Here is a 277,898-nt window from a genome sequence, read left to right on the forward strand (position 1 = left end):
GGACAAGTTTGGTTCACAACTGCTGTTTGGGGCGAATGTGGAAGGGAAGCTGTTGCAATACACAGCATCTATTGAACAAGCTTTTGTGGTAAAAGCCTTTTCTGTTTGTTTGTTTGTTTGTTTGTTTGTTTGTTTGTTTGTTTGTTTCCTGCTTTTATTCTGTATAGCATGGGTGGGAAACCTTCAGCCATAGGGGGCTCCATTTAGCCCCCACCCCTGCTCTACAGCAACATGAGAGTAAATGTTGCAAAGGTAAAACAAACAGAAAGCTTAGATGTTTCCAAAATCAACACTGTCATGTAGCAAGCTTATTTCCCTCCCACCCCCGTATAGTGAAGCTTTTCAAAATTTGAAAATCTAAGCTTAATTCAGTCACTTGTCCTTCCCAATTCCCAGAAACCTTCTGTCTTTTTAATATCTCTTTATGCATCTGCCATGTCCCTTTTATTATGGCAACATTTTCTCACTAAAGGAATATATAGGTATGTGAGAAGCATAGACCTCTTCATCAGATAAAATAAAAATGTGGATGTTCACTGCACATTAAGAATAATTTATTAAAATGTAAAGATTTTGTATTCTTCAGATACGAAGAAGCCTAGCTGCAAAAGGGATAGACAAATACTTGCTTTCGTAACCAGTCCTCTGTGTCACTGAGAATTATATGCCTTTCAATTTAAGCCTTATTTTTTAAAAATTCTTTCTAAGTTGGGCTATAAGCCCAAGCACACAAGTAAATAGGGAGTTAACCCCATAGGCACAATGATACTTGCTTCTAAGCAAACGTGCATAGGTTTGTCCTGTTTGTATTGCAAATTGCAACCTTGTTTACTAATTTAAATAGCATGTTGGCTGGCTCAGGGTGACGTTGCCTTTCCCAACAGTTACAAAAACAGGCCAAAAAAAAAAAGTTGGCAAAAAGGAAGAACTAGTGTAGCGGATCAATTCTTCATTCTAAAATAGGTAAAAGGTAAAGGTAAAGGACCCCTGGATAGTTAAGTCCAGTCAAAGGCCACTATGGGGTGCGGTACTCATTTCGCTTTCAGGCCAAGGGAGCTGGTGTTTGTCCACAGGCAGACAGCATAACTAAACCGCTTCTGCCACAACAGGACACCATGACAAGTGCCAGAGCGCATGGAAACACTTTTTACCTTCCTGTTACAGCAGTACCTATTTATCTACTTGCATAAATAGTTTCAGCAGAGAGACTGACCCATGCACCAGAGCCAGGAGTCTATCAAGCCCAACATAGGTAAAGGTAAAGGGAACCCTGACCATTAGGTCCAGGCGTGACCAACTCTGGGGTTGTGGCACTCATCTCGCTTTATTGGCCGAGGGAGCCGGCGTACAGCTTCTGGGTCATGTGGCCAGCATGACTAAGCTGCTTCTGGTGAACCAGAGCAGCACGGAAATGCCGTTTACCTTCCTGCTGGAGCGGTACCTATTTATCTACTTGCACTGCGTGCTTCCGAACTGCTAGGTTGGCAGGAGCAGGGACCGAGCAATGGGAGCTCACCCCGTCACGGGGATTCGAACCACCAACCTTCTGATCAGCAAGTCCTAGGCTCTGTGGTTTAACCCACAGCGCACCCGCGTCCTTGCTGAAGCCCAACATACTGTTTCGCAAAGTGGTCAACTAGACTCTTCTGCAAAGCCCACAGGCAGGCCAGGAAGGCAGCTTGTATTTTATTTGCTGGGCTACTTGGATTAGTCTATTTAATATTTGTACACTACTTATCAATTAAGATGATAGCCTAATCAATTTACAATAAATAAAATTCAGAATAACAGGGTAATAGCTGGGACCCTGAGTTTATGCCCATTGGAAGGAATGCTGCCCGAGCAGAGGTTTGCTCACAGAACGCTTCCACCAGCAGAAGAAGATGGAGGCAACTTTAACTAAGTCTCCTTCTCCCCCTGCATCCCTTTCTTGCTCCTGAATATCTGCTTTAAGAGGTGAAGAAGCTTCTAAAACAGTGCCTGTTTCCCCTTGTGCTTCCCTCCCCTTTTGCTTGAGATCCAAGTCATAGGCAGAAACTTATGAATTCAAAAATAAAAATATCAATGCAACCATTTTGTAAACTGCCTTGAGGGCTGCAAACCAATATATAAATGATTTTATAAATAAATAAATGCACACTGCCTGCAAGAATTAAAACAATGAGAGGCAACAGTATTAACACTTTATTAACGCACATAGCAGGTCACTGATTTAGAAGCTGGCTTGATTTTTAAAAGTCTTTACTATCCACCATAAGAAGGGGATTAGGGGAACTTGAGTGAATTTCTGCTGGGAAGGAATTCCATAATCAGTGCATCACCACCACCAAGACCCTGTCTCTTGTATTGCTATGCCTGACATCCCATATGGGAAGGACAGAGAGCAGGATGAAACAAATGAAATAGCATTATAAATGAAACAGTGAGATCCTTCTCATAAAATGTTAACAAATGTTATTGTTTAACACATACAAGTCACTCTGATATCAACAGGCTTACATGTGCCTTACTCTGTGCTGGATTGTGAAAAATGTATGTGGTTTCTTATGTATTAAATTTATTTGGGCTTCTATGAGTCAGACTGAAATAACTGATAGAGAAACCAGTTTAGCTGTTAAAGCATTACTCAGTGGACCATTTAGAATGGTAGGCATCATCAAAGCTGGGAGGAGAAAGAAAGAAAGAAAGAAAGAAAGAAAGAGAAAGAAAGAGCCCTGTTAGATCAGGCCAAAGCTCCACTTAGAATGACCAATTACTACTTCCCACAATAGCCAATAGTTTACTGTTTATTGTGGCCTCTCTGTTATATCCCAGCTTTGTCATTGGGCAGCATATAAATATTGTTAGTAAACAAACACCTGACTAGGGTTCTGTTTTTTAATTAAAGTAATTAATTCAAGGGTGTATATCACTAACCGCAGAAGTTTAGCAACTGTGATTAGATGGTGCCCATACAGAAAAGTGTTTTGAGTGCAAAACTGCTTGAGAGCCTTCGGACTGTTAGTGCGAACAGGAGAAGCAAAAGATGAAGCCTTGTTCTTTCTTCGGGAGGTTGAAATCCACACAGGGCTTCAGTATATTTTGCCAGTTATCTCTCCTAACCTTCCCTCCCTTTCTCTTCCTGAGTCATTTTTGAATGAGGCAGGGAGTTAACATTTTTGGCATCGCAGCTTCCTTCCCTCTGAAGTGTGACAGCTATTGGTCTATACAATGCAATGCCACCGTTTTTCCTTTCTGCAAGACTCAGCAGCTAAAACGGCTACCCTGGAATTAATCTGATCCAGGTGATCAGAACTGTAAAGTGCTTTGGTGGTTTTTTTCCAAAGAGAATACAGAAATGAATTCCAGGGCAGCTGTTGTTAGCCTGGTCTTGCAAAATGTTACATCATCGACTCCCCAACGGTTAGTGCGGCACAAGCTTTCTTAAGTATGGGTTTCTTGCTAACCAATCTTATGCATGTTATGGACAGAGGGATCAAGAGTTACAGTTCTGGCCAGGCTCTTATCACTTTCAGCTGCGTCTTTGAAAACTCCCCCACAGCTGGGGGCAGGGGAGACGCTTCCTTCCCGCTGACAACTATCATATCAGGGAGAGAGCCTCTCGGATGCTGCTTTTCTGCTTTTCTAGGAGTGCAGTTGAAGACAAGGAGCAGCCACAAAATTAAATACAAGGTAGTTGTGGAATCTGAAGCCCTGACAGCAGTTTACATTGGAAAGTAATTTCATCTCCAGACATTCGACTCCCATTCAGAAAACCCCAAACCAATTCAGCTTAAGAACATAAGAAAAGCCCTCCTAGATCAGGCATCAGGAGTGTGTTGGTTAGTAATCGCACAATTCAAAGACTGAGTTAACTCTTTATTAGCAAAAACACAAGACCCATAGACTTGGTTGAGTGTCAGGCCTAATGTACAATTTGTATGCACAACCAAGGAATAAAGGTACATGTGACACCTGTTGTGACGTGGGGTTTGTGATTTCAGCTCTCTTGACATAATATGCTGGAGACAGTTCTCTAGTAACACTTCTTTATTAACGCAACAAGACTGAAACTTGAGGAGGGGAGAGCTACATTTATAGGGACAGGGAACTAGCTAGAAAGGATACATTTTGGAGGGAACAATATCAGGCAATCACAGTCCTGCCTTTTGGAGGCAACCAATAAGACAGAGGATCCAAATACAGCAGCTTAAATGAACCAATAGTAGCTGTACCCTCTGGAACCAAAAGGCAGTTACTTTACCCTAATGCAAATACAAACAATAATAATACAGATATAAAATCCTTTGACTCAATACACAACAACACCAACCCCGTATGTTTATTTTTCCATATGTTTAACAAAACCTCCCTGGGTTCCTTTGGGGGAAGGTGCAGAGCATAAATCTAATAAATACATAAAATAAATAAACACACCCGCCAGTTAAATACTCTTAGAATGCCTTCCAAAGTCTTAATGCATGGGTTTCCTTGTCTGTCCCAGAGAGATCTTGGACTGATAACCCGCTGAAAGAACAGGTAGGGCTGGTGTGTGAAATAATGGCCAGAATCAATAATAGCTTTAGTTCCATTTTGTGCAAATTACATGTCACGGGACTTGACAGATCAAAAGGCGTGTCAAGTTAGGATATCTCCCACGAGTATATGCGACGATTGCAACAGAAAACCCAGCAGCTGACGTAATAGATACTGACAATGCAATGCTCTTATTACTACATCAGACCATCTAGTTCTAATCATAGACAATCCTCTGCCTCGTTCAGCTTCATTCTGGTAAATTCTGCCCCTTCATTTACTTCTCTCTTTTTTAAATCAGTATTTCTCCAAGAATTATTTGATCGATGAACCTCAATTTACACGGAGGTATTTGTGGCCTGCATTATTTCCACTCTCCCCCAGCAAAAAAGTAAGGTTAATAGCACATGAGGAAAGCACAAAGACACAATTTTAAGATTGAGAAAACAGTGCAGGGGAAAAGGGTTAAGCATCGTCCTTCATCCCACTAATGATGATGCTCCTATTGAAGCAGGAGCCTCCCTGTGACTACTTAAACAAAAAAGTTGGGGTACCCGAACAGGGATCTCCCACAGCATGCTGTTTTTGGCCCTTGCTGAAGATGCTGATGGGACATATTCTGCACTGGTTTCCTTACCAATACCCCCCCTTGTCCCTTCCACTGTGATCTCCCTTGCATTGAAATTTATAATTACGAATTCCTCAAGGGCAGGGACATGACATTTTCTTGGTTATGTTTTTCTCCCCACTCTCACTCTCTTCATCTTTTTTGGCTCATGTTTACATGGATGGCCCTCTATGAATAACAACAACACAACTCCAACTACTCACTCACTTATTTGTATACATACAGCATGCACCAGACACACACACACACACACACACAGAGAGAGAGAGAGAGAGAGAGAGAGAGAGAGAGAGAGAGAGAGAAGAAAGAGAGAGAGAACTCCGCCGCTGTTTTTAAAGAGGCACATCTGGTGGTACTAAAAATAGGGGCTTGTCAGCAGCTTGGTAATTTTAGGCTCAATGAGAAGCTGTCCCCATGGCAACCGTACAGTTGTTGAATCATTTATTATTTGAAGGAGAAAGCCATAATAGTGCTGACAATTTTCAACTCCAGAGCTTTTTAAGGGTACTTCATTTTCCCGTATTCCCCGTTTCAGATCATTAATATTTATCAGACGGCACCAGCTCTTGAGCTCCTTGCTTGCTTTCATGCTAAGTTCTAACAATTTGATGTGTGTGGAGCGACGGAGTCTCAGCATGGCATTTGATAAAGGGGGAGGAGGGAAGAAAGGAATAGACATAACTTGGTGCTTTTGCGCTCCACGAGCATTGCCAATGTTTGCTCCCCAAAGATACGACACTTAGACATGGATGGGCAAAGACTGTTGCAGAATTAGATTCAAATCCATATATCTCCATCTCCCCCATGGCGCATTGTTCTTTGCCCCCCTTGGTGTTTTCAAATAGTGCTTGCTTAGAAGCACACAGAGAGATCAGAGCTGTCTGAAGATATTACAAACCTGAGGAAGTCCAAATGCTCTCCTCCTTTCTAATTAACACGACTCGCATAAGAACCTGCCCATACCCTAAGAGCTGTATTGGAAGACTTTGGAGATTTTGTGACTGGCAGCTGAGGATTGGGGGGGCCACCACAGAGAAGGCCCTGTGGAATGCTCTTTTGAGAAAACACTCACTATAGCCTACATTGTATAAGGCACCAGGGATCTCAAATTGTGCAGGGCCCAGGCACCACTAGGGCAACTCTTGGCCAGAGTGTATCTATAGGTCCTTGTTTAACTGATCTGGATCCCAGATCACGTCCTCCACTTCTGGCACATATTGGATCAACATCTGCCTGACTCAGAACCCAACCATCTGGACCATATCATTTGCCTCTGACACAAACTGGCCAAGCTGAGCCAAGCCCTGCCCTGGCACTGTGGCTTAATGGGCAATATTTTCATGTTGCTCTTATTCTTTTATTATGGCATTTTTAAATTGCTTATTGTTTTATGATTGACCTTTACACTGGCGTTACATTTCTGTTACATGTTTCAGTAGATTGTTGTTGTTAGCCAGTTTGGAAATCTTTTTCCCCCATACTGACAAGTAGGGAAGAAAGCAATCAAGAGGGATTTATTTTTTTTAAGGGACACCCTTTTCAGGGTAGATCAACTTCCCTCCATTTCAATAAAGCTTGTGCAAGAGAACTTGTCTGTGCCTTTAACTTCCACCACACAAAGCCCAAACTATTTTAATCAGGCTTGTATTTAACAACTCAGCTAGCATCCATTGGCAGCAAGGAACTCCATTACAGGTGGGGAGGGAACAAATATTTTCCTGCCTCCTCTCATCTACTTGGTTTCTGTGATGGCCACAGAGGAAGGAAAGCCTACCCCTGTTCCACCAATTCTCTGGATAGAAGTCATGTTAAGCTCAAGAGGCTAGCAGCTTGCATTTTCATGCTGGCTGTAGAATCACAGAATCACGGGATGTTGAAGATAATCTGGTGTAAATTCCATGCCCAATGCACAAATTTGTAGCTCCCCTGGCAGATGACCATTTAGCCTATGCTTAAATACTGCCCTGAAGGAGACATCACTACCTCCAGAGGCTGTCTGTTCCACTGTCTGCAGCTGTTGCTATTAGAAAGTTTTTGCTTATGCAGATATAGAAGGAAGAAACAGCAGGTTAGCAGTTTGATTTCCTGCTCCCTCTTCTGGAATGGCTCAGAACAGCAGTGTGTAGTATATTGCCAAGAAAATTAGTAATTTGTCGTTTTGTGGAGCTTGATGCTCGCTGGTGTCAGTTTGTTTAGAAAGTATGGGCAAATCTGCATGGCAGTTTTGATAAGTGCTAATGTACATCTGATGCAGAGAGAGAGAGAAAGAATACTCAAATCTAAATTATCTCTAGTTCTGTTTCGCTTTATACTCAGACAGATGACTTATGTAAGTTATGCATGCGACTGTAAGGGTGGCCTAACGGTATAACCAAAAATGATGAAGGCTTGCAGAATTCATCTCACTGTAGTGGGCAAGACTGATCAGGTGACCTGTGTGCCTGATCAGGTGATTGATCATCTGTGCCCAGATGCTCAGGACAACTTCAAGGTACTGGCCCTGCCTTCTTATGGTTCTTTATCTTTAAAATGGTCTTGAAATAGACTGCCCTTCAACAGAGAGCTGTTTTCTATAAAGCTGGACACATGGTCACCTGGGCAACCATTTCACTCTTTTGCTGAGAGCACCTTTTCTTAGATGAAGGGTGTGTGTGTGGAAATCTCTCTGTACTTTTAGCTACTAGCAGCAAATTTTAAACCACTAAGCTGGGCCAGTAAAGCACACTATTTGCTAATGAGATGAAATGGCACCATGAAGCAGCCAAGCCAGATGAAAGCAAAAGCTACTTCTCTACACACCTTTGCACCACATGAGCTTTTAAGAAAATGTTGGAGAATCTAATGTGGTTGGTGCTTTTGAAGTGGCTTTCCCCACTATTACTAGGTTGCAGAGTTGAACAAATCAAGGTGGAAATATCATACGCGAGGCCTTCATGGTTTGAATGCAGATGTTTCCTATTTCAAACAGCTTTTGCAAAAGCGCCTTCCACCAGATGTTTAGAAGAGCCAGTTCTCCCTTCCCTCCCACTCACCTAACTTACATATTATACTAGCCGCAGCCCAGAAATAAATTCCTATTGCAATCTCATGGGTAGGGAACAATGGCAGACTTACTGCAAGGGGGAAATCACTGCACTTCCTGTTCACCAATACCCCCCCCCTCTAAAAATGGGGTACATGTGCTCTTCAGCACTAAAGAGGTGGGTGAGGCCAGCCTTCTTATTCCCTCTGGCACATCTTCTGTACACAGTAGAATGCTCTATGTCAGACTTGAACTTGACAGACATTTGGAGTCTGCATCAGTTCCCCCTAGAAAGGGATGGTCCAAGGAGGTGTGGGGCATTGTCATGTCTATGCGTTTAGCCAATCAGAAGAGGTCTTTAAGAGGGGTTACAAAACAAGACCATTTTGATATTGTATGGTTTCCAATTACATGCTTTATAAAGATAGTACATTGCATAGGCCCTATACGGCAAGGCCTATGGCCTATCAATATGGGGCTGTTACTTCCAAAATGCCCCTTTGCAGATTCTACTGTACAGCGGTACCTCAGGTTGCCGACGCTTCAGGTTACAGACTCCGCTAACCCAGAAATAGTACCTCAGGTTAAGAACTTTGATTCAGGATGAGAACAGAAATCGCGCGGCGGCAGGAGGCCCCATCAGCTAAAATAGTACCTCAGGTTAAGAACAGTTTCAGGTTAAGAATAGACCTCAATAATGTGCTCCACAGAGACCCCTGTTTTCATTTATTTGTCTTGTCTGCAGGTTTTTTGAAAACTTAAACACATCTTTTTTTAAACAACAAAAAATATGTTTATTACAACAGTAAACTGAAAGGAAGGGGGGGGGAGAATCTTCAGTTGCAATTTGGAATACCTTACAGTAGCTGAGACTGCTGCTGCTAACAGGGCTGGCCATTGCTGTTGGAGGACAGAGCTGTCTGAATGCTGTCCCTCATTCCCCAAACCAGCCTGTTGTTCTCAGGTGGAGTGGAGGACGCTGTCCCAACTGCTAGCGTTGAGGTGTCAGCTGTCACTCTGGTCAGGTTTTGAACATAGATGGGGAAGGAGAGGGCCAACTTGTACTTTTATCCCAACTTCATTCCCTCCCTCCCTCCTCAGACAGAGGTTTATGAAGAAGTGATTTGGTCTTGTTCATGGCCGTTGTGTTCTCTCTTCCTCCCAGAAGGGAGGGGTGGTGGCAGGAGGCTGTATGTTTTTAAAGTGATATTTCCTTAATAAATGGACATGCAGCAAACGTGTCGGCACTTTAGCATAATACCAATTATAAAGAACCTTGCATTCGAAGGACCTGATGCATATGTTATGAAGATGGCATGTGCCAGCCAGGAAATCTTGCGGAAAAGGTCTGGATTGAGCAATGATCTTTGGGAAACTACTGTATTTTTCGCTCCATAAGACACACTTTTTTCTTTCTAAAAAGTAAGGGGAAATGTCTATGCGTCTTATGGAGTGAATGCATGGTCCCTGGGGCAGAATTGCTCAGATCATGCAATGGTGCAAAAACATGGTTACAAAGCACGGATCCACATGGATTCTCAGGATTTTTGCATTGGGCTACCCCAAACTCACCATCAAATCACATGTCTGTGGCCACAGCATGAACCACAAAAATCATACATCCAGTTTCGTTCCGAATATTTTTTTTCTTGTTTTCCTCCTCTAAAAACTAGTTGCATCCTACAGTCAGGTGCATCTTATGGAGCGAAAAGTACGGTATTTCCACACAGCTCGGGATTGCAGCTGTTTCTTTTACAAGAACCAGCCCCATTGAAGAATGCCAATTCTGCTCTGCTGGGAGAGCAGGTGACCAACATTCAGTAATAATCAAGCAATAATGGTGTGTGTACAGAATGCAACTCAAGGGGTCCACAAATGGATTTAAAACAGTTTTAATACTTGTAGAAGATGCAAATGCAAAGTAAGTCAAGGAGCAAAACGTCCACATAGCAGGGTGGTACAAAATCCATGTAGAGCAGCTCAAAAAACGCACTTCTACAACAGTGATATGGTCTGTTTTTAATTTTTTTTTTTTAATGCTTTTGGTAACAATTCATTCTTTTAACTCAGCAGACGGGGCAGGTACTAAAAGTTAAAAGGAGAGTTTCTGGGTTACAATTCTCCCAATAATCTCCGATAAACCTCCAATACCATCCAATCTAATTATTGCCTCCGTAGTCAAGACCACTGTGAGCAAGTATTGTGTTCCCATTATTTCCAAGTGTCAGATTTTATTATCATATCAGTAATTCTAAATTCTGTATCTTATGAGAGAAGAATGGAAGGGTTTGTGTATTGTTACAATACCCTCATTCCCCCACATTAAAATAATCCTGGGACAGTAACTTAAATATACAGTAGTCCAAATGTGCAATATACAAGTTTAGAACATTACATGTTATACTTTATATGCATATAATAATATATAATCTATTTTACAAAAATGTTACAGCATTTTCTCCCTCAAAGTATTGCATTTCACATTCTTAACCAAATCTAGACTGTCAAGTAAGCCTGGCTAGAATCCAGTTTTTTAAACAAATAAATATATACAAACACAAAGCAAACAATTCTTTATATATATAAAAAAACCCAAAAGGCACAATCCCAAGGTCTTAAGAAGCCTTTATTTTATGGATATATAAAAATAATAATTTTGTGTGCAAATAAAAATGAAAGGTTGGTTTTGTCATATGTTTTTCTAACAATCTGGGTTTTTGTTTTGTTTTTGTAGTGATTTAATCTCAAGGAGGACCCTTTGTGTGATAGGTGAATTTAACACTTTGAATGCCAGGGCAAAGAAAACATCCAGCAATATCCCTCCCTTGTGAATTTGGCAACTGTGCTATCAAAGTAGTGAATGTCCCAGAAACTTTAAATGGCAAGCTTGCACCTGGGGTGTGCGGAGGGAGAGAAGCATCCCTATGGCCAACTGTGCATATGCCTAGTTTTTGTTTCCAAATAATAATTAGAAAACACCACGAAAACACAAAATGACAGGTAGATATCCAAGACAGTGGAAACTTCCCATGTGCTAGAAGGGTTCAGCCACTGTAGAATTAGGAGTGAAGGCAGAGGGACCGGCATTTGGTTGGCTGAAGTTGTGCAGGAAGTTTAAGTGGAGCCTAAAAGAAACAGGCAAATAATAATAATAATTTTTTATTTATACCCAGCTCTCCCCGGCCAGAGCCGGGCTCAGGGCTGCTAACACCAGTAAAATTACAATAAAAACATAATTGGGGGGGGGGACCAATTTAAAATACAGGTTAAAATATACGGTAATTTAAAATGCAGTCTCATTTTAATAGTAGCCCATAGATCAAAACCATAAGGGGAGGGAAACATAAGGGTCAGACTGAGTCCAAACCAAAGACCAGGTGGAACAGCTCTGTCTTGCAGGCCCTGCAGAAAGATGTCAGGTCCTGCAGGGCCCTAGTCTCTTGTGACAGTGTTCCACCATGTCGGGGCCAGTACCGAAAAGGCCCTGGCCCTAGTTTAGACCAATCTAACCACCTTGCGACTTGGGACCTCCAAAGTGTTGTCATTTGTGGACCTTAAGGTCCTCCGCGGGGCATACCAAGAGAGGGTCCTAGGCCGCATAGGGCTTTAAAGGTCAAAACTAGCACCTTAAACCTGACCCTGTACTCCACTGGGAGCCAGTGCAGTTGGTAAAGCACTGGATGAATGTGATCCCATGGCAAGGACCCTGTAAGGAGCCTCGCCGCGGCATTCTGCACCCGCTGGAGTTTCTGGGTCAGCTTCAAGGGCAGCTCTGCATAGAGCGAGTTACAATAATCAAGCCTGGAGGTGACCGTCGCATGGATCACTGTGGCCAGGATCAGGGCGAAAAAGGTAAGGGTCCAACTGCTTAATACGGTGGAGAGGCGAAAATGCCACCTTTGCTGTGGCTGCAATCTGTGCCTCCACAGAAAGGGAGGCGTCGGTTACACCCAAGCTCTGAGAGTTCTGTAAACTAGTGCTGAAATTCATTTTGCTTATAGTCTTAAACAGACTCCACCCTGCCGGCCCCAATCTACCAGTTCATTACCATGTGAGGGCTGTCCCTCAATAGATGGATTCAGGCAACAGCTACCCTTAAACACAATAAGCTGAGCATGAACACAGATGCAGCCTTAAATACAATATGCCAAGCATGCAACCACAAGTTGGCATGCACACAAGGGCAGTCATCTACTAAAGCACTGTGCCACCCCTCAACATTTGGAAATGGCAACGTAGGATTATTTAAGCTGCCGATCCTGGCTTCAAAAGGCTTGGAAGGACATGGAGGGGAATGAAGGGAAGGAGGAAGGAAAAAAAACTGGGGGTAATTGTAAGCACCCACTCCCCAATAGCTACTCCCAAAGTTCAATGCGTACATTGTGCATTTGGGAGAAGATGTTGCTGTACCTTACCTTTGTTAGGAAAATCTAACTGCTTGGACCTTTGAAGACAAATCCGTTCTTTGGGCACTGACCTGGCCGATTCATCTGTGTGTACAGATCCATTCTCTGCTGCATACTATAAAAATTACAATTAACATGTGTTGCAAAGGGAACAGTTGTTAACACAAAGCTTAGCTTGTAACATCATCCCAGGCTCATTCCATAAAGAGCATAAGGTGCGTATATTGTCTTCTAGCACTATTACTTGATTCCAAGTGTCTGTTTAACATTTACAGTTAAGTAAAAGTTGGATTCCAGAGAAGGCTTTCAGCAATCACAAAATGGCAATTGCTATCAAATGTTCACAGTTTTACCCGCCTGCATCCGGTGGGCTTGAATAAAGACCCCAAGGTACACATGGATTTCTATTAATCACGATTATTGTAGAGAAGATTGATTAGATAGCAATCTTTTCCAGATGTGCTTGGTTACTCAGGTCAGGCTCTCAGGATATGCACTTGGGGCAAGGAAAGCAAGCAGAGTTTTAGTGAACAGCCTATACCGAAATTGAACTTAAAAATACAACTTCATGAGGAAGTTCAGGACCTCAGGAGTCGCAGCCTAACTGGGTACTGGAATATTCCCCAAAAGACTTTGGGTTTGGTTTGGCTTCCATTTCAATACCTTCTTCTGTCCTCATCCTAGTCTCAGCCAGAACATTTTCCAGGATCACAAACCAGCTCCTTTCCCAGTGCTCAAGAACTACTACAACTCCACCACCATATGAGCCTCCATTCCTCCAATATGCTGAGCTTCTGGACTTCCTTTTCCTGAATGCTGCTCTCTGGGGCTTGTCCCCTCTAACCCTGCTAGGCTCCATTAAATTTCCAAGGGGAATGCCTACGGCACATGCCCGCCCCCCCCCCCCGGTCACTGCTAGACTGGCTGCCAACACACAGAGTAAATATTCAGCTATTCCCCACTAGGTGCTTCGAAAAGTTCATTTACTAAATAGTATGGGGGTAGTCCAGTGTTTCCCAATTGTAGTGTTTTGGACTACAATTCCCATCATCCCTGACCAGTGGTCCTTGCTAGCTAGGAATGATGGGTGCTGTAGTCCAAAACCAGCTGGAGACCCAAGTTTGGGAAACAGTGGGGTAGTCAATCACTGCATCAGCTTTACTGAGCATGGTCAGTGGTCAGGGTTGATGGGAGTTACAGAATAGAACATCTATTCTACTGGCTACCCTTGCACATAATTTCTGACCAATTACAGGTGCTCTGTACTCTTATGTATGTCTGATTGAGTTATCTGGGACATACGCCCAGGTAAGTGTGCGTGTACAGCAATCTTTCTCCAAACTTAGGTTCCCAGATGTTAAGGGACTACAGCTTCCCTCATCCTCGACCATAGGGCTGTGGCTGGTTGTTATGATGTGGGGTCAACAACATCTGGAGCCCCATAGTTTTAGGAAATGCCAGTGCACAAGATTGCAACCTTAGTGTCCCCCCCCCCCCCCCACAAAAGTGTCAACTAATTTCTGGAGATCATTTACTAACTTTGCCTCATTGAAACAGACGCGCTTCCAGCTCTGGCTCCTATAAACCAGGACATCTCTCAATACATTAGCTTGGATCCCAACTTCCCTTCCATGAATGAAGAGAGCCCATAGAGCAGAATTCTCCCCTGCTTCCTTTTGTAGCCCCCTGAAAACCTGCTCTTAAGGACTGAGCAGCCCTTTGGGGGTATTGTAAGGAGGAGGTGCAGCAGATCAAGAAGGGAGTTGACAGAAATCACACACACACACACACACACACACACACACACACACAAACCCTTTCCTTGCACGAACAAGAAAGCCACTTAGGATCCAAGTCAGCCTTATTTTAAGACAGGTCAACATCCTTTCCAACCGGCAAAACATTTCACACAGGTGACAAGTCCAAACTCACTCTCCCTACCCATAACACAACAGCATCAATCCGTAATGCATCCTGATCAGTGATAAGCAACAGCTTGTTTTGCTGCAACATCGCATGTTCATAGCTTGCTATATTCCGCTACAAAAGAAGTCTGCCCCTCACTCTCTCTTTTCTGGCGTTTTGCTTACCTAGGGTAATATGCTGTGTAATTCATAAAGAGCTGAGTGCCAGCTGGATAATATGCTGTAGAAGGTTGAAGTGTCCGTGGGTTGAGGAGCACGGAGGGTTGGTAGAGTGCTGCATCCGTCGGGATAACTGCCGCAGGAGTAGGGAAGGAGTAGGAAGGAGGAGACATGCCTAAACGACAGAACAAGACAGAGATGAAGAAGGTCAGTGCTTCTGCATGCAACCTTTTTTAAAAGCACAAAGCATGATTAAGGCCAGGCTACACTCCCGGATCCAGGTGGTCATTTCACAGCAGAAAGATGCAATTATACCACAAGCTATATTTTGCCCTCACGCTTCTAGGAGATAAAGGTAAAGGACCCCTAGACGGTTAAGTCCAGTCAAAGGAGACTATGGGGTTGCGGCGCTCATCTCGCTTTCAGGCCGAGGGAGCCAGTGTTGGTCCACAGACAGCTTTCCGGGTCATGTGGCTGGCATGACTGAACCACTTCTGGTGCAACGGGACACCGTGACGGAAACCAGAGTGCATGGAAACACCGTTTACCTTCCCACTGCAGCGGTACCTATTTATCTACTTGCACTGGCATGCTTTCGAACTGCTAGGTTGGCAGAAGCTGGGACAGAGCAACGAGAGCTCACTCCGTTGCGGGGATTCGAACCACCGACCTTCTGATCGGCAAGCCCAAGAGGTTCAGTGGTTTAGACCACAGCGCCACACACATCCTACTACACTTCTAGGAAAAGCTACACTAATTGACACATACACAAAAAGGCCATACTTCTTGCTGACCACTGTTATTAATCTGTTGAGTCACATTGCAGCCTTCGTTGGAAAGAAATATTCAGATCCAAAAATCTAAAAAAACAATTAAACCAATCACACACTCAAAGAGGGTGGAGAGGTGGTGAGAGGTGTGGCCTAGGGAGAATCCTGCCTGATCATTTAGTGCAGGTTTCCTTCCAAATGTTTTGGATTATAAACTCCCATCATCTGACCACTCGTAGTCATGGTGGTTGGGGCTATTTTAGATTAGATTAGTTTAGAATGCTGCATGAACCCTAAACTTAAAACCATGGTTAGCAAAAACTAGCCAGTTTCACAAACTATGGTTTGGATATTTATTTCTACTAACCAGTTAAGTTTAACCAGATGGCAAGGCAGGCTGTGGTTGGTAAAATGGAAGCAAGATCTTCCCGACTCCCCCCTGTGGCTATGCGAGCTGAGGGGAGAGCATGGAAGCCCAAGGAGTGGTAGGTTTGTTCTCATAGTGCTGAACCACGGTTTAGCATTACAACCAAACTAGCCCCTGTGAACGCCAACTTTATACATAAAGAAAGATTACTCAAAGAGTTCTTCTGTCTGAACACTGGTCTGCCTCCAAGATCTTATTGCAAGTTTAGTTTGGGCTACTCCTAAATCAGACACAAACCTAAGTAGCTGACATGTTGGGAATTTGGGACCAAACACTGACCCAAACTACACCCATTTGAAGTGGATGTTATCTCATGTCAAGCTGCAGGATTAGTAGAAGATACACAATACAGAAAAAGGAGCTCTGTCTGCACAATGAGGATGGAAAATATGTTCCTCCATCCTCTTCCAGACTTAATGCCTTCCTTGTTTTTGAGACTGCATATAGTGAAGTAGAGAGTGTTTAACTTCTAAAAGGAAGAAGTCAGGATCAAAGCCTTTCTAGAAAGAATGTGTTTTCAAAGCTCTCCGCCCTGCTATTAACGTTTACACTCTGTTTTAAGGCCCTGGCAGAACCCCCAAGGCAGCTTATAGAAATTAAAATTCCATATATAACATTAAAACCCATAATAATAAAGCCAAACCAATACAACCCAATAAAAATGGAAGTACTGCACAATTCACCAGTATCCAACAAACATAGGAAGCTGCCTTATATTGAGTCAAACCATTAGCTACATCTAGCTGAGTACTGGCTGACAACACTGACAGCCAGTGACTTTCCAAGGTTTCAGGCAGATGTCTCTCCCAGGCCTACCTGGATATGCCAGGGATTGAACCTGAGGCCTTCTGCACACCAAGCAGGTTCTCTACCACTAAGCTACAACCTTTCCATGTCAACAAAACCAGCTACTCCAATTACTTTATACTGACCTCCTGAAAGCTAAGAGAGCACAAGCTGATAAGCTTCGTTTGGACAAGAATCCTGAAAAAAGAATGCTGCCCTCAATATGGCTTTTGAAACGCAAAATAATTTGTGGAGCTGTAGCTGTGTTAGCTTCTTACAGCAAAAACAAATCAAAGATGCATCTGATGAAGTGGGCTTGAGTCTACAAAAGCTTAGGCCATTACAGATTTGGCTAGTCTTCCTCCCAGAACTACCAGGTAATCCTAGTCACCCACTGAAGTCACCTGACAAATCATTTCACAATCCACACGCACTTGACCTGTGTAAGCTTCTTTCCTGCCTTAAAGACATTCTGCGCTCTCAGTTCCAGCAGAGAGCCTCCCCCCTCCCCAAGCAGGTGACACTCAACTTCACTCTGGCCAAAGCGCGTGGGGGAGAGAGGGAGGAGAACAAAAAAACAAAGAAAGAAGCTAGACATATTTCACCCTGCAGATGCTACCTTATTGGTCAGAGTAAGCCTCATTGAGCTCAGTAGGGCTTATATCTGAGTAGGCAGGCATAACAATACAGTCGTACCTTGGTTTTCGAACAGCTTAGTTCTCAAACGTTTTGGCTCCCGAACGTTGCAAACCCGGAAGTGAGTGTTCCGGTTTGTGAACTATTTTTGGAAACTGAACATCTGACGCGGCTTCCAACTGGGCTGCAGGAGCCTCCTGCAGCCAATCAGAAGCCGCACTTTCCGAACGTTTTGGAAGTCAGACAGATTTCCAAAATGGATTCCTTTCAACTTCAAGGTACAACTATATACTGTACAGCAGGGGTAGCAAACATGGTATCCCCTCCAGATGTTGCTGAAATACAACTCCCATCATTCCCTGACCATTGGGCAGATTGCCTGGGGCAATGGGAGTTGTGGTCCATCAACATCTGGAAGACACCATGTTTGCCATCCCTGCTGTAAATACTAGTTTTAATTCAACTTAATTGGCATTTCCTTGCTAGCTGAGAAAAGAGTTTGTCCTGTGCAAATTTCTCCCCCTGTCCAGACCCAAAATCCCTGGAGGAAGGGGCCCTTCCTGCTTCCCAGAGTCCCACTCAGCTTCTTTCTCACACTACTGATGGTTAGGAGTTAAGGGTACAGAAGGCTTTCAGGTAATAAAACCAAACAGGAAGGAAGACGCCTGCACAGGGGCAACAGATTTACTGAGGGCTGGATCAGGCCCAGGGCATTTGGAGTCCATCTCCTCACCAAGTAACTCCCTAGTGACGATCATGAGCTGGTCAAATGGGAATTAAGCAAAACAAGCAAATAGACCCAGTATTGCTGGATTTAGCCAGGTTCCAAATCTGGATTTCTTATGACACAGCTTTTTCGCTTTATGTTTTACTTTGCAGAGCAAACAGAAGCTAGTCCAAGATCAACCGATCAATACACCTGGGAGACTTTTACCAGGCACAACCACTCTGTGAACGTGAACAGAGGGAGAAATATTGGACTAAACTCAACTTGGAAGCTTCTCACTGGCCATTGATAGTGGAATAACCAGGCTTTGTTCACTCATTTCTGAATGGGGCATCTAATCGACACAGTGATTAGAACAGGGGTCAGCAAACTTTTTCAGCAGGGGGCTGGTCCACTGTCCATCAGACATTGTTGGGGGCCTAACTATATTGGGGGGGGGGATGAAGGAATTCCTATGCCCCACAGATAACCCAGAGATGCATTTTAAATAAAAGGACACATTCTACTCATATAAAAACACGCTCATTCCCAGACCATCTGCGGGCTGGATTTAGAAGGTGATTGGGCCAGATCCGGAGTGCAGAGAGAAGGGAGGATTTCTCTCTCCCCACCCCTTGCACTCAGTGGTCCCAATGAAAGTCACCACACTTGAAAGTCATTTGGGACTGAGGAACTGCCCACTTGGGTACCATTTGGATTCTGGAAGCTAAGATGCTGTTCCACTTTCAGCCTGACGTAGAACAGTTATGATCAGATGTGACTACTGGCAAATCACCCATGTCATTAGGAAGCACTCCTGGACTCCATGTTAAATTAACTACCTCTCTCACCCAGGCTGCGACTATTGAAAATAGTCACCTATACCTTCTGAGGTTCTTAAGCGTAAATATACTGAAATATACATACTTGTAGTATTTTACTATGTCAGCCAGAATACATAGGTCTCACCCATCTGAGCTAAAAGCTCTTTGTTCCCTAACAACCCATCATGAATTTTGGCTAACTTTGGTGTAACGAAATGCCCTGTACATGCTCCTCTGCATTTCCAGGCACCCATATTTGATATTGGCTTCTGCCGCCAGTCAGTTTAAAACAGGGGTCGGCAAGGCTTACCAGGCATGCGCCGGATCGCTCCTGCAGAGATCCTCTGTGGGCCTGACCAGAGCAGCATGACGCTGGAAATCGCATCTGCGCATGCCCAGATGCTGAAAATTGCGCCTGCGCAGAAACGATTTTTGTGCGTCTGGGCATGGGCAGAAGCGATTTCCAGTGCCACAGACATGTGCAGACGCAATTTCCAGAGACACGAAAGAGAGTCCCCGCACCGCACTGATTTAGCACAGCAAATGGGGACTCGCCGAGCGGGCAGCTCAGTTCGGGGGCGGCTTGGGGGCCGGTTGAAAGGCCTCCGTGGGCCACTTCCGGCCCATGAGCCGCAGGTTGGGCACCCCTGGTTTAAAACATGATCCTGCAATTCTGAGCTGAAGTGCTCGAAATCAACACTTGCCCAGTGCAAATTAAACTCCGGAAGGTGTGGGGGTAGGAAGGTGTGGGTCAGCAGAAAAGCAAGAGTAAAGAAGCCAATCACTATCCAAATCACAGTAGTCCACAGCCAAAAGGGAGAACAAAAATCAAAGGCTGCTACCGATTTCAGATGGGAAAAGCTTTGCATTCCAGATCCCACAGACACGCTGATCCCTTCCAAGAGAGGAACACAAAAACAGAATGGGTGAAAGAAGCTCCGACACCTACCAGCGTACAGCAGAAAGTAGCGCCAAGACCCAAGCTAAACTTACATGGTAACTTACATGGTGGTGGGGATAAGCCATTTCGATTTAAAGTGCCCCCCATTAATACAAAGTTCATCTCCTCTGCAGAACACTGAAAGACTTCGACATATCTGTCCTTCATGGTTTTCTTATGGCACTTCTGAGCAGCCATAAATGCTCGGTCTGAAGATTTCATCTGGATAAAAGCATCTCCGGAGGGACGACCCTAAGAGGGGAAAAGGAGAAAGGTGAGAGGCTGCAGCATCAAGACAAACGGATTTACTCAATTTTTTAAAGAAAAAAACATCTGTGATGATAGCTCTTCTAAGTTTTACCTAGCAGCTGTTATGTTTCAATAGTGGGGGGAAAGTATAACTTTTATTCCTTGCTGTAAAGCAGCAATATGACTGTTGGGCGACAGTCCGACAGAGTTCCTATGTACCAGGAAGTTATTTTGAAGAGCACAGATTAAAACAGTTCATGTTGCATCCTAGGATAAATAATTGCAGGACATCTTTCTGAGCCAGGCTTGTAGTCAATGTGAAACCCAAACCCATCTCTACATCGACAAGCAGTGGTGGGGAAACATCGCTGGCCATTGCTAGGCACCCGAGAAAGCAAGTCAACTGTACAACTCCATCCCATAATCATGCGACCAGTGTAGAACAGCTGTGGCACAACCAAGGGCTGCAGGAGTAGTGCCCAGTTTGCATCATAATGAGGTGGGAGGTACAAATTTTGACGTGCCGTGAATCCTGCCTCAAGGACTGCCTCTTTCCATATGAACCTACCCGGACCCTGAGATCATCTTCTGAGGCCCTCCTTCGTGTGCCCCCTCCTCGAGAGGTTCAGGGGGTGGCAACATGAGAACAGGCCTTCTCACAGTGGCAAGACTGCTAAAAATTGGAAATCTCAAGAAATGCCAACGGTAGAAGAATGGCAGATGAAGATGTTGGAGTTTTTGGAGCTGGCAGACCTGACTGGAAGAATCCGCGATCAGAAAGAAGAGGAATACCAAGAAGACTGGAAGAAATTTAAAGACTATTTAGTTAAATATTGTAATATAAGATAAGTAGAAAATACTTGAAAATACCAAACAGGCCGAGGATTAGTATAAGAATGTTGTATATTAATATGGAGCTAAGTCAATAAGAAAAGAGATGAAGATAGTGAATTGAAGGAGTTAATTGTAGTAGTAAGATGATTTTGGAGAACTGTTAAAAGGTGATACAATGAAATTCAGTTAGAGGGGATTTGAGGAAGTCAGTTAACAATAAAATTTAAAATGAACTTTTGAAAGAATATGTTTCTATTTTTTTTATTGTACTATTGTAGTGTGTTTTCTTTTGTATGTTTTATATGTTTTATCTGTTAAAATCAATAAAAAATTTTGGAAAGAAAAAAAGAGAACAGGCCTTCTCTGCAGTGGCTCCCCGTCTGTGAAATGCTCTCCTCCCCAGGGAGGTTCGCCTGTCACCTTCATTATACACCTTTAAGTGCCAGGCAAAAATGTTCCTTTTTAGTTCAATAAATAAATAATAATACATAGGAGCCGCGAGCCACGGCAGAGTTCACCACTATTTAGTTCTCTGAGGACAACCCTTTATAAAAGCCAAGAACACACAGGAAGGGTGTTCTATACAGCAGCAGTGGAGAACTGGGAGCCTCACTGCACAGTGCTTTGCAAGCCCCCCACATCAGCTGATCATCAGCATCTGAAAAAAACCCCTATTTGGCTCGGTCACACATCTTCCAAACTTATAGGCATAGGGAGGTGAGAGTGGCTTGGCTGAAATGGCCTCAAAGAGCACCAAATGGAGAGGCCTGGTGGGCCCGATTAGGCTAGAGGCCCCCCAATGCTACTGCGCCCTTGTGAGAAAAATGGGATTGTCCTCTCCACTTACCTGGTGATTTAATACCATGTGAACCCCATGAGTCCTGATATCTCCAGAGAACTCCCCTAAGAATCCCAGAATGTCTTCTATAGTGGCGGCGTATGGGAGCCCCCGCAGCCGTATGCAGTCTCTGACGTTGGTGGGAGGTACAAATTGCTGAGGTAGTACAGGGAGGATGGGCGGAGCGGGGAGAGGAATGAGAGGCACAGATGAGTATCTGTTCAGTACCTGCAATAAAATAAAATAAAAATACGTTAACAGCCAAGTGGCTTCCCTGTATTTCGGACTATAGCCTGCACCGTCACATCGTATTTTGTTAGCATTGTTAAGTTCCCATTTAACAAAAAGCAAAGTAAGACAGCTCATGCCTGATCACTCCTCCGAGTATGCAGCTGGTGTATGGGGTACAAAGAGGCCAAGAGAAAAAAGAAGGGGTGGCTTCTTACTGGCAGGAGGAATCCCAAGGCACACCAGAAGATCCTGTACTCTTGAATGCAGCAGCTAGACTGGTGACTGGGAATGGCCGCCGAGATCATATAACACCAGTCCTGAAAGACCTACATTGGGCTCCAAGTACATTTCCGAGCACAATTCAAAGTGTTGGTGCTGACCTTGAAAGCCCTAAATGGCCTTGGCCCAGTATACCAGAAGGAGCGTCTCCACCCCTGTTGTTCAGCCCGGACACTGAGGTCCAGCGCCAAGGGCCTTCTGGCGGTTCCCTCCCTGCGAGAAGTGAGCTTACAGGGAACCAGGCAGAGGGCCTTCTTGTTAGTGGCGCCCGCCCTGTGGAACGCCCTCCCATCAGATGTCAAGGAAATAAACAACTATCTGACTTTTAGCAGACATCTAAAGGCAGCCCTGTTTAGGGAAGTTTTAAATGTTTGGTGTTTTATCGTGTTTTTAATATTCTGTTGAGAGCCGTCCAGAGCGGCTGGGGAAACCCAGCCAGATGGGCGGGGTGTAAATAATAAATTATGATTATGAAAGGACTCTTCCATTCATGAACCGGCAGGAGGTAAAGGCTGCATATTGCACGTCTCATGCTGCATGCCCAAATAGCAGAGAGCAGCACAGAGGCATCACTCTCAGCCCACCCGAGTTAGGCCTGCCATTTGAGACAGTAGCCTGGCGAAGGTTTTATACTGCTGCTTTTAAACTGCCGACTGTAGTACTAGTAGATGAGCGGTTTAATTTGTGTTCATGTGATTTTATTGGTGTGAACCGCCCTGGGCTCCCTTTAGGGCGGAAGGGCAAACTATACATTTGCACGCAATAATGATCTGCCTCATCCTTCCAGCATGAGGCCCATATAAGAATAATAACAACCATTTTATTATTCATAAAGAATATGGTTGGGTGGGTGGGTGGGTGGGTGTGGGTGTGTGTGGGTGTGTGTGTTTGTACCCTGACTTTTCCCACTGACAGCAACTCAAGGTGGCTTACAGATAAAATAAGAAGAGCTAAAAACATTAGGGGGGAATAAATAAAAACCAATTAAACATTAATATAATTAAAACCATATTTTAAAAATCTATAAAAAACATACAGATAATAACAATAGAAGCTGCACAGCACCAGCCCTTTCATTAAAAGCCGTCTGCTCCCAAAAGCCTTAGGAATAAGACGGTCCTCACCTGCTGGCTGAAGGGCAACAAGGAAAGAGCCAGCCTAACTTCTCTAGGGAAGGAGTTCCAAAGTCAAGGAGCAGCCACTGAGAAGGCCCTCCCCTGCAACCCTGCCAAGGGTGCTTGTGAGGGTGGTGGATCCCAAAAGGGACCAAGAAAGGGTGGCAAGGAGGGACTGGGCTTGGTGAACCATCAGGCAAGCATTCTCCAGGCTCACCAGCACCACCAGACCTTTTAAAGGTTTTAAACTGTAAAAGAGGAATGGCTCCCTGGCAATTTTAAAAGTTTGCAAGGATGGTAGTGGAATTGGCCTCTGAAAAACGCTCTGCTGTGATCCACTGCACTCCAACCGTAACATTCCCGCTCCCACTTGTTAGAATGAAAACAGAAAGGGACTACTGAATGAGTTACTGGTATGCTACAAACACATTTTCCAATCATCACTTTTGTAATTCTACATTCTTGTTTCATGCTTCTTCTCTCAAGCTACAGCCCATTGCTCAGAGATGTTGCAGCCGGGATCTGAATGAGCAATTCTGAGCAAGACTTAAAAGCTGACATCGTCATTTATTATTTGTACCCTGTCCATCTAACTGGGTTGCCCCAACCACCCTGGGCAGCTTCCAACATATTATATATAAATAAAACATTAAACATTAAAAAGCTTCCCTGCCTTCAGATGTCTTCTGCAGGCTATATAGTTACTCATCTCCTGAATACCTCTTGACAGTTGGAAGCTCAGAAATACCCAAGTTGTTATACAATCAAACAATGTAGAAATTTTATGAAATAAAACAGTAAATAATCTTGTATTGGCCCTGGACCCAACACTGAATGGACTCCTGCTATAACTACCTCTGTCCCACAAAACTTCCCGTTTCACAACAGATTCCTTTTATGACATTAAATCAAGTCCTTAACTCACCTGCTGGACCTCAGCAGCTGTACTCCTGAAGAGCTCTATGTACCTTTTGCCCAACAAGTCCTTGTGTTTCTTTAGCGCATTCTGTGCATATTCCTCACAGGCAAACAACACAAACGCATCCCCTGTCGGCCTACTGTCAGGATACGTCACGAAAAGGATCCCTTCTTTTCCACCTGTCACGGGACAGTGCTGACCAAAGAATGCCAACACTTCATCGGTGGTGACGTTGAACGGCAGGCCGCGCATACGAAGGATCACTTGGTTCTCTTTCGAAAGGAACTGAGCCACTTCATTGGACGTGCCTTGAAGAACCAAGGAAGTTAGAAGTTGAGATAGTTGTTTGTTCCCCACAGATAGGACAGAGTAAAATGGGCTCAAGACCGCAATACCTCAAGGACCGCCTTGTTCCATATGAACCTACCCAGACCCTGAGATCATCTTCTGAGGCCCTCCTTCGTGTGCCTCCTTCTTGAGAGGTCTGGAGGGTGGCTACACAAGAACGGGCCTTCTCTGTGGTGGCTCCTCATCAGTGGAATGCTCTCCCCAGGGAGGTTCGCCTGGTGCCTTCATTATACACCTTTAGGCGCCAGGCAAAAACATTCCTTTTTAACCAGGCCTTTGGTTGACCTGATGGACATCCTATACCATTTTAAAATGTGGCTCTTGGGGGGGGTGTTATTTGGGTTATTGTTTTTATTTTGATTTTATATATTGTGATCTTTTCTGTGAACTTCCCTTAGACCTCCGGGTATAGGGCGGTATATAAATTAAATCAATCAATAATGAAATGTAATGTAACAACTCCTCTCCCTGTGTGGCCTGTGCTCATTTTAAGAAGACTCACATCTACAACATACATTTAAAGCACTCCAATGCCACTTTACCTGTCAGGGAGAATCATGAGAACTGTAGGTTGTAAAGGTGCTGGCAACTGTAGCTCTGTGAGGGAACAGTTCCCAGCATTCTCTACGACTGGGAGAAGGGTGCCCTTCAGTGTATGAGGTGGATGGAAGTTTCTTTACTTCTATACAAGAGCCAGAAATACCACCACAAGGGACACACCCCGACAAGTCTGGCAATGAAATTCCTTTAGCTGTTTGCGAGGTCCACCCTTACCTGAGGCAACGTGTGGGATTTGTTTAGTTTTTCAGAGCCTGCACGCAACTAGTGCTTTTGAAATGCTAAGCTTCCAAATCTAGAAGCTATTTTTATGGCCCTATCAGTGTACGGAGCGCCTTATAAATGCAAGGGGACTGGCCTTTGCCCCAAAGAGTCTACAATCACTTTTTTTTTTTTTTTTTTGCCTATTAGCAATGCCAGGTACAAGGCCGCTTGGGAATTCGAAGAAGACAAAGAAAAAACAACCCAGTGCCATTTTGAAATCAGGTGGCTAGAATCGGTGCTATTTTGAAAAGTTCGTTCAGCCACTGCAACAAGGAACGGTGTCCAATTGCATCCAAGTGTGGATGAAAACCTGCTCCTTGATCACAGGAACCACCCCACGAAATTTGGTTGCGACATCTTCAAAGGTTTCCAAATTCAAACAAGCAACTTTTTGAAATATGTAGCAGATCAGGAGGGGAGTTTCCCATAAAGATTGTTGCAGTTATGGTATCTTTTCTATAATTAGTCGGCATTCTGAATGGCGGCTAGTCCCTCCTGCCTCCCCCAACAGTGGGAGGTGGGGTGGAAATCTTACTACTTTTTAAAATGCCAACTATTCCTGCCAAGGAGCTTTGAGAATGCCCCATAGCTCAGGGGCAGAATCTGTAGACAAGAAGGTCCTCAGTCAACTCTCTAGGTACAACGCAACCCCCAGGATGGCCAAAGGTCAAAGATGAGGGGAGCTGTAGTCCAGCAACATCTGCAGGGCCACAGGCTCCACATCCCGCTCTACGCAACAGATGAGCCAACAGCCTGTCTTGGCACAGCCCTTCATCTACAAAGTCATAAGGCTATAGTGACATGATCAAAGGCTATAATAGCATGATCACACCCAGATAAAATCTTGCAAAACTGGGCCTGCACCAGAACTTTCTCTCAACAGCAGGAAGCAGACCTCTTTCTCGTAAATCACGCTACTGCACAAGCCATATCCAAGTAGCATTCAGGGCACCTAAAAGCTTATTGCACCTAACTCCATAGTGAAGCAATTTCTGTAACCTCTGAAGATTTGGGAAGCTCAGTATTATCAGATCCTTCACTTTGCCTTCCCCCAGTGTCCAAACAGCTGCAAGGTCATGGAAAATACAGGCCTGCCACGTGAGGGTCTGCAGGGCCACACTTTTAACCGACTCCCTATTCTCTCGTGGCTCCTTCTGGCTCCAACATTCATAAAAAGCATCTGCAATGGGGAACCTGCTGCACCCATGTTCGCTCCCTGGGTGATCAGGGTTCCAAATTACGCAGGGAGCTTAGAAAAAGTACAGTCAGAGTTGCATGACAATGGCAGGGCTAGGGGAGCTTGAGGCACAGCCGCTTCATACTTTCAACTGAATAGTTCTGCATTAAAGCCCAGTTCATACATTAATGTTGCACAATGCAAGTCCCATCTACACTGCATTGGTAGCGTCTGAATATCTGAGACCTTTGTGGCTGCTCTCTTCACACCCAATTTTATGCCAGTCTATTATTTTTAATAAATAATAATAATATACCGCCCTTCATCTGAAGATCAAAGAGTGGTTTACAGCATGTAAACAGAAAATACTTAACGAAACAACAAACAAGCAATAATTCCCCACAATAACCCCCCCCCATAAACCCACACAGAAACAGTGGTACCTCGGGTTACAAACTTAATTCGTTCCGGAGATCCGTTGTTAACCTGCAACCGTTCTTAACCTGAGGTGCACTTTTGTTAATGGGGCCTCCCGCTGCCACCGGCGCGCAATTTCCGTTCTCATCCTGGGGCAAAGTTCTCAACCCGAGGTACTACTTCTGGGTTAGCGGAGCTCGTAACCCAAAGTGTTTGTAACCCAAAGCGTTTGTAATCCGAGGTACCACTGTATTACATCGGCCAGTGTGCCAAAAGTGTCCCATTCTTTTTGAAGCCACATTACTACAGGTAAAGGACCCCTGGACGGTTAAGTCAGTCAAAGGCGACTATGGGGTTGCAGTGCTCATCTTGCTTTCAGGCCAAGGGAGCCGGCGTTTGTCCACAGACAGCTTTCCGGGTCATGTGGCCAGCATGACTAAACCGCTTCTGGCGCAACGGAACACCTTGATGGAAACCAGAGCACATGGAAACACCATTTACCTTCCTGCCGCAGAGGTACCTATTTATCTACTCACGCTGGTATGCTTTTGAATTGCTAGATTGGCAGGAACTGAGACAGAGCGACAGGAGCTCACCTCGTCATGCGGATTCGAACCACTGACCTTACAATCGGCAAGCCCAAGAGGCTTGGTGGTTTAGACCACAGTGCCACTGCGGCCCTGGAACATTACCTTACTGCACATTCTCAAAATATGACTGGTGCCCTCTGGATCAGTGCCAAGTTATATAAAATGCACCTCCAAAGAGAGAATACCTGATCTGAGGGGGCAGGGAGGCTGTCCCTCAGACCACTCTGGAAGCTTAATAGCAGAGGGATTTGGCTGGATAGACAAAACGTTCAGCTCCATAGGACAGTTTCATTTGACCATGTAATAACATGCTAGATAGACTGTGTGACATAGCAGTTGGGAGTGTAAGACCAGGGAGACCAGGGTTCAAATTCCTACTCAGCCATGCAGCTCACACCTTGAGCCAGTCACAGCCTCTCAGCCTAACAGACCTCACAGGGTCAGTGTGAGGATGGCAAGGAGGGGGACAACCATGTATGCCACCTGGAGCTCCTTGGAAGAAAAGGTGGGGTATAAATGCAATAAATGAGCAAAGAAAAAAACATTTATATACTGCTTTATATCATAAAATGTCAAAGTAGTGTACAGGATAGTAAATTCATACTTTAAAACCCTACCATAAAAAAACACCCATCACCAGATTAAAGAACAATTACCTCCAGCAATTTTCAAGAAGTCCTCCCCAGTCGCTTTGTACACCTGAGAAAGGGAAAGGGAAATGATTATGCTTGGAGAAGCGCTCCGTACCATTTAATCCAAACACCGATTTTGGAGCTTGAGCAACATACCTCAATGTACCGGTTCCCCATGTGATGCTTGTGTCTTTGCAACGCCAGATCCCGGTGCTCCTCACTGACAAACCTGACAAGAGCTTCTCCGTTCCTCCTGCCTTGTGCGTTGAGGCAAAGTGCGGCTCCTCCTCTAAAGAGTTAAGGCAGCAAACAGAGGCAGCCGTAAGGCACACAAAGCATTATGTCTCACCTTGCAAAACCAGCACTTACATAAATCAAAGGCAAGCAGCACTGGATGTTCTTAGGTGCATTCACACCTCTCTTTTGAAAGCAGGAGTAGCTACTTGCATGTGAACCTCAGCAGCAAAGTCCTTCACTTCTGAAATGTTCCCGCTACTGGCATTTTAAAAATACTCAGTATTTATTTTTTTAAGCACCTTTTTAATCAATAGTGTGCGCTTTTAAAAAACCCTACCCTAAAAAGCAAGAAGATTACATAATTGTACACAGACTAAGAATTCAGCCACTCACTCCTGCTATAGAATAGGGGTTCTCTTACTGCAGAGTTTTTAAAAAATAATTAATTCAAGGCAGTACAGACAAGGATATTTTTTATTCATGCATATGAAACATGGGAATATGAAAAGAGGGTGTCTGAGAAAGGTCCGCCAAACATTCCTGCCAGCCCCACACCAGATGTCAGGTAAAGAGGTCTTTGCAAAAGAACAAACAGGAGGCTAAAGTACTGTTCATTCAAATTGGCTCTGAAACAGACATTTTCCCTCTCTGCACATAACTTTGCTCACAGCTTTGCTCACAGTTGTTGTCCGAATGCAAACCACACTTGCAAAAAGGCAAAGCAGGGCTTGCTGTCCGTGCCAATCAGATGACAGCAAGCCCATCTGAAGTTGTCATCTGTTGTTATGACAGAATCAGGTGACTGGCAACAGTTGGGCCACAGGTTCAGTGGGAGTAATAGTCCGCCAACATCTGGAGGGCCATAAGCTGACCACCTTTGCATCCACTCCAATTTCAGAAAGTCCAGAAAAAGACATTAAAGTCCATTTTTTCAAACAGAAAGCAAATTATTTTAGCTGTGGGTTTGCTGCATTGTGATTGTATTTTACCTGATTTTTAACTCAGTTGCTGGGCAACTCAGGAAATGAAAAAAAAAGTAAGATAAAGGATCCACAAATGCACTCACTAGCTTGCCACTGGCAAGTGCCTCTTTTCTTCTGGCAAGAACACGGGATGAAGGAGAGCCCCTGCCTTTCACCTAGGCCCAGGGAGCCTCTGTTCCTTCACTGAGCCTTGGAGACATTTCAAAAGCCATGAGTTTTCCCACTGCTTCCTGAGTGCCAAAGGCAGGTGTGCAGAAGCTTTTGCCTGCCAGATGTTGCTGAACTACAACTCCCCTTAACCCCAGCAAGCATGTCCAGTCCCCACACTTGGTCTAAGGCTTAGGGCAAGGGAGGTAAATTTCCAGGCCTCTTTCTTAGCCATGAGCCAGGGAGCAGGGTTTCACCCCTACAATAGTTGCACTTAGCCTTCATTGTATTTAGCAGGGTCATGCCAAATACAAATTTTGGTTGGTCACCAAGGGCAGCCAATACGTCAACTCCAGGAAACAGTTTGAGAACAAGGCTGAAAATAACAAACGTTACTAAATGAGAGAACTAACTTGGCAATATTAAGGCCTTTGAAGAACCTAGCAATGTCCTGGTCCGATGACTGCCATGGTAAGCCTCTTGCTCGGATTATGGTATTATCATCCACAAGTTCCATCTTGCTGCTGCAGATCAAGCAGAAGGATATATATTGAAAATTTGCCTATCATCATGAACCATGACTAGAGCCAAGGATATCTTCTATCGGCTCACATCCCACATTCTTCAAAATGCTTTCGCAACAAGTCAGGGAGAGACTTATCCCCCCCACCCCCAAAAAAGAGGATCTCAACCAGTTTTGAAATTATGGGCCTGTCCTCCAATATGCTGTAATCTTCAAAAATGGAAGTAGAGAAAAAAACCAAGAGCCAATGTTGTCACCACTAGGCTGCAGATGTTTTGAATAGGCTATCTGTGGCAGTCTTGCTGCTTTGTCTCTTTCCTAGCTTATCATTTTTATATTGTAAGCTCCTTGCAGGTAGTGAAATGTATTTAAGGCTATGGGTTGTAGTAAACTAACATTTACTCAGAGTAGACCCACTAAAGTTAGCGACCATGCCTCATTTATGTCCCTTAATTTCAAGTGACCTGCTTAGCTAGTCACTATCGCTTAAGTCGTAATCTACCTCACAGGGTGGTTGCAAGGATAATACAGGAATAGAACAAAGTATGCTATCCTTTGCTCCTTGGAAGGAGAGTTGAGTTTAATTGTAATGATATTTTTTTTAAAAAAAAAATGCTGGGTCAGAACATTAGTCCACCTAGCACAACGTTTTAGCTCTTAACCATAGTCACCCAGACACCACAGGTCAGTTCACAAGCAAGATGCCTGGCGGTCGAGGTATGGATCCATTCCCCTGCCCCTAAAGTTACAGTATTCTAAGGAAAACAGCAGGCCAGATTCAAAATGGAAAGAATCTGTTGCTTTCCGTTACAAAAAGAGCATGCACTTACCAGGTCCCGCTTTCAAATTTGTAGTTCACCCTTTCTGGATCCGAAAACGTGTGATCTACAAAACACAGCAGAATGAAGTTAGCGAAATGTCTAGACCCAGAGTAAGATATACCTTCCAACATGTTGCCAAAGAAGGGGACAATTGTACACCTCAAAAAAGCACTTCTTGTATCAAGAACTGCTGCATGATTCCTCAAGTCAACCTAACAATTACACATCTTCTCTGCCAACCATACTAAGCCTGGAGCTGCTTCTGAAGCTGGTGTGTTTTTAGTAAATGGAGTGTCACTTGTGCAAAAAGGCAACAGCAGGGTTACAGGGCTCTATGTTTAGTCTCTGCCTCCAAAGTTGTGCAGCTCCTCTCAGTCCCTCACATGAGAATATTTAAAGCAGGGAGCATGTGTACCCGCAGAAAGTTTTCTCTGGGGTGAGGAGTAAAACACTAAAATATGATGAGCAGACTTGTTCTCACAAAAATGGGAATCGTGTCTGCTTATTTTGTCTTATCTGTTAGGGGTAAGTTTCTAGCATGTTGTGGAATCTATTTTAAAAAGAAAGGAAGCTGAGAAACTGGAGATTATGGTCCACCCACCGTGGATGACCATGGCAGGAAGTCTTATTATTTCTGTGTAGGTTCCTCATGTGATTTAGAACTCTCAGGCTGAGCCTGTGATCCCCACAGCCTCTTTGCCTCTGTGTTGTACTATCATATGAGGAAAGAGCGCTATAGCAGAATCTAGGAGCTGTGTGGCTGGCCCTCCAGATATTGCTCCAGATATAGCTCCCATCATGCCCATCCACTGGCCACACTGGCTGGGGCTGATGAGAGCTGGAGTCCACCAGCATCTTGAGAGCCACATATTTCCTGTCACTGCACCACAATTTCCTTTTCATTCTGCTGATTTCTAAGTTCCTAAGCTGGCTTCCTGGTAGTCTAGTTCAAAACATTTAATCTTGCAACAGAACTGGCTCAGCAGCCTTTAGTACCTGGATAGTCAGTGGGGAAGGGAGGAAATTATGGCACACCTGAATATCCTAAATTTCTTTTAAAAAAACAAGTCATCCCTGTCAATCAGACGCAAAGGACAAAGTGATGACAGATTTACCAGGAACGGGCAACCGGAAAAACAGAAACAGCTTACTGTATGGTTCTGAGATGAGTGTTAAAATGATGTTTCCCATGTCTTCCACCTGAGACGCTCCAAAATTCTGTTGTGAACTGCTCTTGTCAAGATTCAGATCTGAGCACTGCTGTTAAGTCAAGAATCTTAAAGCGGCAATTTAAACAGATTATGCTTCAGGGCTAGCTATCAACCTGTATTGATTCACTGTGGTGTTTGTCCCTAGGCCTGTTCTCTCATATACTCCACATCTAGGTATCTGCCCACCCACCATACTATTAAAAGAGTAATTAGAAATGTAAGAGCTGGAAATGTACAAAAGGAAAATATTCGCAATCTTGATGAGATCTGACGCACAATATAAAATTTTAAAGCTTCAAACGTGTTTCCTCTGATCTTGGAATGATGAAGTTAATCACTAAAGCCATAAATCTATTACAGTGATGAAACAGGTATTATGCTTAACGTAAGAAAAAGCCTGCTAGATCAGGCTAATGGCTAATTTAGTCCAGCATCCTGTTCTCAGTGGCCAACCAATGTGTGTGGGAAACCAGCGAGGAGAAAGTGAGCACAAATGCACTCTCCCCTCACCTGGTTTCCAGCAACTGGTATTTAGAAGCACTGGTGTCTCCAGCTGTGGAGGTTAGAGCACAGCTATCCTGGATAGTAGCCATTGATTGCCCTGTGCTCCTCAAATTTGTTTAATCCTCTTTTGAAGTCATCCAAGTCATCATTACCTCCTCGGGGGGGGGGGGGATTCCATAGTTTGACTATGTGCTGTGTGAAGAACTACTTCATTAAAGGTAAAAGGTAAAGGACCCCTGGATGGTTAAGTCCAGTCAAAGACGTCTTTGGGATGCAGCGCTCATCTCACTTTCAGGCCGAGGGAGCTGGCCTTTGTTCACAGACAGATTTTCCAGGTCATGTGGCCAGCATGACTAAATCAATTCAGGCGCAACGGAACACTGTGACAGAAACCAGAGCGCACGGAAACGCCGCTTACCTTTCCACTGCAGCGGTACCTATTTATCTACTTGCATTGGCATGCTTTCGAATTGCTAGGTTGGCCGGAGCTGGGAATCGCAGGGAATCAATCAAACTGCTGACCTTCCGATCAGCAAGCCAAGAGGCTCAGTGGTTTAGACCACAGCACCACCCGCGTCCCTACTACTTCATTAGTCAATGTAATCCATATGTATCTCTATTTATATATCACATACACACACAAAATATGAAAAGTAATTTTTGTATATTATCGTATATATTTGGACTAAGTAAATCCATTACACTCCTTATGCTTCAGATTTATTTTTATAAAACAGATTGTCAAACACAAAATGAGACTCTGCTTCTGCAGCACTGCAAACCTCTGCATGAAAGCATTTGCATGAGAAATATTTCTTTTCCTACATAAAATGGTTTCGTTCCCAGTTATTCACAATTAATGGCTCTGCTATTGCCATGCTGCATTATTAGTTCTGGCCATTGATCTGCACATTAAATTAGACTTTTTCCTCTTTGATACTCCCACAGATTAGCATTTTGTTTTTACAGTAGCCCCCTCCTGCTCCTGTAGATTACCAACCACAGCATTTCTTCCATTTTATACGATTCCTCAAATTGTCAGTGTAACATTGGTTGAAATTGAATCAGACATGCTTGATGAAGTCAGAGTCTAGACTCTTAGCAGATCTACGACTAGCATTTATCCTTTCCCACAAACCATTAACATCTCAAAGCCAATGAAAAATGTTGGGGGGGGGGGGGAGAACCCAACACAATCCTCCTAGCAGTGTTCAAAACTCCCATTGTTCTAGGTGCATCTGGTGACAGGGAATTTCATTAGTGCAAGCAGTTTCTGAGCCCCGGGCGCAGTACTGCGCCTAAGATTTCAGATTAAAACTGCAGAGTAGAAGGAAGGGAGAACCTTTTTCTGCCTCCCCACTTCCAGCTACTCTCTGAAGACTGGAGAAGAGACTCTATTAAGAATACAGTGGATCCTCTGGTTATGGATTTAATTTGTTCTGGGGGGGGTCCGTAACCAGAGGCGCCGCTCCTGTGCATGTGGCGAAACCCGGAAGAATATACTTCCGGGTTTGCCACTCTCGTAACTTGAAAGTTACGTATCCAGAGTGATATGTAACCAGAGGGTCCACTGTATTAGGGGGTTGGGCAGGGGAAGGACTATACCATGTGAAAAATGAACATAATATTTTAGGGGCAGTTCATTCATTTTCAGCTTTGTATTCTTCTTATAAAAGTGTGCCTAGACAGTCCATCGCTATGTCCATAAACTAGGTTTAAGGTGACATTTAGCTCCTAGCTTTCATGTCCGTTTCCAAGACTGCCTCCTAGGGCTGTACCACTTCAGAAGGCAGGAGGAGGCATCTCCCTGAATGCTCCCCATGAGAGAGAACCTCTTTGCAAACGGAAGAGAAGCATCTCTTGAGAGAGAGAGAGAGACTTCTGCCTGGGCTTTTACCTGATGCACTAGCTATTCATGCACAAGATGTTTGTACTGCAGAGCAGCATACTGAATAGCAGAGGCAAAAATGACTAGAGGAAGAGGGGTGTGCTTGTCAGTCCCACTCCCAACAGTGGTGGGGTGTGCTGTACCTCCTGCCTTCCTTGCAATTGGGAACCTTCGTAAGACTAAATATGCAAAGGTTAGGAGAATGCAAGATGCACCTGGCAAAATTAGGATTCGGTGCGATGCACATTCCCCAGTCTCTCTACACTTCTGCCCTCCTGTGTTCAAGCCTACACATCATGTAGCACAAGTGCTGGTTCACCTCCCATAGCTACTTCAAATTGCTTTTCAGAACACCATTCCGATAACTTGAGAGCCAGCATGTGATCTTGCCAAACTATGAGGCTCACTGGGTGGCCTTGGCTCAGTCACTGCCTCTCAGCCTCATTTGCCTCACTGAGGTTGTTGTGGGGATTATGAGGGGAAGATTATGATGGTTGATGAGGGGGATGAACCATCTATGCTACCTTGAGCTCCTTGGAAAGTCAGTGAGATATAAATGCAATAAATAAATAATCAAATAATTGTCCTGTACAGTGGTATCTTGGTTTGCATACGTTTTGGATTACAAACATGTCAAACCCAGAAGTGTGTGTCCCAGTTTGCAACCTTTTTTTGGATTACAACCCTTTTTTGGGGGATTACAATTTTTGGGGGGAGGCCCCATTGGAGAAAGTGCGCCTTGGGTTACAACCAGTTTTGGTTTACAAACGGACCTCCGGAATGGATTATGGTTGTAAACCAAGGTACCACTGTATAGGGAAGTTTTTAGATCTGTTGGAAGCTGCCCAGAGTGGCTGGGGCAACCCAGTCGGATGGGTGTATAATCTGGTATAATTTTACATTGCAACTAAAGGCTACTGTCCCCAGCCTGTATCCTAAGTGGCACAGTGCTAGGACGACGAAACTGTATTTCCTTCAAACATCTGAATGGAATTTCAAACGCCTTGACCCAAACAAGTCATGTGGGCATTTCTAGTTGCAAGTATACTCATATTGGCCATGTAATGATTTCTGCATGTCTGACTGTTAGGGGAACAGCAGAATGTATCCTCCGAAGGCACATGATTTATGGGCAGCCATGCAAACTTGATTCACTCCACCCTTGAGGCATCTGCAACCAGAAACTAGCTGAGCGAGCTTTGCAAGTGGAGAATGGCGATGAACTGAGGCAGGGGCAGGGAATGCAAGCAGATAGCTGTAAAACACAGGGCCACTTTAGGATCCAAGTTGGAACAGTCAGTTCCCTAGCTCGTTGGTCAGCGTGGTGGGAAGATCTCACACCGAAGAACTAGGCTGATAAACCCACAAGTCGATGCCTTATCATTTATGGCTATATAACATGATGGGCAACTAAGGCTGGCACATGAGTTGTAGTGGACCAAGGGAACTTGAGTCAGCAAGGTGATGCTGCAGCACAAAAAGCCAATGTCGTATCTTAACAGGAGCATTGCTCTCAATACACTAGAAAGGAAAATGACTCAATGTTAGTTAGATCTTGTTTGAAATCCTGTATTTATGCTCCTTTGGAAGGAAGGCCAGGATACTGTATAAAATTGATAAATAAAAGTAAGTTATGGGAGGCTTCAGAGAAGACCGCCACAAGGTGAGAAAGCTGTGGCTTCAGACGCAACAGTAAGGTGCTTGTAGTAACTATTGTCGAATAACATTTAAGGCTAATGTTTTATTAAATTTATATCCCACCTTTTCTCAAAGGAGCTCGAGGTGAGAAAAGAGGCAGAGAGATAGTAACTGGTCCAAAGTCAACCAAAACAAAACAAATTCCTTCCAGTAGCACCTTAAAGACCAACTAAGTCAGTTCTTGGTATGAGCTTGTATTTATCTGTAACTAAAGTCAACCAAGTGGGCTTCATGGCTGAGTGGGGATTTGAACCCTGATCTCCCAAGTCCTAGTCCAGCACTCCAACCACTACACTGCAGTGGCTCAGATACATGGGCCTCGTTCAGTAGTAGATGGCCTGGCGATGGTGGCGCAGCAGCGGTGTACCTGACCTCACACCAGCTGACTGGCTCTGCCACAGCATATGCACCACACTGACCTTCCCACCACCTTGCCCCTGCCTCCTGGTAAGCAGCACCAGCAGGTGAGCACTGCCTCCCCAAACCGCCACCTGCCACTGGCCCCTTTGTTAAGTTACTTTTACAACCAATTAAAAAGCTTCAGTTTGGGTTGTGTGGTGCGCATGATACCAAACCTCTGAATGAGTCTGACAGAAAGGCTAGTTATGCCTCCCACTCAAAAGAAACGGCAGATGGCAAAGCAAGAGAGACCTTGGAGGGTTGGATTCGATGTCCCATGGCTGGCGCATGTTAACTATTTCCCAACCTTTCCTTTTTTAAAAGAAAAAATGAAAAGCAGCTGCAGGTGGCTGAATCAGAAACTGAAAAATCCCCCTCTGATTTTTTTCCAGCTCAAAATGTGCTCTCCTCATTTGCTCCCCCCCTTTACAGTCAAAATTTCACAGTGAGGTCACCAAAGAAGATTTAACAATACAGTGGTGCCCCGCAAGATGAATGCCTCGCAAGACGGAAAACTCGCTAGACGAAAGAGTTTTCCGTTTTGGAGGTGCTTCACAAAACGAATTTCCTATGGGCTTGCTTCGCAAGACGAAAATGTCTTGCGAGTTTCTGCGGGGGTTTTTTCCCTCCCCCCCCTTTTTCTAAGCCGCTAAGCCGCTTATCCACTTATCCGCTAAAAGCTGCTAAACCGCTAATAGCGCTAATCCGCTAATCCGTCAATGGACTTGCTTCGCATGACGAAAAAACCGCTAGACGAAAAGACTCGCGGAACGGATTCTTTTGGTCTTCCGAGGCACCACTGTAGCAGGATCCCTTATCTCCAGCTCATGCTGGCTGGGGATGAAAGTCAGAGTTTCCCAATCCCCAGAGCAGTGGAACCTAAAGAACCAATCTGCACAGGGCAGGGGTAGTCAACCTGTGGCCCTCTAGATGTTGCTGGACTCTAACTCAGGTAGAGAAGTCCACAGAGCAACCAAGAAGCATAACGTTGTGCTTGCAACAGTGGTGTAATTAAGAACACTACTGTGGAGAAACCCAAGAACAGTCCCCCTTCTTCTGCTCAGCCCCAGCCCCAATGGTTGATAGGGGTCTGATTAAGCTCTGCAACTAATCCCGTTACACCCTGTCAGGCAGAATTGTGTGCAAATAACACAAAAGAGAGAATCTGATCTGACTTCCAAGGGTAAACCTTGGAAATGATAGAGTACAGAGGTACCTGTGCTGAGTCTGTTGCAGCAAACAAGACGTGGTCTTGTAGCAAAAATCTAACATCAGAAATTGCAACATTCAAGAACCAGAGAGTGTTTCTGCCTCCAAGGACACTGTGACTGGTCTTAAAGAGGAGAACCTTGAAGAAAGGAGCTTCAAAGGCAAAGTAAACTGAATCACAATTCTTCCAGACGCTCTAAAGATTAAACTTGCACTGCTCTTAACACTTCATTCATTTTAAAAGGATACATTCCGCCATGGCTTTAGCATCTAATTTGTCGATTTCAGGTGAGCCAGGACAACATTTCTTGAATTCCTTCCGCAGATCAAAAAATGAGTAGAAACATTCAGACAACAAGATGTTCTGCAAAAATGACATGTTAGTTCTAGTAAGTCAAGGTGTATAGCTTGTACACTATCAGGTTGAAAGCATGCTCAGTTAGCCTTACAGGAAACCGTTTTGTAAGCTGCAAGTCAACTTTTTTTCACTTACCGGTATCTAAGTTTCCCCTCGTGAGAGATCACCCTCAGTGTCTTTTAATAAGAAATTGTGCCCCATTCACAATTACTCACAAAATAAAGACTAACAGAGCCAAGAAAGGTTTTGCAGAACCGATTTGAAAAGGCAAACACATCATCTCAGACTAAGGGCAGGATAACAAGCCCCACTAGCAGAAGCCAGTGCAAGGGTCCCTGCTAATAGAGTGGGGCTTCTTGCCTCCCTCCGTACACACCCAACACTCCCAAAAATGATGGAGGGATTCGGAGAACCCCCAGACTAGCATGCGAAGGGGGGAGAGGGGGTATTGTTCCACATGGCAAGCTGAAAAGCTTGTGCACTGATGGAACAATTGCCATTGCATTATGCTGGATTCCTCCCATAGTCCTTCCAGGCCACATTTATAGTCTTGTGCAAAAGAAAGTGCAAAGGGGGGGGGGACCCACCACCCACACATTCCTTCAGTATTGTAAGCCAGGTATGAGGAACCTGTGGCTTTCCAGATGTTGCTGTTTTCCCATTAGCCCCAACAGCTGATCATGCTGAAGTTTGAGGCCTGCAAGATCTGGAGGAACAAAGGATCCCCGTTCTTGCAAGAAACTCCCCATCTTTTCCAATAAGCTCATACTACGAAAAACATTTCCATAAAGAACACTCCCAACTTAAAACCTCGTCTCTCATTTATATGCAGGCTTGAGCTCCCTGAACCCTGGGCTTGGCCTGGCTGCATAGCAGAAAGACATAGAGAAGTCTCTTCCACACAGCATTTTTTGTACCTGTGCATATATTGGAAGATGCAAGATTGGAAGAGCCTGCAATGCTCACGAGAAGAACTATGGACAAGCTACGCAGCTCATCCCAAATGAATGCCAGATTTCGCACGCATCCATTATTCTGTTATTTTATAGAAGTTTAAAGACTGCTCTAAGGTCAAATAAATAGTATCGTCTATCTCTCTCTCACACACGTATGTACCGTATATTGCTATGATTCATATCAACTCAACCCCAAAGGCTTTTTGAGAAAGGACAAATGCATTGCACCACTTTATATTTATGAATGGGGTTATTATTATTTTAGCTGCAGTTGACATGGTTTAGAACCTTGGGCATGGCTAAAAAGCTTCATTCCCTCCCCCGCTTTGTTGGCCATCACTAGAGCAATGTGATCCTATTATAGGGCAATACGCCTCAGGCCCTGATTTACATAGCGGAGGGTAGGCTGAAGTGAAAAGTTAAAAAAAAAAGAGGCATACTTCTGTGGCAGATTGATTTCTGTTTTGCCTCTGCTTCGAGACTCACAGCTGATGAAAACTGTGGGGCTCTCCACGTGGTGCTAAACTCCAGACTGCCCACCCAACTACTAAGAGAATATGTATTCTCTTTATAATGGGTTGAAAGATGAGTTTACTGGTGTTCTTCCTTATTTTGAAAGCAACAACGAAAAACCCAACAAGATTCAAAACGCGCATGTATTTTTGCTACTGTAACATTAGCAGCAATAGGAACCCTTGGAAAGCACAGATTGTTCACGACCAGAATTTCAAGATCTACAACAACGTGATCTGAAAGGTGCGGAGCACAGATTTAATCTCTTTGAAAAGATGACTGATAGATTAAGCAGCAAAATGCATCAGCTACAGCCAAAGTAAAAATTGCTTCACATGTGATTTTTACTGGCATTGCTGTCACATGCGCTGGAAATCTACATGCAGTGTACCTGCGATGTAGTACATACGCAACGCTGCATACGTAGATTTCTTATACAGAAGCAGAATAAATTCCAAGCAAGCATTGCTTGGGAAGGAAAATCGACCACTGCATTATTGGTAATATTTATACAAGTTTTATCTCAACGGATTTCAAGGTAATTTACAAAAAGTATGACACAAAGCAAAACAAAATAGACAATATAAGGAATCAAGCAGTAGATATAGGCAGGCAGTAGTTGTCATGTTTTAAAATATTTAAGTCATCAGAAAAAAAATGTTTTTGTCTGGCACCTACAAGAAAACAAGGTTGGGACCAGACATACCCCCCTGGAAAGGTACCAACTGGGGTACCCAAAATAGGCCACCTCCCTTGTTGAAGCAATTCTCCCCTGTGATAAAAGTAGCATTTGAAGAAGAGCATCAGAAAATGAACTTAAAATGCAGGCAGGTTGATTTGGAGTAGGCATCATCAAGCACATGGGTCCTAAATTGTTCGGTACTTTAAAGGTTACTCTGCAATGGGCCTGGAAGCAAACACTAGCCAGCAAAGTGTAGTTGTTTTTAAGACTGGCGATATATGATCCAAGTCTGCAATGCCAGCTATAACTTAAATGAAACATGCAAACCATTTCCAGAGGAAGATCCAAGTAGAGTACACTGCATTTTTGCAAACATGTTCCTACCAGAGTAGACGATCAAGGCCAGATTAAACTTGGCGGGATTTCCAACCAAAGATTATGTCCAAGCCAAAATGAATATTGTTATATGCAACCTGATCCTGTGCATACTTTATTCAGATGTAAATCCCACTGAATGCAATGAGTCTTAATCAAAGTTAAGTGTACATAGTTTAAGTGCATTTAGGATTTAAATACTGTTTATGGCAGCAAGATCTGGGAACACTTGCAACCATGCTATCTAACAATCAATTTTGCTTTGAAAATGCAATTGTGCTCAACATTAAAATTCATGTTGGGTCATTATACTACTCAATAGAAATTACAGGCAAGAACTGCAGTTAGTATGTAACAGAAACATGTAAAGAATGAATACTTAGTCCTGTAACTCCCCCCCCCCAAAAAAAGAACAAGACTGTACTGTGAAAAACAAACCATTCTCTTCTTTTACACATCCCCGTACATCAGTGATTTCAGAAAACGGGCAATGTGACGAGAAATACTTCATTTTAAGCAAAACTATGTGCAATAAATTCATGCATATCCTGATTGTCAGAAGGGGTCAGAATTAATTAAATCTTAGTCTTCTTACCTTTTTGGAAGCTTCAGGATGAAGAACTTGCCTGAGATGAAGCTGCCCATCTGTGCAGAGACAGAACGAAGTACCTACACCAATATTTAGTTCATTGCTCACAGACTGGTTAAACTAAAAGTTACAAGACACAAAAAGAAAAAGAAAAATCCACTCACAACCTGAAAGTACATTTTGCAAGACTAGATAAATATTTTTTATCAGTTATGCTTTCAGTAGGATTCACTACCTGACCAAATCAGAATGCTGCTTACGTTACTTTGCATCCTGCTTTTCAATCACAAAGTCCCAGAAGTGGCTTTCAAACCAAAATATTATTTTTATTTATTTAATGAAACGTATATACCTCTTGATTGCATTAAAACCTCTAAATGGTTTACATGAAACAGTAAAATTATCAACAAAACATTAATACATATTAATTTTTATACCACTTAATGCCAAAATAGGCTTCTGTTAAAAACATGTTAACAAATGCAAGAGGAATCACAAAAATGCACAACAGCAAACAACCATGCAAGAGATAGTGTAGGTACAGCAAAATTAATAAAGAATATTTGAACTTCAGCAGATTTAGGTGTATGTCAAGGCTGCAAGTTAGACAGATGTTGTTAAGATTTTTTTTGCACTGTGGATTTAGTTGCCCTTCCTCCAAAGAACTCTGAGCAGAACACAGCGTTGCTCCTTTTTACCCTCATAATAGCCTGTGATGTAGGATAGGCAAGCGTATGTGACTGGCCAAAGTCAAGCAGTGAGCTTTATGTCTGAATAGCTAATAACTCCATTAATACAAACCACACACACAATTTCTACTGGAGAGGCAGGATTTTTTTTTATAGCATTTGATCATACATAATTAAATATGAGCAACCTTCAGCAAATCTTTACACAGGGTTGGCCCAAGTTACTTTGCTTCCTGAGGTGAATATGAACCTCACGTCATCCCCAAAACAGAATCTGACCAGCTTAACCACTGGATCTTGGTTCAACCTGGCATTTGGACAAAATGCTCCACTACATTGCAGGGGGTTGGACTAAGATGACCCAGTACAAGGTAGACCACATGTTTCACACACACACACTCAGTTCTCCAACACTTCAGTGCCCCTCAGTCACTGTCCAATTAACATCAGTGTGCTGCTTATTCAAGACAGCTGATGTACAGTCATACCTCATGTTACGTTTGCTTCATGTTACGTTCTTTCAGGTTATGTCCTGCGGTGACCCAAAAGAACCGGAAAGGGTTACTTCTGGGTTTCGCCACCCGCGCATGCGCAGAATCGCAAAATGATGTCACATGCATGAGCAGAAGCGACGAATCGCAACCCACACATGCGCAGGTGCACCACTGCGGGTTGCACTCTTTTCATGTTGCGAACGGGCCTCTGGAACGGATCCCATTCGCAACCAGTGGTGCCACTGTAATGCAATGCATCAGTGCAGTGGCACCCATATGCATCACATGAAGAAAGCTGCAAGGTGTGGGCTAGGCAGGTGGCCTTTCGTCCTGCTTGCTTGGTCAGGGATTTTCCCCAAAGGAAAATCAGCATGTGTGTGACATCTTGGAAGAAGGCAATTAAGTGAGACAGCCAGATCCGATCAATAACACGCAAGCACTGAACGTAAGAACCACCACCACTGGATCAGGCCAATGGCCCATCTACTCCAGCATCCTGTCGTCACAGTGGCCAACCGCATCTCTGTGGGAGGCCTGCAAGCAGGACATGAGCACAGCAGCACTCTGCCCACCTGCAGTTCCCAACAACCAGTATTCAGAGACATATTGCCTCTAACAGTGGAAAGAGAGTACAGTGATGCAACACCTCGGGATGCAAACAGGATCGGTTCCGGAGCCCCGTTCATATCCAGAAGCAAACGTAACTAGCAATGGCAGGTCTGCGAACGCGTGTGTCACTTTTCGTCGCCTCTGCGCATGCACAAGGGGTCATTTTGAGCGTCTGCGCATGCGGCGAAACCCGGAAGTAATGTGCTCCGTTCCTTCCGGGTTGCCGCAGAGCGCAACTTGAAAGCGCTCAACATGAAGCATATTCAACCCAAGGTATGACTGTACAGTTATTGCTGCCAGCTCAGAAGTTTGCAAATAGCTGCTTAATCATAAAATCATAGAATTGGAAGGGACCACAAGTGTCGTCTAGTCCAACCCCCTGCAATGCAAGAATCTTTTTCCCAATGTGGGCCTCGAACCCATAACTCTTAAAGAGTGTCAGTGGTCTACCAACTGAGCTATCCCCCCTGGCTCAAAAAGAATGGCCACTCCCTGCATCCCCAGCAATTGTTTCAAGGTAACTGCCTCACTCTGCCTCATGGTAGGATTAGCCCATCAGTAGGGTTTCATAACTCTCTAACAACACGATTTTTAAAAAGGGTTCTTTAACTTTTTGTACAAGCAGCACAATATTGCCCCTAACATGGCAAGCTAAGGGCTTGGCTCCACAGCCACTTATTTCCTTACAATACTTGCACATCATGTATTCTATGATTCACTACAGACCCAAACTCTTCTTAAAATCCACCAATAAAGGAAAATGTGCCCATTGTTCCACATGAGGGCATATCAGTTTGTTTAGTAACTTGAGTTATTATTTAACCTCTTATCCGTTTTGGAAAGACCTTGTAGGCAGTTGTATGCTTGCAGTTCCCTCCTCATTAGAGGAAGGTAAAAAGGTAAAGGTAAAAGGACCTCTGAAAGTTAAGTCCAATTGCGAACGACTCTGGGGTTACGGCACTCATCTCGCTTTACTGGCCGAGGGAGCCAGCGTTGGTCCGCAGACAGCTTTTCCGGGTCATGTGGCCAGCATGACTAAGCTGCTTCTGGCGAAACCAGAGCAGCACACGGAAACGCCGTTTACCTTCCCGCTGGAGCGGTACCTATTTATCTATTTGCACTTTGACGTGCTTTCGAACTGCTAGGTTGGCAGGAGCTGCGACAGAGCAACGGGAGCTCACCCCGTTGCAGGGATTCAAACCTCCGGCCTTCCGATCAGCAACCCCTAGGCTCAGTGGTTTAACCCAGTGCCACCTTCTGATCGGCAAGCCCTAAGCTCTGTGGTTTAGACCACAGTGCCACCCGCGTCCCTAGAGAAAGGTGCAATTGCTCAATTATCAGTTAGCTATCTGGGGGCGGGGGGATGTTTAATATATTTGCTAGGCAGTTGTGGCCTCCACCAGCTTGTGTGGAAGTGACTAGTAGTGACCAGCAACTTGAGAGAGACCTAATTTACTGCACCCACTTTTCAGGTCTTTCCTCTACTCAACTCCAAATACAAACCACAGACTTGTGGAATGACAGAATTGAGTAAACAAGGTGGAAAGGAAGTGTGCCAACTCTGAATTGGGTTTTTTTCTGGGCCAGCAGTAGGGAAATCACAGGGTCCAGCTTCCTTTCAAGGCTGCCATTTCTAGCCACACTTATCTGGGAGTAAGTGTCACTATGGGGCAGTTGGGGACGGACCACAGCTCAGTGATAGAGCATCTGCCTTGCATGCAAGAAGTCCCAGGTTCAATCCCTGATGCCCCTAGGCAGGGCTGGAGAAAAGCTGCTACCTGAAAATCTGGAGAGCTGCCAGTCTGAGTAGACAATACTGAGCAAAATGGACACATGTTTTGGCTCAGAGCAAGGCAGATTTCTATGTTCCTATTTTGAAGTGATGCCTCTACAGCAGCAACAGCCATCCTCCTGGCTTTACTTGCAAGCGCGCACACAAATGTCAAGGCCATGGAGCTTTGAAACATCAGAAAAACAGTCTGAAGCCATCTCGTGTCTTCCTTAGGCACACGTGGGCGAGGAAGGTCGACTTTTTCCTGCTCCTTCTGCGGTGACTCAGCTTTCCCTCCCCTCCCCAAACAAGCCCAACCCATCCCTGAAGAGAAATGGAGCGTCTTCTTAGCACTTCTCCCCCTTTTAACCTGCATGCACCCGATTCCCACGACCCAGCCTAGCTTACCTGTCTCAGAGCTTGCTCCAGCTGCGGGGCGAGCGCCAGGCGTTCCTCGGCGAGGCCGGTTTCTTCTTTGCACTCGTCCGTCAGCTCCAAGTGATCGGGCCCGATCAACTCCTCATGCAGATTTCCCAACTCCATGGAATTAAGGGAGGGGTCGGGGAGAAGACGGGGAAGGCAAAAGGAAGAGATAAATCCTTCCAACCCAAGATCTCGCCTGCAGATAAGACAGACCAAGCTGGTTGCTGGTAAACCGGATCTAACCTGGGCCAGCGCCGGGCTCTTTGACCCATGTAGGCCCAGGCCTCTGGAAGTCAAGGCCCTCGTTTCTTCGAGCGTTTGTTTACACTGCGGCCGCTTATCTGGGAGAGTAAGGAAGGGTTTACTTCCGAGTAGACACGTGCAGGCCGGCTCCGTCGGGTTTCTGAGTCACCCGGGGCGCGCGGGGCACAAATCGAGCCTTGCTTTCAAGCTCCTTGGCAGTCACTGGGACCACGCGGAGAGTTTACACGCGGCCCGGCCGAGATCCGAAGTCGGGGCTCGCAGCGTTCCGACGCCAGGCTGGCTCCAGCAGCACCGCTCCGGGCCCGAACAACCCCTCGAGGACCCTCCTTAAGCCGGAAGAGTTTATTGGGGGCAGCCTAGTTTCTTTTCAAACACCTTTCCGGTCAACATCCATGGATATATTTATTATTTTTTAAAAAACAGAACACCCCACTAACAACTCAAGAGGTAAATCCCACGGAATCTAATTGGATTTACTCCCAAATAACCGTGCACTGGAGGGGAGCTGGGCTGCGTTCACACATTTAAAGCACCCCCACACCCAAATAAAGGAATCCTGGGAACAGAAGTTTAAGGATGCTGGGAATTGTAGCTGGGTGAGAGGTGAACGGCAGTTCCCAATGGGATTTGGGGGGTATTAAATAGATGGTGCGCACAACCTTAATTCCGACCCACCTCGGTTTTGCCGAGGGCACAAAAGTTCCTGCCCACACTTCTTAGCGTAGAAAAGAAAAAAAGAAAGCGGAGTACCTTCTTATTGGTCAGATCCACCACCTTCCACAGCAGCTGGATCAACTCTCTCTCATCGGAACCCAGCCGAGCCCCGTTGGCTCCGGCGGTGGTCCCAAACAGGATGACCAGGTAGCCCGGAGACGTCGTCATGCCGACGGGGATGAGCCCCACAGAGGGAGGGGCGGGAAGAAGGACCTTCACCAAACTTTTTGGCAAAACCAGCCCAGCCAGCCCCCAACCCAGCCACCCCCCAAGCCGCCCTCCTCCTCCTCCTCCTCCTCTCCTGTGCAGGGGAGCAGTACTACCCCCTTCCCAACCCTACACCTCCAGCCACCTCAGCTCTCCCTCAGTCCCTGCCCCGCACCTGCATTTAGGAGAGCGGGGGCGTGGGGGGAGGCGCCTGCCCCACGCGGCCTCTTTTTGTAGCTTAATTGCAACAGGAGCCAATTCCGCAGCGCAGGGCGGGCTACACCCCTGCGAGGCGCGCAAATGGCTGCGGGCCGGGGCTGTTTGGGGATGTGGCTGTACCTGCCCCTTCCTCCGCCCCACGTGGTGCAGGTGAGAGAGAGACACACCTGAGGGAGGCCGCCCATTGGCTTCTCTCCCCGCAAGGGACGTGGCAACCGGGCGGGGGGAGGAGGCGAGGGCGGGTCAGGGGAGCAGGCCGAGGGGCTTTAACCCAGGGACGGAGATTGCGCCCCGGAGAGGCGCCAGGGGACACCTGCCTGAGACGAAGGCGCACGCGATCGTGAGTTTGGAAGTCCCGGAAAAGGCTGGCCGGCTCACCTCCACAGCGGAGCCTTTTTATTCTTTCTTTGTATGGAGCTGCAAAATAAAGAAATAAAGTGCTGTGTTGGTTTTATGTATTTTACGAAGCTGAGAGTGTGGTGTAGTGGTAAGAGTGTTGGGCTAGGACTAGAGGGGTTATTGGTTTGGTTTGCTTTGCTTTATTGTCTATTCCGGGTTCTCAATTTGTGTTTCCCTTTTGTGAACCGGCCTGGGATCTTCTTCTGATGAATTAAAAGATATTATTAATAGGACCTGGGAAACAAAAGGGCATGAAGGTCACTGGGTCATCTTGGACCAGTCACTCTCAGCCTAACCGACCTCTCAGGGTTGTTGTGAAAATAAATTGGGGTGGAGAACTATGCCGCCTTGAGCTCCTTGGAGGAACGGTGGGATATATATGCAAGTAGTAGTAGTAATAATTAGCAAAACAATAATAACAGTAATCCATTATGGGCATTATTCAAAGCATTTCAGGTGCGTTACCTGGTTGTGATCCTTCCAACCACCCTGACAGGTAGGTGAGCGTTCTTCCTCGTATAGAGGATGAGAGTGTTTGAAGGCTGGGGCGGCGGCCTTGTTTAGGACCCACCCGGTGAGCTCATGGCAGAAGTATCACTTGAACCAGGGACTTCCCTTTAACAAATGCACCAGCCACTAACTGTCTATGACTAGCCTACTAATAAAGGTTATTTGGCTGCAGTGCTATGTTCACTCATTTGGAAAGGAGCCCAGTGGGGCTTACTTCCAAGTAAACAGGCACAAGGTCAGGCGTCTTGTTTGGGTGCCAAGGATAACGGAAGGACACGCACGACGGAACATACGGAGTAGTGTCAGAAAATGGAATCTGAAAGGATGGCAGAGATCGGCCAGACAGAGAAGAGGCGACCGCCCAGATTGGTGAGGATCCGGGAAACAATATAGTCAAGTAACGTTAAAGGAGAACTGCCTCCAACTATATGAAGGGCTGTCGTGCAAAAAAGTTGGAGCAGAGGCTAGTTCCCTGTTGCTCCACAGCCGTTTTAAGGACGCAGGAAGCTGCCTTATACCGAGCCCAGTCGCGTTGACACTGACGGGCAGCATCTCAACTGGGGTCCCGACAGGGGACATTTCCCAGTCCTACCCCGCGATACTGGGGACCTTCTGCACACAAAGGATGTGCTCTGCGTCCTCGGCGGCTATGGTTCCCCCTCCACCCACCCCAACAACAACAAAAAGATATGTACGGATCTATCCGTTTAGACATAAATATTCCTCCTTCCCACGATTAGACCCATTGGTCTGACCAATCCAGCTTTCATCTTCATAGAATTGTAGAGTTGGAAGGGACCCGAGAGTCATCTAGTCCAACCCCTTGCAATGCAGAAATCTCAGCTGGAGCATCCATGACAGATGGCTTATCCAACCTCCGCTTTAAAACCTCCAAAGACGGAGAGCCTACAACCTCCCGAGGGAGAATGTCCCACTGTTTAAACAGCTTACTGCCAGAAAGTGTTTTCCCTCCCGTATGTTCAGTCGGAATTTCCTTTCTTGAAACCTGAAGCCATGGGTTCCAGTCCTACCCTCCTGAAGATGTTTGCAAATGGCTATTATCTCTCTGCGCTCCTCGTAAGGCTTGGTTTCCATGACCTTGAAGGATATGATCTGTCTCCTCCCACCTGCTACTACTCCCCTCCTCTTAAAAATAAGTTTATAGGAAGGGGAATATTGCATTGCAGGGGGTTGAGCTAGATGACCCTCTGGGTTCCTTACACTCTGGAATTCTGTGGTTCTTTTAACTCTGCCCTTAAGATGCCATGTGCTCCGAGTTATGGAAAGACCGGTTCGTCTCCTGGCATCAGCGGTGGGGAAAGGATCAATTCCTGGGTGCAGCGGGGAAACCAGCAGCTCCTTTCAGGATCTTCTGGCCCTGTGCGCGCAAGATGTCTAGAATTTGGATCGCGCGCTCCCTCGCTCGGTGGATACTATAGCTCGCTGCCGCCCTAGTGTTTCTCAACCTGAGGTCCCTGGCTAGTGTTGGGCTGCAACTCCCACGCTCCCTAGCTAGCAATACCAGCGGGCAGGCTTGATGGGAGTTGTCCAACAACAACTGGGGACCCAAAAGGACTTCCTAGAAGCCTGTATAGATTTTCAAGAAGCTGGAAATAGTTCCTCTGTGGCAGCCCTTGCAGCCCAAGAAAACGGCCACTGGGCCCGAAGCTGCGGAATAAAAGATTGGAGATGAACAGCTGTCCCGTGGGTAGCGTTGATTTCCTGTGGAGCGATTTGACAGGCTGCTAGCAGTTTGAAGAGTCCGCCATGGGGGCAGCTGCCTCCCCAAATCAAGTAGATAAATAAGAATACTTAACTAAAACTAGAAATGATAGAAAGATTTTGACAGGTTTTTTTCCCGAGTGCTTGAGGTCAAAAGAATACAATTCAAAACAACTGTTGCCGAGACATTACATTCCGAATCTGCAGCTAGACAGAGAGGATGGTGACCATGGGGGTGAGAAATCGAATCGACTGGGACTGATGGACTGAGCAAAGCTATAGCATACTTACCAGGAAGTAAGTCTCAATAAGCTGCGCTCTTCACTAAGAGTGAAGTCCCCTGTGACTGATTTTCCAGGAACACGCGTGGAATCGGGAGGCATTTCTTCGCACATTTCCTAAGGGAAGGAAACTCCATTGATAGCAGCGGGACTGACTTCTGAGCAAGGAAGTGATTATTATTATTAATATTATTACAGTTAAATCCCTATTTCCTCCCAAAAGCTCAAGGTGGCGTACAATATTCTCCTCTACTCCTCACATCAACTATTCCCAAGTCACACATTGACATTCATGGCTACCTGCAGATTTGAACCCTGGTCTCCAAGGTTCCAATTCTCTACAAGAGCCTTATGTTTACACCATTGGGAGCTACTTCCGAATTAAGCGTGGTTTCTTATTTTTATAGAAGGCTGGACAGTAACACTGTTCTCTGGGCGGCTTAATGAAGCATAAAATGACAAAACATAAATTGAGAACACAGTGCACTAAAACAGATGGCTGGCGCCTTCTGTCATGTATGATCCACTTGCGATTCCTGCATTGCAGGGGGTTGGACTAGATGACCCTTGGGGTCCCTTCCAACTCTCCTATTCTTTGCTTCTGTTAAAAACAACCCCAATTCCTGAGCACTTGCAGTGTAATCCTACTCAAAGATTAAGTCCCTTTAAGTTTAACAGGGTTTACTCCCAATAAAGTGGGCATAGGATTTCAGCCTTAGAATACCTACAATTGAACTGAATGCGGGTTTACAGTCCTATCCCATGGTGTGTGTTTGTTTGCTCAAAAGTCGCGACTCAATAAATGTAATATTAATAATAGTTCCAGCCGCTTATTCGGAAACAATGGAGAAGGGTCACATGCAGGAGGTTCCCCAGGTTCAATTCCCAACATCCCCAAGTAGATCTGGAGAAACCGTGGAGACACCCTGCCAGTCTGGGCGCATCTCTAGATCGATCCATTGGTCTGACTCGGAATGAGGCAGCTTTTTTTTGTTTCTAGGGAATGACGGAGACAAGTTAGACAACCAACTTGGCGTGCTAGGTCTCTTCCCACTTGTTGATGGCACAAGATCATTTTTAAAATTTATTTTTTGCTGAGTGCCTGAGATTTGCGCGCTGCAGACTCACCAGCAGAGCGCAAAACCAAACCAGGAAAATACAAGGGCGGAGAGGGGAGTATTTTGCGTGGGAATAGTCTTGCCCTTTGTTGCCTTTTTCAAGACAGGGTTGCTGGCTTATATATATTTCCTTTACAAGTTAATACGGAGCACACTGTCCCCCTTTTTTTTGAAGGGGCGGTGGTGCGTGCTTTGGCCACTGATTTCAGACAGATGCCATTTTCACAGAATCTCACAGTGTGCTCTTTATTTTGGAGCTCTTTGGTGGCTCTCCTACTTGCTTATGCGATTTCCAGAAGAAAGGAGCCGCGAGTCGCGACCACCCGCCTTCCATGCCCACCCCATCCTAGTCCGATTCCACTTTTTAGCCTTTTTTCAGCTCCATCCTGCCGCCCTCCCGCTCTCTGCAAAAAAAGGTTGGAGAAGCAGCTGCTGCAAAGCCGTGCGCGCAGTTCCGGGCGGGCAGCTGCCTGCAGGAAGCAGTGCCCGAGCAGGAGCTTTGTGGCGCCGCCGGACTGGGCGATCAGGTTTGGGAGGAGGGAGCCGCCGCGCTCGGAATTAACTTGCTCAGTGTTTCCAGCACTCCCCGCCCTCTTTTTCAGGGCAAATGATTTCGCACCGTAAGCAACAATCGGAGACACACTCTAACACACGGAGGGGGAATATCGTCAGTCATTCCAGGCTGGCAATTCTTGGCTGTCTGCACACAGCGGCTATGGGCGAACTGTCTCTGCATCAAAACAAAACAAATTCCTTCCAGTAGCACCTTAAAGACCAACTAAGTCAGTTCTTGGTCTTTAAGGTGCTACTGGAAGGAATTTGTTTTGTTTTGTTTTGACTATGGCAGACCAACACGGCTACCTATCTGTAACTGTCTCTGCATCGACTGCCATTCATAAAAAAATTACCAACATCTCTTCTCAATGGAACATTTTGAGTCTGCGCACTGCGCTGCAGCTCGCTCGCCTGCGAGATTGTTGCGCGTGGGAAGCTGCTTCGGGTTCGAAGAGCTCCTTCTTAGCCTCTGGCCAGAGTCGCCGTGCCAAAAGGGGGTGGCTGCGGGGAAGAGAGTCACAGAGCAATCTTATCTAACAGGTATCCCTGTTGGGCCTCTGGGAGTTAGGGAGAATCCCGATGTAGCAATAGTTAGGGCATTTCTCTCCATTCTGATGTTATAGGGCTCCCAACTCCCATCAGCCTCCGCCGACATGGGCAAGGTCAGGCACGACGGAGTATGGTTTTGGATCCATGTTTCTGCCCCCGAAAGCACAAGACCTGTGATTTATACCGTTCAGTCCTTCGAGACTGATGTGGTCTGTGATTTAATGGTAGGTTTTTAGGGGTGGTGGTGGATGGTATGATAATTTGTAAATAATAATAATATGAATTCAAGAGGATACATTTTTAAAATCCTGGATCTGACTTTTACCAGATCCTCTAACAAGTACAGGCTGACTTATAAGCAGTATGGTTGTAAATAAATGTTTATCACATCATAGTTTGCCTGCGATGTGGCGCTCTTGTTATTGTCAACGTTCAATGATTTGAGGATTATAGAATTACTAATTACTTTCAGCAAGTCTACGGACATTTAGAAGCACGTATCGCTCAGACACAAGTATGCACAGGAGCGTTGTTTCATCCTATGCAGGTTCAGCTAATGCAATTCTCACTGTTTAAAGGAGCTTACTCCCAGGAGCGGATTCTATGCAACTTCATTTTGAGACCCACCCCCGCAATTAAGTGGTATATACATTTTATGAAACCAACAAACAAATTTGTAGGGTAGTGCTGCGCCTTTAATAATTGTGCGAATGAGGGAATTTCAGCAGCTGTAGCAGCATAACAAGCCATACCTACTGAAATCCCCTCTAAAACACAATTATTAAAGGTGCAGGAGTTTTGTTCCTCTTCACCCAACTTCCGCAGCTGGACGCCCTGTTTACTCGGAAGGCGCTCTCCCTGTTTACCAAATGCTTCTTACTCCCAAGTATGGCTGCAGAGGTCTAAACCCCGATCCCACGTAGAAAGATGACTCTGAAACAACGCACTTGATTAATGGGGATTATTCCCAAGCAAGGGCACATTGCATAGCATGCTTTAACCGCACCCCCCACAACTACGCTGCCTTTGCTTCTCCAACGATATATAGGCACGTTGTTCTGCTTTTAGCCAAGCGGCCGATTTAGGAGGAAAAGCAGCAGCTGAGAAGGATCTATTTTTCGAACGGCTGGAAAGAAGCTTAGTGCGCATGCGCTCCCCCACCTGCCATTCCTCCTTGACTCCGGAAGTGCTTCTAGTGTCAGGCGAGGTGCTTCCGCCGAAGGAAAATGGCGGCGGACACAACAACGGAGCTTCTGTTTTTAGACACTTTCAAGCACCAGAGCACAGAGGTAACGGGGGAGGCGAGGGCCGTTTCCTTCTGCTTGACGGGCGCCCAAAGAGGACGGGCGTAGCGGAGTTTTAGTCTTTTTTGCTCCAGGGACGAGGGTTGATTTTATGCGGAGAGGTCGGACCCTCGGGGCGGGGCTAGAGCCCCTTTCCTCTCTCGAGCCCCACAAAGGAAACTGGTGACAGCTCTGACCCGTTTCCTTCTTTAGTAGGTGCATCTGCGTCTTGTATAGAGGTTCACACGCATGTACAAGTGTAAACATATTTCTTTTTCTTTTTTTTTTGGGGGGGGGGGAGGTTTCGACCATAGGAATGAGATGCCTTACCTTTAATAAAAATAAAAAGCCTGTCAATTGTCTTGGTGTCGTTTGATCTGAAATAACTGCTACTCTGTGGCAATTACTAACATAGATTATAACCCATGATAACACACACTGAATATTGTTGGATTCCAAGTTATGCCAGCCCAACCGATATAGCCAGTAGTGGGAGGAAATGGGAGTTGCAGTTCGGCAGCATCAGGAGGGCCATAGTTCCCCGCCCCTGGGATAGAAAAAGCCAGTTGAAGTGGGAGTAACAAAAATAGTTTACGTCAAAACAATCATAGACTAATTGGAGATCTTAAGTATGTGCAGCCTTACTGACAATTTGTATTGCCCTATTTGTATGTTATTATGTAGAGGAGATTATTGATGAGAGAGGTTAAAAACTCTTAATGTATAGAGCCATCAAAGTCCAGTACTACGTGCTTTCCCAGCAGCTGAATTATCTGCATGTTGCTGTAGCTGTGCTTCTGATGCCCCCTGTCTTGACATAGGAATCTGGCCCGGCACTCTTTTCTTCTGCACTAGTAGGTTGGGTAAAACAAATCTTTTGAGTCTCTTAAGTTGTGAGATAGTGTGAAAAGTAGAATGCATCTACTGTCTTTCTCTTTCTCTAATCTGCCAAAAGCACAAGTATGCAATGCAGTCTGTTATATGGCTTGCTGAGATATAGGGAGCAGGTAGAGTCCCTTCTGTTCCCTGTGTGAGATATCATTTGTGTCTGTGAAAATGATAATACAGGTGAGGTGTACTGAGTTCTAGCAATATTGTCAAATTATTGTTTGTGCTGTTGCAGCTAACTACACAAACACTAGCATTAATTTGTCAAATTTGGTTGCCTGTGAACTGCTGGAAACCATTTTCAAATATTTTCTCATACATACACGTATGCATGCCTATTTTTTTGGAGAAAGGGGAGTCTATGCATGCCAAATGACCCATATGTTGGTTTAGGAACATTTATTTGGATTTCAGTACATTTCATCATGCAAGTATAACCAGATTTATGCTGCAATTGTTTATATTAAACTTTGCCTCTTGACCTTCACAGACTAAGACACTTGCTTACTCAACAAATGTGGAGCATGTGAAGTTGCTACTTGTGCTTATAGTGAAATATTCATTAGATGGACTGTAGTGTTCTTAGACTTAGGAAGATCGGATGGAGGATGCTTGTGAAAATGCTGACTGTTAAATGGGAGCTGAAGCCAGGCAACATCTGGCCTTGGGGAAGGCTGGGGGTATATATAGAGTATGCTTATATATAGTGGAGGCATTCCTTTTTACCCTCCAAGCTGAATACAGCTTGCTTGCCATGTATCTTATCAGATACATGTATCTATCAGATGTTGACAACACTTCAGTATATACTGACAGTTAGTTCAGTATATTATTTGTTCGTTACATTTGTATTATGCTCAAGGCACCTAAAATCAATAATATGCCATTTTTTGGGCAAGTAGGAAACAAGAAGGTTAGAGAGTCACTAGTAGGTTGTATTTGACTTCATAGGCCACAAATGTATTAATTTAGAAAAAATATTCTGTGCTTCCCTTCAATAAAATTCCTCTGTATGGTGTACATTACAATAATAGAAGAGCAAACCAAACAAAAAAACAGAAGAAGTTGTAGACTTTTTTATTCCATTCTTAAAATTACTTACCTTTAAAAACATTAAAACTGATAGGTAGCCGTGTTGGTCTGCCATAGTTAAAACAAAATAAAAGAAAAAAAATCCTTCCAGTAGCACTTTAAAGACCAACTAAGTTAGTTAGCTCATACCTAGCTCATACCTAGAACTAACTAACTAAGTTAGTTAGCTCATACCTAGTTAGCTCATACCTAGCTCATACCTAGAACTAACTTAGTTGGTCTTTAAGGTGCTACTGGAAGGAATTTTTTTCTTTTATTTTGTTTTAACATTAAAACAATTTGCTTAACAGCCAGCTGTATTTTTTAGGATGGCAGCCTAAGGAATTGGTGAAAGGCTTCCTCTGGTAACATTTAGTGGTTACTTTTTAACTGCATCATCTGTAGCAAGATGTAACTTTATAAAGGCATGCTATGGCCATTAAATTTACATTAAAATACTGATAGGTGACTGAGTCATTGTGTGAAGCTTTAAATCTTCATGCTTTTCTTGTTCTTTTACTACCTGCTTCACACTAATATCATGCAGCCTTCCTTTTGTTTTGGCCAAGTACTGTACTAGGTTTTCAGCATATACACCTTTTGTTTTGCTTTCTCCTCTTTCCTGTAGCACATTGCAAACTTTTTCTGTGTTCCTCAGTTCCCTGATGGATCATTGTCCATTCTTTCTGTTCATCCAATCATCCTCTTGGTTCATCTTCTCTTCCTGCACCTCAGTTACCTGATGTCAGAATATAGCTTTTTCTGTCTCTTTGAGAACATCGAACATTCATTTTTTAACAGCAATGTTTGACCAGCCCTTCCTATAGTAGTTGTGAATATTCCATGGCATCACAGCAGCCCAGATAATGCCTTAGGCTGTGGTTGTGTGAAGTGAGTGAAAGATAGTTTAGAGACTTACTGTATATAAAAAGAATATTGCAATGCATCTCAGTATGGGATGCATGCCATTAAATTACTCGTTAAAAAGGTAGGCAACTATTAATATAACAAAAGCAAAATTAATTTGTACTCTTCAAAAGCTGCACTCAGTGGCTGAATGTCACCTCTGAATTTTATTTTTTATGTCCTTGCCTGCTGCAAATGGTAAGCAGTCTAGTGTGGGTGGCACTTGTCAGGAAAAATGGGTGGATACAGCTGTCATATCATTGCTGGCCTTTTAGACAATTTCTGGGCGCTGTGCCATATATTTTAACCTTCATGAATTTTGTTCACTTTGTTTTTGTTTTTGATAGCAAAGTAGTAATGTAGATGTGGTTCGCTTTCCATGTGTGGTTTACATCAATGAAGTACGTGTCATCCCTCCAGGAGTAAGAGCTCATTCTAACTTACCTGAAAACAGAGCTTATGGGTAAGTGCAAGTTGATTAATTGAATTCTTTATTTAGAATATAGACATCCTGCTTTCTAGCACCTTGTGCCTCTCAAAGCAAATTAAACAAAGGCTTACAGAAGATTCTCAAAGTCAAACTCAAATGTGGTACAGGAACAAAAATTACCTACATGGTGTACATATGGGGGCCGGAGTATTCAGGCTCTCATTCTTGTTCTTCTGTGGTATCATACCAGGCAGTCACTCGCCCAATGTCATCTGAAGCAAGGAGGTGATTTGTATCTCACTGAGTCTTATGATGAAGGCAAGCCTTCCCTTGTTGGCAATTCCCATTTGCCAAGTATTAGCTCCATCTGAGGCAAGGGAGTTGGGTCGAGCAGCTGGAACTTGCTCAGCACATAGTGAAACTATTCTTCCTTTTCTGGAAGTTAGCAGCTACGTACCAGTGGTTATTTGAACAGCATTTTAAATTTGGAAAGTATTTTGTTATGTTCTCCTTCCCAACATCCTTGTAGCTCCCATCACAGAGATGTGGAAGAAACTTGCCCTTGGTCACACAATGACGGAAAGAGTTGAACTTGGGTCTCCTAGATCCATCCAGCACTAGCCCCTGGAATCAGCCTTTTCCAAAGCTTAGGACAATATGAGAACTCAGAGAGGGATCTAGATTGCGTCAAGACAGTGGCCATAGCCAGAATGCCAGGGTCACTTGACTCTGATGAACTGGTGAGTGGATTTGTGCAATCCTAATACAAGGCTAGCACAGACCCGGAAAGTTTGTTTAGTTTGAAGTGAATTGGCAAACCATAGGTTGGAGACAGTTTTGGTTAGCTCCAACCCTTATTTGCCCTATTGGGGTATTATGTCGAAGTAGGATTAGAACAAATCAGGAAAGGGAAGTAAGAAGTGTGCTCACCCACATCTTCCTCCTGGTGGCAGTTTTCTGTCTGTCTTTCCCAAAAGTTACTTCCAAGGTTTGGGGAATCCTTTAAAGTGGTATTTAGGGTTGTGAAAGGGGATGTGGTTTTGCGGTGGGGGTTCATGGAAATCAGGGTCTTTATTGACCGAAAGCATTTATGATCATTTATCAAATCTGTGCAGTGTCAAATAGCACATGTGTGGTGGAGGGGCAGTCACAGATCTGCAGGCCTCTTACATAAGTGATGAGATTGCCTAAAATTACAAATGTGATGGTTAAGATAGTGAAAAAAATTTAAATGTATAATAATGTATGATTTACCTTTGGATGCAACAATGCTAGGTTTATTAGATAATGGCCTGATGAGATGTCATGATAAACTGTAAGCTATTGGATTGAGAATGAGCTGTGTGTTTCCTCATTACCCTTCTCCACCTCCCCTTGAGTTGTGGCTTATTAATTTTATAGTCGAATACTATTAAAAAGCTCCCCACTTCTTTACTTCTTGCAGATTGTGACTATATGATAATTGGTATTTTAAGGCTTGATTATCTTGTTTATCTTGGTCCTGTAAAATAATTTTTTACACTTTGGCTTTCTTCTCAGTGAAACATCTCCTCACACATTTCAGTTAGACCTGTTTTTCAACAATGTCAGCAAACCAAGTGCCCCTGTATTTGACAGGCTAGGAAGGTAAGCAATTCTTTCATAATCTTGGTGCCATTTTAAGACTTAAACAGGGCTAAGACAAGCCGTGTGAGCCTGGCTACTAATTTCCTTGTGTCTTGTTTATGAAGAAAACAGTTGAAGTAAATGAAAATATAGGCTTTGAGTTTCTCTATTCTACTACTAAATATAAAAATAGATAATTATCATTCTCATTAGATATTGCTTGAAAAAAGTACCATTGTGAATCTGGTTGTAAAAGATGTTGGTGCAGTTTCTTTGACCTTTAACACATATTTCTGTTTTAACAGCCTGGAGTATGATGAGAACTCTTCAATAATTTTCAGACCTAATGCCAAGGTAATGATCGCTTGTAAATTCTGAGATTGACCCTTCTAGTGACAACTCTTGTAGAGAGAGAGGCTGGTAACCTCTACACTGGGCTGTGTTGTGATGGGATGTTCTTGGGGTACTTTTGAAGTCTTCTCAGAAAGTTTCATTAGTGCAAAACATAGTTGCTAGGTTTTTCACTAGGGCCAACTATAGAGAGCATCTCTCAACAGTTCTTAAACATGCATACCAGTGGCTAGTCTGTTTCCAAGAGCAGTTCAGAGTGCTGGTTGTTACCTATCTGAAGGACTGCCATCTACCTCATGAGCCTGCCTCAATCCTTTGATCCTCATCAGAGTCCCACAATCATTTGAAATAAGGAGGTGATGAGCAGAGCAAGTGCCTTCTCAGTCTTGGAGGATCACATGTGGAATGCCCTTCCCCAGAGGTGCTCACCTGGTTCCCACTCTTTATTAAAAACAAAGTGTCATCTAAGAAATGCTCTAGGGGGAGACATGATTAGCTTTAGTCCATTGTGTGATGCAGTGCAGGCCATCTGAAGCCCATTAGAAACATTTGGTCTGAGTGGGCCAAGTACACATGGTAGGGGGACCAGCATTATGCAGCCAGATGCTGTCTCACGTGTGTGTGTGTGTTAGAAAACTTGTGCATGTAGGCCAGCCGTGGAGAACCTCTGGCTCACAAGCAGAAGGTGACCTTTAAGTCCTCTCTATCTGACCCATGGGACTCTCATCAAGTCACATCCCTCTGCCCAGCCCATGCCCCTCACACCACAGCTCACCTGTCTTTTTTATATAAAAAAACCTGAGGCTTTCAAAACTATTACAGGATTCTGTGCCTCATGTATTTGCAAAGTGCATTTATATCCTACTGTAACATGTAAGTGAAATCTAACAATGGCATAGCTGGAACTATATTTCATTGCAAATATATACTGGTACTGAGCTTGTAGTGTAGGTGCAGCAAGTTAAAGGTTTATCATTGTTTCTTTTATGCTCTCTCTCCTCCTTTAAAATCCAGGTCAACACTGACGGATTAGTTCTGAGAGGCTGGTACAACTGCTTGACGCTTGCAATATATGGCTCTGTTGACAGAGTAATAAGCCATGATAGGGACTCTCCCCCTCCGCCGCCTCCGCCACCACCCCCTCCTCAGCAACAAGCAGCTTTGAAAAGAACTCCGAAACCTGGTAAGCATTCCAAAACTAAGCCAATTAAGAAATGCAAATAGAAGTAAGTGATTCCCCCCCACAGAAGTTAAATCATCTACGTCTAAAACGCTTGTGTCTCATTACTTCTTTCAGCTGAAGTTTTTGTCTGTGATCTGTAAGTTAATGCATGCACCACTACAGTTTTTTACTGAGTGGTTCATTTTCAGCAACTTCCCAAGTGATGCCACAGGCTTCCCATGAATTTATTTATCTTTATTTATAAGCTCATTTATATGCCTTTTTTTTTTACAGCTGATGGAGAGAAAGAGGATCAGTTTAATGGCAGTCCTCCACGACCACAGCCTAGAGGCCCAAGAACTCCACCAGGCCCACCTCCTCCTGATGATGATGAAGATGAGCCAATGCCCGTATCAGGTACTTTGGAACGTAACTTTCTTTCCATTTCTTTCTCACTTGTGTCCACATGCATGCATAATTTAAGTGAGGAGAAAGTGTTGCTGTTTTTCTAGCAGTAGGTATATTTTCCAGCTGCAACTGAATTCACCACTGGGAAGTGGCAGTTGTGACAGGAGATATGATGCATCTATTAGGCTGTTCCATACGGGAGAATTGGCAAACATCTGTATTGGTCCATGGAGGCTAACCTTACCTTAAAACTACAAAACCAAAGCAGCAGTTTATTAGCATCCTAGCTTGAAGATTTAAATTTTATGGAAAATACACAGAATTCTCTTAGCAGAGTATTAAATTACACTATGGGTATTTGTTGTTTAGCTTTTGTTGTTGTCTGCTTTCTCTTTCTTTTTGAAAATGACAGTTGTTTAAATTAATTTTGCTGTGGATTCCATTCTTTCCAGTGGTTGGGGAGAAAGATGACGATGTTGATCACAGAGAGGATTACTTTGAGCCCATTTCCCCTGATCGGACGTCCGTTCACCAGGAGGGTCCATATTCTGATGAAGCAGAAGTGGAAGAAGACCAGCCCGAAGAAGTGGATGATGAAGAGGGGGTGGATGTTGAGGAGGAGGAGGAAGATGAAGAGGATGACGATGGTCAAACAGTAGAGAGTATTCCAGAAGATGAAGAAGAGGATGAAGAGGAGGAGGAGGAGGAGGATGAAGAAGAAGAGGATGTTGAAGAAGAGGAGGAGGGTGAAGGTAGGCAAATACAGAAACTGCTGAGGACTGAGTTGCACGTACATGTGTTCTTCCATCACTTCATCACAAAACAGTTGATTTTCAGCTGACTGTGTGAACAGCCTAATGAAATATATTGAGTAGTGTTCAAGCTTTCTTGATAACAGATCTATTGAAATTAATGCACCTAATGTTATATTCATTAATTTCAGTTGGTTTACCTTGAGTAAAATCACCCATTGTTTGATTTGACTGTGGGGCATGCAAACGTTCTGTGTTACTTAACCTGAGTTAGTCAGTTCACACTAGTTGTCTCTAGAAGCTAATAATGATAAGTGGGGTGTGGGTGTGTGTGATCTGGTCCTGAGACAGTGGAATATATGTAGTATTTTGGGGGGGAAGCCAAGCATGTCAGAGGACACTAGGGAAGAGATTTTGAAGGTTTTGTGGCATATAGGTTTTCTACCTTTTCTGTCAAAATATTATTTGTGCTATAACTGTAGTTGTGAGTCATTGTCTTTTTATGTTTGCGGTCCTGTGTTGATGGGCATGGTCTGACATTCATTGACACAAGAGAGAACCTTCTCAGTGGTGGTGCCCTGATTATGGAACTCCCCTTCATTAGGAGATATGACTGTCTCCTTTACTCATGAGTTTTAGACGTCAACTTAAATACTTCTCCATGTGAGGGAGGTGCAGAGGGTGGTTACACAAGAGGAGAGTTTTTCAGTGGTGGGTCCCCTTTTGAAATACTCTCCCTAGGGAAACTTTCCTGGTATCATCAGCTTTTGGGTGATAGATGCTTCTGTTTGCTAGACTTCAGTTAGTCTCTGTTGTGCTGCTCATCTTTTAGTGGGGTACAGTAGGGCTAGTCCTTGGATGAGCATTTTAAGAGTTTTGTATTGTACATTGTTTTTCAGTTTGACTTTTAATTGATTTAAATTATTCATATTTTATCTTACATTGCTTTATACTTTTTTTGTTTAAAGTGACTAACAAATACTACAAATAATCTTTTCATACAGTCCTTTGGGTGAGGTCTGCAAGCTGGATATGGTGGTTTGAATGTTGCTGCAGACTGGATTGAGTGGTTTCCTTGTATTTTAGTCTGGCTGTATTGTGGTATTCACCACTTCAAGATCCTACGAGATAGAGGGTGGTCTTGAAATAAATAAAAACCAAGGTTAAGAATTCTCCTTGTGGAGAAAATCTAATTATATGGTACAATTATATATTTCTCCTGTTAGTTGATACTTTTTGGTCCTGCGTGTGAGTGTGTAGCTGATGGGTTGGCAAAGCATCCTGCAAATGTTTTAACTGCTGGGGCTCCCATGTTTATGAGCAAAAGGGGAGAAGATGGTTTATTTTTCAAAACTGTAATTAATGGATGGGTGTTATTTGTTGCTTATTTTGGTTCAATTGATTCAACAAGGTAATTATAAAACTTTTCTTTTCAGGGGATGATGGTTATGAGCAGATTTCAAGTGATGAAGATGGAATTGCTGACTTGGAACGTGAAACGTTTAAGTACCCGAGCTTTGACATTGAGTACACCGCTGAGGATCTAGCCAGAGTGCCACCTGTGACCTATGATCCTTTTGATAGGGAACTTGGGCCTCTTCTGTACTTTAGCTGTCCCTACAATACAACTTTTGAAACCGAAGTTGCTAAGATGAAAGATACAGATCCAGACAAGGAAAATTCAGGGGCAGTTGAGACCTCTACTAAATTGACCGAACTCCTAGAATTATATCAGGAGGAGAGGGGTGCAAAGTGGGTCACTGCTCTGGAAGAAATTCCAAGTTTAATAGTCAAAGGGCTAAGCTACTTGCAGTTAAAGGACCCGAATCAGGATTATATAAGCCAGTTGGTTGACTGGACAATGCAGTCATTAAACCTACAGGTAGCCCTGAGACAGCCGATCGCTTTGAATGTCCGTCAGCTTAAAGCTGGGACAAAACTTGTCTCCTCACTGGCAGAATGTGGAACTCGAGGGATAATGGGCCTGTTGCAAGCAGGAGTAATTAATTCTCTATTTGAACTGCTGTTTGCGGATCATGTCTCTTCTTCTCTTAAACTCAATGCTTTCAAAGCTTTGGATAGCGTTGTTAGCATGACTGAAGGAATGGAGGCATTTTTGAGGAGCGGCTCAGAGGTGCATGAAAAAAGTGGTTACCAGAGACTACTGGAGCTCATCCTGCTGGATCAGACAGTAAGGGTCGTCACTGCCTGCTCTGCAATTCTGCAGAAATGCCACTTCTATGAGGTTTTGTCCGAGGTCAAAAAGTTTGCTGACCAGTTAGCGGAATATCCTCCATCTCTTCCTAATCACACTGAGCCTGAGCAGGATACGGACACTGGACTCGAAAGGGGTAACCAGGAATATGAAAATGATGTGGACACTCCAATGGATATGGACAGCCTTCTGGAGTCCTCCAGTATGAGTGAAGGAGAAGTGGAGAAACTCATTAACCTTTTGGATGAGATCTTGCATTTGATGGAGACTGCCCCTCACACTATGATCCAGCCACCGGTGAAATCTTTCCCAACAACAGCACGTATTACAGGGCCACCAGAAAGGGACGACCCTTTCCCAGTGCTCTTTAGGTGAGTGGCCTTAGTTTTTTTATATGTTTCAAAGGGATACCTGTTTGTTTGCTTTCTGCCACTTGGTTGTTGACATAAGTACTTGTCATGCATGTCATGTGTGCTGCTTAATAAAGGTCTTTCAATGTTGGGAGATGTTCCAGCCTAGACTGTTGTCTCTTTCCCCCCTTTCCCACCGTGTGTCTTCTGTCATGCCATCTCATAACTAAACAAAACTCCTCCACTGTCTTCATCAAGTCTCTTCACTCTAATCCTTTAAGTCAGTGAGGTGGTGGAGAACAGTGTCAGACTTGAACTGAGAAGATCTGGATTCAAATTCCTGCTCACGTTTGAAGATTAGTGAGTGCTTGTGGGCACATCACAATTTCTCAGCTTCTATTGCAGTGTTCATTAATTCCACTGGGTCTGTTCTAAGTAAAACTTTATTGAATCCCACCCACAGTTGTACACTTCTGCAGCTATTTCACATACCATTGCATTGAAAGTAGTAATAAAAAGTTCTGCCAATGTACTATATTTTGAAGTGGAATTGAGCATGCTGCTTCTTACATATTTCCAGGTACCTTCATAACCACAATTTCTTGGAATCTGTCACGTTGCTGTTATCTAATCCAATAACGAATGTGCACCCTGGGGTGCTGCAGTCCACCAGGGATATACTGAGATTTTTGGCACAGTCCCAGAAGGGCCTTCTTTTCTTCCTCTCTGAGTATGAAGCCACAAACTTGCTGGTTCGAGCCTTTTGCCATTTCTCTGACCCTGATCAAGAGGAAGGTCTCCAGACTGATGGGGCAAGCGATGAAGCCTTTCCCCCATGGCTTCTTCATTCAACACAGACTCTGCAGTGCATTTCAGAACTATTCTGCCATTTCCAGCGCTGCACAGCCACTGATGAAACTGACCATTCGGATCTCCTGGGAACGCTTCATAACCTTTACCTGATCACTTTTAACCCTGTGGGAAGAGCTGCTGTCGCCCATGTCTTCAGCCTTGAGAAGAATCTCCAGAGTCTTATTACTTTAATGGAGTTCTATTCCAAAGAAGCATTAGGGTAATTATCCTATTTTTTTAACCTTGCTTTAGGTTTTATGCTTTTAAATGGATGTTTGCAGGTTGATGTGGGTTTCACAAACTTTTAATTTGGGGTTGTTCCTTGTTATGGAACTTTGCTGCAGTACAGAATCCAACTTCTTACCCTCCTCATTTTTCTCCTTTTACGAAGCCTTCCCTTTAAAGAAGTGAACCAGGCTTTCCTTGTTCTGGGATGGTACATGCTTATTCCTCAGCATAGTCTGAGGATACGTATGGGGTGGCCCATGAGTTAGTAACCTCTTCATCCCAGTCAATGCTTGGTGATTTGGCTCTGATTGCAGACAGGAAATCATTGAGATGTTTAAACAGATTTTTCACCCCCACTCTCCAATCCCTGCTTTTAAATAGGTGGGCTCAGTGGGGCACAACATAGAATATGAAAAATGGTCAAAGCTGTGGAATGAGGGAATAAAATTTACGGCGAGTGTTGCAATCAGAGAAAACTTAGAGAAGATGATATACAGATGGTATATAACACCAGAGAAACTAAATAGGATGTATAAGACTGGTAATAAGGCCTGCTGGAAATGCAAAATAAAAGAAGGTAATTTTATACACATGTGGTGGACATGTGGGGAAATAAAAAAATTTTGGGACATGATATATAATGAGTTAAAAAAAATATTTAGATACACGTTCCCTAAAAAACCAGAGGCCTTTTTATTAGGTATGATTGGGGAGGAAATTAGGAAAGAAGATAAAACTTTATTCCAATATTCAACAGCAGCGGCCAGAATGTTAATCGCTCAAAATTGGAAAAGTACGCATATACCAACCGTAAGGGAGTGGCAAACAAAACTATACGATTTTGTTGAATTGGCAAAAATGACGCAGAGAATTAGAGAACAAAAGAATACAAAGTTGAATAACGATTGGTCTAAATTCATGGCATATATAGAAACTAACTTTAAAAACCTACCAACTATAGCAGGTCTAATATAAAACTTCCGATGTGCAAATTAATAATCAGTATCAGCGGTAAAAGTGATATTTTTAAAAAAAATTAGAAATCCGAAATCAATAGGGAAGGAAGTCAAATAGTGTGTGATTTGTATTGGTCTAATGTTTATTTTTTATTTCTATGTATTTATTTATTTTTTTTCTCTTTTTTGACCTGTCCCCTTTTTTTCTTTTTGTGATGGTGCCCTTATATTTTTTATTTAATGTTTTGTGTTTTACTTTTTTGTGAGTATGTGAAGAATGAAACTTAATAAAGAGAAATTAAAAAATAAATAAATAAATAAATAAATAGGTGGGCTCAGGATAACTAGGTTTGAAAACATAGTCTGAAAAAAACAACATAAAAACACCATGGATGACATGAAAGAATAGCTAAAAGCAAAGCCAAACATTTTAAAACCAAGGAACAAGGGGAGTAGCGAGCACGTTCTGCTTCCTGCTCATCTTAATGTCCTGTCAGACTGATCTTTGGCATATCCACCAGGGTGGAGATTTGCAGGTTATCTGCACAGAGGTTCTATGTTGCATGTGACAGAAATGTGGTGGGACAAGGAAGTGTAAGCTGCATGGCTGTTTTCTGATTCCTTCATGTTGTTATGAGAGCATTTCATGCTTGTCTGAAACTGGCTGCACAGATCAAGAACATAATTTAGATAAACATATCTTAGATGCTGGAGTTAAATTCACAATCGAAAGAGTGGGGTTTTCAGATCAAAGTGGCATACACAACTGTAGCTTGTGCTAAGGAGCTGAATGTTTGCCTGTGGCATGGCTTGTATGCATTTGAAATCAGAGCCGTTCTTTATCCCTCCTGCAGGTTACTGCTTGATTCTGATCAATATAATTGACTTTTCTGTTTTGAGTTCTGAAAAGATTATGAGAAACTAAGTGGAGAAACTAAGAGAGGTTGAGTCAATCAATCACATGCCAATCATTTGCAAACTCCCACTTGTAGCATGAACTTTTTTCTTCTCCATACAAAATAATCGTTTTGTAAATGAAAATCTGAATAGTATTCTGTAAGTGTACGTGTAAGGATTCAAATGTGAAGTGTGTCATAATTTTCAGAAAAATCTGTTTCAGCGATTCCAAGTCAAAGAAGTCAGTTGCCTATAATTATGCTTGCATCCTTATTCTGCTGGTGGTTCAGTCCTCCAGTGATGTCCAAATGCTTGAGCAGTATTCAGCACCCCTCTTGAAGCTTTGCAAAGCTGATGAAAATAACACCAAACTACAAGGTACAGTATGTGCTGTTATTGGGGCAGTTGCTGGAAGTACTTTAGGAGAAATCTTTTTGGTGTCTGCTATGGCTCTCCTGACCTTCTGGTTTTTGATAATGCGAGTAATGAGATTCCTTTGGTAAATACAGATTACTAGAAAGGCTCATTGAAAAACTGTGTAGCTTTTTTGCTAGTATCAAAGAGGCTTTGTGACACAGAAAGTTCTCTTGTTTGTGTAGCGTACTGTTCATTGGTGGGAGTCATTCAGTAACTGCAGAAAAATGTTCAGTGTTTGAAATCTTCTAAGGAAGCAACGTAGGGGGCTCCTGTTCAAAGAACAAACTTTAAAAAGTCACTGGACACTGATGGTGACATGAGAGCTTCCACTGTAAGTGTGTTTCTCAAATTGGAGCTGTTGTAATCTTGTCATGCCCACTTCAAGACAATGACTGATGAAAGGAGACCCCTTTGTGTGCAGGCTTTTACATTGCACGGACTGTTTTACTATAAAAAGCTATGTAAAGTCCCAAGCAGCCTTGGGTCAGAATATCTAGGGAATCCCACCTGCCCATGTTAGCCTGCCTGGGACCTTCATTCCACTTCAAGGATCTCCTTCAGTCCTGCATCTGAAACAAGGCAAATAGGAGGTAGGAGAGAGAGCCTTTTTGGCTATAGTGCTGAAGATTTGTAAAGACCTCTCAATAGGTGTGCCTCACTCCTTCATGACCTGCTTTTAGCCTGGTGATAAAGGCAACATTACAAAAGTGTACCTTTATTAGAAACTTGATTTTTATCATGAATCGTGCTGTTTTAAAATGCTGTGCTGATTCTTTGTTTTTAAAGTTCTGCTTTGGTTTTCCTCCTGCCAGTACTTCCATTGAATTTTCAGTCTGTTTTGAATTTGAGAGACAAGATAGCTTTGGCTTGCATACAATAAAGACTAAGAAATTCAAGTTATTCTGAGCTGAGGAAAAAACTTTCATTTTAGAATATGCACACAGGAGGCCTTTGTAGCTAAGATGGGGTTTAATATTGAATATTCAAGAGATTAAATATTTGAATTAAGCTGGGCAAAATTGCCTTTTGGGATAAATAGATTGTCATGGTTCAGATAAAAATAATAATTAATTAAATAATAATAATAATAATAATAATAATAATAATAATAATAATAATAATAATAATAATTTATTATTTGTACCCCAGCCACTCTGGGCGGCTTCCATAGAAACCAAAAATACACTAAAATACCACACATTAAAAACTTCCCTGAACAGGGCTGCCTTAAGATGTCTTCTGAATGTCAGGTAGTTGTTTATCGCTTTGACATCTGATGGGAGGGCGTTCCACAGGGCGGGCGCCACTACCGAGAAGGCCCCCTGCCTGGTTCCCTGTAGCTTTGCTTCTCGCAATGAGGGAACTGCCAGAAGGCCCTCGGCGCTGGACCGAACGATGGGGGTGGAGACGCTCCTTCAGGTATACTGGGCCGAGGCTTTTTATGGCATCGAATCCAATATTAAAACATTTTCAAAATCCTTGTAAGTCTCATAAAGCTGCAACCACATACATTGCAGTAAGTTGAATTGAAATCATAGGGATTTATTACCACATAGGATAGTAGCCCAAGTCATACTGATTTCCCCCCACTACTGAATGGAAGTGAACCTTTTTGATTGTTTTAATGCAAATAAGCTAACTTTTGATAAAGACATCCCTGGACCTATAGAAATAGATCTTCAGCAGTGTTTTTGGTGCTTTCAGCTGAAGAAATCAACTGAAATGTGGTATAATAAAGAATAATTTCAGACCAAATAAAAATTTGGCTCATATGTATTCATTGAGTCTTTATTCTTTGAATTAAAGCAGTTTTAATGTTGTATTAAAAGTTAACTTGATTTATATACAAAGGCCTGTAGCTCTAATGCTTGTCACTGTATTTTTGGAATGCATCATTTTACATAATGCAACATTCTTCAAGTTTCCTTGTTTGTTTTAGAACTTGGCAAATGGCTGGAACCCTTGAAAACACTTCGGTTCGAAATTAATTGCATCCCAAATCTCATTGAATACATTAAGCAGGTTAGTAAAAACCATTCTCAATGCCTGCATTTTCTTAAAAATCCACGCCTAGCTATTTCATTTGTTGATCTTTTGCAATTGTATATACAGGAGGCAAAATTCTTTGTTTTCACAGTTCTGATGGCATAGGGTTATCATAAAGTTTGCTTGGTACTCCTTTATCCAGAAATGTTTTGTTACAAGTACATTCTATATTGGACCATTTTGCGTGGTGTTTTTAGTATAATCCTCATAATAATATATTTTTTTTAAGTAGTCAATGCATTTCAAGAAGGAATTGTTGGTTCTCTGTTTCTAATAGTGTCCTTTTTGAAGAGCAAAACTAGATGTGACCTTATTAATGGAACTGCTAATTCAATGCAGTTTTTTAAAAGTAAATTGCAGCCATGGGGAGGGTGAAAGATCAAGTTATTAGCTGGTTTTTATTCACATTGGGATTTCTACTGGATTGAAACTACAGCTGTGGAAAGAGAGTATAGCTCCATTTCTCCCTTATGGCTCCAATCAAGATTGCTTCCTTCCTGGTTGGTATTTACTTAAAACATTTGTCTAATTATCTAGTTTGGTTCTAAGGTGTTGTGTGTTTTGTGGTGACCTTCCATTAGAATTTTCAATCCTTGTGTTACTTTTACTTGGATGCCTCTTATAGAAAGGGTGGGAAGAAGTTTTGTAGACCAGTGCCCCACTTCTGATGAATCACCTAAATACTGGCAAGTAGATTGGACCAAAGATGGACATTGGTCTGATGCAACAAGATGGTACTTAACATTCCTAAGCCAAAGAGTGCACAATCAGAATAACTTAGCCTAGATTAGTTATTCTTTAGATGCTAAAAAAAAGTTCCATGTTGTATAAGTCAATAGATTAAAGGGATTCTAGTAAAAAAACCTAATGGCCCTAACACTCAAGTTTGAAGTCAGCCTACCGTTTGTTGCTCAGAAGCAAGATAAAGTTCTCTACTGCACCCATTTTTGTTGAATATTGATCTTTAATAACACGAGTCTTATTTTTCAAATTTTATTTTAAAGAATATTGATAGCTTGATGACCCAGGAAGGAGTTGGTCTTCCTACTGCACTTCGTGTCCTGTGCCATATTGCATGCCCTCCACCACCTGTTGAAGGTATAATACTTGCTTTTAACATTGTTCCATTTCCTTTATACGAGTACATCAGATTTAATCACCACCTCCTATAGCCATATTGAAGTAAATGGTTTCTTTGGACCATTTTCTGTTGCTGACAGAGCACGTAGAATTTTTGGATGGGAAAGTTAAGAGTAAAATGTAAGGATTCTGTGCCCCATAATAAATTTGGTGTCATGTAAAAATGTATGTTCTTGGTCATGGACAGAAGTCTCATAAAAAGGAACCATTGCACCTGATCTATATTTTCCTAGTGACTGAGATAAAGGCACAACATGGTTTTTCTCTTTCCTCCCCATCTCCATTCCCCATTTCCTCCTAAAGGTCAGCAGAAGGACCTGAAATGGAACCTTGCAGTCATACAGATGTTCTCTTCTGAAGGAATGGACACTTTTATTCGTGTTCTGCAAAAGCTAAACAGCATCCTTATTCAGCCCTGGAGACTCCATGTCAACATGGGGACTACCCTCCACAGAGTCACTACGATTTCCATGGCCCGGTGCACCCTCACCCTCTTGAAGACCATGTTGACCGAACTGCTGCGTGGAGGGTCCTTTGAGTTCAAAGATATGCGTATTCCTTCCGCACTTATTTCTTTACACATGCTCCTGTGTTCTATTCCCCTCTCTGGACGTTTAGACAGCGATGAACAAAAAATCCAGAATGACATTGTCGACATTTTGTTGACTTTTACCCAGGGGGTTAATGAGAAGCTAACCATCTCGGAGGAAACGCTGGCCAATAACACTTGGTCGCTCATGCTAAAAGAGGTCCTCACTTCTGTTTTGAGAATTCCTGAAGGGTTTTTCTCTGGTCTTATACTGCTTTCTGAGTTGCTGCCTCTGCCGCTTCCCATGCAAACCACTCAGGTATGTAAAAACTATCAATTATTTGTAAAAGGCAAGAAAATTAAAAGACTGATTAAGAGGATGGGTAGGTAAGAACTGACTGATAAAGAGTTGTGCAGTGGATCTATCAATTTGATGGATTGTATACCAACCTCCCTCAACCTGGTGACCTCCAGTGTCATTGGACTCCCATCAGCCCCAGCCAGCATAGTGAATGGTCAGGGATGATGGGAACCGTAGTCCAGCCACATGTGGAGAGATGCAGGCTCACCATCTCTCATTTAAAGGGCTGATAGAGGGGATTCGTCCTTTTGATGCTGGATGCTGAGTGAGGATATTTCTCTTTAGCTGGGAGGCAATAACTCTATATATTGGAGCACATATATTGGCTACAAGGGTTTTTATGAGTGCCTAAAGAGCACCAGGTAGTGTGCCTTGCATGTGGTGTTGGAGAAGAACTCTACGTTTTGGCACTCTCATAGAGTTAATTTTGCTTTTCTGACAGGTCATTGAACCGCATGACATATCGGTGGCTCTCAACACTAGGAAACTGTGGAGCATGCATCTTCACGTTCAAGCGAAATTGCTGCAAGAAATAGTACGGTCCTTCTCTGGCTCCACCTGCCTGCCTATTCAGCACATGCTGAGACGCATTTGTGTTCAGTTGTGTGACTTGGCTTCGCCAACTGCTCTCCTTATTATGAGGACTGTTTTGGATCTGCTTGTAGAAGATTTGCAAAGGTATGTTTTCATACTTTGTCCTAAGGGTCTTTAAGTAGCAGTGCTAACCTGGTGCCCTTCAGAAGTTTCTCACCATAGCTGTGCAGATTAAGGATGATGGGAGTTTTGTTGAAGGCTTCTGTAGAACCTTTGCATGTTGAGGCTGGAAAATGGGCTATGCCTCTCCTATCTCATTCATGAATAGGCAGTGGCTGCCTTGGAGTTAGGCCTTCTGTTTCTCTCCATGCATGGTGATGGCTCTTGAAGGATGGAGCTGTGTGATGGCTCCTCCAGCTGGGAAATCCTGAGGGCTGCAGTAAATTGCTGCATGTATGGCATGAATATGACATGGAGAGGTGGGCTTCATACAGTTGGTGATAAGAGATGCCTCCACACATGGAGAGGACTGAAACATAGCATTTCTTTTCAATACTTTGTTAGGCTTACTGACTTCGGATACCAAAGTCAAAACTGTAGTGGTTATCTCATCTTTGCTGGCAACTAGATACACAGTTAATTAATGACCACAACCTGAAAACAATCAAATTACAGTGGTACCTCGGGTTAAGAACTTAATTAGTTCCAGAGGTCCGTTCTTAAATGGTTCTTAACCTGAGGCATGCTTTCACTAATGGGGCCTCCTGTTGCCGCTGGGCCGCTGGCGATTGTCATTCTTATCATGGGGCAAAGTTCTTAACCTGGAGCAACCTGGTTAGCGGAGTTTGTAACCTGAAGTGTCTCTAACCTGAGGTACCACTGTAATGGTAATAAGCTCATTTGCAACAAATGCAGATAGATAGATAGATTTATATTATATTATTATACAGTGGTGCCCCGCAAGACGAATGCCTCGCTAAACGAAAAACCCGCAAGATGAAAGGGTTTTCCGATTTTTTAGCGGCTTCGCAAGACGAATTTCCCTATGGGCTTGCTTCGCAAGATGAAAGCCCATAGGGAAATCTCCGGGGACAGCGGGGAAGCGCAGCGCGCCTTCTCCTCTGTTCCCGGACCTGTCCTAAGGCTTGCGGTGGGAGGTCCGGGAACAGAGGACAAGGCGCGAAGGGCTTCTCCTCTGTTCCCGGGGCTTGCGGTGGGAGGAGGGTTTTTCCTCCCCACCGCCAACATTCAGAACAGCATTCTGAATGTTGGCGGTGGGGAGGAAAGCCCTCCTCCCACCGCAAGCCTTCAGGACAGGTCCGGGAACAGAGGGGAAGGTGCGCAGCGCTTCTCCTCTGTTCCCGGACCTGTCTTGAAGACTTGCGGTGGGAGGAAGGTTTTCCTCCCCACCGCCAACATTCAGAAGGCTGTTCTGAAGGCTGGAGGTGGGAAGAAAAGCCCTTCTCCCCCGCCAGCCTTCAGAAGAGTTCCCGCCTAGGCTGCGGATAGCAGCCTGCTGCCCCGCGCGAGGGGCGCTCTGCTTAAGAGCGCCCCTCGCGCGGGGCAGCAGGCTGCTATCCGCAGCTTGGAGAGCCCTCTGGACCTCTTCTGAAGGCGGGCGGGGGGCAAAAGTCTTTGTCCCCCCTGCCTGCCTTCCCGGGGGCTTTTAAATCACCCCGGGACAGTGGAGAATTCATCCGCTGTCCCGGGGCGATTTTAAAATGCTGGCGGGTGGCAGCGAAGGCTTCGCTGCCGCCCGCCAGCATTTTAAAATCGCCCCGGGACAGCGGAGAAGTCTCCGCTGTCCCAGGAAGGCAGGCGGGGGGAAGCAAAGACTTTCGCCCCCCCGCCGGCCTTCAGAAGAGGTCGGGGGACAGACTGTCCCCGGACCTGGTCTGAAGGCGGTTTCCATAGGAACACATTGATTGATTTTCAATGCATTCCTATGGGAAACCGTGCTTCGCAAGACGAAAAACTCGCAAGACGAAAAGACTTGCGGAACGAATTAATTTCGTCTTGCGAGGCACCACTGTATTTATATTATATTATATTATATTATATTATATTATATTATATTAATTATATTATATATAAATACACACACACATGCACACGTATATGAATCTTTTAATGGAAATTTCAGATCTGAAGTTTGTTTTGTCATACATGCATGCAGTATATTTGTCTTTTCTAATAAGAGCATTGGTGTCACTTCAGCAACCCAGAAGACAAAGAGAAGCAATACACTGGCCAGACTACCCGCTTGCTTGCGTTACTCGATGCCCTGGCTTCACACAAAGCTTGTAAACTGGCTATTTTGCACTTGATTAATGGAACTGTGAAAGGGGATGAGAAATATGCTGAAGTTTTCCCAGAGCTTTTGTCTTTAATGCGAGCTGCAGGGGACAACATTATTCACCAGCAGTGTGCGGAGTTCTTGGCTTCTATTTTGCAGTCTCTCTGCGATCAGGTATTTAAAAATGAAAATCTAAAGAACCCTTAATGTCATTCTGTATTGATTGTGCACATGCATGTGGGCAGTGGGGGTGGGGCTGCCCTGGAAGGAGCGCAAGGCTCCCCTTAGCAAACAAGTCAGGCTTGTCCAAGAAAATACGAAAAGGATGTCCCTACTCTCCATCTCCCCATAACACCTAGTCAGCATGCCTTCAAGGAAGGAGAAAAATATACATGGAGGAAAACCAATGTAAGCTAAAAGTTGTGTGTATGTGTGTGTATAAACACTTTGTTTGTTTCCCAGATATAAATCTCCACTCATTTCAAAACTCAAGACACATTCCAATTGGTTCTCTCTGGTCACAACCCCTGAACAACTGTACAGTGGTGCCTCGCAAGACGAAATTAATCCGTTCCGCGAGTCTCTTCGTCTTGCAGTTTTTTCGTCTTGCGAAGCAAGCCCATTGACAGCTTAGCGGATTAGCGCTATTAGCGGCTTAGCTGCTTAGCGGCTTAGAAAAAGGGGAAAAAAGGGAAAAAACTTGCAAGAACTCGCAATACGTTTCATCTTGCGAAGCAAGCCCATAGGGAAATTCGTCTTGCGAAGCACCTCAAAAGACGGAAAACTCTTTCGTCTAGCGAGTTTTTCGTCTTGCGGGGCACCACTGTATTCATTAAAAACCTGTTCTTCATTAATTCACAAATTGTACCAAGGCTGAATCTTCTTTCAGGAATTCACGAGTTGCACCAAGATTGAGTCCCTCTTCCTTTAATTGCATTCCTAAGTCTTATAAAACTATGCCATACCTATTTCCTGAGCCAGGAAGAAGAACCTTGAAACCGTTTGGTTTCTGGCAGAGAGGGATTGTTGCTGCCATCAACTCCTACCATAAATCTACCTCTCCATTTTCGAACTAATTGCATATAGGCATATATTTGCACAGCTATATAGTATATCCCTATCTATTCTCGCTGAGGCTGGTGGGAGTTCATTGTCACCAAAGGGCCTCAGATTCCCAATTCTTTTAGTAGCTGCACTCAAGAGCAGGCCGTTTCAAGTTCCGCTTTATAGAGCTTAATGAAACGGCTGTCGAGTGACACTTCATGTTTCTTTGCAAAGCTAAATGCTTTTCAATAAGGTTGGCCAGGAATCAGAAATTAGTGCTCAAGAGATCTTTCGCTTAACAGGGGTCAGCAAACTTTTTCAACAGGGGGCCGGTCTACTGTCCCTCAGACCTTGTTGGGGGCCGGACTATATTTTTTGGGGAAAACTGAATGAATTCCTATGCCCCACAAATAACCCAGAGATGCATTTCAAATAAAAGGACACATTCTACTCATGTAAAAACACGCTGATTCCCGGACCGTCCATGGGCTGGATTTAGAAGATGATTGGGCCAGATCCAGCCCCCGGGCCTTAATTTGCCTACCCATGGCTTAACAGGTTGTGAACAGCACTCCCTGTGCTGCATGGCAGACATTGCAGCTGTGGACAGTCTTGTAACTGTGAAGTCCTGTGGTGTGTGATAGTAGAGCTTTGCTTTTTGAAAACCCCCACTCGGTTGGTGCAAGCTCTAAAGTGGCTTTTGCCATGGCCCCAAGGGATGCCTGTGTGCCTTTCTGCCTTTTGTAATACTGTGATTTCTCTTTGCAGGACATTGCATTGGTCTTGCCCAGTTCCACGGAGAGCACTCTCTCTGAATTGGAGCAGCTTTCAAATTCGTTGCCAAGCAAGGAACTCATGGCTTCCATCTGTGACTGCCTGATGGAGACATTTTCTAATGCTGAAAGCAGCTATAGCTGTTTGCTGACTTGTATCAGGACAATGATGTTCCTTACTGAGCATGATTATGGATTCTATCACCTGAAGAGGTACATTCCACAAACATACTCACACCGCAGAAATGTTTAGTTCAGCTCACTTTCACCCCCAGTGGGGCTTACAAAGCAGAAGATTGTGCTTAATGTAATGTCAAATTTCACAGGCAATGGTAACAGCAAGAACATACCAGTGTGGCATTTTTTGGTGCTATTAATCTTCTCTTTCTCTTGGAAAGAATTGTTCAAAGCTAACTGTATAATAAAACACTCAGTTTGCAAATTCCTTTTAAAAAATGATCTGGCAGTGCTCTTGTATAGTACAAATACTTTTGTGAAGATGTTAATTAGGGCTGCTGGCTGATTAAAGAAACCTTAGTCAGTTCATCACATGGGTTTCACTAAGTCATCATATTTGCTTTAATGTGCATGTAGTTGAGCCACAATTCTGAACAAAGCGCCCTTGTTTTATTTCAGGTAGTGTCTGATATGACGTAAAAGGTATTATCTTAGAAGATGTATTCCCTCCTATATGTGAGAGGAGGAATTGCTTCTTCTAAGCTTTAATTTGGGATTTAAAACATATTTAAATGCTGTTTAATTAATCAAGGACATCCTTTTAATTAACTGAAACATTGAAATACATATAAGTTCATTCAGTTGTGTTTCTGAAACTGCCTATGTTTTAAGTGCTTTAGATTTATTAATCATATTTTTTTCATATGCTGTGTCAAAAACTGGATTGTTAACAACCTTTTTCTTTGAAACGAAAACAGCTCTCTAAGAAAACACTGTGGGGCTCTGCACACTGGATTGAAGCGAGTAGTGAGCAGCTTTAATAAGGACCCTGGAGAACTTGCGTCTTCATTTCTGGATTTCCTGAGGCAGATACTGAATTCTGATACACTGGTGAGTAAATGTGTACAGAGGGCTTTCTGAAGCTTTGCCTTTATTGCATTCTGTTGCATTTCAGCTCAGGAAAAGTAGCTGCAGTTTTCTTTAAAGCGTACAGCTGTAATACTTCCATCATACTTCCAAATTATCGTTATCTAACAGAATCCCAAAGGGCCAATTTTATTTATTTATTATTCAAGGGGATTTATTTCCTACTTTTCTGTTACAATAATAATACTTAAGGTGGCTTACATCACTTTAAAAATGTACACACACAGACACACACACGAACTTGAAACAACAAATAAGTAAACATTAAATCAGTAAAAACAGAATATAGTTTGCAGCAGGTGAAAACGAAGGAAACGTGAAAACCATTCAACCTTGTAGGTTATGTGCTGGCAGGAATAAAAATGCCTTAATAGAGTAGTGAAAAGCCATGAGAGAGACAGAGAGAGTTCTAGCAAGAAATGTTGGAAGGTTGGAAGGACAGGGAGATGTCAAAAAAAGATGTCATCAGTTAACTGCATTATGGTGCTGTGGTGTTACTGCTTTTGTACTCACGTAGTGTACTTAATCTTCCTTAGGGATGTTGTGGGGATGACGGAAGTCTTGCAGAAGTTGATGGAGCCCATCCTGCCAGAACTTTGGGTCTTACCACTGCAGAATTAAAATACCAATTACAAAACAAAGAAGAAACTCCTGAAAATCTGCTCCTCGAGCTGGAAAAGCTAGTGTTGGTAATGTAATGTTCATATTTTTTGGTGTTGGTGCCAGATGTTTGAGAGTTAGGAGTCTGATGGTTTCTCATTGCTACTGTCTTATTTGATTGTAATGCATTTTATATGTCTTTTTAAACATTCGTGTATGTATTCATTTTTATGCAGTGTTTTTGAACACTGTCCATGTATCTTAACTAGATGTCAGGCTACAAATATTAATAATAATTATAATTTGTAACTAGTGATAAAGTTAGGATGATTGTGTTGCCATTGTTTAGTACTGTTAGGAATGATCACTGTGGTTATTAGTTATGCATATTAAGCTTAGCTTTACATAAAATTATCAGGCTATACCCCTTGAACTTATTTATCACATTTTTCCTGCCCCTCCTCCCATGGCCAATTGTCTCCACCACGTACAATTTGTTTCTCAGTAGCCCTGTACACATACTGGATAACACTTCAGGCACATGATCGACTGGGGCCTAGTCCACAAAAATGTACACTATAATAAATCTGAGTAGACCTATTGAAATCAGTCCATTGATTTCAGTATGACTGACTTTATGTCCATGATGCCATATGTCCATGGTGTCAATTGAACATGTATTTATTGAAAGAGTTGCTGCTAGTTTGCTGCATCTTATCAGGTGGCAAAAATACTTACATTTTGCCTGAGCTGTTAGTGATTGCAGTGTTTCTTACACAGGAGCGCTCAAAAGAAGATGACAGTCTGGAATCTTTATTGGACAATGTTGTTGGACTTCGGCAGATGCTGGAATCTGCTGGTGATCCTTGTCCACTGAATGATCAAGATGTAGAGCCAATCCTTCCTGTACCAGAATCTCTCCAGCATCTTTTTAATAATAGGTAAAGTGCTGAATGTGCATCTCTGTGTGTGAAGAACTAGAATCTCTGAAAACCAGGTGTGTGTGGTGGTATATTTGGGACTGTGTTTAACTTCATGCATTTATCTTTATGGGCTATATGCATTACAACAGAGACTACCCAGTTCTCTTGTCTCAGTCCATCACCACACCTCCTTTCCCCCCCCCTCAAATGATAGGTTGAGGTTCTGAGAGTTGCCCAATTCTTTCAAGATCTTGTGACACAAGTATTGCACAAGTATGATGGATGTGCTTCTTTGTCAATTGTGATCTCTCCCCTTCTTTTTGTCAACATTGCTAATCCTTTTTCTGATCCTTCTTTATTTGGAAATAATAGGCGTTGAGTAGTCCAGCTTTCCTTTTATCATTGATCAGTGTCTTTCTTGAACAAAGCATAGACTCAATGTGTCCTTTTCGTTTGTCTTGTTTTAAACATACATAAAATTGTTTTCAACTTATGCACCATTACTTATCACAGTATTGGTTTATCACAGTGTTGATTGTGGACAGTGTCCCTGGACAGATAGAAGGACAGGGCGTATGTTTTTAAAATAACAAAATAGATAGTGTACCAATTGCTAAACAAAATACAGATGTGATACGGTCCCTGTCCTAGAAGGCTGTCAGGCTGTTTTTGATGACACAGGAAAGTAAAGTGCTTGATAGACATTGCAAAGAATAGGAGACAAGAGCACCTGGTCATAGCAGAGGTTCAAGCCATGTTCTCCATTGGGCATTAGGATGCTCCAAGTGGGATTGTGTCCTTGAGGAAGGAGGTGGTGAAGCCATGGCCCTTTAGGAAATGTTTTATTGGAGGAGTGGATGATGAATACCAGTGGGTAACATTTATTTCATATGGAGACAGCGAACACTGACCACTATTTTTAAAAAAATACATTTGATATTACAGGACTGCATATATCTTGGCAGATGTAATGGATGACCAGCTGAAATCTATGTGGTTCTCGCCGTTCCAGGCTGAAGAAATTGAAACTGACCCTGACATGGTAAAAGTCTTGAGTTTTTAATACTTGAATGGGTGGGAACTGGAGCATTTTTTTTTCCAGAAGTTCAAAAATAACTTTATTGAAACTCAGAGCAAATGAACCAAGTCTGCATTTAGAAGAACGTGTTTGGTCTCTTGGTGGTGAAGCGCGGCTTATGTTGACGACGCAGAACTCTGTGTGGCAGAGGGAACTTGATTTTGGAATCATGGAACTGCTTGACAGCTGATCTGCGGCACTTGTTAGCAGCGATCTCTTCAACTTTCATGATCTGAATTGAGTGAGCACGAGCTCTATGACGGGCTCCCATATCGCGATAGCACTGTAACAGTTCCAGCAGTTGTCAAATCCCTGTACTTCCTGTACATGTTATGAGTTCCACTACGAGAATCATAGCGCAGCCAGATACCGAAATTTTTCACCTTCAACGGAGACTTCTTAAAAACCTGTCCACAGTACACAATTTCCCCAGAAGATTTCTTCATCTTCTTCAGTTGAGAGACAAAGTACCAGAAACGGGACTTTGCAACAACATGATTAGGAGCAAAGATGCGCATCCGATAGAGAGGTGGTGTTGGGCACTTAGGAGTGGGGAGGCATCTCCCAATAACTTTGTACTCCCTCAGGGTGCCTGACGCCTTCATGGTGCTGCCTCTCTCGCTGCCACCCAGAAAAGGGGAACTGGAACATTTATAGCTTAATTGTCAGCAGTATTTTTGAGACCCCATTCATAGTGTAAGCAACAAAGAGGAATGTTAGGAATGTAGACAGATAAAAATGGGCTACTCAATTAGCAGCAGCCTTCTAAGAGTGTTTCCTGTTTGGGGATGCTGACAGTTGTCTGGGGGAATGATTAAAGTGGAATGAATTTCTCACTCTTACAGGTAAAGGTTGACTTAATTGAACTGTCAGAAAAAGGATGCAGTGACTTCGACCTGCAGGCGGAGCTGGAGAGGTCATTTTTGACAGAGCCTACTTCTCCGGGTCGGACAAAAACCACAAAAGGCTTTAAACTTGGCAAACACAAGCATGAGACGTTTATAACTTCCAGGTAACCAGTGGTTTTGATTGTGACTGTGTGCCTAAAGGTGGATTTTGATTTTTCCACTGCATTGGTGATGTATTTGTAATCACGGCATAGTGGGATCCAAGTAGATTTGAGTCACTTGAAAGGGTCCCGCCTACAAGTTGTTCTGCTGCAGCACTCTCTTTGAAAACCAAAATTAAAAAAAATAGATTTTACATGTACAGATTTTGCTGGTGCAAGGGAAGGGAGTGGAGAAGGAATGGCTTCTGTGAACGATAGAACTAACATGGGTTATAAAAGGCAGAATCCAGTTCTACCCAGATGAAATTTAAAAGAAGCCTGGGTTGGAAAAAAGCATCTTACATCCTCTAAAATGCTGCAGACAGGTGTGCCCGAGCAAAAACAAGAAAATTGACTGTGATAGGAACCTTAGAAAGCAACACCTTTTTGCATATTGTGCCATATAATAAGGGAGTACACAGAAAGGAAGGGATCTCTTCTTCTCAGAAGCCTGCCTTCATCCTAGAAAGTGACTTAAGTAACTTAACTCCTGGAGCCAAGGGATGAGGGCATCAAAACTAAATTCTTAAGTCACAAATGGGCAACCTTCAGCTCAGGTGCCACATGGGGTCCTTGAACCTCTTGAAATTGCCCCCTTTCCCTGTCCCATCACAGTTACTTCCTTTCATTTTGTCCTTTTTACCCATGGATTTTTAAGTGGTCTATCCTCATTCCTATGTAGTTTCCGAGCAATTGGAAGGGACAGAATTGTATTTGATAAAAAATTGTTTTTGACTTATTTCATGGTTGGTATGGCTTGGGGAAAAGAATAGTTTCCCTCCCAGCTGCCTGAGAACAAACTGTTAGGCTTCTGCAGTATATGTATATGGGATAGAGTGGGTTAGCATGGAACACTATGCCAAACTATACCTTAGCTTAATGTTGGTTTTCCAGAGAGGAGGTTATGGCCTCTGAGGTCCTCTTCTTTCTGCTGCTGTGATGTGATATGGCTCAGCATGTTGTCTGAACCCGGTTTCTTGGTTTGTCTAGCTCCAGACAAACCACAAACCTGGGTTTGGAGAAGAAACTAGCCCAACCATGGCTTTGCTTGCAGCAGGACAAGGGGAGGTGCATATTGGCTCTGATCTTTGCTTTCTCAAGTTTGACACTTGTGCGATTGCACTAAGCCACTGGTCTTCAGCTGGTGGGTCAGAACCTACTAGTAGGTCACAAGACCTGTTCCAAGGTGGATTGCAACAGGTGCATTGCCACCATGCAGATAAATACATGGTGAATAATTAGGAAATGTGTCCCCAAGTGCATGTTTGGGTGCAAAATGCATCCTGGGTTTGAAAAGGTTGAAGATACCTGCACTAAGCCATAGTTCGGCTTAGCCTTATGTGTGAACTAGATCAGAAAGGGAGGTTATTCACAAAGAAATTACTTTTAATTTCCAGAAGAGTCATGCTGTACTAAACAAAATAAAAAAATTCCATGCATATGCACACAAAAGCTCATACCTAGAACTAACTTAGTTGGTCTTTAAGGTGCTACTGGAAGGAGTTTTTTTATTTTGTTTTGACTATGGCAGACCAACACGGCTACCTATCTGTATGCTGTACTAAAAACATCCTCTATATTCTAATATGAGAGTAACTCTGTCAAATCTAATCTGGCTACCTTGAATCTGAAAATTTAAAAATTGAAAATTGAAGAAGGGATGTCTTTATTCCAAATTATTTAATCCAGAACGTTTTTGTCTTTGGCTGTGCCTATCTTTGGTTCAAGCTCCAGCAACCACCATGCCATTTGGATTAATTGCCACTAAAAATTTTGACTTAAGAACTAACACTAATGCAGATGAATAGCGAGAGACAGGATAAGGGCTTAGAAAGGATAGGAGAAAGAGACCTATTTGCAAACCGCACGTCCGTATGGTTTTTTTAGTTTGTGAAGAATTGGAAAAGGTTCACATTCTCCTGTATATGTTAATACCTGTGTCCTGCTAAGCAAAATACCTCTTGTTAATGAATTTACCATGCGAAACTTCTGGGCCTTAACAGTGGGAAGTCTGAATACATTGAACCTGCCAAGAGGGCCCATATTGTGCCTCCTCCGAGAGGAAGAGGCAGGGGAGCATTTGGCCAAGGCATTCGGCCCCACGATATCTTCCGTCAGAGGAAGCAGAACACAAGCAGGCCGCCCTCTATGCACGTTGACGACTTTGTGGCTGCCGAGAGCAAGGAAGTGGTTCCACCAGATGGGATACAGCCTCCCAAGAGACTGCCTAAAGTTTCACAGAAGATCTCTTCACGGGGCGGGTTCTCAGGGAATCGAGGAGGGCGAGGAGCCTTTCACAGTCCAAACAGATTCTTCACGCCACCTGCTTCGAAAGGTAGGTTTCCTGGTCCGCCTGAAATATGTGAGCTTTGTGCCTTCTGGAGGACAGATTTGAGGTTCAGCGTGTTCCTTAAAGCGAAGTTAGTTGTAGCACTTCTGCTACTATTCACCATTGCAGTTATCTTTTTGGGGGTTTGGAGTCATGGAATTGTAGAGTTGGAAGGGATCTTGAGGATCATCTAGTCCAGCCCCTTGCAATACAGGAATATGCAGCTGTCCTTTACAGGGATTGAACCTGCAACCTTGGCGTTATCAGCACCATCCACCCAGCTGAGCTATCTTTGCAGTAAACTTTGTCCACAAAGGATGCAATCTCAGGCTTTGGCCTTCTAGCCGCAGTCCCCTACAAACTGAGATGTTGTAAAAAAAAGTTTGACGTTCTTTGATTCTCCAAACAGACCTGTTGCTGTCCCCATTTTACAGATGGGGAATTGAGAGGTAGAAGGAATGGCTTGTTCAAGACTGCTCAGTGCGTCCATGATAAATTTAGAACTTGGGCCTCCCAAATTAGCGTCCCGTAATCTGGCTGCCTGGCTAAGCTAGGTGCTACCTTCCATCCAGCATATATGAAGCCTTTCAACTCAGATTGTGGAGCTGAATATTTAGAAACAAAGGCAATTCACAAATGGCTTATTTCTTGTGCTTTTTCATTCAGGAAATTACAGTCGCCGTGAAGGAGCTAGAGGATCAAGCTGGAGTGCACAGAGTTCTCCGCGAGGCACCTACAATGAAAGCAGAGGCGGCCAAAGCAACTTCAACAGGGGCCCACTTCCACCTCTAAGGCCGTTAAGTTCAGCAGGTTTGTGATTTCCTTCCCCTCACAATACTTCGTTGAAATTATATGCACAATCAGTTCAACCAGTGGTATTTTTCTTCAGTTTTGATTTATGGCACTTATTTCCTTCCTTTCTGTTTTACATAAAGCACCAAAAGACACCTTAAAAATTAAGTCAAAAATAATAAAATAGCTAAATGCAAACTCAAAAGAGATTGGATCCTCAGACAAAAATGTCACTTTAAAAAGTTGGTCAACAGTGATGGGAGGTGTAGCAATATTTAGAGGGCCACAGGTTCCCTGTTCCTGCTTTATTGCATTTATTTACTTTGTTTGCCAAGCATGGATTACAACTGAAAGCAAAACAAACAGTTCAAAATATAGATTTATTTTTTTTTGGCAGTGGGGGGGTGGGGGGAGAGTTTCAGGCTGCTGATGTCCCTTCATGAGCTAATGACCTGATCTGCTTTGCATGGGCTTTTGATTCTGGGGTTGATCCACTGAAGGATAATTTTCATGTTTTACTTGCCAATGGTTGAAACTACTGCATTGTAAATAAGTGTACATGTATGATGAAGAATACCAAAAGGTTGTGCTGTTCATTTTGATCTATGATCTGCAGTCTTAGCAAGATTAATTATATCACATATTTCCAGCCTGATTTTATAATAGAATCAGAGATGGAAGGGAACCTGAGGGTCATCTATGCAGGAATCTCAGCTAAAGTGTCCATGACAGATGGTCATCCCACCTTAATGGGGCTTGCTCAGTAGTAAGCCTTAATTAATGAAGCTTAAGTGAAACTAGGTGTGCTTAGGATTCTAGTATTAATAAGTTTGCCTCGGTGTCTGTTGTATAGTAGGCAAAAAACCTGGCCATTATGATGGCTATACATTGTTGGTTAAATGTATATTGAGTTGTTCTGTATTAATATTATAGGTTGGAGGATGTTTCTAAAGGCTTCAGTATAGTTGCAATGCATAATTTGGCCCTTATTGTAGGAATCATCACTGTACTGTTACCAGTTATCTCTCTCTTTTTTTAAGGCTACCGGCCAAGTCCTCGTGATCGTGCTTCCAGAGGCCGTGGTGGAATTGGGCCATCTTGGGCAAGCACAAATAGCGGCAGTAGTGGTGGCTCAAGAGGAAAGTTTGTTGGCGGAGGCAGCGGAAGAGGGCGTCACGTCCGCTCTTTTACTCGATAAACACACCATTGAGAACATTCTGACTGTGAACCTTTCAACATGATGGCAAATTGCTTAAGTGCTTGAGGACCAACGCTAGACTTACTGGTTATCAGGGGGGCAGAAAAGAGACTTTTTTTTTTGGTTTGGAAAAAAATCCCATTTTGTTTGATACAAGATCTGAGGTTTCAATAAAACTGTTTTTTGTGTGTGTTAGTGTGTGTGTATTTATAGTTGCCTATGCTTTTATGATACTTACGCCAGAAGTACAAGTTTAGATTTGGTTTTAACAGTCTTGCAACATAGCCTTCATTTGGGGTAAGTAGAATCAGCCATTCCAAGGCAACAATGTTTTATTTAACAGTTTATATCCCACTTGATCGTAAAACAACCACCTCTAAGCTGTTGACAAAAATATAAAGTAAAACAATTTTTGAAAAACAGGTATTTAAAAGCATTTGTTAAAAAATGATTAAAATCAACAGTCACTGAAGAGGGAGAAGTCACATGTGACTTCTGCTTGCTTCTATGAAAATGTTTAATAGTGGAGCCATGCATGTAGCTGCCTGAGAAGCAGTTGTTTTCCTTTGCATGTATTTTCCATCTCTGCATATAGTGTGCACTCTTACCAAATATCTGAGTCCTTAACTTCAAGAATATATAATCTGTAAGCTTTCACTTCTATATATACATACACCCACACACAACACGCATATGTTATATTAGTTTTATTAGGTCAATTCATTTCGTAGGATACCATAGCCAATGGTATGGGCCATCTCTTGTCAGCTGACACAAGCAGGAGCAAAGGCTTGTGGGAAGTTGGTTCATTTCTCTCAGGTTTTTTTCCTGCCTGATGCAGCAGTACGTTCCTCCTTGGCTCTCCTGGCTTAAGCCAAGTTTCATTAGATTCCTTCATTTTTCTATTTGCTTCTTTTTTGTTTCTTCTCCTGAGTACACAGAACTTTGTTCTCTCCCCACCCCCTTCAGATCTTATTATTATTATTATTATTATTCCTAAGAGTAAAACTAAAAAATAGTAAAACCATAAGACAGGAATTTAATAACTCAAAAATAATTGAAATAAACAGCTAAGCTAAAAACAGACCAAAATGTTAACTTCTTCATGTCTGGAAAGAACTTGCCTGAACAAAAATGTTTTAGCAGACACTGGAAAAAGTGCAGTGAAGGTGCTTACCTGATGTCAATAGTCATGGAGTTCCAAGTGTGGGTGCTGCCATGCAAAAAGAGCTTTTTTTTTTACAAGTGTGGTGCAACTGTAATAGTGCCAGTGCTGCAAATCAAATTGACTGAATAGAAATATATGGGGTAAGGCAATTCCTGAAGTAAACTGTTTCTAACTGTTAAGGGCTTAATATACTAATGCTAACAGCTTGAAGTTGGTTCGGTAACAAACCTGCAATCAGTGCAGATCTCTGAGTGGAGGTGTTACCTGCTGACAGAATCTTATTGCTGTCAGCAGGTGGACTGCAGCATTCTGCACTAATTGTCACTTGCCAGATCCAGCAAAAGGAAGCACCACATAAAGCAGACTGCAGTAATCTAAATCTTAAAAAACAGCCACCTATGGCTTTCACTTCATGCTTTCCAGTCGGGTCAGAGGTCGAACATGTGTTGCTTTCTTGCTTCCATCCCTAGTCAACCGACAGTCTTCCTGGAGAGTCTTCACTAACTCCAGTAATTCTAGCTTTTCAAGCTGTGCCTGCTCCAGTTCTTGGTGATGCTGCCTCTCTGTTGCCAGCAGGGTACGCATGTCAGACGACATCCTGGACATCTGGCTCTGAAAAGCGTAAGAGAGTTTTTCAAGTGTTGCATTGGGACTGCCTGTTAACAGTTAGATGCTCACAATTTCCTATCTATTACATTTGTTTCTTCCCCTTCCTCCAAGGACCCGAGGGTAGCATACAGATAACAGAGCCTAGATTTCATGGATCTGCTCCTTTCAGGTATCCAGACGGCTGCAAAACAGATCTGTTTCTGCCTGCTCTCCAAGGCAAGGGAAAGAGGCTGCATTGTCCTGGAATGACTTGGGCCCAGACCCAAATGCTTCTGTACCCAGAGTTTAAAGGTAAAGGGACCCCTGACCGTTAGGTCCAGTCGTGACCAACTCTGGGGTTGCGGCGCTCATCTCGCTTTATTGGCCAAGGGAGCCAACGTACAGCTTCCGGATCATGTGGCCAGCATGACGAAGGAAGCCGCTTCTGGCAAACCAGAGCAGCGCACAGAAATGTCATTTACCTTCCCACCAGAGCGGTACCTATTTATCTACTTGCGCTTTGACGTGCTTTCGAGGGTAAAGCAAAATGTGCATGGGCATTCTGAGGGCTATTGCAATGATTATGCTCTCCCTGTTATCCCAGTAAATTTGGGGAAAGAACTCAGCAGGTGGGGGATGTGTGGTAGGGAAGACTCTTCTAGGCCAACTTGGAAGTAGTCTGATTTTTATTAATGGTCCATCTCCAAATTAATATAATATTAATGGGACTGGAGGAAGTTTGCCAGTCACCAATAGCAATGCTTCCTTGCTTATGCGAATTGTAGTTAAAATACCTGCTGCTGAAACCATTGGTTCTAAGATAGATGCTGTAGGTGAGACTTCCCCAATTTGATGCTCCCCAGCTGTTGTTGGACTTCAACTCCCATCAGTCCCAGCTGGCTTGGCCAGTGAGTGATGATGGGAATTGTAGTCCAAATTACCCGGATAACACAAGGTTGGGGAAGGTAGGTGTCAGGGGCTTGAGGACTGTGGCTACCCTCTGGAAACTGAAAAAGAGTACAGCATAGAATAAAGCTGTCAGGAATACCAATTCACCAGAGGCAATGTTTCAAGGGAGGGAGATGACCTTGTAGCTAATGGCAATACAATTTGTTTACCTTTAGCTCTTCAATCTGATTTTGCAAAAAACTCTCCTTTTGCACCATATGCTTCCTTTGAGAATCTAGTCGAGATTCCATCTCATGTTTTGCCTCTTCCATCTGGCAGATCATCTCTGACCTTAAAAAACAAAACACTTCATTACTCAGCCTATCTGTCTTTAATCTGAATACACAGGAAACTTGAAACGTACGCGCATTCAGTTTTATGCGCTTGGCAATTATTATTTTTAAAAGGGGGCGAATGTCTGGGGGAAAAAGACTGTGGCAATCCCTCCCGTCATTGTCTTATCTTACTGTTCATCCTGCTTTAATTCTGAAAAGGATTGCTTGGACTGAAACAAACAACAGGCACCTGTTCGTATGTAAGCTAAGTTAATACGCTGATTTGTTTCCGCTTGGGAGGAGGGCAGCTGGTGCAGCCGAACAGTGTGCACCAGCAAAGTGATCATTCACAAAAAGAGGTGGTTTGTTTTAGATTGGGACTTACCATTATACAGGGCCACTAATTAACAGGAAGTAGTGTTTAATCCATCAGTTTTGCGCTAATAATTCTGTAAGTCACAAACAATATCTGTTTTTTTAATCTTCCATCTGTTTTATGCAATATCTGCATCTTCCTTTGGCCCAAGATAAACATCTCATTTTAACAGCCCCAGCTTCACTCACATGGGCAGATCCCATAAGCTAGTACTGGCAAAGAAGCTTTTCATTTATGATTAACTTAGGTTTCAGGTTACCACCAAGCAACGCACAAGCTTATGTTACACAAAAAAGATGTCAACAAATCTTTTATTTCAATCAAATCAGGATGATAGAATACCAGGTGTAACTCGGGTGGGAAGATAGGAGGAAGAGATGGTGATGGCAATAGAAGCAATTTGCCAAGTTACCAAACTGGTTTCCTGAGCACCCAGGAAATTGCAGCAGTATTGAAGAACAGTCCCCTTGTGTATGTTTTAGAGAGATGGGCAAAATATTTAAGTGTCAGTTCATGCTTTAGGCATGGCCACACTTGGCCCTCCAGATGTTTTGGGACCACAACTCCCGTCATCCCTAGCTAACAGGACCAATGGTCAGGGATGATGGGAATTGTAGTCCCCAAACATCTGGAGGGCCAAGTCAATCCATGAGCAGCCAAGGTAAGGGGAAGAATAGCTTTACCTGAGCAGTTCTAGTTCCGTTCTCAGCTCTGCCACACAGTTATGTTGCGCATCATCAGCACTGAGGATGGCATACCCACAGCCTTTGGGGCACTCGCGGCTTCTGTATTCGCACACTGCCAAGTGGCTGTCTAGGTTACGTCTTTCAACCCGAGCTGGGCAACCTGATTGGAAAGCAGAAGATTGGAGGAAGTGCAACACAGAGAGAGAATTATTTCATTTCCCCCATAATCTTCTGACATGGAGACCCCAGAGAGGTCACTTCAGTGCTGCTAATGCAGCAAAAACAATGTGGAAGGCAGCAGTGACAAGCTACTGGTTTCTGCAGTCCCTGTGATTCTCCAGCAGTTTGATTTACCCCATTGTCTCTCAAGACAGAAGGATGCTAATAACAGCACCACCACCACTCTTGAGGAATCTAGGTTAATGTTTCCTACTGTGTGCAGGTACAAGGATTCTCCAAGGGGGCACTGGCACCATCAGCTGCCTTTCAGTTCCCCAAACACCAACACTGAATCCATAATTTGCTTTGGCTAGTGTTGGCAACAGGTAGAAATGGAACAGGAAGGGGTGTTCCCACAGGAAAAGAAACCGAGAAGGCCCACTCTGCAACAGCCACTAACTCTGGGAATTCCCTTTAGTTTACATTCCAGAACCGTGGGACTGAATTCAGGTGAAAACGGAGATCTACCATCTGTTTGCAAGATAACCATCTCTGCATTCTACCTACCGCTATTTGAACAGGGGACCCGGCTGCATTCACACTCGCGTTCATGTCGGTCAATGGATTCCAGTGAACACACCATTTCACAGCCACACTCTCTGTTCCTGCAGTGCATCTGGAGTCGATTGAGATCGTTCTTCATGTATCTGGGTACAGAAGTGAATTATTTTTATTCTTCCAATACTGCTTGCTAAGATATAACATATCACATGCTCCCCAGTTCTCCGAGTGGTAAGACATTCCAGAGTCAGTGCTAACTGCTTCAGTTTTCTTTGAATGAGGCCACATAGCAGATTAACCATGATTGCGTAATATTTGGTTTCCTTGAAAGTATACAGGCAGAGCACAGGCGAAGCTAAACAGCAGATCCCCAGAAAGGCAACTTGCACCACAAGGCATTTCTAGCCTTGATGTTAAGAGCTTCCACACTCTACCTTCTGCCTGTCTATCCCCTAAAACTGCTGCACTAACTTTACATTACATTACACCGGCCACCCACTTCAGCTTGGCTGTGGTGTCACCCTCCTTACTCCTAACGTTCTGGAGAAATATCTGTATCAAGAAGCCATCTTCTAACAATTAGATCCCATAGAAAGACATCCCCTGGATACTGTGAGCCATTAACCATAATATCCTTTCCTCAAAACTTAATACTATGATCAGCCATCGCTTTAAGGCAGGGGTGGGAAATCACAGGTCTGATCACCAAATGTGACCCTTCAGACCTACCTGGCTGTCAGGATTTCTTCCCTGCTATACCCCCCACTGGCCCTGCTCACCACTGGAATGTTGCCCCTGGAAGGCAACACCCCCCTGTCACAATTAAAATGCACGTTTCCAGAAAGTTGGCAATCCTAATGAAGCAGAAGCACCATGGCCAACTTGTGTTATTTGGCAACACAGTAAGTCAACACTTGTTTGTGACATTTATGTTTAAGATGTGTTCATTCTTTATTACATACAATACTTTAAAAACATGTATCGTGGGTATTACCACTTATGCTGTCCTATCCGTTTGTTTTCAAAAGTTGTGTTTTTAAAACCTTAGCTGTTAATAGGTTAATGAAGCTTGAAGCAGTTTGCTCCAACCTTGAGAAAAGGAGATTGGTCAAACCAAAAATTTTCCTAGCAACTGCACAGATGTCCTAGCAGAAATTATTTTTGTGTGTGTGTGTGTGTGTGTGTGTGCGTGCGTGCGGTTCTTCTGTGCAAAGCAGCAAGGTTAAAAAGAGTGCAATCAGAGGTGTGAATTCAGATCAAGCCAAAACTTTGTGATGCAAGCAATCTGGACTTTGCTACTTACTCTGGACCTATGTAATAGGATTATGTTTCCATGTACGAGAAGAGGACAATATAGATAACTGGAACTTGGCACTGGATCCTGTGGGACAGAACATTCTTGTCTATCCTTTATTTCTATAAAAGCAGTTCCCTCATTATTCGAATTTGGAAAAGGCTACACAGTAAACCCCCAAAGAATTAATGTGTCTGCTGCCTCACTCTTTTCTTATACAGTGGTACCTCTGGATATGCACACCTCTGGTTGCGTATCCCTCAGGATATGAACGCGGCAAACCCGGAAGTATTTTTCTGAGTTTTGCCGCGTGCGCATGCGCAGAAGTGCTCTACCGCGCTGCGCACAGAACAGGCACCTCTGGTTGCGAATTCCTCAGGATTCGACTGGAGCTCCGGAACGGATCCCGTGCAGAACTGGAGGTACCACTGTACATCTATTTCCTTGTAGGACATTCTCTTCTGAGTGAAATAGACCAAATCTAGGCTTACTAAACCTAGTCAATTTCATTAATTTGCATGACATATCGGGTAGTAACTTTAGTAAGGAAAACCAATCCAACAGGATGCTCCATCCCTCAGCCTCACATTTGCTCAATCTACTAGTGTAGGATTAGATTTCATGATAGCGGCAAGTTGGACTCAGAAATAATTACGCACCTGTAAAGCGGTCGAAGGACAGACAGATCAAGTGGCTGACGATCTTCTGGGCAGTTGCTGTGATGAACAAGCCACCCGTGTATGCAGGAAGTGCAGAAAGCATGTTCGCAAGGAGCCTGCAAGGGATCTTCCAACACATCTCGGCAGATGCAGCACAGGAGACCTTCATTCACGTAACCTACGAAGCGCTCAATATCATATCCCATTTTCTCAACGACCTCTAGCCTGCTATGGAAGTGAAAGCACAGAATTAGTAACTGCGGCCACATTGCCTTTGAAAGTCAAGTGAGCACATTATCACCCTTGCACCTTAAGATCTGAAGAGATATGATGCAGAGGGAGTGAAGTGGCTTGCGAGTTTTATGCCGTGGACCGTCAGAATCTGGATGCAATTCCAATTTGCAACCTTTCCCCAAGCATGCAAAGCTATAGCATAGACAAGAGCAAACTTACACTTTTTTGTTCATTTAGTTGCATCTCAACCCTCAAGAGGGCCCTTTTTATAGAAAAATGCATGCAGGCATTGATTTCAAGCTTCTTTGCAACATGTCACAGCCCCTCAAAAAATAATACATTGCCTTTTCAGTATTCAGTTTCTTCTCAGAGAAACCCTAATTAGACTTAGGAGGATTAATGTTTCTTTCTCCATTAAGCACGTAAAGCAGCCAGAGCACCTGATCAAAGCAACTAAGCGCCACCTGCTTCTTTCTCAGGTGTCATTCTAGAAAGATTCTCTGGATTAAGTGGCATATGGAATGGGTTCTAAACACTGAGTTTACCAAGTGTTTATAATGTAAACTGTGCATGTGTTTTGAGATGCTAAAAAACTGTTGAACAGAATGTACTCACTCTGTAATAACACAGTTCCATATTTTTAATGGTGAGGCTATTTTTCTTTTTTAATATGGAACATTCTGATACTTTCTGCTGGAATATATATATATATATTTAGTAAAGCATAATGTTATAGAACAGGCACGTCCAACTCCCAAGAGACTGCAATTTACTCCCAGTATAAAAAAACTTGCCAAGGTCCATATAGTTAAAGCCATGGTTTTCCCAGTAATGATGTATGGAAGTGGGAGCTGGACCATAAAGAAAGCTGATCACCGAAGAATTGATGCTTTTGAATTATGGTGCTGGAGGAGACTCTTGAGAGTCCCATGGACTGCAAGAAGATCAAGCCTCTCCATTCTTAAGGAAATCAGCCCTGAGTGCTCACTGGAAGGACAGATCCTGAAGCTGAGACTCCAATACTTTGGCAACCTCAGGAGAAGAGAAGACTCCCTGGAAAAGACCCTGATGTTGGGAAAGATTGAGGGCACAAGGAGAAGGGGACGACAGAGGACGAGATGGTTGGACAGTGTTCTCGAAGCTACCAGTTTGAGTTTGACCAAACTGCGGGAGGCAGTGGAAGACAGGAGTGTCTGGCGTGCTCTGGTCCATGGGGTCACGAAGAGTCGGACACGACTAAATGACTAAACAACAACAACATAAAAAAACTGGCAGTGATCTACCCATTGTCATTGGAGAGAGGAGGAGTATGAGTGGGGTTGGTGGATTGCATGAGCATTATTGTCTTGGAAGATGTTTAGTAGGGCCAATTCTGGGGTGATTTCTAATACTTGCTTAGTTATTTTACATATTTCTTGTATGGCTGTTGTCCAGAATAGTTGAATTCTGGGGCACTCCCACCACATATGGAGGTATGTGCCTGTGGAGGTGCATCCTCTCCAGCATTTTGGTGAGGTTCCTGGGTGTATTAGCGCTAGTTTTCTTGGTGTTAGGTACCACCTCTAGGTGAGTTTCAGAGTGAGTTCTTTTCTTTTTGTTTATATGGATTTAAAGGGGGGAGGGGTTTAGACCACATTTTGGTCCATTAAGTGGGGTTAATATCATAGCCTATGTTATCCTCCCATTGTTTTTGATTGTGTCTAGGGGGTTCGTGGGATTTTGGAGTAGTATTTTGTATATTGCGGATACCATCCTTTTACCGTGTCCCTTTGTTGTTAGGAGGAGGTTTTTGAAGGTTGTCAGGGGCCTAGTTGCTGCTGATTTTACTGCTGGGTTGTTTAAGAGGGCATGTAATTGGTGTTGTGCTAACCAGGGCATTTGGGTGTCTTCTAGTTTGTCTTGTATTTCTTGTGTTGACAAAGGTTTGTTATTTTTATAGAAGTCTATCAGGCGATATAAGGCTTAGGTTTTCCAGGTTTTTATCTGAAGGTTTTGTGCTGCATGGTGGAATAATGAGTGGTACGCCAGGGGAATTAGTGGGGATGGGGTTGGGGATAGTTTGCCTATTTCTGTTTTCCATGCTTTGAGCATGGTCTGTGTGTACCTGTTAAGTGTTGTGGGAATTTTCCTTTGTTTGGGAGGAGTGGGTATGCTGTGGTGCAGGTATTTTCAATTGTGTCCCTCTCTAGGTGTATCCAGTGTTTTGTCGCATCTTCTAGTATATACGGGATTATATGGCGTTTTTGGTTGGCAATGTAATATGCTTCTATGTTGGGGATTCCCCATCCTCCTTCTGAGGTGGGGAGGTGCAGGTATTTGGGGCTTATTCTTGGTTTTTTATGTGAGAAGATAAAAGAGTGTAGTTTTCTCTGCCATCTGCAGAGTTGGGTTGGGGGAATCCAGATTGGGAGGGTTTGGAATAGGCAGGTTAGTTTTGGGAGGGTGATCATTTTGATCATGGCTATTTTGTCTGAGAGTGTGAAATTCATGTTGTTCCATCTCTTTAGATCTTTGTTAATTTGTCGCCACAAGGGCTTGTAGTTGTGGAGGTAGAATTTATTGAGGTTTCTGGTTATTTGTACCCCTAGGTATCTGAACTTGGTGTGCCAAAGTTTTATTTTGGTGACATTAGTGAGTTCGTTTTGGGTGTGAAGAGGTGTGTTGACATCCCTGTTACAGAACATAAAGTAAGCAAATTCTTACATTTTCCTATCAGTATAGCGTGCTGTGTTCCCTATAAAGATTTCTATGTTATAAAAATGGCTCTGTACAAACGGTGATTTTTAAGTGTCTCACTCTGCTTCATCGCGCCTCTTTCCAAGAACATGGAAAACACGTTTATTTGTTAAGCTTCCTAAGTAAATGATCCCTGCACTCAACCCACTGGTCGCAATTAGCTACCACCTCTACTTTTCACACAGCTACAGAAAACATATTCTAAATTTTGACAGCAGGAAACAACAGAGGAAAGGGGAAGAAAGCAGATGGGAAGCAGCATATGACTGTTTTGGTCAAAGGGGCTTAGGGCCAGCCTTTCCAACCCTATTTTGCACATCTATGCTCAAAAGTTCAAGCCAGCACAGTTGGTCAAAACATTTGGAGGGCAAATGAGCCAGTGTGGTGTAGTGGTTAGAGTGTTGAACTAGGACCGGAATCCTCATGTAGCTCACTGGGTAACCTTGGGCCATTCACCCACTCTAAGTTACCTCACAGGAGAGAACTATGTATGCCACCTTGAGCTCCTTGGAGGAAAGGTAGGACATAAATAAAATAAGAAGAATAGGTACAGCTGGGGATGGGAACTAGGCTAGGGGACATGCTATCTGGAGATGCTGGAGGGGCCAGGCAAGCAGATGCTCTTACCCCTCAGCTACGGCACTGGAGAGTCGTATTTTATTTTACTTTATTTCACAGAATTTATAGGCCGCTTGAGTGTAGAAGAAAAAACAAACCCCTGAAAGTGGTTTTACAGAAAGCCACGACTCCTCCATCTTATGCTATAACAACTGTCAGCAAAAGCAGACAAAGGCAGCTGCTCCAGATTCAGGATGTCAGCAACTTGGTATAGAACCGTAGTTCCCAATGTGGGGCACATGCCCCACAGGGGGGCAATTTGATTTTTAAGGGGGGGGCAATTCGAGAATGAGTTATTAACAGTTCATGGTCTTTTAGGCTTCCTCCACGGGAATAGCTCACTTTTTGAATAATAAGAATTATATTTCAAGTGGGAGGGGGGCGCATCAGGATTTTAAAGATGCTTAGGTGGGGCATGGCCAAAAACGGGTTGGGAACCACTGGTACAGAATCGCAGAATGGTACCCAAGGTGCCTTTGACAAAAGTGGGCTGCTGGTTCCCCGAAGTTCACACTGCAACCTATTGTTAAGTCTCTTAAAAAAAAACAATACAAGCTGAGCACCCTTGCAAATTGGTTTTAGTCTTTTCTCTCTTTTTTTGGGGGGGGGGGAGGGTTACTTTTTAAAAGCATAGGCAAAAGCGCTATCAGAAAACAAGGGGAGCCACCTGCCTCAAAGCTTCCCTCCCAAGGCAGGTTTCAGGGTGGCGATTCCTCTCCTCCTTCCCGCCCTCCAAGCGAAAGCCCAGAAACGGCTCTTCTTCGCCTCAGCCGCTTCGCGAAAGCGCGCTTCCGCAACATAAATGCTCCCCACAGGCCACCGTCCAGTCCCTACGCGCCTCCACCCCCGCCAATAAGAGGAGTAAGGGGCTGGCCTGGCCCCGCCTTCTTCGCACGCGACCGCTCAGCTGGCCCCTTTCTTCGGAGTAGACTTAGAATATAACTAGAGCCGCACGTGCTTTGCAACTTCCGAGTTTTTCGTGATGCTTTAGGATTTTAGAGCAGGTTTTTTGTTTGTTTGTTTGTTTTGCAGGCAGGGCGCGTTCTGCTAAAGCAAAAGAAAGCAGGAGCCCTTCCTCTTTCCAACTCGGATCTTATTTATTGCAGTGTGGGGTGGGGGGGATGTGACAAATTTCAGAGGAGCCATTCGGTTAGACGACAATGGATCGCAATGGATTGTTTTTGAAGTCATTTCAGCACCGGGTGGAAAAGAAAATCGCCACAACGCCTCCGCCCTATCCTGGATTTTGGCAGAACAAAGGTGGCAACCCTAGAACTTAACCCGGGAGGGCGCAGGTTGGGAGAGGCTAGGCTAATAAGAGGCGTTTAACAGGGAAAGGCGCTGCCTGTAAATCCACATTAAACCTCAGCGCCACCATCTGAGCAGCAGTTTGAACGATGGGCTACACTGCAGGGCCGCCCTAAGACGCTCCCCGCACCCCAGTCACAACTTACGCTACTATCCTGGCTCTGCCCGTTGTCTTCTATGGGTAGCTCTGAGCGGGGAAGAAAAGGAGAAAAATATACCCTATGAGTTCCAAATCTGTGTTGGAGTGAGTTGCTCTATATTTTTTATCTCTCTGACTCTCGGCAATTCATCCTCTTCGGCCTCGCGAATTGGTTAACGCCCTCCTCGGCCAGCGCCGTATTTTCCTTCGAAAACGAGTAACCTAGGCAACGGGGGGAAGGCGAGGAAGGCACTTTGCGACAAATACGCTTGATGGCCGTGTGTCGCAGAGCGTAAGCGTACCCGGCGGCCCGCCATGTCGAGCGCGGCAAAAGCACCAGCGGAGCATGCGCAGTAGGGTTTCCTTCGTACCTCCTGGCAGCCCTCAAGAGAGGCGAGGCGGAGGCGAGCGCCGCGCATGAATGCTGGTCATGCGCAGTGGGGCGAACGGAGGGCGCGATAAATTGAGAGCGGCCTGGGGCGATCGGCTGCGCATGCGCCGTTTGGCGAACGATAGGGCGACGGTGCTGTCTTGGCGGGACGGTTAAATTGCAAAGTAAGTGCGGCGTCGTGTTAAGACTGGGAGGGGGCTGAGGCAGTCCTTCCTCAGAGGCTTAGGGTTGGGGATTCAGTAACTGGGCTGGCTGTATCCAGTGCGCTTCTGCTTTTCAGGTTTCCGTTTCCACAAACACGAAAGATACTCTGCACATGCTCAGAAGCTCTTGCTCCCTCGGTTCAGTTTTAACAAGACCGTGTTTTGTTTCCTTCGGTGGACAAATATATGCTTCTGGTGCTCGCTGTAAGAACCTGAAGATGAGTTTTGTTCCTGCATATATGGAATTAATAAATATAAGCAACTGACGCAAATGGCCAGCAGAGGCCTGAGAAAATAAATAGAGGGCTTTATGGCTTTTTATTTTTTAAGCAAGCACCTGGACAACATTGCTGGCATTTGCCTTGGCTCACAGTGGAGGTGAGGAGAGGGTTGCCACCAGAAATGAAAAGTTGCTATGAAATGAATCTCTTCGGACTGTGGCAGAGTCAGGAGATGAATGTAGTGGGTTGAATGTAGTGATTGGGCAGGTTGATACAAAAAAAAAAAAAAAGGTGCTGCCATGGGTAGTCTGGTGCTTAAGAAATCATGATTAAAATTTCAACTTAACCTGAGAACATAAAAGTCTTCACCTGGCACCAAAATAGTGGTGGGTACCAAGTTAGCCTCCCTCAGGACTCCAAAGAATACTGAGAATGGCTTGACCACAGCTGCCCTCTTCCTACCACCCACCTAATAAGGCTGGTACACCTGGAGGAGAAACAAGAGGAACCATACTTCCTAGTTTTTTGGGTATTTTCTCCCTGGTGTGAGAACAGGAATAGGATATGTTCTGGGAAGTATTTAAGAGTTTCTTTCTCTAGGGCTTGCTTTTTAAAGCAAACTTCTTTTTTTGTGCTGTTTTTCAGACGAACAGAACTGAACATGAGACGATCAGCAGCTCCTAGTCAACTGATGGGAAATTCAGTCAAAAAGCCAAGGTTTATACCTCCAGGAAAAACCCATATTTTATCTCTGAAAAAAGAATCTGAACAGTCAGGCTCAGAGGTAATATTAAAAGGGAGGAAGAAAGCAAGTGTAATATTATTACTGAATGAAAACTGAACTTGAAGAATCTATGTCAAAAATCTGTGGAATCTTAATTCTCACTGAGTCAGATGCTTCACTCACAAATTCTTCCATATAGAAGATAAGCTGTCAGGGAGTGCCAGTATCACTTCCACTCTGATGCTTAACTTTCTGTATGCAGGGATTTATTTATTTTTTGGTGGGGGAGCATGCAATCATGTATGCTGCCACTTGCAACCTGAAGCTGTCCAGCCCAGATGCATGTTTACTTGTAATTTTGCATTCTGCTCTGTTAGCCATGTGCAAAAGCGTCCTGAAAGCAAAACTATAGACAAATTGTCTGAAAAATGACTCCAAAGCTAAACATCAGTGGCATTGGTGGAAACTGGTTCACGCAATGGCAGCGTTTGCATGTCACAATAGTTGATGGTTTACTGTCAACGTGCAGAAGTCTCCCACTTCATTCCTCCCTTCTAGCCAGTAGAAGGAAAAAAACACAATCCCTGGCTTACTGTTACATTCAAACTAGAGATTGTGATTTGTTTCATTCAAAGCAAACCACTATGTGAAGCCAAAGTTTCTAGGTTTACCAGTGAAATAAACAATGACTCCCAGTTTGGATGTAATGGTAAGCCAGGGATTTTGGTTTGCTGCACCCATTTTCCCCAAGTGTATGAACAAAATGGAAGTGATCACTTTGTGCATGGCAAACTATTACCTTTGGCATACTAAAACACACAGACCAGGCCTTGGTTCTTTTACATGTGTGCTAAGAATGTTCCATGGTTTATACAGTATCTTTATATTAATATGGAACTTAGGGATGCTGTGTGAACACAATGCTTGGTACTGAATAGAGCCACAAATAATAGATTCATAAGTACATATGTGCAGAAGGTCGATGTTAGCCTTCCTGTCCTAGAGAAGCCTTTCTCTCACTACTTCAGTTTTCATATGTGTTCTTTCCCCAAAGTTCTCTTAAGGATGGCTAGAGAAATATATCTGCTCCCAGTAACTCTGCCCCAGTCCCAGAAGTTCTCCATTGGGCACTTCTAGGATAGCCTCATCCTTATGTTTTGACCTTCTCTTAGAATGGTAAGGCCTGGGAATGCACACAAACCACTCTCCACTGGCTTGGAAATTGTGGAGAGAGCATAGTTCAAGCTAGGCTTCTGACGGTGCCTTCTTCCCTCCTTGGAGCTATCTCCATCATATGAACTTCTACTTCTTTCAGGCTTCAGCTTGTATTTAAATAAGAAAAAGCTACACACTTATTTTGATACTGTTGCATGAAAAGTTGTGTACAATCTAAACTGTTTCAATGTATTGTAGGTACATGAGGGACAACTGAATGGCTCAACATCTGTAAACATCTGTTCTACAACTTGTGACTTAAGTTCTACACTGGCTGTGAAATCTGATCAAGGAGAATTTTGCTCTAAAAATAATAATAATGACTGCCATTTTGTAACTGGAGTGAAATCAACATATAGAACTAAAATAGGTAAGAAAACAAACATTTGAATGTTATCCTAGTAGACTGTTTTAATATAAAGCACAGCAGTTTTAAAGATTGCTTATGAAGGAAAGCTGTCAGGAGCTTGGGAGCATCTGGCTGAGGATGAGTTTTTTCTCTCAACAATGATACTGTCAGTGTTTCAGGTTCTCAAAATGAGGAAAGAGCAAAAATGAATAGATGAAAACAAATAGCAGCCACTTTCAAGGGACCAAAGAGTCTGACAGGCACTTAAAGAGGGACAGTATATAGGTGTTTATATGATACTATTGACACTCATCTGTCTCAAGAGACAATGGAGTGCACCTCTGGGGGTGAAGTAAAACCATTAGCAGGGATGGCCAACTCTCAAGAGACTGTGATCTACTCAGAGTTAAAAACTGGCAGTGATCTACCCCCTTTTTGTTGAGCTTTTTTGGGGAGGAGGAAGGCCCGTTTTTTAGGACTTTTTTTTTAGGACTTGGGAACATGAGTTCTGAGAACTGTAAACAATAAATGAAGGTTAACTCCATCAAAAATAAATCTATATCTACTAACTGTAGACTGTGACATAATGATTTCTGTATTTTTTCATAGTAGGGTGGTATGCGTTTGAATAAATTAAAAACCTGTCAGATCCCACACTTGCCTTATTATACCCTTTCAGATTTGTTTATCCACTTGCCCAATTTTTTGATGCTTGGTGTTCGTGCTGCTTTTGATAAATTGTACTTTGTTTGAAGGATCCTTTTTGTTGTTGTTAAGGCACGTTTCTGACCTGCATGATGCTTGGTTCTGGTTTTCTGGTTCCATTTGGTTTTGTGGTTCTTTTAATAGCCTCTCTGGCACTCTTTTTGTTGGATTGTTACATTTGTTTTTCTGACCCTGTTTTTAAATTGGCTGCTTTGAATGGTTTGTGACACAGTTGTACTCCCACTTACCTGGTTAGAAGTTCTACCTGATTGAATAGGACTGACCTAAGAAGAGACATGTATAAAACATCGTTGTATCTTCCAAGTCCACGGGAGCTTCCCCTATTTCAGAGGTGGAAACCGTTTTTTTCCAGCCCAAGGGCTACATTAACTATTGGCCAACCTTTCAGGTGACACATGCCATTGGTGGGCAGGGCCATATCAATGGATACAATAGGCTTGCTTCTGCATCCATACCACCCTCTCTGTTCTCCAGCCAGGAATTACCAGACTTCAGGGACTCTCTAGCCAGACAAAAACATTTGAGGAGGTTGTGAAACAGGGTTAGTAAGAGGTGTAGTCTGGGAAAGGGTGTATGATGGGGGCAGGTCTGGATTGTCCCCCCCCCCCCCAGCCTGAGATTCTTTACCTTTGCCCTATTCTATAATATATGAAAGGTGGGGGATGGAACATTCGCCTTACTCATACACATGTTATTTTATTTGCTCTCATTATATTTTTATATCGCCCTTCCTCAGGGGTCAGCAACCTTTTTCAGCCACGGGCCGGTCCATCATCCCTCAGATGGGCCAGACTATATTTTGAAAAAAAAATATGAACAAATTCTTATGCCCCACAAATAACCCAGAGATGCATTTTAAATAAAAGGACACATTCTACTCATGTAAAAACACACTGATTCCCGGACCGTCTGTGGGCTGGATTGAGAAGGCGATTGGGCCGCATCCAGCCCCCGGGCCTTAGGTTGCCTACCCCTGCTCCAGAGAGCTCAGAGCTGAGGTCATGATGCTCTGCTTGAACTATGAGTTAATAAAATTGCCAATGAATATAGGTATAAACATAATTAACAGGCAAATTGTGGGTGAACCTTGCTTGAAGTTGCCCACGCCAAATAGCTAACTTTTAAAAAACTGTTTATTGTTTGGCTTCCCTCCACATAATTATTAGGGCTAAAGTAGCAATTGGATTAAATCTTCCCTCAGATCTTCTCAGACTTTGATACAGGGTAAAGATTTACAAATCCTAATTACAAATGGAATGATCTGTCCATTTTGGTTCTCTTAGGGTCCCCCCCCCAATCTTCAATTCAAATCAGTTGCGGCAATTTGCATTTTATAAATAAATCATGAAAGTTCCATGCTGATCCATATGAAATGTTTCAGAATTTACACTTGGGCAAAATGTCCAATAGTTAACAAACTTCCAAGAAATCTTCATCAGGCTGGACGCAAAGCAAAATGGGGTGGGGGGATGGAGGGAATTCGGCTGATGATGTCGTTGCCAGGCAGTCTGGATTTGGTCATTGTTTTAAGATGGAAGTGCAGGAGGAGATGGCAAACTTAATTGGATTAGGCTAGGAGGTGCTATGCCGGTTTCAGGTTGCATCAAGGACAAAGAACCGCACAATGGCTGATCTCCTGTTTTTGAAAATGTAAAAAGCCAGATGTCTCCCAAATCTGTCTCAAGTCTTAAGCAAAACACACTTGTTAGATAGAGAACAGGAATAAAGATGCTTTAAAATAGGGATCTTTTCATTTGTTGGATGTGTGTCTCTTTCAGTTTCCTTGGCTTAAAATATTGCCTTGGGCAGGAAAGAATTCTGAACCGCCTGTCTTACAGGATGTCATACTTTATTCTCACAACAACCCGGTGAAGGGAGGAGGCCAGGCCAAGATGTGGTGCTTTGACGCTAGAGAGTGACCTTCATGGAGTGGGTTTTCCAAATCCAAATCCAACAGCCTCTCCTACTTCCTTTTACAGTACTATACATTTTCTGAGAGAAGGAGAGAGAAAATACTGTGTGCGAATACCTGTGTGATTTGGGCAAACAATAGTTAAAAATTGATGTTTTCCATTTGTGCAATGGTTGATTTTCTTAACATGATAATAGCTTCTTGGTGGAAGTTATGAAAAGCCCACACAGTACAATGAATCCAGAGCCCTGATTGAATGTTGTGTTTATTACTTGACTCCCGAGAGCTATTTTTTAGCCACAACCCTGCTGAATGGTGACCATGGATGCTGTGAGATGGGTAGATTACGGAACGGCACAGCTGCAAGGGGTGGCAGAATATGAAAAGAACTTGATGTTAACGTCCCTCCCCCCCAGCTCTTTTGTTCATGGCACTCCTTCTTTTGAGCGACTGCCTCTTTAAAAAGTGTGTGCGTGCGTGGGAAGCCGAGGCAAGCTGCAAAGTGCTGGGGAAGCTTAGCTTTACTGTGAAGCCTGAGCCTGAGTGAAACCTAACTAGCTAGGCGATATGCAATTCCTGATTGACAGCAGGACTAGCATTATGCAAATACTGCCAGAGAGAACAGCAGCTAGGGAGCCGATCAGGGGCTCTGTTAGGGATCTCTCTACACACGCCTGCTCCTAAATCCCCCTGTTTGTTGTTTTCATTTCTCCTTTTGCTGTGGTGGTTCGGCTCAACAATCAATAAATGACCAAAAAAAAAAAAAAAGTTGTTGCTTTCTTGGGCATGAATAAATCCAATCCTCTGTGCAGTTTCAGTTTCTTGTCAGCTCAAAGAGATGTGCGTGAGCTTGTTAACTCAGGATGAATTGGGTAATATTTAGCAGGGTAATGTGCTAATCTTTAAACCTTTTATGTTTTCAATCCGGTGTATGTATGGGTCTCTTGACACAAAAGTGTGTGTTTTGCCTGCTTCTCCTCGTCTCCTTCAATCTGAAGCCTTATGTAGGTCAGGCTTGGCTTAAGCAGATTTCCTGAACCTGCGTCAGCTTAAGCTGAAGGAATTTTAATAAACCCTCCCTTGTAGGCGTGGGCCTAAATGAGACAAGCCTAGTTAAGCCTGATCTTTTTCTGTTTGTGAAAAAGAGCCGAGCAGAGCTAGGATCTGCGTGGTGGTTTCAGGAACTGCTTCTTCAAGCTGGAGAGAACGATGGTTGGGAAGGCCAGGTCCTCGAATTTTACCTTGTCTGAAAAGCTCGATTTGCTGAAACTTGTCAAGCCGTATGTTAAGATTCTCGAAGAGCACACCAACAAGCACTCGGTCATAGTGGAGAAAAACAAATGCTGGGACATCATAGCCGATAACTACAATGCCATTGGAGCTGACCGCCCTCCTCGCACCGCTCAGGGCCTGCGCACCTTGTACAAGAGGCTCAAGGAATACGCCAAGCAGGAGCTACTGCAGCAAAAAGAGAGCCTTTCTGATTATAAAAGCTACATCTCTGAACCGACCAAGAAAGTTGTGGAGATGATCCCCCAGATTTCCAGCGTGTGCTTGAGGGAGAGGAGCAATCTGCCATGGTAAGTTGACTTTTACATTGCGCCTGGATGGCCGCTATAGCGCCTCCTGTCTTCTCTGGCCATCCCCTTTTGAGCTACATGCCTTAGCCTTTGGGAAAAGTTAAAACCTTGTGATTATGGTTATTTTTTACTTCTTTAATTTTTAAACAGTGACTGACTTTTCTGTTCAACTTCCAGCCGCATTTCAAAAGATCTTATTGTCAGACCCTTGGCAAGTGAGGGTTAAGAAAGAATCCAAGGGAAATAGGAGCTCCAACTTTTACCCCTCCCCTTTTAATAGGCATAGCATTCAAACACTGACCAAGCAAAAGGCTGTTCTACATTTAAGGTAGTACTGCGGTCAACTTGCCTCTGCATACGGAAGCTGATGCCTGTTTTGGATAATATCTATCTACATAAAGTCGAGCAGGAGAACAAAGGAGCCTCTCTCAGTACAGTGTGCCCAGTCAAGGATTATGTTAATCTCTCAGGGTGGAATACATTTTGATTGAATTTAGACCTTTTAAATGATTTTACTTCGCATGCTACCATGCCTTTTTAAACAATGCAGATGGATTGTTTTAAACAATCACATTCTCGGAGGCCAGTATGCAAATTAATGCTCTAATTTAAACTGCAAAAAAGAGGGTATGGAGCGCATTTACAGGGGTCGTGCGCAGACGGATCGGAACACTGCAGTCACACAAAAGTCTTCATATTTTCCAGCAGCCTTTTAGTGTAGAATCAAATCGGAGCCTCTCTAGATTTGAGCCAGACGTAGAGCAGGCAGGCTGTCTTCAAGCTTTCTTGCAGGGCCTTTTGCTTATGCCGCCCTCCCCTTCTACAACTGACTTGCAAAACACGGCTGCTCAAAAGCTTCTCAGATTTGTCCTGTGCCTGGATGCAGACATTTTAAAAACCAGGGGGAGTCGAGCAGCTCTCTTCCTTACTCCTGTCGCAAGCCATTTAAATTCATGTCACTTACTGTGCAAAACAAATATGTTAATCTGAGTTTCCGGGAAAACTGGCATGTTTGTGCACACTGGCCAGTCCTTGATTTGTACTGCCTCTGGTTGCTCTGAATGGTAACAGTCGTCTAAATCCCACCATGGCAGATGCTGTAAAAATAACATGTGGTGGTGGGCCTTTTGGTGAAATAATTCTGTATTGCCTAGGGTAAATAAGGTGTAATCAAAATGGACTTTTTCAGCACAATCCTTTATCTTTCTACTCAGAAGTAAGCCCCTGTTGAGTTCACTCAGGCATACTCCCATCTAAGTACTGTATGTATAAATCTGTAATAGCATGTTAGAAGGGTGTGTGTATATAATTTCCACAATACTGATGTAGATTGAAATGGTCAGCATAAGCCAGAAGTATGGGGCCACTTTTTGGGTGGTCATATACTCTTCCTTTAACCCCTTAGCCAATACAGCAGGTTTCTTTTGTAGCTTAATAATTTTGTAGTAGTGGAAATGGGTGGATTTGTAATTAGCTGTATTTTATTTTTGTATTGTGTAAGCCATTTTGGGTGCTGTGTGAGCAGCACAAATGTGGCACACAAATGTTTTGAAAACATTAATAGCTTGCACCTTAAAGACCATTGAAATCTGAAAGAGTTGTTTTTTTATTCAATAATAAATGTTTTCCAAAAGCATCAGTTCACTTACAGTTGGAGAAACAATCCCCTGATCCTGACCATATTATGTTGGAGTAAATTTCATTAATCTGAATGACACTGACTTCCCTGTAGTTGTTTGGGATCTAAGTGAAAAGCTTTTCTAAATCCTTTTTATACATAATATATTCCTTTTTTTCAAGAGAGAACTTGTGGACCAAATTGGCCATCCTCCCAACCAACCGAGGTTCTGCCTCTTCATCTCTCCACCGCTTCCCATGACTATTGTTTCCGTGTCAGTCTCTGCTGTCTGGAAACCATTAATTTCTTCCTCCCATTTGATTAACAGAAACCTGATACGTAGGACCATTGAGTCATGGAATGGGGTTGGCCAACAGGGATAGATAAAAATGATGCATAGCTCCAAATTTCCAGTTCCCAATCAAAAGTCACAATTGAGAAGTAGAAACACAATCTGCTCTGCCTCATCTCTCTAAAATACTCCAGTGGCTGGATGAAGTGGTGGGTTGGATGAGAGTAATAAACTGAGTCTGAAATCATAGCATGATGGAGGCTCTGTGTGTGAGTCCAGGAAACTGGACTCGTTGAAGGAGCAGGTGCGCCATCCAGGGTGTCACTGGAGGCGCAGGTGTCCTCAGTGGCTAGGAGGTCCTTTTAACAGCTATGACCACTCATGCATTGGTAACCTCAGGGTTGGAGTACTGCAATGTCCTCTGCACATTTGAGGTTGTGTTGGAGGCTTCAACCAGTGTAGGACGTGGCAACTCGGTTGCTTGTGAGAGCAAACAACTGCCAGTATTTAACACCTTATCCACTGCATTTTCACTGGTTGCTAGTCTGCTACCAAGCCAAGTTCAATGTTCTGGTGATAACATATAGAGCCCTATTCGGCTCAGGATCAGGTTGTTTGCGAAACCTTCATAACCCTTATGTACCTGGTAACTCCCTGCGTTCTACAGGAGACTTTCTTCCCCCAAATATCAAAAGCCTGCTTCACAGTAAGTTGAAGCAGGGCCTTCAGTGCGGCCGCCACTGTTTTGTGGAATAAGTATCTCTATTGAGATACCAGAGCTGCCCACCCACTACCTGTACTTTCCAGAAATAATGGAAGACATTTTTTGTTTTGACAAGCAGCATTTTTTGTTTTTCCAGCAGGTTGAAAAGGTCGCTGCCTTAGGTGTTCCTTTTTACTGTTTTTGAAACTAATTTGAGCTGTTTGTAAATTGCCTTGAGGCACATGCAAAAGGAGATTCATAACTTCATATTACTGATTAATATATTTACCCCCCCCCCAAGCTCACATTGCTTATAACAAGAGTTCAATTCGTAAGCAGCCATATGACTCATATTTTTCCTATATCCACGGGCTGGCCTATCGTGCAGTGTCATTTGACTGACATTGCCATTGTCTGTTGCCTGTTATGACCCTGAGCGGTGCTTTTGTGGGTTTTTTTTTCTTTTCATTTTGTGTATCCTGAACTGCAGTTACAATTAAATCATTATAGCTTAATTCAATTGAAAGGTGTTTGAAAAATTATTAGAGTTGCTTTGTTACCTCTTGCCAAGTAGTTAGAAAGCTCAGGGCATCCTTTTTGAGGCCAGTTAGCTTAAGGGGCAAAAAGTATTGGGCTTTGTGCTCTCTAAGTTAATGATGTGAACCCTGTGGTCCAGGGAAACCATGGGGGGATTCACTTTGGAGCCCTAAACTGGCAGATGAGGAATGCGGTAGGCGCCTTCCTGGTGCAACGTCTCTCAAACCCCAGCCCAGCAGTTTTTCTTGCATAGTCAAGAATCAGGCCTTTGTTTACCAGTAGTCAAGAGTTAGAAACTCAGATATATAATCTAATTGCCAAATGGCATCTTAAACTTAGGTTACGGTCATCACAATGGACTGTCCAGGCACCTTCTTTTGCAATGGGGTTTTTTATATTTATTAATTACATTTTTATACCTATTTATATTTTAAATGGCAAGTCTCAAAGCAGTTTGCAACACATTAAAACATCAAATAAAACAATCCAGAATAAAATGAATTCAAGCTTTGAGGAAAATACTCCAGAGCCTTCTCTAAGCGATATTTCGCTTTCCCCAGTTGCCAGCCTTGCATCCAGAAATCTCCACATGGCTGCAGTTGGACCTGGGACAGTCAAAAATGCTCCTAGCTAATTTCCAACTGCCTGTAATATGCAGTTAGCCCCTAAAAAAACCAGTGGGTATCAAATGGTTCTCTCCCAAAAGGTAAGTAAGTATGCAGGCCTTGGAGAGTAAATCTTCTATGAAGAAAGGTTCCAGGATTTGGAGCTGTTTCGCTTAGCAGAAGGGAGACATTAAGGAGGTATATAAAGTTACACATGGTGTAGGGAAGGTGGATAGGGAGAATCTTCTCTCTCTGAATACTAGGGAGGGGTCATCCAGTGAACTGGAAGGTGGTAGATCCAAGACAGAGTAAACAGAATACTTATTCATGCAGTGCATAATTAAACTATGGAATTTATTGGTTTGCACAAGATGTGGTAGCAGCCACCAACTTAGATGACTTTAAAAGGGAACTCTAGACACATTGATGTCAATGACTACTAGTCATGACGGCTGTACATTACCCCCAGAATCAGAGGCGACATGTTTGTGAACCAGCATGCTTGTTCTCACATCCTTCTTTCGGGCTTCCTGTAGGCACCTGGTTTGCCACTAGGGGAAAGAGGATGCTGGTTTAGATAGACCTTTGGTCCTGGACTAGTAGGGTTCTTATGCTTTTAATACTTAAGACTCCTTGCATTGCCCCTACGAAAGCAGATTTCAGCTCCATCCCTGGACTTGCACAGTAATCAAGTACCTATGCTCTGTTTTTACAGAACACTCATGCTCTGCAGGTAGCTGACTAATATAATAGGGTTGGGCCACCCTAGTGAAACACACCATTGAATTCTGCTGTTACCCAATACCCTTGTCGAAGACGGTCACTTCCTTATGAAACTAGTAACAGCAGATTTAGTCTGGGTGGATCAGCATATGGTTTATTTGGAGGCAGTGCAGAGTTAGGAATCTAATTTGGCATTTGATGACCAATTCCAAGCTCTGTTAAAACTGACATAACTGACTCATACTAAACAGATGCCTGAAGGATTCTGAATACCAATTCCGCCATGGTAACTGTCTCTCTTAATTCTTGAATCCACACTTGTGGATGAAAACTTGCATTCTTCTTTCTTATGTTTATAATATAAATGTGAATCTTTGATATAAGCTAGTTTTTGTAAGATAGCCAGTTAGCACACACTGAAGGCATTTTGTGAGAACATTAATGCAGATTTCCAGCCCCATCTTCCTCTCTATTAATGTAGTAAATTATATTTCCAGCTTTCAGAATTTTGGTCGGACTGTTCACCCCAACATTACTCTGTATTGTATCTTGTTTTTCATAGATGTTTTAAAAATACTTAAGAAACAATGATAAATAGGTAAGTTGGTCCTGGTGCTTCACCAGACTGTCCAGTGTCTTTTATAGCTGCTTAGCAGCTTGCTGTCCTGTTAAAGGACTTTTTGCATGGACAGAAAGCCTCCAGGTTTTAGACTACAGCTCCCATCTTTCCTTACCATTGGCTGGCTGTGTCTGATAAGGGAGGGGAGTCCTACAACATCTGGACAGTCACAGATTCCCCATCTCCAGGCTTGAGTCACAACAGTTTCTATCCTCTCTGGTTCTGGTGAGGCTAGGCTCTCCAATCCATACTACGATCTACTTGGGCGCGGGGGAAGATATGTAATTTGGTGAAAGGGAGAAGGAAAGAGGAAGACATCTCCTTTATTGGAGGTTTTTAAGCAGAGGTTGGATGGCCAGCTGTCATCAATGCTTTAGTTGAGATCCCTGCATTGTGGAGGGTTGGACTAAATGATCCTTGGGGTCCCTTCCAGCTCCACAGTTTGATGATCCTATGATCTTCAGTAGTCTCTCCCATATCTTCCTCCATACTTTCAAGGTCCTCTGGAAAGGTGAAAGCAAGAGAATCTTTCAGGATTTCACCTAATCTGGAGTAAGCTGAGAAGCTGATCTCGAGCCCACCTCACAGGTCCTCTGAAGGGTAGGTTGATTCACTTACCTTGCACTGTACTGGGGAACATTTGGAAGCAGCTAGAAATTTTCTCACCACTTCCAAGTGCTTCCCAGCCCAGTGCCAAGTAACCAAGTTACTCTGGCCCTCCCCACCTCCCTAGACAACCTGAGAAGTGAAGAGTTGGAGTAGCCACAAATACCGTATTTTTCGCTCCATAAGACACACCTAGTTTTTAGAGGGGGAATGCAATAAAAATATATTTCACGAGCCGCATGGAGTGTGTGTGTGGAGTGCACTTACAGGCTTTTCCCCAGGAGGGAGAAGGGCAGCCCATCACTGACGGGCTGCGCTTCTCCTTCCTCGGGGGAAAAGCCCCCAAGAGCCGCACACACGCTCCAAGCAGCTCATGAAAGGGAGTGTGGCTCTTGGGGGCTTTTCTGGGAGGTGGGGGAAGGGACTGAGGGGCTGCCCTCTGTCCCTTACCCCACCTCCCATAAAAGCCCGCAAGAGCCGCGCGGAGCGTGAGTGCGGCTCTTGGGGGCTTTTCCTGCCTGCCTCCCGCCTGCATTCGCTCCATAAGACGCACACACATTCCCCTTTTTAGGAGGGAAAAAGTGCGTCTTATGGAGCGAAAAAAACGGTAATCGCTGACTACTAAAGCCAAGTAGCACTTGTGACCCCCAGAACTCAAGTGCTAAGATACTTACTTTGAATAAGGAATTCTGTAGGATGTGTGGAATATAGATGGAGAAAGAAATGCTTTGAGATAAAATATTATTCAGGCCCTCGGGAAAGGAAGCCATACAAAGCCCTTAGAGCTACACTGGCAGGAATGGTTTGAGATTTTATTGCTCCTTTCATTCAATCAATATGATGTTGATGTTTAAAATAATCTACACTCCTCCTTTTCTCTGTATTTCTTTCTTCACTTTTTCAGTTAAATTTTATTATTCATCATATGACAAAGTCAGACAGCCTTATGCTCTATGTGTACCCCTCTCAGTGACAAATCTACATGTGAACAATGGTAGTGTCTTTTATCAAATGTTAATTCACAAGTGGTTTAGGACAGCCTTCCCAACCTGGTAGCTTCCAGATGTGCTGGCTGGGGCTGATGAAAGTTGTAGTCCAAAGCATCTAGAGGCCACCAGGTTGGGAAGGCTGCCTTAGAAGTTGAGTTTTTGCCTTTTTCGTGGACTAAGAAGATCCTTTTTCTTTTCTGTTAATGATGAAAATATTATTTGTCTGTTTTTAGTGCTACACCGGATAAAAAAATAGTTGCTACTACCAGCTCACCACAGTCAATGTTGGAGCACCAACCTGCTGCTATCACACTGGAGCTGGATGAAGATGAGGAGGATGTCAAGCCACCTGCATCGCTGATTGTAGAGTTACAAACACAGGAGAGCTTAGAGCAAAGAGAAGAAGAACATTTGGTCCATGGAATGGAGAGATCTCCTTCAACTTCCCTGTCTTCTGTGGATATAAGAATGTTGTCTCCATCTCCCATCCCCAGAAGAGATGAATTTTTCAGGCTTGACACTGGAGAACGATTTAGACCGGCATGTGGGGGATATGATCCCCAGATGTTGCAAATGCTGAAAGAAGAGCACCACATCATTTTGGAAAATCAAAGGAAAATTGGGCTCTATATCCAAGAAAAAAGGGATGGCTTGAAAAGAAGGCAGCAGCTGGAAGAAGAGCTATTGAGAGCAAAAATTAAAGTAGAAAAGTTAAAGGCGATACGACTACGTAGGGATCTTCCCGAATTCAACAATCTTTGAATATTTAGCAATTCTGCTTAAAAACCAGGGTTATTTCACAATTCTTTTTGATCTAGAAAAGAAGTATTTACCCAAGTTTTGGGGGTAGGGGTATGCATGTTTTTTCCATTTTGTTTCTCATGCAAATTTGCAAAAAAATTAAAGCCATTTCTCACTGGTCTTCCCAGGTTTTCTGATTTAAAGTAGAACCAGATCTAAGACTAAAAAAAAACCCCTTTGAAATCTTATGACCACATGACTGTTAGCAAAAGCAAATGATAACTTATACAGCTGTTGTAAAATATGCTGATCTTATTCTTTTTCATTTTTTTGGTGAATCAGTTCTTATCTGTCCTTTGAAATACTCATTTATTTGTGAGTCAATAAACATATGCAAAATGGAGAAAAATACTATCTTTGTTTCCTCCTTTCATAAAACTTGTGGAAATGGCTGTAGTTCAAATGAAGTCAAGGAAATATCTCACCAGCAATTCCTTTCTATGTTGACCTGAACAAGGGTGGATATAATGGTGGCATTCGTACATCACAATAAGCCATAGGTAATGGAATACTTTTGTGTGTGCACTGCAGAGGGCTCCTCCTTGACTCCTCTAGACTACGGAAGCAATAAATCATGATATCTGGATCAGTGTTACATCTGAACTAGGGATCTTCATTTCAGACACACCACACTGTTAAAGCAAGTTTTGTTCTTGGCTTACCTACTGTGGTTTGTTTTGAGCAAAAGAAACTATGATTCCAGGTTCGCAAATAATGCTTTGCCAGGGATTACAATTAGTTGCTCCTACTGGGTATAAAGGAGAAGTGAAGCATGCACAATATTCATGGTAACTATGGTTTATTGCAGCACTGCGGTACTTCTAATAGTCGATCAGCAAAGCCTTTTGGCCCAGATGCATCTTTACCTATCCTGCCTCCCCTTCCAGAGTCACATAAGATGTCAAGCGTAGGGCAGTTGAGCATGGCTTAGCTAAAATAGCCACAAGGGCCAAATGGGAAGTCCTAGCAGTCCTAATTAGGTTTGCAGACCAAAAGTTCCTTGTCACTGGTTTAGGGCTTATCCATACTTGACTATTGTCTTGCTCTTCCAATCAGAGGTTTGCACTTTAATGCTCTGTGTCCAAGCGGTTTTAGGGTTTTGTTTTTGCCCCAAGATTTCCTCATGGAAACCTGCTCTTTAAAGTTGAATTGGAGCAAAAATAAATTTGGGTTTTCCATGGATTGACGGTTCCTCTGACTGAGCTTCGAAGAGCAGGTTTTTGCAGGGAAAGCTCCAGGGGGCAGGGGAAAGGTGCTCAGACACTGAGTTTTAAATTGCAGACCATGTCTGGAATGAGCGGAGGAAAGGTAAGTGTGGACAAGCCCTTACTTAGGACATGCAAACTGGGCCAGAACATACTAAAATGTAATTATAAAAGTACAATAGTGAGAGTAGGCTTTTGAAGGGGAAGTACCATAGCCCAATGGTAGAGCCTCAATAGAAGGCAGCTTCCTCTGCTTTTTTAAATGTTTCTGAGTTTTAGGTGTGAAATAGTTAATTATTTGTCTGTTTCTGAAGCTGCTAGCTTCTACTTGCCTAACAGTTCCAGTTGAACCAGTTTCCTGCACACACACACTTGAATTTTGGCTTCCTTTCAGGGGGCCCTCCGCCACCTAGATAAAGCTTCTTCTATTTCTGATATGTGCAAAGGATATCGCCCTGTAAAATAAGAGGCAGGGAAAGAGATTACTTCCACGTAATCTTGTTTGGTTTAGTCCTTTCATCCTTTATCCTTCTTTACCTACACTTAGGGAGCATTGCTTGAATACTCTCAATCTCCCTGCCGCCACCCCCAATCTGTGTTTCTGGGTTTTTTGTTTTGTTTTCATGAGCTCTTTATTCCTGGAAATAAATTGGCCTTAATAAAGCTTGTAAACAGTTTAGGAGTGTAGAGATCACTGATTAAATATTTTGGAGAAGTTGCCGTAATCTTGATCAGTAGCATATATAAGTCTAGCTACCTGGTGACAAAATATGTATCCCCCTACTCCCATAAACTTCAAAACCCTTTAGAGTGCAAATATTTATTTAAAAGATTATTGTGTTTCACCACTCCTGACTTACGGCAATTAACATCTTTATAGATCAGAAATTTTCTGATTTTATGGTTAATTTAAACTGATTTTATCTTTTGTAACTTGATTGCTTAGAACTCTGGTGTTAAGCAATATATACATAGCTGACATAATAAATGAACAAATAACCATAACCACTGCATTATTAAAATGAGCACAGGAACTTTCCTGCCCACCCCCTTGGTATCCCTGTGCCCAGTGCTCCCCACCCCCCGCCAGAAAAATAAGTGCCGGTATTTACCATGAAGTTGTTACAGTAAGTGCTACAACCAAAAAAACAACCAAACAACCAAAAAAAGAGGTGCAAGGACTGCGTACTCTTGAATACCCCCTGAAAAAAAGCACTGATGTGCCCCCTAAATCTGTTCTGGGGTTTCCCTCAACCCTCTGCAGCCAATTTGGGGAGGGTGTGGGGGAAGAGGCAGGGGCAGGGAGTTTATGACCATTGCCTGGATTGTACTCAGCCTCATTGTTTTAACATCTGAGCTCCAGCTGCTTCTTAGCTGCTAGGACAATTAAGCAAGTATAAATGGAACTTCAGGCAAGCTTTGAAGCAGAAACTCCAGACTTTCAGATTCATGGCTGGAATTATGGCCCTCAGTCCTTTTACGTGGACCTGTTCTTGGCTTGGTTGCCTTCTGTTTGATAACATGCCTTAAAGCATGTTGAATTTGATTAGGCACTTCAGTGTTTATATTACTTGGACTAGCTATGGTTCCGGACTTTCCTTTGTTCTTCTTTGGCTTGTTTTTCCTGGCTCCTCTCTCCACACCTGCTCTGTTCCTCCACTTGTCTCTCCCCCACCCCTGTTCTCCTCTTACTCTTTAGCCCATACCAGGGTCGTCTTCTCTTAGAATCATAGAATCATAGAGTTGGAAGAGACCACAAGGGCCATCGAGGCCAACCCCCTGCCAAGCAGGAAACACCATCAGAGCACTCCTGACATATGGTTGTCAAACCTCTGCTTAAAGACCTCCAAAGAAGGAGACTCCACCACACTCCTTGGCAGCAAGGAGTCTTCTTCACCTGTTTATTTTTTGGCTATAAGGTTACCTGCTTAAGCACAAATTGAACTGATGAGGGGGTTGCCCTGCCCACCAGGTGTACCCTATCAAAAGTCTGACTTCCTGCCAGTGGAGAGGTGGGTAGTGACAACCCCACTTCCTTCCTACAGAGAAGGAACTTATCACAGTAAGTACCAATGTTCACTTTTCTCCAAGAACAATTTCTGAAGAGGTTTTTAACAAAATAGTTTGTGGAATTGGACTGACCAGAGATGACAGTGAAGGAATGGTAATGTCATCTCCAGAAGCCTGCCTCCAAAATCCATTATTTTACTCATACCTTCAACAGTGGTTGTGTTGAAAGCCTGGACAACTGGTGAAGAGGCTGACAGGTCGCGTGGGTGGAATCTTTTTTGATGTTGAGTGTTTATTCAGTAGTCATTGAAGTGAAAGCAGAGGTTCATGAGTAGGCAAGAGAGGACAGGGATTGAAAATCAGAAAAAATGTCAGGCAGGGTAAAGATATTCTCAACAAGTCTATCAAAGACTGTGTTTGATTTTAATTGCCACCATTATAAGGGTCTCGACCAACTGGAAGATAGGGCTGGAGAAACAACAGTAAGAGCAAGGGATGTCAACTCTTTCAAAACATTTTATGCTGCCTGAATAATGTAAATATTTGTCTCTGGAACACAGTGTGCCTAGAGAGGTTAGTGGAAAACAAAACTTGTCATAATCCTGAAGTCCAGCAGTGACCAGGACAATGAGTCAAAGGCTATACTGCCACTGTCTGAGAAGCTAGACCAGATTCCTAGCTTCAGAGCCTCAGGTCTCATGTTTGGGATCAGGGGGTTCACTGATCATGAGGCTGACTGGCAGGAAGTCACTAAACTGGATCCCATGGACCAGGGCCATAGAACTAGAACTGAGACCCTCACAGGCGGCTAGTTCTGGCCTGAGAAACTGAGTGCCTCCTATGCTACCCCACCAGTCTGACAGTGCATGGGACACCTGGAGCAAAGGAGAAGAGCCTATCTTCAGCTCAAAGGGCTGGCCCTTTAAGAGCCTCTAGTGCTCCAATAAAAGAGGTGGAGGATCAGAAAGATGGACATGGAGGCAAAGGCTCACCTCCAACCCTTGTCAAGCACATTGTTCATTACAGATAGGTAGCCGTGTTGGTCTGCCATAGTCAAAACAAAACAAATTCCTTCCAGTAGCACCTTAAAGACCAACTAAGTCAGTTCTTGGTATGAGCTTTCGTGTGCATGCACACTTCTTCAGATACACTGAAACAGAAGTTTCCAGACCCTTCTATATAGTGAGAAGGTGGGGAGGGGTATTACTCAGAAGGGTGGTGGGAATGGGTGATTGGCAGATAGCTGATTGTTCATTAGGAGCTCTCCATGGTGCTGCAGCAATCAACCTTCCTTGCTCTGTGGGTGGCACCTCAGGACTAGAATAGGATAAAATATCTGATGCAGTCCAGAGATAAAGTTCACAAGTATCCCATTCTTTCTTTCCTTCCCTGTGCTGCAAAAAATATTGAAATATTTTGGAGTTAGAAAAAAATACTGATATGGATAGCACTTGCTCAGGGATCTTACTAACTACTTTAGTGCAAAATGATAAGGTTAATGGGATTTTAGGAAATCAAGGAACATTTGGGTGCTTAGTTACGACTCCAGATTAGTAAATTCTAGAAATTTTGCTTTTTTAATTTACACTAAAGGAAGTTGGTAGACAGGATGGGCAGAACATGAATATTTAGATACACATGACTACCTTTGAATAACTCTTATTAAAATTGGTCTCTACTATTAGTTTCCTGTTTAAATTATTGAATGAATTACATTTATGTAAATCGGGTTTATGTAATGTGGTTTGGAAAGATTATGTCTTCCCCTTCCAAGAATGTCTTTGGCTTGTCTATATGGAATTGCTTCTGCATGGCATATTAAAATGCTTAAAAAATGAATAATCTTTCTGACTTCTTCCAAGGTAATCCCACACATTCTACACAGGCAAGGATGTTCAAATTATGTAGATAGTGAGTACTAGAATAAACCATGTTTCTGCTCCACTGTAGAAAGCATGGTTATTATCAGAGTAGACCCACTGAAACCAGTGTACTTGAAATTTTATTGCTTGAATTGCATTTTTCAGTATACAGTATGGTCATTTAAAAAAAATAAAATAAAAAGAATTATGCTACAATGTGGACAAGATATACTAGATGGTATTAATGACCTGTCTGGGTTATATTTAAATAGGCTCAGCATTGGTTCTAGTAAAATTTCCCCCTTTTCTTTTGAAGTTATGGGAAGTACCATATACACATCTCAAATTTAGTGTGCAAGTTTCAATTTTTTTTCTTAAAGAAAGAAAGGCATATAGCCCATCTAAAAGCACGAAGAAAGGGAAAAGACTGACAGCTGAGCTAGCACTCACAGCTGTCATTTCATTTGCCTCTCTGGGCTCAGCCTGAGGGACGTGTTACAAGCGCTCTCCCTATCTTTCCCCTTTTTTGTGTGTCTTCGCCTCTACAGGTCCAGCGTGCCCAGTGACAACAGCAACAGTGAGGCACCAGGAGGAGCCTGGCTGCCTCACAAAATACTTCAGCGTAGTGTGGTGCAAGGCCTCCAAGAAAAAACACAAGAAGTGGGAAGGTGATGCCATTCTTATTGTGAGAGGGAAGTCGGTGACCCTGAAAGATACAGAAGGCAGAGAGATTGGAAGAGGTAATGCCAAATTAGAGTGCAACTCTGATGTGTAGAAGTTTAGCACTGCCCCCAAAGGAATGTGTGCTTGAATTAAAATGAAAACAGTTGTTTGTATGGTCGGCATTACAATGGAGTAGGAAATTTGGCAGTGGCGCAGTCTTTGTCGGTGACTGGCTGAACTGTTCTTGTGTCACAGAGAAGTAGGAAAGCCAGAATTGTCTCTGGCTGCTTGTTATTGGTTATGGGCTCAGATCCAAGAGAGAAGGGCCAGGCAGGTGCATGGGATTGGGAAATGAAGAGTAAAAGAGGCAGAGGGGCTTGAGAAGGAAGTAGGTCAGAAGGAACAGAGGGACTTAGTGTATGAGTATTGGTGCTTGAGAAAGATCTGGAGGAATGTGGGGAAGGACAGGGAGGAGTCTGAGAAGAGAACTGGGAGAGAGAAGAGGGTAGTTAGGAAAAGATGCATGTGACCAGGAGCTTCAGAGGCAGAGACCTGTTACGATATGGATGCAATGCAGCTGCAAAGTGCTAGCTTGAAAAGTAAACATAATGGGAATGTTGGGACTGCCAGTGGGAATCAGAGGGACAGTCTATTCACAGTGCGAAGCACCGGAATTAGCTCAGAGTGTAATATGAGCTCTTCCGTTTATTCCTATCCAGGAAGTGTTTGTCACTGGAGCTTGAAGAGAGCAGTCACGTTTTTGTAATGCTGTAAAGACAGAAATAAAGGCATGTAAATACGTTTCTGTCTATCTCTTTCCCCTGCCCAGGGGGGCAGGGAAGAGGGGGCGTGTTCTTCTCACGTTTGAGAAGAATTGCCGATCGAGACCTTGCCTGCGCCTGCTGGGGAATGCAGCCAGGGAGGTCAACAGGGAATCAAGCCGGGTGCCTAGGATTGTTGCCAGTTCCTCCTGATAAAGGGCTTGATATCCCAACAAGACCTGCCTCTTATTTGAAATAAGCAGCCAGATCTCAGTCTGAAGGCCCCTGAAGGCTCATGTTTAATGCACCCCGCCATCTTGGTTTTTTTTTTTACTCTAACTGAGAAATCCAACAAATTATTTGCTTTGTTCTGATGGTTCAAAAGTATAGTAATACTTCACACCCCTTAATTCAGGGGTTCTCAAACAGACATGCATGGAGCTGGTTGGGGGAATCCTCTGGGTAAGCATGAGAAGGGAGGCTGCAGGGCTTTAGAGGAATCGATGAGAATTGCCTTCTCTTTCCCTTCTTCCAGCAAGGAGTCTCCATTGGATCTTGGAGCCTTTCCATTCATGGACAGAGCACTCTGGATCCAACCTAATGTGGCCAAAGTCTTCGTCTAACTTTTACCTGACAGCTTTATTATTACTATTATTTTAATTTTCCGTTCATCTCAGCTAAACATTTTGCGGCCTTTCTTAGGTGCTGGATACAAAGTCAAAGACCTGGAGAATTTTGACCAAGGCCAGACTCTGATGGTTGGAGGCAAAGAAATTGAAGTGATGGGCATAATTGCAGAAGAGGACTTCAAAAGCGGCAAGTGTTTTCAGTCTGGTGTGAAGACTGCCGAGGAGATTTGGAACGTCTCGCAAGCTGCTGCAAAACCATTCTGCAACCCTTTCAAAAATGTATCCAAAACTAACACTGAAGGAAATCCTCCCAAAGGCTCCCAGAACTATAACCCACGTCATGATCCATGCGCACCAAGTGAGGATTTTTATGGTTCACCTGCTTTAATCTGTTTTTAACCTCTGTTTTATCCTCTTCTGAATTTGAATAGACTGGCAGAATTAGGCCCTGGTTTTTTTGGCCTCCTCTGCTCCAATATATTGGGGTGAATATTTTTTAAAATAAATTTCGAATCTACATGAGGAGATGTGCAGGGGTTGCTAGTAACAGGCAATAATACATTTAAATGGACAATCTGCAACTAATGCCCCCCCCATCTGATTAATTTGGAGAGGATGCTTTCTTTTCTGCAGCAGCCTAACCTTTCCCAGCGAGGGGCCCTCCAATTGTTTCTTCTTATTGTTATAAGAAAAAACTGCTCCTTTTCCCTTATGGGGTACCCAGGAGCCCATATAGAGTCCTTTTGTAGGTTCTCTATTGGTAGGAGAAAATAACAGAGGCCAACCAAAGAATATTGAGGAGCAAAGCAGCTAGTAAGCCTGATCTTTATTAACTGTTGCAACAGGGTGCTCACTGTCACATGCAAGAGACAGGAGGGACTCCGAACCATGCGCTCAAGCCCTTTTGAACTGCCCACCCTGGAGCCCAAGACCACCCCCTAGTACATCATCCATACATCAGAGAAGGGGTGTAGCCCAAGACCACCCCCTAGTACATCATCCATACATCAGAGAAGGGGTGTAGCCCAAGACCACCCCCTAGTACATCATCCATACATCAGAGAAGGGGCGGACTACAACAGAAGTCTGAGTGCATTGTTTTTATCCTGTCTGCCAGGTTACCTGATTGGATTACCTGGGCATCCTGACCACTCTTTTGTTATGATAACTACTCAATTCCTGAATCCAGGTCACAGGCTCACCCTATTCATTTCTTAAATGTGCCCTTGAGACAGGATTTGTGAGCATAGAGACAATGGGGAGGCTCCCCATTTCCTTCGACCTTGCAGAGAAATATTTGAGGTCGTTTGGGAGAGACAAAATGATTTCAGGATTTTTTTTCTGTGGGGTTTCAGATATGTGGTTTATACGTTTATGTATGTGCTTGCTTGGTACATTTATGAACATTTATTATATATATATGACTTTAACATTCTTATAACATTATAATTCACATCAGCGCTAACTGTTGGGCTTGCTGGCTGGTGCTGATGGGAGTTGGAGTCCAACAGCAGCTGGTGGGTACCAGGTTGGGGAAGGCAGCAGTGGCTAGTCAAATATTCCTTCATACCTTGAGGGCATATCCACACCATGCATATAAATCAAAACAAGAGTAAAATCTATTTAGGTAACATTGACAATCACTTGCTGTTCTGCTGCTTTACTTAATCTGATAATTAAAAACATAACTGTGTTTGCCAGCTGTCGATTCTCCCCCAACCAGTAGCTTTTACTGAATAAACAGTAATGTTGCTTTCATGATTCCTGTGCTTCAAATTTAAGATTGCTTAGTTATGCTGCGCCCATCCCCAAATCACCAGCGGTTGTTCAACAAGTTGGGCTTGCCTGTGGTGGATGTTGTTGTGGACCCCCACATTGTAAACCATCTTCGACCGCACCAACGGGAAGGGATCACATTTCTTTATGAATGTATGATGGGAATGAGGTAAGAGGATAATCATTTTGTACTTCTTTTTAAATTGCGTGAACAAAAGCTGAAGTATGGCCTTTCAGTCATCTGCAGTAAATCACACAGGTGGGCAAACTTTCTTTCTGCTTTCTGATTTCATCGGTCTTTTTAGAACCTTGGCATGGGGTGGGGGGGGGGCAGGCTGGTATCTCCGAAGCTTATTGAGAATTGGCCTATATGTCATGGGTATGCTGTAGTGGTAGGAAATGGCATAGCCCTGGTGGTTAATTCGGTTGAATTGCATTTGGACCAGCTGCAGCAGGAGGTTTCTATTAATGAATAATGCAACCGATTCTCTCCTAGCAAATTCCGCCCTCAGAGAAGCAGGGCACTCATTCGAGATACACTTGACACGTTACATATTAACAGGGAAGTTAGTGAGAAAGCTCATTGTTGAAATTGCTATGCCATTTGCTTAATATAAACTCTGTAATTTGAAGTAGGGATTTTAAACTTCAATCCTATACCCACTTACCTGAGTGTAAGCCTCATTGGACTTCTGAATAACAACAAAGGAGAAGACCACAATGAAAGGAGAAAGTTGGGATATTGATTCCTGTTCATTCAGTAAAACTGTTCCAATCTCATTCCCTTATCAGAGTAAGTTGAGAAAGCTTTTGCCAAAGTTAGGAGCTTTCTACAAATTTGATTCAGGTTGTATAAGAAAACAGCCTCAGAAACTTAGAAGGAGGTGTATTCTAAGCAAAAATACTAGATTAAGCTAATAAACATAAATGTTATTTTGTTATTCATTTTTGTAGCCTTTTCTGTATATTAATGTTTTTACCCTTGTGGGGTTTTTACCCTTTCTGGTTTTGCACTAAATTGAATTATTTGATATGCACCTTGTAACAACATTGTCATATTATTGAAGGTGTGTGACTGAACCAACACATACAAATAGTAAGTAAATGAAATAAAAATCTAAGGCCAGGCCTCAATACATATTTTTGTGAAAAAGAAAAAAGGACTTGCATAGCTTAACAATATGGATTTTCCTAAGAATGGTTTGCAGAGAATTGCCAAGCTTTAAAAGAAGAAGAAGAAGAAGAAGAAGAAGAAGAAGAAGAAGAAAAAGAAAGTATCAACCATGCAATTGTCTTTTTTCAGAGTAAGCTGTAGATTTGGAGCCATTCTTGCAGATGAAATGGGTTTAGGAAAAACTCTGCAGTGCATTTCAGTCCTCTGGACTCTCCTGCGTCAAGGGCCATATGGATGCAAACCTGTAATAAAACAGGCACTGATAGTCACTCCTGGGAGTCTGGTGAAGAACTGGGGGAAAGAATTTCAAAAATGGCTGGGAAGTGAGAGAATCAAGGTGTTCTTAGTGGATCAGGTGAGATAATAGTCTGCTTTGTACATCATGTTAAACCATTCTTAAACCACTGTTAATTGAAAAATGCCAAAGAACGTTCTGCAGATAGAATCCTAGAGCTGGAAGGGACCCTGCGGATATTCTAGTCCAACCCCCTGCAATGCAGGAATATGCAGCTGTCCCTTGTGGGGATTGAACCTGCAACCTTGGCATTATCAGCACCACACTTTAACTGTTTTGTCATACACTATCTTCTTTCCACGTGGCCTACTTCTCGCCCTGAGCTGCCCCTCTTCCTGACTTCCCTTAAGGCTTTGCAGTGCCCAGCTGCTAGCATTGCCTCATCATGTCACCATTTCCCTTTCCATTGGTCAGCTCCAAGAGCGAGGGTGTGGGAATCTTAGCAGTCTTTAGCAACTTTAATCAACCTGCAGTGTTCTCCTTACATTCTCCCAATAAAGAAATGTCCATATTCCTTTGCAGCATGTGTTTTTTAGAAATCCTTTTCTCCCACTCCTCTGGTCTACCCACTGGGTCCTTGACAATTGACCCATTACCATAAATTTGAGCTCAGTAAACTTGCCGATCAGAAGGTCGGGGGTTTGAATCCCCGTGACAGGGTGAGTTCCCATTGCTCGGTCCCTGCTCCTGCCAACCTAGCAGTTTGAAAGCACGTCCAAGTGCAAGTAGATAAATAGGTACCGCTCCAGCGGGAAGGTAAACGGCGTTTCTGTGTGCTGCTCTGGTTCGCCAGAAGCGGCTTAGTCATGCTGGCCACATGACCCAGAAGCTGTACGCTGGCTCCCTCAGCCAATAAAACAAGATGAGCGCCGCAAGCCCAGAGTCGGCCACGACTGGACCTAATGGTCAGGGATCCCTTTACCTTTACCTTTAAACCTTACCTGTGTTGGAGCCACCCCCCATCTCCCATCCCCATCTGCTCCTGGATGGTTAAAAGACTGCTTTCAATAATGCACACTTAAGTATTTTCATCTGTTTCATTTGTAATCATCAACAGGAATAGAACCTTTCTTGAATTCCTTCCACTTACTTGGCATTCTCTCTTCTATTTCTGTGCTTTGCTATTCAGGCATAAAGTTGCTGCTACTGTGAGCTGTACCTACTTGGATAAAGTAGGTAGAGCTCAAAGCGATATGTCAAAGAAATTCCCTTTAAGTTTTCACCTCCAGCTTGAGCTGCAGCTGTGAATTGAAGTGGGGCAGGGATGGGGGTGGGGAAAGGCAGAGTTGGATGGGGAAAAGGATCCTGTTATTAGTCAGAGTTAGCAGCAACGTGAACTTCAGGAAATTTTCTAGTGAGAGTTGCTGAATGCTAAGATTGGCTTCTCTTGCTTAAAGTTGCAGTAACCTGGTGGGCAATTTGGGCAGGGCAGCAAAACAAACACACATAAACCATTGTTAGGGAGGTACTTACATTCACATGTAATACTAAGCCATAGTTAAGGTCAGTAAAGCAACAACAAACCATGGTTTGTTTTCACAAAGAAGGTATAGTTAAGGCATTTTACTGGGTTAGTATGTAACGCTAAGCCATGGCTTATTAGCTAAGATTTCTTTAAACCATTGTTTAACATGATGTGCGAACCAGGAACAATGTTCACCTGTCACCTGTAACAATGCTAGGTACTTTCCTTGGTGTTTGGATAGACCTCAGTTCTATTTTTACTGTTGCAGAGCCTGTTAGCTGGTTTGAGGATGTTTACACTGCGCCTTGTTAGCATTTGTATTCCTATTGTAAAAAACAGTTGAAAAATCATTTTGAGTGTTGCTTTTTGCTGCTTCCCCATGTGGGGACAATAAAATCTAGATGTAACTTTACAACTCTACATTGTCATGCTGTGTGGTGTTGTCAATGGAGCCACCCAAGGACTTGCAACACAACTGAGTAGAAGCACCTCACCATTTGTGAATAATGAGGGGCTTTTTAGCATCTTTCTTTTCTTTTCTTTCTTTCTTTTCTTTCTTTCTTTCTTTCTTTCTTTCTTTCTTTCTTTCTTTCTTTCTTTCTTCTTTTTCCGATCAGTATTGCCAGGAGGAGGATAGCATTTCCTGTTATGGGCCTACCGCGATCTGTCATTCCACCTTTCTCCTCTGCTGTTAGAACAAATGTAACAATTGATACGAAAAAGGGCAAAAACCCCCAGAACACTAGGATGCCTCCCCCTCACCAGAGCCATTATTCTGCTTTGCAATTAACAGAAGGTGCAACATTTTCTGATTGGAGAGTGTGCATGTGAATTAGGATGTTTATATGCACATGCATGCATAAGAAGCCCACATCATGGTCAGTGTGAGAAACAAGATGCTGGGCTTGACAAACCACTGCCCTCATCTAGCAGGGCTTCCCACATGAAAGCAATAGCCCCCTCTTGCTCTTCTTCCCCAGTGGCTGGTGTTCAGGGGCATGCTGCCTGTCATCCAACAGGTAGTGTGCAGCCATCATGACTATTGGCCACGGATAGCTTTCTCCCGTGTATATTGGAGTAATCATCTTTGAGAACCATCTAAACTAGCAAACTGTGCCCATGTCTTATGGCAGTGACATACACAGATTAACTAACTGCTGTGTGAGGAAGTAAACACACAGGCGTTTTTGTTTCTTTAAACTGCCAACTTTCCTGACCCACAAAGCATTATAATTCTCTCTACGATCTGCAGGATCACAAAGTAGAAGAGTTCATCAATTCCCCACTTTATTCAGTCCTGGTCATTAGTTATGAGATGTTTCTACGCTCCCTGGACCAAATACAGAAGGAGCAGTTTGGCCTTGTCATTTGTGATGAGGGACATCGCTTGAAAAATGCTGCTATTAAGACAACGACTGCACTTGCCAGTCTGTCTTGTGAGAGGAGAATTATTCTGACTGGTGAGTACTTAATCATCCTGTTGCCACCAAACGGACTAGCATGGGGATAAAATAAGTGTTTGTCACATTTATGAATGTAGCTGGAGAGGGAACACTTCTCAGGATACTACATGAAGAGTTATTTGTGTCCAAACAAGATGTTGAGATCAGACCCTGTAGCTGGAAGCACTGTTTGCCATACAGTAAAAAAGATAAATTTACATTGTAATGCAAAAGATGAATAAAATGTAATCAGCTCGGGGGGGGGGGGAGAGAGCCCTTCTGAAGGTGTAAATGCATTCCTTTTCTCTTCCAAGGTACTCCAGTACAAAATGATCTGCAAGAATTTTATGCATTAATAGAGTATGTAAATCCTGGAATACTTGGTCCTTTGTCTACATACAAAAAAGTATATGAGGAACCTATTCTCAGATCCCGAGAGCCTTCAGCAACAAAGGTACATTATCATCAAAATCTGGAATTGAACAGTGTGATTTAAAATTAAGGGGCACCCGGTGCTTCTTGACAATATGAGGAATGAACCGTTCTTTTGGATGAGATTGTACAGAAAGGCATTACTTAACTTTACCCTTGCAGTGTTACATGTGTTCATACTTCTAAAACCTGAGTAGGATTTTCAGAATTTATTGTACAACACAAACGGCTCCATTTGGTCTTAGCTCCCTATAGTGGCTTCCATTGCTGAATACTATTGAAAACTGGCAAAATGCTCATAACTTTTGCTGAGTGGGGTGTGCACAGAGGCACAACATATTTGGCATGATGAGTGGGAAGGGGCCATAACCTAGAAGCAGAGCCCATGTTTTGCATGCAGAAGGTTTCTAGTTCAAAAGGGGTTGGAAAAGATCCTTGCCTGAAATCCTAGAGAGCCAGTCCCCATAAACGATACAGTAGTAGCTGGACTAATGGTCCCATCTGTTACAAAGGAACTTCATATGCTCATAATATGCTCATATTTTGAGGATCCCTACTGGTATTGGATGAGTCACGCAGTATCAGGGGTGGGTGGCAAGTTTGGTGTTCATTGCAACAGTTGTCCTCAGGCACAGTACTTTACTCTTCCCTATAGGAGTGAAATGACAACTATTAACTTATGCAGGAGAAAGTTAAGGGGTGTATGTTAACAGTGGCTAAGTCTGCTTCTTCCTCATGGAAACTCTATTGTCTTAACTCTGCTCCAGATTGCATTTCTTAGCCAAGGTAGAGTGGTATGCGAACTTGAGAACTGGATTTATCATTCCCTCTACTTCTGAAATTCAGGTGTGGGTGCCATTGCTTTGTGTAGCCAAGATGTCACCACCCACCCACAGTAGGGGGATGTATCAGAACTGCACATGTTCTGTACTGACTGACTGGGGAGGGGGTGGATGGAATGGAGTATCCTGGAGGGGGATGTGTCTGCCTGACTCGAAGAGGAACACTCCTCAATACAACATTGCAGGTCTCTATATGTATAAAGGTACCCCTGCCCGTACGGGCCAGTCGTGTCCAACTCTAGGGTTGTGCGCCCATCTCACTTAAGAGGCCGGGGGCCAGCACTGTCTGGAGACACTTCCGGGTCACGTGGCCAGTGTGACGAAACTGCTCTGGCTAGCCGGCACCAGCGCAGCACACAGAAACGCCGTTTACCTTCCCGCTATAAAGCGGTACCTATTTATCTACTTGCACTTAGGAGTGCTTTCGAACAGGAAAGCAGGAGCTGGGACCGAAAGACGGGAGCTCACCCCGCCGCGGGGATTCGAACCTCCGACCATGTGATCGGCAAGCCCTAGGCGCTGAGGTTTTACCCACAGCGCCACCCGCGTCCCTTCACTCTATATCTATAGACCATTACTATTAAGCTGAGATTGCTTGTATGAGCCAGATTGACTGTCCTTTTCATTTACTTAGGAAGAAATTGAACTGGGAGAGAGAAGAGCAGCAGAACTGACTCGCCTCACTGGACTCTTCATTCTGAGAAGAACCCAAGATGTCATAAACAAATTCCTCCCTCCTAAATTGGAGAGCATACTTTTCTGCCGCCCAACAGCACTGCAGCTCGATCTCTATCGAAGTCTGCTGAGCTCTCCGTTTGTTAGATCTTGCCTTCACGGTAGTCTGGAAAACAGCTCCCATTTAATATGCATTGGAGCTCTGAAAAAGCTTTGCAACCACCCCTACCTTCTCTTCAAAGCAATAAAGGTTTGTATATTGTGCTTTGTTTAAACACATTGTTTACAAAGCATCTCACATTATCGGTGCCAAGAAAAACACAGTGGACATCATTTCAGTCAACATAAAGACCAGCAAGTATCAAAAACCACATAAGCATATCAATAAATTCACAAATTACAGTAATTCAAAACGTGTTTATCACAAAAATACAGTGAAACTATTCCCAATTATATTAATTCACCTAAAAAACCTGATTCAGCAACATGATAATCTTGTTAAGAAAGGTGCTGCTTCTATACTTTCTAACGAACCACCTGGGAGTAGGAGCAAACCTTGAAAGTTGTGAATAACTATGGTGCTTGCAGAGTCAATAGATCTGAGTGGGCAGTCAGAGGAAGAAACAAATTACATGCATACATTGTGTGGCAGGCACATCTCTTATTTCGGGCAGTTCACCTCCCAGCTTTTATCTGAGCTTCCCTTGTAGCCCCACCCCCATCTCTCACCTGGGGTTCAGATCATTACTCCCTCTAACACAGCCCTAATGCCCTTTGATGTTTACCCTTTGGGAGTGACCTGCCCATGGCAGCTTTGGGAAAGATGCTTCCCTCCCAGATACTGCTGCAGATATATGCCCCACCCCTCTCTCTCGGTTTCTACTTTCTCACCTGAGCACATGGAACAGCTCTTGAGGGTTGTTAGTATCAGCAGCGGCAGCGGCAGCGGCAGTTGAAGGCATTGGAGGCAAGGATCAAATTCTTTTCCAGCCCTTCAGATGTTCTGGCCGCTGTTACAGGACAGATGAATTTTCTTTGTCTCCCTTTCCCTTTGCCTCGAGGCTGCCCTGTTTGTTACTTACTACAGCAGTGCCTGCTGCTGCTGCTGCTGCTACCAGCAGATCAGCAAAAATCCCTTGAGAAATTATGTACTTCAGAAAGTAGCCGCACCTTTTGATTTCTTCAAAAACCTCAAGCCTGGAAAGTGTGAAAATGAAATGCTAACCTTTATCAGTTCCATTTCTTACAGTCTTTATTCTCTTAGCTGGCTTCTGCACTCATTATTAATTGGGCTTTTCTTATCCCGTCTCCCCAACTCCCTCTCAAACTAGTTAATAAAAGATGTCAAGAGATGCCAGCGTATTTTATCTTGTCCTTTTAGAAAGCAATGCCTATTGCTTCTGTTGTATTATATTGCCAGTAGCAGCCATGATTCCTTCAGGGCAATCTTTTAAAAATGTATGATCTCCTTGAGGTTCCTGCATTCCAGCGGGTTGGACTAGATGACCCTCGAGGTCCCTTCCAAATCCCTACAAATCTATGATGCTACCTTTATGGAATCTTTTCCATGCTGATTTTCCTGCCAAGGACCTGCCAAGCATCCCCTGCCTAAGATGCTTCTGTATTTGCTTTAGTGGCAACTTTGAACCTTCTGCTTGGAAATACATTATATTTATATATATTTGTGTGTGTGTGTGTGTGTGTGTATATATACACACACAAAACGTAGTCATTTCCTCTGCCTTCCCCAACACACACACACACGCACACAGTGGATCAGGCCCACAGGCGGAGGCAGGATGTGTCATAGTAAATTTTACAGGCAGCTCTCTTGTTCCACCATGATGCTGCGTGTGTGCAAAAAAGCCACGGTACATAGTGTGATACCCAATTTATTAGTACTGGAATAATTGCAGTCCTGTATATAGTTTCATGGGAGTAAGCTCCATGGAGCTAAGTGGTGCTGATTGCATAGTTTAGACTTGTAAACTTTACTGAGCTTTAACAAGAGTTTTTTCAAGCCATGCAACTTTTTGCCTTTAATTAGAAACACACACAATCCTACAGGGAAGCGTTGTCATTTAAACTGCTGGCATGGAGTGGGAGCTCTGTCAAAGGAAAAGTAAGAATTAATACTTGCAGTATTATCTACGTATTCAGCATTTTGGGATATTCTGTCCTCAATGCTTTATAACATCCACTTTGGCTACAGCATCCTTTTATTCACTTCAGAGCAGCTGAAGAAGGAAGAAGCAGAAATGTTTTGCTGTAAGGCTTTAATAACTTTTGTTTGTCACTGAAGGGGAAAACAACAGCTTTACTGATTAACTGCACCCTTCCAGGATCCAGAGTAAACTTGTCTGAAGTGTGGTGCTTGATGCTTTAAAAATAATATGTCATGTTAACAATAAAAGCCACCCAACTTTTAATGAACTGTTCTTTTTCTAGGACAAAGGATGTGATCCCAGTTGTGATGTACAAGAGAAACAGAACCTCCATGAGGCTTTGCTTGATATTGTTTCTCAAGAACATACCCCAACCTCTTTCTCTGAGACTGACTCGGGGAAGTTGAACGTACTGACGCAGTTGCTGGCAGCAATTCGGGAACTGAGCCCTGCAGAAAGGTAGGAAATTGGTTTGGTCAGCTTCTCTCTCTCTCTCTCTTTTTAGTGTAGTTGAATCTTTTGATTTAATCTGATTTCTCTCAGATGACATACACCTAGAACTGATGATCCTAACAATCGATGTTATAATAATAATAATTTATTATTTGTACCCTGCCCATCTGGCTGGGTTTCCCCAGCCACTCTGGGCGGCTTCCAACAAAGACCAAAAATACACAAAAATGTCACACATTAAAAACTTCCCTGAATAGGGCTGCCTTCAGATGTCTTCTGAATGTCAGGTAGTTGTTTATCTCTCTGACATCTGATGGGAGGGCATTCCACAGGGCGGGCGCCACTACCGAGAATGCCCTCTGCCTGGTTCCCTGTAACTTTGCTTCTTGCAGTGAGGGAACTGCCAGAAGGCCCTCGGCACTGGATCTCAGTGTCCGAGCAGAATGCTGGACGTGGAGACGCTCCTTCAGGTATACTGGGTCAAGGCTGTTTAGGGCTTTAAAGGTCGACACCAACACTTTGAATTGTGCTCAGAACTGGGAGCCAATGTAGGTCTTTCAAGACGTGGTCTCAGTGGCCGCCCCAAGTCACCAGTTTAGCTGCCGCATTCTGAATTAGTTGTAGTTTCTGGGTCACCTTCAAAGGTAGCCCCACGTAGAGCGCATTGCAGTAGTCCAAGTGGGAGATAACTAGAGCATGCACCACTCTGGTGAGACAGTCCGCGGGCAGGTAGGGTCTCAGCCTGCGTACCAGGTGGAGCCCATTTTGCATGGGCAGGAGTAAAAACAAGGCAAACCCCCTCCCTCCTGAACCACAACAATGCACTTCTTAGAACCATGCAGGTGGCATCTGGCTAAAACACTCTTGCTCAACCTCTGCCCCATGGCTATTTGTCACCCTGTGCTCTTTGAAGGAAGAAGGCTAGGTCTCTATAATGTTGTTCATCTGATAACCTGGCATTCACTGAGTTTTAGCAAAGTTGTAGCCTGGGAAGCAGGCTAGTATTGAGACAGACGATTGGTCCAATCTAGCTCAATATTGTCTACAGCCCTCAGCTGCTATGATGACCCCCCACACAAAATAACCTCTTCCACATAGCATATGGGACCTTTTTAAAAAACTAGTTACCGCAGGGGAGTGTTACCCTCCCCTCTAATTCACCCTGCCGCAACCTGGGCAGGAATTAAGAAAATATCTCTCATTTGTGTGAATGGAAACTTTATTTGGGGGGGGGCAGCGCTGAGGAGGGGATGCTGCAGGCCAGATCCAGAAGTGCTGCAGACCGCATGTGGCTTGTGGCCTGGCACTTACCTGGACCTGTTCTGTGCTAAAAGGAGCCTTTCTCGACTCTATACCTAGAGGTTCCAAGGATTTGAACCCTGGACCTTTTTGCATGCAAATTATGTACCCTGCCCTTGGTACACACACTAACGATATATACGTTTTGGAGATTTAAATGCAATGAACATGAAGGAACTGTATTAGCCAGTAACAGATCTACTGTATTCTGGATTGACAGAGTCGTGGTGGTATCCAATTACACACAGACCCTGAACATATTGCAAGAGGTGTGCAAACGCCATGGATATTCCTATGCAAGGCTTGACGGCAACACTCCCGTCTCCCAGAGACAGCAGATCGTTGATGGTTTTAATAGTAAATTCTGCCCATCTTTTATCTTCCTGCTGAGTTCAAAGGCTGGTGGCGTGGGTCTGAACCTTGTTGGGGCCTCCCATTTAATCTTATATGATATCGATTGGAATCCAGCCACGGATATTCAGGTTTGTTGTGAATGTCTGAAAAGCCTTTTACACCAGGCATCATTAGCAGCAGCTGTTTAATGGCACACATTTTTGTTCAAAGAAACATTCAGATTGATACCATTTTGTATGCAGGCCTGTGCCCTGGGTTTGCTGAGCATACTTACCAAAGATGGATGCAGGTGGAATTAATATTTTCCATTGCAGAAGTTTAACTCACTTTCTCACAGGAAATTTCAAACAGGATGCTCAAAGCCCATTTCAAATAGGCAAACTTCTCCTTTCCGAGGGCTATATGGTAGTTACTTTGAGAATAGCTAGTTGCATAGGGGTCTCATTATTTTGAGCTCAGCTGCAAGGAACGAAAATGCCATAACTGATTTATGCAGGATGGTTAAAATATCTGAAGTGCTGAATAATTCCCCTTGCATTCGTTGTCTGAACCACGCTTTGAAGTAAGCCATTGCCATTATTATTATTATTATTATTATTAATTTATTCAACATATACACTGCCCTATTCCTGGAGGTCTCAGGGCGGTTCACAATAAGACCACAACATATAAAATCAAACCAAAAGCAGTAACCCAATAAACCCCCTCCCCCCAAAAAGCACTAGTTCCTCATGTAGCTCACTGATCTTGAAACCGAGGAAGGTTAAAAAGAAAATTTGTGATCTGACATGGAGGCCTGTTGCTCAAAGAAGTTAAAAAAAAAGTCGCTGGGCTTGCCAAAGGCCTTGCACACCTAAAGTTGTTCTTTGGATCTTAACCATTGTTTTGCACATTATGCACACACACACACACAGGGTAAAAAAATTGTAGAGATGGCTGCTGTTTTTAATACTAAATTACTTTTAAAATTAGATGTGTATGGAGGAAACGGGCTTTCATCCAGTGGAGTCATACATTATCTTGATTTGTTGGGAAAGGGTTAGGGATGATAGAGATGCTGTAATCATAATAAAGGGGGGAGGAGCCTGTGTAGTTTTGACAATTCAGTTTGGTTGGTCATGGCCACTGGATGCTTTGCTCTTGAAATTGATGATACACATTCTGTTGGTTTTAATGGAGTCATCTCAAGGCCATAGTTAATATGAGTTGTTCTGTGACTGGTGCTGCCACAGCCTCAGGGAGGCCTGATTTGGAGTGGCACTGCAGAGCCGGGGAATGGGGTTTTAACCCTTTACCATTGTGCTGAGTCTCTGATAGATAATCCCTCATGCCAGAAGCTTCTATTAGCTGTGGAAGGCCTGTGTGTTTTCCTCTCCGTAGCTAATAGTAGCTATAGGGAGGGGTGCTGATTTTTGTTACGCAATTGGCAGGTGGAGGTTCAGGCTTGCACTCCCCTCCTGCCATGCCTCAGTCCAAATACGGCATCACCCACAGCTGTTTATAAGACAGGGAAGAGATGTTGGCAGCCTCAGTTACGGTTTTCCTTCACATGTAGTTTTGGCCGGTGGGATCCACATTTTAATAAACATATATAGGTTTATGTTGCACTTGGTTTTCCTTATAAATTCCAGGACCTGATAGTTTGGGTCCCTAAAAGAACTGACAACCAAATGTTAGAGAAGCGGGTAAATTTAAATAAGGTGAAATGCTCTTGCCAGCCACATAATACAGAATAGTGTGCTCAGTCATATTTCCCTTCTCCTTCCCTTTTAGGCAATGGCCAGAGTTTGGAGAGATGGGCAGAGACATACAGTGCATATTTACAGACTGCTTACTACAGGTCCGCCGCATATTTGCAAACTCTTGTTTGAGTTTGGTTCGCAGGAAACATCTCTAGATGTATCCGCTCTTAAGAATTATACAGCATTTTCTGTTGGCTTTTATTTCAGGCCCTCATTTCCAGAAATAAAACCAGTGTCTCTGCTTTTTTCAATGCAGGCACAATAGAAGAGAAAATCTATCAGAGACAGATCAGTAAGCAAGGGCTCTCTGGGGCAGTTGTCGACTTTTCCAAGGGATCCGAACACATCCGTTTTTCTGTTGAAGAACTTAGAGATCTGTTCACCCTGCATGAAGAGTCTAGCTGCCTTACCCATGATTTGCTGGAGTGTAAATGTACAGAAAAGGAAGGCGACCTAGGTGAGTTTTGTTTTGCTTTCGTTCCTCCTCTCCATTGGCCACTGGCTCCTCTCTAACTCGGTATACAATTTGGTTCCCAGCATTCCCTCAATGTCTTTATAAATTGCAAAAATAGGGATTGGTAGCTTTCAGTGGTAATTGCTTTTATGTGAATAACAAATTGCCTCTTTGTGGAACCTCTAAATCAGGGATGGAGAACCTGCTGTTGCCCTCCTGATGACTAACATCCAGCATGGCCAATGGCCAATAGTTAGAGGTGATGGGAGCTGTAACAGAATAGATTAATAGAATTGTGGGATTTGAAGGGACCCTGAGGATCATCCAATCCAGGCTTCCTTAACCTCGGCCCTCCAGATGTTTTTGGCCTACAGCTCCCATGATCCCTAGCTAGCAGGGCCAGTGGTCAGGGATGATGGGAATTGTAGTCTCAAAACATCTGGAGGGCCGAGATTGAGGAAGCCTGAATTCTAGCCCAATTCCCTGCTTTGCAACTCTCTGATACAGGGATCAAACTTGCACCACGCTCTAACCAACTGAGCTATCCAGGCCAACAGCAGATTGTGGGTACGCAAGTTTCCCAGTTTGTGATCCAAACTATGCCTTTTGTGCAATAATTTGACCCATGTTGAATCATAATCATAGGTGGTAGATTGGGGACAGATGAAAGGGAGGACTTCTTCTCACAGTACAGAGTTAACCTACGAAATCCACTGCCACAAGATCTGGTGATACCCACTATCTTAGATATCTTATAAACAGGGATTACAGTGGTACCTCGGGTTACAGACTCCGCTAACTTCGGTTAAGAACTTTGCTTCAGGATGAGAACAGAAATCGTGCAGCGGCAGCGGGAGGCCCCATTAGCTAAAGTGGTACCTTGGTTAAGAACAGTTTCAGGTTAAGAACGGACCTCCAGAATGAATTAAGTTCTTAACCCGAGGTACCACTTTACACAAATTCATGGAGAATGTTATCACTGGCTATTAGTGAGGATGGCTGTGTACGTATTATCTCCAGGATCAGAGACAACATGCCTCTCAATTACCACTTGCTGAGGAGAAAAAGCAGAGGACACATAGTGCTTTCTTGAACTGCTTGTGCGCTTCCAGGTACATAGAATCTGGTTGACCCCTTTGGGAAAGAGGATGCTGGACTAGATAGGCCTTTCAGTCATACACTCACACACACACACACACACACACACACACACACACACACACACACCTACACATGCTTAAACACCTTAAACAGGGACAAATTAAGGACTTGTTCCCGTTTCATAATTTTCACACTCTTCTTTGTCAAAAATAACAGATTTGGCATTTGATGTTCTTCCCTGCATCTCTAAAAATGCCATTTCTTTCAGGTCCCTCGGAAAACCTTTCTCTACAAGATTGCCAGCTTGGCCACAGCAATGTGAAACCTGACTCAAAAAAGCCTCTCTCTATGTCACAGTTGATGCAATGGAAACACTATTCTGGGAATCACGAAAATCTTCCCGATCCCTTTCTTAGAAGAGTAAAAGAAAACATTACATTCGTTTTCCAAAATATGACCAACTAAATGATGCCATCTAAACAGGGACATTAGTTTCTCCCTTAGTCACAATGGACATTTGTGCCTTATCTTTTACAAGCAAAGCAGACTAATGGAATTGTTGGGGAATTATGAAGAGCATGTAATAAGGTTTATATTGGGGAAAGATTTAAGAATAAATTATGGTTGGGGAAGACATCTTGTTTACTATTACTTTTTCTGATTTGGTGTCATAAATAAAATTATTTTGTAATATTTTACTTGGAGCTAACCCAGCCCAAGGGTTTCCTTTATGTCATACGTAGAAGAGACCTTCCTATTATCATGGCTATTATTTCCGTAGCAGTAAGCCTTCATTTGTTGCTCACAGTTTCCATGTCTTCACAACGCTGTGCTATCGTTGCGTATTCCAAGGGCTGAGCACACTCTTATGTACTTGGGCAAATACTTCTCTTATAACTTATTACTAATGGAATCACCATAGGAATGTTCTATACATGTCATGAGCCTCTTTTGGATAGTCCCTTTGATGCAGTTATTGACAAATGACATAACACCAGCTGTGCGAGGACTTGGGGGGGGGCGGGGAAAATATTATTAAAGTGTGCCTTTCTACAGCACTTAGTGAGTTACTATCAAATGATCTACCATTTGCATTCATTGGTCCCACTCATGGGGTGTAGTTATTAGTCATGATCATTTCCCCTCAGCTTGTGTCCTTGGGGCTGCTGGCTGAAATCCCACTTTCTTCCCTGACTTTCATGTATTTTAAAGAAATGTTTAAAGGAGAAGACCACAGCTCAGTGGAAAAGCCTCTGCTTTGCATGCAGAAGGTTTTAGGTTCAATTCCCAGTAAGAAGCAGTGGTGGGAAGGACTTTGGCAAGTCACCGACGTTAGTAGACAGTGATGGATGAGATGGACCTGCCATAATTTCTGAGGCCTCAGGTACGTCGCATCAGCAAGATGAAAAATATCCTCTAATAATATTTTCCATCCCAGGATGTTCTGTGCTATCACTTTGATACAGTGAGCAGACATATCTACCAAGCACAATGCTTTTCACCAAATGCTAGGCAGTGTTTGTGTTGAAACATAAAACTGCCCAGAACACTTGCTACAGCTTTTGTATTCCAATTTCATACTATTTCATATAACATCTGACTAATTTCCAACAATAATTCTGTGCATGTTTATCTAACCTCTTGGTTTTATTCAATTATATCCTATAACCCAGTGATAAATGCAAACAGAATGAATACTATAAATTAAAGGACATATTACTCCACACATGCACACTTCTTAATTTATTTTGAAATGTATAGACTGCTGTTGGAGGAATTTTCTCCACAAAGTGGACAACAATCTCCAGTAAAAACCAACTCTTCCTGACAACGAAGTAAGAATGCATCTTGAGAACAATAAACCAGCTCGGCACAACTTTAATATATCTGGAAAAAATTATCTGAGCGTTTGTTGTTCTATTTTTATTTTTATGTAATTGTATGTCATATGCTGTTATTTAAACAAAGATGTATATCAGTGCAACCACGTTAGCTTTTATTCATTTTTGTCTTTAAACTATGTTATAAAGAAGAACAATAAACTAGCATAAACAATAGACTACAGAAACAGAACATAAACTTAAAACAGATGATAAAAGCAGTATTAAGAAATAAAAAACAAGAATTAAAAACTGCAGAGGAAAAAAAATGTTTTCAACAAACTTCTTCCAATGGATGAGAATTCCAGAGAACTGGTGCCACAACACTAAAAGTACATGCTCAAGTCACTGCACATATAATCTAAACCTAATGGATCCACTTGGAAAGAATCACTGCTTCAGTCAGTACAGCATGAGACTCTTAATCTCAGGTTCGTGGGTTCAAGCCCAACATTGGGCAAAAGATTCCTGTACTACAGGAGGCTGAAGTAGATGATCCTCATTGTCCCTTCCATCTCTACCATTCTATGGTTCTGCCATAAAAGATAAAAATGGGAATGTGTTTCATCTGCAGATATTTAAATCTGCCTAGTTTATATCAGTTTTAGCTATTTCTTTGTGAAAACGCTTAAAAGTGAAGCTGCAACCCTAGCCATACTTACTTGAGATCAGTCCCTACTGAACACAGTGGTATTTTACTTATGAATAAACATGCATGGATTGTGCAATCAAATAATCTTTGGCACAGCATTGCCAATATGTAAAAGGAGGTTGCTGTCATTTGAGGTGCCTTTTGTATATTCATTTCCAGACCTGAAACGGTTTTATTCCGCTTCCTTCCAAGTGACCTGATGGTGGCAGCAGAAGATCATAGTATATCATGTGGGCTTACTGAAGACTGCATAACAGAAGTACAAAACCAGGTTTTACTCAGAGTTAAATTTATATTCAACACTGCATTGTCTACTTCAGAAGTTCTCAACCTCTTCCTGCTATCTTGGACCATTTGAAAATTGCCAGGCCCCCTCGGTGGCCATTTAATTTTTAAAATTGTTCTGCAAATCAAAGCATGCCTTGCCTTTCTAATGTAATGAATATGCCTCTGAATTTTTGAGAAGGGCTGTGGCTCAGTGGTAGTTTTGCATGCAGAAGGGCACAGTTTCAATCCTGCATCTCTAGGTAGGGCTGGGAATGTTCCTATGTCTGAAATACTGGCAAGGCACTCCCAGTCAGTGTTAGGGCAGCCATATTTCAAGAAGTAAAAATCCGAAAACGCAAAAAAACCCCACACCCCATGATTTCTCGGATTACAGTGGTACCTTGGTTCTCAAACTTAATCTGTTCTGTAAGTCCGTTCTAAAACCAAAGCGTTCCAAAACCAAGGTGCGCTTTCCCATAGAGAGTAATGCAAAATGGATTAATCCGTTCCAGACTTTTAAAAACAACCCCTAAAACAACAATTTAACATTAATTTTGCTATCTAACGAGACCATTGATCCCTAAAATGAAAGCAATAAACAATGTACTGCAGTCACACAATCAATCCATCAGTAGCTGAACTGGGTTCCACACAGTCACAAAAACAAAAGCAAAAGAGAGGCAAAAACAAAAATGCAAAATAAATAGCAAAAACAGACAGACCTCAGCGTAACACTCAAAACGGAAGTGTGGCACTCGGTCGGAAGTGTAACACTCAGATTGGAAGCATAACATTCTAAATGGAGCATGTTTGGCTTCCGAAAAAAGTTCGCAAACTGGAACACTTCTGGGTTTTCAGCATTTGGGTTCCAAGTTGTTTGAGTACCAAGGCATTTGAGAACCAAGGTACCACTGTAAATGCTGAATCTTCAGGACAAACCTCTGCCCCGAATATTGCTTCTGCCTTTGAAATTCCAGTAATGTCTAGGATATCCCTCGTCAGTGTAGTTAGTGGTGAGCTAGATGGACCAATCAAACTTCGCATAAGGTAGCTTCCTCTGCTCCTAGCTGATTCCTACTGTGTGTTTTAATCTTGAAACCGGCTGCTGAATATCCAAATGAAAGCCATTTTGGGTGCCCTGAACTTGCGCAATTCGCAATGCGATTTCCCCTGGGGGGAAAACTCCCCCCCCCCCCAGGCCTGCAAACCCCAACCACATGTTTTTGGGTGCTGTGAGTTTACAGCACCCAACATCTGTGTAGGAGACAGATCAGAGTGGTTTTTCTTAGGATGTGAGGCTGAGGAATGGGGGGAGACCTCCCAGGCTGGAGATGGGAGATTCAGCTCTCAGTATGCAGATGGGAGATTGAGATAAAATGGTGATAAAGGGCTATAGATTTTTATATATAATTGTGTTTTATGAGGATCATGAATATTGTGTATTATATTTTTTCTATATTATTTCTTTTGATACTTTGCCTTTTGTTATCTTTCTATAGAAGAGTTTGGATTTTATTGCTTAATATGTTAAAAAACCTCTAATAAAATCACACACACACACACACACACACACACACACACACACACAAACACACAAACACACACACAGAGTATGGCACCCAATATGGCCACCTCTGTTTCTCCAAATAGAATGTTTCTCCTAAACCTATTTGTTTCCTCAGACCTCTTTTTCTAATTGTATATCCATTGCACCTGAGGAATTACGTACTATATCTAAGTTCTAATAATTTCCATGCAGGCTGGGAACGTGAAACTTTGCGCATTCATAGTTCACTTTTGTTTAGAAAACCTTCCCTCTCTAATGGAGAGAAGAGAGACTGTGCATACTTAAATCTAAACTGTGTACATAGGCACCATTTGCTTACCAATAGTCACCACTAGATAAACACAATTTTACTTGCTTCAAAGCAAGTAATTGCAAATAATGTCATTGCTGTTTGCTGTTAAGGTATTGACCAAGGATGCAGCCTTTTGGGAAGAACTGGAGAGTCTGGTAACAAGAGTGTTTTTCCACCACCAGAGATGGTCAGTTCATTCCAAGGCATCTACATGGCTGGTAATATCCAGTCAGGAAGCTGCTTAATATTGCTGCTTCAGAAGAACAGTCATGGCAGTGCATCTGGGTGAATAATGTTTCCTTTCAAACCACCTGTGCTCTTAAAAGCAGGGTTAGTGTGACTGTGTTGCTAGATGTAATCAATATGTACATTCATTTAAATAATAATAATAATGCTACAACAGCAGCAAGAGTACTCATTGCAAAGCATTGGAAGACGCAAGATCTACCCACCTTGGAAGAATGGCAGATGCAACTAATAGACTATATGGAACTGGCTGAAATGACCGGCAGAATTCGAGATCAAGGAGAAGAGCAGGTGGAAGAGAACTGGAAGAAGTTTAAACTTTATTTACAAAAACACTGTAAAATTTTTGAATGTTGAGGACATTGAAAAGGAAAAGAAGGGGTTCTAGTGATTAAGTTAAATAAGAGTACAAAGGGAGGGACGAAGGACGAAAATTAATAAGAATGATCTCGCTGAACTAATTATTACATAGAATACAAGACGGGGGGGGGGGGAGAGAATAGAACTATAAAATGTTATGTTTTGTTTTACTTGGTCAATGTGACCTATAATTAATATAATAAAGGGAAAATTTGTGGAGGGGAAGTTAGATCGACCTTAAAAAAAAAGAAATTAATGATTATAAGAGAATTGGATAAGTTGAATATAGATAAACAAAAAGAATTTAATTTTTAAAAAACAATATGAATATCTTTAAGAGGTTAGGTAAGAACTTGCTGAATTAATTTTGGAACTGGGATGTAAGAGGAGGGGGTGGGGGGAAGTCAATGAAAGTGGGTAAAGAAAATTAGGGTATGTAATTGTATTTGTGTGTTTGTGTGTTCTTGTCTTTGTGTGTGTGTTTGTTGTTATAAAATGTAAAAACCCAATAAAAATTATTTTTTTTAAAAAAAAAAAAGAATACAAGACCGGGAGGCGGATGGAAGGAAGGAAAATAAGGTTTTGAACAATATAATTGGAATGTGAGGTTTTTTTTTTATATGCTAAAATTTTCTTTTTCCTTTTTATTTGTGTATCTTTTTTCTTTTATCTTTATGTAATGTTTGCTTTTTCATGTTTTTCTGTGTAAAACTTAATAATATATATATATATATATATATATATATATATATATATATATATAAAATAATAATAATAATAATAATAATAATAATAATAATAATAATTTTATTATTTATACCCCGCCCATCTGGCTCGATTTCCCCAGCTACCCTGGGTGGCTTCCAACAAAAGATTTGACTCCCTGAGAGGTATCCCCCAAAACAACCCATTTGCTAGGTAGTAAATGAGGCTGTGATGTTCTCTGCTGGCTGCTGGTACAATGTGGGGAATTCCAAGCAGAAATCTTGGCTACCATTGCAGAACACACTTGGGGCTGTCTTTTGAGACTCCACAATAAAATAAGTATAAAAATGCCAGTGTATAGTGCTTTCACCTAAACACCAATTTACCTGTATGAGATCTAGTGTGATGTAATGGTTAGATGTTTAGAGTAGGATTGGGCAGATGTGCACTTAAAATCCTATTTGTCCACAAAGCTCACTGGGTGACCATGGACTAGCCACTAACTCCTGCAGGCCCTCCAACATTTTGAAGCCAAAATCTGGGACGCCAGCTTCCTGGATGTCATCTTCCCATTTTTTACGGCAAGAGCATGGTGGCCCCTTGGGTTGCTGTGATTTTGCTTTATTTCCAGGCACAGCTTTCAAAAGCACGTGTGAGATTGCAGCCCCACAAAAGTGCTTTTTTTGGGAGGGGGAATTGTGCTGTGAAATAGTGGCAACCAAAATGGTTCTCTTGCGATAAAAAATGGAATGTCCCAGTTTTTCTGGAACACTTGCAGGGTACGCTCCTGGCATAATTCACTTTATAGCCTTGGTATGTGTGGTGGTGGTGGTGGTGGGGGAATAAAATGGGGGGAGGGTACTATGTATGCCATCTTGAGCTCATTGGAGGAAAGTTGAGCTACAAATTTAGTATGTGGAAGTGTGATTAACAGGGCGGGATCACAAAAGCAAATTCATTTCATGATTTAGGACTAGCTAACTCTCATCAGAATGTGTGATGAATAGTCTCTGATGAATATTATCACTGAGTTAACTGCAAGAGACATGAATGTTCCATTGCCATTTGTTAGGGCTTATGTGTGCCATTGCTTTGGGTTGTTAAAACTGCAAAACTGTATTCAGTCTGCTGGAATATTCAGTAAAGTGTCAGTTTGCATTTCTTAGTACAGAAAGTATTGATCTGATGTGTAGGAGATCTTTCCTATTCTGAATAGGAGGGTTCTGGAAGCTTCTCTGCGTGAAATAAACTTCATGATGTTTGGGTTATTCCTTCAGAGAAGCTGAGTACAGCTGGTTTAAACTGGTTCTGTTATCTCTTTCAGTCAAGATCATGCTGACTATAATAGTGAGGCTGGAAGGAGCTTGGGCTCATTCTCTCTTTCTGTCTCTTTTTCTTTCTGGTGTTCTGTATGTAGTGTTAAGGTTTAGTCTCATTATAAGTTTGTAAGTTGAAGTTAAGTCTGCTGCAACTTGATTTCTTATGGACAATACCAATCCTGAATGTATTGGATTTGTGACCATTATGCTCATTTGCCTTCAGTAGCAGTAAAGCTCTGCTAGATGAAATGCCTCTGGTCTATTTTTTGGGAAACTTGCAACATATTTAAGTTTTTACTCTGCTAACTATACATTGGAATCTGCTCTGGGTCAATATTGTGTATAATTTCAATGACAAAGAATATGGAAAGTGCTTTGTTGGAAGAAGCAAGGGGATTAGTAGACATAGTCACTGAGGATAGATTTACCACTTGCTATTTGTCCTGACTATTTGTCAGGATTATTTGTCAGGACGCGGGTGTCGCTGTGGTCTAAACCACTGAGCCTCTTGGGCTTGCCAATCAGAAGGTTGGCAGTACAAATCCTCACAATGGTGCTCGGTCCCTGCCCTTTCAACCTAGCAGTTCAAAAGCATGTCAAAGTGCAAGTAGATAAATAGGTACCGCTCCAGTGGGAACAGTGTTTCCATGTGCTGCTCTGGTTTTGGTGTTCCATTGAGCCAGAAGCAGTTTAGTCATGCTGGCCACATGACCCAGAAAAACTGTCCGCGGACAAACGCTGACTCCCTTGACCTGTAAAGCGAGATGAGCACTGCGACCCCAGAGTCATCTGCAACTGGACTTAACTGCCAGGGGTCCTTTACCTTTACCTTTATTTGTCATGAGTCATGATAGCGATATGGAATCTCCCTTATAGTCTGCCACTGAACATCCTGTGATGGGGATCAATACCGAAAAAGAGTGATTGCCCTGAAGCTCTGCTGCCCACTGTGGGAACTAGATAAACCTTTGTTCTAGCAGGGCTCTTATATATTCCTACATTCTTGAGGGTTTAAGCATGCAGAAGTAGGCAAAGCTGTCTGGGCAGAATGTGGGAGAAAGAAGAAGCTCCTGCAATTTAGCGTTGCCTGCTCAGGGACACATCGGATCTTCCCAAAACTGTTAATGGTTCAGGAGGAGCATTAAAATCTTAAATCAAGGCTCATGTTTCATGTTGTTTTTCCAGCCTATGATGCCAACCGTCCAATATTTACGGCTTGCAGGATTAGTGAAATAAACACTCCTGCAAGATAGCAGCCAAAGTGACCCTATTCTGTAGCTACAGTAAATCTGGAGCTGGATTTCCCCCATACACTTCCAGAAAAGGAAGGTGAATTGCTGCTGTCAAAATACCTTTGCTTCCTTTGGAGTTTTTGAGCCTGGTGGGAGCTAAAGCAATAAGAGGAAAGGTGTCCACCCATTTAAAGCACAGTGCAAGCCTGCTTATACCTCACAGTTGTAATTACATTAAAAAAGTGACCAGCTAAAATTTAAATTGGGTGCTTAAAGCATTTTCCTCAAAAGAGTGCCTTGCGCAACTTCCTGAATGGCTGGGTCAAGCTGTTACCATTACCACCATGTATCTCAATACAATTTATCGTCTGCCTCAGTTTATCCAACAGTAACTATGGTTAAGAATTGGCTAAAATAGCACAGTGATCCAAATAATAATAATAATAATAATAATAATAATAATAATAATAATAATAAATTTTATTTATATCCTGCCCTCCCCAGCCAAAGCTGGGCTCAGGGTGGCTAACAACAATCAAAATAATTCAGCATTCTAAAAACATTCATTATAAAATTAATTAAAATCAAATTAATGGCAACCATTAAGCAAAATTCTGTGCAGATTGCCAGAGGAGGGGGTCAGGCTGCGCCCTGACCAAAGGCCTGGTGGAACAGCTCTGTCTCGCAGGCCCTGTGGAAAGATGTCAGGTCCCGCAGGGCCCTAGTCTCTTGTGATAGAGCGTTCCACCAGATTGGATATAAAATAAAAGTGAAAACAATATTTTATGTACAATAGTTATTAATATAAAATACGGTGGTGTTCATATGTATGGTTTATAAACCAAATGGCTAACTTTGCTTTGTTACAGTTGTTATACAGTGGTACCTCGGGTTAAGAACTTAATTCGTTCTGGAGGTCCGTTCTTAACCTGAAACTGTTCTTAACCTGAGGTACCACTTTAGCTAATGGGGTCTCCCGCTGCCGCTACACAATTTCTGTTCTCATCCTGAAGCAAAGCTCTTAACCCGAGGTACTATTTCTGGGTTAGCGGAGTCTGTAACCTGAAACATCTGTAACCCGAGGTACCACTGTATAGGGTTCCTGTCCCTTTGAAATGATGGTAGTGCAAACCTCAGTTCTATTTAAACCTAAAGCCAACTTCTTTATACCACCTCTTCCCAGTTAGCACTCCTCAACTAGGCACTGAGGACTACTATGCTTGCAGTCTTCCATCAGGTCCACAACCTCTTCCCTCAGGAGTCTCTCCTCAGGGGCAGGGCATATGCCCGTGCTGCCCAGGGTGGGTGCGTGGCACGGAGGGTGCCCTCCCAGGTGCATGATAGGTGCTCAGGTGCCTGGAGTGGTGCGCATGCCCTGCAGCCTGGGGCAGAGCAAGCCACCCATGGCGGACATTCGGCGCACCGTGTGCCTGCGACTTCCAATCCTGCCCCAAGCTGCCAAAATGAAGGGGGAAGGGGGATTGCTGCTGGCAAAGCAGCACAGCTCCTCTCTTCCCCTGACGGCTCAGGGTAGGCTTGGTAGTCGTGGATGGGCGGCGCGCCAAATGTCACCCCCCCAGCGAAGAGACTTGGGGCGGTTTGCCCCCACTGCATCCCCTTCCTCTGTCCCTGTGTCTCCTGCTGTACCTCCACAGCTTTCAGCAGGAATTCGCAATAGTTTACAGACAGGTAAAACATTACATTCACCTATATGAATACCTTTATACGTTAAAAAATAAAAGCAAAAACTTTACCACACCCATTGAGTCAATCTCCCAATCTCTTTCTGAGAAAAACCCCACCCCACCCTCCCACTATGTATAAGGGTCTGGTGACTTCTGTTTCAGTGTACATGAAGAAGTGTGCATGCACACGAAAGCTTATACCCAGAACAAACTTAGTTGGTCTCTAAGGTGCTACTGGACAATTTTTTAATTTCTTTCAACTGCGTCAGACGAACACGGCTACCTACCTGAATCTACAAATACCGAGAGTAATTCTTCAGAAATAAGACCCTTCACAGTAAAACTGTACCTGTATAGGAATCTTTGTATATGCGGTTTTTGTTTGTTTGTTTTACAATTGGTTAAAGTAAATCTGCATCATAGTTTTGTGTTTGAGGAAACTCAGCTTTCCCAGTGACATGTACCAGTATCTTTTTTCTTCTTGTTCACATCATGCACAAATGACATAGCAGCTTTTTCAAAGGGAACAGACAGCGATGGAGTGCACGGCAAACTGTTTAAACAAGCTGAACTTTTAAAACTACATGTACTGGGAAGCACAGGCGCATGTAATTAGTTTTTTAATTAAAAAAAAATCTACAGTGAAAAACAATAGATACAGTGTATCAAATCTATGTAAAAGCGCAATCCTAAGCACAATTTTTACTTTTTATTTAGTTAAAGAATGTATAACTTGCTCAATATAAAACACATAAGTGATGAACAACAGTATATTAATTTACATAAGATAAATATTGATCACTAAATAGAATTACAAAGCATATTTTTTTTAAAAAATGCTGTACATTGTGCTGTGTGCAAAGTTCACCAATTCCTCGTGGTGATTGGATTGTGTGGAAATGCTTCATGGCATGAATTACAGCCACTACTCAATTGCTCATCTAGGTCAAGGTATTTTCTCAGCTTACTTGGGGATGTCCCTGATTATAAATAGCTGGGGTGTTTCTTTTCAGCCACTAGCCAGAAGGATTACTATTAAGTCTAGTTTGTACGCAGGGACATATTGGCAGGTGATGCTAATAAAATAAATAAAAATTGAGTAAGAATAAAATATCTGTATATAGTGGGCTTCCTTCAAGCTACAGTGTGCAGGAGTTTAAAAGCCAGTTGTGATGGCTTCATTATTAAGGCATGGGTCACCAGAATAGTGCCCACAGCTGCATGGGTGCCTACAGAACTGTTCTCTGATACCCACAGGGTGTTCTCTAATGCCCCACCCCTGAAATTAGCCTTGAAACATATGGTAGTTTCCCACCCCCAAACCAAACAGCTGTGGGGGGTGTAGTCATAACTGGGGAGAAAAAAATTAATTCCCCTCTTCCCAACTGTCAGGACCGTCCCCATTGAAAATGCCCCCTACATAACAATTAGACTTCAAAGAAGTGCGGCTGGGCAGAGAGACCAGAGAAGGTCTCTGAAGTACAGTGGTACCTCAGTTTACGAACTTAATCTGTTCCAGAAGTCCATTCTTAAACCAAAACTGTTCTTAAATCAAGGCGCGCTGTCCCTAATGAGGCCTCCCGCCACCGGTGCCCTTCCACCATTCGGATTCCATTCTTAGACCAAGGTAAAGTTTGCAAACCGGGACACTACTTCCGGTTTAGCAGAGTTCGTAAACAGAATCGTTCGTAAACAGGACTGTTCTTAAACCGAGGTACCACTGTATACGTGGGTCTCTACAAAGCAACACACAGCGTTAACAGCAAGAGACTTTATTGAGCTAACAGAGAACAGGACAACCAGGGCAAAGCAGCTGCTTATATACATTTCTGAACGTCTGGGCCACTCCCACTCTCAACGTGATTGGCTGCCTAAAACCTCGAGCTTCAAATCATAACTCAGAGCTTAGGAACCAATGCCAATAGCCCAAATCCTGATAATGCTATGTGATTGGATATTGTGTATCGAATCAGAATCCTCTGTCCAGACTGAAGCTCAGGAGAACACAGACTGTGGAATACGTCACAGTCTCCACCTTTGCCGCTCTAGGAATAGGACAGGAAGATAGTGATAATAGCAGTGAATAAGTTTGAAGGCTGCTATATTAAATAATGAAGGGAAAAAAGAAATGAGAAGTTTGAAAGATACGACTTTCAAATGAGAAGAGCTAAACACAGCGGTCTGGCTCTGTTTGGAACATGGCTATTGTTGCTTCTAGACACCAGTGCCATATCTGATTGCCAGGGCTCACTGGCAGAGGCAAATCCTTATCAGGAGCTGCAGCTTTTATAAGCCACTGGGAGCTCCTTGGAAGATGTACTAGGTATATTCATTGATGTATTTCTTTAAAAAATTCCAGCTTAGAAAATGACTCTCAGGAAACAGCTACTTGTGATCTGGCAGGAAGAGAATAATATAGTTTGGGGTTACGAATAGTAGCAGTCTGGTGTCAGAAGTTATGGGCGTGTGGTTGTAACTAGGAGACCAAAATATTTTCCCTCCTGTCTGAAACAGGGTCGGTCTACAAGTGGTGGCGTTTTTGAGGGCATTATCTCCAGTTTGATTGCAAGGATAGATTACTCTCTCTGGGCCATGTTTGCGGTAAGCTTGTTTTTTTTTTTACTTTTGTGATCTTGACAAGAGTCGTTTAAAATGAATCAGGCGGTGTTTCCAAAGCGTTTGCCGTTATGGGAGTGATGTTGATGTTATCTTCTCCAACTTTTGCTTTAAACTAACAAGATTGCCCAAAGCTTAAAGCTTGAGATTTGCCTCAAAATCAGATCAGTTCTGGGTATTGTCGGCCAGAAGGTGTTAAAGAAGGACCGAACATTCTTTATGTATGCAACAACGGCAGCAAGGATACTCATCGCAAAAAACTGGAAAACTCAAGATCTACCCACACTGGAAGAGTGGCAGATGCAACTGATGGACTATATGCAACTGGCCGAGATGACAGGCAGAATCCGTAACCTGGGAGAAGAGAAGATGGAGGAAGACTGGGAGAAATTCAAGAAGTATCTACAAAAACATTGTAATTTGGTTGAATGCTAAGAAGGATGCTAGATTATAAAAAACTGGCCACCACTAAATTAGATTTGAAATTTGATGATAAGTGAGACTAAAGAAAATATAAAATTTTTTGGAAGAAGTGCTAGATTATATTTGAATGAGTGGACATGAGATTGTAAACAAGTTGATAATTTGTTTGGAAAAAACTTTTAACGATGTAAATGGGAGCGGGAGACGTGAGGAAGTCCAAAGAAGTGATGAAATTATGTCTGTGATAGAAGTAAGACTGTGTATTATTTGTGCATTTATATTTAAAAACTTTAATAAATATTTATAAAAAAAAAAAAAAAAACAAAATCAGATCAGTTCTGAGCTCCTCTGCTTTAGAAAAATTGCAAAATATATCAGGTGGTTATGTTAGTAAGCTTAACAATGCCTTTGGTCTCCTTCACACATTAATACCTTGGCCATGTGGAATTGATAGCTCAGCTCAGCTCAGCACAGCCAGCCCACCTCCCTTTCGGTGTCCTCTGTCTTATGCAAGATAAAATACTGTACTACACACTCTCTGAGCCAGACAGGAGGCTGACATACCAGATGAACTTTTATTCTTGTAAATCATTTTTAATAAGCTTATAAAACCTTTGGTTTCCCCATCTGAGGTGGCACTAGGAGAACTCTATAGGGGAATTTTTATTATTATTCACGAGGCCCGAGTCTTGGGATCTGTTTCTTTCTTTTGTTGCTATGCATTTCTGAGATCATTTGACTCATTACTCAAGAGAGTGGGCTGTGTGTGCGTCTCTTGCTATGTGCAATTGTTGCTCTCGCTGTTCTTTGCTGTGCCACTCATTCCTGGCTCCTTTGGCGTAACTGAGTGGGAACGAAGCCAAGAGCGCTGGAGCTGCTGGCATTTATTGATCGCGTCCTTCATTAAAGTACTGGCTGTGTTCACCCCTTGTTCGGGAAAAGTGGTTCCTGGATTTCATGATGTATATGTGGGATTCTAACAAGGTCCTTGATAATTCTACCAATGGACAAAATGACATTTTAAATAAAGGCACCCAATAGTCTGCCAGCCAGCAATCAAAATTCTGGAACCATTCTTTAGAACGTTTGTGTTCTACAAGTGGGGCTTGTAACAAAATGTTGCAGCATGAAGTGCTCCTGTTAAGTGTTCCAGCCAATCAGGCATGTATTCTTCCAGGATATTTCATTCTATTCCATTCCATTCTACTTAGTTTTATGTCCATCCATTGCCCTCCGTACCTGCACATCAGCTAGTGAGCATTCCGTAATGATGATAATGGTGATAATTTACTTGGAGATTCTGTCTACATGTAAAGCAGACTGTCTGCCACTGAGCTACAACTCCCATTTTAACAGTCGTGACTTCCTCCAAAGAATCCTAGGAGCTGTATTTAATCATATACCTACAGTTCCCAGCACCCTTAACAAAACAGCTCCCAGGCTTCTTTGAGGAAGCCATGACTGTTAAAGTAGTATAAGAGTGCTTTAAATGCACAGATGCAACATGCGTGATCGTCTCGGCTCTTCTGATGAAAAGGGCAGGTTGCACTTCTTCTGAAGATTTAGAAACTGGGTACACTTAAACGATAGCCAAAGAAACACAAACTCCAGATCAAGGTATTCCAACCACCCAGTCAGCCATGTGGTCTGCAGGCAATGGAGCAACCAATCACCTGCAAAGCTGGAAGTGACGCCAACTGCACAGTCAGCCAAAGAACCCAGTGTACTTTCAGTAACATCCCATCTCAGCACTGTCTCTAAGCACGGCAGAAACAAATCAGCTGCCGAGGGATTTTCGAAAGCAAATGAGCACCACTGTTTAAACAAAGCAAGTGGGTCTGCAGCAAACCTATATTTGCAATAAGTAAAATGATGCCATTTTAATCAAATGAACATTTCAAAATCAGGGTGCTAGAGTTGTGGCCTGTTTGTTGTGCCTGCCAATATACAGCTATGGAAACCATTTGGGATACGGAACTAGGAAACTGATGTTCAGATTTAACTTTTCCTTGCTGTCTGCAAGCATTTTTCTCCAGCACATCTGTTCTTTGTGATTTGAATTGCTTTAGTTGATCCTCAGGTGGCAGGTGAATGCACCAGTGGCGTAGCGTGGGGGGTGCAGGGGGGGCCGGCTGCACCAGGCGCAACATCTGGGGGTTAGGGTTAGGGGGCGCAAATCCACGGGTTAGGGGGCGCAAATCCACGGGTTAGAGGGCGCAAATTACTTGCCTTGCCCTGGGTGCTGACAACCCACGCTACGCCACTGGAATGCACTGTCTTTTCTCCCCAATGGCATTTGGGCTAGGTGCTTAACAATGCAATCCTATGCATGTGTTCTCAGAAGTAAGCCCCACTCAGGTGGTGTTTATAGGATTGCAGCCTTTGTTGTTGTTGTTTAGTCATGTCCGACACTTTGTGACCCCATGGACCAGAGCACGCCAGGCACTCCTGTCTTCCACTGCCTCCTGCAGTTTGGTCAGACTCATGCTGGTATCTTCGAGAACACTGTCCAACCATCTCATCCTCTGTCGTCCCCTTCTCCTTGTGCCCTCCATCTTTCTCAACATCAGGGCCTTTTCCAGGGAGTCTTCTCTTCTCATGAGGTGGCCAAAGTATTGGAGCCTCAGCTTCGGGATCTGTCCTTCCATTGCAGCCGTAGTTGCTTTTAACTCTCTTAGTAAATTGGCATGACAAAGTTACATAAGTTTCATGTCAGATTATGGCTTCCCCCAAAGAATCCTGGGAACTGTAGTTTGATGGGGGTGCTAGGAATACCTGACTAGAGATCCCAAGCCATGCTCATAAAGTAACAGGGAATGGTTTAAACCCATGGTGTACATATACCCTCAATTAAGGACCTTCCAGATTGATTCCCACCCAGAAATAGTGACAAACACATACTGGCAAATGAAGGTTGTGGAATTAAAGTTGGTTGGGTGTTCTTGCCCACCTGACCCGCTCCCACCCACCCTCACCCCAAATTGGACTTTTTGCTATAAAGGAAGTGATGGGGAAATGCTTTAGAAAGTTTGGGATAACAAGTGCTTGACATTACATTGTATAGCCTACCTGTCAACAAATCAGAATGCAGGCCAAATAAAGAGCCGCTACTGTCAAATCTCCGCGCAAACTTTGTGTAAACAAATCAGGATGAATGCTTATTAAACAAGTTGTCCGGAAGCCACCTTGGTAGCGTTTTCCTTTGTAACTTGCGGGCAGCAATGCTGGTAAAAAATGGGATATTCTGCACAATTTATTCTCTTGTTGAAGGAGGAGGTTGCATTCTTCTATTCATCTAAGGGGGAAAGACTAAAATAACATTGTAGAAAAAGAGTAATTTTCAGTCTAGCATGGTCTTAAGGTCAGTTAAGACGTTTGCGACATTCCTGTGTTAATGCTTCCAAAGTGATTTTTAAGAATCGGTGGTATCACCAGCATTTTAGAGCAGAGCAAGAAGGAACTTATGGAAGTCTTTCCCTCACTTTTTTTTTTGCTTTGCTCTTGTGAAAAAGGTTCTTTACTTGCACCACCGGCATTATGTGCACATACAGAATAAGTGACTGTATGCCTGCAAATAAATTGTTTCGTTAGCAATAGTAACTCTCTCTCTCTCTCTCTCTCTCTCTCTCTCTCTCTCTCTCTCTCTCTCTCTCTCTCTCATGCACGCCTGCTTCCGTCCAGCTGGGGGCTGGCTGTCGGGCGGACAGGCCAACGACGTCACGGAAAAGCCCTGTCTCTGATCAGATGGGCTTAATATAAACCAGGTTTGCTGAGAAAGAATTAGAGAGGCAGCCCTTGGACAGAAGAAGGATTTCCAGTGGGAGAGTGGATCGGTGTTCAACACTCTCCTGAGAACTAGGGAGTGAGATTAACGGAGTCGCCTGTGGTTGGAACAGAGAGTAAAAACATCAACAAGGTAGTGTTGACTTTAATGAGCATTGATTCGAATGCATTGCTTTAGCACTGCTGGCATGTGAGTAGATAGACAAAAATGTGCAAGTTGAAAGGGTGTTCAGAATTTGCGTCAGACCAAACTTTATTTCTTTGTTAGACTATTAAAGTAACAGCATAGTTAGCTGCACATTGCAATGAGACTGCTCTAAATGCATCAAAGGAAAGGCAAGGTGTCTTATTCTATCCCTTTTTAGAGAGCACAGTGTTAACTAGAGCCATAAAATAGTAGTAAATGTGTTCATATGTCACATATACAGAGATGAGCTTGATATCTGTTCACTATCATCTTTGGCTGAAAAAGTTGAAGTGACTGGTCAGTAAGGGAGAAAAGGAATAGTCTAAATTTGCACTGGATGCTGTTTTTGTTTCTGACCAGCATTCCTTTGCATCTCTCAACCCAAACAACAGGCAAGGCCAAATACAATAGCTTTGCAGGTTGCTGCAAAATGCATGAAAATGTGTGCACCTGAAATGTCATGGAGTGGAGTTTCCTTCTTTGCTGCATATTTCGGTTTTTAAATTGTTTGAAAGCCTCCTGAGGAAGTTCTCACGGAGCTTGTCTGAATGGCAAAACAAGTGCATTGCTTGAAAAAGAGTTGAACTTGTGAATGCTTCTGCATCTGAATTTTGAAAATGGCCTTCAACAATCTTTTGGGCAAGTGCTCTGTTTGTTAGATGGAGAGAAGTGATGTGAACTGAGAAAACTCAAGCATAAGCTTGGATAAGCAAAATGTCTAACTTAGCTGTCATGTTGGGAACTGGAGAGCATCAAAGCAACTTTCCTAAAAATGGTAGCTGCAAATGAGAGTGGCCATCAGGAATTAACTCGCTGCATTGTACCGCCCACCAACACTCAACAGTCCTTCCTGCAAAGTGTAATTAAAAGCCATCTTTAGACAAGGGGAGAGCACCCAGCTTACTGCTCCAGAGATGAATTAGGGGCTCCCCAGTTTGACTGGACTTCTTGGGCAGTAAACTGTGGTTACATATTTGTAGTGTTTCCTCCTCCTAACTGACCCTTTAAGGGGCAGAAAAAAAGGAACTTAGGCATTTAGAAAAACCAAAGCAGGGGGGAGACCCAATGATGTAACTAACACCCTAGCCTCTGACACATCTATGAAGAAATACCCTTTTGTATGGTGTAAAACCAAGTTTCTTGGTTGCTTTGGGTGTTTCCCCCCCAGATGCTGAGAGGTGACCACAACACAGATTCAGAGCATCAATCACACATGAACCACATGTCCACTTTTTAGATTGCTGCTAGTCCATATGAATGTGCAAGGTTTGCAAAGGGGGAGAGTGCTGTTGTCATGTGCAAACAGCAAAAAGATCTCAGAATAAGAAATAATATCAAGAGGTACTTCCTATTATCATCACTCCAGCACCATTGATACTTCCAGGTGTCAAGTATTTGCAGATCTCGAGAACTCACCTGTTCAGATATAGTACGCAGAAATTCAACGGTACAAATAACACTTGTGATTTTACTGTTGTTGTTTTTTAACCAGGGCTGGGAAAAGCCATGACTCTGAACAATGTCACGATGCGTCACAGCAGCAACACCTTACAATCGCAGCAGCAACGCTGGAGCATCCCAGCAGACGGGAGAAACCTGGTGGTCCAGAAAGACCCCCACGAGTGCAACCGACAGAAAAGGTACACCGTCAACCCTGAAGAGTATTACCGAAGAAGCTGGTCGTCGGAGTCTTCTGACTCTGTCATCTCCTCCGAGTCAGGAAACACCTACTACCGAGTGGTACTCATCGGGGAGCAAGGAGTTGGCAAGACAACCATTGCCAACATCTTTGCAGGCGTGCACGACAGCATGGACAGTGACTGCGAGGTGCTCGGAGGTAAGTCATTACATTCCACGCTGCAGAGGTTTATTTAAAGCCTCTTGTGTAAGCGGCGATTAGCTCTGAGAACTTGGAGCTCCTGATATTGAGGCCGTGATTCCCTTGGCTCTTAGCCTCCAAGACGATTTTGGCACGTTGGGTGCCCAGTGATGTAGGGTGGAGATTACGGTGGAGATGGTGGAAGGAGATTCTCTGTTGTCAGTGCTTTAAATCTGGCCAAGTGCACATGAAGCAGAGTGGGGAACATTTTCCCCATGGAAGGGCTGCTTCTGCTTCTGGGCAGCTTCCCATGGGCCACAGTGGGACTGGGGGGTGGGGCACCAGAGACATGAATGGGAGGAGGAACACTTTTATTCAGTAGTAGGCTGATTTCTGCACACAGACCTCTCTGTCCAACCATCCAGGCAAGAAGCAAGCCACTATCAGAACTCAAAGAGACAGGGAAAACACCCAAGGAAGGTGCAAAGCAGATTTTGAGAGGGGTGGCATGGAGGGATGGGGGTGGGCAGGGAACTTTGAAGGGCCAGATAGAGACACTTGAAGGACTTCATTGGCCCCTGTTCCTGAGGTTCCCCCCTGTCTGCATAAAGGAAGGAGATAGGGTTTATTACACCGCACCAGAAATCAAATCTTCCACATATTTATTTATTTTTAAAACAAAAAACCCTGTCATTTCCACAAGATACTCAGGACAGCTTCTCCCAATAGTGGTGGCTGTGGAGTCCATTTATCACTGGGCCTTTGGTTGTGCGAGTGCTCCCTGCTTCGAATCAGTGTGTGCCTTCTCCTCAAATATTCTCAATTACAAACCAGACTGACTTAAGTGACCATTGACTTTAACAAAGTTTACAAGTTCACAAGCTACAGATTAGACTGATATGCAAAGTAGGATCGTCACATACAGAAACACAACAGCTACGAGCTTAAGAAATGTCTTCTTAGGGCAGAAGTAAAGGTTCCTATAAGTCACAGTTGATCCGACAAGAAATAAAGAAGAAAGAGGAAATGAGAAAATAAACGTAGCTTTACGAGATTAGTACTGGCCTTGATCTAAATTAACAACCCTGTTGCAATATTCCTACCAATATGACAACAGAGTTAGAAAATTAGCAAAATAAAGAGGTTGCATGAAGAGAAGTTGGAAATCCAAGAGACTAACAATGGAATCCTATAGCTTTCATCTTGGATTCCCAGCTTGCAACATGGAGCCCACTCTCACATTTTCATTTTCTGAGTGGTTTTCAACTAAATATTATTCAGAGTAGACCCACTGAAATGAATACACCTAACTTAGTCATGTTCATTACTTTCACTGGGTCTGCAAAACTTGACTACAGTACTGCTCTTTGGGGTGGAATTAAACGTGGCACTGTTTAGGGAAGTTTTTAATATTTAATGCTGTACAGTATTGTTTTTAACACTCGATTGGGAGCCGCCCAGAGTGGCTAGGGAAACTCAGCCAGATGGGTGGGGTATAAATAATAAATTATTATTATTATTATTAACATTTCATCTGCACAAGCATCGCAGCTTGCTTTGTGGAACGATTTCCCGCTCTCCTCCCTCCTGACCTTGTGCTGGGGGCTCTCTGAATGCCCCCCCAAGCCAATATTGCAGGGGGAGGAGTGGAGGCAAAAAACAGCAGTCCTTGCACAAGGCTTCGGCTGATGGGGCAGGTGCTAGGTGAGTCCCACCCTTTATTATCCCTGGACAGTGCTAATAACACACATGATTAATCCCAAAATGTTGAATTCAAAGAACATTTAGTAGTAATGATATTCGTAGTAGCAGGCACTTGGGAGCAATGATATAGCATTGCTAGGATCTCATAGGGAGTTTCTTTTTATCGTCTCTCTATTACTCAGCAGCGATTGGCAGGGTGGCCGCTGTGGGCTTTGTTATGTACTGAAATTCTCACCCTGGGCCAGCAGGGGAATACTGTAGATAACTTTCACTCAGGTCCACATATGCAAATAAGGGATTGAAAGTGATGTTCAGTGATTGGATAGTTACAGAAAGTGGTTACTGTTGCGTTGTAGTGGAGCTCTATATAAGCAGGCTGACTGAACCCTTCAGTTCAGTTCTGTTCTGGCCTGTGAATAAACAAGAGCTGTTTGAAGAATCGCTGTGTTGTCTGATATGTTCACCCACAACTTAACAGGCTTCGTGGCCACTTTCCTTTCTATTGCCTTCTTTCACATCCCTCTCTATTGCCACTTGTCTGCCTGCTGCCTTTTCCTCTCTGCTCACTCTTCTCCCCACCTTCCCTTCACCACCTCAGGCCTCTTTCAGGCTTTTCTTTCCCCTTCCCCTCTTCTACTTTATTTTACCTGACGCTGTTGCCTTTCTTAGATGAGCGTGGTGGGGGAACCCCTGGTTTTCCACACCTCTTGATTTGCCCTCAGGCCACCCACCATCCCCAAATGCGTTCTGAGCTGGCTGTTCTTCTCACTCTCTTTGAGCATTTTTGCCTGGCTGGAATTGGTCCCGGAACTCTTAACAACGCCCTCGCTGTAGCTTCCCTGGATGGAGGATTGAGGGGGCTGTGTGTGTGTGTGTGTGTGTGTGTGTGTGTGTGTAAAATGTAGCCCACTGCACAAAGGTGAAATTTACATTCGTTGCACCATCTACAAGAGGCAGATGAGCCACATTAGTGACCAAACACTTGCTTAAATAATTTTATTTTGCCTGCTGGACTTGTTTCAATTAATTGCCACTGAGATTCTGCCTTTCAACAAGGCTTGTGTGGCATCATATTTATACAGTGGTACCTTGGGTTAAGTACTTAATTCGTTCCGGAGGTCCGTTCTTAACCTGCAACTGTTCTTAACCTGAAGCACCACTTTAGCTAATGGGGCCTCCTGCTGCTGCACGATTTCTGTTCTCACCCTGAAGCAGAGTTCTTAACTTGAGGTAATATTTCTGTATAAGCAGGCTAGCTGAACCCTTCAGTTCAGTTCTGTTCTGGCCTGTGAATAAACAAGAGCTGTTTGAAGAATCGCTGTATCGTCTGATATGTTCACCCACAACTTAACAGTAACCTGAAGCTATGTAACCCGAGGTACCACTGTATACGTAATAAAGAAACAAGAGAACATTACACATCGGCTCCAGCAAGTGGATTGTTCCCATGAAGCATTAGCAGGGTTTGCTGCTGCTTTCACTGACAAGCTAACAGGAGATAAAGGCTGGAAACCCTCTTGTACGAGTCACACCATGGTGAGAGAGCTTGGTTGCTCTTTGCCAGAGGCTTTCCCCAGCAGGTCTTACTGTGTGATTAAAAGGAGAGCCTCGGATATTAGTTATTCTTTGAGCTAATAGGCATTGGGCTGCTTTTGTTTACTATGAGGCAGGAGGGGAGACTGGAAGGGGAAGATGGAGAGATACACACACAACACCAGGATCCTCTACTTGAAGGTGATTCTCCATGTTGTGGTGGTATTGTGAAGGATATACTGGGTGCATTATGTTGTCCTCATATATACTAATTCCAGTCTTCAGTGGGAGAGGGCTCTAGCTCAGTGGTAGAGCATCTGCCTTCCATGCAGAAGGTCATAAGTTCAATCCCCAGCCTCTCCAGTTAGGCCTAGGAGAGACTCTTCCCTGAAGCCCTAGAGAGCCACTGCTCATCAGTGTAGGCCATATGGAGCAAGATGGACCCATAATATAATAATAATATTTTTTAAATTTATTTATACTCCGCCCCAGCCACTCTAGGTGGGTTCCAATGCATATAAAAACACCAGCCGTTAATAGTAACAGTCTGATCCAATATAAAAAGTCGCAATAACTTTAAAATAAGCAACTTATATCAAACAAAGAAACATGCAAGAATCCATCAGAATCTAACAGCAAACAGCAAAATCAAACACAGGCAAATAATAATGAAACAGTTTGCGCTTATCATCCACAATAAAAAAATTACTAATCTATATTCAATTAAAAAACCCCCAGCAAATCACAATGCATAAAATACCACCAAGCATTCTAAACCATGTAAAATGATCAAATTGAGAAACAAGGCACACAACTGATATGGTCTGACTCAGTATAAAGATAGCTTTCTATGTTCCTAGACTACTGTTGCTTACATAAGCAAAACTCAAGAGGGTTTCATCAACAGCTTAAAGGAATGTGGACAAAAATGGGGGGTGGGGGAATTGTGATAGACTCCTAGGGGGTGAAGGGAACATGAAAACAGTCTAAGGCTCAGTGACCATTGAGTACCAACACTGGTTGCGTACACACCATGCATTTAAAATACACAACTTCCCCCAAAGTATCCTGGGAACTGTAGTTTGTTAAGGGGACTTGGAATCAGCACCCTTAGCAAACTGCAGTTCCCATGATTCTTTGGGGAAGCCATGGCTGTTTTGATGCCATTTTAAATATACAGTGCAGATGGGGCTCCAACTTTCGAAAGGAAAAAAAACGAAGAAAAAGGAATTAAGATTGCAGAGATGGGGGCAGGGAATCAATTTATCATATTGTCTGGGGAGCTTCTATAGACCAACCCTGGGGCCTCTAAAATTCTCTGAATTATAGGTTGGCTTTAGTACATAATCCTTGCCCTAAAGATAGTCGGACATGGATCACAGATGAAAGAAACTTGCAGGAAATACATTGCTGTGTCTGGCGTTTTCGCACATTCATCATATTTAGCAAGAAGCACTAATGTAAGGAAGAGTTATTGCCGATTGAACATCCTACATGGGAACTGCTTGTCTCTTTTTGAAAAAAAAAAGGCCAGCGTCCCTTTGCTTTCCACACACTTTTGCCCCAGGCGAAAGCTGCTCGCAGCGGCAATGCCTGTTCACCCATAAACTGAGTGAAAACAAATATTTTCCATTACTAAGCCTAGCTGGAGCCTTTGCGTCTGTCTGAAGCTCCCATGGGGTCAAACGTTCAGTATTTGGCTTATTTCTTCCATTGGGTCTTCTTCTTCCTGCTCTTATTACTCTCCTTTGGATAAAGATAACTTCAGAAGAGTGAATGTAATCGTTTGTCTTACCAGCTTCATGATGTCTACCAAGGAAATTATACGTCCATGTAGCTCATGGAAACTATAAGATCTTTGCCAGAAATTGTTATTTCAATGACAAATTGTTGGAAGATTTGCATCAGAACTGAAAGAACTATATACACCCCCCCCCAACACACAGCTATTTGCAAGTCTTAGAAGATGCAGGAGAAGGAACAAAGTTAATAAAAACATTTTTGGTCAGCAGTACTGCATTGTTGGTATAAATAAAATCACAGATTTGGTAAAAACCTTAAAGGTCTAGTCCAAATCCCTGCTGATGCAGGAAATCTACTGCTAGAGCACCCCTAATAGATTGCTATCCACACAGAAGCTGCAAAGCAATGGATTTTTATCTGACCTTATACGAAGGCTGAATTTGGTTCCCAGATGGAAACAAACAAATCCTGATATATTTTTCATCATTGCAATAGAATCACAGGAGATCCAAAATAATAACTTGTTGTCAGAGCAAAATTATGTTGGCTCAAAAATATCTCAGCTGTTGAGTTTCAGAGAATGCTTTCCATTACGTTGTGTGGACAGGTATGGTTTGTCTGATGAAGAGTTCTCTGCAACCCCAAAGCCTGCACACTCTTACACCAGTTTAATTTGTTTTATACAGTTGTAGGATTGCTGGGAGATTCTAAATAGGAATCTTCTTTATAACAGCCTATGACATTTCCAACAGCTTTCTCTCCAGCTTTCAAGAACATTTTTTTAAAAAATGACACTGTGTTGTTTTTCTTCTAGAAGATACCTATGAACGAACCTTGCTGGTAGATGGTGAAAGTGCAACTATCATACTAATTGACATGTGGGAGAACAAGGTAGGATGAAATATTCATTTTGCCATGCTGAATTTTTCAAACATTGCTTTGGAAATTTGATTTTAAGGGATCTTAAAAAACAAACATCCAAATGTTAAGCATTGCTAAATTGTAAGGCAAAGAGATGAATCATATTCAATAGGTTTGATCTCTATCTTTATTTCATTTTTAAGCTTATAAATTCAACAACTGCTATGCTTGGGAATATATTATGATTACTATCAACATCATCATCATTTCTATACTGCTTTAATTCTTTAAGGAAAAAATCTCAAAGCAATTTACAGCCTACATGAAAACATCAAATAACACAATCCAGAATAAAACATTACAGAAGAACGTCAACTATAAAGTGTATATTCAAAGCAGCATAATTAACAGGAAACTAAAACATTATCTTAAAGATTTCAAAATTAAAATCTAATCTAAAACTAAAACATTCTCTTAAAAGATTTCAAAATAAAACATTACAAAGGAGGTCAATTACAGAATGAACATTTAATGCAGCAAAAAACAAAACCCAAACCTATTTGAAACATTTCAAAAGAAAACATTACTAAAGGAAGTCAGATATAATGCACATAAAATTATCAAGAAACTTAAATTTTCTCATAAGCATAGAACATCTGTGCTGCTGTTGCTACCAGTCCTGCCAATGGTGGCGGCAGCTCAGGCTCAATGACTTGTGTCTGGACTGAGAGACAGCCAAGATGATCTCTGGCCTCTTCAGCAGCCTCAGCTTTTGTAGCTGGAGTCAGTCAGCGCCCCACCCTCCCAGGCCAGGTGGGAAAAGGCCTGCAAGGCGGCAGGGAGCAGGTTTTCCAAGAGCCAAGATGTTCTCCAATATTGAGAAGCAAAACTTGAAAAAGTTTCAAGGGGCCTTTGTGATGATTAGAAGTCTCTGAGATGAGCTCTTACTTTGTGCAGGGAAAGGTTGAATAACAGCAGCTGGTGGGCTGGATCAATCATATTTGCCTGGTGCTCCCATGTGAACCTAGCCTGACTTTGGGATCAGCCTCAGAGTCCCATCAGTCTGTTCGTGGAAAAGAGACAGGGCCTTTTTGGTGGTGGTATAAGGACTATGGAACGTTCTCTCGGGGAGATTAGCCAGGCTCCCTCTCTTCTTATATTTAATAGTAAACTGACATTGTTGTTTAAGGGTAGCTTTCAGTAACCTGCATTTAATGATGTGTTTTTTATCACATTTTAGTACCGTTGATATCTAAGTAAGTCATACTGAGTGCACACCTATTGAATAGGTCCCACTTGTCCTCTGTTTTATGGTTGTTTTCTTTAAATTGAGCAACATTTTACTGTTCTTTTATTATATTGCAATTTTGTGGAGCATTACTTTGTTCTTATTTGTTTTATTGCAGTGTGGTTATTTCTGTTTTAATAGAAAAATGGTATATAACTAATAAACAACTAAAGGTTGAGTTCCACGGGGCCACTGTTCGTGGGCATTTGAAATAACCACCACTGAAGTGTTACATATTTCATCCACTTCTGCAAATCTGGTCTTTCAAAGATCTAATCTTGCACAGGGTGGCAGTTCCACACCATCAGCCGGCATTTGTGGGTTTTTTTAAGGGGGTGGCACATTCCTAATGGTTGCCTGAACTGGCCCTAAATTTACTTAAATCTAAGGATTGTGGTTCGAGGACCCATGGAGGAATAAAGACACGTGGACATAGTATGTAAGGTTAATGGGCAAGAAAAGGCCACAACTTTATTGATTACAGCAAGTGAGAAGGTATTGGCTTAGGCATTGGACCACGGAAGATTTGACTCCACCCACTCAGAGAGGGGTGAGTCTGAAGAGGGGTTAACCACGAGTAGGGGGAGCCTGTTGTTGCTAATACAACTATAAGCTCTCCCCTGATGTCACCGAGGGTCGTGCTATGGCCCCCCGCCACACAGGCATCGGACAGGATCCACGTCCGCCAGATTCCTTTAATGGAATACCCAAATTTGAAGGGGTAGGCGATGGCCACACCTTGCCCTTCCACACACCAAAAACACATTCCAATGCCTAACCGCTAAATACCAAGAAAGCTGTGACGATTGCTACGAGGTAGGCAAAAAACCCCAAAAGGCCGGTGCCAATTTGCCAGTTGGAAAAAATTCCTACCAGGCCCCCTGGGCAACCAACCATAGGTCCATAGCAAGGTCAAGAGAAAAACTAAGCCCTAAGCCCTAAGGGAGTGGTGGGTGGGTGACTCGCGAAGAAAAGTTGAGCAAATGGGCTGAATGGCTGGCGCGGCTGCATCTTGAGCAGCAAACCACGCCCCCACCAAGCCGCCCGATTGGGTCCCCGACTGGGGGCGTGGCGCGCCAGCCATATGAGTGGGGCAGGGGGCGTAACGCCCCCTGCGTGACGAAGGAATTGCCTCCCGTCCACAACACCTCCCCTCTGGAAGGAGGAGAGGCCCTCTCTTAATGGGTCTTTGAGCTGTAACTTAAATCTCAATGCAGATATAATGCACCGTTTTTCTGGCAGCCATGCATTGCTAGAACTTAATAGGCGTTGTTAACGGTGCACTTATGGAAATAGTGGCAGTGGTCGAGGAAAGATTCATGACCTAGGTTTTAATAATAATAATAATAATAATAATAATAATAATAATAATTTAATTTATGTCCTGCCCATCTTGCTGGGTTTCCCCAGCCACTCTGGGTGGCTTACAACATATATACAAACACAACAAAGCATCAAACATAAAAAAATAGAATATCCTACAGTGGTGCCTCGCAAGACGAAATTAATCCGTTCCGTGAGGCTCTTCGTATAGCGGTTTTTTCATCTTGCGAAGCAAGCCCATTGACAGCTTAGCGGATTAGCACTATTAGCGGTTTAGCGGCTTTTAGCGATCAGCTGTTAAGCGGCTTATCAGCGGATCAGCTGATAAGCGGCTTAGCGGCTTAGGAAAAGGGGGGGGAGGGAAAAACCCCCACAGGAACTCGCAAGACATTTTCGTCTTGCGAAGCAAGCCCATAGGGAAATTCGTTTTGCGAAGTGCCTCCAAAACGGAAAACCCTTTCGTCTAGCGGGTTTTCCGTCTTGCGAGGCGTTCGTCTTGCAGGGCACCACTGTGTATGAACAACAAACAAACCAATAAACCAATAGAAACCAATAATAACAATAACAATAATAGCAATAATAAAGAGTTTACAGTTATATCCAAATTAAAATAACCGCCAACCGCAACTAAACATTTAATCAACATCAACCTGACGAAAGCAAAACAGAGGAACCAAAATTAGACCCGTTTAAAACATTTTGAAACATTTTAGCCCTGTTGTAATCAGGCCTAGTTCCAAGTAAGATTATGGACGAAAATAAATGGCCTGATGACATCCTGGAATGAAAGTTAATGGGACAATGTTAATTTTTAAAATGGAGCATCTTGAGTCAGCAAAGTAGGAACTACATTTGTACTGAATTAGTTGGACCATTGATCTACCCAACCATGATTAGTAGATGTAGCCATCACCAGCTGAAAAGTTGGTGGTATGAGCTGTGGATAAAACATGCTAAATTAATAAAAAATTAAAAAACAAAAATCTATGATGCTTCTCCCCATAATCTCCATAAACAGGCAGCACCAGTTTCTCAGGCCCTGACTGATGCAGTACTATTTGGTGACTATTCTTTCATCGTGTAGAAAAAGCAGACATTACTACACACACACACACCATCGGAACCTGCTTTATACTGAGTCATATGATAAACCACATGATAACCATTGATTTAATTAGCTCAGTATTAGCAGTGGCTCTCCAGGGGGTCAACCAAACATCTTAACTAGCCTTGCTTGAAGATGCGCGAGATTGCACATGAGATTTTCTGCATGCAAGGCAGAAGCTCAACCACTGGGCAATGGCCTTTTGCAAACGTACCCCATGGACACCCATTTACTTCTGTTGCATCTTTTGATGGATTACCGTTGTAAACTGCTTTGAGAGACAAGCAGAGTATAAATATAATAAATAAATACAATAAACCAAGAAGGTAGCAGAGAAGATGTACATTCTGAATTTCTCCTTCTACCCAACCCAGGTGCCTTGCCTTCCTTTGCATCTGGTCTCCCCATGGGGTGCAAAGTGTTTTTCGCTATATCTCTGCATAAACGCATCCAGCTACTGTATGTTTGGAAGCAGAGAAAAGGGAGCAAGAATTGATTTTTTTTAAAAAAGCCTTGATGTTGATATTCCATTTTGTTAGTTCCCTTTTCTCTCCTTGATCTCAAAGGGAAGCAAATTGGGGTTTTTTTTACCAGTTCCTATAAAAATGCAAAGCATTTCCACACATTACACATATGTATATTATATGCACCCCACATTTCCTAAAGTAACAGCACATAAACACACCCAACAGTGCATATAACATATAAAATACTTATGTATTAATACTTATAAACTTATGCTGCAGCAATATAGTAGCACAGAGGATTTTACTTTTTTATACATATTCAGTGTATAAATATATGGAGGGTTTGCATCTCATTTTGCATCTAATTAGTCAATCGTATATTGACAAATGCGAGAGCAGCTTAGACATAATTGGGCACTTGATGCTGCTAGAGACAGTCTGATGATTTGAAATGGATCCCTCCTCCATCTCTCAAAGGATATATTGAAGGTCAAACGCAGAATTTAGATGCAGGCTTCAGCCACAAGTTAACCAATGACCACATAATGCAGCACTCATTCTGTAACCCTCAGCTACATACCAAAAGTAATGAAAACATGTTGTGGCAATATTTTGTTTGTTTCCTGTGGAGACGCAGGTCTTCCAGTTAAGATACCCAGTATTTGCTGACACGCAATACAATTTATTATTATTATTATTTAAACAGGGTGAAAACGGATGGCTCCAAGAACACTGCATGCAGGTTGGGGATGCATATTTGATTGTCTATTCCATCACGGACCGTGCAAGCTTTGAGAGAGCATCTGAGCTCAGGATACAGCTCCGCAGGGCACGCCAGACAGAAGACATTCCCATTATTTTAGTGGGCAACAAAAGTGATCTCGTTAGGTGCCGGGAAGTCTCTGTTTCAGGTAGGAGCTACTAGATGTCAACTGTTAGTGCTGTTTGCTTTGCTTCTACGCTTTTGACACTAACCCTGCTCGGAGGGTTTGTAATCTTAGATATGTCTACACTACAAATAACAACGTGTTCAGCTGTGTCTTTCTCCCAAGAAACCTCGGAAAATTTCATTCTGCATGGGAGATGGGACAAGGGCAGAGCCACACCATATGTTTAGAGCACACCCAATGCACACCCTTAAAACCCCATTGATCCTGGGAACCACAGAGCTACAATTTGCAGTACCTTTAAGAAATGTACTGTGGTTCTGTGGTCTAAACCACTGAGCCTAGGGCTTGCTGATCAGAAGGTCGGCTGTTCGAATCCCTGCAACGAGGTGAGCTCCCGTTCCTCAGTCCCTGCTCCTGCCCACCTAGCAGTTCGAAAGCACGTCAGTGCAAGTAGATAAATAGGTACCGCTCTGGCGGGAAGGTAAATGGTGTTTCCGTGCACTGCTCTGGTTCGCCAGAAGCGGCTTAGTCATGCTGGCCACATGACCCGAAAGCTGTCTCTGGACAAACATCGGCTCCATCAGCCCGTAGAGCGAGATGAGCGCTGCAACCCCAGAGTCGTCTGTGACTGGACCTAACGGTCAGGGGTACCTTTACCTTTTAAGATATGATAGTTCTCAGGATTCTTTGGGGGAAGTCACCTGCTTTCAACGTGTGTTGGAGGTGCTTTAAATGTATGGTGTGGATCTTCTCAAATGTCAACGGTCTGACAAAACCTATAGCCATAAGGCAGGGATGGGAACCTGTCGCCCTTCAGATATTGATGGACTCCAGTGCCCATCAGCTCCAGCCAGCATAGTCAAGGATAATGGGAGCTGTAGTCCAGGAACATCAGGAGGGCCACAGGTTCCCCATCCTTGCCCTAAAGGTTTCTTGGGGAAATTTCATGGCAGCTAACTGAATTAAGATAAGCCCTGTTTATAGGTACAACATAAATACTCTTTGGGTTGGACAATGAGTAAACACTGAAGCAGGGGTTAGAATATAATTATTAACAAAAATTAGCCATGGAATAGGCTGTCTAAGGCAGCTGAAGAATCCCCATGACTGGTAGCTTTCACAAAAGTGGTGGAGACACGCTGGGTGCCTGGGATTTTCTGTTCTTCATTCAGCTCTCTTCTTCAAAGGCAAAAGGCAAATCTCTAGCAAAATTTGAAATCTCAGAAGCCCAAAGTGTGGTAGCTGAAAAGGAGTTCCATTATTTAGATGGTGGAATTCTGTGCCACCATGGATGGTGAAAGCGGACAAGAAAAAATATTTAAATTTGCTATATTTGCATAATTTATGCTTGGCTCTGAATTCAGCTTTTCCTGTCTTAGAATGTGAGTATGCTGGGGTAGAACTTTGATCACTTAGCACAGCAACCAATGTAGCCCTGATTATATGATACGTTTTCTTAAGGCAAAGGATTGGAGTGGGTGATTCTCTGGGTTGTTGTCAACACCAGTTCTTGTTTTTATGAATCTACCCCAGCTCATTAGCTCTTTGTCCATTGTTTAAAATAATGTGCAGTCACCTGAGCTCTCCAGCTAGTACAATGACAAATCTCCTTCAAATGTTTTGCAGAGGGCAGGGCCTGTGCTGTTGTGTTTGACTGCAAGTTCATTGAGACCTCGGCGGCTGTCCAGCACAATGTGAAGGAGCTGTTTGAAGGCATTGTGCGTCAAGTGCGGCTCAGGAGAGACAGCAAAGAGAAGAACGAAAGGAGGCTGGCATATCAGAAGCGGAGGGAGAGCATCCCCAAGAAAGCTAGGCGATTCTGGGGCAAAATAGTAGCCAAGAAGAACAAGAACATGGCCTTCAAACTTAAGTCCAAGTCTTGCCATGATCTCTCTGTCCTTTAAGGAACATTGGATCATCCCGAGCATTCTCTTTCCTGGAGCTTCTTCAACTCTCTTCTGAACAGTAAACCAATCTATATTAGATTGGTCAACAAGAAACACAAATCTGACTTGGACTCACAGTTGTGATTATTCTGATGAAATGTGCCAGCAATAAGGACAGTCTAATGCATGCAAGGATGAAGAAATGCCATTTATACTTTCCAGTTTATAGTTTAAGTGTGTGAGTGTGTTTGGGTTGGGGCGGGACAGAACTTTTGTCTTATAAACAATAACATTCCAAACTTACAATGAGACGTGTCCAAGGGGGGAGAAAACTGTTTCCCTTGTTGCCTTTTAAATAATAGTATAAGAAATCGGAAAGCATCGTTTATAAAACGGATGCCATCTTTTTGTTATTCTTTCTTACTAATTCTGTAAGCCAATAAAAAAGGGTTCCCACGAGATATGCCTTCTCCCTAATCAACCAGTTGACTTTCTTAAGTGCCCGCAGCTGAAAATCTTTGTTGGTTTGATATCATTTATCCCAATGAATAGAAAGATATCAACTGCAGTCAGATATTCAAGTGTTTGGTTAAATGGGAGCATTATTTACAGTGGGTTACATTGCCACAGAACACTATGGGAGATGAATGTGAATTTCACTAAATGGATACTTATAGTTAGAATATTGGCGATATTAACTGCTAATGGCTGTAGCCCTAAAAACCACTTACCTAGGTGTAAGTCCCAGTGAGCTCAGTGAGGCTTACTACTGTGTAGGCACGTGCAGGGTTTCACGGTAACTGTATAATAAGTGTTGAAGTGTTTCCTTGATGCATCTGGAGCCATTTGATTCTCTTAAAAAACATAGGTATAGGAGAAAATTGTAATACAACTTTCTGTTGTGTTGTAACACAAAATTGTTTATATTGATAGAATAAGTAGGAAATGTAAAACATAAAATCAAGTGCAAAATGCCAAGTTTTGGGAAAGAAAATCTCCTTTTCTAATAAACCACAAAGAGATTTTGTGCTGAAATCTCACGTTTGTATTATGCCATTGTAACTTTCTATTTATTGTCTTTCAACTATTTGCATTTTTAATGGGTGAACTGTTAGGAGTGGGAGGGAAGGGGGAGGCATATTGTTGAAATGTATTTATTAAGTGATTTCTTAAGAAAAACGATTTTATTACTGTTTTCTATATGATGTCTTTTGGACTATTTACATGCCTTGTAATAAATCAATAAAAGGTTTCACTGCCTTTGAACCTAGCAAGAAATCTCAAACTTGATTGAAGCTTAGCTCATACAAGAAAAGTTGCTGATTTGGTGTTACTTGTGAGAATGGGAAGAGAAATTAGATAGGTTCACATTTTGATGCGAAACAGCCTCATTCACAAATCAATGCATGAATTGATAAACAGTTATTCTGTAAAAGTCACACTTCAGATTTTGCATTGCTGCTTCCCAATGGAAAAAAAATGTATTTAAAAAGGGCACAATGGGGAAAGGGGCATGCAAAAACGTATATATTAGTGAAAATAACATGAGCATATTAGGAAATGCATTATAAAATTGCATTTTATTGGGGACTGAAATTGGCTTCCATTACTTATGTGTTACTTTTTGTTTCCCCTTAAACCCCCCCTACTAGCAAAGCTAGGAGGCAAGGTAAAGGTAAAGGACCCCTGGATGGTCAAGTCCAGTTAAGGGCGACTATGGGGTTGTGGCACTCATCTCGCTTTCAGGTCGAGGGAACCGGCGTTTGTCCTCAGACAGACAGCATGACTAAACCGCTTCTGGCACAATGGAACACCGTGATGAGTACCAGACCAAAGGGAAACACTGTTTACCTTCCCGCTGGGAAGTACTTTCGAACGGCTAGGTTGGCAGGAGCTGGGACGCAGCAGCATTGCAGGGATTCAAACCTCCGACCTTCTGATTGGCAAGCCCAAGAGGCTCAGTGGTTTAGACCATAGCACCACCCACTTCCCACAGCTAAGAGGCATGCTAGACTGGATGGTTGCAGCCACTGCCACGTCTATTTTCCCTATTGCTTTTGGGGCTTACTCTCCTCCCCACCTCCCTGTAGCAAAGCTACATCAGGATCCAGAGGCAATAAAGTTTTGCAGCATTACAAAATAGGGAAGTCACTGAGAGAAACCAGTGCTCGTATCAACCTTAGGAAAATGACAGCATGCCTCTTGAATTTGCACCTTAATCAGTGAGTAAATATTGAGGTTGTGAGATATCGAGATTTGCTTTGCTAGGCAGCATTTATATTTTGCTTTGGAATGCAGTTTTAAGAAAGTGCTCGTGATAACTGACTTCCGTGCTGGTGATCTCTTAATGAAGGAGCGATGTGTGATGGTTGTGGGAAGACCCGTATTTTCAACACAGGCCACACCAAACTGCTGTAGAGCAGGAGGTGACCAGTATTGATCAGGTTGCAGGTAAGAAGTGTTTTAGAGGCCCTTCCACTACTTCTTGTATGGGAATATACAGAGCTGTCCTATACTGAAGACATTGGTCCATCTAGCCAGTACTGTTTGGCAGCAGGATTTCAGATACGAATCTGTCTCAGCCCTAGCTGGAAATGCATGTGATTCAAGCTGCAACCTTCTGCACACAAAGCAGTTGATCTACCACTGAGCTGCAGAACTTTCCTTACAGCCATCCCTCTGAGCCACTTTTCTAATAACACACTTTAGAGACCGGAAATGCCCTTGGCGAGGTGAAAAACTGCTTGCAGGAGTGGCTCTATTTACGATACAATAATCTTTATTGTCATTGTCCCATACAGAACAATGAAATTGAAAAAAACCTACAAAAGACATTCAAAAACCAACAAGCCTGCTATCCCAGCTATCCCAACCTGGTTAGCCCCCTAAAAACTCTGATACCCCATTTTTAAATACAATATACTCCCATAGAGACTCCTTACACTAAAACTAAAACTAAAATCGCATTTGGATAGGTGGCTAGTTCTAGTCTTATAACCCTGTACCTTCTTCCAGAAGGCAGAAGCTGAAAGAGATCATTTCCAGGGTGCGCATATTGTCCTGCGCTATCTCTGCAGCTTTCTTATGCCACCTGGAAGCATAGATTTGATCCAAGGTGGGAAGAGTGTACCCAATTATTCTCTCCACAGTCTTTACAACCCTGGACAGCATTGTTTTTCCCCTGACCGTGCAGCTCACAAACCACGGACACAAGCCATAAGTTAATACACTCTCAGCAGTACAATGGTAAAATGCCATCAACAGGTCCTTTGAGAGATTGTTTTTCCGGAGGATTCTTAGAAAATATAATATATTTATTTAAGGTTATTATTCATTTTAATATGTATATGCTGCCTTTTGGGCAAAAGAGGAAGAAGAAGAAGAGTTTGGATTTGATATCCCACTTTATCACTACCCAAAGGAGTCTCAAAGCGGCTAACAATCTACTTTCCCTTCCTCCCCCACAACAAACACTCTGTTAGGTAAGTGAGGCTGAGAGACTTCAAAGAAGTGTGACTGGCCCAAGGTCACCCAGCAGCTGCATGTGGAGGATCAGGGAATAGAACCCGGTTCACCAGATTACGAGTCTACTGCTCTTAACCACTACACCACACTGGCTCCCCATTGCAATTAAAGCTGTTTCAATGCTGTTTCAATGCTAAAAACAATGGCTGTACGAAGTCTAGGTTGTAGTTCAGGATGGGGAACTTCAGGTCCAGGAGCCAAAAGAGTTTCCAGTCCTCTCTGTATGGCCTGTGGGACTCTTACCAGGCCACACTCCTCACTAACCCTGGCAGGATGGAATGTGTCTTTGAACTCTGATAGGCTTCTGGCTTGCCTGGATGGAAGAGGGAAGATGTTTGCCGTGTACAACTTAGCCTACTGTACAAAAAAAAAAAAAAAAAAAAAGCAGATTCATTGCTCTGCCCTCTGGCCCAGCAACCACTTGCATGTGGCCCCCATAAACTTCCCCAGAAGAGAATGTGCCCCTCAGGCTGGAAAAAAGGCTTCCCCATCCCTGTTGCAGCTGGTCTCTCTCTAAAACCTGTTGCCGCAGTCCATTTCCAAAGAACCCTTTACAAAGGAAATCCTCTCAATATTAAAATTTTCCTTAAACATTAAGGTTTTGTTCAAAAGCCCAGCCATGTATCTGTTGGGCCTCGTTTCTTAAAGAATCGTTCTGATAGCATGAAAATAAAGTTAACCCTCCTGAAGGGTTTTCTACAAAGGGATTGGAGAAGTAGATCGGAGATCTATTAAGCAGCCAATGGATTTGAAAAGGAAAGGAGCAGAACTGGGTTTGGGTCAGATGATCCAGTGACTCAGCTTAACGTGCTTCGAGAGACATAAACATCAAGTTTCTGGGACAGAAACTAATAAGATAATTGCAATGTCATCTATAGAGATCTGGCAGTGGCTGTGGAATCTGTGAGTCATAGTCCTGACTGGATGACGGCAGTGATACTAAAATATATGCAGCCTCTGTATAAGGCAGGAAACAGGAGCATAGAAACTCATGATCATGTGAAAAGAAGAGCTGCCATAATAACTCTGTTTGGATAAGAGATTATTATCTATTAAACTTGTCAGATGCTATATCTTGCCCAAGGCAACCCAAAGCGACTTACAGTCCATTAGGCTAATAACATGAAATAAGAATAGTTAGAATATATTAATTTTTGGGAAGGGCTGCAGCTCAGTATTAGAGCATCTGCTTTGCATGTAGATGGCCCCCAGGTTCAACCTCCAGCACCTGCAGGTAAGGCTGGGGATGTCACCTGGATGTCACGCTGGAGAGCTACAGCCAGTTAGTATAAACTAAGCTGAGCATCTTAAAGACTACATCTTAAAAAGCAGAGACATCACCTTGCCAACAAAGGTCCGTATAGTTAAAGCTATGGTTTTCCCAGTAGTGATGTATGGAAGTGAGAGCTGGACCATAAAGAAGGCTGATCGCTGAAGAATTGATGCTTTTGAATTATGGTGCTGGAAGAGACTCTTGAGAGTCCCATGGACTGCAATCTAGTCCAACCCCCTGCAATGTAGGAATATGCAGCTATCCCATTTGGGGATTGAACCTGTAACCTTGGTGTTATCAGCCCCACACTTGAACCAATTGACCTGGGTCATTGGGGTATCTGCGCTGTTTTAATTTGTGTAAGCCTTCTTGAGTCCCTGCCCGGGGGAAATGTGTGATGAGTACACGCAGCTCCTTATTTGTGCACCCACACTTCGGTGCAACAGGTGTGACCCGAGGCTGTCACTGTGAACAAAAGGAGCTGCCATTCTGTGAGCAAAAATCTCATTCCGTTCCCAGACGGATTCCTTTGAATCCAATGAAAACAAACCATTGTTTCGTTTTTATTGGCACACACGCTTTAATGCAAAGCTGAAATGTCTGTGGAAGCCATCCTACAGGAAAGACTCAGTGGTTTTAGCATACCCTGCAAGTGTCCCGGAAAAACTGAGACGCCTTGTTGTTTATTGCAAGAGAACGGCAGACATTTTGGTTGCCGTGACCTCATGTGATTTCATGGTGGGATTTTCCCTCCCTGCCCAAAGTGTGGTGTGCCCCCCAAAAGTGCTTTTTATGGGGGGAGGGGAACCCATGGCGCAAAATTGTGATCACAGCAACTTAAATGGCCACTGTGCTCTTGCGAAGATGGCATCTGGCAATATGGTGTCCTGGGTTTTGGCTTCAAGGTGTTGGAGGGTATGGTTTGGGGGAGAAAGCTCCTATTAGCACCAATGGGAGCTTCCCCCCCCCAAGCCTTATAGTTGTGAGGAAGGGAGCATTTGTTGTCAAAGTCGCCACTGGGATGTAGTAAACACTCTCTGCCCCATACACTGCAGTCCCACCCACTCGAACTCCGCCCCTTATTGTCAAGGGCTGGGCAGAGGAGGATGAGTGGTGGAGACCACCTCCCCATCCTGACCCTTCCAGGGAGGAGGAAGGGGAAGGCAGTATAGATTCGCAACAGGGGTTTGCGGGAGGTCACAGCTCAGAGACAGTTGAGGTGGAAAGTTGGGATATAATGGGAGAGAAGGAGCAGGCAGAGCTGGAGCAGCAGCTGGCTGACACATTGTCACTAGAAAGCATTTCAGACCCACCATCTCCCAGAACCCGGTGATCCTTAAAAGTAGGAGAGCAAAGAGCTCAAAGACAGAGAGAACTTAGTGGCACCCATAGAGGAGGAGGTGATGATGATGATGAGGAATGAGGAAGTGGGAGAGGTGGAGCTGCACTTGGGACAACACCATTATCCAAGAGGCTGGGTTATATAGCCTCTCTCTGTAAAGTTTGAAATAAAAAAGGACTGCAATAAACTTTTCCTTGACTTTATTCTTTCCTGGGCAACCAGCTGGGAGTCGCTGACAGCATCCTGACACCTATGTCTGTAATAAAATAAAACCACAGGTTAAGGTGCTCATCACCCACATAAATACCAAACTGATTGCTGTGCTCTGTAGGTGAGGACCTCTTGAAGATACTATTGCATCAGGAGTTTCATTCCATTCAGTAAAGGAATTGTGCCTTTAGTGTTGTGGCACCCACTCCTTGGAATGTCCTCCGACTGAAGATTAGACAGGAGCCACTCTTTTTTGGCCCCTGCGGAATTCCTTCCTCTTCCTACAAGCCTTTTAAAGTAAAGATCTTTCCCAACCTGCAGCTGTATTGGAATTGCTTTGAAGATCTTTTAACTGTTTGTTCGCTTGCGTGTTTTCTGCCCTGCACACCTTTAGGAGGAAGAGCCAGCTATACCTTTAATAAACAAAATAAAATAATGTCTAGTTTCGCCCTGATGGCGCAAATCAGGTCATAAGCAAACATACAGAACTGGATATGGATAAATACACACACACACACACACACACACACACACACACACAGACACACCTTTGTTTGCCCTGCCAGCATCATGGCTTTCATAAAGAACTTGCCCTCTCCTCATGCTATCTTCATACCTTAGGGAAGATAGGCCATGTGCGTTTCTCTGCTTCAGGACCAAGAAGAGAATATCCTTTCTCAGATGTGACAACCAGAACTGTACACTGTACAGTATTCCAAATGTGGCCGTCCCATAGATTTGTAATCTTGCAGAACCCATGCCTTTTTCTTTTATTTGCATAATGGCAGTATAACTTGCTTGTAAGAGTGCTGATAACGTCAAAGTTGCCGGTTTGATCCCTGTATGGGACAGCTGCATATTCCTGCATTGCAGGGGGTTGGACTAGATGATCCTCAGGGCCCCTTCCAACTCTGTGATTCTGTGATTTCATTATATTGGCAGTTTCATTTTTGATTCCTTTACTGATGATCCCTCGCATGGAATTTACCACTTTCACAGCCACCACACAATGGGTCGACATCTTCATTGAGCTATGACCACAAGGTCTCATTCCTGGTCAGTCACCACCAGTTCAGTCACCATTAACATATTTGTGAAAATCTTTTTTTTTTGTTTTGCCCAAACGTGCATCAATTTACACTGGTTTACACTGAATGGCAAAGCAGTTGTCTCCAAGAACACTGGAAACTGCCTTTGGGCTCATACTAGTTCAGTGGCTCTCCAAGGTTCCATGCAGGGATATTTTCTGGTCCTACCTGGAAGAGAAGGGGAACCTCTTGCTTACAAATAATGGGTGCTATCACTGAGCTATTGGCCTGCCCGAGCCATATTTGTCTTTCCAGCACAGATACTGGGGGGGGGGGGTGCTCACAAGCATCCTGCACTTAGCATACATGCAGAAAATGCCAAATGGACAGTTATACTCACAATAGGATGTCCAGGCTGAGGCAGTAACCCACTGAGTGAAAAGTGAAGTATGAGACTCCAAACACTCCCTATGATTGGTGGCTCTTAGTCCTTTGCTGACTCATTCACTATCTAAACAACTGGGATAGACTTTTATATACAGTGTGTGGGTTGGCTGCTACATGACTTTGGAATGAACCGTGGTTTTCAGTAATACAGTGCCTCGTTTGCCACCTCCCACGTTTACCTTAGGATGGGCCAACTGGCATCCAACCCCAGAATTTCAAAACACGAACTCTTACAAGCAAGGTATAAAAGGGAAAAAAGCACGGAGTTCTGCAAGATTCAACTTGTTTCCCCACTCCCTGCTGAATTGTTCTCTTACGGGTTAAAATAGTTCAAACCGAGAGCCAAAGTACACTTTACACCCAAACACAATTAATTAATGAATACATTGAAACCCCACCCATTTCCTTCAAGGAGCTCAAGGTGACATACCTGGCACTCAAACCTTTCATATTATTCTTACAACAACCCTGTGGTGCTGGTTAGGCAAAGAGTTGGAGACTGTGGTGTAACTGACTTGTAAAAGCGATATGCAGTAAATGTTTTGTAGAGAGATGTTTGCTAGCTGTAAGCTAAGGTGTGAGTGCAAGGGGGAAAGGGAGAGAGGGATGGGATGTTGGGGTCGTGCGATGATGGGCTGGATGTGGAGTTAGGACAGGTGTGTGTGAAGGAAAGAGGCAGGTGAGAAGCAGAAGGGTGGCTGGTTTGGGTGCTGAGGAGCAGAGGATAAAAGACAGGATTAGGATTTGCCTTGGGTATAGATAGAGTTATAAGCACATATTACAGAATACGAAGCATCCAAATACTATTGGAAACAAACCCAGTGTGTGATCACATTTATATTTCTGGTCACCTTACCTCAGAAAGGATATTGTACAGTTGGAAAAGGGCAACCAAAATAATCAAGGGGTGGGGGGTGACTCCCTTAGGAAGAAACATTGCAGCGTTGGGGACTTTTTAGTTTAGAAAAAAGGGCAAGTTAGAGTCAACATGAGCAATAAAATTATGCTATTTCAGCTCTGTCAATTTCTCATTTCCCCAGTCTTAAATTCAGTTCATCACATTTCTGCATCAATTTGCGATTATGTATTTTAAACAGAAAAAGCCTTCATGAAAATTCACTGGCGTTTTAGTGTAAATTTCTCCCAATAAACCCACCTCTGGTGGAGGAAGAAAAGTGAAAGCTCCATTGCAGTAGTGCAAGTCTGCTCTTGCAGCACCAGGATCCTGCCCTATCAACAAATTTTGTAAGCTGTCTTTGTAAGTTTTAAAAACTGAAAAGTGGTACATACATTCCCCCTTTTTTATAAACATTGAAGCATAAAATTTTGTTTGATTTGTTTTTTTACAAGGGTGGGGGACTGAGGAAGTTTTACAAGATAGTTCTGAAAGAACATTAATAATTTTTTGTTTTGTTTTGGGTTTTTATTTTGGAGAAAGAAGCTGCTGTTTTGGAGATCTTTTAAGCTCTGTGTAAAAGGGTGGCTCAGCTGTGATGTCATCCTAGGAGCCTTAATGAATGAAATTAACGGATAATGGAATATCAGATGAGGCAAGAATACGAGGGAAAGGGACGTCAATATTCAAGAAATGGGTAGGTGGAGGAAATTATAAGCAGGGAGGAAAGCTGTACAGTATATGGAAAAACTGACTCAAGCATTAAACATCTTAAGGCTTGGGTTCCTTTTCATCATTTGCACTCAAAGAAACTGCCAGAGAGAGACATTTTGCTGCTGAATTACTTCCATTAAGAGCTACTTCAGTCGCTTCTGGACTTTGAAATATTTTTGAGACACTTTGATCTTACCCCCATCCTGCCTCAGTCACATGTACGTCCTGGGCGGTGGGGACACACACACACACACACACAGAGAGAGAGAGAGAGAGAGAGAGAGAGAGAGAGAGAAACTTCATACAAGGCCAGCCTAAGACATTTTACAGCCTGAAGTGGAGCAGCAAACCAAGTTGTAGAGCGGGGGTGGGAGCTGTTTCAGGGGTTGGGTTGGTCCCATATTCCTTTCTGGGGGCCAGATGGCAGCGGTATGTGGGGCCAGAGGCAAAAGTAGACAGAGCGGTAAATGTGATTTTTTCCCCTTTGTGCAGTAGCTTAGTTTCCACACACAAACAAACACTTCTCTACCTCCATCTAGGAAGCGAGAAGCAAAGATATATTCTAGCAACCAGGCAAAGAGGGTGCAAGCCAGACTGGCAAGGGGTGTGTCTGTGGCAGGGGTGTGGCAGGGGTTCCCCATTGCTGGTATATATTACCTCAGAAAGCCAGTCAAGTTATTCTGGTGCCTGAAACAAAAAGATATTCCAGCCTCCCACACACTAAACACAGAACAATAATAACTTAATTTTTTTGCTGTAGGAAAGACAAGGTGTCTGATGGCCGTGATAGGACCCAGTTGTTTGGATCCATTCTGCTGCACATATGAAAGCCTTGCAAATATAAGCTGTACCATTAACAGAGGGAGCAGATTTGGGAAGATGAAGCCATGTGTAGTGTACTAGGGCTGTTTGTTGGTTCCAGCTGAATCCCAGCTCCAAAACTAAATTGGGCCAATTCAGCTCAGCCCGAGGTTTGGCTGGAGTGGGCTGAGGTAACCCCAGATCAACTGGGCTCAGTTCGGGTCCATCTGTGGCAGTCTAGGGCTGGCAAAGGAGGGAGACACTCAAGTGATGAGAACTGAGGGTGGGGAGGAGATGCAGGGAGGAAGGGGGCCTGCGTGCATTCCTGTCTCCCTCCATGGCATGTTTAATTAAGGTTTGAAGAAGAAGAAGAAGAAGAAGAAGAAGAAGAAGAAGAAGAGGAGGAGTTTGGATTTGATATCCCGCCTTTCACTCCCTTTAAGGAGTCTCAAAGCGGCTCACATTCTCCTTTCCCTTCCTCCCCCACAACAAACACTCTGTGAGCTGAGTGGGGCTGAGAGACTTCAAAGAAGTGTGACTGGCCCAATTGTGTGAAAGCACAATTAAATACTGTGCAAGGCCCCCAGTTCAGTTATGGGCCTAGATCTGGGTTGGTTTGGTCCCAGATCATCCTGAGAGGGATCAGGTTTGCTCTGAAGCACCAGATCATGCCTCAAATCAGATTGGGTGGGCTGTGTACAGCCCTAATTTTAACTCAGCTCTGTTTTGTCCATTGAAATGAATGAATGAATGAAATGAATAGGGTATTCAAGTGGGAGAGCTCCATTTGCACACCAAAACTGTCACCTCCACTGATCCAAAGGGAATGTATCTGTGCTAAGGGAATGATGCTAGAGGACATATTTCTTATGGGCTTCTCAGCAATGTGTAAAGGGCTGTATTCCAGCCAAAGAAAAAATTGCAGGCTGCATTCATTCTTATACAATGATTGGAACCTGAGCTGCTGACCTGAGCCCTGAAATGCATGTAAAAGGCCAGAGGAAGAGCATTGGTCCTTCCCACATCCTCTTTCAGTTCTATGTGTGAGCTCAGTTCAGCACGCAAGCTGCCGACCAGAGCCTTAAAAAGCACACAAAGCTTTCCAAGGCTCAGACTGTCGTGTGTCTGAACAGTGGAACAGAAAGCAGAACATCTAAGAGGGTAAGAGGGGAAAGGAGCCTAGGGCAATGAAACAAGCTGGGAGACAGCTGGAATGCGAGTGGAGAAAAGATTCGGTCGAATGCAATCAAACACTGGCGAGGGCTCATGACTGAGCCTACCTAGTGGCAGTGAAGGCAGCAAAGAAGGCATACAGTGGTACCTCGGGTTAAGTACTTAATTCGTTCTGGAGGTCCGTTCTTAACCTGAAACTCTTCTTAACCTGAGGTACCACTTTAGCTAATGGGGCCTCCTGCTGCTGCCGCAGCGCGATTTCTGTTCTTATCCTGAAGCAAAGTTCTTAACCTGAAGCACTGTTTCAGGGTTAGCAGAGTCTGTAACCTGAAGTGTATGTAACCTGAGGTACCACTGTACTTTGTTGTCACCATTGCAACCATTGGAGAACTTTCCTGGGTAGTGCAGGGCCTCTTCTTTCAATCTGGCCTGAAGGATTTGGTAGAACCGACGGTAGCTTGCTATGACTTGTTTGCAAAGCATTTCGAGGACAAAGCTGCTTATATCCACTAGGATCTTGACTCCACTGTAGTAGCAGATAAGTCTCAAGGGGTGTCCAGAGCACTATTTAGTCCTGTTGTGTTGGATGAGTTTCAGTTAGTAAGGGACAATGATGCAGACAAGGTGCTTTGATCAGTTAAGGTGGCAACGTGTGCTCTGGACCCTTGCCCAACTTGGCTAATAAAAACTAGGAGGGAGGGGACAGTTGGCTGGGCCAGGGAGGTGATTAATGCTTCCTTGTGAGAGGGGGTGATCCCTTCCTGCTTGTAACTTCCGACCAGCTGCTAATCTCTCCTTCTTGGGCAAGGTTCTTGAGCGGGTGATTGCAAACCAGATCCAGGTGTTCCTCAAGGAAACTAATTTTCTAGTTCCATTTCAATCAGCGTTTACACCGGTTTGGGCACAGAAATTGCTTTGGTCACCCTGTATGATGACCTCTGTCAGGAGAGAGACAAAAGAAATGTGTCCCTGTTAATTCTTCTCAACCTCTCATTTGATGCCATCAACCATGGTATACTTATGGAGTGACTGTCTAGGTTAGGGGTGGATGGCACCGCTTTTGGTGGTTCCAGTCCTACTTGGATGGATGTTTCCAGAAGCTGATGCTTGGGGAGTCTTTTTCGGCTCTGTGGAGCCTTCCTTGAGGTTCCTCAGAGTTTGATTTTATCCTCTATGCTGTTTAACATCTACAAGAAACCACTAAGTGGGGTTATACAGAGGTCTGGAGTACGCTGTCAAGCCCTACTTCTCCTTTACATCTGCAGGTGAGGCAGTGGGTGTGCTGGACTGTTGTCTTTCCTGGGTAATGGACTGGATGACAGCCAACCAACTGAAGCTAAATCCAGATAAAACTGAGGTACTGTTAGTGGGTAGTTCCCTAGAACAGATGGATGAGAGGTTGTCTGCTCATGATGGGGTTATACTCCCTCTGAAGGAGCGGGTACATAGCTTGGAAGTTGCTTGAGGCTCAGGTACCCTTCATTGTACAGAGTGCCTTCCATCAACTTTGGCTGGTGGTCCAAAATCCTGAGAAGTGCAATTTGTTGAGGGCACTGATAGTTGTTAGGAGACCCCTTTTGTCTTCACGGAGCTACAATTCCTAGAGTCTTTTGTCAATCAATCCCTCTTCCCAGGGAATTCTGAGAACTGAAGCTTCATTGCCCTCAACAAATTAAGTTCCCAGGATACTTTGGGGAGGGAACCATGACTATTAAAAGGAGTATAATAGTGCTTTGAATGAATAGGATGGTACTCAGCTAAGTTTTACTCAAGAGTAGACCTATTGGACCGGATTCAACAAAATAGATATGCTAGCAGGAGTCAGCACAACAGGGCTTTTACCCCTTTCTCCTCCCCCTGTGTGCCCCCACCCCATCACCTCTAAGGAGTCAGGAGAAACCCTAGAACAACATTTCATATAATAGTTCTTTAACTGTATGGTTTATGGACCTAACCTGGGGAGAGAACAGCAAAGACCTGGTGAAGAGAGCACAGCAGAGGTTATATTTTCTGAAAATCCTCCGGAAAAACAATCTCTCAAAGGACCTGTTGATGGCATTTTACCATTGCACTGTGGAGAGCGTACTAACTTATGGTCTGTGCGTGTGGTTTGGGAGCTGCACGGCCAGGGAAAAAACTATGCTATCCAGGGTTGTAAAGACTGCAAAGAGAATAATTGGGTGCACTCTTCCCACCTTAGATCAAATCTATGCTGCCAGGTCCCATAAGAAAGCGGCAGAGATAGCACAGGATAATACGCACCCCGGAAATGATCTCTTTCAGCTTCTGCCTTCTGGAAGAAGGTATAGGGTTATAAAGGCCAGGACTAGCCGCCTTAGAAACATCGTCTTTGCAAATGCAATTCTGGTTTAAATGCAGCATAAGGGGTCTCTATAATATAGTGTATTTTAAAATGGGGTTTCAGAGTTTTTAAGGGTTTTTAAATGTTTTATGTAGTTTTGCAGTAGTTTTATGTAGTTTTGTGGTAGTTTTATTTAGTTTTTATGTAGTTTTATATAGTTTTTCAATTTCATTGTACCGCATGGGACAATGACAATAAAGATATCGTTATCGTTATCGTTTGGATGTGACTGATTAACTGATTAGCATCATAGATAGGTTATGATGGTACACCAATTCCTGATTTTTTTGAGCTTGGCTGATAGCTATTATAACCAAAATAATGATATGATTGTAACTGTGGACTGTGAAGGGTTATCTTTTCTTTACATTCTTGATAATAGTTGCTCAAATATTACATGTATTGAAGCAACCTCATTCTCAGTATGTTTTTCAACCAGTTCTACAATTCAATCAATAAAAACTAAGAAAGTCACATGAAAGTTCAGGGGGTGAAGGATACGTGACTTGGAGGTGTGTTTGAGTTTGAGTGTGTGAAAGAGGGATTTGCTCTGCTCCAAACTGCTCCTTTGCATTTTATTTACCATGGTTGCCATTTCAAGCCACACCTTTCCGTTTAAGATCGGGACTTGTCAATGAAGGAAGTTAATGTTTGATCAAAACCCTGCGGAGAGGCTTAGAAACTGCCAAGGGTTCTGAGAGACACAGGCAGGCACCACCATCTTGGGCAGGTGTGAAAATACCCTTCAGAACAGATCGAGGTTTTTGTGCACCAGGTAAGAGGTGATCTTTTAAACAAGATTTATTGGGGAGGTTTTCATACCGTACAAGATTCTTTTGATCGTTCTTGTCAGTGAGAATTTGCTTCCCTGCTGCTTGTGAGGGCTGTTTGCTGTTACGAGCCAGTCTCTGTTAGGAGTTTCTTTTGTTTGTTACAAAATCCAAAAGTTCCTTTGTGGAAGACGAGGCTATCAGTGGCTATTAGCCACAATGGGTATGTTCTTCTACCTGCACTGCTGGCGGCAGTGTTTCTCTGACTCCGCTAACCCAGAAATAGTACCTCAGGTTAAGTACTTAATTCGTTCCGGAGGTCTGTTCTTAACCTGAAACTGTTCTTAACCTGAAGCACCACTTTAGCTAATGGGGCCTCCTGCTGCTGCTGCCACACTGCCGCCGCCGCGTGATTTCTGTTCTCATCCTGAAGCAAAGTTCTTAACCCAAGGTACTATTTCTGGGTTAGCGGAGTCTGTAACCTGAAGCGTATGTAACCCGAGGTACCACTTTAGCTGGGAATCACAAGTGAGGAGAGCACTCTTGCACCCAGGTCCTGCTTCCAGCCTTCCTTTGGCTGGACACTGTGAGAACCAGGACGAAATGGGCCTTTGCCCTTATCCACCAGGGCTTTTCTTATGCTCTTATGTCCCTGTCCATGTCAGGTGACGCAATCTATGTTTCATATTTCTGCAGGCAGAACTGGAGGGACCTAGAGGGAGAAAAGGGGAACTTGCACTAAGCATCCTCCCTAGAGGAAGGGTGCAGACGGTGGACTGTATGATAACAGTAGTGAGCCCCTATTATTGCACTCTCAATAGCATCCCTGCTGGGTGTTCCCTCGGTTCCCTGCTCTTTGAAAGCCCTCACTGTTTCTGGGGGAAAGAGTTCCTTAGTTTGTGCCTTGATTCGTCCCTCTTGGAGTCTATTTTCTATCCTTCTTTGGTTATAAAGAACCAAGAGAAACCTCACTCCCTTACATTATAGGGCAGTTAAGACAGGATATTGTTTTTAGGTCCAAAGGTTCTTTTCCTCCAGTGCAAAGAGCTTTCTCAGGTGGAGGAAGCCTCCTTCTGACTGAGGAGGGAAACCTTTGGATCCAATCCGTCTGCTTGCTGTGGGGCAGAAGAAGGGACTTATTGCAAAGGAGACCCTATGCACCATAATCTGTGCTTGTCCTACCTTCCTGCCAACTCCCCTTGCTTAACTGGTGATTTGCTTTGTCTGAGTTCTCCTTTTATCTAAAAAGAAAATCTGATATCTACTACCTCCTAATGAACAAAGGGGAGTCATATCCTCGTGGGAAAGGGATTTTCTGTCTGGAGAGGCCCCATGGTGGTTCGCAGTGGTGGCTGCTGCCCATTGTGACAGGCAGGGAGGCCAACAGTAGATGTCGCCAGAGGGGCTGAACCAGCTAATTCTGGTTTTATTCCTGTCCTCCTCCCTGCAGAGTTCTACCAGGGGCAACACTAAGGAGAAAGCTGACAGGCAGTGGCAGCCCCTGAATTGGTTGTAAGGAACAAAACAGGCAGGTGGGGCTGGCTGAGGGGAAACTGAGGTTGGTGGGCCAGCGCTCCATTAGCCCCTTCCACTGGTAGTACAGTTGAATGGAGTTACTTGCTTGCCTGAACATTTAAACCTGCTCATAAAAGCTACTCGATATCTTTTCTGTGAATGTTTTATAGGAATTGGAATAATTGGAATGGAAGTTCTCACCAAGATGCTTAAAATATATCCACATCACTTTGGGTGTCTCCTCATACTTCATCTGGTAAGTCAAGAAACACCATAGGAACTCTCTAAATAACTATTTGGGAAGAAACACTTTATTCTGGCCATATGCCATGGCAAGTTCAGAGATCACGATGGGAAAAGTCTTTCGTTGTGTGCTTTGTTTGTTAATTTATTTATTTATACATTTTCTAATTTGCGCTAATCCAGAGGATCATGGCAGGAAAATCAATGTCCTTTTCCCACAGCAGCAACAGATAGATAGGAGACAGGGATTGTCCCTTGTTTGAGTTAATGAATGTGGAGAAATTGCTTGTGAAAATTTATCAGCATTATAGAGTGACTTTCTCCTGGTGTAAAGTTTTTGTATGCTTTCTTTGGGCAATATATACATTTTCGCAAGCAATTTCTCCATATGTAATGCGTTTTTTTGTAATTTTCATGAATACAGTGGTATCTTGGGTTAAGTACTTAATTCGTTCCGTACGTCCGTTCTTAACTTGAAACTGGTCTTAAGCTGAAGCACCACTTTAGCTAATGGGGCCTCCTGCTGCTGCCCTGCCGCCGGAGCACGATTTCTGTTCTCATCCTGAAGCAAAGTTCTTAACCCGAGGTACTATTTCTGGGTTAGCGGAGTCTGTAACCTGAAGCGTCTTTAACCTGAAGCGTATGTAACCCAAGGTACCACTGTATGTGTATTTTATGCATTCTTTCCCCTAACAGACACATTTTTGTACAACTGGAGAATCGCACCGCAAAATTTAGAGAAGCATGAGTTTTGAAAGATAATTGCTGTCTGGTTTGTGCATTGCTTTAGGAAGTGAGAATTAAGGAGTCAAATATCTTCCCCATTCCTAGCAATAAGTGATGCCATTCCCACACCTGCACAATTTTGGGAAACATTTTTTTTAAAAAAAATACTTTCATTTTTAAAATTAATCTTCAAGAAAGTTTGGAAGCTGTTCAGTTCCTAACTATACAATACCAGCACAGGAGAAAGCAGCAAACAGCATGAAGACTAACATAGTAGAGCAATGCATCACCCATTTGTAAACCTTTCGTTTTAAATTTTTGGAGAGAAAAAATTGGGATCTGCTTCTTGAGTCCCACCTTGGGATGGGGGAGAAATTTGTTTCACTTTACATTTTTAGACAAACCACCCTAATTTTCACTACCTGAAACAGTATACACAAACCAAAAGACAGCCATTCTCTGGAATTTGTCATGCAGGGCCCCAAGAAGAAGAAGAAAAGTTTTAAGATTTGTATTTTAGGGGAAAATGTGAATAAAAATGCATATGCTTCTGAGAATAACATATTGTTACAGGCCACCCAAATCTGCATAGCAGTGTGAGATTCGAGGAGTTTCAGCTGCATTCACCCAGGGTCTGTGTTTCCTTTCGGACAATGAGGCACAGCAGAGACTGTGGTGTCTTCCTGATATATGGTTTATTTACACACAGTGGGTTTTTTCTGAGGGGACGCAGGGGTATGCATACCCCTAAAAATTTTGTGAACCTAAGTTTGGCCTCATTGAGGGTCAATATTTCAATATGAGTAGGAAAATGAGAGTCCCCCTAAACATTTTTTTTAAAAGAAAAAAGCACTGTTTACACATATATCAAACCTGAGCCGATGATGGAGGTTCTGACAGCACTGAGGCTCCAAGATGTTCTTGCTTCTTCCACAGTCACAGCAGCCTTGAATTTAAGCAGACCTCAGCCATTGCTCCCTGACTCTCCCTCCATCCTGCTGCTTACTATCTCCAGTGCAACCCTAACTCCTAACAGCAATCCTAACACCTCCACTCCGAAAACGCTGGCGCTGGCTTTTAAAACTAACTTTCAGTTGAGGGAGGGAGCCCACTCATTTGCAAATGAGATTTACCCTTGATCTTTTGTCATCCTGATCATTCATTCCATCACCCCCCCCCCCCGCCCCAGACTACTCCCTCAAGTTAGTCCTGGCTTAATTAGCTTTTGACACACCACAGGAAGCAAACCTACACATGTCTACTCAGATGTTTACCCCATCCTATTTAATGGGACTTCCAATTAACTTTGCATAGGATTGCAGTCTGTTAGGACAAGTAGAAATCTGTGTGCCTTTGGGGTAGAGGTATTAGAAGCAATACTTTAGCATGTTGACACTCAACTAAACCCTTTGCCCAGGCGCTCCCTTACAATTGAGCTGTATGTTGTCATCCTTGAGCTGGATATCTATGGAAAGAAATACAATATTTAAAATATATATCAAATTAAGTTAAATTATTCCCTCTATTTCTAAAGTTCAGAGGGGAATGTGTATCCTTATGTAGCCAGAGAGGAATAATATATCACCAAGCTTATGGGAACCCTGAGGTTGGCAGAAGTACAAAAATCCTTTGGAAGAAAACCCCCAAAATAGCCCCATGAAGACTGAAGCAGACTCAGTGGCCATGGAATGCTGACATATTGCTGGGGAAGCGAGTGGGATTGGAATGGAGTATTTTTGAGAAGGGTGTGGCTGGTTAAACAGCAATACTCCACTCTGCAAAAATTTGTTGCAGATCCCACTTGTCAATAGCACAATACCTGTTTGTCTGTGAGAACCAAATGTCCACTTACATTTAAAAAAGCAGATATATTTCATAATTATATTGTGGAACACGCACCCAACAACACTTCCTCACACCTCTGTCTTGATATATGGCATGATTGGATTTAACCTAATTGGTTTTTCAGCACCAAATTAACTGGTTTGTTGTCATCAGACATACGCAGCACAGTCCAGTATCAGTGACCCACACTACATTATGCCCACAAACTACATATTCATCTCCTTGAAGTCCCCATGACTTTTGTGTGTCTGATTCGGGGTACACTTTTCCCCAGGCAGGGGATCTGGATTGGCTTCTCCCTCTGCAAATCAGACAAGCCGTAGGCAGGAGTGGCCCAAGACATTTTGCACCTTCCCAAATCCATGTCCAGAAGCCAATCAGACTGGCAGTGGTATCTTGCTTTAATAGCTATCCTGTAACAGTATTCTCATTGGCAGTAGGGAGCAGCAAGCTACCTTAGACCACACAACACAAGCCATTTGGCACACACAGCTCTGTCCTCCAACACCTGTCCACCCAGCACTGCCGCCTGAGGCAGCTATCTCTGCTGGTATAGCTTGCCCTGGGAGTATAAAGGGTAAAGGGTAAAGGACTCCTGGACAGTGAAGTCCAGTCAAAGGCGACTATGGGATTGACGCGCTCATCTTGCTTTCAGCCGACGTTTGTCTGCAGACAGCTTTCTGGGTCATGTGGCCAGAATGACTAAACCGCTTCTGGCTCAACAGGACACTGCTGGACGGAAACCAGAGCACACGGAAAAGCCATTTACCTTCCTGCCACAGTGGTACCTAGTGTGCTTTCAAACTGCTAGATTAGGCATGAGCTGGGACAGAGCAACAGGAGCTCACCCTGTTGCGGGGATTTGAACCGCCGACCTTCTGTTCAGCAAGACCAAGAGGCTCAGTGGTTTAGTAATGGTCAGTCCCCTACTGAACAAATGATAAGGATGGCTCACGCTTCCTGCATATTCTAAAGGAAACAAATATATCTGCTTTCTAATCTGCTGCAAGAGAACAGGAAACCTTGTTGTAGACATGGAACCATGGATTTTTGTACTATGGCTGCTGCCTCTGCCCTGATGTGAGATCCTATGAATCATCATGCTGCTTTTAAAATATTTCTTGCCAGGGATTTTACTGACGGTTGAAACTGTCCTTTGCTTGCAGCCATTTTATGCAGGCGTTGGAGCAGCTGCCAAACAGTAAATGGAACGAGGAAATAGAAGGAAGTGCCCCTCCTCACTGTTTCATTAAATAATGATTCACCAGGCAGCCCAACATTTTACAGCTCACATAAAACATTTCTAATTGACAGGGAAGGATCTATACACTGATATAAGAACTAAACTTTGAACCCTGGATTTCGGTTAGAGAATTGGACTTTGCTCTTTCCAAACAGACATATTTCCCTATAAAATATGACAAAAGGAGACCTCTATAAACACTTCACCCAATAAAAGATCTTGTTTAATTATACAGAGCTCAGTGTATTCCTTTCACCCATTTCGAAGAAAGGAAATGCTATGAACATCATTGGGGCCTTTGGCACAATGTAAGCTAGTGGAACAGATAAACTAGAGAACTAGAGAACCTAAATTAGGATAGGAGCACACACACAATTTAAAATGGAGAGACATTCATGCATAATTGCTAAACCATGGCTTGGCCATCAAGGGCATGCATATTCCCGTTTCTCCTCACATGTTCTGATTCTGTAACTTAGTCCCACAAATCAAGCAACCAACAGGTTGTCTCTAAGACAGAATCTGAAAATCACTTCAGATCATTGGTTCCAGTTCTGGTTTAGAAGCAATCTCTAGTTTATCAGAACTGGGCATCATAGTAAACTATGGCTTGGCCAAACCAGGAAGTGAAGGAAGAAGCTAGAGCTTGAGATGGTGAGATGGAAGGGGAATAGGAGGAAGGAGCACATAAGCCTGAGCTGGTGTAGTGAGAGAGAAATGCCTCACCTTCTACTCTGGCAGGTGTGAACTAGCAGAGCTTGAGAAGCAGCAGTGTATCTGCCACTCTGCTCTACCTAATAATAATAATAATAATAATAATAATAATAATAATAATAATTTATTATTTATACCCCGCCCATCTGGCTGGGCCTCCCCGGCCACTCTGGGCGGCTTCCAAAAGAATACTTTGGATTGCTCTGAAATTAAAACAAAGGTTCCCCAGCTGTAAGAACTTGTAGAACAGATGATTGTATATGTATTTATAATGAAGGATAAAGGCAAAGAAGAAAAGGTAAAACAGTTGATTAAAGGACAGAGAATGATACTCCTTTTCAAGTATTCATTCTTTGGAAAAAAAATGGAACTAGAACAAAAATTTCCTCAGAACACAGTGTTAGTTGTGGGCTGTTCTATGTACAAGCAAAATATATTAAGGGGTGGGAGGTGAGGGATCACTAGAAAATGGACTCCATGCCAAATGTTTGTCTTTGGCAAAAAAGACCACCTTAGCCTTCGCAGTATCAGTCAAATGAAAGTCTGAAAGAAATGTCCCATGTGCCTTTAGTTTAGAAGGGCAATAGAGCATATGCATTGGAAAAAGCTTTGCTTTACAGCATCTATTATCTCTACAGGAGCTCTTGCAAGATACTAGGTGGGGAATCAACCTTCAAACAACATGTGCACATGCAACACTTTAATGGACTGTTGAACTTGAGTCATTCCACCCACCCATGAATGCTCTGTAGTCACCCTAGCATTTATGACAAAAGGCAATATACCCTGATCCTATTGTGGAAACAGCATATAAGAACTATGCGTCTGTTACAAAATGCATGTTTGGCTCCAGAAGGTAGCTACTTGCATTTCATGAGCTCAGTGGGACCAACTTTCAAGTGTGTGTAGGATTGCATCTTTACTTACACAGGCTTCATTGTTCTAAGCAGCATGATTGAGTTTGCAAATACTCACAGTAATGCTAAATCTTCCATTTTCACCATTCACATTTTCTAGTGGGGAACTGCAAAGGAACGAAACCAATTCACATTCTATATCTGATTATTTTTGAACTCTAAAATCTGAAAGTCAGATTCTCTTGTGGGCATCTCTGGATTGCTTAGACTTCTGCAAATTTCACAAATAAAAACTTAGAAGCTATGTTACTGCTAAATATCTATCTATTCATCTATATTATTGTATCACACAGTATCTATCAAATGTTGTAAGGAGAAATTTCCTTTTTCAGCCAATGCAGTGTCACCACTGCTGCAACAATGACAGAAAATTACAATTATATCACCCTGGTAGGAGGACCAAAGTTTTATTAATTAATATGGACAATATTAATAATCTGGGACCCTTTCTCATTTTTCCTGCAGGTCATTTGCCAAGGTACAGATGACCCAAATATAAGTGGGCCTCTGGAGGACAAGACTTTTTCTGTTCAAGAGGGGAGGACAGGAATCACCTATATCTATCGGGTAAAAGGATGTCTAAAGTCTTCACTTTCAAAACTGTTTGATATTTGAGAATGGGAAACTGGAGTTCTGATTTGTTTCTTTTCCTCATGTACTAGTTTACATTGCAACCTCCGACTGTCAGGCTGAGACTGACTGGTGTGACAGACGGCAAAATATCTATTTACTCGATAGATACTCTGTATGTTAATGGGTCTCTGGACTGGGAAACCAAAAACGTCTACAATCTACAGGTAAAAGAAAGATGTGACATTTTTGTTTCTTTCTAATATTTTATTTAAATACTCCCAGTCAAAGCCCTCTCAAGTTGGCTTCCAAGTAAACTATAATTAAATACAGCCATAAAAATGAATAAAAACCAGTCATAAAAGCAACATCCATCTCAAAAAATACTAACCCATCACAATGACCATAGGGACATGGGAAGCTGCCTTACACACCAAGTTACATCACTGATCCATCTTACCCAGTACTGACTGCACTGGCTGGCAGTAGCTCTCCAGGGTTTCAGACCAGAAATCTTTCCCACTCCTACCTGGAAATGCTAGAGATTGAACCTAGGAGCCTTTGCATGCAAGACAGAAACTCTACCACTGACCTATGGCCCTTTCCCTTAGAACCAATAGGTAAAGGTAAAAGGTAAAGGACCCCTGGATGGTTAAGTCCAATCAAAGGCAACTATGAGATTGTGGTGCTCATATCGCTTTCAGGCTGAGGGAGCCAGTGTTTGTCCACAGACAACTTTCTGGGTCATGTGGCCAGCATGACTAAACCATTTCTGGCGCAACGGAACACCGTGACGGAAACCAGAGCACACGGAAATGCTGTTTACCTTCCTGCCGCAGTGGTACCTATTTATCTACTTGCACTGGCATGCTTATGAACTGCTCGGCCCTAGGAATTGGCTCCTATGACTCAGCTGCAGGCGTTATTGGACTCTTAGGGTATACTCAGGGCTTTTTTCCAACTGGAACTCATAGTAACTTTGTTCCGGCACCTTTCAGGTTGGCACCATTGCCATTATAAGAGAACAAGGGAGACGTTCATGGTGAGTTCTGGCACCTCTTTTTCTAGAAAAATAGTACTGGGTATACTGATTATTTGGACCTATTCCAATTTAGGTTCAGTCCTAGATCCGGGACCAAATGAGCTTTCATCGCCTAATGAATGATCATTATCAAGAGAAGGATGATATGAAGCAGAGGAGGGGAAACCACAATGGTATTTCCATAACACTCCTAACATGCAGATCCATCCTAGCCAATTCAACTCAAACATGGAACGACAAAACTTTGTGACTTACTGTAAACTGCTTAAAGGTTTTGTTACAATGAGGTGGTATCTAAATCTTGTTTGATATACTTAATGAATGACCTTGTTTTGATATCTCTTCTTTCTGCCTCAAATTAGGTGGAAGGTCTGGATGAAAATGGGCAGAGAGTGAAAGGCCCATATTCTATCACAATAAATGTTATCGATGTCAATGACAACCCTCCACAATTTTCGCAGAGAGAGTACTTCGCAGCGGTGAGACAAAACTCCCGCCCAGGTATTTATTTCAACATTTACTTGACATTATTTGGGGCTTGTAATGATTGACAAATATGACATTGAGATTAACTTAAAACTGTGATTGTCAAGCTGCATCTGAGGTGTATTTTGCCAAGTGGCCTAGAACACCACAGGAAGAAAGGGGGGAAAGCAGAGGAGCTAAAATTTTCATAGACATTTCCAATGCTACTCTTTCGTTAATGAAGAGGTTATCCACTTCCCAAGTACAACTTGTGCCATCACTAAGCATACAATTGCAGGGGATCCCTGATCTCATGACTCTCCAGTTTGCGTGCATATGTGTTTCAGTTGTGTGTTTGGTACCTCATCTGGAAAGCTGTGCTCATTGTGGGCTGAGTAGTATATTATCCCACTTCTTTTCAAGTGGATATGGTTGAGCTTGGCCAAATCATCCCACTTCTACATTTTTCCCCCCTCTGGGTACCGCAGCTGGGAACGTGAACCTGAAAGCTGACAAAATGGAGATTCAAATGACATAAAATAAGAGGGCAAATACACAGTAGTCATGAAGCCCAGAAAGGTGGTGGGATTTTTTTTTGTAATTTCAAGTAAAATCAGCCAGAGGTAATTCAACCCTTTATCTTTTTATGTGGCATGGCAACCATTTATTTGTTTTGTGTGCCATGAAGACCAAATGAGAAAGCCACTTTGAACTCACAGAAACTTATGGAGAGATCTACCTGATTAAGGACTCAGGTTATTATTGTGCCTGTCTGATATGCAGATACCAGATTGTCTGTTGTCATTCTCTTAACAGGATCAGCCACTTTTGTCTTTGTTCGTGGTATATGTTTATTTATAGTTAGATATGCTTGTTCCAAGCTGTGAAAATAAAAAAATAAATTTCTAAATAAATAAGCCCAGAAAGTTAAAAATCCCAATGTGAAAGGTCACGATCATATTTTTACCTAGTGTGCTAGAATGCCAAGAAGACCTATTGATTTTCTATTTTATAAACCAGGAATTTTGCTCTTTATTGTTCTGAAAACATTGCCCGGTTCCTTTAAACTAGGAAATTGTGGATTACTGTCGGTGGTTTGTCTTCAGGGGAGAATGATATCTTCTGTTTGTCTTTTTGATATGTCTTTATTTTTCTTTTTACACCCAAACAGGAAAGCCCTTCACATACGTCACTGCTACTGATCGTGATGATCCCACCACTCCTCATGCACAACTGAGCTACAGCATTAGCAAACATTTCCCAGACCCTCATCAAACGATGCTTTTCCAGATTAACAATGTCACTGGAGCAATTTCCACAACTGCTGCTGGTAGGCAAGTCTACTTGTGGAACCAAGTTCCAAACAACTAAGCAGTCTGACTTGAAAAATTGGGCCAACCATTGTTAATAATATAAGGTGGTCACATCCAAACCCCTCCCCTCCCCCAGTTTCTGAACGACTTAGATTTGTGGGCAAGAAGCAGCTTTGCAAATGTGCCTTGAATTTGTGAGTGAATGCCTAGTACAAACCAATAGCAAAACACCCTATATGTTTTAGTGAATGTGAGATCAGATTTTATGCTACTTTTATTAGTTGTTTTGCCCTCTGAGAAAAAGGTAGAAGCCAGAAAAAGACATATACCCCCAGACATTGACTCCATACAGATATACAGTGGTATCTCGGTTTACAAACTTAATCCATTCTGGAAGTCAGTTCTTAAACCGAAACTGTTCTTAAACTGAGGTGCGGTTTCCCTAATGAGGCCTCCCACCGCCGGTGCCCTTCCACCATATGAATTCTGTTCTTAGACCAAGGTAAAGTTCGCAAACCGGGACACTACTTCCAGTTTTGTGGAGTTTGTAAACCAAATTGTTCATAAACAGGATAGTTCTTAAACCGAGGTACCACTGTACTGTTAAGTCTGTATGTAAACCATGGCTTGCAAAGTTGGACATAGATTTAGGAACGTGCATTCCCTCCCTCCTTTTTTTGAATTAAGTTCCTCCTCCCTTCCTTTGCCCGTATTAGGTATGGTTTAGTTTTACATGTGCAGCAATGTAGGTGATTACATTTAAGACCCTTTATGTTTGGGTACTAGATTACTTGCAAGACTACCATCCCTCATATATGAACCTGACTTCTTGCTGAAGACATAAGCACAGGCTCTCTTAAGTGTTCCAGCTATCTCAGTGGTCTGTCTTGTCAGGATCAAGGAAAGAAAGTCTTATCAGAAGTTATATCAAGGCTTTGGACATCTCTCCTAAATAAGGATTGTCTTGCCTCAAACTCCTACAATCTTCTGCCATATGTTAAGATATTTCTTGTTTTACTAAGGCTACATGTCCAACCTAGTTTTAGGGCGCAATCCTAATTTCTCCCCGCTCCTGCTGATGGGGTTTTGCAGAGCAGTACGGCCATGTGGCCAGGTTTGGCAGCTGGCAAGACACCCGCTGAACCCAGATACCAGGGCGGAGGGACACGCTGGGCATAAAGGAGGGATTGGATTGTGCCACCGCCTAGGACAATTCTTTTCCTGCAGTTTCTACGGAATATTCTTTGTTTCAAATCATCATCATCATCTCACTGTTTCAAACTGAAGTGTGCTGTCATTTTGGATCTTATTGTTCTCCATTTATGCTAGGAAGAGGCATGATTTTGTAGGAGAGGCATGATATAATTGTTTTAAATTAGAGGAACGTATACACCAGGCATAGGCAAACTCGGCCATCCAGATATTCTTGGGACTACAATTCCCATCATCCCTGACCACTGGTCCTGTTAGCTAGGGATGATGGGAGCTGTAGTCCCAAAACATCTGGAGGACCGAGTTTGCCTATGCCTGGTATACACCAATGAAGGACACGAGGGAGGAATTCATTCTAGAGAGAAGAAAAGAGGGGGAGGCATGTGAATTTTTAGTGACAGGTGAACCATGATTTTCAAGGAATGAGTATCATGGTTTTGCTAGAAAGCAAAGGGAGAGGTAGAGAAAGGTATCTAAAGGAGACATTATGATAACTGCTGTTGATGTACATGTAACCCAGCTAACAAAATGCTTGTGTTTTTCACCAGGAGTAATGGGTTCAGTACCTGTCATCAGTAGTTATGTGATTATGACATTTACGTGAGCTGCTAAAAAGATAGCCATGGTTAAGGTTGCCAAGCAGTGCTTTTTTCTGGGGGGTTGCAGCGGTACCCATACCCCTAAACATTTTGTGAATCCAAGTTTGGCTTCATTGAGGGGCAGTATTTCAATATGAGTAGGAAAATGAGAGTACTTCTTAATATTTTTAAAGAAAAAAAGCACTGCTGCCAAGTGAAGGGAGAGGGAATTTTCTCTGGGTGAAAAAGGCATGTCATTATTTGCAACCTTTGCAATGCTACATTTGTAGAGGGCTTTTGTCAAGAGAATGTTGGTGCCAGTTCAATAATTGTTTCATGTATTCTCTGTTTGATTTCCAGGAGCTAAGTATTTAAATCCAGCAGATGGGATCAATTATACCATCGCTGTGAGAGTAAAAGATATGGCAGGGCAGTCAGAGAATTCCTTCCCCAGCGATGCTGACGTGATTGTCACCGTGTTGGAAAACCTCTGGAAGTCTCCTCCACTAGTAAAGCTCAAGGAAAATTCTACAGAGCCCCACCCCATGAGAATCACTCAGGTAAGATATGGCAATCGCCAACAAGCCCAGGAATCAAATCTACCATCCAAAGTCCGATTTCCAGTTTCCCCTATTTATATGCTCCATTCATCAATAAAACAATTGCTACAGATGTACAATTAGAAACTGGGTCACATCTCAGGGAAAACCTTTTTAAACAAAAATGTCTCCAATAGGCACCTAGCTATCATGATACTAGGCACCTGCCTTGATTCCAGAGGGCTGAAGTAGCAACACTAAAAGCCCAGTTTCTAGTACAAGCTAAGCACCCCTTTGGGGCATGTGGCACTCTCAACAGTGCCCAACTGAGGACCGCAGTTGCTAGGCATCGATATATGGAGGATTTAAACCTGCTGTTTTACTCTTCTTCGAAATGATAGGTGCAGTGGAATGATCCAGGTGCAAAATATGAAATCCGGCAAAAGGAAACGCCTCCCACTAAACTCCCATTTATGGTTGCCCAGAACGGGACTGTCTATGTAACTGAACCACTAGACAGAGAAGTAAAAGATGCAGTAAGTATTTGGGGACAGGGCTGTCAATATACTTTTAAAGATGGAGGAAGCTACGGTAAATGATTGTAGGCATGCCACTATTGCTACTCCCAATGTTGATCTGGTTTCTTTTTTTGTTTTGTTTGCATTGGCTGCACACTGAATCAGGGGTGGAGAAATGGTAGACATGCACCTATTTTTGGACTCCAACTCCAAATAACCTCTGGGCAGATCCATGCCACACATTTAAAGCACATGACTCCCCCCCCCCCGCCAAGAACAAACTGTAGTTTGTTATGGGCACTAGGAATTGTAGCTATGTGAAGGAAACTACAGTTCCCAGGATACTTTTGGGGAATTCATATGCTTTACATGTGAGCTGGGGGTGCTCTGAAACCAAGGTGTGGATCTGCCACTGGCCACCACGCCTGATGGTTAGCAATGATAGGAATTGTAGTCCAGTAACATCTGGAGGGCCAATGGTTAGGATGGATGAATCTGACGATTTTGGTTTCCTTCATGTCCCCCCTAACCTTAATTTCAATTGGATCCATTTCTACACCAGTTTGCCATTTTTTAACAGAAAAAACCCCTATGAAATTGTGTAAACATTTTTGTATGCATTTCCACTAACATACAGATTTTCGCAAGCAATTTCTCCTAATGCATTTCTATAATACATTTCCTAATATTCTGCACATTATTTTCACTGTTGTGCCTTTTTGTGCACAATTTCCCCTAATGTGTGCTTTTTCTGTACTCTTTTTTTTCTTGCATGGAAAAACTGCAGCGCAAATTTTTAAGGACTCACATATTGATTTGGAAAGTACAAATTTGGTCGATTTGCATTCAGATGCAAATGGAACCAATCCCGTCCCCCACTTCCATCCAGAGCTACATATCTCCCATTGCAGGACTAAAATAAACATTCACCATTGTTGCAATTCCTAATCACAATATTCCCATTTTAGTATTCCTTTTATGTGGTTGCAAAAGATAAAGAAGAAGACATAGCACTATCCTATCCACTGACCATTAACGTCACAGTTGAAGACATCAATGATAATCCCCCTGTGTGTGACAAAGCTTTGACTATATTTGAAGTTCAGGACAACGAACCTTCAGGTAAGGAAACATGACAAAAATTTACCAGACAGCTCCCTTGGAAACCAGATAGCTGAAACCAGTGTCAACCTTAATCACAGTGCCAATCAAATGTGAGCAAAGGTACAATCATTTTGAATTTGGACAGTTGTGCCTCTGATATATTTTACGGTGCATCAGTCCCTTGCCTGCAGGCTTGTATTACTAGCAGCTGCAAGAATAGTGGGGTCATTTCAGGCTCTTTGTTCTACATTATTTAAAATATTGTCTTTCTATTGCTTGGGATTGGTTCCTGAAATATTTTCACAAGCACTGCAAAGTCTGTAATCCTGCACATTCTTTAGCTGGGAGTTAACCCAACTGAACTCAATGGGGCTTACTTCTGGGTAGACACAGGCTCACACCACAACATGTTTTGTTTTCATCTGCCTTGTGTTTATTTGCTGCTCAACTAATTTTGACTTTCTTTGCCGCCACCAGGGAATTTCATAGGAACTTTTCATGCTTCGGACAGAGACCAGGAAAACAGTTTAAACTCCCGCCTATCCTACAGCATTGTGGATCAGAGCCCCAAAGTGCCTTCTGATAATATGTTTCGCATCGAACGTGGAACTGGGACAGTCAATTTACTTACCTCTGCCTTAAACAAGGAGCTAGTCTCTAACTACTCTTTGACGGTGGAGGTGACAGATTCAGGTTGGTATTGCGTGCCAAGGCCCTGTGACCCACAGTTTCCTAATGGATAATAAACACACAGACATGAGCATTTTGGTTTATGGGTTCAAATAGGCCACAACTTTATGGGTTACAGTTGTGAGCAGTTTGCCTTAGGCATTGGATGAAGCCAGGCTATATCTTGACTCCCGCCTGTCTGCAGGGACTCCATCTAAGGGTAAACCATCAATAGGGGGAGTCCTATGACTTACATCAAATAGGGGAACCCCAAGGGGTCCCTGTTAGGGTTGTGGCATGGCCCTAGCCCATGTCTGAGCATCAGACAGAATCCACACACATACATTGCGATTCCTTTAACAGGATACCCTTAATGAGGAGGGGCAGGCGGAGGCTACAAGCTCCCCTCCATCCAAACAAAAGCTTACCCAATGCCTAACCTCACAAAGCTGTGACGATTGCTGTGAGGTAGACGAAAACCAAATGGTTGGTGCCACTTTGCCAAGTGGAAAAAAAATCCTACCTGGCCCCAACAATATGTCCATCACCCATAGATTTCCACTCTGACGACTTCTTCTTCTTCTTCTTCTTCTTCTTCTTCTTCTTCTTCACATTTTTTATTGGTTTTTAAACATCACCAATAAAACGGCATTATCATACTGACAGTTTTATTTTCAGTTCCTTTCCTAATAATCCCTCACATGGAATTTGCCATTGTAAAGATGAAAAACAACAACAACAACCCAGAAAGTTCCCATCGTTAAAATAACACAGTTAGCAACAGAGTAGAATAATAGAATAATCTTCCTAAATATCAAAATAGGCCTGAGTAGATGAAAATATAAGAAAAAGACCTACTGGATCAGGCCAATGGCCAATCCAGCCAAGCTCCCAGTTCTCACAGTGGCCAGACATATGCCCATGGGAATTCTGAACACAGCAGCAGTCTCTCCACTGGTATTCAAAGGTTTACTGCCCCCAGCAATGGAGGCTGACCATAGCCATCATGGCCAGTACCCATAAATGAGTTCTTAAATGTTCTTAAAACAACCAACTGATGAGGCCTTTGGGGAGGGTGTTCCAGAGGCTTAGTGCTACAGCTTGAAAAGCTCATCTCTGAGAGGTTTCTAGCTGGCAATTCATCTGTCTGCAGTATTGCTAGTTGGGTCTCCTCTGATGATCACAAAGAATAGTTTGGCTGGTCTCTAACAGCAGAGGAGGCCTGCTTGAAGTAGTCAATTGAAATGTTTGAGAACCCTTGTTCTACATAGAGCAGCCTTCGGCCTGATCCTGTCCTGTTCTTTTGCCAACAGTATTCCAAACGCTGTGCAACGTACGGATCAATGTCATTGATACCAACGATCAGATTCCAATCTTTGAAAAATTGGACGTGAGTGTTCTTTTAACTGGTTTTGCTTTTGTAGTAGCTAGAAAACGCCTGTCACTCGATCAGGGATCTTGGGACTCATCTACACGGAGGCAGAAAACATGTTTTAAATGTGTTGTAAAGTGCAGTATACAAATGTGACACTAGAGGGCAACAATGAGCTATGCACAATTCAATGTATTTTTCAAAACTTTTTTTAAAAAAAGCATTTGCACAGCGTTTTTTTATACGTGTGTAGATTCCACCTTGATCCAATAAATGATTGCCCCCTGACAATGAAAATGTGATATTGATGTAGAAGCAGGTTTTTGCGTATGCAGTTTCAGTTAGATATAAAATCATAGTGTTGGGCAGATTGTGGTAATACGGAGCCCAGAGTGAGGACATAATTTGGCACCCTCTCCCCTCTTGCCTTCCATGCACATGTTGTCAAATGTACTACGTCATAGTTTTGCATTGGTTTGGCACCTTGTGGGGGGGGGAACCCATCCCCACTACCCTAAACCAGGCGTTGTTTGGATGTGGCCCTTGTAGATGAGCGAGAGCCCACTGTCCACCTTTGTAACTGGTTCCATTGTCAAGCTATTTCTATCGTTAAGAAGTTTCTCTTCATCTGTTCTGGTTGTTGTTGTTGTTTCTTCTTTTCTCTTTAGTATGGCTCTATGACGCTTCCAGAAAACATACCATTGGGAACAGTAATACGGGAAATCCAAGCCACAGATGCTGACGAACCCTTCACTGGAAGCTCTCAGATTGAGTACACAATCAATAAGGGAGACCCCAACAACACTTTTACAATAGTGACAGATCCAAAAACAAACAGAGGATATGTTAAAATTAATAAGGTGAATAAATTTTGTTTCTTTCCCTGATGGATCATGAGTAAGCTTAACATTTAAGTGAGGAGGGCTTAAGAACTTGGCCATCCACTGAGGTAATTGGAGGAGACTCCTCTTGGCTACCCAACCTACAGAAATTAAGCAAGCTGTGACCAAGGGCTGGGCCTTCTCTATCCTGTCAGCAAGACCATGGAATGCTCTTCTCAGAGTTTTGTACCTAACTTCCAGTTTTTAAAAAATCTATTGGTGGGAATGAACCTGTTGTTCTCCAAATGTTGCAAGACCACAATTCCCATGACCCTGACCTTTGGCCATGCCGATTGGGGCCAATGGGAGCTGGAATCCTACAATAGTTGGAGGGCCATTCCTGCTTTACTGCATGGCAAAAACTGGTACAACACTAGTAATAATGCCTCTGAGGATGTTCAGAGCTAAATTTCCTCCGTATGGAGCAGCCATAGGGATTAGAGGACAGCTTTCAAGGCAGAGGTGGGACTTTCAAGAGTGCTTGGCTGCTCCCCCAACTCTCTCTTTAAAAATAAAATAAAATAATAAGCACTACAATGATGAGAGACTGCTAAATTTTCAGGGAGTGGAGATCACTACAGTTTTCCAAGTGGTCTCTTTCCATAGGTCTATGGTCTCATCCGCAATATACATTTGAAGTGCATTTAAAGCACAGGGCTTCCCCCAAAGATTCCTGGGATCTGTAGGCAACCCATCACAGAGCTGCAATACCCAGCATCCTTAGCAAACTACACTTCCCAAGGTTCTTTGGGGGCAGGTATGTGATTTAAACATAGGGTGTGGATGTGACCAAGATCCATTATTTGTTCACCTAGCTATTCCTGATACAGCTGGGTTTTTAACACTTGATTGGAAGCCTCCCAGAGTGGCTGGGGAAACTCAGCCAGATGGGTGGGCTATAAATAATAATAATATATTATTATTATTATTATTATTATTATTATTATTATTATTTATTATTATTATTATTATTATTATTATTCTCTCCCTGCTTTCCTAGACTCTTGATTTTGAAACAACTAATGTGTATAACCTCACAATCCAAGCCAAAAATCCTGAACCTCTTGTGTCTGGGGTACAGTACAATTCAAGCTCCATTGCTTACTTGAGAGTCATAGTTATTAATGTGGAAGAAGCACCAGTTTTTCTCAAAACCACTCATACAGTGGATATACCTGAAAATGCTACTGTGGGTACTTTTTTGACCACAGCGACTGCCTTTGATCCAGAGGGTGACTCAATAAGGTAAAGATGATTTTCTCTCTAAACTTAATCATGGTCCAAGTAGACTTTACGTTAATCATATTGTTGAATTAAGGGGGCCAGCTGCAACAGAGAGCGGGACTCCTGCAACTTTAAAGGTTGTGTAGAAGAGGGGATTTCAGGGGGAAAGAAGATAAACATTTCTCTGAAAGATGGACACTCAGGGCTTGTAACCGTGTAGACGTTGTATTTTTGCCCAGGCTTTCCCTGACCCATAAGATCGGACTCTGCTTTGATCTGTTTGAATTCCGCTCATACATATTTGTATTTTTTTCTGTATTGTTTCATTTATTTAACAAAATTTATATCCCGCAGGATTGTAATAAAACATTGAAGCGGTTTACAAAAAAAGCTACATTTAAATTATCAACAAAAGACAGAAACAGGTTTTTAAAGACATTCAAAAGTTAATTAAAATCAGCAGTAAGCTAAAAAGGAGATTAAAACTCATGTCGACATTTTATATGTCCAAATAGGCTTGCCTAAACAAAAATGTTTTAAGCTGATATTGAAAATAGTGTGGTGAAGGCTCCCAGTTGATGTCAGTAAGTCAGCAGTTCTATAAAGTGTAGTTTCTGCCGCACTAAAAGATCAATTTCTTACAAGAGCAGAAACAAGTATTATGTGGCACTTACTGGGTAAGGCCATCCCGCAAGTAAACCAGCCCCAAGCTATTAAGGGTTTAATATACAAATAGTAATGATTTGTGGATTTGGGACGTTGAGGTCTGTGGAATATACAAATAGTAACACCTTGAGCTTGGGACGTGGGTGGCGCTGTGGGTTAAACCACAGAGCCTAGGACTTGCTGATCAGAAGGTCGGCAGTTGGAATCCCCATGACGGGGTGAGCGCCCGTTGTTCTGTCCCTGCTCCTGCCAACCTAGCAGTTCGAAAGCCCGTCAAAGTGCAAGTAGATAAATAGGTACCGCTCCGGCGGGAAGGTAAACGGCGTTTCCGTGCGCTGCTCTGGTTCGCCAGAAGCGGCTTAGTCATGCTGGCCACATGACCCGGAAGCTGTATGCCGGCTCCCTCGGCCAATAAAGCGAGATGAGCGCCACAACCCCAGAGTCGGCCATGACTGGACCTAATGGTCAGGGATCCCTTTACCTTTTAAAACCTTGAGCGTAACCCAGTCTTTATTTTCATATGCTTTTATACTACTGTTTTACTGATTTTATGTTGTATTTTCGTTTTAGTGATACTGTTTTTATGTCAATTACTGCTTAAATACATACACTTACTGTATTTTTTGCTCCATAAGGCACACTTTTTTCTTCCTAAAAAGTAAGGGGAAATGTCTTTGCGTCTTATGGAGTGAATGTGTGGTCCCTGGAGCCGAATTGCCCAGCGGCAAAAAGCAGATCGTGCTTGCTTTTTTTTAGAAGGAGGGAAGGGAGTGTTGAAACAAAGCCGCTGAGCAGCTGATTGGCAAGGGATCGGGAGGGAGATAAGGGACTCTAGAGATAAAGGAGGCTGCCTGGGAGGGGGAGGTAAAAGGACATGGATCCTCAGGATTTTAGCATTGGGTCACCCCAAATTCACCATCAGATCACATAGCATGTCCATGGCTACAGCCTGCACCAAGAAAATAACCCACCCACTGTTGCCTGGGGCCACAATGGTGCAAAAACATGGTTACAAAGCAGGGATCCACATGGATCCGCAGGATTTTTGCATTGGGCTACCCCAAACTCACTGTCAAATCACATATCATGTCTGCGGCCACAGCATGAACCACAAAAATCATACATCCACTGTTTCATTCAGAATATTTTTTCTTGTTTTCCTCCTCTAAAAACTAGGTGCGTCTTACGGTCAGGTGAGTCTTATGGAGTGAAAAATACGGTATATACACTCAGGGAGTTGTGACCATTAGGTGTGGTTTCCCTTCCTTTCTTTACATTACAGAGAGGGGGAATGAGTCAACAGCGCTATGCAACTGTTTTGATAGGACATTCCTGCATCTGTAACCAGGGTCAGTGAAAGCACATCAGGCTTTATGAATAAGCTGGGTTCTTATATCTTGACCTTCTTCTTGCAAAGGTACGCGCTGAAAAGTGATGCCAGGAAGTGGCTGCGGATTGACCCTCTCAATGGCACAATATATACTGCTGCTCCGCTAGACCGGGAAACTCAACAAACCTACATGGTGCAAATAGTCGCAACTGAGCAAAGTAAGAAAAAGAAAGAAAAAAGAAAGGAACAAAGTGACTCCCAAATTAGAGGTGACCCAGGACAAAGTGCCCCTCCCTGGCAGGCCCACCCTACATTGGTGCCCCACCCCTTGCATATTGGGTGTCGATGGCACCACCATTAAAAATTTCACACAGTTCCCTGGACTGATGCTCTGGGATTTTTAAAAGGATAGCTTATAGCAGATGTTGGTGCCAATTGGCTACATACATAGCCTGGATAGATGATGATGATGATGATGATGATGATGATGATGATGATGATAATAATAATTTATTATTTGTACCCCGCCCATCTGGCTGGGTTTCCCCAGCCACTCTGGGCAGCTTCAAACAAAGATTAAAAATGCATTAAAATGTCACACATTAAAAACTTCCCTAAACAGGGCTGCCTTCAGATGTCTTCTAAATGTCAGGTAGTTGTTTATCTCTTTGACATCTGGTGGGAGGGCGTTCCACAGAGAGGGCGCCACTACTGAGAAGGCCCTCTGCCTGGTTCCCTGTAACTTGGCTTCTCGCAGTGAGGGAACCGCCAGAAGGCCCTCGGCGCTGGACCTCAGCGTTCGGGCAGAACGATGGGGGTGAAGACGCTTCTTCAGGTATACTGAGCCAAGGCCGTTTATATTTAGATGTTTATAATTCCCAAATGCAGAAGCTTCATGCTCTCAAGAAAACATGTTGGATAGACTGGAGAAGATGGAGGAGTCTAACTCTCCCTCACTTATTTTCTTCTTCTTCTTCAGTATCAACTAGCAATCTGTTCATCATTATTTTAAATGCAGAGAGGCTGGCACATACTATAGTCATGCGTCCACATACTCCATCCCACTCAGTGGCAGAGAAGCCTCTGAAACTTTGGTTTTTTTTTTTTTTAATAATTTTTATTAAAGTTTTCCAATTTAAAACAAATTAAATCCAATTTATAATCTTTTTCCAATAACCAGGACTTCCCCTCCCCTCCCCCTCTTGTCTTCCAATTTAACAAATCAATTCAACAAATTCTTATCCCCAAATTACACTTATCGTCAATAACCCAATTTTTCAAAAATTCCCATCCCCTAAGATCGACCTAATTCCCTTCCACGAGTTCCCCCCCTTCAAGAATAATGCAAATAAAAATAAACAAGATAAAAAATAGTTTTGCACCCTTTGGATTCCAGATTTCCCTCCCCCCTTTCCCGGTTGCGTTCCCAATATCCCTCGACATCTGATATCTTCCTGGGGTTCCCACATCTCACTAAACCCAGACCTCTCTAGTCCTTTACCAGTCATTTTTAAATTCGAGTGTCCAATCATAGAAGGAGTCTATCTCAAAAAGGGGCCCATTTCTTCTATCCAGATTTTTATATCCAGGAGCAAAAACTCCAATTTTATTTCTGTAAGCTTGTCAAATCTGAATGTCCCAAATGTTCTCACTTCCAGTTCTGTCCAGATCTTGTTATTTCATTATTCTTATTAATCACACTCCTCCTTTTTATTTTTTGCTTTTTCCCTGCTCTTCTGCCGAAATGTTCTATTTCCAAAAGTTTCTAGTTTCTCTGCAGAGGCTTGTTATTCAGGAGCAAAACATTGCGTCATGTCCCTTTCATTTACATCCATTGTTTTCTGTAGTGTGTAGACCTCTGTAGACAAAATAATGTTCCATTTCTGCAGTTTCCCAGGAGATAAAAAGTTCTGTTCAACTGTTCAAATTTCCAGTCAAAAACACTTGCAATATCCCTCAGCTCCTCTAGATGGATTTCAGTAACTGAGTTCCCTTCCAGATCACATCCACCAATCCAAGTAGCTTGTTGATCCTTATTTGAAACATTTTATATCCAATTTATAACCAATGTAACCGGCAAAGTCCTCATAACAAAGTCTCTGTTTTGTTCTTCCGTTTTGACAGCTCTTTGACAGCTGTCAAAACCTCCGTTTCTCTTCCCCAGGCATTTTCACCGGTCGCTCCCGGGGTTCCGGGGGGGGGGGGGGTTGCTTTTTAGTTCAAATTCCACTTTTCTCCTCCAGCTCAATCTTATATTTTTCCCTCGCGAAGTCACTAATTCATCAAGATAAGGTCACTCTTGATCTTAGTTGTTAAGTCCTTTGTTTTGGCTCTTCTACAATTGGGGGGGGGATGACTTCCTTTTTATACCCCCCCCCCCCGCTCGCTCCGGATTTTAAAAATTTATCCCTCTTTTTAATCCATATTCCAATTACTCACGGGTTGTTCTTTTGGATCCAAATTTTCAATGGAAGAAGCCAGCGCTCTCCACCGAATGGCATGCGGCTTCGCTCGGCAGGGGAAGTGGCGGACTCAAAGCACCACCCCCCCCCAGGCGCCCGCTCTCCAGCCTTTAAAAAGGCTCTTTCGCGGGCCGGGGGGGGGCTCAAAGGTGCCAGCCGAGTCACCATGTCCATGGGGCTCCATGCCCATGGTTTTTGCGGGTCCCCGCGTCGCCGGCGCGGTAGAACCCAACCCCTGCCGAGCCGGCTCCCTCCGGAGCATGGAGGGAGCCCGCCATTCGGCGATGGCGCCAACCCGGAAGTCCAGAAGCCTCTGAAACTTTGGAGAGCCTCTGCCCGTCAGTGTGGAATATTGTTTCGCACTCTGTTCCACTCCACAGCTAAAGCATCTCGAAGCTCCACAGCACAGCTGAGACTGAACCTGAAAGATGTGAATGACAACCCTCCGAGGCTAGACAAGAACGTTGTGTTCTTCTGCCACCCTCTCCAGGGAAACGAGAAAACGAAAATCGAAGTTTCTGATCCGGATGAACGTTCATATGTTCAGAGATTCACTTATTCCCTTGTTGGTGCAGATGCAATACAAAACTGGAATGTTTCTAAACCTGATGGTAAGTTTTTGATCAGTTCCATGGCAAATGCAACCCCAGTGCAACCGAGCTATCCATTTTAGGAAGGAGCTCTATAGCCTTTTTATGGGACTCTGAGTTAATGACGTATATATTTTCAGAGATGGGGAAACTCTGATCTTCCAGGGGTTGTTGAACTCCAACTCCCATCATCCCTAACATTAGGCCATGCAAGCTGGGGCTTATGGGAGCTGGAGTCCAACAATATCTGGAAGGCCTCAGGTCTGCATCTCTGCTTCACAGGTTATCTGTTATTTTTAAAACTGTTCAATATTTATGCATTTGGGTATGGATTCCTGCCTATTGTAGAGACTCGGACCCAGCGAAGACATGATAAATGCAGTCACATTTCTTATTCATGGCACAAGGATTCTTGTCTTAGTTTTCCCAATTATAATGCTACCACTTCTATCATGGAATCTAATGTTCCTTTATGGAACTGTGGCTTTTTGATCAGTATACTGCCATGCCGTACTAAATTTTTAAACATCATGTGATATCACAATGCAAAACTGCCATGATTTTCTGGGTTGACGGGGTTGTAAACATCCCCCCCCCCCCGGAAGCAAGTAACATGGGAGTGTGCACCAAACTTCCTCTAGATTCTGCTAGTTTTCTAGAGGTGCCTTTTATGTCATATGAGAGAAGACATAAACTGTAGAAGCTATCTGGTAAGGAAACTTGGGTGAAACTCTGGGAAAGAGCATGAATCTGCACCTGCAGCTGAGATTCAGGTAACAGGCTTGACCCAGCCCAAGTCCAATAGATTTCCATTGAGTTAAACACATGCTTACATTTGCCGTTTAAATCAACGGGACAATGAGTATCCAATCATTTACTTGGATTGCCCCCCCCCCAATGAATTCCATTTTACAGGTCTTCCTTTTTACTTATTTATTACCAGATAGACAAATAGCACTCTCAGTTCTCTGAGCGCTGGTCCTTACGTAGCCACAATGGCAGTACCCAAAAGAGACATATGAGTGAGCTTAGGGGAACCCTAAGGTTTGCGGAAGTCTAAAAAATATTTAAGGGTGGGGGACTCTTATTTGTTGGGTGAGGATTCTTGAAACAGACCAATGACAACAAATGGCCCTCAGTGGATACTGAATGCTGACTGACAATTGGTGTGTGTGTGTGTGTGTGTGTGTGTGTGTGTGTGTAAAACTGTGTGGGAGGAGGAATGGAGTACTATTGACAAGAGCATGGCTGGCTGGGTGAAATGTCACACTCCACACTGCAACATTTTGTTCCCGGTTACACTTGTCCTTATTATTGTTGCCACCATCATCTTGCTTTTCTGTTAAAAATTTACCATCCACTGTTTATATTCACAGGCTTACTTGCCTACATTTCCCCAAGGAACATGAAGCTTGAAGAGAAAGACTATGAGGTACCATTGAAAATCAATGACAACGGAAGGCCTCCTATGGAAGGAGTTGTTACTCTGAAAGGTACAGTGAAAATGGCGTCTATGCTCTTTGCTCCCCCCCCCATGGCTATTTTCTCTTAAAGGTAAAGGTAAAGGGACCCCTGACCATTAGGTCCAGTCGTGACTGACTCTGGGGTTGCGGCGCTCATTGGCCGAGGGAGCCGGCGTACAGCTTCCGGGTCATGTGGCCAGCAGGACTAAGCCACTTCTGGCGAACCAGAGCAGCGCACAGAAACGCCGTTTACCTTCCCGCTGGAGCGGTACCTATTTATCTACTTGCACTTTGACATGCTTTCGAACTGGGACCGATCAATGGGAGCTCACCCCGTCACAGAGATTCGAACTGCCGACCTTCTGATCGGCAAGTCCTAGGCTCTGTGGTTTAACCCACAGCGCCACCTGCGTCCCTTGCAGGTTTTTTCCTTCTCTCTTAATGCCTGGGAATTTGTGGTTTTGTCCACAGTGAGACTGTGCAAATGTACAGAGGAAAATAGATGCTTCCTGGCAATTGATGACGGACCTTCACTTCCGACAGTTGGGATGGCAATTGGAATTCTGGCTGGTGTACTGCTAATTATTGGTAAGTGGCTGTTTTAAATGGGCCTAATGGTGAGAGGAGGGCTGCCAGTAAGAATGGGCAAAGTTCTCCATTTCAGTTTCTCTTTTTCCCCAATTTTAAGTTCAGCTCTCCACATTTCTGCATCAGCTTATGATTTCTTTTTAAACAAAAGCCCTCATGAATATTCATCAGCACCTGTGTGCTTATTTCCCCAAATATATACATTTTTGTACGGAATGTTGCATAAGTTTGCAAGTTCAATTATTTTTATTCTGAACAAAGCAGGCTGATGATGCTGGACCTCATTGCACTCGACTGGACAGCAGCAGTTGACAGAACTTAAACAACTTGACTGTTTGGGGTCCCCCCCCCACTTTCCAAAACAAGACAAAACCCTTGGGGGAATTTTGAAAATAAATTTAAACACTGAAGGAGCCGAGATGACTGACTGGGGAATTTGGCTTTCAAACATGCAAACAAAAGCAATATATATCGAGCACAGGTCTTTGCGATTTTTGGAAGCCGTCAACTGTTGGAAGCAAATTGAATAAACAGTTATTTGGATTCATAGGGAAAGGCTATTCGAAAGCATGAATTGGATAAGGCAGGCTGAATTTGCAAAACTTTTGCTGCAAGGGGGACAAAGCCTATGAGACACTCCCTCCCATCACGTTTCGTGCAAACTTGGCTTGGAAATGAAGGCTGCAGTCCACAACTTAGTGCCAGGAAGAAACAGTCACCATGGAAGAATTGTAGACCCAACTATGCACTTTTGCATGGCTAGGAACAGTTGCAAATCTCTCACATTGAAGGACATTGCCATTGACCATCTTTCTTTAAGGATGTGGGCAGGGGATTGCTCTATCACATCATCTCTAGGGTGCAAGCCTCACCAACTGGAATGGCTTTGAAAGTGAACTAGACTGATTCATGCAGTATAGAGCTATCAATGTATAGACGATGCAATGCCTTGGCCTACAGACTTATGAGATCTATAGACAGAGTTAGAGATCAATAGGTTTCCTAGATCTATAAGTCAGGGCATTGCATTTAGGATAAATTAAGATGACAGGTAGCAACCGAGCTTGGCTCCCATAGAAAAGTGGCACTGCTGGCTGTCCACCACTAACATCACCTGCAGATCTGACCGAGAGGGCAGTGAGTAGTGGCATGTGCAAGTTGAGTTGGCGAGGGACTTTTCTGAGCATCTGGAGCACTTTGTCCAGTGCCAAACCTGGCTGACTGCTGATGCTGTAAGTGTTCATCAGATTACATTGTTGGGCTGTTATTTTAGGTAAAGGAACCCCAGACCATTAGGTCCAGTTGTGGCCGACTCTGGGGTTGCGGTGTTCATCTCGCTTTATTGGCCGAGGGAGCTGGCATACAACTTCCAGGTCATGTGGCCAGCATGACTAAGCCAATTCTGGTGAACCAGAGCAGCGCACAGAAACGCCATTTACCTTCCTGCTGGAGCGGTACCTATTTATCTACTTGCACTTTGACGTGCTTTCAAACTGCTAGGTTGGCAGGAGCAGGGACCGAGCAATGGGAGCTCACCCCATTGTGGGGATTCGAACCGCTGACCTTCTAATCGGCAAGTCCTAGGCTCTGTGGTTTAACCCACAGCCCCACCCGCGTCCCTTCGCTGTTATTTTAAACACACATAATAGGAAGTAAGCCCCATTGAACACAGAGGGCCTTAAGAGTAAAAATGTTTTGGGTTGTACTGTAAAAACCTGGGCCTGTTTTGCCTGCAAAGTGTTTGCAAAAGCTAATTTTGCTTAAAGTGTGAGATAAATATCTCCTTTCCCATTTTGTTCCCTCAGGTATCATTTTGGGGGTCGTCTTTCTCAACCTGAAACGCAAAAAGGAGTATGAGCTAAAGGCCCAGACAGCAAATGCTGTGAGCCCATCTGAATTGCGGAACTTGACGTAATTGTTTTACCAACAGGAACAATTCCATTGTGGGGTGTTTTGTTTTTTTAACTAGTTTTGTTGTTATTATCTGCACCCATTAATAAATTCCGTATTTTCCACTAATCCGAAAATACAATTGTTACCTTTCTTCCCCTCTTCCCCTTTCATCCAGAAATACAGACCTATACTGAGGTTATCAGAGCCCCCCAAGTCATTTTGGTGCCAGAAGACTTAACTATGATGCAAAAAGTGTGTTAAATGTTTAGTGTACATGTTTTTCATTATTTGAATATTAGCTGTAACTAGGAACAGGAGCATGGCACATAGGGAATGGAGAATGTTCGTGGATGCTCCCCCCAGGATAATTACAGCTTGGGGTGTGGGTGTATTTTTCATGTGGCTGTGGCTTGGAAAAGAGTTAAATCCACTACCTGTGAACTACAGTCCCAAAATCGCATGCACATACACAAGAGTATGTTAAATGGCTTCCAGGCTAGTGCTTAAATACAAGGCTGTGTGATAGGAAGGTTTAAGTCTAAGAAATCTCGTCTCAGTATAGGAAGAACTACATGCCCTAGGAGCCTACATTTATGCTTCTGAGTCTTTTTTAAAAAAAATATTGTGTAATTTTAGCTATTTTCTATATTTAGCATAGTTACAAGCTTTTTGCCAAGGACAATATTATAACATAACAGACCCACTGATGGAATCATCTGAGAATGTGTCCCATGACTCTGCCTCTTAAAACCTTGTAAGGTTCCTTTATTAAGCACAAAGTCAACACAGGATCTTTGTTCCAATTCCCCTGCAATTCACATCTTTTGAGCTTTTAGGTATGACTTCTAGAACTAAAACTATGCACAAATTAACCTGTTACTAATTAGTCTTCATCGTAAATCTGAAGTAAATATATACAGGCGCTTTCGCATCGAACTTTGTAAGACGGCGGAACGCATAGATGTAGCTAAAATGGGGTGGTGGTGATGAGTGTATTTGGTTTAGTAAAGTACAGTACATCTCTGCTATTCATAGAATGTGGAATGTTGACCATAAAAGTGACCTATTAATAATCATGCCACCCTTACGCAGATGGAACAAGTTGGGCAGAGATGTATGCACTTTGCCCTGAAATAAAACAAACATAGAAACTTTGCACCAAAATGGAAGAATTGGGATGGACCAGATTTGTAAGTCACACATGCAAAAGTGACATGGACCAGAAACAGATTGATTTGTTCATTCATTCTTTATGACCCAGTACAGAATTCAGGTTTTGGGGAAATCTCTCACTCTCTTGTAAGAAATATATTTCTAGTCCTTTTATTAGGAGAGAAATCTGGACCTGAGGCTCATATATTGGATGAAATACCTGGGAAGGAGCATTTGAGAGAAGGCAGCTCTCCAGCTGTTAAGAACATTAATGGCAAGAACAAACAACTTAAGACGGGCCTGAGGTTTTTTTTTTAAAAAAAGGTTCTTAATCAAAATAACGGACTGTAAATGTCCAATTTTCCTCTGAAGCAGGGCAGAAATATCATATTTTTCGCCCCATAGGACACACCGGCCCATAGGACGCACCTAGTTTTTTTGGGGGGAAATAAAGAAAAAAATTTTTATTTCCCCTCCAGGCGCTTGTGGGGCCAGCAGCGGGGAGAAGCGCTCTTCTCCCCGCCGCCAGCCTTCAGACCAGGTTGGAGTCTGCACCTCCCCGCTGTCCCCGGAGCTTGCGGGGCTGGCGGCTGGGAGAAGCACGCGTCTCCCCGCTGTCAGCCTCCAAACCACATCGGGAGACAGCAGAATGGCAGCGTTCCGCCTCCCCGCTGTCCCCCGAGCTTGTGGGGCTGGCACTGGGGCTCTCCTGAAGCCTGGAGAGCGAGAGGGGTTGGTGCGCGCCGCATTCGCCCCATAGGACGCACACACATTTCCCCTTCATTTTTGCAGGGGGAAAAAGTGCATCCTATAGGGCGAAAAATACAGTAACTGGTATTTGTTCCCCCAGCTGAAAAACCTGACAACAGAAATACCTGCATTATTTGACATTATCTTCTTTACAATACAAAGTATCATTTCGAGTATTTGGCAAATATGACGTACAAAACTGTCACTTTTGGTTTCTCTAAGATTTTGTTTTTTTCAAATTCAATTTGCACATTTCTGCAACAATTTGTTTGTTGTAGTAGTTGTTTCCTCAGACACACTCTATGCAATTCTGCCCAGTACAATACATTTTCGTATGCTATCGTCACAAATGTGCATATTCGTGCCCACTTTCCCCTAACATATGCATTTTTGTACACATTGTTTGGCTGGAGGCTGTGTCTCAAAATTTAGGGAAGTGTGAACTTAGACTGGTAGCTGTGCTTCTGTTCACATCATGTTTCAGTAAATGCAAACTTTCTTCCCCATCCCCATCGGTGAACATGTGATGAAAATATATAATTGTTATTGTTTTGTAATATGTTATGGGACATATCCATACAAGGTCTTCATCTTTCATCTGTCTTCCTGGAGCTCTAGAACCGTGGAGTGGATTCTGCCACTTGGACTCTAATTTCTTCACTTTGGATATCCTCAAAAGCTTTTCTTCTGTTTCCATGTTGTTGTTTTCTCATGTAAATCAATGAAATATGTTTTATAACAATACGCTTGCTATTGGTTAACATAGTCTTCTTTATTTGTGGCAGCTTGCTGCCCAGTCTGCTCTAGAGCGGTGCTACTTAAAAGTGGTGGCCCATGGACAGATCAGTGGTGCTGATCTGTGAGCCATTGGCTGCTGGTCCGCAACAACTCCAGCACAGCCCAGGTTGGGTGGGATGCTTCAAGGCCTAAATATGGTACCAGTCCCTGGCACTTGGAGAAAAGAAATGCCTGTCCACCACATTGCAGGAGGGGAGAGTGCTCCTGTGCTCGAATCCTGCTTGCTGGATTCCCACAGGCATCTGATTGTCCACTGTGAGAACAGGATGCTGGAATAGATGGGCCATTGACCTGGTCCAACAGGTTTTTCCTATGTTCTTACATCAGATAGTTGGAGAAGTACTGCTCTAGAGGACTGTACTTCCATTCTTGCAATTTTCTCTACTAATTCATTTGAAAGCTCCTTTCTATTTAGCAACCCATTCACGGTCTATGACAATGCATCTCTCGGCTAGCTTTTAAACTATTCAGAAGGTGTTGGTTGTTTTCACGGTCACAGACGGAGCTTAACAAAATTATCTGCTTTCTGTCCTGTACTCATTGCCAGATCCGTCTTACCGTCTAGCCTGATATCTTTTATTTCCCACAGCTGTCATTATTGTTTCACGTCAGCAATCATGAGCAGCACCAGAAAATCCTCAAACCACCCCCTAAATAAACCCCATAGTTCTTTCCAAGTGCCTGAAAGTCCCTTATTCATATAAATATTATCAAAGAATTGCAGACTCCAAAGGAGACACAAAAGAATGTTGTCTCAGAGAGAATTAAAACAAGGGAGAAAATTAAAGTTAGGAAATTTAAAGCCTAGTTGGAAAGCTACAAGACTGGGGCTATTCACTTTTATTTAAGAGTTGAGATTTGCCCATTAAACAGATGGGCTTACTTCTGAGTAAGCATGATAGGTTATCCCATTTCAGAATGGGTTGTACCTTGTGAACAAGTTATAGCAATCCTTGTCACCAAGATTACCTGATACTCAAATGATTATTATCAGCTTATGGTAACACGGAGTTCACTGCATGTACTTTGTTAAAGGAAAATATTATGAAGGTGATGTATAGATGGTATTTGACTCCGGTAAAATTAGCAAAGATGTATCACAATTGTGATAATATATGTTGGAAATGTAAAGAGAAGGAAGGAACATTCTTTCATATGTGGTGGACCTGTCCCAAGGTGAAAGACTTCTGGGAAAAGATATATAATGAATTGAAAAAAATGTTGAAATATACATTTATAAAGAAACCAGAGGCCTTTCTTCTTGGAATAACAGGTTTGGCAATGCCCAAGAAAGATGTTAAACTATTTTTGCATGCCACAACTGCGGCTCATATTTTGTTAGCTAAAAAGTGGGATACCCAAGAAATACCAACAGTAGAAGAATGGCAGATGAAGATGATGGACTTTTTGGAACTAGCCGACCTAACCGGAAGAGTCCACGACCAAAAGGAGGAGGAACACTACGAAGAATGGAAGAAATTTAATGATTGTTTAGTTAAATGTGTTAAGCTAAACTAATCAGAAATAGCTTCCAGATATTTAATGGGCTTAGGATTGTATTTATGTTAAGTGATAAAATAATGTGTTTAATACCACAAGGAGAAGATTTAAAGATGTTAATGTTCAATTTAAAGTGTATAAAAATTGGGTTTTGGAAAACCGTTACAAGGATTTGCAATGAAATTCAACTAAGGGGAAACGAGGAAGTCGCTTTACAAAGTTAATAACTGTTATTTTCAATAAGGTTATGATTTATGTTTGTTATGTTTGTTGTTTTGTGTTTTTGTTTGTCGTTAATATTGTAAAAATCAATAAAATTTTTGAAAAAAAAAATATTGCTGGCTCAAGGAGCATCCCCAGACATTCCCTTAGAATTCTTCCCTGCAGAAAGTGATGTGGATGGACTAGAATAACCCACTTTCTGTTCTTGTGTAGGAACAGTCTGCCAGGGATGAGGCAGATAATAAGTAACCAAACAATTAAACCCCTGTGTTGCAAACAATTATCAGTAATAGCCAAGGCAACACGATGACCAAGTACAACAATGTGATGTCAATATAAACTTTACATAATCTATACAGAACATTGAACAGTATGAAATGCACTCTCTGCAAAACCAAATAAACAGAAATCTTATAAATCTCTGAAAATCATTGCTTCTTTCAGAGACTTGCATAGTCTACAAAGACTTTCAGACACTTATAAGACTTAGGTTTATTTGGTTCTATGTTTTCAAGAGAATCCATCAAGAGTGCATATTTTGTGATTTTCAGAGATTGATAAGATTTCTGTTTATTTGGTTTTTTTCATATATTTCATACTGTTCAAGGTTCTGTATAGGTTATATAAAGAGTTTATATTGGCATTGCATTGTTGTACTTGGTCATCATGTTGCCTTTGATATTACTGAGGGATGAGGCAGAGGCAGTTGTCAGAAGTGAGTCAGGAGCCAAGGTGTCAAGAAATGACAGGGAACAAAACCCAGAACTGGAGTCACAGGAAAAAAGCAGAGTCAGAAATACCTTATTGTTTAAGCCATGGTCCCAACCCTAATAGGAAGCCTTTAAATATAGCCCTTTCTGCCCAAGTGAGGGTCAGGGGGAGGATCAGTGGCTAGCCTTGGTGGCAGGACCTGTCCACAAACCGAGAGAATTTCACTCTTAAGAAGATGCTCCAAGCTGCAGTTCTAATCAATCATCACTCATGGCACACAAATATCAAAGTTCCTGGTTTCATCCCTAGCAACTCCTGATGTACTCTCTGTCGCTCCTTTCCTGGTCAGACAGCCTACAGAAAGTCTTCAAAACAGTAATTAATTCTAAGCTCAGCTTCCTTGAAATCTGTGAGGAAGCCATGACTTCAAGAAGAAAGGGCTTCTGTTCTGTGTTCATAAGCCCTAACAAGGAAGGGTCGTCTGTATTACGGAGCTACAATTCTAAGTCTTCCCCTAAAGATGCCACATCGTTTAACCTGTTCAATGTTTTAATTTCATAATGTAGGTGAATCCTGAGGCCCATCCACCCACAACCGTTACCATGATCTTTAACTGGATGTATAAAAGCACCTTGAAGCATTTTTCAAAATGCTGACTGTTTCCTATTAATAGGGAATTGACTAGTATTCTATTGATGGCCCGTCAGTGTGTTTGGGGTTAATATTTATGGTGTGACACTGAGATGTGCAAACCAAACTGCAAAACGTGAATAAAGGCCTCATGGAGAGGGGTATAAGGAGGAATTAAGGACGTTCACGGCCCCATCTTCTCTGTCATTCCACCTTCAGATAAGAAGGATTGCTTTGTTTATACATCTAGCTCCATTTTTGAAACTAAAGTTTGGCTAAAGCTGTAAATTCCAAAGGAAACAGGAGACTGTTGCTTTTTTCAAAATCTCTTCTAATGTAAACGCTTCTGCTTGCAAAAATCTGATGAAATGTTGCTTTTTAAAACAAACTGTCAAATGCTTGGCAAATGCTGCAAGGACATTTAAATACAGCAAGCATCCTTAGCAATTTGCTGGTGGGGAGGAATCCCTGACACATTCAGTATTTAGGGCTGGGTTCTCACATAAGAAAAGTCCTGCTAGATCAGGCCAAAGGCATCCTGTTCTCACAGTTGTGAGAAGCCATTGCTTTCCCCCAAAGAATTCTGGGAGCTGTAGTTTGTTAAGGATGCTAAGAGTTCTTAGGCGGTCCTTATTCCCCTCCCAGGGGCCACAATTCTCAGAGTGGCTTAATCATAGAATCATAGAATCATAGAATCATAGAATCATAGAACTGTAGAGTTGGAAGGGACCCTGAGGATCATCTAATCATCAAGCCCTGTTCATATAGAACTCTGAAAATTGTGGCTCTGTGATCATTCTCATCCCTGGAAAAGATCTCAGACCTGAGAGCTTAGACAATCATCAGCTTAGCAGAATAACAGACTAGAGCAGGGGTCACCAACCTAAGGCCCGGGGGCCGGATCAGGCCCAATCACCTTCTCAATCTGGCCCACGGACAGTCCAGGAATCAGTGTGTTTTACATGAGTAGAAGGTGTGCTTTTATTTAAAATGCATCTCTGGGTTATTTGTGGGGCACAGGAATTTGTTCATTCCCCCCCCCAAAAAAATAGTTCGGCCCCCCACATGGTCTGAGGGACGGTCGACTGGCCCACGGCTGAAAAAGGTTGCTGACCCCTGGACTAGAGGGACCAGGAGTCTGATGCAGCATAAGGCTGCTGCACATATTAAACAGCCATGTTTCAGATGTGGTCTGTTGCACTATTCTACAAGCTGACATCATGGGCAAAGGACCAATCCTGCCCAGCTGGTTAGGGCAATATGAGCTTACAAGTTTTGGCATCAAAAAACATTTTGAACAGCTTCATGCTTCTATCTTTACATCTGTTTTTCTCTTGCTTTTGGATGCCACTCTTGGAACATCAAAGGGAGCCTCACAAGAGCCAATGAGAAATCGTTTGAATGCTAATTTAATATATTCTGTTTCTGGCTGGATTTACTTAAGGAAATGAACGCAGGACTTATAAAACAGGAAGAGTTTTGAATTGGATGATGCACAGCAGTGATTCATTTGTGCTCTCTGAAATGTAAAAGAAACCTTCTGGACTTCATAATCGTTATTGCTGGTGAATACCAATGCAAAATGATGAAGGGCATTTTCACTGACCCCCCTTCCCCCTTTCCCGAATGAAACTTTTATTATAACAGCACACATATTCGCAAGGGACATATCCTTGCCAGCTTTCTGTCTTCCTGGCAACTGAAAATTCACTCTCCGGAGCTGCAGCAGCGATGGACACAGATCAAAATGTGCTGTGCCAGTCAAAAGGATACATACCACATGATGTGTGACAGTGAAACATGACCAGAATTAAGAACAAAATTATATTCCTGCTGGATCAAGCCAGTGCCCCATTTGGTCCATCATCCTGCTCTCACAGTGGCCAACCAGAGGCCTGTGGGAAGCTTTGAAGCTTAACAGCACTCTCCCCAATTGTGAATCACAGCAAGTGGTATTCAGAAGCATACTTCCCCTGACCCTATAGATGGGACATAACTATCATAGCCAGTAGCCACCAGAAATGGCTCACCAGGTGGGATGTGCAGCAGCTATGCTAGCTTTCCAACAGGTCGGTCAGAGAGTAATTTTTGATTTCTGTCTGAATCCAAGAATGTTGCTATGGGACATTGCATCTTGGGAAATGGATGGAGTATGCATGCACATTCAACTGCCTAATGGTGTCCGTGTCACCCAGGAGATTGCAACTGCAGAGATAAGAAGAGAAGAGTCATTCTGCCATCCAGAGAGGTCACTTCCTGGTTCGCATGGAGAAGCCGTTTTCAACAGAGCCCAGCAACAGAAGCGCACAGGTGTATTTAGGTAGCATCGGGGGTTGAAATGTTGCACCCCTAACCATTTTGCGCTGGAGGCAACCACCGTTGCAGCCTCCCAATGCTATGCCACTGGGTTTTTTGTGGGGAAAGCATTGTGGCAAAAAAGGGGGAGGGTACTCAACGGCACCCACCAAACAGGGTGAGCGAACTTCTGCAGTTGTACCTGCAGTGATAGTTGGCAACATGATTAACAGACAAAATGACTCCTCCCTTTAGGAGTTCCTGAGGAACCCCTGGTCAACTCAGAGCACAGCTTGAAAACTACTGATCTCTCATACCACCTTTAACTCTCCCTAAATAATATACTGCCTTTCTCTGCCCTACAGAAGAACAATGAATTGAGGCAGATGGAAGTTGGAGTCCAACAGCATCCCAACCTGAGGTTTCCCACTTCTGCTTTAAGGCAATATTGACATGTTCACAATAAAGACGGTGGTTAAGTATTTCCCAGATTTGCACCCCACCCCCATGGTACTTGGAAATCTTTCTCAAGGACTTTGCCTGACAGCATCCTGGCAAGACTCTTACCTTGTCTGACATATAAATCTTTGGTGAGCAGAACTTGTGCTCAGCATGCCCACATTCTAGGATATTAAATGGAGCTGGTAAATTTTGTCAGCAAGCTAAAACTTGGGATCATTCCCAGAATTATCTGAGATCAGAACAATGCTAATGAGAATGATCTTGTATGACCCAAGGGGGGAAGAATATGAATAAACCCACGAGGTAAGCAAACTTCCTCTTACTGGAATATAAAGTCTGAGGATATCATCTGTTCAAACTGTACAATATAACATTTTGAAAGGGCAGAACGTCAGGGGGACAGTATTATGCAAATGCCTCCATATCTGCACTGGCTTCCTGCTGCTTTCTAGATACAGTTTGAAGTGTTGTTTGTCAGCCTACGTGAGTGGTCCCAGAATTTGTGGGGAAACTTGAGGGAGGACGAATGAGGTGGTACCTCAAACATCAGTTCCTCTCTACATCCCACCCCAATCTCTGAGGGCATCTTCTGACAGAATGCCCAGAAGACGTCCAATGGTCTGGGCTTATTCTTAATAATAAGGCTAGCATATATATCCTGCCCTTTCTCTCAAGAGAGTGCAGGGTGGCAAACAACAAATGAAACAATAAAAACATCTTAAATACATTTCCGGTGTTGATGTAGACTGGGAAAGATCTCAACTTGGGCTTGTCTTCAGGAGGCACCAAAAAGACAACAGAGATGGCACCTGTCTAACATTGACATTTCAACACACATAAAAATACCTCTTCATCCACAGATACCAGCAACTGTCTTCAAGCTAATTTGAAATGTCAGCATTTGGTCTAACACAACTTATATCTGGTAATGACAAAAATATGCAAATGATTTCATATATTGAATATGGCTTGGATCCAGACAGGAAGTTAGCTGAACCTAGTTCCCATTGAAACCAAAGTGTCATGACTAACTTGCCCCGTTGATTTCTATGGGACCTCAGTTCAATATTTTGGATAAACTAGGGTTGTTGTTACTTTCCAAGTCAACATTTTATTTCATTTTTTTTGCCAGTAAGATTTCTTTTAAGAACAGAAATGGTCCAGTCTTATTTATTTCAGCTGTGCTTAAAAGCAGACAATAGCTATCATTTTAATATGTTTTCAAGCATTCCAGAGATTATGTAAGAGACGAGAAACAGCACATTTCTGTAGAGTATGAACAACAATTCTAGACCAATGACCTTTTCAGCCACAATTGAAAGCTTTTTATTTGGCAGGGGGGAAACAGACCTGCTCTGGATTATACTATCTCTTTGTGATATATAATCCATTCAGACTGTAAATTATAATTTGGAAAGAAAAACATTCTGTGTAGGGTTTTGGAAATCATTTTTGCCTCTTATATAACTAGCACTTTGTCATATTTTTGTTAACATTTTGCTAGTGATGTTTGTTCCCCTCCCCCATCATGATAAATGGAAGTGGATTAATAAAATAAATGTGCTGTGACGTGAATATACATTCTGCAGGCATTTGTATGACTGATAATCTAAGGATCCCTTATTAAATTTTTACTCAGCTCTATGCAAAAATATGGATAGTTGCAAAACCATAATTTTCTATAAAGCAAAAAAGATTGACATGTTCTAACCTCTTAGATGATATGTGGAAAAATGTCCTCCAGTTTCCAAGTCTGCTTTTTTAGTAGTTGTTTCCGAACTAGCTAAACTTCCACCAGAAGTGATCTCTTAGTTTTATTCCTGATGACCTTCCTTCAAACCAGTTACTGGGAATTGTACCAGTAGGAAAACTCCAAAATATGGGGGTTTTGCTTAAGGACAGAAGCCATGAGGAGTACAGGTAGAACCTTTGCTGGTTATGGAATTCCTGTGGAGAAATGTTTAAATAAAAGAGTCTAGTAGCTTAAAGACAGCGCCTTCCCGCTGCCCCCCGAGCTTGTGGGGCTGGCAGTGGGGGGAAGCGCTGCTTTCCCCCACCACCAGTCTCAAAGACCAGACTCTCCTGGCTTCAGCGAAAGCAACGCGAAGCCTCCGGAGCACGGGGGGAGCTCTCCCTCTGCGCTTCGGAGGCTTCGCATTGCTTTCGCTGAAGCCAAGGTGCCTGCATTCGCTCCATAGGACGCACACACATTTCCCCTTAATTTCCCCTTAATTTTTGGAGGGGGAAAAGTGCGTCCTATAGAGCGAAAAATACGGTATACACGGCCCCCCAGTGTATAAGTAAGGTTCAGCTTCTGGTCTGGCTGGCTTTTAAAGATGCACTGGAGAGAGGAGTCATTTTGCCACATAATGTCTTGGGCTGGCTCCGAGTGTTTGTCACAGCTCATCCCCAAAGATTTCTGGATCTTACACAGAGGTGTGTGAATTGCTGCACTGACCTCATGTGAACGAATTCTATTCATTTATTCCATTTTTAGATCTATCTTTTAGCTCACAGGAGGGTTCACGTGCTGCTCACAAAGCCATAATAAAAAAACCGCTTAATGACCAACATAATAAAGCATTCATCCCAAACCAACCAATGGAAAAAACAAACCAGACCAAAATAATTAAGAGTCAGCAGTAAAGTTTTCAGCCTGAATCTAGCAGCAGGCAATAAAAACACAGGGCATCATCTGTCTTCCCCCCATGCAATTAATAATGTTTTGTGGGATACATAAAAGGGGATTCCAGGGTAGATGCAGCAACATTCTTTCTCCATCTGTCACATGTGTTCTTGATATCATGCTGTCACCTTTAAGGACTATCTCAACAAAGTGGCTGGGGAATGCTTTGAGCTGCTTGCCTCAATGCACCCCAAGTATGGGTGTAATGTGAATCACATGAAAAGAGCTGCTCATCTTTCACTAATAGTGACTTTTCCCCCTGCCACTCCGGCAGCAGTGGCTCATGGGACAGTCTTGTGGAGGCATCTGTTGTTGAGCACCATTATACATATAGATTGTGTGCCGATGTCCCAATGGAAGAGGGTCATTAGGTGCAGGGGCAGAGGAAGGGGGGTGCGGTGGGGGTGGGCCCCCCCGGGGTGGGCTCCCCGGGGTGGGCTCCCCGGGGTGGGCTCCCCGGGGTGGGCCCCCCCCCGGATGTCACCACTGAGGGGGTGACAAAATGCTGGGCAGCACTTACTGCAGGGCCTGAAGCACCCCGAGCCATGTGTCTCTCCTGGGAGTGACATGGTGGCTTGGGCACCCGCAGGCTCCGCGCTGCCCCAAACGGTTCACCCGCCGCCTCCCCCTCAGCTGTAGGGTGACTGAGTGGGAGGAAGCAGGCAGACTCCTCGGAGGCCCCACAGAGCATCGTTTCCTAGCTTGCCCCACCCCATGGGGCGGCTGGCCCCACCCCTGGGTGCAGGGCACGCACACAGCCCCAGGCGCCCAATCATCTTGCTCCACCACTGATTAGATGGCGGAGGAGACACGAAGGCTCAGCACCATGCAGACACATGGCTATTAATGGGCTAGCCTGGTCCAGCACAAGTTATTGATATCATGGTCTGTGGCCAAGCTGGATGCTCCTAGCTTCTTAGTAGTGGCACACCTGCACTGTGCTGAATTGACAGCCTCCACGCCACCTCTGTTGCCTCACACAACACCCTTCAGGAAGAGCACCCGATGCAAGGGTGCTCAGGAGCGCTCACTGGCTTGGAGGAGCAAATCACATCACATGAGCTGATGCTGCACTCTGCTCAAGTTTCTATCCAGGATAGCAATATAGGAAATGGGTGTGTACCAAGTCAAACCATGGGTCCATCTCATGGCCATTGGCTGGAGGTTTTTAGACAGGGGTCTTTTCCTTTTAAAAAAAAAAAAAAAATATTACTTTTAAAACTTACAAAAAAGAAAGAGAAGAAAAAAGAAAAAAAACAAGAAAGGGAAAAAACAATACAATACAATATATAAACAATACAAAACACAACATTGACACATTGACCTAAACAAAACAAAACAAAAACAATTTAAAAACATACATCATACCATTTCAGTACTCTATCTTTCATACCCTTGTTTCATCGACCTCCTCTCACCTCCCTTTTTGCATTCCACTTCTATTAATTGTTTCAGCAATTCCTTTCCATCTTTCTCTATTTTCTGTCATATAAGTATCTTAACTTATTTTTACCCTTATTTTCCATTAATACTATAATGCTTATTTATACTTAACTCCTTATAACATTTCTACTAAAGCCATAAAATTTCATTCCAACATTTTTCTAACACTCAGTAATTTTACAATATTTCTATTTCTGAAAATAAACTTTAAACTTTTTCCAATCTTCTTCCACCATCTCTTCTCCCTGGTCTCGGATACTGCCAGTCATTCGTCAATTCCATATAGTCCATCAACCTGGTGATCTTCTGTCCGAGGCTCTTAACTCTTTTCCAAGTCCCTTCTGCAGGTCTTCTTCATATTTATACATGCACTTTACTTTGTCTTCTACTGATCTTGTTCTTATTTTCCTTCCTTTGATACTGAAGAGCAGATCTCGGGGAAGTTCCAACCTAGCAATGCTTTTATTCCTTCTCGACTGGTCAACCAAATCTCCATGGTTAAATCTAAAATCCATAAGGTATTTCAGGACATGTTTCAAATTCCTCCAAATCCAAAGGCCCCCACAGCTCCAATCTCCTCACGACCCAAGTCCAAATCCCAAAAGTCAGTAAATCCCTGCATGAAGGGATCTATCCAACTTTCCTTCTCCAGTCCAGGCAGGGCTCCGATCCTCAAAATCTGACTTTTTCTAAATTCAATCATAAAAGGCCTCAACGTATAGTCCTCAATTTGCCTCTGTAAGGCTGGGGCTCCCACTTGTATTACTTTAGGTTCAACAACAGCAACTTTCTCCTTCGCCTTCTCGACAATTTGCCCTGTCAAAGTAGATTCCTGTATCAGATCCTGAATAATTTCTGTATTGATGTTCACTTTTTGTCCCGAATTAGTCACTTTTTGTCCCAAGTTAGTCACTTTTTGTCCCAAGTTATCAATTTTAGTAGTCATAACATCTGTCTTCTTGTGGAGTTGTTCCAACGAGTGACTTATCTTGCATAATGCAATCACTAAAGCTTCTTCTGTCGACATTCTAAAATAGTCCAAGGTCAATCCCTGATTCTCACAGTCTCTTATCTTGCAGCTGGTTCCCCCAGCTCAGCTCTTATAACAGTTTCGAAGGCTCCCTCTCAGACGGGGGTCTTTTCCAGTCCCACTTGGAGATGTTTGGGATTAAGAGCATAAGAAGAGTCTTCTGAATCAGGCAAATGGTTCATCTAGTCCATGGATAGGCAAACTACGGCCCAGGGGCCGGATCCGGCCCTATCGCCTTCTAAATCCGGCCTGCGGATGGTCTGGGAATCAGTCACATAAAACCGGTCTTGAAAGACCTACACTGGCTCCCAGTACGTTTCCGAGCACAATTCAAAGTGTTGGTGCTGACCTTTAAAGCCCTAAACGGCCTCAGCCCAGTATACCTGAAGGAGCGTCTCCATCCCCATCGTTCTGCCCGGACACTGAGGTCCAGTGCCGAGGGCCTTCTGGCGGTTCCCTCACTGCGAGAAGCCAAGTTACAGGGAACCAGGCAGAGGGCCTTCTCGGTAGTGGCACCCACCCTGTGGAACGCCCTCCCACCAGATGTCAAAGAGAAAAACAACTACCAGACTTTTTGAAGACTTCTGAAGACAGCCCTGTTTAGGGAAGCTTTTAATGTTAAATAGATTATTGTATATTAATATTCTGTTGGAAGCCACCCAGAGTGGCTGGGGAAACCCAGCCAGATGGGCGGGGTATAATTAATTAATTAATTAATTAATTTAGTAGAATGTGTCCCTTTATTTAAAATGCATCTCTGGGTTATTTGTGGGGCCTGCCTGGTATTTTTACCTGAGTAGAATATGTGCTTTTATTTAAAATGCATCTCTGGGCTATTTGTGGGGCATAGGAATTCGTTTATTTCTTTATTTTCAAAATATAGTCCGGGCCCCCCTGCAAGGTCTGAGGGACGGTGGACCGGCCCCCTGATGAAAAAGTTTGCTGACCCCTGACCAGCGTCCTGTTCTCACAGTGGCCAGTCAGATGCCTTTGAGAAGCGCAGAAGCAGCACCCAAGCACTCTGCGTTCCAGTGGTTTCCACCAACTGGTATTGAAAATGGGATAGAAACTGGGGGCTTCTTGGAGGAAAGCAGGTGCTCTGCCACTAAGCCAGGGGCTCTTTCCAGAATTAGAAAGATTGCAAGGCTGAGAATAATGCAGCACTTTGCCCCCTAAATGTTGTCCTTTACCCCGACTGGGTGACCCTCAGGTGATAAGCAACTGCATCACTGGCTCTGCTCATTCAATCCCCGGCTACAAAGGATGTCAGAATGGTATTCGGGTGGGAACACAGGGAAATGCTTCAATACTGCCACCATTAACAGATGATTTTCCCACCAAGTCCTTGTAAGATTTCACTGTGAAATGGTGAGAAGTGTAAACGAGATACTCATCTGACTTCAGTGAAGACTTTCTACCACTTTTCGTGCTTGGCAATTCTTAATTTAGGAGTAATCTCTATATCAATGAAGTAATGCCATGCCCTGAGGCGGCTGAGTGCTGGATTGCACCACTCCAGACCGTATGTTGGGAAGGTGTCATATATTTGAATTCCCTTAATTAATTTAAAAAAAAAAACCCATTCCCTGCATCTAGTATACTAGCACTTCACAATTGGAGCGCTCGCAGGCAAGTGTTTCCCAATTGCTGGTGTTTATACTACATTTTTAAAAATTTGCCTTGAGACAGTCTTTAAACCTCTTTTGTTGACCACCAGCATTACTGTCAGGGGCTCAGGCGCTGAGGCACAGGGAAGATGGGAGATGGAGAGCGAGGGGGAGGAATCCGAAGGGAGCGTAGGAGGGGACAGTGGTCCGAGGGATTCCATGAGCCTCTCCAGTGAATCGGAAGATTCACAGAGGGGAGCGCCAGTGGCCAGGGGCAGGGGGGTCCCAAGGGGAACGCCCCAGGAGCAAGGGGGCAGCAGGGACTCCCAGAGCAGTAGTTGGAAATCAGGACCAGCTTCCCCACCAGAGCAGAGTGGGGGGGAAGAGTCCCAGGCATCGGGGCCAGTGCATTCCCCACCAGGGAGAGGAGACGAGGCAGAGCCTACCACGCCTCCCTCGGAGAGTCGGACAACGGAAGGGAGGTCAGATCCGGCCAGTGTCACGGAAGAGGGAAGCAGTGATAGAAGTAGTGTAACGGTTAGGAGAAAGGTCACTGGGTTGGCGCGAGAAGCAAGTTCAAATGTACAGGAGCGCGGGACAGCAGAGAGTGAGGATTGGGAACCGGGTCCTAAAGCACGCCGGAGGCAGGGGGAGGAGCTAAGCGACTCAGCGTCGGAAGAGTCCAGAAAGGGCAATGCCCCAGAGGGCAGGAGGACCCAGAGGAGAAAAGAGCAGCGCAGGAGGTGGAGCAGGGCTAGGATCTTAAACTGGTGTGGAAGGGGCGGAGACTCAGACGGGACTTCGCCGATCTAGAGTTTAGACGTAGGGCTGCACGCTCTGGCTTTGAAATGGAAATTAAACTTCAATAAAGACTTTTGTACATAACATCAGCCTGGCGTTGGTCGTCTGTGAGCTGGGACCTAGAGGCAGCTCTGACAATTACGCTTTCCATTTTTAAGTTCGGAATAGAGTAGTTGCTTTGGAAGACGATAATCAGGCATCCGCACAACATGACGAAGTTGATGTTGAAGAATCATTGCTTCAACGCTGGTGATCTTTGCTTCTTGTCCCCACTGTGGAAGGAGGTGTGGATCCAGAATTGGCCTCCACAGTCACTTACAGACTCATTGTTAAAACTGTGTTCATGGCAGACAATCTTACTCAGCTATGAGTGATTCCCAAAGAGAAGAAGAGAACATAAATAAAAATAATACTTTCCTGCACTTCAGACTGTGGGAGAGGTGATATGCACCTGAATGCTCCTCATGTTAATATAATAATAGTCATTATTGATAGTTCCCTGCAGCTATTAAATTAGCAATTTGGGGGAAAGATTTAGCAAAGCCATCTCCCTGATAAACTAGTGTAGTCCATAAAGGGAGCTTTTTACATGGCAAACATCTTCAAAAACAGGACACCCCAGTTTCAGCCTGAAGTTGTATGATCCAACATTTTGCTACCTCCGTCAGTTATTAGCCAATAACTTTTATGAGAGGAAGCAGGGATGAGGGAGAAAGAGAAGCATCCTGCGTCAACAAAAACAGTTATCAGAAGGCAAATTCAGTCCTGTGGGTTGTTAATGAAGTGCGAATGACAGAGCTGCTTGTTTTGGAAACCTGACTTCTGGCGTAGAAGTCACAGCTGGGAACGATAACCAGGCCGTAAACTAGAATAAATGCCAGCATTTTTAAAGGACGTTCATATCAAATTTCCCATTTGCTCTCGGTTGTCTGCAGCTAGAAGAGTCTGGGCAATGGTTTTGTCAGTGAACCTGGGGATGCTCCCATACAAACTCTTCCTCTTGCTTGCCTACCAAAATAAGGTTGGTCAGCGGAGGAAACAGACGTAGGATGAAGAAAAGGGAGCCAAGTGGCTCGTGACAGCCGGGCCCTATAAAAGGGAATTAAGAAGCACAATTGAGAGTTCAGGAGAGCAAGGAGTGCTGGATTTGGAGCACTTTTGGCACTGTTGTGGAGGACTGGTGCCTTCTCAGCGAACAGTTGTCTGAGTTCCACAGCCGGGCTCAAAGACAACTCTCTCTCCAGAACACAAACAAAAGTCCTGGCACTCAAACCTTTGGAGCCAGTTTTCTATTACACTGTTAAATATCATTACCGCTCTTCTGTAATGCGTTTCTGTACCTGGTTTTCGCAAGCTGTGTAGGCAAAATCTGAATCTATTCTTCAGCAGGAAAGACTTGCTGTGTTTATATACCTTTAAAGCACACTCAAAGCTCATTCGTTCCCTCAAAGAATTCTGGGCACGGTAGTTACCCCTCACTGAGTTACAATTCCCAGCAACACTTAATAAACCGCAGTGCCCAGAATTCTTTGAGGGAAAGAACTTGCTGTGAATGTGTATCAAATCACAGTGTGTATATAGTCTTAGGACAGGGATAGGAAGCTTGAGGCCCTCCAGGTATTGTTGGATATCTATGGATCGTGACTAATGTCATGTGTTCTAGGCTTCAAACACCAGTGGTGGGAATGCTCTGGAGTAAGCACCACAATGTGTAAAACAGCCCAAGGTGGCCAGGTCTGGTCATTTCAATGGGTCTACTCTGAGTAGGCCTAGCACTGGATACAACCCTCTGCCTGAGATCCTGGGGGGCATTGCTTAGTTCAGCTATGGAATTTGTTCCCTCAGGAAGCGGCGATGGCCATCAACTTGGATGTTTTTAAGAAATGGACAAATTCATGGAGATTAGCGGTATCAGTCACTGCTGCCCATGATGGCTATGCTCTGCCGCCATATTTGTATGGCAGTAATGATTCTGAATGCCAGTTGCTGGAAGGCACAAGGGAAGAGCGCTTTTGTGCTCAGGCCCTGTTTGCAGGCATCCACAAGCCAATGTGAGAATAGGATGCTGGACTAGGTGGGTCACCAGGCTCTTCTTATATCCTGTTCCCATTCAGAGATGGTGATATTGGGCTAGATGGGGAAACAATCTGACTTGGGAGAAGGTAGCTCACTGGGTCACTTTCCCTACAACAGGTGATATCAACGAGCCCCTTATTTTTTTTGTCTGTGTTCACTGTTGGCCTTTCTGTCAGCAGATGCTTCTGCACAGCTCCCAGTTTTCCCTCAATTTTCCTGGACACAGCCAGCAGTCTTGGCCATTGGAAACAGTGGAAACCGCTGAAACTAAGAAAAGCTCAACCACTTTGTCAAAAGAAAAGCTTTTCACTTTTTGAAATATGGCAACCCTAATCTGCAGCAGAACAGGCTGTTCACCCATAGGTGCCAACTCGGAACAACTCGGAACAACATATTGCCCCCCTCCCCCCTTCTCCCCCTTCACACAATTCTGCAGAGCACACCTTCCTCTGCTGTGTGCAATTGGACACAAGCCTTCCCCTTCCCCCCACCCACTCGCCTCTTGCCACCTGCAATAAGTTTCTGCCTGCTCACCCACCTCCTGTCCATACCTGCCTGCTTGCGTATTCGCCTCTCCTACCCGCCTGCCTGCCCACTTGCCTCTCCCCAGCTGCCCTGGCTCAGGCGCACTCAGAAATGGCACTGAAAGCCGGGAGGAAAGCTGGGAACAGAGGGCTGTGCAAGGTTGGTAGGGAGGTGGCTACCCAAGAGAAGGAGGGAGGGAGGCCCCAACTTACAGAAAATATTGGGGGGCCCTGTCCCCCCTAAATATTTTATTGGGAGCTGAAGGGACCCATAGAGTTGGCACCTATGTGCTCACCTATGAACTATTTTGGATGAAAGCTGTTGGGCCCTTTGGAAACAACATGTGCTGGGTAGGGAGAGTAGAAGACAACAATGTCTTGGCTTCTGATTCTGGCCTTGATGTATGTTAAGTCAGGCCCCTCAAGAGCTGCCTGGTTGTGCATAAATCAGCAGACAGAAAGCACAGAGTGGTACGATGAGCTGCAGTTCAAAAGATGAGCAGACAAGTTTCTCAAGGTGCACAGGAACGCATGACCTTGCTGAGGCAGGTCTGGGAAGATAAAAGCATGTCTTTGGTTGCATCTTGCCTTCTGCTGCACACAATTTCACACACTGAAATCTCTTGTTAACCATTGTTTTGGAACTGTTGCCTGGAGACCGCAAGGGTCTGGCTTCAACCAGGCCAGTTAATTTGACATTAAACCTTAAAAACACCAGATGCACGCCAGTGTTGAGACAGGATTCCTAGATGGAAACCATAGCATTGGTAGACAGCGGCATTAAATTGAGGCTGAAGGCACAAACACTTTGGCATGTTGTCCTCCCTAACCACTTTTTTTATTGCACACTGGCAAAGACCCAAGCATCATTAAAAGCAAGTGTTGATGCTTTATATGTACAAATACATTTGCAAGTCGCCATGCACAGTCAGAACTAGAGATCTCCCCACAGCTGGAGGGATCTAGGGACATGACAAAGGCAATGAACAATACGATGGGTGGATAACTTGCCCTCTCGGATAGACCTATTCCCATCCTATAAAGCATAATTGGGTGTGCTGCTTATGCAAGGAGATTCTGTTACGTGCAAAGCAGAGCAGCTGGTGATCAGGCTACAAAGTGTTTCTTTTCAGTTTAATCCGAAACAAAGACCTACAACAGAAGTGAATTCTGAAATTGAAATGGACTTTGAAATGCGTGTGCTCATTTCCACCTTACTACTGATCTACTAAATTGGCAGCTGCTGCCAAAATTATGTCGCACACCACCCCAATCTCTGACCGGTGCAAGATTCCAGGGGTTCCAGGCGCTCACCCAGGGTTCATGTTTCCTTTTGGAATGAGACACAGTGGCAACTGTGGTGTCTTTATGATATATGGCTTATTTACACAAACATAGACAACCTGAGCCAGCAATGGAGGGGGTCACAGCATTAACAAGACGGTCTTGCTTCTCCCATAGCCACAACCCTTGATGCCAGCAGAAATTATGCATGGCTCTCTCTCTCTCTCTGCCTGTCCAACCTGTAGCTTTTGCTTCCAGCATCTAGCTCACATAACTATTTATTCTGGCCTTTTGTCTTTCTAACTACCTGCGAGTTGAGGGAGAGACACCCATTTGCCGTCTCGCACAGATCCACTTCCCCTTAATGCCCCATCACCTCACGGAGAAGCTAGCTGGGCTATTTCAAGAATTAGAATGGGGCTGAGGCATTCAGCCTATCCCCAGCCCCACAACTCACGACACTTAGCATGTGAATTTCAGCATAAGACTCATATGCTTTGGAACCCAAGTGCAGAATGAGAACCCATTAAATCCTGAGATTCTAGGCAATGACTTCTATAGGAGTTGCAAGCATCCTGTCATGCTACCCATTAAACTCCTCAGATGCTAAAACCATTGTCCATACTCCATGTTTCAAGACTAATTATATTTATTACTCTAAATCCAACTGCAATCATATTTTGAATATGTGTTATTTTGCAGCTTCTCGCTTCACTCTGTAAACACTGTATTTCATGTTCACATGAGCAAAAGCAGTGAATATATGTTGGCTTATTTTTCTGCTAGAACTCACTACGATTCATTACTGGAGACATTTTGAAAAGCAGTTTTGAGCCAGGGTTTGTTCCCCTCATTCTTTTTTCTTTTTAGCATTAGACCTTTCAGCTTATACTTACTTTTTAATATACTTTTATCTTCTTTCTGTTGGGTTTATTTAGTTCTCCAACCACCCAACTCCTTCCAAAGCAGAAATAATCTCTTGAGGGTTTGTTGGTTTGTTTTGGCTTGGCACGAAATTAACATTTATTCTCTATTTCCATGTTGCCCCTGCAGGCAGCTAGTGCACAGGAGACATGACAGCTACCAATTACCACTCACCCATCGAAGCGGTGGGCAGGGTTTGCAACCCGGTGCAGGCTTCCCGAGCCTGGATGACACCCCCTTTGGCTTGCTGGCCATTGCCCCGCCCCCTCCCCAGCTAGCCAATCGACTGCTGGCTGGGGGGCGGAGCAAGGGTCAGGTAGGGCAGGCTCCAGCTGACCTCTCTCCAGTCAGTCTTTGGAGTGTCACCAACCATCCCTCCCTCTAACTTCAATGTGGTTTTCCTGTAGGCTAACCTTTCCTTCCTAGCTCTGCGGGCGTTGCTATAGTCACATAATGGTTGATGTTTCCCAGAGCTGGGAAGGAGTTTCCCCTGCTCTGCAGGTTTTGCCTTCCCCGTAGCAATTGTCACAACTTTGGCGGTTTTAGGCGTTGGATTCGGTGGTGTTTGCAGGTCCCGTTAAAGGGTTGATTGCGAGAGTCACTGGCCCTGAGCGGTGGCGTAAGGTCAAACTCCCAACATTGGTGAAGTGGGGGGCCTGCTGTGTAAATTCACATTTTGCAGTCTCCTCAAAACACCTGTCTGCCCTGCATATCCTCAGACCAAAATGAGGCTCAGAGGAATGCCGTCCAATGGCTAAGCCTAGGTTTCCTACATCTGAAATCAAAAAGGTTGTGGCCTATTTTAATCCCATACATTGTTGTCGTGTTATTTATGGGCTGGCTCCCGGGCTGGGGGGTTAGCGCATGGGCTCGCCAAATATGTGGCCTGGCCCACTGCAATGTTCCACTGACATGTTTAATTAGGTAGCATCTCTTCACCTCAGTCATATGTAATAAGCTAACAGTCTGTGGACACAAGAACCAGCTATGATATGCAGTGTAATAAATAAACGCAAAAATAAAACACATAAATAAAAGCAGTTTGTGTTAAGAGAAAAGGTTTGGGGAGGAGATCAAAATACCCTTTTACTATGCTCCCAAAGCCTTGATCACAGCTAGTTATTTGAATCCAACTCAAGCATGTAAATTAATGCTCCCTTTATGTTAAAATGGTTAGAATTTGCCGCTCTCAAAAATGGAATTATAAAGGGAAATTTAATCAATGCTGTACAAACAAAATAAGATAGCTAAAATAAAAATGCAAAACCCAAACCCAACTACCTCTTGATACATAAAAGCAAGATGGCATGATTTCTGTAATCTTGCACTGGCTTTCAATTTCGCCTCAGAAGGCAATAACTTGCCATGGAAAATATGAACCATTGGAATGCAGTTGTAATTCCAACATTGACCTCAGAGCAATATGTTTCAGATAAGGATGCAATGAACAGAACACTTTGGGGATTACTCTAAGAAGATTAGAATAGTTAAAATCACAAGTTGCTAGGCTTTTACCTGTAATGGTAAAAAAAAAACACTTCCCCCCATGATATTTTTGACAACAGATTTATAGTCAATTTTAGACTGAGGAAGATAACTGCTCCCCACTCCATCCCTAACACTTCCTTATTCTATTACAACAGGAAAACTTGTCGGAATATTATTAACTTTTGTGACAGCAATCAGTGGCGTAGCGTGGGGGGTGCCAGGGGTGCCGGCCGCACCGGGCGCAACTTGGGCAGGGGCGCACTCGCACTAGCAGCTCTCTGCCCCTACTAAAATCCACTGGTTAGGGAGCCCGCGCTCGCTCGGCTTGGCGAGGAGGTCGCAGAAGGGGGAGAGCAAAGCCTTCTGCCGCTGGCAAAAAAAGGAGAGGAAGCCGGGCGGGCGGGCGGGCTGGCTGGCTCGCGGGGGTCTGGCTGCGCCTGCTGCTGCCGTTGCCGCTGCTGCCGGGCTTTGACAGCTTGGCGAAGCGGAGGGAGAGGTAATTGCGTCTCTCTTTCCACTGGCCGCCTGGGTAGTGAGCCGAGCGGAGCAGGGAGTCTGGCGAGGGGGCGGGAAGAGACTTTCCCCCCTTTTTCCCACCTCGCCTGGTCAAAAAGGAGAGCGGAGTCTCCTCAGGGTGCCCTCAGGCAGGGCAGGGCAGGGCAAGGCAAGCAGAGCGAGGAGGAGAGAGAGGGGAAGGGGGGGGGGAGCAGCCAGGAAACGACGCGGTGTGGAGGGGGAATCAATTAAGGAGAGAAGCCTCGCTGCTGCTGCTGCTTGGGAGAGTAAATTACTGTACTTGCCTTGCCCTGGGTTAGGGGGCGCAAATTATTTGCCTTGCCCCGGGTTGGGGGGCGCAAATTACTTGCCTTGCCCCGGGTGCTGATAACCCACGCTACGCCGCTGACAGCAATATATCAACTTTATGGGTAATGGGCTAAATTTAGTGTTTAAATCACATTATCTTTTTGAAGATAAATATGTTATTGCTTGGAGAAGGCAGTATCTGAGGGGATTCTCTTTCTTTTAATGATAGTAAAATTCCTAGAATCTGTCTGGCACATAGAAGTCTTGTTAGGAAAGCACTGATTCTTCTGAAGAGATTGCAAGAGAAGCATTTCTTACTAGTAACAGAGAGTTTTCTGATGGCCTTTCATAGACTGTGGTTACTTGTGAGATGTAAGGCTTTCCCTCCTGACGGCAGGGTGTACAACAGCCCCAGTCTTCCCCAATATGGTGATACGTGTTTTATTTCTATTTAAATTATAGAAATATTTTCTAAATTTGCACACACACATCTGCACGCCCTAGTACAGCTTTAAGCGCATAGACTTCTCTCCCTGCTTGAACCCAAAGCAAAACAACCAAAGCCCTCACAGTCTTCCTGTTTATTCACAAAGGCTCACCAAGTATATTTCTTCCATGTTCTGGAAACACAACATCAACTTGGTAATAGTTTTGTTGACACAGTGGGGGGGAAGGATTAGACCATGGGTAGGCAAACTAAGGCCTGGGGGCCGGATCTGGCCCTACTGCCTTCTAAATCCCACCTGCGGACGATCCAGGAACCAGCGTGTTTTTACATGAGTAGAATATGTCTTTTTATTTAAAATGCATCTCTGGGTCATTTGTGGGACCTGCCTGGTGTTTTTACATGAGTAAAATGTGTGCTTTTATTTAAAATGTATCTCTGGGTGTAATATATAAGGGTGTAATAAAATTAATGAAATTTTCATACATGACTCTGAGAAGCATCTTGTGCTGTTTCCGTGAATGCTGATCAGGTGGGACTACATACAGAAGAGAGGCAATTTATTTGATTAATTGTTACATTTGCACCCCAACTTTCTTCCAAGGAGCTGAAGATGGCATACATGCTTCTCCCCATTTTCATCTTCACAGCAACCATGTCAATATGTTTGTCTATCTATCATCTATCTCTATCTCTATTTTTAAATGTTTGGTGTTTTCGTATGTTCTGATATATGCTGTGAGCCGCCCATAGTGGCTGGGGAAGCCCAGCCAGATGCGCAGGGTATAAATAATAAAATTATTATTATCTTCATCATTATCATCTATCTATCTATCATCTATCTATCTATCTATCTATCATCTATCTATATCTATCTATCATCTATCTATCTATCTATCTATCATCTATCTATCTATCATCTATCTATTTATCTATCTTTTAAATGTGTTACAGAAGGGAGGATTATTGGTTTGTCTTTGTTCTTATTTTTATTTTGTGTTTTTTAAAAATATTTTATTATTTTATGTTGTGAACTGCCCTGAGATCTATGGGTGCAGGCTGGTACCCAAATTTAACAAACAAACAAACAAACAAACAAACAAACAAACAAACAAACAAACATCTCCTGCCTCCCCCCCCGAAGATTGGAAGTCTACAGCTGTTACTATAACAGGCTTTCCCCATCCCTGCTCTAAACACTGAGCCACACTGCCTCTACCAGCTCATAAATGCAACTTTCAGGCTTGGGAAAAGAAAGGCTGGCTTTTCCGACTAGATTTTACTATAAGGTAACAAATAACCCAGCTCCGCGGAGTTTATGCATTTGATCATTTCTCATAATAACACCCAATGGCAGAAGGTCCATCATGCAACAAGCTCCAAGGCACTTACTTAAAAGGGCATTGGCAAGTAAGTCGCTTTTGATTTAGTGGCTTGTCCACTTTAAAACTGTTATGAGCTAGTTAAAAAAAACAACCCGCAGCATCCTGCGGTGTCTAAACAATGCATCCCTTGCCAAAAAAATCTCCTGCTTCTATTAGATATGGGTACTTTTACTTCCTTAACGCCACACTCTTAAGCATGTTTACTTGGAACAGAAGTAAGCCCCATTGAATCCTGTGGAGTTTATCCCTAGGTACATGGGCTTGGAATTGCAGCCTTAGGGGCTCTGACATCTGAGGCTGCATGCTTCTTACCAGAGCTAAAACATGTATTTATTTATAACAATTAATTGTTTCTGTGTCTGCAAAGACAGTCCACTTGTAAGTTGTTTAAAACAGTTTTCAACAGTTTTCATGTTGTAACCTGTCCTGGTACCTTATAGGGAAGGATGGATAATTAATAAGAATAAGAATAATACATAAGCAATAAAGATAACTTTCTTTAATAACCTTTGGTAACTTTATGAAGTTGGCTTATACTGGAATCCACTCATCAATCCCATTCGTAATATTACCATTATTATTTATTGAATTTATATCCATCCTTCTTCCTGAAGCAGCCTAGGGCAACAAACATAGAACAATAGAATTGTGGGGCTGGAAAGCACCCCAATGGTAATCTAGTTCAAACCGCGTCTGTTATGTACTGAAGTTCTCACCCTGGGCCAGCAGGGGGATACTGTAGATAGTTATGCAAATAAGGGATCGAAAGTGACGTTCAGAGATTGGATAGTTTAAGAAAGTTGTTACAGTTATGCTGAATTGGAGCTCTATATAAGCAGGCTGACTGAACCCTTCAGTTCAGTTCTGTCCTGGCCTATGAATAAACAAGAGCTGTTTGAAGAATCGCTGTGTCGTCTGGTATGTTCACCGACAACTTAACAGCTTCCGATCTCAACACCAGTCCCCCATCTAATTATGAAACCATAAATGTGTTTGCAGTTTTATCACCACTGCACCACTTGGAGGACTCCAGCAATTTAAAAATAAGACAAGAGCATTCAGTAAGAGTTAAAACCTTCTGAAAACAATGATGCTTGAAAACATTCTAAAAGCTGTCAGAGATGAAAAACCATTATTTCATCAAGTGATGTTGGTGTTACCAGGAACACACAGTCAACAGCACAATTCTGAGCCCTACTGTTCTTTAACGGAATGTCACAGGGGTTGAAACTTAGCCTTGTGGGTGTAAAGCATTTGTTATCTACTGAACAGAAACAGCTCCACTATTCTGGGGGGAGGTTTCCCCCAAAAAGCTCAACAATATGGCAACCCTAGCTATGGCCCCTGATATGTATATATGGCAGGTGGAGAGGAATGGGAGATCCACATGGGTCCTTCAAGAGGAAGGGCAGGGTATAAATTTAATAAATAAAAACAAAAGATAAGGATCCTGACCTGGTTGGATAGCTCTGTGGAAGAGTAGGGATCTCTGATGTTGCCAGCCTCCCAGATGCTGACTGCTAGTACTTATTATAAGTAAATAATAATAATAAAAATCATTGTAAGCTTGGACAAATCTGGTCTGGCACATCCATTTTTAAAGCAAATTTTAGGAAGTATTGTATGTTGCTGTGAGAACCAAATACAGTGGTACCTCGGGTTACATACGCTTCAGGTTACATACGCTTCAGGTTACAGACTCCGCTAACCCAGAAATATTACCTCGGGTTAAGAACTTTGCTTCAGGATGAGAACAGAAATTGTGCTCCGGCGGCGTGGCAGCAGCAGGAGACCCCCATTAGCTAAAGTGGTGCTTCAGGTTAAGAACAGTTTCAGGTTAAGAACAGACCTCCGGAACGAATTAAGTACTTAACCCGAGGTACCACTGTAGGGAGCATGTTGCTTCTGGAGACAGGTTCCTTTATGGATAAATATTCTGAACAGGAAGAGCCACCCACTGAGTTTGAGGCAGGCCTTCACCCCCCCCCCAAAAAGCCCATCCAAATGTCTGTGTGTAAAGCAACAGAAAGTCATGAGAGAGATGAAGAGACACAGAGAGCTGAGGTTTTGTACTCTGCAATCGGGCAGTATTTTAAAGTACTGGCTATTTCCCTAGAGATCTAGGAGCAGTGCCTTGTTGATTGTCTGTTGGGAGTGTTTAAGACAGGAGTCAGCAACCTTTTTCAGCCGTGAGCCGGTCCACCGTCCCTCAGACCATGTGGTTGTTAGAATTCAGGCTCGGTCAGAGGTATGTGCCTATCTGTCTAGGCACCGGCTGAATTCCTTTGACCTCCCTCCGGCGACTCCCGGCAGGAAAAACACACGAGGTCCGTTCCGGCGATTTTCCTCAGGCTGTGAGAAAAACACACCAACTGCTTCTCCTCCTCCCTGCTCTCCAGCATATCCCCAGGGAGGGGAATCAGACTCAGACAGAAACGTATCTACATGCCTTTATTCCTGTCTTTAGCAGTCATACAGTAAAAGATGTCTGCTCTCTTCAACAAACAGAGAGAAACTCCAAACTCCACCCATGTACATCCTGTACAGGTCATATGACACACACTGAGCTCACATCCTGTGCTCAATAAGGAGAATGGACTGCCCCTTTGTTTCCATGGCAACAGTCACAAGCATCCTGTCTGATTTTGCAGCCACAAGCAGCTGACTGAGCTGCTGGAGCCTTTGCTTGCTGCAGCACTGCTGCTTTAGAATAACAGTGGTGGACTGGACTATATTTTGAAGGGGGAAAAGAACGAATTCCTATGGCCCACAAATAACCCAGAGATGCATTTTAAATAAAAGGACACATTCTACTCATGTAAAAACATGCTGATTCCTGGACCGTCCGCGGGCCGGATTGAGAAGGCAATTGGGCTGCATCCGGCCCACGGGCCTTAGGTTGCCTACGCCTGGTTTAAGCCATGCACCTCCATCTATGATCAACCTATATATCTGTAAATAAATGCAAACAGAAATGCACTCTCAGACCACATTGCCCTGCCACCAGAGCCCACAATGGAAACACTTCCTCACCAACCACTTCCTCACCTGATGTGAGAAAGGGATCTACAGGCGTAAAAGAGCTCTACATGTGTACATCAGTATTTTTGCATATACCCCAATCTCTGAGTGGCAAGAGACGTGTGTGTATGTGTGTGTGTGTGTGTTCCAGCACATATCTAGGGTTCAGTTTCCTTGGAATTAAGGTCAGTGGAGACTGTGGTGTCTTCAGAATATATGGAGGATATACACCCTGAGCATAAGATGGAGAGCCTCACACCATCAACCCTCCAATAGATCTTGCTTCCCCATTAGGTGTCCATGGAAGGCATCTGAAGGCAGCCCTGTTTAGAGAAGCTTTTAATGTTTAACAGACCATTGTATTTTAATATTTTGTTGGAAGCCGCCCAGAGTGGCTAGGGAAACCCAGCCTGATGGGCAGGGTATAAATAATAAATTGTTGTTGTTGTTGTTGTTGTTGTTGTTGTTAAAGCCAGTGATTTGGGTTCAGCACAGAACAAGATAGGCCTCTGTGTCTCCAGCTTCCAGCATCAGCCAAACTTGCACACACAGCTCTGGCTATTGTTCTTCTACCTTACAAAATATTATCTTAACAAAGCAACAGGTTTGGTTGATTTCCTCTTACAGAGTCTGCCCTCACTTACACCCTCACTTACAACAGGGCAAATGCACAGATAGTAAATAAACATTTCTGTTGTGGGCACTGGTGGTAGCGTGAAGTGGTCTTGGCCTATGTCAGTAATGAGGGAGGGGGCAGGGATAGTCTGTGTGCCCCCAAATGTTCTTTCAACACTTGGGGTTGGGTTTCTGCAGAGCTCCATTCTTAAACTTCACCCCAAGACAGTGGCGTTCCTGTCATGTGTTTCTTTAGTACACAAAAGCCAGCCATTATTCATTATTCTGAAGTTTACGTTTCAAGTATTAGGAGGCAGTGATCTCATTGCAATAAAAAACCGAAACCCATATATTACAGACCAGCAAGGACCACCACAGCCCTCAAGTATGCATTCAACCAAGCTGCATTGCTAAGAGATGACATGTTCCCCAGTTAGCAATCCTTAGCCAGTCGCTTTTCTCCTGGTTTTTAAAATGTTATCATTATTTATTATTATTTTAACCCAGGGTAGTTTCCCTGCTATAAACATAAAGCATACACCAATCAAAGTTAGACCCCAAGGAGAAAAGCAGTGGGAAAAACTCCAAACTCATGTTGTGACAGGACTTCGCAAACACTCTGGGTGCGATGGTGGATGCCAACAAATTCTTTGAAGAAGAGGGTTTACTTTCAAAGCAGTCCTTTCCCCTGTCTTAGGGCTGAGTCTCATCGCCACTCAGCACACAGCTGGTTTTCGTTTTGTTCTCAGCCTAGATTGCAGGGTTCACATGGCCAGAGGAATCTGATCTTTCTTTCTTTCTTTCTTTCTTTCTTTCTTTCTTTCTTTCTTTTAATATACAGTGGTACCTCTGGTTATGAACTTAATTCATTCTGGAGGTCCGTTCTTAACCTGAAACTGTTCTTAACCACTTTAACTAATGGGGCCTTCCGCCACCACACAATTTCTGTTCTCATCCTGAGGTAAAGTTTTTAACCCAAGGTACAGCTTCCGGGTTAGTGGGATCTGCCTGAAGTATTTGTAACCCCAGATGTTTGTAACCCGAGGTACCACTGTAATATTTTTATTGATTTTGCAATAATATACATTAAGTGAACACAAAATGAGAACATACAAAGAGGAAATGTAAACACCCCTCCCTTGTCCACTCAGCAGAAGCCAAGTAGATATTCTAGTTCATATTCTATTGTACAATCATTAATTGTGCTTGTTGGCTGTCCATTTTTGCCATTCCTTCAATGGGGGTCTTGTGTATCATATCCTCATAGCCTCCATCTCAGTGCAGGCCAACCAAAAAGTGGTGAATTGCAATGATGGGACAATATCTTCTGCACATGCCTTGAAAAGTGAGCAAAATATATCCATTCCAGAGCTTCATGGCCAAGTTTGGATTTGAACCAAGCATTCCCCAGTCGATATATTCCAACTCTCTGTTCATAACTTTTTGCTATGGAGTTAATCAATGAACAAAGAGAGAAGACCCTCCTAACCCCCCATCATTATTTTTCAATTTGGAAAGATTCAGGAGGAAGGCTTGGCAAACATAAGCAGGGTAACAGCTCCAGACAGATGGCAGGCCAGGATAAAATGGAACAAATTAATCTCTGGGGCAGAGGCAGTTCTTTGATTTTTCTTACACTGCAGAAAAATGCTTAGATTGGCTACATTCCAGGCCAGCAACTAAGCAACACTTTGAACAAGCCATCCAGAAAGAGTATGTGTATCTCCTGCAGGCAAACAACCATTCTACTGGGAGTCTCACTGAAGTTAGACTCAGGGACTTAATTCTGATTAGATTCAGGGTTAAGGTCCATATAAAAGAAGAGTAGCAAATTTCTAGCGGCAGGGAGAATAAAACCAGGAAGGAAGAAAAATTGTGATTGAGACAAAGCAGGCAATACAACATGCTATGTTTGAAAGCAATCGCACCAGATCAGCACTCAAATTATTTGGTAAGGTGAACCACCTTGGGCCTAAAATCTCTAGATGGAGAAGGAGACTCCTTTTAAAATACTGCCGTTGTGTGTTGCTGGGGTTGTCATTCTTTAACTGTGAGCCGCTTTCCAGGGGCTTCTAGGTGTTTTGAAACAAGGGACTCGTGAAGTAATATCTGGATGGAGGAAGAAGTGGGTACATCTTGCCTCTAGTACACACATACGTCAGCACATGCGTATAAACATTTACAGTACATGCCATTTAGTAGCCAGGCAGTCCTTTCATATACTGCGGTGAGTTTTAATATGGGGGAGCTATAGCTGAGCAGCAGATCTCATGCTATGCACAAAGGAGGTCTCAGGTTCAATCTCCAGTAAGGGCTGAGAAAGACCCGTCTCTTCACAGGGGAGAGCTGCTGCCTGCCAGTCAGTGTCTGGTCCTATGTAGTTTAAGGCAGCTTCCAATGTTCCTATTTTGAGCTGGTTAACAGTTTATAGGACGATGCTGTTTTTCTAGTGTGTCTCTAACCCAGGCACCTTCTTTGCATTTAAATAAGGGTAGGTAACACAAGTGTGGACTAAACAGAGTGAACAGCGGGCAGAGAAAAGTGTTAATTAATGCATAATAGTGGGACAGTTGTGTGTTCATGTGAGCTGGCAGTGAGCTGTGGCATGAAAACGGAGGGCCTTGTTTTCATCTGTGAAACCCTGATGACCGTGGGATGAGTGTGTATACACTGTGGAGGAAGCCTGTTTTATACCATCATCAGCTCTCTGAAACAACTGTCTCCGGGCCTTAGAACATGATTGATTACAGAGCATCTGAAGTTGTAACCACCGCTGTGGAACTAGTCATACTGCTTATGCGTTTGTTTGGCTTTTGCCCTCTGCCGGCTTATGTGATATTTTATTTTCCTTTGTGACAGGCCTACGCCGCTTGTGATCCCCAAGATAAACGTAGCCCAGCAGCCAGGGAGGGTGGCCTGCCAGTAGCTTGATGAGCCCACCTCATCTTTACAGTTCCAGGAAGCAAAAACTGGTTGACTGGTCTTCTAGGAGGCCACCAAACATGCTTGGTGGGCTGCATGCAGCTCGGTAGGTCATTAATTGCTCGACACAGCAAGCTGAAAGGAACTAATCATGTTTACAGAGCTCAATGGGCCATCCTATCTGGTATAAATAAACGTCCTGCCACCGACAAACTCATTATTAATTGTTCTGCACTTCAAATGAAATTGTTTGCTGATCAGATTATGCCTCTCGCCTGGATCTTCTCAACAGCAAAGCTGCTGAGTTTCTTCTCTCTGGCTGGTCACATGCTGCCCTCTACCTGTTTTTCCGCTCCTGATTCAAGGTGCTTTTGTTGTTGCTGTTTGTAGGATTATTTCACAACAGATGTAGTGTACACATAGGGGAAACCTCTCCTCATGATCTCCCAGCCTGTGTAAACGCATAATATATGCATTTAAACACACACATACACATGTTTGATTATTTCATGCCTCCTGCTAAAATGGAACAGCTAAAGTGTGGCCCTTATTTTAGACCAAAAAGCCAAAAGCTGGCGGTTTGAATAATTCAGGCATTTCTCCCAAAGACAGAATTCTGGAAATGAACCAACAACCTACAATGTCTGTTGGTTTAACACCATTGAGTTCCTTGGAAAGGCATTTTGCTGCAATATGCAACTAATTACACCAGGCATAGGCAAACTTGGCCCTCCAGATGTTTTGAGACTGCAACTCCCATCATCCCTAGCTAACAGGACCAGTGGTCAGGGATGATGGGAGTTGTAGTCCCAAAACATCTGGAGAGCCGAGTTTTCCTGTGCCTGAATTACACAGAAGAATGCAGTTAGCTGATCTGTTTTTAATAGAAAAAAGCAGGAAGTAGCTTTATTATGATCAGTGCTAAATCACAAGTAGTGAGCAAGCTTTTGTGTTCCCCCAAACTCTTCTTCAAGCTAAATGTTAAAATGAGTTTTGGGTGCTCAAACACTTGGTAATTCATGGCTATTTAGTTGTTTTTAAAATAGGTTTTGTCCTCCCACAATTATTATTTTTTAATGAACAGTTATGACTCCCACCCCAGCACGTAAAACCCTGAGACATTAAAAAGTCACTCTATCCCACAGTTACCCTTTGTGCTGTCACCCAATGCCCTTACATCAGCGTTCACTGTTCTTTGCCAGTGACGTTGGCATCCCTGCGCATTTCTTTACTTTGTGCAGGAGCTCATTTCAAAGCAAGCGATGGCTTGGTCTATTGAGCTTAGGTACCTGGAAGTTCAGCTCCACCTGCTGGCTTATTGAATAAATGACAAACGGTTGTTTATACAGTACAGTGGTACCTCGGGTTAAGAACTTAATTCATTCTCGAGGTCTGTTCTTAACCTGAAACTGTTCTTAATCTGAACCACCATTTTAGCTAACAGGGCCTCCTCCTGCTGCTGCACCGCTGCTGCACAATTTCTGTTCTCATCCTGAAGCAAAGTTCTTCACCCGAGGTACTATTTCTGGGTTAGCGGAGTCTGTCACCTGAAGCGTATGTAACCCGAGGTACCACTGTAATCTGCTATTCCAATGATACAGTCCTAGAAATCAATTGATCCAGAGAGTCGATTTTTGATTTTATTGCATTAGCTGTGGCCATAGCATAATATACATAGAAATAACAACATAAAATGGGGGTGGGGAAATAAAAGTGGATGTCGTCCTGGGTGAAATACTTTGAAAAAAAAAAGGGGGGGTAACAAAAGTAACAGGGGATTTAAAACATCGAGTGACAGAGAGTACAAAAACAGGTTCGATTGTGCGACGAATCGACTACATCTGTGGTATTAAAGAAGAAGTTGGTGCCGCTTTCCTCTTCATCACACTAAGCAGGAAGTTAGCTGTCATCTCGGTAATCCAACAGTCAGAATCCTGCAGAAGAAGGGACACTATCCAAGGCTGGATTGGGAGATGAAGCTTTTTCACGAGAGGAGTTAGAAACCGAGATCTTTCATCTGTCCAGTTGGGACAGAAGAGCATTACATGTTCCATAGTCTCCAGAGCCGTGTCATTGCAGGTGCATGTTCTATTTGCGATGGAAACTCTGGAGTAACGACCCGACAGGACTGCTGTAGGAAAACAGTTGAGACAGGCACAGGTAAAGGCCCTTCGCTTAGCCTCCAGAGAGTCACAAGCTATGAACATCCAGAAGGGTGGAAATGGAAAACTGGGTGAGTGAGAAACAGGAGGATTTGGAAAGAAAATGAACTTTAAGGTCTACAAACATTTTGGAGTTGCAAATAATCTACCTTTACATTAATATGCCTAACAAGGGAATAATAAATAGGATCATAGAATTGTAGAGTTGGAAGGGACCCCAAGGGTAATCTAGTCCACCCCCCTGTGATGCATCCAAGGAAGGCGAGTCCACCACATTCAGAGGGAGTCTCGTTCCACTGTTGAAGAGCACTTCCTGTCAGAAAGTTCTTCCTGAAGTTTGATTGGAATTCACTTTCGCGTAACTTGAAGCCATTGGTTTAGGGAAGCTTTTAATGTTTGATGCATAATATTGTGTTGGGAGCTGCCCAGAGTGGCTGGGGGAAACCCAGCCAGATGGGCGGGGTATAAATAAATTATTATTATTATTATTATTATTATTATTATTATTATTATTATTCGGGTCCTAGCCTCCGGAGCAGGAGAAAACAAGCTTGCTGCATCTTCTGTGTGGCAGCCCTTCAGAGATTTGCAGATGGCTATCATATCGCTTCTCAGCCTCCTCTTTTCCAGGCTAAACCGACCCAACTAGATGGAGAGGCATCTAATACCAACCTTGTTGACTTCTTGTCACTTGCATCTCTTTGCCCAAGGCCATGGGTGTGGGTGTGTGTGGATTTGTATGTTTGAGAACTGTCATAATTACCTCAGTTCAAATTTGTCTCCTGTTGCTGGTTGACCTTAGGTATTTTAAGAATGCTTTGTGATCTATTAGATGTAGTTTTCAGCCAGCTTCTTTTGGATTACCACCCTGGGACCTGATGAACTGAAACTTTAGAAACAACACTACAAGATGTGGTCAATCTTTGATAAGTAGGTTTTGATAAGTAGGTTTATTTTGATAAGTAGGTTTAAGGACCTCTGCCCCAAAGTCCTGCCCTGAAGAGCCCCCCAGTAGATCAGGCCAAAGGCTCATCTAGTCCTGGTCTCACAATGGTCAATCAGATGCCAAGGGGAAGCCGGCGAGTGAGACCTGAGCTCAACGGGCCTCTGCCTATTTGTGATTCCTAGATTTCTGCATTCTACAGTAAATCAGGAGTGATGGGAGTTACAATTCAGCAGCATCTGGAAGGCCACAAGTTCACCATTCTAATATAAATTAATGTTAAAAATAAATACAATATTTCCCCCTTTTTTATTCATTCTTTTATTTATATCTTATACATTTATTTACAGTTTATACATTCTTTTTTTAAAAAAATCCCACAAAGTAATTATCATAAATAAATAAGAATAAAAATGTGCACCCCACCACCAAGACCATTCCATTGTAACTATCCAGCCTCCCAAAATTTCAACACGCAATGGTTTGACCCCTGTTTACTGTTAAAATGGTAAACAGTACAAATTCTACAAACACCCTCCATATCTACTCAAAATCATTTCTCCTGCATATTCCATCTTACTTTAATGGCGCATGTTAATTTATAATTAATTGCTATGCCTCACACCTCTTTATACCGTTCTTCCATTTTATATTCTGCTTGCCCCTTCCACTTCCTAGCTATAATAATTCGTGTAGCTGTCAATAAATTTGTGAGCAAGTCCTTCATAGTCTGTGAACCTTCCACCCCGTCGTAAATTGATAATAATGCTACCTCTGGACTTTTGGTCAGCTTTAACCCAGTGATTTGTGTTATCTCCTAAATACAATAAATTTAAGGGCTGGGTTGTTTCCACGGAGTCTCCAAATGCTCAAGCGAATTCTAGAGCTGTGCGAGGAACTGCCAAGAGACCTTTTTCTCCTCCGCCCTTTAAACATCGTCAATACATAATCTGACACAAAGGGAGTTTGTCTGATGTATTGTCACATTCCTCCACAGACTGACAATATTTGGAATGACTATTTTAGGCACTTGTATCATTTATGCCTTATATCATTCATGTCAATGCAAGGACAGCAATAATCCAAAAAGCCGGCAAGTTTATTTGCTCATGTCTGTTTCTATGGTGATGTTGCTAGGCAGCATTGAGACCCCTCACTCATGTCACTGGCTTGCTGGGGAAGAAGGGGTTCATACATGCACTTAGGGGGCTTATTTTCACTCTTTGCTTCAGTAAGAACCCACAAGCGCTCTTTTCAGTGACATGGTATCCCGACACCTGTTCGCAAGAGCAAGGTGTGCTTCATTCCATACCTCCAGTATAGGGGAAAGCACGACATCAACGAAACAAAGCAACAGATCAAACACACAAGTGTGACGATGTCCCCAGATTGCCTCTCTTTGAAATTTGCTGCCCTCACCTTCTCTTTTCAACTGCTGTCAAATGGCAGGTGACACCTACACCGATGGTACCAATTTATCTGGAAGAATATAAAACGTTGCAGTCTTATCACCAGATTCCATTTTAATTTTTTTGCATTGAGCGTCTGCTGCAGAAATCCCTTTGCTTCAGCAAATGCAGCTTCTTCTAACATTGGGTCTCTTCCAGGACCGGATTTAGGTTTGATGAGGCCCTAAGCTACAGAAAGTAATGGGGCCCTTTATATGTCCAGCTGTCCTTTGTTAACAACAAATTGTTACTGTTTTTTGCTATATGGTAATTTATGAACCTAATAGTTATCTAAAGCCATCTGCACATGCTTTCATGTAGCCAGTCCATGCAGAATGTAGGCACCCTAGATATAGAAAGAAGCAAACCAGTGATATTTTAGGGAGCAGGTTAGCAGGCTCCATTACTTACATCATAGGAGCCAACACAACACAAAATACTGTTGTTGTATGTAGGTTTTATTTTATTTGTTTTTTATCTTATATTTTGGAAATGTACATCAGGGTTTTTTCCCTTTAAATTGGGGGGGGGGGGAGAGAGAGAGTGGGGCCCTAAGCTATAGTTTGTTTAGCTTATACGTAAATCCGGCCCTGGTCTCTTCCAACATGAGTGTGCACTCAGTTGTGATGATTTGTATAACGCCAGGTTTAGGATTTCAGTGTTCAGGGATGTGAGCTGAGAGGGGGAGTTCCCGGTGGGCTGTGGGTGGTGACATTGTCTAAAGGAAAAATTGTGGCATTTTAAAAACATTGGAAAGGGTGGGCATAACACCATTTTGGCACTGGCTGGAGAAGGCTGCCCTGAGAGATCGGGAGCCATGACTGACTGCTGCTTTGGCCCAAGTTTGCTGGAGCTATGGGAGGGGCAATGAGAGACACTATTGGGGTATAATGTTCTGCACCCCCTCCATTACAGACTTCCAGGTGTAAATATGCATTAATAAACCATATTTCTTAAATATGGTTTATTACCATATCACAGCCCCTGCTGTGACTTGATCTTCCCAATAGAATTAAGGTAAATATAAAGGGACCCCTGACCATTAGGTCCAGTCGTGACCGACTCTGGGGTTGCGGCGCTCATTTCGCTTTATTGGCCGAGGGAGCCGGCGTACAGCTTCCGGGTCATGTGGCCAGCATGACTAAGCCGCTTCTGGTGAACCAGAGCAGCGCACGGAAACGCCATTTACCTTCCTGCCAGAGCAGCACCTATTTATCTACTTGCACTTTGACGTGCTTTCGAACTGCTAGGTTGGCAGGAGCAGGAACTGAGCAACAGGAGCTCACTCCATTGCGGGGATTCGAACAGCTGACCTGATCGGCAAGCCCTACGCTCTGTGGTTTAACCCACAGCGCCACCCGCGTCCCTTCCCCCAATGGAAATACAACCCTGGGAAATGCTTGGAACTCGCTGGAAGTTCGTGCATCGCTTGGTAGAGATTGGCATGCAACCTTCATAACAGTATTGCCAGCTCTGCCATCCAGGATTTCAGACAAGCGTCTCTCCCAGTCGTACCCAGAGACACTGCAGGATAGAACCTGGTGCCTTTTGCCTGCAAAGCAGGTGCTTTAGCACCGAGTCATGAAAGTGAAAGGCAAGAAGTTTAAGAAGTCATCCCCAAAGAAATATGAAACATCATGGCACAAAGGGGATAAATGGCGGCTTTGCTGCAGGCTGGGGGATGAGCTCTGTGTGCCTCATGAACAGGGAAGCAGCAGGAATGTTATGCTGGAGTGGAAACCTCTGGCAGGAAATACAGGCTTAAGCCACTTGCATAGTTGCAGCAAACATGGCGACCAAACTGGCTCTCTCACTGCTTCCTCCACACAATTCTGGGAGGAATAGTGGAGACGAGAGACCACAAAGTGGTGGTCAGTATCCGTGTTGAAACTGGCCCTCAACATTATGCTCTCATTTCCCCCTTGATACTCTTTCTCTAACCACTTTTTTCCACCAGAGGGAGCCATATATGCAAAATGAATAAAGAAATCAGTATTGTTTTCAATGGTACCACTGAGCATGCATCCTGATTTGTTTGCAAGGAGATTAGATGAGGTGGACTATTTAATGAGCATCCAGTCTGATTTGTTTTCAGAGAGGTTAGAATGCTAAATAATGTTGCATCAAAGGAAGCACCATCCCACCTTTTCCACTGCATCTCCCCATCACTTTCCTTAGCACAAGAAGTCCAGCCTTTCAGGGAAGCAGGTTTGTTGTGCAAGGCCTCCCAATCACAAGTAATCAGGCAGCCTGAATTTGCCCATACCTGCCTGAATTCCACCTGAAAATAGTGACAGTTTGGAAGTGCTCTTAATTACAGCAAACACACATTCTCTAAGCGTGGATCCTTACATAGCCAGAATGCTGCTATCCATTCAAAGGAGGGAGGAGCCCTGTCCCCCCCCCCAAAAAAAAACTCGGAACAATTCAGTGAGAACTGCTCAGTCGTCCTGGAATGTGGACTTTTTTGAGGCAAGGAAGCATAGAAAAGCAGGCAGGGGGAGTGGAATGTAATGTAATGGCGTATCCTGGAAAAAGGTTTGGCTGGCTGGTTGGCTCAAATTACGAACACTGTGACAGTCTGTTGCAGATCCCACTCGTATTTATCAGAACGCACATGAATAAATTGCCATTGTGCTGCCTGAGTTGTTATTTTTAAACCAGCTAAATCCTTTGTTTTCTAAAGATGTGTTTCTTCCTTACATTATCTCAATTTTCTAATTATGTAGAGAGCAGATGTTTTATGAGCAGAAATAAGCACATTGGAGAAGGGGGCATCAAAGCCGAACCAGCTTTGATCAAGAATCAAAATGAAATGAAGAAACCAGCAAATTAAGCAAGGCAATTATTATAATATTGCCTGCCTGGTCTTCCTCTTCAACTCAATTAACTGTTTTGCCTATCACATTTGCTGACATTGGCCAGAAATCAAGATGAAATTAGCTGTGTTTGACTCTTGTTGTTGCTGCAGCATAAACACTGAAGGAGACCAACAGAGATTAGTTAGAAAACCTTAAAAGTCTAACCACTCTTTCCTCTGTGCAGTAGGCCCTAGTATAAATACATCATAATACCTCTCCCTCTAAATTTCAATACTTGCTTTGCAGCCCTTCACACGCAGTTACCTGGAATTAAGTCCTGTTAAGCAAAGTGGGATTTACTTCCCAATAAACATACATAGCATTGCACTGCACAACTGCACTCTTAGGCATGCTCACTCAGGAGTAAACCCCATTGAATTTAGCAGGATTTGCTTCTGAGTAAATGTGCATAAGGTGCCATCTGCACTATGCATTTAAAGCAGCATGAAACCACTTTAAATAGTTGTGGCTTCCTCCAGAGAATCCTGGGAACTGTAGTTCCTTCAGGGCACTGAGAGTTGTTATGAGACACCTTCTCCCCTCACAGAGCTACAATTTCCAGAGTAGTTTAAAAATCAGCCCTCTTCTCAGGGAACTCTGGAGACTGTAGCTCTGTGAGGGGAAAAGGAGTCTCTTTAACAACTCTCAGAACCCTTAACAAATGCCCTGCAAGCAAATTGGGATGAATGCTCATCATCATCATCATCATCATCAAAGCAGAGTGAAAATTCTACAGGACGTGCACATATTGAAAACAAAGCAGTACATCCTCCCTAAAACATTTGCAGGTGCAAAACTTATTGCAAGCGATATCGTCAGGAGGGACCCATAGTTTTGTAGGCTTTGTAGGAGGAAAGCAGGATGAATGCTGAATAAACTGTTGACATTATTTATTTGGAAGAGTTTGTGCGAAAGTGCTGATAGTTCCTTATGGAACAGGACTCTATCAAGCTAGGTTACTTCCTCAGAGCAAAACTTTGGTAAGTAAGCAGCCACGACCATTGTCTCTACCAGAGGGGTTTGCTTCAGGGTAACCTGGATAGATATATCAGCAGTAGATGACCACATTCACCAGTCTAGATTGATTTGCATTGTAAAAATGAAGGAAATATTTCCCCAGGAAGTAATTATCACTGGTGTTTTCCCAATAACACTGTGTAGCAAAGATTGTTTTTCCCACCAACATAGTGGACATTTCGTAATGAGCCCTGCAAACGTGCCAGCCAGCTAAGAGAAGTTTGGCCTCTTTTTGTTTTGCTCCCTATACTGTTGTCACCTTGAGGGCTCACATTTGCTCCGCTCTGGTCACAAAACGGGTTTTGCTTCCTCTGAGGGGTTTGTTTTCTGCCACTGAACCCACTTGCCCTCTCTGGTATGTACTGCAATGTACAATTATTTTCCCCTCAGAGGGAGAGAAGCACTTTCTCCCAATCCCTGCTATTTTCAGAACTTGTTAAGTTTTAGCTTTTTTTTATTGCATTTCTAGAATACGTTTTTCTATGAAGAACTGGAAGTGGGGGCACATGGTTGCCCCCCACCTCATTCACCACCACCACCCCACAACATTCCTGTGAGGTAGGTTAGGTTGAGAGACAGTGGCTGGCCCAAAGTCAACCAGTGAGCTTCATGGCTGAGTGGGGATTTGAACCCATGGCCTCCCAGGTCTTAGTCCACCACTCTAACCCAGTGGTTCTCAAAGGGTGTGGCATGTCTTGGCTTCCTCTTTAGCCGCACGCCACTTCTCCGGCCGGGAGAGGCTGCGAGCGGCTATGGCAATTCCCCCACCTCCCGCAAAAGCCCACAGGAGCCGCACACCCTTTAGGGAACGCTCCTGCGGGCTTTTCTAAGAGGAGGGAGAAGGGACTGACTGGCCGCGTCAGTCCCTTCTCCCTCCTGCGGAAAAGCCCGCAAGAGCCGCACGGAGCTTGTGTGCGGCTCTTGGGGGCTTTCCCCCCCTGCCTCCCCCCTGCATTCGCTCCATAAGATGCACACACATTCCCCCTTACTTTTTAGGAGGGAAAAAGTGCGTCTTATGGAGCGAAAAATATGGGAATTACATCAAATATTTTTTGGACTGAGCACAGCCTATTCAATGCCAGGGGGTGTGGGGACAAGCTCCTCTTCCAGACAAGAACCCTGGCAGCAGTTCCTCCATTGCTAGACCCCTGGGGTGAGTTGACTGACAGGCAGTTTTCACATCCTTTGAGTGCCTTATTTTATTACCATCAGTCAAAATACATGAGCTCCCCAAGGGCTAACTTCTGTTTGTTGTTAACAGAGCTGGGGGGGGGGGGGACTTTGGAGCTGGAAGGAAGCAGATGGGCTCCCTTCCAAGCAACTGACAATGTCACACAACCGCCAAAGACAACAGGAAATGAGAAGAAACAAGCTTGTTTACTGCAGGGCAAATGAAATAATCAGGAGGGAAGGGGAATTTTTCCAGCAGCAGGAAATTAAAACTGAAACAGCATCACACTTCCTGAAATCCTGGCTAGCCAATCAGTGCAGACACGACTAAGCTAGATAGACCAATGGTCAGGCTCAGTATATGAGGCATTTTACTGTGTTTCCCAGCACACTTTCTTAGCTAATGACATCAAAGCCAACATTTTATCTCTGTTTCTTATACTGTAGTGTTTTTTAAAAATGTTTTATACTGTTGTATACCACTTAGTAATGCTTAAAATATTGAGCAGTTTAGAAATACTTTTAAATAAATTTGGATAAAATATTTAGGGATGGGGATGTGAAATGTGACATATTTTGTTATTTCACTTTCAGAGCCAGAGCACTAACATGCAGGGCAAAATTTACCTCCTCCCCATGCAAAAAAACAACAACAAACAAACTTGGCCCCTTCTTGGCTCCCAACTCCCACCCCAAATATTTATTCTGGTGCCACCACTGGATCACAGGCAGGACTTGGGCTGAATCTTGGCAAAATGGTAAAATGACAGTTGTTTTGTGGTTTATGTCTCCTCAGCCATTTTAAATGCCTACAAAACTTATAGAAAAAATTATATGCACTAGATACGCCATCAGTTTTTGCATATATTCCTTATTTAGGCTATTTCAAGGGCAGCTGCTTTGGGTACATGAGGTCTCCAGATACTTACACAATAGCCTTGCCTAACTTGTTAACCAGGACCATCTGGTTCACTTGCACTGTTAATCTACGCCATGTTCATCACAAACCTTGGCCTCCAATGACATCATCAGCGCAAGCAGAGGCTCCGTGCTCTGTGTCTCTGATGAACAAACATATATATTAATATGCCACACAGATCCAAAAGGAGACTCTCTCACATAATGAAAACTTGCCTGTGTCAGATAAGTGCCAGGATTAAATATTTGTTTGTGCCTCTGTGCCGGGAAAGAGAGGTCACCTTTTAATCTAATGACTAAAACTTAAATCAAAACTGATTTAGAGGGGAAACCTTAATTACACCAAATTGCTACTGACTGAAGAACACTAGCTCTAACCCTTTTGTCCTGGTCCTGTGCATAAATCTCAGATGTCTTAAACTGAAGTTACTGCAGGAGGAATAGGAAGAACAACTTTCAAGCAAAAAAAAAAGCTTTTATGTGTAAGGGGGAAATAACTGAAAGGCATTATTGATGCAGCTGGGCTGTAGACACAGAAAATATACACACTCCGTTCCTCAAATGCTGAAACACACTATAGAAGTTACCTGCATTTATAAAAACTTGCTTTTAGTAAAGCTGAGATACCCTAAATTCTATACCTGTTGTCCATTCTGCCAGATTCTGGAAACTTACTGCCCAGGAAAATTACTAGGACATGGTGCTTGTTTGCTATTCTGATTTTGTTGTTTGCTGAAAGATAACCATCTTGAATATCAAGCCTTCACCAGGTGAAAAGGTTATGCTTTTAAGGCTGAAATATGGAGCCTCCAGATGGTGGCTTAACACTGTCAGATGAAACACTGAAAATAAAACACTGAAACACTTCTGTTTCAGTGTATCTGAAGAAGTGTGCATGCACACGAAAGCTCATACCTAGAACTAACTTAGTTGGTCTTTAAGGTGCTACTGGAAGGATTTTTTTTTTCTTTTATTTTGTTTTGACTGTCAGATGGGTCTTTGGTAAAACAAAAAAACTTCTCAGATTTCCCCCAGAAAAGGTAAATCAAGATCAAATGATGTTGGTGCCCACAATATTGTGTGGATACTGTGGGGAAAAACCTGCATGCATGTGGAGCATCCATCCCACAATTAACACCCTTAGACTTTGTATGTGTGTGAAATCAATCTGTAAAATATCTATCACCTTTTCTGTACCTGGCTTTTGAGGTTATACAGGAATGCTGGGACCTACCTTGCACTGAGATGGAGCATACCAACCTTTCCTAACCTGGTGCCCTTCACATGTTTTGGACTATCATCCTTGACCATTGGCCATGTTGGCTGAGGCTGATGAAAGCTGCTGTCCAACATATCTGGAGGACACCAGATTGGGGAAAGCTGGTCCAGTTCTCCTCCAGGGTTTCTGGCAGGAGTCTTTCTTCACTCTGCCTGGAGAGATGTCAGTGATTGAATTTAGGAGCTTTTGCATCTGGTCTATCACTGATATACATACAGTCTTCCCTTTTAAGAACACAGAAATCTGCCTTATACTGACTGAGATAGACCATTTGTCTACCTTGTGCATTATTGCCTCCAGAACGTCGGGCAGGAGACTCTAGCAACCCTACTGGGACATGCCAGGAACTGAACCAGGGACCTTTGCATACAAAGCAGATGTTCTACCCCTAAGCTATGGCTCTTACCCTTAATGTCCCCCTTTCACATATCTACAGAGCATCCATAGAAGGTATGCCGTAGAAGTGCCATGCTTAGAGCTGCAGATTTGCATGCTGTTTACATCCTGAAAGATGCCACTTCTGGGAAGCCACCATCCAGTTTAACAAGCAGACTGTTTCTTCAGCAGCAGGAACTTTGCTAAGTGTTTTTGTCCCAAATGTGCATAGCCTTTCTTTGAACCTGGGCAGGGCCAGCCCAATACATTCTGGCACCTGAGGTGAACCATGAAATGGCTCTGCTGCCTCTGGGCTAGGGAAGAAGGGGTGAGTGAAGGTCTACATCACAAACAAGGGTGGGAGGAGACCAGCAGCGCCTTGTTTTTGCCAATAGGCTGCTTTAGAGGCGACACAGGGGAGGGGACTGCTGAGAAGATGGCAGATCCAGCCTCTAAGGAGCACAACACAGATGTTTCTGCCACCACGACAGCAGCAGCAGGTGATGCATTCCTTAGAGGCTGGATTTGCAGCTCCTGTAGATCCTATGGTCACCTCAGCTTGCCTCATGGATGGGCCCGCCCTGAATCTGGCTTTATGTCAATATCTTTTTTAAAAAACCACCTTAAGACTAACACATTTTTTATGGTATGTCTAAGATTTCATGGGATAGGTTCGCGGTTGGCGCTGTGGGTTAAACCACAGAGCCTAGGACTTGCCGATCAGAAGGTCGGTGGTTCGAATCCCCGCGACAGGGTGAGCTCCCGTTGCTTGGTCCCTGCTCCTGCCAACCTAGCAGTTCAGAAGCACGTCAAAGTGCAAGTAGATATATAGGTACCACTCCGGCAGGAAGGTAAACGCCGTTTCCGTGCGCTGCTCTGGTTTGCCAGAAGCGGCTTAGTCATGCTGGCCACATGACCCAGAAGCTGTACGCCGGCTCCCTCGGCCAATAAAGCGAGATGAGCGCTGCAACCCCAGTCGGCCACAATTGGACCTAATGGTCAGGGGTCCCTTTACCTTTACCTTAAGATTTCATGGACTATATCCTACTTCATCAGGCACACAAAGCGTTATCCTGAGTTGCAGAAAGATATACACATGGTTGGATGGGGGGGATTGTGAAAAAAAAAAAAAAAAGAGGTCACCGGGAATCAAAATACAGAAAAACAGAGTGATAATTACGGTATTTTTCACTCTATAAGACGCACCAGACCACAAGACGCACCTAGTTTTTGGAGGAGGAAAACAAGAAAAAAAATATTCTGAATCTCAGAAGCCAGAACAGCAAGAGGGATCACTGTGCAGTGAAAGCAGCAATCCCTCTTGCTGTTCTGGCTTCTGGGATAGCTGCGCAGCCTGCATTCGCTCCATAAGAGACACACACATTTCCCCTTACTTTTTAGGAGGGAAAAAGTGAGTCTTATAGAGCAAAAAATACGGTATGTACTTAACAATGGTAACTCACAAAACCCTTCAGCATTTCATTTCACTCACTTTTTACAATCTCCCAAGCCGTATGCCTATGTGCAACTGAAGATAACACTTAGTGCATCAGCTGAAGTGGACTGCAGCCCATAAACATTTATGCCACCATAAATTTGCTGGTTTTTACGGTGTCACAAGACTCTGCTATATTTGCTATGAAAGCTCTTCTTCTGGAAATACAAAGTGTCAGCTTTAATCTCTGGGTTTCATCTACTTATTAATAACTCCGTTCTTCACTGGAAAACTGTAGGCAGATTGCTTGTTACTGGCGATCTGTTCCACCAGAATCATCATATCATTGTAGATCAAAGGAGCCTTTATACATTCTAAGGCAACAGAGTTACCAAGCTGGGGGTGATTACTTTATTCGTGTCCCAAATCCTTGTTTCCAGAAACAGCACATGATTATTATTTTTTTAAAAAAGAAGAGCAATTGAATAATTGGCAGTAACTGCCTACATCTGAACTGGCAAGGTTGTGCATGGACACGATTTTAAGACTGATGCAAATTTAATTCAGGGTTTGAATTAAATCATGAATGCTGTAGATGTGCAGGGGGAAAAAATACGAAGGCACAGACCACAAAAGACCAAAGACAAGCAACCGCCAGAGCAATTTTATGAAATGACTGGGATGAGCCTCTGACAATTCTGAGATGTTAAGAGTGAGGGAACTACAAAAAAAGGAAAGTGTCAGTCAGCTCCCTGCCAGGATCCATGAAAAAGAGCCCCTGATGGGATGGGGGAAGAACCTCAAAACATCTGTCAACTGTGTGTCACTCACAGTGCCTGCTCCAGGGCCCTTGGACAAGGCATCCCTCAGCAAGCCTAGCTCCTTTACTGCCAGCATCACCCGCTGCTCCAATTTTGTCATACCATTGTTTGTAGTTGCTTTCCAGGCAACCAGGCAGGTTGTGATGGTAAGGCAAAGGGGCATGTACAGGGAGCGTTTGTCAGTGGGATGTGGGTTTAGATCTCAATTATTAAAGAGATGAGGCTATGCAGACAGTGGCAGGCCAACTCCTATCAATCCCAGCCAGCATGGCCAATGGCCAGGGAAGATGAGAGTTGTGATCCAGCAACATGGTTCCTCATCCCTGCTGCCTGGGGGAATGGAGGGCCCAGTCCCAGCATCTGAAAAAGTGGTTAGCACATATCATCCATCAACTGTCAGAACCTATCATCCCTTACCACTGTGTGAAGCCCACCTAGCTTAGGCTGAAGGTTTACAGGTCCACCATGTGGAAAATCTACTTCGAGCTGCAGGGTTCCATTCTGTCAAATTGCGGAGAGGGCGCTTTGAAAGAAACAGCACTGGAGAACGCAGTCAGGAAATGCAGAAAGGTGAGCTGTACAACTTGTCACCAACTATCAGATTATGGGTTTGTACCCACCATAAACCACAGGACAGTATGAATCAGCACCAGATAAGCAAGTGCTTCTTCTGCATTAGCTGGAGGGGATATGGTGACTTTTTTTATGTACAGTGGTACCTTGGGTTACATACGCTTGGGTTACATACCTTGGGTTACATACGCTTCAGGTTACATACATTTCAGGTTACAGACTCTGCTAACCCAGAAACAGTGCTTCAGGTTAAGAACTTTGCTTCAGGATAAGAACAGAAATTGGGCTCCGGCAGCGTGGCAGCAGTGGGAGGCCCCATTAGCTAAAGTGGTGCTTCAGGTTAAGAACAGTTTCAGGTTGAAAACGGACCTCCGGAACGAATTAAGTACTTAACCTGAGGTACCACTGTACTAGTTTTTTTGTAAACAGTTGTAAACTGCAGTTATGCACAATAACTGATGGGGGGGGGGTTCCCAAGGGATCATTAACATGCCTGGAAATGTGAGAGTTCAGCTGAATGCAGACAAAAGAACTGGCAGCAACTAATCCATCACTTGAGTGGATCTCAAAACATACAGAAGTAACACAGGGGTGCCAATACCAGATCCCCATCAAAGGCATAAATAGAGCTATTGAGAGAGTTTGGCACCGATACCAAACTTAGAAGCACTTCGTTGGCGAGTTACCAGTGTGCCCATCATCCTCTCGTTCTTGGCATTCAGTGAGCCAGCATGTCACATGACAATAAACAGAGCAAAACCGAATTAAGTGTGTTACTTAAATTGCAAAATGCCAAATACATTGTCAGTGCTAGGAAGTGTAGCTCTGCTTCTTTTAACTGCAACTGAAAAATGCAGTGGAAAGGACAAGAACTCCAGCCATCTAAAACTGAGAAGTGTGGGCAAATCCATTTTTGTGTAGACTGCCTGAGTAGCCTTTGAGAAGCAAAGGTTGCTTATTGAGAAAGTAGGAAGGAAGATGGAGTATCTCTGAGATTCTGTAATCAACAGTTTTGCTTCTGCCAGATAGGGAATTTGCCAGGGAGCTGGCCACTCAGAAAGAAAAAGCACAACAATGTGAGTGAGTGTTATGTATTTTATATATAGACACACACATGGGCAGAGGAGTATTGCTTGCCTTCTTAATGTATTCCTGCATTGCAGGGGGTTGGACTAGACGACCCCCCCTTCCAACTCTACAATTCTATGATTAATTCTTCACACCCTCTAGTTAAGCTGCTATTTGGGAGCTGAATCAATTCTCCCAAGGGGAAGATTTGGGGTTCTTTTAAGTTTAGGAAAGCAGCAAGCAAGGGGAACGTGGTAAGAGAAATATAAAATGATTGCATAGTGTCGATAAAGTTGATCTTTATCTAGCTTTATGAGGTCATTCAGTAAATCTGCATGGGATATCCTGGGTAGACATAAGTACTTTTTCACCCAGCGGTGACAGTCACCAACTTAGATTGCTCTAAAACGAGATTAAATGAATTTGTGATGGAGGGTAAGGCTTTCAATGCCTACTAGTCAGGATGGCTAAATATGCCTTCTTGAGAATCATCATGTCCTGAATGCCATTTGCTGGAGAACAGCAGTGGGAGAGGGCTATTGCTCTCCTGCTTTTTGACTTCTCGTAGATACAGTGGTACCTCGCAAGACGAATGCCTCGCAAGACGAAAAACGCGCAAGACGAAAGAGTTTTCCGTTTTTTGAGTCGTTCCGCAAGACGAATTTCCCTATGGGCTTGCTTCACAAGACGAAACGTCTTGCGAGTTCTTGCGAGTTTTTTTCCTTTTTCTTAAAGCCGCTAAGCCGTTAATAGCCGCTAAGCTGCTAATAGCCGTGCTTCGCAAGACGAAAAAACCGCATGACGAAGAGACTCGCGGAACGGATTAATTTTGTCTTGCGAGGCACCACTGTATCTAGTTAAGACCTTCAGAAATAGGATGCTGGACTTTATGACTCCCACACTGGACTAAATAGGCCCTTGGTCTGATCCAACTTTCCAATTGATGTGTGAGCCATGTCTGTTTTGAGTGGAACGTGGAAATTAAGACTGTGGTAAGCAGCTGAAACATTTCTGGGGGCTAGAACAATCTTGCAGCACAGGCCTCCTCGCATACAGATATTAGAATTCCATTCTATAAATATGATTATAAGTGGTTAGAAATTTAATTCAGAACTTTCCCCACATTTCTGAAATTATACTAGATCAAAGGATGGTGGGTATCTCTAGGGATCTACTGTGGGTAAATAAAAAGCAAACCTCCCCCCATGTTTTAATATGTAAAAAGAGTAAAATAATTTTATGTAAGCTAGTTCTTCTTAATACATAGAGCCGTGCACAGGAAAGTGTTTTCTGGCCAACAGTTATTTTGTTCTGAACATAATGTTCTTCCCATCAATATGGTACATCCAGACAGAAATACACCCAAAGGTGTTAAACCATTTTCTCCATAACTTTATTTTTTTAGCATTGCTCAGAAAGAACTAGCCTCTAGTAAAGTTTAGCTTATGTAAAACAGTAATTAAATTACTGGATGTTATAACAGATTGCAGTTAGTCAATAATGCTACACTAAGCCTTCGTGCCATCAGATGCACTTGCTGAAGGTTATGAGAAAAGGGGGGAAACCTCTGCATAAGTTATATTTAGTTGAGATATATAACTGAAGTGGATTATCCAAGGAATCATGACAGACCAGGCTATAGCAGCCATGCAAACGTCATGTGGAGTACTCCTGGGTGGAGGAAGGAAAAATTCCTGAATACAACAGGCCTAATGTAAAAGCCAGTTTTCAGAAGGCAAGCAACCTTTAAAAGTATCTCTTGAAGAATAATGAGAAGTCAGGAAGCAAGGCAAAATGTCTTTAGCATTCACTATTTTACTTCAGCCATAAACACAATGTATGGTCTTAAATTCCTGTTAGAAATCCTAAGAACATAATTGAAAAATATACCCAAAGTATTTTACCAATTAAGGATCCTAAGAACATTTACTAAGTAACCATGCTTATTATCAATGCACCTCACAGCATTTGTGTACTTTTTTATTGGAAATATCTAGGGAACGATTTGGAAATTTGTTCGATGAAGTAGGACAAGTTTAGCAGACATATAAAAAGCCATGAAATGGAGACTTCAGTATAATAATGACTTCTGGCATTTATATGGGTACCCAGCAGCTTTCCAGCAAATTCAGCAATGAATGGCTAATTTCACTATTCTTATTTCCCCTTTGGAAAGTCAATAGGGAAGTTAAACGGGTTTTAAACAGGGTTACTTAACATGTACCCTACATTAGAATCATTTAGCTCAAGGGAAGGCACCATTTACACACAGAATGCCCCCCCCCAACATAAGATATGCCAGGCTTCCTCAACCTTGGCCCTCCAGATGTTTTGAGACTACAATTTCCATCATCCTTGATCTCTGGTCCTGCTAACTAGGTATCATGGGAGTTGTAGGCCAAAAACATCTGGAGGGCTGAGGTTGAGGAAGCCTGAGATATGCTATCAGAGCATAATTGAAACGAGACTTGTTTTCCTACTAAAGGGAATGACCAGAAAACAATCACATGGGAGGGAATAGCAGGGCTCTTAGTTTGTTTCACAAAGCTACACCTTGCTTGAGTTTTATTGTGAAACAACTGAAGTCCAATTTCCTTATTCACTACTATATATTTTTAAGTTTGCTTTTCCTTAAAGCCAGTATCTGAACAACATTGTGCCCCCATTGCCTCAGCTGTTTCCCAAAATGCAGCCCAAAGCCACATATTCCACCTACTGTGAATTTGGGGCAACAAAATAAAATGGAGGAAACTAAATCAGTGCACAAGGCAAAGGAAAAAAGCAAAACTAGTTCTATTCTAACTCATATACCAGCTCTTTATTCCAATTGCAGGTTGTCTTGAGACAGGACAGCTTTACTGTGTGCATCTTCATAATACCACACATTAATTCTGCTATTTTAGATATAAATCCACTGATCAAATCTGACACTTTACACCATCTCAGAAAGGCAAACCAATACTGTAGTTCAATTAATCCTAATAACAACTCTAATGCATTGATATTCATATAATAATTTTATTGAAGTCTACTAAAAGATATTTGTTCTTAAGGTCTTATCACGTGATGTTCAGAAAGCCACAATGCTGTTTCAGTTCATTGCATACATATTTTGGGAGTCTTCAGTTACATCTTGTTCACCTTGCATTTTACAAAGTTGCCCCCACACCAAGTGCTAAACATACAGGATGAGGGTTCAATTTGTTAAGACTAGTACCAAACCAAAATAAGACATTTACACGTACTGTACATTTCACAAGTAACATAAGGAAGTCTGGATAATGTAACAGTTTAGAATTATTTTGTAGCCAACACATAAAATAAAAGAAATTGACCTAGCCAATGATATTTAGTCATATTGCATGTAGAAAGGCAATGAAGATTATAAGCTGCTTGGTTTTGTCATTAGCACAATAAAAACATTCAGGTTAGGGTCTGGAAAAATAGGATAACTTAATTACTTTTTTTGCACACAAAGGGAGAACAACAATTTGTCAAAGCTATGGACAGGACTTCGAATGTGTAGGTTACTTCATAAGCATATGAAGTGAGAATATCTTCTGACACTTGCATTTTCAAACCTGTTACTTTATAAGCAAGTATGTCCTTCAGTGCACAGAAAAAAGATAAGGGAACATTACTGCTAAGAAACTTAAGTGCTGCAATAAAGTATTTTGTAACAGGAATACTCTGGAAGCACTATTCCTTGACTCTCTTTTTAAGCATCCACATGGTCAAGAGCACCAACATTCTTCAGAATGTGTCAGCTCAATAGCTATGTGAAGAGGAAGATTTAAAATAGAATGCTTATTAGCTATTTAGAGAAGCACAAAGAATGTTAATTTTATCTACAAGTGCTTCATATTTAGACAATAGCTAGTCAAAGTAATGTTTGCATAATGCTTTCTATCATAGCTATACTACAGTTTAATAATAGCAAAAAAAGCAATTTATTTTGTTTTTATATTGGGAGAAGTCTTAAATATTACACTGTGCTTCAGAACATAAAACTTGTGGTTGCCAAAAATGCTTTTTATCTGACAATTCATAAGCATTCTATGCGACAGTGGCACAACGCTTTGTGATGAAACATGCACTTTTAGGAGTTTTTTGGATGCAATCAAATGTGCACAACTAACAATGATATTTTGAAAGGTGTTACAATTAATGTGGGAATGCCAGTAGGAGGAGCATGCAGCTGTTTCCCCATTACTTGACCTATTTACAAATCTTATCACAATGCTTTCTTCAAAAGCCGACGTGAGAACCATGTTATATGGATATGCTTTTGCGTCGTGATACTTAAAATATCCAAAACACCAACCAAACTGTCACTCAAACTACAACATATGTGACTACACTAGTTTACAAAGTCACTACTGATTGCCTAGGTTCAAACACAAGAACAGGGACTTATGACTGGAAATAGGTTTGGTACAAGTCAAGACTGTTGCTTGCCATGTTTTGCAAGACAGCCCTATTGAAAATTAGCTCAAGTTTCAGAAAACGTAGAATCATAGTTTCATAATGCAAGTCAAAGTTGTTTTGCATGTCCCCCATAACCCATTTTCTCATCATCATTTATTGCCCATTGAACTGTGCAAAATATAATCTTCTCAAAGTAAGTCATCTGGTGCAAAATTTTATTCCACTACTATGTTTGGACAGGCTTAAGGTATTTATGGCTTAGACTTACTCTTTTTAACAGTGGTATTCTAGGCATGTGTTTCAAATGATATATCATTACTCAAGACCAAGAGGATAGCTTCTATCAAGACATTTGCCAACCAGTTAAAAAGTTCTCTTCCTTTCCTAAAGGGAAGACACCATAGCTACTTTGTAAATAAAAAAGTCATCAGCCCTATTTAAATTCAAATTTACAACCAAGTTACCCTCCAATGTACTGTATAGTTACTGGAGATACCTACCTATACAGATATTTACATGTGACAAAACACACAATATTTTTTTTTGCCTTGCAAGACATTGCACTGATGCATACAAAGCCTTTACTTCTCCAAGAAATCCCAAATTACAAGCCACTGTTCAAGCAGATAGGTTGAATAGTGCAAAGTTGTCCCAAGTTGTTCTGCTCTCCTGTTAGCTTAATTTGAAAACCCTCTGACCATTGCTCGATTTGTGCAAATTATACTTGCTTCAACTGTAATTCTGACGGCCAGAGATTAATCAAATAAGTTTCATTATCATGTCATACAGTCAGTACTGGCCATTTTGTTCTGTGAAAACTTTGGTTCACACGTTTCAGTTTAAAATTTAAAACTCTTCATTTTGACATGCACCTATAACATGGGAATTAAATTGCACCACTATAATTGTGATATCATCCCGGTACATCCGAGCCAACTCTTCTGGAAGACTGAGCATCTTTGACAGCCGTTCATGATCAACGGTACCAAACTCATTATTTCCAACCGCATGGCGTATCAAGTGAGTTGCTGCATTTTGGTCTTCAAAGGCTGAAGAGACCCGTGCTCTCCTTTCTGTTAGAAGACCATGCATCTGTCCCAGAGTTACCTTATAACCTCCAACAGCTATTGGTTCTTCATGATGAACACCTGTCAGATACTCACCTACAATTCTAACCACATCCTGCCTGTGCATGGTTTCCCACAAGCCATCTGTTGCCAGTATCAGGAATTTGTCCTGAGGTCTTAATTTGTGATGTATTATCTCTGGCTCAGCTGTGAGGTATGGAGGAGTATGGTAGTTTGGTGGGATGAACTTTGTATATTCGTTATCATTGAGCTGATCTGGGCCCGTCTCTATCACTCTCTTCTGAAGGTCAATGCTCCATTTAAATTTGACATCTCCAAAAGCTCTGAAAGGCATCAGCAGGCCCAACAGTCTATCTTGTTTCACAACACTCTTTTCTTCAGACTTTGGGTGCTCCACTTTGAGTCGTGCAATCTCACTTTCGTTCTGTGCATTATGATCATAAGACAGAGCAACAGCAGACCAAGATCCATCCTCTTCTTGGACACCAAGCATGGCCCTGCTGTCACCAGTATTAGCAACATGTAAATCAACTCCATCAACATGCGCCACACAAGCAGTTGCACCAGAGAAGGCTACACGTAGTACCAAATAATTGAGAAAAGAATTTGGATCGCCTACTTGAGCTTCTAAAGAAATGTCATTGTCAAGCCTTTTAAAGGCATTAATTAAAGCCTCTTTTACATCAGTTGTCTCCCCAGTGTTAAGGTCTATGAGTTCCTGCCAGTAAGTTCGTAAGCTGTTAAAATACAATTTGGAGGCTTCTTTACTGAAATAATCATTGGGGTGCTTGTGCCACTGTAAGATGGGCAACAGGGCCCTACCACTCTCAACAGCATTTTCTATTTCAAGTAAAGTCTCATGGGGTAACAGAGAAACAGCTATGTAATAAAACAGTCTTTCACTGACAGCTTGTGCACAGGCACATCCTGCATGGCCATCAAACACACCAAGAAGCATTCCTCTTGTTTGCAAGCAAGTGGCTGCACTTCTTCTGTCTTCTATTGGTGCATTGGCAGGAAGCTGGTTGCTATCAAAGCCAAGGACAGAACTTAAGTTTTTGCCATCAAACTCTGGCACTTTGAAACTGTATTCATTTGCCTTCAGGATGCTGTTGACTTGCGGAGGTGTGAGGTAAAACCTCTGTGGTGTGGATACATAGTTTCTTGCATGAATAAACTGACTGAAATTCTCCTTCGGCCTACTGAGTGTTGCAAACTTCTTCGGAGGAACATACCTCAAATGATTGTGAGTTAAGTGAGGTGACAAGCAACACAGATGTTTATGATGACAGTAGCATGCGGTGTTGTATATCTTGCCAATCTCACAACTGCGAATTAATGGGAGCAATAGCTGAGTTGGTGCTGGCATGGCATCAGAGAACAATGGCAACCTGGGGTTTCTGACTGGAATTGCTGTGGGGGGGGGGGGGAACACAAGCAATAAGTAAGCTTAGAAATAATTTTAAAGGAAACAATACACATCAACTACTTTATTCTAAATGACAATTTAATATGCACAATTAATTAACAGCAATTAACTGACAAAAACAGCAACACATTTAATGAAAGTTTAATAGACTAATCTAAGGCTAAATTTCCTCAAGGAGAACATATCTCAGTTCACACTGTTATACTTGTGTAGAACTATAAACAGAGTGACCTATTTTTACAGCTGTACTAACTTAACCAGAACTTTATATTGGGAGTGTGAAAAGTCAACTAAAGGTTAAAGTATGAAGAACAGAGTAGACTGAGATTCAAGACTTCTTCTTGAAGACAGTCTCCATTTCTGAACTGGCAGTGAGGAGAAGTAAAGTTTATCCAGCCCAAGATTTTTATTTATTTATATTGTTACTTATGATAATTTTTCCAACACCTCCCTCAGTTTTTACAAATTCAAGGTCAAGTGTGTACAAACAATACATATATGTGCATTTGTTTAATCAAAAGGTAAGTCATACTTGGTTTAATGGGACTTAGTTCCAAACAAGCATAGCATTACAGTCTTAATATCCTATAATAAATTTGCTGCACCCCATCACCTATCTTTTTGAAGTTTTATAACTACTAGATATTTAGGAGCTACAAAACTTCATTCAAGGCTTCTAAACCCTTGTTTGTTTGCTGCTTTAACAAATTTGATAAATAATAATAAATCTTTACTCTGACCTCAGTCAATGATTGCTGTGGATTGCATGCAATACCATCTTTTCTACTAAGCTATGCATTCATATAGAACACATATTCAAATGACACCCTACCTACCACTACCAAACTAAGGCCAGCCCAAATTTATGAACCACAACTGGGGTTCAATGAGGAGGAGGTGAAGCTACCACATATATTATCTACTAAGTATAATCAGGCTTAATAGTTTCCCTTTTCATCCAGAAGATATTTGCTCAATTGTGCATAGTTTACTATAGGACCTACTGTTTTGTTTTTTTAAAAAAAACTTTGTTTAAAGACTCACTAATTCAAGTGAGTTTATTTGTTTTGTATAAAGTTTAGATCCAGCCTTCCAATAGAAGCTTCTGAAAGCTGGTTTAAGAAAGTTATGGTGCACAATATTACTAATATTATAATATTTATTCATATACCTTCTTTCCCCCAGTCAGGGACTCATTATAGGTTATTATGCATAACATCCTGCTAATTTTTCACATTTGAACAAATCAACATTATGCACAAATGTGATACTTTTGTGAAGATGAAACTATTTTTTCTCTCTGTACTGCTTCACATTCACAACCCTTATTTGTAAAGATTCAAATCCTAGGAGCATGAACTACTCAGCTTAGGAGGCAACACAAATTTAAAGTAACCTTCAGAGTACTATAACTTGCAATAACATATATTCATTATATAGTCTTCTAACCCCACTATCATCCCTCCAAATTCCTATTACAGTACTCAGAAAATAGGAGCACAAAAAATACATACCAATCCGCCTGGGCCCAGGACACACACACATTCTCCTGTCACAACAAGAAGCCGCCAACATCCACAAAGCAGTAGCCCAGGAAAAGCAAGGCAGAGAGTTTATTAAAGAAGGAGGAAGAGGTCTCCAACATTGAAGGGGGACAGAAAGACAAACAGTTTGTTTGTAGTGACAAGCATTAAGAAGCAGCAACTGCAGCACAGCCATCTCTCAGCAGCATTGTCTAATCCTACTGCAGCCCCAACTCACTGCTCGTCATCCCTCTTGCTGAACAACATAGCACTCAGTTCACGCATGATTCATCTGTCAGCCCAACCTAAAGAGCAACAAGCACACTCATCCTTTTAAAACAGGGCTGGAGACCTTTTTTTTTTTTTTTTAAAAAAAAAAAAAAAAAAAAAGCTAAGCACCAACTTTAGTTGATTAGAGCCACAATCAAAATTATAGGTACCAGCTCTGCATGGGACAATGTAAAATTCCTCCTTAGTTGCTACAAACTAAGGTGCTCAATATTATTCCAGCTCTGTTCGCCTAACAAACATTAGTAAACATATTAGATTCCTGCTCTGTGGAATTTAAAACCACACATATATGCCACATTAAATATGCTCATGGGTAATCTGAAAAAGGTGCACATCATTAACAGAGAGAGGGAAGGAGCCTCCCTCTACAAAGCAACTTATCCAATAGTGCCTTCCTTTTTTCCTCCTATAACCCTAACTTGTTGAGGGTTTTATATACATGTACATATTTATTAGGGAAAGCTTATCTGGGGTATTGGTGGTGCTAAAACTATGCACAGATGATGTCTGCAACCCATACATACAGAGGGGTTCATTATAATGAATATTCAGCTCAGCTACAAGGAATCAAACTGGTCCATAGCCAATTCAAGTGGAAGACAGGCACAACTGCAAGACCACTAGTATCTCATCAGCTATTCTATCTGCAAGGATACCTTCTTACTCAGTATGGTGGTATCTTCACAACAAATTAAAAGAGCTTCTCATTTCCAGGAAGCCTGTGCATCCAATCATACACCACAAGGCCTGGGAACAATTGTTGTGCTGATGAGGTCTTATTCACTGCTTAGGTTTCAAGGCAGGAGGAAATATGATTATCAAAACTGCGATGATCAATTGGTTGGACTGATTTTTTTTAATCAGTTAATGTAATAGAAATGTCCCTGAACAGCTTCTTTTAAAATATAAATACATGCATATTTTAAATAGTACTTAATGTGAACTGAAGCAGTACTGTATTCTCTCTTCAAAATGCGGGAATGCCTCTTCTAAGATAATGGGAAGTATGCAATGCCCTTGTTCCACTGGCCCAAGGATTTATACATGTGCAGTGGAACTTTCCTCTAGCAATCCCAAATTCTGCTCTGGAGGGTTGTGGGAACCCTCGGAACAGATTTAGAGGGCGCACAAGGGGAAGGAAACGTGCAATGGTAAATATTTGTCCTAACAGAACAAGAGACTTAAGCTTTGGACTACTTTGGATACAAGCCAATGCCTGCTCTGATACCAATCTAAAGATAAACAATGTCTGCTTCTTACTTCTGAACTATAATTCTTTACATCTCAACTAAATTTGCATATGGGCCATCAGCCAGGATTTAGCAATGGCTCTAGTTGTAACATCTAGAAGCACATCAAGTGAGACCCTTTGCCTATCTTCCTCAATACAGTGATAGAACAGCAACAGTCCTCCAAGGTTTCGGAAAAAAGGAAGCCTTCCCCAACCCTACCTGCAGACTAAGCCTTCCACATGTAAAGAATGTGCTCCATTGCTAAACCTCCCTCCCTTGCGTCTTGTGCGCAGATCACGATTTAAGAGACCACAGATGCTTCCATCAACAAGACGACCCCAGTGCAGCTTCTTTCTTCTTTAGCAATTTGAAAGGGACACACTGGTTGGGGAACATGCAGCTCTCTGGATGTTGCCAGGAATTCCCACTCCCGGCCAACCAAGGCCATGGGAAGAAGGCAGACAGGGATTTCAGCCTTGCAAGTATCCCGAGGGCCGCAGTTCCCCTGCCTTAGCTGAAAAGGGCGTACCTCGCCTCGTCTGCCCATTGCGCCTTTCTGGCCAGCCGGGAAGTGCAGCCTGGATTATACACGTGGGAAGGGAGATAACGGGTTAACTTCGGGTTGTTGTTTTTTAAAAACCTAGAGTTTGATTACATATTGGTGGAAATTGGGCTGTCTCTCCCCGCCCCCCCCCAAATAAAAATAAACCTCAGCACCAGCAATGAATCTGGGCCTCCCTCCCTCCCTCCCTCCCTCCCGGGCATCCTTTTCAGTAGCTGGGCGGCACCTGCCACAAGAGCAGCCTCACAGCCACCACAACCACCTCCTCCTCGCCTCCACCTACTCGGCGGCCCCAGGCATCGCCTCAGGCAAGAGCTGACACCTAACCCTCCCCGGGTCTTTCCTTCATTCTCTCACACACCCACCGGCAGACAAACGCTCCGCTCCGCCCCAGGGCCTGTGTCAAGACCACAGTCAGGACAGACACAGACACACACACACACACAGACACACGCACACACACGCAACACACCCTCCTCAGAGAGACTGACCTGCTCAGCTTTAGGGTCGGGGCCCCGCTCGGGCAGCGGGAAATGGAGAGCGCGGGGAAGTTTGACACCCACCCCGCCTCTTGTCTGTCAGGCCCCCTCAGCGACGGCCGCGCGCCAGGTGGAACTCGCCGCCGCCGCCGCCGCCGCCCTTCCTCCACCCGCCCCCTTTTTTCCCTTTATTCCGCCGCCGGCAAGCGAGAGCGCGCCCCCGTGTGCGCGCCCCCCCCCCGCGTTCCCTCAGCAGCAGCAACGGCAGCAGCGCCGAACGCCCAGCCCGCCGCGTGACAGCTTCCCTTGTGTCGTGGGCGGGCTTTTTCCCCCCTTTCTCCTTTTTTGTGACGAGCCGCGGCTTATAAAAGCCTCCGTTCGGCCGGGCTCCGAAGCTCCTATTGGCTGAAGGGCGACTCTCACGTGAGCCTCTCCCGTTCAGCTTCCCCCGCCCCGCCTCGCCCCGCCCCCTCCTCTATCTTACAACCCCCCCCTCTTTTTTTCTCTCTCTCTCCTTTTTTCTTATATCAACGGTTTCCTTACCGGCGGAAGGATTTCACATTCTCGTCTTCTTCGGCCTGCTTTGTTCCATTGGTGGGTCAAGAGCTTGCCGAAGCCGCCTCCGCGGATGAGTTCCTCCTCGTTCTTCTTAGCGCATTTCTCCTGGCTCTGTTAGACGCAAAGAGGCTGTGAGGAGAGAAAAAGGGCGGGCTCGCAAGAAGAGGCTGCGCTTTGCCGGGCCCGCCTTTCCTTCCTCCTGGCCTATCGGAGCTCTTGGCGGAGGAAGGGCGTGGCCCGCATTCCTCCTGAGAAAGGGCGCGGGAGGGGGCTGTTAAAAAACCTCGCACGGGCGAAATAAACGGTCGCATTTCCTTCTTCCGCCGCCTGTTTCCTAGCGCCAAGCAAGGTCACTTTCAAACCTTTTGTTCCCCGTTCTGTATACATACATTGGAAAAGGTGGTCATAAAGATGAGTGCCAACAGTGCCCGTATCCTAAAGTGCCTTTCCTTGGAAGAAATCATCACCGACTGCGGGTACAAATCCTCATTTATTTTAGTTTTAGGGGTGCTAACTTGGAATAAAATATTCGGGGGGTGGGCAGGTAAGCCCCGTCCCGCATAATCGATCGCAAGACATGGCGCATGTGCACCATTGGAATGACAGTGCCCATCAACTTTTTTGGGGGGGGGGTCCTGACCCCCTCAAATATTTTATTGGGAGGGAGCGAAGGGACCTCGGCCCCTAGGAATTGACTCCTGTGTGTTAGTTTGTATGCTCATCTCCAGGGAAAGGAGGGGGCTATGTGAGGGAACACGACCCCCCCTCCCCACCTTTATCTTTACAACAACCCTGTGAGGTAGGTTAGGCTGAGAGAGAGAGTGTAAAATGGGTTATGGCTGGCCGCCACTGATGGGTGGGGATGGGGTTGGAAAAAGTTCTGGTGCCCCCTGGTCCTAGCCCAGCACTAGGCAAACAGAGACAGGTCTCTGCCCGCAAAGAGCTTACATTCTAGAATAATTGAAGAGGGGAAGAAGTAAGAGGTGAATGCAACTATCCTCTCTACTGTTAGCGAACTCAACCCCATGAGCATAAAAAAATGGCACTGTCCAGCAGAAAGGTGTCAACAGACAGGTTTGCAGGAGTCTGTAAAAGCTGGAGGGACCCCCTAAGGGATGGACCCCAGAACAGAATAAGGAGGGCTGAGTGTGCTCCTTGGTCACAAAATGCTTTGAGGAAATGAAATGGGAGTCTCCTGAAAGCAGGCTTGATAGGAGCACTCTTCGCAAGTTTTGTTTGTTGCAGGTCCCCCCTTGTGTGTACTGTCTTCCATTTAAAACGAATGTAGCTGATGTGTAAAAAGGACTTTATAATCTGAACATGGAGACGATGTATGTACTTCTGTAACCCAAGAAAAGCTTTAATAAAAACAATTAAATAATAATCACACACACAATGAATAGACAAGTGCACTTGGTGATGCTGTTCCAGAATTCAAAGTAATGTGATCCTGCCTTGACCTCATTTTCCCTCGAGGATTACCTCATTTTCCCTCGACCTACCTATCCACTTATCAGGCAAGAAGCTTTGCACCTTTTAATAACTGCATCATAAAATCAAGACATGATGATCAATAGCTCAGACTTCTCCCACTGCTGCATCTCTATGCTGCAAAAAGTTCCCCTTGTTTGATTTCTGCCTGTTACATGGTTGTTAGAGTAGCATTACATATTTTTAAACATCAGTCTGGTCTCCATGCAGAATCAAAGTGACACCAAATTAGAGAAACGGAGGGTGAGGTGAAGATGCAATATGATTGATAGTTCTATTTATTATCCACTCTTTCAAGCAGCTCAATCAGGGTAACTTTGGTTGCCTGTCCAGACACTGCTGCTCAGAAGCAGACTCCCTTCAATTAAATTTACTCCAACAAATTAAATTTGCATGCCTTGGGAGCGATCCCTGATGACCAGTGTTTGCACCATCTGTGCACCTGTGGCGTTTTGCAAGGAACATGTTCCTACCCCACTGGACTTAATCAAAATAGATGCAGAAACAACAGAGAAAGGGGGGATGGCAACATGTGGAGCAAAGAAACAAATGTGTGGTTATGAAAGTATAATTAAGATAAGGCTGTAACACTTGGATTCTAAAATCACATTGACATCAGTGAAGATAACTTTTCAAGTTACATCATACAACAGCCTTTATGAAAGTTTTAAAATGTGTTTTGCAACTGCAATGAACATGTTTTAGTTAGCAGTCATTTAGAAGTCCAATCAGGACTCTTGCTGAGCCTAATTAGGATTGGAAGTTCTCGACCCCTGCTCTAGACCATTGATCTTCAACCGGGGAGGGGGGGGGGTCAAGACTCATACTGGGTTGGCATGACAGTCTGAGGTCAGTAACCACAGTGGCATTCCCACCAATTTATTATGTTTGTTTAAGAGGGGCGGGGTGTGTGTGTGACAAGATGTAATGGAGGATAGATCACTTGTATCTTTGATAGTTGTGTATAAAAGGGAAATTTCAGCTCTTGCAGCTTCTCACCATTTCACTGCATCTAGCAACATTCCGCCTACAATGCAACTCTGAAAGGTACAGAAGCCCTGCTCTTGCCTGTAGAAAAAGAAGGAAGGTAGATGTATATGATTAAGAAAAAACAAACAAAGTGGGTCTCATGTTGCAGGTTGTAGTTAAAAGTGGACCCTATATCTCAAACTATTGAATGCTGCTGCTTTAGAACAGTGGCTGGTGCTGTTTGTAATCTCCAATTTGTTCAGAGGGCAGAACTATTAATAGCATTAGCTACTGACTTGTGCTGCTGGTCTGCAAATAACTTGGTAAAATGAGGTGAGGGGGAGACTTTAAAAACAAAGTATTGTTCACCTGAGATAGCAGCCCTCTGCTTAATGTTGCCTTATTGATTCACCATTTTTCTGTCATCCCTGAAAGTTTACAAGTGTCTTGACTGAGTGTAGTTTACCTTGATGTGACCTGATGGTCAGTTGGTTTGCGTTTAGTCTGCTCGTACTATGTTTAGAATGGCAGAATGCCTGTGAAAAAAAAAGCTGCGTAGGCCTTCAGTTTAGTCCACTGGGGAGTCAGCAAAATATTTTTGGTGGTTGTGGCGTATTTAGGCTGCTGCTTTCAGCAATATAAAGTAGTACTGCTGCTCCTGAATTTATTTTGCAAAATTTACCTTCCCCGTGGTTGTAACTGGTCCCTGTTTGTGCTGCAGTGAAGCATTGCTATAGAATCCTTACTACACTGATATAATGGGAGCAGAAGCCGCCACCCCAACCCCCCTTGTATGACATCTAAAGGCTTTCTTGGAGGCAGGTTGAAACATGCGCAAACAAGAAACAATCATTATTTCCTGTCAAAGATGGCAGACTTTGCCTTTTCCTGCATGCCCAGCGTTGGGTGAATTCATTCATTCATTTCTCTTTCACACCTTCAAGGACAGATCCCTGTTTAATACCACTGTTACATAAATAACAAGTGCTGCAATTTGTGGCTTTGATCTTCAAGCTGCTAACCTCATCTGGAATAATTAACCCATCTAATGTGACTACTTTGGAGTAAGTCACTTAACATTGGCACAATGCTCTATATAGACCACCCTTTTTCAAAAGACCCTAGGATAGTTTACAAAAAGCAAGGCAATAAAAATACAACAAAAAATACAACTGCTGCCTTTTGGATCCTATTGTTCTAGGACCAATCAGACTGCTGCAGTTTGGATCCTATTCGACTCAGTACATAACACATTATATCCAATAAAACAGCAAAACATTAAACCCAACATTTCACACTTCATAGCAGCAACACAGTACTGTACCTGGTAAATCAATATAGATGGCATGGCACAAACATTAAGATATCCCAAAGACCTGGGTGAAGAAATGTGTCTTTAATTAATAACAGAAAATTCAAGGGGCTTAAGTTAATGTACTGGGTTCTCCCTCTCACTATTTTATTCTTACAACAGCCCTGTGAGGTAGGTTAGGCCGAGAGTGAGTGAGTGAGTGGCCCAAGGTCACTCAGCAAGCTTGTCCCCTCCAGATGCTGGACTGTGACTCCTAACATCCTGGAACCTGGGACAGCTCAGTCAGTAGAGCATGGGATTTTTAATCTCAGGTTCATGGATTCAAACCCCACACTGGGCAAAGATTCCTGCATTGCACGGGGGTGGACTAGATGATCCTCATGGTTCCTTCCAACTCTATTATTCTATTATCATTTATGCTGGCTGGGGCTACTGGGAGGTAGAGTCCCACAATGTTTGGAAAACAACTAGTTCCTCACTCCTGCCTCATAAACTTACTTTCATAGTTATTAATATATCCTAAATTCAATTTTAGTAATAAAGGTAAAGGTAAAGAGACCCCTGACCATTAGGTCCAGTCATGGCCGACTCTGGGGTTGCGGCGCTCATCTCACTTTATTGGCCGAGGGAGCCGGCATACAGCTTCTGGGTCATGTGGCCAACATGACTGAGCCGCTTCTGGCAAACCAGAGCAGCGCACAGAAACACTGTTTACCTTCCCGGAGTGGTACCTTTTTATCTACTTGCACTTTGACGTGCTTTCGAACTGCTAGGTTGGCAGGAGCTGGGACCAAACAACAGAAGCTCACTCCGTTGTGGGGATCTGAACCGCTGACATTCTGATCGGCAAGTCCTAGGCTCTGTGGTTTAACCAACAGCACCACCCGCGTCCCTTAATATTGTAATAGCAGCCAGTAATTAGATAATAAACCCCCTACCTACAGATTCATTATCTTAAAACGAAAAACCACTGAACAACAGCAACACAAAGCAACCTGTGGTTTTATTAAGTAGGAAAAGCCTGTGTGCAGGGATTGGGGACCCATGGCTCTCCCAGGTGTTGTACTTCAACTGCCATCATCCCTGAACCCTGACCATTGGCTGTCAGGCTGGGTCTTCTGCAAGGTGGGCTCCAACAACAGGTTCCTCACCCCTGTCCTAGATTATGTGGAACTGAATTCGCGTTTGAGGGATTTAAACTGGCAAGGCTGCTTGGTGTCCCTAGAACTCAATGCACTCTCCATAGTTGCCTCGCTGAGTCTTTGGGGCTTCTTAATAATTGTTTGTGCGGTATAAACAGCCACCAGCTAGATCAGTGGAGCTGGCAGGGGCTGATGGGAGTTGAAGTCCAACAACATCCAGAGAACCACACAGGCTCCTCTCTCCCGAGTTAAAGGCTGCCATTAAATTAAGTGAAACAACCCATAGGTCCTAATAGACAATTATTATTTTCTTTTTTGTGAATTACTAGTTTGGGCAGTCATAGGGTGGTTCGTGGGAGTTTTGCTGGGACATACTCATTTTACTTGGCCTCATTTTCTTCAGTTTGAGTTGATATTATATAATCAGAGTTATTTTAAAGCTTGCTCCCCCGAGATGCTCGGAGCTCAGTTGAGGCCACCTGTTCTAACTGTGTGCTCTGAGAACCGACTGAGCAACACGTCGATCACAGCTGCCGTTTGTCATTCTCCAGGCGCCAGAGCCATCTACGTTACTCAGTTTCAATCACACATGGGTTGGACGCCATATAAGCAGCACTTTCTCCTACCTTTGCATTCATCTTTTTTTTTTCTTTTTGCATAGCCTGCCTCACCTTTCAGTGCCCACAAGAGCCCACCTGAAACACAAGCACACAAGCTTGTGTGCTACAGAGGTCATGAAAATGTGTTATTTTCAAAACGTGGCCTGTTCTGGGTGCCTGCCAGGTTAGGATATATGAGACTAGCAGCAAAATATATTTGTGTTTAAGTTTCAGATGGGTTGGCACAGACCAAGGAATTCCTACTGACCTACAGCACCCAGCAGCAAGTACCTCATTAAAGGGAAAAAAACCCAAAATGATTTACATAGAACTGATAAGCCGAAATAATTCACTGTAGATATAGTATAGTCTGTGGAAAGCTCTCCACTGGGAAGTTCGTCTGGCGCCTTCATTATACACCTTTAGGCACCAGGTAAAAACGTTCCTTTTTAACCAGGCCTTTGGTTGACCTAATCAACATCCCATACTCTTTTAAAATGTGGCTTTTTTTGAGGGGGGGGGTATTATTGGGTTATTGCTTTTGTTTTTATTTTATATACTGTGATCTTTTTATGTGAACCGCCCTGAGACCTCTGAGTATAGGGCGGTATATAAATAATAATAATAATAATAATAATAATAATAATAATAATAATAATAATGGCAACTTGAACAATCGCATGTCAGTTTACCCAGAACAAAGTAGGCATTGGAGAATCTGTCAATTTTGGTTTCTCCTAGTCTCTCTCTCTCTCTCCCCCCCCCCCCCATTTTAAGTTCAGTTCTACACATTTCCACATCAGTTTGAAGTAGGTTTTTTTTAAAAAAAATTTTTTATTTAAATATGACTGTGTTTCAGTTCACATATTGTTTTGGAAAATACAAACTGAGTTTAATTTCTTCCTCATCCTTCCTCCTTGTGACTTGGGAAACCATGATTGCATTAACGCAGCCTAAAACCACGCCAGCCTTTTCTGACGCTGCAACACACTGCTGATGAATATTTAGCTTCAGATCAACCACAGTCCTATTTTACCAATATAAGATGTAATAACAAAAACATAATCAAGCAATGGTTAGAGAAGGAAGTTTCTGCAGATCAGCAGTGGGGACCCTGTGGCTCTCCACACAGAGCCGGCCATGCTGTGCACCCGGGGGGGGGCGGGGCTAGTCCCCCACGGTGTGCCTTTTTGTCACCCCCCCTCAGAGATGAATTTTAATAGGGAGAAATGTAAAGTATTGCACTTGGGCAAAAAAAATGAGAGGCACAAATACAAGATGGGTGACACCTGGCTTGAGAGCAGTACATGTGAAAAGGATCTAGGAGTCTTGGTTGACCACAAACTTGACATGAGCCAACAGTGTGACACGTCAGCTAAAAAAGCCAATGCAATTCTGGGCTGCATCAATAGGAGTATAGCATCTAGATCAAGGGAAGTAATAGTGCCACTGTATTCTGCTCTGGTCAGACCTCACCTGGAGTACTGTGTCCAGTTCTGGGCACCACAGTTCAAGAAGGACACTGACAAACTGGAACGTGTCCAGAGGAGGGCAACCAAAATGGTCAAAGGCCTGGAAACGATGCCTTATGAAGAACGGCTAAGGGAGCTGGGCATGTTTAGCCTGGAGAAGAGGAGGTTAAGGGGTGATATGATAGCCATGTTCAAATATATAAAAGGATGTCACATAGAGGAGGGAGAAAGGTTGTTTTCTGCTGCTCCAGAGAAGCGGACACGGAGCAATGGTTCCAAACTACAAGAAAAAAGATTCCACCTAAACATTAGGAAGAACTTCCTAACAGTAAGAGCTGTTCGACAGTGGAATTTGCTGCCAAGGAGTGTGGTGGAGTCTCCTTCTTTGGAGGTCTTTAAGCAGAGGCTTGACAACCATATGTCAGGAGTGCTCTGATGGTGTTTCCTGCTTGGCAGGGGGTTGGACTCAATGGCCCTTGTGGTCTCTTCCAACTCTATGATTCTATGATTCTATGATTCTATGACACCCAGGGCGGACTGCCCTCACCGCCCCCCCTTCCTACACCCGTCTCCATATATAGTTGGACTCTAATCCCTTTACAAAATGTTGTACTATTTTATTGTTGTTAACCGCCCTGAGCCCGGCTTCGGCTGGGGAGGGCGGGATATAATTAAAATTTATTATTATTATTAGCCACAACCAGCATGGGAAGGGTCAAACAGACTCTCTAATTTTGTTGAACTGTATCAAGTTTTTTTCTTAAAAATGAAACCAGTCAGCCCCCTATCTTTTTACATATTTGATGATAACCAACCACAGGGAAGACAATACACTTAAAATTCTGAATGCCTGGCATCTGCAAACAAGATCCCAAGCCTATTTCATGTTATCTTATTTACATTCCTGTGTCCAGACAACCCATGTTTGGGTTAGCAGGATATTGCACGCAGGATTTGAGATAGAGCTACGAGCAAAGGTTGCTTAATGTTCCTAACTATATTCTTGGCTCCAGGGCAGAAATCTTAGAAGGAAGGAACTGGGAGAAGATAAGAAGAAACTGGGTCATTGTGACTCTGTCCTGAATACAAAAAAGATAGCAAGCAGTGAAGCTACGCATTTATGTCATTAGACAAGATATGAGGCCTTTATTTTAGTACCGTTGAAATGTTAGTGTTCTTCCTCTGAACAGCAGAATGAATGCTCTGAACCTTTTCCTTCTTAAACATATTTTATATTTCCCATCAAATAATATAGAAAATATACAAAAAGTATTTCCAAGACAGGAAAACCTCTATATAAATAGAGGTTATTCGGTTGTTGTTGTTGTTTTATTTTGATTATGTACTTTGTGGTTTCATATTCTGATTTTATTCTGTGAGGCACCTGAGACCTGCAGATATAGGGCTGTATATAAATTCAATTAGTAATAATAATAAAACTTCAAATTATACATTCTCTTCCAAAATCCCACAAAAGAGGACATTTGGTCCAAGTCTTGGAGCATTGTCTGCCTTGTAAACATTGTAATCAAACACATTCTCAGCTCAGATCTCAGCCACCTTTTAAAGGAAATAGTAGGGTGACATAATTTTTTTAATTGTCAACATTCTTGCTGTCATTGTTTGGTTTCAAAGTAACTCACAATGCTCTTGATACATTGACTGGACAGTATTAAAAGAGGATATGAAGCTACCATTAGGCTTATTGTGTGCACAATTTTGCTTCTCCTTGGTAGGTGGTTCTCCAACACATGGGAAAATAAACACATTTTGAGTTTTAGATAAATTTCCTTGAGAGAAGAGGGCACGGATGGGCTCTTCCTTTATAAATACCTGCTTACTTACAAATGTACAGTCTGAGCCAGAACATAGATGCAAGCATACAAGTAGTCCCCTAAAGGCACAGCAACAGGAAGCAGGTTCAAAACTGCCTCCCAGATTTGCTACTTGATGCAGCTGTTTCAAATTGCCTGATGCTTAGAAAGCATCACTGCATAAGCCCCAGAAAGTCTTCACCCATTACATGTTCTTGAAGATAGTTCAGCACTTGCTGTATTTATTTACTCAGCAAACAGCCTCTCCACTGATTTCAAAGCCAATGGGATGTTTGTTCTTTCTGTTAAAGATATATATTAGGGAAACAATTGTTTTGCAATACAGTGCTGTTTGAAAATGTATCTCAGCAGGTGAAGATTGTTAATGGTGGTTTCTACACTGTGTGGTGCCATTAAGTGTTCATGCCATGGGCTCTTCTGTTTGTGTACTAGAGACAATTTATTTGCATCCAGATTTAACTCCTAGAAAGAGAGCTGAATGCTGAAGGAGAATGCCAGCACCTCACGCTAACAAAATACGGACATCTCCAAAAGACCAGTGGTTAAACCAGGAGTTAGGGACTGTTGGGCTTAATGCCTTTTGTCTAAATAGGGCAGGGATTGGGGAGCCAGTGGCCCTACATGTGTTGTTGGACTCCAACTCCCATTAGCCTCAATGGCCAATGGTTAGGGATGATGGGAGTTGTAGTCCAGGAACATCTGGAGGGGCGTAGATTTCCCCATGTCTGGAACAGGGTGACCTGGTTGAAATCAAGGACAAGGCATAAAACCAAGGGTTGAAAACCCTTTGGGGCCCATGGGATAATTTCCAAACCAGAGAAAATGTTGAGGATACCTTGCACATATAAGCACACACCAACTGCAACAATGGAAGGTCACTTACCCCCCTCCTGGCAATGGCACAGGAAAGGGGGAGTGAGGTATAAACATGCAAGGAGAACAGCAGCAAGGAGAATAGCAACTAGCAGTGCTACACAGTAGATGGCTGGGTAGGGCTTGGAGGAAATTCGTGCTTGAAATCCTGGAGAGCTGCTGCCAGTGAGTGTGTACAATATTGAGTTAGGTGCACCAATGGTCTGAATCAGTATAGAGTTTCCTATGTTCCCATCATCTATCACCCTTTTTGATTACATTGTTTTAAAACCATGGAGAGATACTATCTGACATCTGCATTGGTTTCCGTCACTTCGAGTCCAGTAGGTTCATCCTAAACCAGTTGCCATAGAAGAGAGCTAAAAGGCTTGCAAACCATTTTTGTTGGTTCAGCCTCAAAATTAGACCTAAAGAGGTGATGATGGTATCTCAAAATCGCCCTTATCCATTGCACTTGTTCCCCCCACCAGAACATGGATTTAACCGCTATGCCCTGTGCTCTTGCAAACCAGACTATTGCAATGTACTTTGATTGGGGTTGACCTTGAAGAGTGCTTGAAAGTACCAGCTGCTGCAGGATTTGGCAGCTAGATGGGCATGGGCTGCCAGACTTATTTAAGATTTATTTTTAAACTGCATTATTTCACTTCTGGACACTCTTCAAGGGGCTGGCTTTGACCTATAATGTTCTGGGACATGTAAATTGTAGGGAATTTCTCTTCCTGTGCAAACTGTCCTGAAACCTCTTTAGATTCACTGAGGAAGCTTTGCTTTGGGTTCACGTTTGCACCATCTCACATCTCTGAAACTTGTCAGTTTTGAGACTTTAATGAGTGAACATTTCAAGACAGGCATTTAGCAACCTGATTTGGTGGTTTTCCCCTATTATTATTTCATGGTATTGAAGTCTTCCTCACTTGGTTGCATTTTTAATTTTATGTAATTATAAGCTCAACTGATTTTATTTTAAGAAGGGCAAGCGGGGTGTGGGAGAGAAAGGAGCAGCTTTTTTTGTTTTGTTTTCAGAGGATCTTGCTATAGTGGATTGGCACAGACAAGATCACTTACAGGTCATTTTCAACACACTGATCCCAAGGCATAAATATACCACCCATTTCTTCTTTTTAAATAATGGTGGAAAACTATTCAATATTTTCTAAACAATTTACAACTAA

The 277,898-nt window shown here is 43.2% G+C and overlaps 8 protein-coding genes, 1 long non-coding RNA gene and 1 pseudogene across 23 annotated transcripts; 6 read left to right on the forward strand and 4 right to left on the reverse strand.

Moving 5' to 3' along the window:
• Window positions 1-10,041: 10,041 nt before the first annotated feature.
• On the reverse strand, window positions 10,042-46,527 carry ESRP1 (epithelial splicing regulatory protein 1). Of its 2 annotated transcripts, none has more exons than XM_081874316.1 (15): window positions 46,289-46,527; window positions 45,260-45,388; window positions 41,295-41,408; window positions 38,065-38,179; window positions 32,058-32,156; window positions 30,916-30,970; window positions 29,976-30,086; window positions 28,352-28,484; window positions 28,220-28,262; window positions 24,216-24,517; window positions 21,675-21,893; window positions 19,810-19,996; window positions 14,662-14,830; window positions 12,581-12,686; window positions 10,042-11,290 (listed from the first exon to the last, which is right to left on the reverse strand). In XM_081874316.1, the coding sequence occupies exons 1-14, from the start codon at window positions 46,418-46,420 to the stop codon at window positions 12,596-12,598; spliced, it is 1,899 nt and encodes a 632-aa protein (XP_081730442.1). In that variant the 5' UTR covers window positions 46,421-46,527; the 3' UTR covers window positions 10,042-11,290; window positions 12,581-12,595. The 2 variants fall into 2 exon arrangements, with proteins under 2 accessions (XP_081730442.1, XP_081730443.1); XM_081874317.1 differs by having other exon boundaries at window positions 19,798-19,996; window positions 46,289-46,523.
• Window positions 46,528-52,999: 6,472 nt separating this feature from the next.
• On the forward strand, window positions 53,000-84,567 carry VIRMA (vir like m6A methyltransferase associated). 2 transcript variants are annotated; one of them, XM_081873948.1, is made up of 24 exons: window positions 53,000-53,101; window positions 56,308-56,423; window positions 57,930-58,016; window positions 58,301-58,349; window positions 59,361-59,529; window positions 59,803-59,925; window positions 60,369-60,668; window positions 62,105-63,254; window positions 63,814-64,305; window positions 66,375-66,544; window positions 68,523-68,605; window positions 69,634-69,727; window positions 70,073-70,617; window positions 71,102-71,337; window positions 73,411-73,663; window positions 75,302-75,519; window positions 76,242-76,374; window positions 76,947-77,099; window positions 77,791-77,951; window positions 78,879-78,975; window positions 79,857-80,023; window positions 82,063-82,394; window positions 83,055-83,198; window positions 84,221-84,567. In XM_081873948.1, exons 1-24 carry the CDS (start codon window positions 53,039-53,041, stop codon window positions 84,376-84,378), a joined length of 5,493 nt encoding a protein of 1,830 aa, XP_081730074.1. In that variant the 5' UTR covers window positions 53,000-53,038; the 3' UTR covers window positions 84,379-84,567. The 2 variants fall into 2 exon arrangements, with proteins under 2 accessions (XP_081730074.1, XP_081730075.1); XM_081873949.1 differs by having other exon boundaries at window positions 66,390-66,544.
• Window positions 64,312-66,209, forward strand: LOC309349137. The gene is made up of 2 exons (XR_014159750.1): window positions 64,312-64,694; window positions 65,599-66,209. It is a non-coding gene; the product is annotated as an uncharacterized lncRNA (long non-coding RNA).
• Window positions 79,023-79,643, reverse strand: LOC309348999 (large ribosomal subunit protein eL20 pseudogene; annotated as a pseudogene). The gene has a single exon. The product of its transcript is annotated as a large ribosomal subunit protein eL20 pseudogene (transcript).
• Window positions 84,568-85,071: 504 nt separating the features above from the next.
• LOC309348921 (RING finger protein 151-like) lies at window positions 85,072-96,410 on the reverse strand. 5 transcript variants are annotated; one of them, XM_081874738.1, is made up of 6 exons: window positions 96,207-96,410; window positions 91,093-91,317; window positions 89,146-89,285; window positions 88,417-88,579; window positions 87,253-87,373; window positions 85,072-86,158 (listed from the first exon to the last, which is right to left on the reverse strand). In XM_081874738.1, the coding sequence occupies exons 2-6, from the start codon at window positions 91,296-91,298 to the stop codon at window positions 85,952-85,954; spliced, it is 837 nt and encodes a 278-aa protein (XP_081730864.1). In that variant the 5' UTR covers window positions 91,299-91,317; window positions 96,207-96,410; the 3' UTR covers window positions 85,072-85,951. The 5 variants fall into 5 exon arrangements, with proteins under 5 accessions (XP_081730864.1, XP_081730861.1, XP_081730862.1 ...); XM_081874735.1 differs by having other exon boundaries at window positions 91,093-91,320; window positions 96,207-96,409; XM_081874736.1 differs by lacking the exon at window positions 96,207-96,410 and adding an exon at window positions 95,352-95,501.
• Window positions 96,411-99,117: 2,707 nt separating this feature from the next.
• On the forward strand, window positions 99,118-111,292 carry FSBP (fibrinogen silencer binding protein). The gene is made up of 3 exons (XM_081874705.1): window positions 99,118-99,251; window positions 103,014-103,448; window positions 110,374-111,292. Exons 2-3 carry the CDS (start codon window positions 103,078-103,080, stop codon window positions 110,900-110,902), a joined length of 900 nt encoding a protein of 299 aa, XP_081730831.1. The 5' UTR covers window positions 99,118-99,251; window positions 103,014-103,077; the 3' UTR covers window positions 110,903-111,292.
• Window positions 111,293-116,049: 4,757 nt separating this feature from the next.
• RAD54B (RAD54 homolog B) lies at window positions 116,050-134,438 on the forward strand. Its single transcript, XM_081874229.1, has 14 exons — window positions 116,050-116,067; window positions 116,567-116,758; window positions 118,145-118,429; window positions 119,854-120,016; window positions 121,151-121,376; window positions 124,034-124,241; window positions 124,538-124,677; window positions 126,132-126,422; window positions 128,220-128,294; window positions 128,621-128,796; window positions 130,310-130,571; window positions 132,217-132,283; window positions 132,442-132,642; window positions 134,009-134,438. Exons 3-14 carry the CDS (start codon window positions 118,198-118,200, stop codon window positions 134,203-134,205), a joined length of 2,238 nt encoding a protein of 745 aa, XP_081730355.1. The 5' UTR covers window positions 116,050-116,067; window positions 116,567-116,758; window positions 118,145-118,197; the 3' UTR covers window positions 134,206-134,438.
• Window positions 134,439-146,309: 11,871 nt separating this feature from the next.
• GEM (GTP binding protein overexpressed in skeletal muscle) lies at window positions 146,310-166,866 on the forward strand. 4 transcript variants are annotated; one of them, XR_014159320.1, is made up of 7 exons: window positions 146,347-146,546; window positions 150,666-150,900; window positions 152,447-152,791; window positions 158,568-158,644; window positions 163,504-163,708; window positions 165,314-166,283; window positions 166,335-166,865. XR_014159320.1 is itself a non-coding variant. In XM_081873312.1 (6 exons), exons 3-6 carry the CDS (start codon window positions 152,461-152,463, stop codon window positions 165,589-165,591), a joined length of 888 nt encoding a protein of 295 aa, XP_081729438.1. In that variant the 5' UTR covers window positions 146,310-146,546; window positions 150,666-150,900; window positions 152,447-152,460; the 3' UTR covers window positions 165,592-166,866. The 4 variants fall into 4 exon arrangements, 3 of the variants coding, with proteins under 3 accessions (XP_081729438.1, XP_081729439.1, XP_081729437.1); XM_081873312.1 differs by having other exon boundaries at window positions 146,310-146,546; window positions 158,571-158,644; window positions 165,314-166,866; XM_081873311.1 differs by having other exon boundaries at window positions 165,314-166,864.
• A 13,117-nt stretch (window positions 166,867-179,983) lies between these two features.
• CDH17 (cadherin 17) lies at window positions 179,984-209,259 on the forward strand. Its single transcript, XM_081874145.1, has 18 exons — window positions 179,984-180,118; window positions 181,799-181,884; window positions 187,782-187,883; window positions 187,979-188,113; window positions 189,291-189,429; window positions 190,565-190,723; window positions 192,857-193,056; window positions 193,437-193,571; window positions 194,522-194,675; window positions 195,135-195,350; window positions 196,640-196,716; window positions 197,367-197,558; window positions 198,580-198,824; window positions 200,887-201,017; window positions 203,642-203,872; window positions 205,228-205,344; window positions 205,786-205,902; window positions 207,708-209,259. Exons 2-18 carry the CDS (start codon window positions 181,816-181,818, stop codon window positions 207,815-207,817), a joined length of 2,529 nt encoding a protein of 842 aa, XP_081730271.1. The 5' UTR covers window positions 179,984-180,118; window positions 181,799-181,815; the 3' UTR covers window positions 207,818-209,259.
• Window positions 209,260-258,444: 49,185 nt separating this feature from the next.
• On the reverse strand, window positions 258,445-267,204 carry PDP1 (pyruvate dehydrogenase phosphatase catalytic subunit 1). Of its 5 annotated transcripts, none has more exons than XM_081873779.1 (3): window positions 267,016-267,204; window positions 263,900-263,934; window positions 258,445-262,369 (listed from the first exon to the last, which is right to left on the reverse strand). In XM_081873779.1, exons 2-3 carry the CDS (start codon window positions 263,928-263,930, stop codon window positions 260,715-260,717), a joined length of 1,686 nt encoding a protein of 561 aa, XP_081729905.1. In that variant the 5' UTR covers window positions 263,931-263,934; window positions 267,016-267,204; the 3' UTR covers window positions 258,445-260,714. The 5 variants fall into 5 exon arrangements, with proteins under 5 accessions (XP_081729905.1, XP_081729908.1, XP_081729906.1 ...); XM_081873782.1 differs by lacking the exon at window positions 267,016-267,204 and adding an exon at window positions 266,485-266,626; XM_081873780.1 differs by lacking the exon at window positions 263,900-263,934.
• Between the last annotated feature and the right edge of the window lie 10,694 nt (window positions 267,205-277,898).

The sequence above is a fragment of the Podarcis erhardii genome (genome assembly GCF_964252035.2).
Source record: "Podarcis erhardii genome assembly, chromosome: 8".
Lineage (NCBI taxonomy): Eukaryota > Metazoa > Chordata > Lepidosauria > Squamata > Lacertidae > Podarcis > Podarcis erhardii.

Bases quoted from the DNA above. Each gene is read 5' to 3' on its own strand.
- CDH17 (XM_081874145.1), top strand. From the start codon at position 181,816: ATGGAAGTTCTCACCAAGATGCTTAAAATATATCCACATCACTTTGGG. The intron at 181,885-187,781 runs GTAAGTCAAGAA...TTTTTCCTGCAG, and splicing joins GTCTCCTCATACTTCATCTG to GTCATTTGCCAAGGTACAGA. The intron at 188,114-189,290 runs GTAAAAGAAAGA...GCCTCAAATTAG, and splicing joins AAAACGTCTACAATCTACAG to GTGGAAGGTCTGGATGAAAA.
- VIRMA (XM_081873948.1), top strand. From the start codon at position 53,039: ATGGCGGCGGACACAACAACGGAGCTTCTGTTTTTAGACACTTTCAAG. The intron at 58,350-59,360 runs GTAATGATCGCT...TTTAAAATCCAG, and splicing joins TTTTCAGACCTAATGCCAAG to GTCAACACTGACGGATTAGT. The intron at 71,338-73,410 runs GTATGTTTTCAT...GTGTCACTTCAG, and splicing joins CTTGTAGAAGATTTGCAAAG to CAACCCAGAAGACAAAGAGA.
- ESRP1 (XM_081874317.1), bottom strand. From the start codon at position 46,420: ATGACGACGTCTCCGGGCTACCTGGTCATCCTGTTTGGGACCACCGCC. The intron at 24,518-28,219 runs GTAATTGTTCTT...TGGTTCTTCAAG, and splicing joins CTTCTTGAAAATTGCTGGAG to GCACGTCCAATGAAGTGGCT. The intron at 21,894-24,215 runs GTGAGTTAAGGA...ATTTTATTGCAG, and splicing joins CAGCTGCTGAGGTCCAGCAG to GTACTGAACAGATACTCATC.
- FSBP (XM_081874705.1), top strand. From the start codon at position 103,078: ATGGTTGGGAAGGCCAGGTCCTCGAATTTTACCTTGTCTGAAAAGCTC. The intron at 103,449-110,373 runs GTAAGTTGACTT...GTCTGTTTTTAG, and splicing joins GAGAGGAGCAATCTGCCATG to TGCTACACCGGATAAAAAAA.
- GEM (XM_081873311.1), top strand. From the start codon at position 152,461: ATGACTCTGAACAATGTCACGATGCGTCACAGCAGCAACACCTTACAA. The intron at 152,792-158,567 runs GTAAGTCATTAC...TTTTTCTTCTAG, and splicing joins TGACTGCGAGGTGCTCGGAG to AAGATACCTATGAACGAACC. The intron at 158,645-163,503 runs GTAGGATGAAAT...TTATTTAAACAG, and splicing joins TTGACATGTGGGAGAACAAG to GGTGAAAACGGATGGCTCCA.
- RAD54B (XM_081874229.1), top strand. From the start codon at position 118,198: ATGGTTGGAGGCAAAGAAATTGAAGTGATGGGCATAATTGCAGAAGAG. The intron at 120,017-121,150 runs GTAAGAGGATAA...GTCTTTTTTCAG, and splicing joins GAATGTATGATGGGAATGAG to AGTAAGCTGTAGATTTGGAG. The intron at 130,572-132,216 runs GTTTGTTGTGAA...CTTCCCTTTTAG, and splicing joins ATCCAGCCACGGATATTCAG to GCAATGGCCAGAGTTTGGAG.
- PDP1 (XM_081873778.1), bottom strand. From the start codon at position 264,104: ATGGCTGTGCTGCAGTTGCTGCTTCTTAATGCTTGTCACTACAAACAA. The intron at 262,370-263,899 runs GTATGTATTTTT...CCCCCCCCACAG, and splicing joins TCCTGGGCCCAGGCGGATTG to CAATTCCAGTCAGAAACCCC.
- LOC309348921 (XM_081874738.1), bottom strand. From the start codon at position 91,298: ATGGGATATGATATTGAGCGCTTCGTAGGTTACGTGAATGAAGGTCTC. The intron at 87,374-88,416 runs GTAAAGCTATTC...TTGTTTTTTAAG, and splicing joins ACGGAACTAGAACTGCTCAG to GTCAGAGATGATCTGCCAGA. The intron at 86,159-87,252 runs GTAAACAAATTG...TACGCTTTTCAG, and splicing joins ATCAGATTGAAGAGCTAAAG to AGCCAGATGTCCAGGATGTC.